Below are 288,358 nucleotides of genomic sequence, written 5' to 3'. Positions count from 1 at the left end.
AGCAGGAACTAAATGTCACAAAACATATTTGAAAGTTCTCTATCTGAATGCACGTAGCATTCGTAACAAAATAGACGAGTTAATGGCACAAATAACTACATATGGGTATGATCTTGTGGCCATTACAGAAACATGGCTGCAGGGTGGCAATGCCTGGGAATTAAACATACCAGGTTATTTAACGACCAGGAAGGACAGGCAGGAAGGAAGGGGATGTGGGGTGGCTATGTTAATAAAGGAAGGAATCACTGTAATACAGAGAAATGATATTGGGTCAAAAGATCGGGATAATGAAACAGGTTGGGTGGAGGTAAGGAATAATAAGGGGAAAAAAACACTAGTGGGCGTAGTCTATAGGCCTCCGAACAGTTGTAACTCTGTTGGACGGAGTATCAATCAGGAAATAGTTGAGGCTTGTAATAAGGGAACATCTATAATTATGGGAGATTTTAACTATCATATTAATTGGACAAATCAAATTGGGCAGGGCTGCCTTGAGGATGAGTTCATTGAGCGTATTAGGGATGGGTTTCTTGAGCAGTATGTAACTGAACCAACCAGGGGGCAAGCAACTTTAGATCTGGTCCTGTGTAACGAGACAGGATTAATTAAAAATGTCCTAGTAAAGGATCCCCTTGGAATGAGTGACCATAACATGGTTGAATTCCATATACAATTAGAGGGTGAGAAGGTTGGATCTCAAACAAGCGTGCTAAGCTTGAATAAAGGAGACTATGAAGGTATGAGAGCGGAATTGAGTAGAGTGGATTGGAAAAATAGATTAAAGGGTAAGACGATACATGATCCGTGGTGTACATTTAAGGAGTTATTTTACAACTTCCAAAAAATATATATTCCACTGAGAAGAAAAGGGTGTAAAAGAAAAGACAGCCATCCGTGGCTAAGTAAAGAAATTAAGGATAGTATTCGACTAAAAACAAGGGCATATAAGGTAGCCAAATCTAGTGGGAGGATAGAGGATTGGGAAAGCTTTAAAAGACAGCAAAAAATAACAAAAAGATTGATTAGGAAAGGGAAGATAGATTATGAAAGTAAATTAGCAAAAAATATAAAAAGAGATAGTAAGAGTTTTTAAAGTTATATAAAAAGAAAAAGGGTGGCTAAAGTAAATGTTGGTCCCTTAGAGGATGAGACCGGGAAATTAATGGTGGGAAATATGGAGATGGCAAAAACACTGAATATTTTATATCAGTCTTTACAGTAGAGGACACTAAGAATATCCCAACACTGGACAAACAGGGGGCTATAGGGGGGGAGGATCTAAACACGATCAAAATCACTAAAGAAGTGGTACTCGGTAAAATAATGGGACTCAAGGCGGATAAATCACCTGGACTGGATGGCTTACATCCTAGGGTCTTGAGGGAAGTGGCGGTCGGAATTGAGGATGCATTGGTAATAATTTTTCAAAACTCACTTGACTCGGCAAATGTCCCGGCAGACTGGAAAACTGCTAATGTAACACCCTTATCTAAAAAGGGCAGTAGACAGAAGGCTGGAAACTATAGACCGGTTAGCCTAACATCTGTGGTAGGTAAAATTTTGGAGTCCACTGTTAAGGAGACAGTAACAGGACATTTGGATAATCATAATTTAATAGGACAAAGTCAGCATGGTTTTATGAAGGGGAAGTCATGTTTGACAAATTTGCTGGAGTTCTTTGAGGAAGTAACATATAGGGTGGATAAAGGGGAACCAGTGGACGTAGTGTATTTAGACTTCCAAAAGGCATTTGACAAGGTGCCACACAAAAGATTATTGCTTAAGATAAAAAATCACGGGATTGGGGGTAATATTCTGGCATGGATAGAGGATTGGCTATCTAACAGAAGGCAGAGAGTTGGGATAAATGGTTCATTCTCAGACTGGCAATCAGTAACTAGTGGTGTTCCGCAGAGGTCAGTGCTGGGTCCCCAACTCTTTACAATCTATATTAACGATTTGGAGGAGGGGACCGAGTGTAACATATCAAAGTTTGCAGATGATACTAAGATGGGGGGGAAGTTGCGAGTGAGGAGGACATAAAAAACCTGCAAGGGGACATAGACAGGCTAAGTAAGTGGGCAGAGATTTGGCAGATGGAATACAATACTGGAAAGTGTGAGGTTATGCACTTTGGCAGGAAAAATCATAGAGCAAGTTATTATCTTAATGGCAAGAAACTGGAAAGCACTGAAGTACAAAGGGATCTGGGGGTCCTGGTGCACGAAACTCAAAAGGTTAGTGTGCAGGTGCAGCAAGTGATTAAGAAGGCCAATGGAATGTTGGCTTTCATTGCTAGGGGGATAGAATATAAAAATAGGGAGGTATTGCTTCAGTTGTACAAGGTATTGGTGAGACCGCACCTGGAATACTGCATAACGTTTTGGTGTCCATACTTAAGAAAAGACATACTTGCTCTCGAGTCAGTACAAAGAAGGTTCACTTGGTTAATCCCGGGGATGATGGGATCGACGTATGAGGAGAGATTGAGTAGATTGGGACTCTACTCATTGGAGTTCAGAAGAATGAGAGGCGATCTTATTGAAACATATAAGATTGTGAAGGGGTTGGATCGGGTGGATGCAGGGAGGATGTTCCCGATGATGGGTGAAACTAGAACTAGGGGGCATAGTCTTAGAATAAGGGGCTGCTCTTTCAAAACTGAGATGAGGAGTAACTACTTCACTCAGAGGGTGGTAGGTCCATGGAATATGCTGCCCCAAAAAGCTGTAGAAGCTACATCATTACATAAATTTAAAACGGAAATAGACAGTTTCCTAGAAGTAAAGGGAATTAAGGGTTACAGGGAGCAGGCAGGAATTTGGACATGAGTCTAGGTTCGGATCGGTCATGGCCCTGTGGGTAGCAGAGTGGGCCCAGGGGCCGTGTAGCCTGATCCTGCTCCTAGTTCGTGTGTCTAATTCTGTTAGATTCAGGAGATGGTTCTGTGATAGTAGATTGGCAGTTAGGATCAGATCAGCCATGATCTTATTGAATGGCGGAGCAGGCTCGAGGCACCGATTGGCCTACTCCTGCTCCTATTTCTTATGTTCTTATGTTCTTATGCTATTCTTCCTGGAGAGTAATCTCCTCCAATCCCTCTCTGACGAGTGTAAAACAGGGCAGAGTGGGTATGAAGAGCTTAGAGATGCGCTTCTCGAGGCCATGGGGATGGATGAGGGAAGTCCCTTCTCCCGCATGGAGAAGACGATCCAGCTTTCTGGGGAAGCCCTGCAGGCTTTTGCGGACCGGCTGTGGCCGGTGTACCGGAAAGCTTGCCCGGAGAAGCCAGGCCGAACGTTCCTGAATGGGGATTCCCTGACACATTGGCTCCGTTGCCTGGTGGCGAACAGCTTGCCACAGGTCCGGGCCTAGGCAGAAGCCTGGTTTGACCCCAAAGATCCACAGACCACAGAACTCACGGTAATTAGGCTGCTAACCCTAGCCTACAAAAACAGCAGGGCAACCGATGCACACCCACCCAAGGATAAGGTGCATGAGATAAAACCAGGAGCGCAGAGTAGAAAGGAGTGGCACCAGGAAGGGAATAACCCCCCAACACAAAGACCAATTTTTACGGGTGTGGGAAGGAAGGAGTGCGAAAAGCCTTGGAAGGATAACAAGGGAAAGCATCCCACAGCCCCAGCCCAAATGGCGGGGGTAGGGACCACTTCCGTAGAGGTCGAGTCACTTTTGGATGCCATGAGGTCCTTACTGACTGGCCAGGGGAAAGTAGCAGCCACCACCGGTGCTCTCACCCCGTCAGCCCCATCCAACCCACAGCCGTGACTAGAGCCAGCGCAGCCTGTTTATCTGTGTTCACTCCGATATGATGAGTGGAGGAGACCCCTTTTGGAGATGGAGGTGGAAAAGGTGACAGGGACCTATCTGTTGGACACGGGGGCATCGCGCACCGTGATCTCCTCAGCTAACCCCATCACCTCACCTCTCTCCAGCGGGGTCCCATACAGTCTATCGGGGTTCACGGGTAGGGAATGGGCCAGCTCGGTTTCCATCCCGCTCGCCATTCGGATAGAACCGCTCCGCTCCAAGTGGACGTGTGTCCTGATGAAATGGGACGTGGAGGATGGAAGAGGAGTCCTGAGGGCCGACTTTATCATGGGTCACGGGATCCTAGTGTATTTGAGGAATCACTGCCTTGGGGGGCAGGAAAAGTAAAGAATGGTGAGATCGTAGTTATCCCAGGTAAGGAAGGGAAGGGGACCCTCTGCACCATGAAGCCCAAAGAGGATTATAACCTTGAGCTCATGGTCAGCAACACCCCGCCAGAGTTCCAAGCATTTGTGCAGGCCCACCTGTCCACACTTGCCACTCAGAAACACGACTGCGGGAGGGTCACAGGGTTTGAGGTCAGCGTAGACGGGGACCCCATGGCCCGACCACAGAAACAGTATAACTTCCCCAGGGAAGCAGAACCAGACATGGAAGCAGCCATGTCCTCGTTAGTGCAGCAGGGAGTTCTGAGACCGATAGCTACCCACGTGAATTCTCCGTTATGGCCGGTCGGAAAGCCGGACAATTCCTGGTGGGCCATGGTGGACTATCGGGTGCTCAATAGTAACATCCCAGCCTGCGCACCCACAGTAGCAGCAGTTGCCGACCTCATCGGGAGTATTCCAGCAGCCGTGACCACTTTCATGGTGCTGGATATTTCAAATGGGTTTTGGTCCATCCCTGTAAGGAGGGAGGATCAGTACAAGTTTGCCTTTACGTTTAAAGGGCAACAGTACACGTGGAACTGTTTGCCACAGGGCTTCCACAACAGCCCCAGCATTTTTCCTCAGTGCATAGCCGACAGTTTGAAGGATTTTAGCCAGCCCAGACAGTTGGTTCAATATGTGTGTAATGAAATCTGTTTGTCTTGCCTGTATTCGTTTTGCACTCATGTATATTACCCTCCCCCACACGGTGTATAGTTTCACTTCCTCTTTCCTGACTAACCTGGAAGTTTCCAGGTCTTGGCTCTTGGCTCCGCCCCTGACTTCTCTTACTTAAAGATCCCAGGATCTGTATGATTCATTCCTGTGAGCCAGTCGGTGTGTTGAGATGTTAGCTCTGATCTTGGTGATTAAAAGCCAACTTGTTAAAGTCTATAACTTCTAGTTTTGTGGTTATTGAAGGCACATCAATTTTAATCACTAAAGAATACTAGGATGGATCAACTCCTAAAACCAGAGCATCTGGACTTGGATCCACATTCTGCTGAAGCATCAAATCAATTTGGACACTGGCTCAAATGCTTCAAACTCTTCGCGAGGGCCTCATCCGCTAGCGAGGTAGATAAACTGAGTCTACTGACTACTCGCGTTAGTCATCGGATTTATTCATTCATCCGGGACGCCACCTCTTACACGGAGGCCATCACTATCCTGAAGGCCCAATACCAGAGGCCAGTAAACGAAGTGTACGCCAGACATATCTGTTGGCTACACGCAGACAGCGACCTGAGGAATCAATGGACGATTTCTTACAGGGCCTAAAGGACTTGGGCCGGGACTGTAACTGCAAGGCCGTGACGGCCAACGTGTACTCTGATGAATTGGTCCGCGATTCCTTCATCAGGGGCCTCAAATCGAATTATATCCAGCAGAGACTGCTGAAGAAGGAGGTCCTGGACTTAAAAAAGGCAGTGGCCACTGCGCGATCACTGGATTTGGCCCAGAAAAACTCTGACTCTTATTATTCCGGTCATGCAGCCCTCACCGCCTCGTGCGTGCCGAGTGCGCCGCCATCTTGGAATCAGCCATCTTCCCCATCCAGGTCTCAGACCAGCTCTACACCGCCGGAGTCCCCACACAGAAGTTCACCCAGGAGTCCTACTACAGCAGCAATGTCTCGAGGCCCGAAATGCTACTTCTGCGGCCAGGCCAAGCACCCCAGACAACGATGCCCAGCGAAGGACGCTACATGCTTCAAATGTAAGAAAAAGGGGCATTTTAGCAAAGTCTGCAGGGGGAATCCGAGTTACAACTCCGTCACCGCCTCGTGCATGCCGTGCGGGCCGCCATCTTGGGATCTGCCATCTTTTCCCGACTCAATGGCCGCCCAGGGCCCAACAGTGGCTTCGATCATGGTGGATCACTCCAGGCCACACCCGTTGACAAAATCTATGATGGACATACAGGTAAACGGGAATTTAACGAAATGTTTAATTGACTGTGGGAGTACCGAGAGTTTTATCCACCCTAGCCTGGTACGGCGGCACTCATTAATGGTAACCCCGACACGGAGCAGAATTGCTATGGCTGCTAAGCCCCACACTTCGGACATTTTGGGCTACTGTGTGGTAACACTGACTGTAAAAGGCACGGACTACAAGGATTTTAAACTCCTCGTGATGCCAGAACTCTGTGTTAATGTAATCTTGGGCCTGGACTTCCAGTGCCACCACGAAAGTGTCACGCTAGCATATGGCGGGTCCCAGCCGCCACTCACAGTCTGTGGCCTATCAACATTAAAAATCAGCCCGCCCTCTTTATTCGCTAATCTCGCTCCGAACTGTAGGCCCATAGCGACCAAAAGTAGACGGTACAGTCTGGAAGACAGACACTTTATCAAGGCGGAAGTGGACAGACTCCTGCGGGAAGGCATTATTGAATGCAGTACCAGCCCGTGGCGTGCCCAAGTAGTCATAGTTAAAAATAGCGAAAAGAAACGGATGGTAATTGACTACAGCCAGACTGTTAATATTTATACCCAGCTGGACGCCTACCCTTTACCCCGCATATCAGAAATGGTCAACCAGATTGCGCAATACCGAGTCTTCTCGACTATTGACCTCAAATCCACGTATCACCAGCTCCCCATTAGAACGGAGGACCGCCCATACACCGCCTTTGAGGCGAACGGACGCCTCTACCATTTTCTCAGAGTGCCCTTCGGGGTAACAAATAGGGTCTCGGTCTTCCAACGTGAGATGGACCGCATGGTTGACGAGAATAAACTACAAGCTACCTACCCCTATCTGGACAATGTCACTATCTGCGGGCACAACCAGCAAGACCACGATCTAAATCTTGCGAGATTTTTAAAAACTGCCCTAAAGCTGAATCTAACCTACAACGAAGACAAATGTGTCTTCAACACAACCCGTCTCTGTATCCTCGGCTGTGTGGTGGAAGATGGGGTAATTGGACCGGACCCTGACTGATTACGCCCCCTAAAGGAACTGCCCCTGCCACACAATCCCAAAGCTTTAAAAAGGTGCCTGGGATTTTTTTCGTATTATGCCCAATGGGTGCCCAATTACTCTGATAAGGCCCGACCCCTCATTAAATCGACGTCCTTCCCACTATCAGCTGAAGCTCGGGAGGCTTTCACCAGTATCAAACAGGACATTGAAAGGGCTGCACGGTGTGCAGTGGACGAAAGCATTCCCTTTCAAGTCGAAAGCGATGCGTCAGACTTTGCCTCAGCTGCGACCCTCAATCAGGCTGGGAGACCTGCGGCCTTCTTCTCCCGAACCCTTCAGGGACCTGAAATCAGGCACTCTTCTGTCGAGAAGGAGGCACAGGCTATACTGGAGGCAGTGCGGCACTGGAGACACTACCTAGCCGGCAAACGTTTCACCCTGCTCACCGACCAGCGGTCGGTGGCTTTCATGTTTAATAACAAACAAAGGGGGAAAATCAAGAATGACAAAATACTCAGGTGGAGGATCGAACCATCCACGTTCGACTATGATATTATGTACAGGCCGGGAGCCCTTAATGAACCCCCAGACGCCCTATCGCGGGGAATGTGTGCCAGCATTCATACGGACAAATTACAGGGTCTCCACAACGACCTCTGTCACCCAGGGGTCACCCGACTATACCATTTTATAAAGTCCCGCAATCTGCCCCACTCCATCGAGAAGGTCAGGGCAATGACCAGAGCCTGCCGCATCTGTGCGGAATGCAAGCCTCGTTTCTACAGACCTGACCGTGCACACCTTATCAAAGCCACACGGCCATTCGAGCGCCTAAGTCTGGACTTCAAGGGACCCCTTCCCTCTGCCGACCGTAACGTATACTTCCTCAATATCATCGATGAATATTCCCGCTTCCCCTTCGCCATTCCCTGCCCAGACATGACCAGTGCCATGGTCATCAAGTGTCTCTGTAATCTATTCTGCATGTTTGGCATGTCGAACTACATACACAGCGATAGGGGGGCGTCATTTATGAGTGACGAACTGCGCCAGTTCTTGCTCTCGAACTGGATAGCCACTAGCAGAACCACTAGCTACAACCCCCAGGGTAATGGGCAAGTAGAAAGGGAGAATGCTACTGTTTGGAAGGCTGTCACGTTAGCCTTAAAGTCAAAAGGCCTTCCGACCTCCCACTGGCAGGAAGTCCTCCCAGACGTGCTCCACTCCATAAGGTCTCTGTTGTGTACAGCCACTAACGCTACCCCTCACGAAAAGATGTTCGTTTTCCCCCGGAAATCCACCTCGGGCATATCTCTACCCGCGTGGCTGACGTCTCCGGGGACAGTACTATTGCGGAAGCACGTGAGAGGCCATAAAACGGACCCCCTTGTGGAAAAGGTACAGCTCCTCCATGCAAACCCTCAGTACGCCTATATCGAATACTCTGACGGGCGAGAGGACACTGTTTCCATAAAAGACCTCGCTCCCTCGGGGAGCGGAGAGAACGATGAGAGACTACCCGAGGAAGACCTACACCAAAAAGAGACAGGACGCCCAGAGGTATCAATACCCAACTTTAACCTGGAGGACACTGCAGATAACCTGGAAGACACTGCGGAGGCCCGGACAGCGGAGGAACCAGAATCCATTCCCCTAGAGGCACCCCAACCGGTTTTGCACCGATCACTGAGAACCGCAAAACCTCCTGACAGACTCACTTATACCAACTTTTAAGAAACATCACCCTGATGGACTAAATCTAAAGAAGGGGTGAATGTAATGAAATCTGTTTGTCTTGCCTGTATTCGTTTTGCACTCATGTATATTACCCTCCCCCACACGGTGTATAGTTTCACTTCCTCTTTCCTGACTAACCTGGAAGGTTCCAGGTCTTGGCTCTTGGCTCCGCCCCTGACTTCTCTTACTTAAAGATCCCAGGATCTGTATGACTCATTCCTGTGAGCCAGTCGGTGTGTTGAGATGTTAGCTCTGATCTTAGTGATTAAAAGCCAACTTGTTAAAGTCTATAACTTCTAGTTTTGTGGTTATTGAAGGCACATCAATGTGGATGACCTGCTCCTGTTCACTGATTCAAAGGACGAGCATGGCCCACTATTGGCCGAACTGCTGGAGCTGTTAGGACAGAAGGGTTTCAAGGTAAATCCTAAGAAACGCAGATCGGCCAGCAGGAGGTGAAATTCCTCGGTCTGATCTTGCGTGCTGGAGAAAGGGTCACAGATAAGGCTAGGAGGGAGGCGGTACAAGAACTACCGGTCCCTAACACAGTAACGGGTGTGAGGTCGTTCCTATGGCTAACCGGGTACTGTAGAGACTTCATTGAGGACTATGCAGCCACCACAGCCCCTCTGCTCCGACTCCGACACAAGGGAGTGGAGTAGCTTTTGGATGAGGGTTGCCAGGCAGCATTTGTCAGGCTCAAGAAGGACTTGCAGACCGCGTCAGCTTTAGGGGCCATAGATGGGGGGAAAGAGTTTTTCCTGGAGGTAGCAACCAGCGGGGACAGCCTGAGTGCTGTGCTGCTCCAAGAGCGGCACGGCCGGCTGCGGCCGGTGGTCTACTCCTCCAGGATACTCACCGATGTGGAAGGGAGCTATTCCAATTGTGAGCGGCATCTTTTGGCCACACATTGGGCTGTGAAAAGATCATTGATCTTCACAGGCACCTCTCCCATCACCCTCCTCACCCATCACACACCCACCCAGATGCTTCTGGATGGGAGGATCAAGGATGGGACAGTGAGTAGTGCCCGCATTGCCTGCTGGACCTTGCTCCTCTCACAGATGGACCTGAAGGTGAAGGGTCTCTGAGCCAAAGCTCACAGCCAACATGGTATATCCTGGAACAGCCCATCGGTGTTCCATTGAAGGGGTTTAGGAAGTAAACATAGGTTTACAGGCCGGGATACATCCCACAGGCCGCGAGATCTATGTAGACGGTTCCAGCACGGTATCTGCTGGCAAGCGTCTCATGGGGTGTGGAGTTTACGACCCAGCAGCAAACATTGCCCTGGCGATTAAGCTCCCCAGCACCATGAGCGCCCAGCAGGCTGAACTGTCTGCGGTGGTGTACGTTGTTACACACCCCGAAATCTTCCCCACCCCCTACACGATTTGATCAGACAGCATGTTCACGTGCAATTCATGTGCGGAGTACCTGGCCATCTGGTCCTGCTGTGGATATACCTCCGCTGACGGGAGACCCCTCACAGTAAAGCCCCAGCTGGAAAAGATCTTGGCAGCAGTGGGGGAGGAAGGGGAGGTTTTCATCCACAAGGTGAAGGCCCATTCCTCCACAGAACCCTGTGGCCAAGGCAACCAGCAGGCTGACTTGCTCACCAAGGAGGGTGCGCGCACAGGCACTTTCTGGGACCCATTTAGGTCCAGACCCATGGCGGCGGTCAGAGGTAGGGACGGGACCAAAGGGAGTGTAGGAGTAGCGTTAGCCCCGGACCTTAAGACGGTCCAAGCCCAAGACCCCGTCCTCAAAGCAGTCCTCAGCGCCATAGCTGAGGGAAAGGAGATAGAAGGTCCGTACGGCACAGCGACTCTTTCCGCTAAAGAGGGTATGCTGTTCCGGGGGGAACACTGAGTTGTACCGCAGCAGCACCGGAGGGAATTCCTTCAACTGGCCCATGAGGGTCCAGGAGCAGGACAACCCGGGCCTGAGACCACCTGGCAACGGGTGGAACAGGCGGGATGGTGGCCGAGACTCAGGGACAATGTCCGCGAGTTCTGTGCAGGCTGTTTCGTGTGCGCTGCAAACAACCCTGACCCCCACAAAAGGAAGGTCCCTATGGGGAGGGTAGAGGGACCATGGCAGTCGATACAAGTCGACTACACGGGCCCCTGCCCACCGCCCAGGGAGGCTATAAGTACTGCCTAGTTCTGGTGGATGTGTTTACCAAGTGGGTAGAGGCTTTTCCCTGTAAAACTGCCACAGCTCTGGGTACTGCCAGGATCCTGCTCCGGGAAATGTTCTTGAGGTGGGGGCTACCATAGTATGTGGAGTCCGACCAAGGGAGTTACTTCACCAGACAGGTGATGCAGGACACCCTGATGCTGCTAGGCATTGAAGGGAAATGGCACGTGGCCCACAACCCCCAGCACCATTGTGGATGCATTTTCTCCAATTGTCTCTGTCCAGTGTGATTTCCTCCCAGTTATTAATATCGATATGGAACTTTTTAAGGATTACTTTGATGTTATCTTTGTAATGCTTCTTTTGACCACCAGGAGACCTCTGCCCTTCCTTCAACTGGGAGTACAGAACCTGTTTTGGGAGACGTGAGTCTGACATGCGAATGACATGTCCAATCCATCGGAGTTGATGCTGCATGATGAGCGTAGTGATGCTGTAGATATTGGCCTCTTCAATTATACTCCAGTTGGTACGCTTGTCCTCCCAGCTGACCCTCAAGATTTTGCGTAGAGAGCGTTGGTGGTATTGCTCTAAGGCTTTGAGATGTCTACTGTACGTAGTCCAGGTTTCAGCTCCATATAAATGGGTGGAAAGGATGATGGCTTTGTATACAAGAATTTTAGTTTGGACTTGGAAGTCATGATTTTCAAAGACTCTTCTCCTCAGTTTAGAAAAGGCTGCACTTGCACAACTCAGGCGGTGATGGATTTCAGAATCAATGTCAGCTTTGGAGGATAAATGGCTACCAAGATATGGAAAGGTGTTGACATTTTCAAGGGTGTTATTATCAATCTTTATAGAGGGAGGAGTTGCAAGCTGATTAGGTGATGGCTGGTGGAGCACCTGGGTTTTCTTTTTATTCATGGTGAGGCCCAGAAGTTTGTAGGCTCTGGAAAAAGCATTCAAGGTGTTTTGTAGATCATGCTCGGAAAGAGCTGTGATGGCGTTATCACCGGCATACTGTAACTCCATAATGGTAGTGATGGAGACTTTGCTCTTGGCCTTAAGCCTGTTGAGATTGAAAAGTCGGCCATCAGTACGGTAAAGGATTTGAATTCCAGTGGGCAGATCATTGCCGATGAGATGGAGGATAACTGAGATGAACACTGCAAAAAGGGTTGGAGCAATGATGCAGCCCTCTTTTACTCCTGTCTCAACTGTAAAGGGCTCTGAAATAGAACCGCTGCTGCTGAGAACTGCTGCGGACATGTTGTCATGTAGCAGCCTCAGAACGAGGATGAATTTATTGGGCAACCAAGCTTAGACAAGATATGCCATAAAGTTTGGCGGTGGACGGTGTCAAAAGCTTTAGTTAAATCTATGAAAGCTATGAACAGTGGTTGCTTTTGTTCATGGCATTTCTCCTGTAATTGACGTGCTGTGAAGATCATATCAGCTGTTCCTCTGGATGGTCAGAAACCACACTGCGACTCCGGAAGCACCTCCTCAGATAACAGCAAAAGTCTGTTAGCAAGGACACGGGCAAGCACTTTTCCTGTGGAAGAAAGAAGGGAGATACCTCGGTAGTTACCTCACACCGACTTTTCCCCCTTTTTAAAGATAGTAACAATCAAAGCGTCTCTGAGATCTTGTGGAATTTCTTCCTGCTGCCATATTTTTAGGAGGAAGGCATGTATGTGTGTCAGGAGCTCAGGGCCACCTTTTTTAAGGATTTCTGCTGGAATCCCATCTGAGCCGGCAGCTTTGTTGTTTTTCATGGACCTGATGGCATTCTGCACTTCTGCAATGCTTGGGGGTGCCCCCATTTCCTCCCTTTCTGGTCTCTGCGGTAATTGATTAATGGACTCCAGATCTGCGCTACTGTGTCGGTTGAGCAGTTCTTGGAAAATGCTCCCTCCATCTTGTGTCAATTGCCTCCTTGTCCTTGAGCAGAGTTAAACCGTCCTTAGAGCGTAAGGGGTTTAAGCCATGGTAGCTTGGTCCGAAAACTGCCTTGGTGGCACTGAAGAAGCCTCTGGAGTCCCCAGTATCAGCCATACGTTGTATTTCTAGGGACTTTTGAGACCACCAGTTGTTCTTCATCGCCCTTATTCTCTGCTGGACATCTGCCTTAACTCTAGCATGAGCCTCTCTTTTGGCCTTGCTGCTGATGTTGTTTTGCCAGGCGCAGAAAGCTTTCCTTTTCCTTTCTATGAGCTGTTCAATTTCTGAGTCGTTTTCATCAAACCAGTCCTGATGTTTTCTGGGCTTGAAACCGAGTATATTCTGGGAGGTGTTTAGGATAGTGGCTTTCAGCAGTTCCCAATGTTCTCCAATATCATGTGGGTATTCCTTTGGAAGATTTTGCCTGATGGAATCCTGAAAGCACTGCTGTATGGCAGTGTCCTCAAGACATTCAATGTTAAATTTTGGCCGGAACTGCTTCTTTTGAGCACGTATCTTGGGCTTTAGTTTGAGGGACATAGTTGCTCGGATAAGGCGACGATCTGTCCAGCAGTCATCAGTGATGAACATGGCCCTAGTGACCAGAACATCACGACGATCCCTTGCCCGTACAATGACATAGTCAATGAGATGCCACAATTTTGAGCGGGGGTGCCTCCAGGAGGTTTTGTACTTGTTTTTTTGTCGGAAAAAAGTGTTTGTGATTATAAGGTTGTGCTCAGCACATTTAGTGAGAAGAAATAGTCCGTTTGAGTTGGACTTTCTGATGCCCTCTTTTCCTATGATGCCTTTCCATAGTTGGTAATCCCGACCGACCCTGGCATTGAAGTCCCCAAGAAGAATTACTTTATCGTCTTTTGGGATACAAGACAAGGTTTTATCCAGGTCAGCATAGAAGATCTCCTTTACTTCATCTAGCGAATCCAGGGTGGGAGCATAAGCACTCACAACTGTTGCCATCTGATTGTTGGATAGGGTTAGACGCATTTTCATGAGGCGTTCATTGATTCCCACAGGAAATTCGGCGAGTTGGCTAACAAGTTCATTTTTGATGGCAAATCCAACTCCATGGATCCGGGGGTTTTCCGTTGGCTTCCCTTTCCAGTAGAATGTGTAACCCCCCTTCTCCTCCTTCAATTGACCTTCTTCTGCTAGTCGAGTTTCAGATAGGGCCGCTATATCAATGTTGCATCGTTTCAGCTCTCTGCATACGATGGCCGTCCTTCTCTCCGGTCGATCACTTGTTGCACTGTCTACTAGTGTCCACACATTCCATGCTCCGAAGTTCAATTTTCTGTCTTTAGGACCGCATTTTGGTGACCCCTCTGGATGCGGTATTCCAGACAGGGTGTTATTGTGGCAGGCTATTTTTGGGGCACCTTTTCTAGCCCCCTCCCTGTTCAGGGTGAGCAGAGCGGATCCTAAATAGGGCTGCTCAGTCGTGGATGTAGCTGCCGGGGGGCTCCCCTGCCTCGATCCAGGAGCCCGACGACTGAATCAGACACCCACCGCCTAGTGTGCCAGCTTGTGATTAGGAGCTTCCAGACCTCACAATCCTGCCCCATCACCACTTACTGATCGCCATAGGACTTTACGCTGGCGTGTTGTAGAGGTAAATGTAGATCCCTCTGAAGGACACCTGTGCGTGGTATCTTTTAGCGTGGGGTGGTTGGTGCACAGCCAGCCACCACATGATCCTTGACAGAAAAGGGCCCAGGGTCCAGTGGCAAGGAAAAACCGAGACGACTGGAGACCCCTCTCTGCTGCAGCCTTCTTCCGCCTTCACAGCCGTTGTGGTGCTTCTCGCAGCCCCTGAACCAAAGTGACTCAGAGTTACCACCGTCATCCACCTGTTCCACCGTTGAGGGCTTGGTATGGATCGCACTTCGTCTGGAACCTCCCCCTTGACCTTACCACCTTGGGTGACCCTGCCAAGAGCTGTGCTCCCGACGGCATCGCTCACAGGTTCATAGGTTCATGCAAGCCTCTCCACCACGACAAGGTGGCGATCCAAGGAAAGGTTTTGATGGGGATCTGGGCCAGCCAGTCTAAAAGCACGGGGTACTCCCCGTACGAGCTAATGACTGGCAGAGTCATGTGGACCCCCACCCATGTACTAGCCCCGGTTTCCATGGAGGGTCAGCTCAGGGAGGTAAACCGGGACAGGTTCGCCCGAAACCTCTTTGAGCACCTGAAGCAGGTCCATGAGCAGGCGGCTGGGAACATGGGAAGGCAGCATCGGAGTAACCGATTGCTGCTCGAACCGAGAAAGCACCACGAGTGGGAGATAGGAGATCGGGTTATGGTAAGGAATTATGCCCGAGTAGGTAGTTTGGAGCCATTATAAATGGGGCCCTACAGTATTGCAGATAAAGCCAGCCCCATGGTGTACGCCGTGAAGAGCCCCGGCGTACAAAATGGTTCCATATCAACCAGTGTAAGCTGTTTACACCTGAAAGGGGAAAGCAGCCAGTTGGGAAAAGGTCTGAGGATAAAGATCCTCCGCCTGCAGCAGGAGCGAGTTCACAGACTTCACAGGCAGGCGCTGTGGCTTGTTTGAAGGGAGGGGCCATCCGGCCCATCGATTGGGACACTCCCCCACTCTTCTGGGATCCAGACGAGGGGGAGGGACCTGAGGTCGAAAACCCCGCCCCGGACCCAGCCATGGGACCTGGGGGCGGTGACTCTCAGCTCACAGCAGCAGGCTGTGAAAAGTTACCTGCACCCAGCCCGGGTTCGGGAGGGGTCAAGCCTGGGGGAGCAGCAATTCAGATAAAAGGCCCAGCAGCCAAGAAAGCCCCACCCGTCAAAGCCCCTAGAAGGTCCCCACGGACGCCCAAGCCGAGAAAGCCATGGTCACCAGCCCTCCAGTTACCAAGGGCCACCCCTCGAGTCTGGGAGAGGTCCAAGGACACAGGCCCTCAGCCAGCAGCCACGGGCTGCAAGGGACCAACAGTGAAGGATGGTGCGGTCACGCTGGGGGTAGCGGTGAGCCGCAGTCCGACCAGGGATTAGCCTGGCCGCCTGGAGACGGGCGGCGTATGTTTATAGTTTAGTTTAAGTTTAAGTTTTAAGTAAAGTGTAATTATTTAGCTTAAGTTTGGGTGTTTTGATTTAAGTTAAATAAGGTGATGGGTAGTTTTAAGTTAAGTAATCTGTTAAGAGTGTATCTTTGGGTCGAGGTCACGGGACCTGACAATGCTTCACCAAGCCAGAGAATCTCTTAGGGACCTGGCTGCATGTTCTTTTACATCTTTTGCAGAAAGATTTTCATAATGGAATGGATCGTGATCCTATTCTCTCTGATCGGGATGAGTGTGGAGACGAGGGGCGACGTCCAAGAAACCCACATCTACGGGTGTTCGGGAGACAAGGCACCCCTAGCGATCGATGGGAGCGGTGAACGAGATGCGGAGGAGACCGCCGTTTACTTCCACGAGGGAAGGTGGCCAGGATGGTTGGGGTCCAATTCGTCTCAGTACTCCAGCCAAACCGGATTCACGTACGGGGAAGCCTCCCTCCTGTGCCCCAGGGTACGGGCCGTTACCACTAGGGTCAGCGTCACCGTTGGAAAGCGAATATGTTTGACGTGTAAAGGACACATTCCACTGGATAGGTGGTGGTGGCTCAGGAAGGTGAGCAAGGACATGAGGAACTCTGAAGTCGAGTGGGAACGGTTGGGGAACAACACCCATCGGACGATTACCAGGACTCATGGAGGACTAAGTGTGTGTTGGGACAAGTGGTGGGAACCGGATCAAGGGGTTTACATCTGTATGTGGGGGTCAGAGAAGGTCTGCCCCGCAGGCATATCCATTGTTTTCCATCGGCAGTGGCACGACACTGGGGAGGGGATGAGGTGGGATACCAGCCTGAAGGTGTGTGCGGTCCCATACACCCCGATCCCAGTCACGCCACTGAGCTTGTGCCCCGCCCATGGCGCAGGCGGCGAGGTTATCCAGGGAAGGTTGCCCCACCACCACCAAGGGACCAGGGAATGGGTTGGTATTAGTCCCCACTGATCAGATGCTGTACCAGGGGGTACACTACGCGGTAGCCTCCGTGATTTTAAATCTCATGGAGGTACATTTACCGGAGTGGTGCCCCAAAGAAACAGAGCAGTTATACTAGGCCCTATTAAAGGACATGTTCAAGAAGTTTTACGAGTTCGATTTTGCCCACGTGGACAAGACCGAACTCTACGCCACAGAAATTTTGGGTAACACAGGGAGACAAAGAAGGGGAGTATGGAATGATGTTTTTACTGCGTTTAATACTGGGTCCTCTGTCATCAACAGCTTGGATGACATAGAGATGCAGACCCAGATAAACAGTTTAAAAACACAGTTAAAAAGGATATTGCTGGATGAGAACAAGGTAGTGGGCTCAGAGTTGCATGAGGACCAGGCCATGACGGTCCATCTAAAGGAGATCATAGCCGAGTTGGAAAAGCACGCAAAGATGGTAAATGCTCTCATAAGGGAGGACAGAAATGCTTCTGACCAGGCTGTGCAGAATGAGGTGTGTGTGTTATACTGGGCATGGTTACTGGGCGAGGGCCATAGTAATCTGGAGGATTTAAAACAAGGTTTGGTCACCTCCTGGATTAGCAACAAGCACCTCGCAGCCCTCCACCCTTTTGAGAATGCATTGAGCCCGTGCCAACTCTGGCTAGCCTCCGAAGCCTATCCAGTCCCCGTGGATTGTGGGTGGTCCAACCACACAATCATGGGAGTAGTAGTTAGGATGCCGGTCATGGGCAGGACAGCCCGACCGGCACCGGTATACAGGGTTGAGAACATTGGAGTCATTCAATGGGGTGCACACATTCGTTTCACAGCGGTCCCTCCTTAAGAGTAGAAATAGAAGGATATTTCAGATGAATACGTGGCTAGAGGAATGGTGCAGTGGGGAGGGATTCAAATTCCTGGGACATTGGAACCGGTTCTGGGGGAGGTGGTGTAAGGGGTTTTCAGATCGCAGAGGTTTCTCTCCCTAGAGGCCTCTCTCTTGCACAGTAAAACCTTGAGTGGTTCGACCCACTCGCCCCTTAGGTTCTATACACTGCAATTTGAGGTAGGAACTACAATGCAGAGAATACTCTATAGACCAAGTTTAATGAAAATGAAATGAAATTTTATTGCACAAAGGAACAAAATTGAATGTAAGCCAATAAGGTACATGGGAGGGAAAAACGAATCATAATACAGTACTAACCAACATATATACAGGCATGTTATACTTTACAAAAGTAATCTCGAAATGGGGAAACACACGGAACATCGAGGGATAACAACTCATAATTAATTATACCCAAAATGCCCACCCCCTAAGCCTAGCTAGATCAGATTATGAGGGGCCAGAAACGTGCTCACCAATCCAATGAGAAAGTATAAGATTTTGAAAGGTCTGCATTTTGATCCTCTCAGGCGTCCTGTCTCCACGTGGTCAATGCTGCGGGCTGCGACTCTCTCTCTCTTCCTTGAGGTGAAGGTCACGGACAGGCTGGATGCTGGCAGGCCTGGACGGAGGCGTGGATGGAGACCACCTATTTGATCGTGGTCAAATAGGTTTCTTTGCAGAGCCCAGCTGGTTTACCATTTTCAGATAGGTTTCTTCTGAAGGGCTGCTGTCCTTCGTCTCGTCAACAGCCCGGGGTTTGTCGATGATCTCCCAATGGTTACCCCGGGGTGGGACGCAGACTCGAATCACCTTCTTGGCTGGTCTCCGGATCGACGTTCCTCCACGGTTCTCGAAAAAAGCAAGCCAGCTCAAAAAGCTACCAGCTACAAGCCCCAGGCTGCAAAAGCTACCGATGGCTACCCCGGGACTCCAGTTATACTTTTCCATGGAGGCCCTTATCTCCCACCAAATCAAGGTTAGTCTTTGTTTAACTTTTGGCGGGATTGTAGCACAGCAGGGTAGTCTTTGTTTTTAAAGTATCTTCGAATGGCCATCTCTGGTCTGGAACAACCCTGTATTGTCTTTAATGTCCTTCTGATGTCTTAAACGGTGCTTGATGTGCCCCCTATGAATATGAACTTGTTTCCCTTTGTCTGGGTAAACATTTTGATGGCCTTTATCTACAGGCCGATCTGATCGGATCTGCATCCAATCTATATGTATGGGGCTCTGTCTGGTTTCATTTTCCCTGAAACTGCCTTCCAGAACCTACTGTGCGCTAAATCCACAAAAGCTGTCTGGGGACTGCAGGAACCATTTTAAAGTGTCGCAAAAGCTGGTCACGGGGTCCGGCGGCCATTTTGTGTGTCCCCTTTTCTGGGCTTCTTTTAAAACAGTCTTTAAAAGTTAAGGCCTTTTCTGCCAATAGAACCTTATAGGACAATGTTCAATTTTGCGAATCTTACAGTCCCCCCTGATGATACTATAACTTGCTTGAAGTATCATAACTCTGGGTGAGCAAAATTTTCTGACTCTCCATGATCAAACCATCCCCTGTATTTACCTATCTATGACCCCACGACACATGCATTTCCCATTTCAGAGAAAACCCACAGTGTACATTAAGCATCTATAGATGGCAATACATTGGAATTTAAATCTGATACACACATTTCCAGGCATGGAGGGGGGTCTAATACCCCCACACCACCTGGTTCATACATATTATTTTTATTAACAACAACACACATAATAAATTCAATAAAAATAAGAAAGAAAGAAATTACACGCAAAATCACACATGAATACGATCAAAAATAGAGGAGGGAGGGAAACTTTAACTTTATACAGAGCAGCAAAATTTGAACGGGTGTCTCCTCGTCTACCTGCACATAATGCTCCCTCCATTCTCCCCTGTTCTCATACTTCTGGACACGCTTGTCCCTCTTACAATGTACAAAGAGTAAACAAAGAGTAAATAAATCACAATAACAATCTGGCATACTACGAGGATGTGAGAGGCTATCCTAATCCAAGAAGGGACTTCTATATTAGTGAACAGGTCCCACCACTGTGAGGTCACTATATCTAATATGTCTGCCCCTATTTCTAATGTCTTCTGCTCCAGCGTGTAAAAATGTTTCTGCGAAACGGCAACGGCTTTTAGTATCTTGGTGAGGTGTTCAGGGAGAGGGGGAATGATATAGCCAAAATGTGCAACGAATCGTTGCAGATCAGTGAAATGTTCCTTGACAGTGAGGTGAACAGTGGAAGGTTCAGGAATAGGGACAATTCGCTCTTGGGCCATTTGAACTTCTGCCTTGGGTTTGAAGCAGAAACTGCTGTCACTGACTGGACACCAGCCGCGCTGTCCATGTTGGTAGTGGGGCGCTGCAGTGGTGACACAGTATGTCCCACCTCCTATATATGCCACCTGCGAGGGCACATGGCCTTGTGCCATTGCCTCCATGGTGCAATTTACAGGCTTCACGCTAACAGTTCTGAACCCACACTGTGATTTCAAATAGGCATTCAAGTGCTGGGGACACAGGATGATGTGTGCTCCCCGGCTCCGGCACCCCGAGAGGTCGGTACCCATCATTGCATGCTCCCATCGAATAATGTACGGTGGGACCGCTGTATAGCGAATGTGTGCACCCCCTTGAATGACTCCAATGTTCTCCACCCTGTATACCGGGGTGGGTTTAGCTGTCTTTCCCATAACCGGCATTCTTACCACTATATCCATAATGGTGTGATTAGACCTCCCACTGTCCACTGGGACTGGGTAGGCCTCTGAAGCTAGTCTGAGCTGGCACGGACTTAATGCGTTCTCAAAAGGGTGGAGGGCAGCGAGGTGCTTATTGCCGATCCAGGAGGGGACCAAACCTTGTTTTAAATCCTCCAGGTTACTGCGGCCCTCGCCCAGTAACCACGCCCCATACAGCACGCACGCTTCGTTCTGCGCAGCCTGATCTGACGCATTCCGATCCTCTCTGATGAGAGCATTTACCGTTTTAGCGTGTTTCTCCAGCTCAGCTATAACTTCCTTTAAGTGTAGTGTCATGGCCTGGTCCTCATTTAGCTCAGAACCCACTACCTTATTCTCATCCGTCAGTAACCGCCCTTTTAAATCATTGATCTGAGTCTGCAGCTCCACATCATCCAGAGTGTTGATGACAGAAGTCCCTGTGTTAAAGGCTGTAAAAATGTCATTGACTGTACCCCTTCTTTGTCTCCCTACCCTGTCCAAGACCTCATGTGGTGTGGTGTATAATCCGACTCTGTCGACATCGGCAAAGTCGAACTCATAAAATTGTCTGAACATGTTTGTTAACAGGACCTGGTATATTTGCTCCGTTTCCTTGGGGCACCATTCTGGCAATCGCACCTCGGTGAGTTTTAAAATCACCGAGGCCACCGCGTAGTGCACCCCTTGGTACAGCACCTGACCTGTGGGCACTAATACCAATCCGTTCCTGGGTCCCTTGGTAGTGGTGGGGCACCCTTCCTTGCGGGCTTTGGCTACCGGAATCGTGGGCAGGGGCTTGCGGGGGCGGGTAATGAGCTCAGTTGCATTCACCGGGATCTGAGAGTACAGGACTCCGCACGCCCATGTGCTGACGTCCCACCTCATCCCTTTGCCAGCATCCTGCCACTGTCTTTGGAAAAAGATGGAGACGCCTGTGAGGCAGACACGTTCTGAACCCCACATGCAGATGTAAATCCCCTCATCTGGTTCCCACCATTTGTCCCAACAGACACTCAATCCCCCATGAGTCCCCATAATAGTCCGATGGGTATTGTTACCCAGTCGCTCCCACTCGACCATGGAGTTCTTCATGGTCTTGCTCAGCTTCCGGAGCCACCACCATCTGTCCAAAGGAACATGTCCATGGCACACAAAACAAATCTTGCTTCCGACGGTGACGCTGACCCTGGGCGCGATGATCCTCACCCTGGGACACATTAGAGAAGTTTCTCCGTATGCAAATCTGGACTGGCTGGAGTATTCCGTAGAGTTTGAGCTCAGCCATCCTGGCCACCTCCCCTCATGGAAATAGGTAGCTGTTTCTTCAACGTCCCATTTGCTGGTCCCATCGGTCGCGATGGGGGCTGTCTCCCCGGAACATCCATATACTATGAAGTCCTTGGTGTAGCCCTGATAGTCCAATCTACACCCGATCACCGCGAACGTGATGAGAATCCTTTCCATAGTGCCTTAGGTTCCTGCAACAGATTAAACGATACAGCCAGGCTCCCGAGAGATTCTGGCCTAGGTGAAGGCATGATCGGGTCTTTCGACCTCGATCCAAACAAACACACATGCTGGGCAGATTCTAAAACTACTCCAATAACACTCATCACCTTAAAAAAAAATTTACACACATTAAACTTAACCAAAACTTAAACTTAACTAAACTTATATCCAGCGCCGCCCGTCCCCGGGCGACCTACCTAACCCCTGTTTGGACTGCCGCTCACCGCTCCCTGTCACGGGGCTGCACTGACCTGTAGCTTGAGTCCCCTGCAGCCTTTTGCTGCCAATTGGGGACTGCGTCTTTCTAGGGATTTCCCAAGTCAGTGTCTGCTGAAGTAAGGGGAATAGGGCTAGGGCTTTACTGGCTGAGGCGTTCGAGCCGACCTGCGAGGGGGTGCCTTGGGTGAGGTTCCCTTAGCAAGTGGACCTGTGGTTGGGACTTTAGCCCTCACAGCCCGTGGCTCCACCACGACTGCCGGCTTCGGCTCCCTTCCCTCAGGCTCCGCCCCTTTGGGATTTGGGTCTGTGGTGGACCACTCCTCCCTACCTGTCCCTACAGGTGGAGAATCTCCGCCCCCAAGTTCTTCCTCCCCTAAGCTTGAGTCGAGGGCGGGACCTCCGTTCTCTGACTCCACCTCCTCCGGAATCGTGTCAAGGGCAGGGTCTAGCTGTTCGGGCTCTTCCCCGTCCGAGTCCCAGGCCAATGGGGAAGCCTCCCAGGTGGGCGGGATAGCTCCTCCCCTCAAGCAGGCTGCGGTTCCAGCCTCTGTGGTCTGTGACTCTTTGCACGCCTCAGGCTGAGGATTTCTACCCTCAGACCTGGCTTCAGTTGTTGTTTCTTTTGCACCCGGCTTAAGTAGCTTGCACTGATTTATGTGAAACCATTTAGTGCGCTGAGGCAACTTCACTGTGTAAACCATGGGGCTGGCCTTGCCTACAATACTGTAGGGCCCCATGTACAGTGGCTCTAAACTCCCCACTCGGGCATAGTTTCTCAGCATGACCTGATCTCCTACTTCCCACTCCTGTGCCTTACGGGGCTCAAGCAGCAACCGGTTGCCCTGATGCTGTTTTCCCATGTTCCCAGCCACTTGCCCATAAACCTGTTTTGGGCGCTCAAAAAGGGTCCGGGCAAACTTGTCCCGATTTACCTCTCGGAGCTGACCTTCAGTGAGCACCGGGGCTAGTACATGGGTGGGGGTTCGCATGACTCTCCCAGTCATTAATTCGTGCGGCGAATACCCCATACTTTTTGACTGGCTAGCCCGGATCCCCATGAGGAGTAGAGGCAGGACCTCCGCCCATTTCTGGGGCGAGCCCATCGTCTCTTTCCCCAGTTTTTCTTTGAGGGTGCGGTTCATGCGCTCCACAATCCCGGATGACTGAGGATTGTGGGCCACGTGCTACTTCCCTTCGATGCCTAAGAGCATGAGGGTGTTCTGCATCACTTGGCCGGTGAAGTGACTCGCTTGGTCAGACTCCACAAATCGTGTTAGTCCCCACCGTGAGAACACTTCCCGGACCAAGATCCTGGCAGTACTAAGTGCCGTGGCTGTTTTGCATGGGAAGGCTTCTACCCATTTGGTGAACACATCCACCAGGACAAGGCAATACTTATAGCCTCCCTGGGCGGTGGGCAGGGGCCCGATGTAGTCGACCTGTATCGACTGCCATGGTCCCTCTACTCTCCTGATGTGTCCCATGGGCACCTTCCTTTTCTGGGGGTCTGGGTTGTTTGCAGCGCACACAAGACAATTAGCACAGAAATCGCGGACATCGTCCCGAAGTCCCGGCCACCATCCCGCCTGTTCTACCCGCTGCCAGGTGACCTCAGGCCCGTTGTGTCCCGCTCCTGGACACTCATGGGCCAGTTGAAGGAATTCCCTCCGGTGCTGCTGCGGCACAACACACTGTTCCTCTCGGAACAGCATGCTTTTCTTGATGGAAAGGGCTGCTGTACTGTACGGACCTTCTACTTCCTTGCCCTCAGTGATGGCATTGAGGAATGCTTTTAGGGTGGGATCTAGTGTTTGGACGGTCTTGAGGTCTGGGGGCAGTGTTACCCCTGTGGTCCCCTGATTCCCATCCCTGCCTCGGATCACTGCCATGGGTTTGGACCCATAGGGATCCCAGAAAGTGCCGGTGCGGACACCTTCCCTGGCTAGCGCATCCGCTTGCTGGTTACCCTGGTTGCGGGGTTCCGTGGAGGAATGAGCCTTCACCTTGTGGATAAAGACTTCCCCTTCCTCCCCCACTGCGGCCAGGATCTTTTCTAGTAGGGGCTTCACGGTCAAGGGTCGCCCGTCCGCAGAGGTATATCCGTGGCGAGACCAGATGGCCAGGTATTCCGTACACGAATTGCATGTGAACATGCTGTCCGAGCAAATCATGTATGGGGTGGGGAAGATTTCGGGGTGTGTAATGACGTACACGACCGCGGACAGTTCAGCCTGCTGGGTGCTCGTAGTGCTAGGGAGCTTAATCGCCAGGGCAATGTCTGCCGCAGGGTCATAAACTCCACACCCTGTGAGTCGTTCGCCAGCAGATACCGTGCTGGAACTGTCTACGTAGATCTCGCGGCCCGTGGGATGTGTCCCGGCCCGTAAACCTACGTTCACTTCCCATACCCCTTCTACAGAACACCGATGGGCTGTTCCGGGATATACCATGTTGGCCGCGAGCTTGGGCTCGCAGAGACCCTTCACCTTCAGATCCATCTGGGAAAGGAGGAGGGTCCAGCGCGCAATGCGGGCACTGCTTACTGTCCCATCCTTAATCCTTCCATCCAGAAGCATCCGGGTGGGTGTGTGATGGGTGAGGAGAGTGATGGGAGAGGTGCCTGTGAAGATCAAAGACCTTTTCACAGCCCAATGCGTGGCCAAAAGATGCCGCTCGCAATTGGAAAATCTCCTTTCCACATCTGTGAGCACCCTGGAGGAGTAAACCACCGGCCTTAGCTTGCCGTATCGCTCTTGAAGCAGTACAGCGCTCAGGCTATCCCCGCTAGCCGCTACCTCCAGAAAAAACTCTTCTCCTCCATCTATGGCCCCCAGAGCTGGCGCGGTCTGTAAATCCCCCTTGAGTTTTTCAAATGCTGCCTGGCAACCCTCATCCCAGGACCACTCCACTCCTTTGTGTAGGATTCGGAGCAGCGGGGCTGCTGTGGCTGAATAGTCCTCAATGAAGTCTCTGCAGTACCCGGTCAGTCCCAGAAAGGACCTCACACCCGTTACGGTGGTGGGGATCAGTAGATCTTGCACCGATTCCCGCCTGGCCTTGGCTGTGGCTCTCTCTCCAGCGCAGATGGTCAGACCCAGGAATTTTACTTCCTGCTGGCCGATCCGTGCCTTCTTTGGGTTCACCTTGAAACCCTTTCTGCCTAACAGCTCCAATAACTCGGCCAATAGTGGGCCATGCTCCTCCCTGGAATCTGTGAACAGGAGCAGGTCATCCACATACTGCACTAGCTGATTAGGCTGGCTGAACTCTTTTAAACTCCCTGCCATACATTGATGGAAAATGTTGGGGCTGTTGTGGAAACCCTGTGGCAAGCAGTTCCAGGTGTACTGTTGCTCTTTAAAAGTAAAGGCAAACTTGTACTGATCCTCCCTCAAAGGGATGGACCAAAACCCATTGGAAATATCCAGCACCGTGAACGTGGTCGCGGATGCTGGAGTACTCCCTATCAGTTTGGCAACTGCTGCTACCGTCAGTGCGCAGGCTGGGATGTTACTATTGAGGACTCTGTACTCCACCGTGGCTCTCCATGAATTGTCCGGCTTCTTCACCGGCCACAAAGGAGAGTTTACGTGGGTGGCTATCGGCCTCAACACGCCCTGCTGCACCAGTGAAGACATTGCTGTCTCCATGCCGGGAAGTTGTACTGTTTTTGGGGTCGGGCCATGGGGTCCCTGTCTACTCTGGCCTCAAACCCGGTGACCCTCCCGCAATCGTGTTTGTGAGTGGCAAACGTAGTCAGGTGGTCTGACACGAATGCCTGCAGATCTTGTGGGACACTTGCGACCATGAGCTCGAGGTCGTAGCCCTCTTTTGGCTTCACGGTACACAGGGTCCCTTTCCCTTCCTTTTCTGGGATGATGACTACCTCGCCTCTCTTACCCATGCTCGCTCCCCAGAGACAGTGATTTCTAAGATCCATGAGAATCCCGTGTTCCACTAAGAAATCGGACCCAAGGATCCCTTTTCCGCCCTCCACCTCCCACTTCATCAGTATACACTTCCACTTGGTGCGGAGTGGTCCTAAATGAATGGAGAGAGGGATGGAGAATGCGCCAGCCTGTTCTTTACCTGTGAAGCCCAACAGAATATATGGAACCCCGGTGGACAGAGGTGAAGTGGTAGAGTTAGCTGTGTGGATCACGGTGCACGATGCCCCCGTATCCAACAGATAGGTCCCCCTTTCCTGCTCTACTTCCATCTCCACGAAGGGTCATCTCCATAAATCATATCACAGCGAACACAGGTAAACGGGCTGTGCTGGCGCTAGCCATTGGGGTGAAACGGTCGGGTTTGCGAGAATGACAGGGCCGGTGGTGGCTGCTACCCTCCCCGGCGAGATCATAAGAGACTGCATTGTCTCTAAAATAGAATCTATTGCAGCGGGATCCATAGCTGCACCGGTTCCCTTTTCTGGGGCGGCGGTCTGGGCTTGGGCTTGGGCTGCGGGAGATCTTCCCTTATTATCCTTCCACGGATTTTTACAGTCCCTGCGCCAATGTCCATCCTTCCCACACCCGTAGCAATTGAGCTTGGCTTGGGGAGGGCGATTCCCCTCCTGATGCCACTCCTTTTTACTTGGGGCTGCGGGTTTTGCCTCATGCACTTTTCCCTTAGAGGGAGGTGCCTCCTGACTCCTGCAATTCTTGTATGCAATGCTGAGCTGTCGCAGCACTGTCTCCTCTGTGGTACCGGGACCTTGGGGGTCAAACCAAGATTTGGCTTGCGCCTGTATCTGTGGCGAGCTGTTGGCAACCAGGCAGTGGAGCCAATAAACCCGCTGGATGTTGTTCATTGCAGCCCGTTCCAGCATGCCTGGACAGCTGCGCCGATAACTGGCCACAGCCTTTCTGCGAAAACCTGTGGGGGTTCTCCAGATAGCTGCACAGTCCCTTCCACATGGAAGAACGGATTGCCGTCGTCAACTCCCATAACCTCCGGGACCTCATCCCTGAACTCCACATACCCTTTCTGTCCCCTCTTACTCCCGTCTGAGAGGCACTGAAGGATTGTGCTATCCAGGGAGAACAGCAACATCTTCGCCTGTTCAAGATCATCACAATCATTGATGGCAGCTGTCTCCTCTATCTCCCTGAAATGGACTGAGGGATCTCCCTTCTCGGTGAGTTTTGGGAGGTGGCTCACCATCGCTCTGAGTTGTTGGGCACCATGGGGCAGCACGATCTGGTTCATGTGGGGTCCTTCCGCGCCATTTGCGTCGGTGGGACCGTAACTCTGGTGCCGAGTAGGACACATTGGTGCCGGTTCCGGCTTTACTACCGGGGTTGTTCCTCCTCCGATTCTACTTCGGCTTCCTCCCCTTCTACCACCCCTCCTTCGGGCCAAACCTCTTTATAGCTCGGCGGTGCTGAGGGTTCAGTGGCTGGTGCCACAACTACTTCGTGTGGAATCGGTCTTTTGGATTGCTTCAGAAAGTCTATTTGACTCGCTTTTGGGCTTACGAGGCATACCATGCCTTTTGCCTTTGCCAGGGCCGTTCTTAGGTCTTCTAATGCCTTCTGGCAGGGGCCGTGGTCTGCGCTCTCAAACCCATTCTCAATGGCCAGCTTGTAAGCTGCCTTGACCTCTACTACTCTCTCCTCCTGCGCTCTTAGCTGCTGTGCGAGGCGGGTGCTTTTCTCCCGTACCCTCGCTTCATGCAACTTTGCCTCAGTAACCTGACATTCCAGGTACTCTATCTTAGCCTGATGTTGGCTGGCTACAGTTTGGCGTTCCTGATTCAGCGCGTGAAGTGCTGCGATCAGTTTTTCCCCACCCATGGCCTTTTCCTCTATCTCTGAAGCCTGGGTTTTGATCTTGGCTGCCTGCGCTGCAACGACCTTGTCCAAAATCTGGACTTGACTTTTGTAGCACATCAGCCACACTGCCTTCTTGACTGACTTCTTATGCTCTTTGCTCTCTGTCCACCTGATGGCTGCGTCTACCAGACGCTCATCCCGTAAGAGATCGGAAATCCACTGCTTAGTGAGATTTACCTTGCCAAAAACATAATCTGCTATCCTCTCATCCACAACATTTCGTCCATTTAAACCTAGGTTAATACATTGCAATCCTGCTACCAGTGTCCTGCCGTGGTCGCCATTTTCTGTAAGTGGTTTTCAGATTGCAGAGGTTTCTCTCCCTAGAGGCCTCTCTCTCTTGCACAGTAAAACCTTGAGTGGTTCGACCCACTCGCCCCTTAGGTTCTATACACTGGAATTTGAGGCAGGAACTACAATGCAGAGAATACTCTATAGACCAAGTTTAATGAAAACAAAATGAAATTTTATTGCACAAAGGAACAAAATTGAATGTAAGCCAATAAGGTACATGGGAGGGAAAAACGAATCATAATACAGTATTAACCAACATATATACAGGCATGTTATACTTTACAAAAGTCATCTTGGAATGGGGAAACACACGGAACATCGAGGGATAACAACTCATAATTAATTATACCCAAAATGCCCACCCCCTAAGCCTAGCTAGATCAGATTATGAGGGGCCAGAAACATGCTCACCAATCCAATGAGAAAGTATAAGATTTTGAAAGGTCTGCGTTTTGATCCTTTCAGGCGTCCTGTCTCCACGTGGTCAATGCTGTGGGCTGCGACTCTCTCTCTTCCTCGAGGTGAAGGTCACGGACAGGCTGGATGCTGGCAGGCCTGGACGGCGGCATGGACGGAGACCACCTATTTGATCGTGGTCAAATAGGTTTCTTCGCAGAGCCCAGCTGGTTTACCATTTTCAGATAGGTTTCTTCTGAAGGGCTGCTGTCATTCGTCTCGTCAATGGCCCGGGGTTTGTCGATGATCTCCCGATGGTTACCCCAGGGCGGGACGCAGACTTGAATCACCTTCTTGGCTGGTCTCCGGATCGATGTTCCTCCACGGTTCTCGAAAAAAGCAAGCTAGCTCAAAAAGCTACCAGCTACAAGCTCCAGGCTGCAAAAGCTACCGATGGCTACCCCGGTACTCCAGTTATACTTTTCCGTGGAGGCCCTTATCTCCCACCAAATCAAGGTTAGTCTTTGTTTAACTTTTGGTGGGCTTGTAGCACAGCGGGGTAGTCTTTGTTTTTAAAGTATCTTCGAATGTCCATCTCTGGTCTGGAACGACCCTGTATTGTCTTTAATGTCCTTCTGATGTCTTAAACGGTGCTTGATGTTCCCCCTATGAATATGAAACTGTTTCCCTTTGGGTAAACATTTTGATGGCCTTTATCTACGGGCCAATCTGATCGGATCTGCATCCAATCTATATGTATGGGGCTCTGTCTGGTTTCATTTTCCCTGAAACTGCCTTCCAGAACCTACTGTGCGCTGAATCCACAAAAGCTGTCTGGGGACTGCAGGAACCATTTTAAAGTGTCGCAAAAGCTGGTCACGGGGTCTGGTGGCCATTTTGTGTGTCCCCTTTTCTGGGCTTCTTTTAAACAGTCTTTAAAAGTTAAGGCCTTTTCTGCCAATAGACCCTTATAGGACAATGTTCAATTTTGCGAATCTTACAGTGGGACCAGTTCAAACCGGACGGTTTGCACCTGGGCAGGGCTGGGACCGATGTCCTAGGGGGAGTGTTTTCTGGTGCTCTGGGGGAGTGTTTAAACTAAAATGGCAGGGGGTTGGGAGCCTGAACAGGGGGACAGAGGAAAGGGAAACAAGGATAAAAGCAAAAGATAGGAAGGAGAAAAACAAAAGTTGCAGTCAGAGAAATCAACGGTTTAAATCAAACATGGCCACAGTAAATAATTATTCTAATAGGTCTAAGAGCGTTAAAAAAACAAGCCTGAAGACTTTGTGTTGATGTAAGGAGCATTCGGAATAAGGTGGATGAATTAGCTGCACAAATAGAGGTAAACGAATATGATTTGATTGGGATTACGGAAACATGGCTCCAGGGTGGCCAAGGCTGGGAACTCAACATCCAGGGGTATTCAATATTCAGGAAAGATAGGCAAAAAGGAAAGGGAGGTGGGGTAGCATTGCTGGTTATAGAAGGGATTAACAGAATTGTAAGGAAGGATATTAGCTCTGATGATGTGGAATCTGTATGGTACAACTGAGAAATACCAAGGGGCAGAAAACGTTTGTGGGAGTGGTATACAGACCTCCAAACAGTAATGCGGAGGATGGCATTAAAAGGGAAATTAGAGAAGCGTGCATTTCGGGCACAGCAGTCATCATGGGTGACTTTAATCTACATATAGATTGGGCTAACCAAATTAGTAACAATACTCTGGAGGAGGAATTCCTGGAGTGTTTAGGGGATGGTTTCCTGGATCAATATGTTGAGGAACCAACCAGAGATCAGGCCATCTTAGACTGGGTATTATGTAATGAGAAAGAATTAATTAGCAACCTTGTTGTACAAGGCCCCTTGGGTCGGAGCGATCATAATATGATAGAATTCTTCATTAAGTTGGAGAATGAAGTAATTGACTCAGAGACTAGGGTCCTGAATTTAAATAAAGGAAACTATGATGGCCTGAGGCGCGAGTTGGGTAGGATTGATTGGGGAATGTCACTCAAAGGGTTGATGGTGGATAGGCAATGGCAAGCATTCAAAGACTGCATGGATGAAATACAGAAATTGTTCATCCCAGTATGGCATAAAAATAAAACAAAAAAGGTTACTCAACCATGGCTAACAAGGGAAATTAGGGATAGCATAAGATCCAAGGAGAGGACATATAAATTGGCCAGACAAAGCAGTAAACCTGAGGATTGGGAGAAGTTTAGGATTCAACAAAGGAGGACAAAGGGATTAATTAAGAAGGGGAACATTGAATATGAGAGTAAGCTTTCAGGGAACATAAAAACTGACTAAAAGCTTTTATAGATATGTGAAGAGAAAAAGATTGGTGAAGTCAAACATAGGTCCCTTGCAGTCAGAATCAGGGGAATTTATAATGGGTAACAAAGAAATGGCAGACCAATTAAATACATATTTTGGTTCTGTCTTCACAAAGGAGGACACAAATAACCTCCCAGAGATGCCGGGGGACATAGGATCTGATGAAAGGGAGGAACTGAAAGAAATCAGTATTTGTAAGGAAATGGTATTAAGGAAATTGATGGGAATGAATGCCGATAAATCCCCAGGGCCTGATAATCTACATCCGAGGGTACTTAAGGGAGTGGCCCTAGAAATAGTAGATGCATTGCTGATCATCTTCCAACATTCGATGGAATCTGGAACAGTACCCATGGATTGGAGGGTAGCTAATGTTACCCCACTATTCAAAAAAGGTGGTAGGGAGAAAATGGGGAATTACAGACTGGTAAGTCTGACATCGGTAGTGGGGAAAATGCTAGAGTCTATTATAAAGGATGTAATAGCTGAGCACTTGCAAAACAGTGACAGGATCGGAAAAAGTCAACATGGATTTACAAAAGGTAAATCGTGCTTGACTAATGTACTGGAATTTTTTGAGGATGTAACTGGTAAAATAGATAAGGGAGAACCAGTGGATGTGGTATATTTGGACTTTCAGAAGGCTTTCGATAAGGTCCCGCATAAGAGGTTAGCGTGTAAAGCTAAGGCACATGGGATTAGGGGCAAGGTATTGACTTGTACAGAAAACTGGTTGGCAGACAGAAAGCAAAGAGTTGGAATAAACGGGTCTTTTTCCGAGTGGCAGGCAGTGACTAGTGGGGTACCGCAGGGATCGGTCCTTGGACCCCAGCTATTCACAATATATATTAATGATCTAGATGAGGGAACTAGATGTAATATCTCCAAATTTGCAGATGACACAAAGCTAGGTGGGCGTGTGTGCTGTGAGGAGGATGCCGAGAAACTCCAGGATGATTTGGACAGGTTGGGTGATTGGGCAGAAGCATGGCAGATGCAATATAACGTGGATAAATGTGAGGTTACCCACTTTGGTGGCAAAAACAGGAAGGCAGATTATTATCTGAATGGCAATAGATTGGGCGAAGGGGAAGTGCAACAAGACCTGGGTTGCCTTGTGCACTAGTTGCTGAACATAAGCATGCAGGTGCAGCAGGCGGTTAAGAAGGCAAATGGTATGTTGGCCTTCGTAGCGAGAGGCTTTGAGTACAACAAGAAGGATATCTTGCTGCAGTTGTACAGGGCCTTGGTAAGACAACATCTTGAGTATTGTGTGCAGTTTTGGTCGCCTTATCTGAGGAAGGATGTTCTTGCCATGGAAGGAGTTCAGTGAAGATTCACCAGGCTGATACCTGGGATGGCAGGAATGATGTATGAGGAGAGATTGGGTCTGATATGCCTATCAATTAGTCCAATAAAAGGCGACGAGTTAAGAACGTAACTGAAGGTTTTTATTGGCTAAATAACAGAGCCCACCCTCGTGGGTGATCCGATCCAACAGGGAGGAATACTAGCCAGTCAGCTACCTTTATACCTGGGCAGGTAATGGGCGGAGTCGGAGGTGGTCAGCCCAGGTATAACAGTGCGACAAGAGGCGACCTCGTGTAGTGATGTGACAGTGAGAACAGTGAGAACAATATACAGTGATAACTATAACAGTGGTTTACCACATTCACCCCTTGTTTAGATTAGAGTCCGGCGGGGTGAAGTGTATTACCAGCTCTGGTATGTCAGTCTGTCCGGAGGCTTCGTTAGCCTCTCCGATCGTCGCAGCGGCGGTGTTACATTATCCGGTGTTAAAGCTGGTGTCTGCGTAGTCGGCAAAGGCTCGTGGGGTTCCGGCATGCCGTCTACCTCTGCTGGACCCGGGGGGTTGGGAGGGGGGGGTGAGGGTGCGAGGTCTCGTAAGGAGACAGTGTCCTCCCATCCGTCTGGGTAAGCCACATAGGCGTACTGGGGGTTGGCGTGCAGGAGGTTCACCTTCTCGACCAGGGGGTCCGTTTTATGGGCCCTCACGTGCTTTCGCAGCAAGACGGGTCCCGGAGAGGTCAGCCAGGTTGGTAGGGTGGTTCCCGTAGTCGACTTCCTGGGGAAGACAAACATTCGAGCATGGGGGGTGGTGTTAATGGCAGTGCAAAGTAGTGACCGGATGGAGTGCAGCACAATCGGGAGGACCTCTTGCCAGCGGGAGGTTGGGAGGCCCTTAGACTTTAAGGCTAAGAGGGTGGCCTTCCATACCGTCGCGTTCTCTCTTTCCACCTGGCCGTTCCCTCGGGGGTTGTAGCTGGTGGTCCTGCTTGCTGCAATACCCCTCTCCAATAGGAACTGACGGAGTTCCTCGCTCATGAAGGAGGCGCCCCGGTCACTATGTATATAGTTCGGGAACCCGAACAAGGCGAAGAGTTTGTTCAGGCATTTAATGACCGTGTTACTGGTCATGTCTGGGCAGGGGAAGGCAAAGGGGAAACGGGAGTACTCATCAACGATGTTGAGGAAGTACACATTACGGTCGGATGACGGTAGGGGCCCCTTGAAGTCGATGCTCAGACGCTCGAAGGGGCGGGTGGCCTTGATCAGGCTTGCTCTGTCCGGCTTATAGAAGTGCGGTTTGCACTCAGCACAGATCTGGCAGTTCCTGGTCATGGTCCTGACCTCCTCGATGGAGTATGGCAGGTTGCGGGCCTTAATGAAATGGTAGAGTCTGGTGACTCCGGGGTGGCAGAGGTCATTGTGGAGGGTCTGAAGTCTATCACTTTGCGCGCTGGCGCATGTAATGCGTGAAAGAGCATCAGGGGGGTCGTTCAGTTTACCGGGCCGGTACAAGATCTCATAATCATAGGTGGAAAGCTCGATTCTCCACCTCAAGATTTTGTCGTTCTTGATCTTGCCCCTCAGCTTGTTATTAAACATGAAGGCAACCGAGCGTTGGTCGGTGAGGAGGGTAAATCGTTTGCCTGCCAAGTAGTGCCTCCAGCGCCGTACTGCCTCCACAATTGCCTGGGCTTCCTTCTCGACTGACGAGTGTCGGGTCTCGGGGCCCTGTAGGGTCCTTGAGAGGAAGGCTACCGGCCTACCCTCCTGGTTAAGGGTAGCGGCTAGGGCGAAGTCGGATGCATCGCTCTCCACTTGGAAGGGGATTGACTCATCCACTGCGTGCATTGTGGCCTTGGCTATGTCTCCCTTAATGAGGGAGAAGGCCGCGCACGCCTCTTCCGTGAGGGGGAAGGATGTGGTTTTCAGGAGGGGTCTGGCTTTGTCCGCATAATTGGGTACCCATTGGGCATAGTAGGCGAAAAGCCCCAGGGTTCTCCTAAGTGCTTTTGGACAGTGGGGGAGGGGTAGCTCCATGAGGGGGCGCATTCTTTCGGGGTCGGGGCCGATGACTCCGTTCTCTACTACACAGCCAAGGATGGCAAGGCGCGCTGTGTTAAACACGCATTTCTCCTTATTGTAGGTGAGGTTCAGCCGTTGGGCCGTACGGAGGAATTTCTCCAGATTCACGTCATGGTCCTGCCGGTTGCGGCCGCAGATGGTGACGTTATCGAGATAGGGGAAAGTGGCCTGTAGTCCGTTCTGGTCAACCATCCGGTCCATCTCCCGTTGGAAAACCGAGACCCCGTTGGTGACACCAAAGGGGACCCTAAGGAATTGGTAGAGGCGGCCATTCGCCTCGAAGGCGGTGCACTGGCTGTCCTCCGGGCTGATGGGGAGTTGGTGGTAGGCCGACTTGAGGTCGATGGTCGAGAATACGCGGTATTGTGCAATCTCATTGACCATGTCCGATATGCGGGGGAGGGGGTATGCGTCCAGCTGGGTGTATCTGTTTATGGTCTGGCTGTAGTCGATAACCAGGCGATTTTTGTCGCCGGTCTTGACTACCACCACCTGGGCACGCCAGGGGCTGCTGCTCCCCTCAATAATGCCCTCTTTCAGGAGTCGCTGCACCTCAGAGCTAATGAAGGCTCTGTCCCCAGCGCTGTACCGCCTGCTCTTAGTAGCGACAGGTTTGCAGTCGGGGGTGAGGTTAGTGAACAGGGAAGGTGGCGGTACCTTGAGGGTGGATAGGCTGCAGGTGTTACGCGGTGGGCGGTTTAACTTTCGCTGGTTGTCGACTGTGAGTGGGGGGAGGGGTCCACCGTATGCTAGGGTTACACTTTGGAGGTGGGATTGGAAGTCCAGCCCTAGTATGACGGCAGCGCACAGCTGGGGGAGTACGAGGAGTTTAAAATTTTTATACTCTGTCCCTTTAACCGACAATGTCACGACACAGTAGCCGCTGATGTCTGTGGCGTGCGACCTCGATGCCATCGAGATGCGGCTGCGCGTTGGCAGGACGGGGAGGGAGTAGTGGCTCACCGTGTCTGGGTGGATGAAGCTCTCCGTGCTTCCGCTGTCGAACAGGCAGGTCGTGGCGTGGCCGTTGACTTTGATGTCCATCATTGAGCTGGCCAGGTGGTGCGGGCGGGCTTGATCCAGGGTCACGGAAGCTAGGGTGTAGATGAGCGCGTCGTTGTCATGACAAGATGGCGGCGAAGATGGCGGCCCCCGTAGTTCACATGAGGCTCTGTTTAAATCGTTTGCCCCGCACAAAGATGGCCACCCCTGCTGTTCCCATGAGGCTCTGCAGGCTTCGGCTGCCCCGCACAAAGATGGCCGCCCCTGGTTTTCCCATGAGGCTCTGCAGGCTTCGGCTGCCCCGCACAAAGATGGCCGCCCCTGGTTTTCCCATGAGGCTCTGCAGGCTTCGGCTGCCCCGCACAAAGATGGCCGCCCCCAGGGTTCGCATGAGGCACTGCTGGCTTCTGAGGATTTGCTTCTGCAGGCCTTGGAGAAGTGGCCTTTCTTGAGGCAGGTTTTGCAGGTCGAGTTTTTGGCTGGGCAGCGCGACCTCGGATGCTTCTCCTGGCCGCAAAAGAAGCAGCCAGCGGCCCGATCGGGGTTGCCTGATGTCGGGGCCGGTACCGGGGCTAGCGGGCCCGGTCGGATCCGTGATGCAGACGCTGAGGTAGGTCCCGGGGGCAGCGCTGTGAAGGGTGGTGGGGTGGGGGTCGGGCCCGAGTCCCAGGGTCGCGAATAGTACCTGGCAAACGCTTCCTGGTCTTGCTGGGTGGCCTCTAGGGTGAGGGCGAGGGCTTCGGCCTTGTCCAGGTCTATGTCCTTAGCTTCAAGCAGTCTTTGCCGTGTGTAGTCGGAACGTAGGCCTCTCACCAAGGCGTCGCGGACATTGTCTTCCATGTTCGCAGTAGCCGTCACCGCTTTAAAGTCACAGTTCCTGCCGAGTTGTCTCAGCGCTCGTGAAAATTCAGCTATCGATTCTCCTGGCTGTTGCTGGCGAGATCTTAAGAGATGCCTAGTGTACATGTAGTTTACCGGGCTCCGGTACTGCTGTTTCAGTAGGTTGATGGCGTCGTCGTACGTAGTCATGTCCTGGATGAGTGTATATACTCTCGGGCTCGCTTGGGCTTTCAGGACTCTTAGTTTGGATCTCTGAGGGACGACGGCTTCCTCCAGGTACGATTCGAAGCAGTCCAGCCAGTGTTTGAAGTCGTTGGCTGAGTTTGGTGCCTGTGGGTTTAGATCCAGGTATGGTGGTTTCAAGGCTTGCAGCCAAGCCGGCTGGTGTGGCCCGTTGTCTGGAGGCTGCTGTTGCTGTGCTGCTGGGTGAGCTCCTTGCTGTTGCTGTTCATTATCAGACATCTTTAAAATTTAGTCAATAAAATTGATATGCCTATCAATTAGTCCAATAAAAGGCGACGAGTTAAGAACGTAACTGAAGGTTTTTATTGGCTAAATAACAGAGCCCACCCTCGTGGGTGATCCGATCCAACAGGGAGGAATACTAGCCAGTCAGCTACCTTTATACCTGGGCAGGTAATGGGCGGAGTCGGAGGTGGTCAGCCCAGGTATAACAGTGCGACAAGAGGCGACCTCGTGTAGTGATGTGACAGTGAGAACAGTGAGAACAATATACAGTGATAACTATAACAGTGGTTTACCACATTCACCCCTTGTTTAGATTAGAGTCCGGCGGGGTGAAGTGTATTACCAGCTCTGGTATGTCAGTCTGTCCGGAGGCTTCGTTAGCCTCTCCGATCGTCGCAGCGGCGGTGTTACATTATCCGGTGTTAAAGCTGGTGTCTGCGTAGTCGGCAAAGGCTCGTGGGGTTCCGGCATGCCGTCTACCTCTGCTGGACCCGGGGGGTTGGGAGGGGGGGGTGAGGGTGCGAGGTCTCGTAAGGAGACAGTGTCCTCCCGTCCGTCTGGGTAAGCCACATAGGCGTACTGGGGGTTGGCGTGCAGGAGGTTCACCTTCTCGACCAGGGGGTCCGTTTTATGGGCCCTCACGTGCTTTCGCAGCAAGACGGGTCCCGGAGAGGTCAGCCAGCTTGGTAGGGTGGTTCCCGTAGTCGACTTCCTGGGGAAGACAAACATTCGAGCATGGGGGGTGGTGTTAATGGCAGTGCAAAGTAGTGACCGGATGGAGTGCAGCGCAATCGGGAGGACCTCTTGCCAGCGGGAGGTTGGGAGGCCCTTAGACTTTAAGGCTAAGAGGGTGGCCTTCCATACCGTCGCGTTCTCTCTTTCCACCTGGCCGTTCCCTCGGGGGTTGTAGCTGGTGGTCCTGCTTGCTGCAATACCCCTCTCCAATAGGAACTGACGGAGTTCCTCGCTCATGAAGGAGGCGCCCCGGTCACTATGTATATAGTTCGGGAACCCGAACAAGGCGAAGAGTTTGTTCAGGCATTTAATGACCGTGTTACTGGTCATGTCTGGGCAGGGGAAGGCAAAGGGGAAACGGGAGTACTCATCAACGATGTTGAGGAAGTACACATTACGGTCGGATGACGGTAGGGGCCCCTTGAAGTCGATGCTCAGACGCTCGAAGGGGCGGGTGGCCTTGATCAGGCTTGCTCTGTCCGGCTTATAGAAGTGCGGTTTGCACTCAGCACAGATCTGGCAGTTCCTGGTCATGGTCCTGACCTCCTCGATGGAGTATGGCAGGTTGCGGGCCTTAATGAAATGGTAGAGTCTGGTGACTCCGGGGTGGCAGAGGTCATTGTGGAGGGTCTGAAGTCTATCACTTTGCGCGCTGGCGCATGTAATGCGTGAAAGAGCATCAGGGGGGTCGTTCAGTTTACCGGGCCGGTACAAGATCTCATAATCATAGGTGGAAAGCTCGATTCTCCACCTCAAGATTTTGTCGTTCTTGATCTTGCCCCTCAGCTTGTTATTAAACATGAAGGCAACCGAGCGTTGGTCGGTGAGGAGGGTAAATCATTTGCCTGCCAAGTAGTGCCTCCAGCGCCGTACTGCCTCCACAATTGCCTGGGCTTCCTTCTCGACCGACGAGTGTCGGGTCTCGGGGCCCTGTAGGGTCCTTGAGAGGAAGGCTACCGGCCTACCCTCCTGGTTAAGGGTAGCGGCTAGGGCGAAGTCGGATGCATCGCTCTCCACTTGGAAGGGGATTGACTCATCCACTGCGTGCATTGTGGCCTTGGCTATGTCTCCCTTAATGAGGGAGAAGGCCGCGCACGCCTCTTCCGTGAGGGGGAAGGATGTGGTTTTCAGGAGGGGTCTGGCTTTGTCCGCATAATTGGGCACCCATTGGGCATAGTAGGCGAAAAGCCCCAGGGTTCTCCTAAGTGCTTTTGGACAGTGGGGGAGGGGTAGCTCCATGAGGGGGCGCATTCTTTCGGGGTCGGGGCCGATGACTCCGTTCTCTACTACACAGCCAAGGATGGCAAGGCGCGCTGTGTTAAACACGCATTTCTCCTTATTGTAGGTGAGGTTCAGCCGTTGGGCCGTACGGAGGAATTTCTCCAGATTCACGTCATGGTCCTGCCGGTTGCGGCCGCAGATGGTGACGTTATCGAGATAGGGGAAAGTGGCCTGTAGTCCGTTCTGGTCAACCATCCGGTCCATCTCCCGTTGGAAAACCGAGACCCCGTTGGTGACACCAAAGGGGACCCTAAGGAATTGGTAGAGGCGGCCATTCGCCTCGAAGGCGGTGCACTGGCTGTCCTCCGGGCTGATGGGGAGTTGGTGGTAGGCCGACTTGAGGTCGATGGTCGAGAATACGCGGTATTGTGCAATCTCATTGACCATGTCCGATATGCGGGGGAGGGGGTATGCGTCCAGCTGGGTGTATCTGTTTATGGTCTGGCTGTAGTCGATAACCAGGCGATTTTTGTCGCCGGTCTTGACTACCACCACCTGGGCACGCCAGGGGCTGCTGCTCCCCTCAATAATGCCCTCTTTCAGGAGTCGCTGCACCTCAGAGCTAATGAAGGCTCTGTCCCCAGCGCTGTACCGCCTGCTCTTAGTAGCGACAGGTTTGCAGTCGGGGGTGAGGTTAGCGAACAGGGAAGGTGGCGGTACCTTGAGGGTGGATAGGCTGCAGGTGTTACGCGGTGGGCGGTTTAACTTTCGCTGGTTGTCGACTGTGAGTGGGGGGAGGGGTCCACCGTATGCTAGGGTTACACTTTGGAGGTGGGATTGGAAGTCCAGCCCTAGTATGACGGCAGCGCACAGCTGGGGGAGTACGAGGAGTTTAAAATTTTTATACTCTGTCCCTTTAACCGACAATGTCACGACACAGTAGCCGCTGATGTCTGTGGCGTGCGACCTCGATGCCATCGAGATGCGGCTGCGCGTTGGCAGGACGGGGAGGGAGTAGTGGCTCACCGTGTCTGGGTGGATGAAGCTCTCCGTGCTTCCGCTGTCGAACAGGCAGGTCGTGGCGTGGCCGTTGACTTTGATGTCCATCATTGAGCTGGCCAGGTGGTGCGGGCGGGCTTGATCCAGGGTCACGGAAGCTAGGGTGTAGATGAGCGCGTCGTTGTCATGACAAGATGGCGGCGAAGATGGCGGCCCCCGTAGTTCACATGAGGCTCTGTTTAAATCGTTTGCCCCGCACAAAGATGGCCGCCCCTGCTGTTCCCATGAGGCTCTGCAGGCTTCGGCTGCCCCGCACAAAGATGGCCGCCCCTGGTTTTCCCATGAGGCTCTGCAGGCTTCGGCTGCCCCGCACAAAGATGGCCGCCCCTGGTTTTCCCATGAGGCTCTGCAGGCTTCGGCTGCCCCGCACAAAGATGGCCGCCCCCAGGGTTCGCATGAGGCACTGCTGGCTTCTGAGGATTTGCTTCTGCAGGCCTTGGAGAAGTGGCCTTTCTTGAGGCAGGTTTTGCAGGTCGAGTTTTTGGCTGGGCAGCGCGACCTCGGATGCTTCTCCTGGCCGCAAAAGAAGCAGCCAGCGGCCCGATCGGGGTTGCCTGATGTCGGGGCCGGTACCGGGGCTAGCGGGCCCGGTCGGATCCGTGATGCAGACGCTGAGGTAGGTCCCGGGGGCAGCGCTGTGAAGGGTGGTGGGGTGGGGGTCGGGCCCGAGTCCCAGGGTCGCGAATAGTACCTGGCAAACGCTTCCTGGTCTTGCTGGGTGGCCTCTAGGGTGAGGGCGAGGGCTTCGGCCTTGTCCAGGTCTATGTCCTTAGCTTCAAGCAGTCTTTGCCGTGTGTAGTCGGAACGTAGGCCTCTCACCAAGGCGTCGCGGACATTGTCTTCCATGTTCGCAGTAGCCGTCACCGCTTTAAAGTCACAGTTCCTGCCGAGTTGTCTCAGCGCTCGTGAAAATTCAGCTATCGATTCTCCTGGCTGTTGCTGGCGAGATCTTAAGAGATGCCTAGTGTACATGTAGTTTACCGGGCTCCGGTACTGCTGTTTCAGTAGGTTGATGGCGTCGTCGTACGTAGTCATGTCCTGGATGAGTGTATATACTCTCGGGCTCGCTTGGGCTTTCAGGACTCTTAGTTTGGATCTCTGAGGGACGACGGCTTCCTCCAGGTACGATTCGAAGCAGTCCAGCCAGTGTTTGAAGTCGTTGGCTGAGTTTGGTGCCTGTGGGTTTAGATCCAGGTATGGTGGTTTCAAGGCTTGCAGCCAAGCCGGCTGGTGTGGCCCGTTGTCTGGAGGCTGCTGTTGCTGTGCTGCTGGGTGAGCTCCTTGCTGTTGCTGTTCATTATCAGACATCTTTAAAATTTAGTCAATAAAATTGATATGCCTATCAATTAGTCCAATAAAAGGCGACGAGTTAAGAACGTAACTGAAGGTTTTTATTGGCTAAATAACAGAGCCCACCCTCGTGGGTGATCCGATCCAACAGGGAGGAATACTAGCCAGTCAGCTACCTTTATACCTGGGCAGGTAATGGGCGGAGTCAGAGGTGGTCAGCCCAGGTATAACAGTGCGACAAGAGGCGACCTCGTGTAGTGATGTGACAGTGAGAACAGTGAGAACAATATACAGTGATAACTATAACAGTGGTTTACCACAGGGTCGACTGGGCTTGTACTCGCTGGAGTTTAGACGAATGAGAAGGGATCTCATTGAAACTTATACAATTCTGACAGGACTGGACATACTAGATGCAGGAAGGATGTTCCCGATGGTCGGGGAGTCCAGAACCAGGGGTCACAGTCTAAGGATAAAGGGTATGCCATTTTGGACAGAAATGAGGGGGAATTTCTTCACCCAGAGAGTGGTGAACCTGTGGAATTCTCTACCACAGAAGGCAGTAGAGGCCAATTCATTAAATATATTCAAGAAGGAGTTGGATATATTTCTTAAGGCTAAAGGGATCAAGGGGTATGGGGAGAAAGCAGGGACCGGGTACTGAATTTGGATGATCAGCCATGATCACATTGAATGATGGAGCAGGCTCGAGGGGCTGAATGGCCTACTCCTGCTCCTATCTTCTATGTTTCTATATTTCTAGGTAAGTCATAAAGTGGGAGCACGCTATGACAGGTACTGACCTCTCAGGGTGCCGGAGCCGGGGAGCACACATAATCCTGTGTCCCCAGCACTTGAATGCCTTTTTAAAACCGCAGTGTGGGTTCAGAGCTGCTGACACGAAGCCTATAAATTGTACCATGGTGGCAATGGCACAAGGCCATGTTCCCCTGCAGGTAGCATATATAGGGGGTGCAACATATTGTGTCACCACCGGCGCGTTCCACTACCAGCATAGACAGCATAGTTGGTGTCCGGTTAGTGACAGCAGTTTCTGTTTTAAAGCCGAGGCAGAAGTTCAAGTGGCCCAGGAGCGAATTGTCCCCATTCCTGAACCCTCCACTGTTCACCTCACTGTGAAGGAGAATTTTACGAATTTGGAAAAGTACGTAGCGCACTTTGGCTACGAAATTCCCCCTCTCCCTGAACATCTGACCAAAATACTCAAAGCCGTTATAGTTTCGCAGAAACATTTTGATACACTCGAACAGAAAACAGTAGAGATAGGGACTAATATATTGGATATTGTGACTCCACCCTGGTGGAACATTTTCAGTAATATAGAGGTCCCTTCGTGGATCAGACTGGCTTCCCACATTCTCGTGGTTTGCCAGTTAGGGATAGTGTTGTATTTAGTGTGTATCTAGTGTAAGCGAAAGGGTCGGTGGTCAGAATTCCGAAATCAGAGAATTTGGAAGGAACACTATGTATAGATGAAATGAGATACGCTGGTTTAAGTCTTTTCCCCTGTATTTTGATTAAAGGATTGTCGTTTCTTTTGTGTATGTTATTTTGAATAAAGGTTTTTCTTTTGTTGTTTTTTCGCGATGCGGTTAAATAAAGATATGTGTACCAAGTGGTGCAGGGGTGTTAGACCCCCTCCATGCTTGGATGTGTGTGTAAGGTCTGTAATTTTACTCTCTGTATGCTGATGTCCACTGCATTTTCGCAGAATGGGAAGTGCATGTGTCGTGGGTATATTAGACAGGTAATTGCAGGGGAAGGTTGACTATGGAGGGTCAGAAAAATTTTGCTCACCTTTAAAAGTATGATACTTCAAGCAAGTTTTAGTATCACAAGGGGGAATGTAAGATTTGCAAAATTTCTGCATTTCCCCGAAGGCTGTTATTAATAAACGGGACCTGCGTGGACTTTTTAAATCAAAAAGGGTACCCAAGATGGCATCTGTGCCTCGTGGCAGAAAGCCTGTGAGATTTTAAAATGGACTCTGCAATGCAGACAGCTTGTGGATCGAAACCCAAGCTGTAGGCTTCTGTGAAGAGAGACTTTGTATTTTGGAACCAGACAGGACTCTGAATTATGCATTAGACCGAATTGGAGACAAATCTAAATTCAGTTTAGGCCTATAGTTAAGGCCATCAAGCAGTCTACATATATTATCAGAAACAGATTAACAAGAGCCATCGAGGCTGGACAGGCCCATCAAGAAACTTTCATGACAATACAAGTCAATTATCGGGCCAGTAGATGCGATTACCGGCCATCTAAAAACAGTTAGTATGGATTGCTACCATTATTTAAAATAGCCCGCCAAGATTAAGACAAAGAACTAACCTGATTTGGCGTGCAGATAAGGGTTTTCGACAAAGGTATAATTGAAGGCCCCCGGGTAGCAATCGCTCTCTTCTCTTCTCTCTCCGCTCTTTGGCCCCTCGCCCTCATGGCTGCCGCTCTTTCCCCGTCCCGCGCTTACCCCCTGGCCTTTGCCCATGCCCTTTTCCCACTCCATATGGAACTAGCCCCGGCACCGGGTCGGGCGGACATGGACAATTCAGGCCAGGCGTGACGCAACGAGAGGAGGAGGGAAGACCACCGGAGGGAAGGCCACCTGAGGAAGACCGGCTGAAGGAGACCAACTGAGGAGACGAACTGAGGGGAGGCTTCGAATTATCGGGCCTTCAGCCTCAGCCGACCTTCGAATATCTGCACACCAACTCAACCTGGCGGCTGTCAACGTAGAATCATCCCTGCAAGGTAAAGTACCCAAACAGAGACTTTAACTTTAGGGTACTCGAACCTGGACAATGCCCTTGCAGCGCTCAGAGGCCACGTGACGACGGCAGGCTCCAGAGAGCACCAAGAGTGAACCCCGAACCCAACCGCTGTTTTGAGTCTAACAAACCTTTTGATTGGTGAGCATGAAGTTCTGACCCCTCATAGCTTAATCTAGTTAGGTATAGGCAGTGGGATAAGGATAAGGGGATTATTAAGATAGTAGTTTTCCCTCGATGTGCCGTGTGTTCCCCCATTCCCTGTATAAGTATAGTTATTATTATTCTTTTGTATTTTTCGCCTGTAGAAGTGTACGCTAGTAATTTTTCCATAAGATTGTATCAAGCTTTTTTTTCCCTCTTCAATAAAATCTTGGTTTTGTTTACATCCAACCACCTGTCTACTCGAGTCTTCTCTGTACCACCGCCTTGTACCTAAGTCCGGTGTCTAGAACCCAGGGGCGTGGGAGCGATTCGAACCGCTCACAAAACAGTCAGGGGCATAACTGACTGGGCGCACGCGCCAAACACCACCACACGCCACCCCCTACAGAATCATCCACCTGGCACTTCTGGCTGAAGATGGTTGCAAGTGTTTCAGCTTTGTCTTTTGCACTCACATGCTGGGCTCCACCATTATTGAGGATGGGGATATTCATGGAGCCTCCTCTTTCCGTTAGTTGTTTAATGGACCACCACCATTCATGACTGGATGTTGCAGGACTGCAGATGCTTTGATCTTATCTGTTGATTGTGTGATCGCTTAGCTCTGTCTATAGTATGCTGCTTCCACTTTTTAGCATGCATGTAGTCCTGTGTTGCAGCTTCCCCGGGTTGGCACCACATTTTTAGGTACGCGTGGTGCTGCTCCTGGCATGCTCTTCTACACTCCTTATTGAACCAGGGTTGGTCCCCTGGCTTTATGGTAATGGTAGAGTGAGGCATATGCCGGACCATGAGGTTACAGATTGTGGTGGAATACAATTCTGCTGCTGCTGATGGCCCACAGTGCCTCATAGATGCCCAGTAGTTTTGAGCTGCTAGATCTGTTCTGTATCTATCCCATATAGCACAGTGGTAGTGCCACAAAAGATGATGGAGTGTGTCCTCAGTGTGAAGATGGGACCCCACCCAGAGTACATTCTGTGCCCTTCCTACTCTCAGTGCTTCTTCCAAGTAGTGTTCAACATGGAGGAGTACTGATTCATCAGTTGAGCAAGGGCGGTAGGTAGTAATCAGCAGGAGGTTTCCTTGCCCATGTTTGAACTGAAGCCACGAGACTTCATGGGGTCAATGTTCAGGGCTCCCAGGGTTAGTCCTTCCCGACTGTATACCACTGTGCCACTACCCCTGGTGGGTCTGTGGGACAGGACATACCCAGGGATGGTGATGGAGGAGTTTGGGACTTTGGCTGAAAGGTATGATTCTGTGAGTATGACTATGTCAGACTATTGTTTGACTATTCTGTGGGACAGCTATCCCAATTTTGGCACAAGTCCCCATGAATTGGTGAGGAGGACCTTGTAGGGTCAACGCTGGGTAGCCAGTGCCGAGGTCAAGGTTGATGCCGGGTGGTCTGTCCGGTATTATTCTTATTGTTTTTCGCAACGCTTTTTTACAACTGAGTGGCTTGTTAGGCCATTTCAGAGGGCAGTTAAGAGTCAACCACATTGCTGGGTCTGGAGTCAGACCAGTAGATTTCTTTCCTTAAAGGACATTCATGAACCAGATGGGTTTTTACGACAATCCAATAGTTTCATTGTTACATTACTGATACTAGCTTTATATTCCAGATTTATTTAATTAATTTAATTTAAATTCCCCAGCTGCCGTGGTGGAATTTGAACTCATGTCTCCAGATCATTAGTCCAGGCCTCTGGATTACTAGCCCAATGACAATACCACTATGCAACCGTGCCCTAAGAGAAATCGAGAGAGTGATGTAAAAGAGAGAGAGGTTGCTTTATTTAATATTACTTTAATTAATAAATACACAATTAGAATTTTGAAGCCAACTAATTATTTCCACCTATGTTCTGTTGGCAAAAAAATGAAAGCTAATCATGTGAGACAGTCATTCTACGAGACAGAAGGAACAAGATAGAAACAGTTAATGGCCTGTATTTTCCGATCGGAGGCTTCCTGCGTACGGAGGCTTCTGATCTGGAAAAATCTACAAACTTACCTGAGGGCTCCCGAAGTGCGGACACTTCCACTCCTGGGCCTCTCCAAATTCAAAATGCGCAGGGCCCACGTATCCCAGATGCGCATGCAGTTCGCAAGCGTCCCTGGGATCACGTGGGCCATGGGGAGCCAATAGGAGAAGGGAATTTCCCTTCATACACTTGACAGATAGACCTGTCAAATATATGAATGGAGATCACCCCAAAAACACCGTAAAACATTAAATAATTTTTTTTTTAAACCATCACATTTTTAAAATGAGTTGAAATTACAATAAATTAAATATTTTAAGCAAAAATTTAATTTTTTGAAAAAACAAATTAAAGTTTTATACAGGGGTAAAAATAAACTTACCTTTTAAAAGTATTTTTCAATTATGAATGAGTCAAAACATTTTTTTTACTTTTTTCAACTCTTACGCTGGTAAAAACAAGCCTTACACCTGCTTTTACCAGGCGTAAGATTTCTAAGGGTTTTCAGCGGACGGAGGTTCTGCAGAAAGCGGAACTCTCCACACACAGAGGCCCTTCTCTAGGGCAGGCGTCCACTTGACAGATCAGAAATGCCGGTTTTCAGCGCATGCGCATGATATATTAATGATCTCGATAAGGGAACTAGATGTAATATCTCCAAATTTGCAGACGACACAAAGCTGGGTGGGCGTGTGCGCTGTGAGGAGGATGCAGAGAACCTCCAGTATGATTTGGACAGGTTGGGTGATTGGGCAGATGCATGGCAGATGCAGTATAATGTGAATAAATGTGAGGTTATCCACTTTGGTGGCAAAAACAAGAAGGCAGATTATTATCTGAACGGCAAAGATTGGGAAAAGGGGAAGTGCAACGAGACCTAGGTGTCCTTGTGCACCAGTCGCTGAAGGTAAGCATGCAGGTGCAGCAGGTGGTTAAGAAGTCAAATGGTATATTGACCTTCATAGCGAGAGGATTCGATTACAGCAACAAGGATGTCTTGCTGCAGTTGTACAGGGCCTTGGTGAGACCACACCTTGAGTATTGTGTGCAGTTTTGGTCGCCTTATCTGAGGAAGGATGTTCTTGCCATGGAGGGAGTGCAGCGAAGATTCACCAGACTGATACCAGGGATGGCAGGAATGACGTATGAGGAGAGATTGGGTCGATTGGGTTATATTCGCTGGAGTTTAGAAGAATGAGAGGGGATCTCATTGAAACTTATAAAATTCTAACAGGACTAGACAGACTAGATGCAGGAAGGATGTTCCCGATGACGGGGGAGTCCAGAACCAGGGGTTACAGTCTAAGGATAAGGGGTAAGCCATTTAAGACTGAGATGAGGAGGAATTTCTTCACCCAGAGAGTGGTGAACCTGTGGAATTCTCTACCACAGAAGGCCGTTGAGGCCAATTCATTAAATATATTTAAGAAGGAGTTAGATATATTTCTTAAGGCTAAAGGGATCAAGGGAGATGCGGCGAAATCAGTGACAGGGTACTAAATTTGGTTTATCAGCCATGATCTCATTAAATGGCGGAGCAGGCTCAAGGGGCCGAATGGCCTACTCCTGGTCCTATCTTCTATGTTTCTATGCATGCTTGAAACCGGCATTTCCGATGTCCCTACGGGTGTGTACACAGCACGTACACACCTGTAGGCATCGGAATATACGGCCCAATGTGTATATGATTAATGTGTATATAATTAATTAATTTGCCTCCAAAATGCGTGGAATTTCAAGAGAAATTTTGAGATGCTTTCCTCCCAAATGCTAGGACAATGCTTGCAGACCCACAATACCATATTCAGTGCTCCCAGACCCATGAGTCATGCTCCCCAATAGTCCATAATCTCAGCAGCACCTTCACTAATTTGAGATCTTGGCACCCTTCCCTCCCAGGGCTCCTACACTGTCTTGGGATCTGATTGTGGTATGAGAGGGTTTGGCACATGTCACTGCTGGAAGAGCATTCTCAATGAGTGTCAGTGGGAATCCAGGATCTGGGAATAACACAGCTGGTAGTACAATCTTGAAGGCATATACTAATGAGGCATGAAAAAGCAATTAGCAAAGTCGGCATCTAATGCTGAATGAAAGACAAAGTCAAACATAAATATTTCCAAAAAACACCAGTTATAAATACAACTTTTGTGTCGATGTTAAATTGCAGTGATTTGATCAGGAACTACAGTGAATGTATCCTAACTTTGAAATTGTATGACCTTATTTATTTTCCTATTGCAGTATTTGTAACTGATGGTTTTTGAAATATATGTATTCCACTATTCTGAGTGTTCTATAGAACAAAGAATAAGCTGAAATTGGAAGCATGGCAATGACCTTTAAAAACATTTTTCTTCTCATTATAGAAACTGACCATTCTCCTCTGCTGGCTCCTATCGTTTTTGAATCATTATGAATTATTCAGTTTCCTCAGATTTATTCTGCCATGTAAAATACGAATCTCAAATTCTTGCAATTATAACACTGATGTTATTACCCATAACTGCAGCTCCATGGCTATTAATATGTGACCCAAAAAGCAGCAAAAAATGTTGAATGTCAACCAAAGCAGAATAGTCCACATTGATGTAGTTACTGAAATGTCATTTAACAGATGCTACCTTCATCATAACATCAGCAGGTTGTGCAGTTGAGCTAAAGGACCATTTGCAGGGTTTAGTTTAAAGATCTATAAGGACCTGCCAGAAAATTTTGGTCAGATAATTTAATTGACAATGAACACTACATCAAGAAAAGATACAGTTAAAGATTATGGAAACTAAGAAAATGTTAAAATTCAGAAAAATAATGACAGCCCTGTAAAGTGAATAAGTAACATTAATATTTAAGTACTTGCTTCAACCAAACTGGAAATGAAAACACTTCTATGGGTACCATAAACTCTGCAATTTGTATTCTTCCTATTCGGAAGCTGCATTGCCATTAGTGTCCAGACTACTGATATTCACATTACTCTAGGCTTAATTATCCAGCTAGAAGGAATATCTTCTTTGTTCCCAGATCTAATGCAGATTAATAGAACAAAACTGCAGAGTAATATAACAGCAAGCTGCTCAAAGAATTAAATCAACTCCCAGCATCTTTGTTGGTGCAAATGTGGGATTGTTACCTTGAATAGCAAATGAGCTGAATAATTGCGATCAAACTACAGGAAATTAAAATTCATTCATTTTTCATTTTTACTGCATTAAATCAGCAACACAACTTCAACCACCAGTAAATTGGCTGTTGAGTCAATTGATATTATGAATTTGGGAAATAACAACTCCGCAATTATTTTCCAGACACATCAGCCTAGAAATTCGTCTTGGGCCGTGGTGCAAAGCTGGCGGTATTGGGTCAGCCACCCGTTATACGCAGCGTCTGATATACAGTTCCATTGCATTAACTGGAGCTGAAACCCAGGTGCTGTGTATAACAGGCGGCCGATCCAATACTGCCCGTTTTGCATCACCACTCAAGACAAATTTCTAGGCCATCCTTTTTCATTTATTTGTTACTTCATTTTGATTTTTTTTCTTTCCAATATCCCACCTCCCACCCCCACCCCTTGAAAGTTTCACTGAACGTGATCACCCTCTGGTAATTCACCCAAATGGTCAATATTCATGCTTGACCCTTGACAGTACTTTTTTTTAAATTTGTTCCTGGGACAAATGGTGGCATAGTGGTTAGCACTGTTGCCTCACAGCGCCAGGGACCCGGGTTCAAATCCAGCCTCGGGCGACTGTCTGTGTGGAGTTTGCACATTCTCCCCGTGTTTGCGTGGGTTTTCTCCGGGTGCTCCGGTTTCCTCCCACAGTCCAAAGATGTGCGGGTTAGGTTGCTTGGCCATGATAAAAATTGACCCTTAGTGTTAGGGGGGATTAAATACGTGGGGTTACAGGGTTACAGGGATAGGGCTTGGGTGGGATGGCTGTCGGTGTAGGGACCGGGTGCTAGGGTTTGGATGATCAGCCATGATCTTGTTGAATGGCGGAGCAGGCTCGAATGGCCTACTCCTGCTCCTATCTTCTATGTTTCTATGAGCGTCGCTGGCAAGGCCAGCATTTAATGCCCATCCCTGGTACAATCCACACGTGTGCTCTACCAGCATGGCTCACTGTATAACAATCAGGAGCAGTATCTATTCACTAATTTTCCCATTAGCTAGCTAATGAGCACTGTAACCAGTTGTAGAAATTCTACCACTGCCCAGGATGAGATCAGCTAAGTTGTTACTTACCAAGGATCAAACCTGGCACCTTCCTGACCTTTCTAGTCCAATGACAATTGGCTATGTCTCCGAGCCAATGGGAGGTTTTTGTGCTGTTGTAAAAATAGGATATTAAAACATTCTCCATTCACTACTCGGAAATTTGATTCAATATGTTGCAAATGAATGGGATGGATGTTTCCTCTCTCCTAAAGCTATAAGGGTAAGAAATGAACCTGGTTTTTGTTTTATCATGAAAATAAATTGTATTTATATACCATATACCACATCTCACATAAATGTCTCAAAATGCTTTGTATATAAGAGATGACTTTGGACTGCATTGACTGCTGTTACATAGGCAAGTGCAGCAACCGTTTTGAACAAAGCAAGATCCCACAAGCATCAATGGCATGAATGATTGGTTAATCTGTTTCTGGTGTTGATTAAAGAGCACCAGAAAACCTCCTGCTCCTCTTTGAATAGCGCAATGGAATCTTTAATGTTTTCCTGCACAGGCATACAGGACCTTATTTTATCCATTTTATCTCATGCATTTTTGAACCAGAAATCTGTTCAATTTTTAACCACAACACAAAATTCAACATTACTTACCATCAAATTAGTATTTATACTTTTGTATCCCACAAAGAAACCAGGCAAAATTAGACATTACACCCATGCACACAGCGTGCTCTGTAATGGTTGAGTTTGAGGCAGAAACATGTTGACAGGACAACATTTGGAGCTGTGAATGCCATCTGACTCACATGAAAACTGACGTGTGTTTATCAACAGGGGCGAGTGTCAAAATGAATTAGAAATCTATTGTGATCTAAGTTAAATAATTCCAGATAAACTCAGTTAACACTTGACTTGGCTCATGTGCAAAATTATTTTACATTTTGTGCTACAAATTTTGATCATTCTAATTCTTGCTTTGTTTTGCCTTGCCTTTAATTCTTAGCTTGTATTATGTTTAGTTTTAGATTTTATTTCTGTTGGTCTAATACAATCATCTAATCCCTAACAGGCTGGTGGTGAGTATGTATCCAGTTCCCTTGTGATTTAACTGTGACATATTCCATAGGTCTGCAAATACCTGGGTCCCCAGTGCAGCAACATTAGGGCAGTGGGACTTATGCATACTGAAATCACAGGAGAGTGACCCTGTCAGAAATCTCAGGGTGAGCTCATTTAATAATGCTGGCAGGATAAGGGCAAGAGTCCCTTGACCAACACCAGTTTGCCTATCGGGCAAACAGATCAACGAAGGATGCAATCACTACTGCTCTACACTCAGCACTGAATCACCTAGATGGTAAGGAGACCTACATCAGAATGTTGTTTATAGACTACAGCTCAGCATTCAACACTATCGTCCCCAACAAGCTGGCCACCAAACTCCAAACTCTTGGCCTGAACACTTCCCTCTGCAACTGGACCCTGGACTTCCTAACAAATAGACCCCAGTCTGTCAAATTAGGCAACCACACCTCCACCCCCCTGACCCTGAACACGGGGGCCCCACAAGGATGTGTGCTGAGCCCCCTCCTCTACTCCCTCTTCACCCACGACTGTGTGGCTGTTAATGGTTCCAACACCATCATCAAGTTTGCAGATGACACCACAGTAGTAGGCCAGATCACCAACAACGATGAGTCAGCCTACAGGGAGGAGGTCCAGCATCTCGTGAAGTGGTGCGCCGACAACAACCTGGCCCTTAACACCAAGAAAACAAAGGAAATAATCGTGGACTTCAGGAAGTCCAAAGGCGGAAGTCACACCCCCATCCATATCAATGGGGCGGAGGTGGAAAGGGTGGCCAGCTTTAAGTTCCTCGGAGTCCACATCACGGAAGACCTCTCCTGGTCCCTCAACACCTCCTCTCTGGTGAAGAAGGCCCAGCAGCGCCTATATTTCTTGAGGAGGCTGAAGGGATGTAATCTGTCACCCCCGATCCTCTCTAACTTCTACTGCTGCACTATAGAGAGCATCCTGACAAACTGTATCACGGTATGGTACGGCAGCTGCAGCTCCCATGACCGGAAAGTCCTGCAGCGGGTAGTCAAAACTGCCCAACGCATTACCGGCACCCGGCTACCGACCATAGAACATATATATCAGAAACGCTGCCTACGGAGGGCACGGACCATCATCAAAGACCCTACCCACCCCAGCCACAGTCTGTTCGCCCTCCTACCATCTGGAAGACGCTACAGATGCATTCGCACCCGTACGACCAGATTTAGGAACAGCTTCTTTCCCAGGGCTGTCATACTACTGAACTCCACAAATAAACACTAAAGCCTGCACATCTGCCGATGCACTTTATTATGGTCATATTTATGCTAATATATATGTACAAATGTATGTTGAAATGTTTAAGTGTCCTAATCCAAATTGTACACTCTCAGGAGCCGCAAGCCTACATTTCGTTGTACTGCACTTGTGCACTAACAATGACAATAAAAGTTGATTTGATTTGATTTTGAGTCCCACCAGTCGTGGACAGATATGATGGGGAGGTGGAAAATTCACAAAGGGTAGAACACAACTTTCTATTTAAAGGACTGCACGTACCTAAAGGGCTGTACAGGCTCCTGGGAGAGGGGCTGAAATGGCTGGTGCAACAAAGGGAAAAGACAAGCATCTAACTTCTCTGAGGCTCATGTGAAGATGATGCTGCCCCAAATTAGGGAAAAAAGGGATGCAATAGTTGGAGTACCAGGGAGCATGGAAGGAAGTGGCCGAAGCTATGTGGGATCTCCATAACCCCAAAGACCCCTTTGCGATATTGGAAGAAGTTTAGTGACCCTACTAGGATAGCAAAGATGGCGTTTTCAGATGAATTAACAGGGCAGATAACAGTGGGGAACAGGCAATGTGCTGAAGTTGAGGCTGTTAGATCCGTGTATCTTAATAAGAAAAGGACTGCAGAGAACGGTACAACAGGTGTTTACTCAACGTGGTTCAAACTGCAACTGAAACAACAGATTACTACTCAGCGTTATATACAGGTGTGGTCACTGCCGGTACTACAGTATGCATGAGCTGTAGAAAGTAGTTCTCCCCTTAAAGGTACATACATTACAATTCCTCCCCTTTTAGATTAACAGTACCATAACACTCATTTAACAATTAAATATCAAACTAATTACAATTAACACTTTTAACATGCAACATTAGCTGAAAATAGTCTATTTATAAATTCAGTCTTTGGGGAGGCTTCCTGATCCTTTCTGGATAGCGCCTTTCCCGAGTGTCTTGCTCTTGGTGCGGAGGCGATTCTAGCCCCCTGTCGTCGGTTGGTTCATCAGCTTCCGATGCTACTGTTTCTGGGGTAGATGCGACCTGTACGTCGGGTTCATCACCAGGTACGTATGGGCGAGGCATGGGGTTGACTTGTTCCTGTGACTCTAGGATCTGGTCAGCATGGCATCTCACGATGCTCTCCCCAACGTCCACTGTGTACATTAGTGGGCCCTGCCGTGTGCATATCGTTCCTGGCTGCCATTTTCCTGTTCGGTAGTCGCTGGCCAAGACTGGTTGCCCTACATTGAAGCTCCTTGTTGGCTTCTCATGGATGTGCTGGAATTGCTTACTCTCAACATCTCTTCATACGTTTGGTCTGAGAAAATCCAGGCGAGATCTTAACCTTCGGTTAAAGAACATCATGGCTGGGGCCTGGTTGGTGGCTGCATGTGTCGCATTCCGGTAGGCGAACAGGAAATTGTCCACCTTGTGCTGCAGCGGAATGTTGTCATTGTACATAGCCTTTATTGCCTTCTTAAAGGTTTGTACGAACCTCTCAGCCAATCCATTTGTGGCTGGATGATACGGGGCGGATGTGTAATGCCTTACCCCATTCTTTTTCAGGAACCTCCGGAACTCTTCGGACATAAACTGTGGTCTGTTGTCGGAGTAATCTGTTCTGGCAAGCCATTCCTGGCAAAAATGGTCCGTAGGACTGCAATAGTTTTCTCCGTGGTGGTGGAGGACATTTTGATGACCTCAGGCCATTTCGAGTGCGCATCCACGGCTATTAAAAACATTGAGTCCATGAATGGACCAGCAAAATCAATATGTCCCCGTTGCCATGGAGATGAGGGCCAATCCCATGGGTGTAGAGGGGCCTGTGGTGGTGCATTTTGGACTTTCTGGCATCCTGAGCAGCTCTTGGTCAGGTCCTCGATTTGTTTATCGATTCCCGGCCACCACACATAAGCCCTGGCTAGGCTTTTCATTTTTACCCCTCCCAGATGACCCTCATGAAGCTCATATGAGCACTCTCTCCCTTAACTTGGGTGGAATTACCATTCGGGATCCACACATCAAGGTCCCCCGGCACACTGACAGCTGTTCTCTCCTTGTCGAGAATGCTGGCAACAGTGAGTTGCCATATGCTGGCCATCCCTTCACCGTCAAATCATCTACCCGAGACAGTGTCGGGACATTTTGGGTTTCCTTTTCGATACAAGCGTTAGTTACCGGTAGGTATTCAACTATAGTTGAATGGAATATTTCGACAGGATCCACTGCTGGTGCTTCCTCCACAGTAGGCAGTGGCAGGCGTGATAGCCCATCAGCATTTCCATGCTGTTTCGTGCCCTTATATTCAATCTCATAGTGGTGCGCCCCTAGAAAAAGTGACCATCTTTGTAGTCGTTGCGCAGTCATCACCGGAACGCCCTCCTTCGGATTAAAAATGGAGATAAGAGGCTGGTGATCAGTCAACAAGGTGAATTTCTGCCCGTGCAGATAGTGATTGAACTTTTTCACTCCCCACACTAGGCTGAGTGCCTCCTTGTCAATCTGGGCGTAGCTACACTCGGCTGGGGTTAGTGATCGTGACGCAAAGGCTATTGGCCTCTCTGAGCCGTCCGAGAATTTGTGCGACAGCACCGCTCCAATGCCGTAGGGTGACGCATCACAAGCCAACTGAATTGGTAACGCTGGGTTGTAATGGACCAATACCTCTTTCGATGTGATTAGTGTTTTGCTCTTCTGGAAAGCTCGTCTACATTCGTCATTCCGCTTCCATGGCACCCCAGTTTGCAGTAGGTTGTTCAGTGGGTGTAGTAATGTAGACAAATTTGGCAACAACTTAAGGTAGTAGTTTACCAGCCCGAGGAAATACCTCAGTTGTGACACATTTTCCAGTGCTGGAGCCTTGACTACTGCCTCAATCTTCTCTGGGGACTTATGTAACCCCTCTTTATCGATAACGTGGCCACAATACGAGATCTGATTTCTGAAAAACTTGCATTTGTGTTGGTTAGCTCGGAGCCCATATTCCTGCAATCTAGTGAACACCTGCTCCAGGTTGGCAAGGTGATCACTGTCATTTTCGCCCGTGACCAGGATGTCGTCCAAATAACACTGGGTCCCTGGGATCCCTTGCAGGACTTGTTCCATTGTCCTCTGCCAAATAGCCGGAGCTGATGCTACCCCGAATACCAGCCGGTTGTATTGGTAGAGACCTTTATGGGTGTTGATTGTGAGGTATTTTTTTTATGCTTCTTCTGTAGTGTATGTACCTTTAAGAGAGAACTACTTTTACAGCTCCTGTATACTGTAGTACGGGCAGTGACCACACCTGTATACAAGCCTTGAGCATGCCTCTGTACTGCCAGTCTTGAGACTACCCTACTCCAGTAAACACCTGTTGATTGTTAAGTTACAGCCTCCGTGTAGTTATTGGAAAACATCACACTCTAAGAATCACGGATCCAACAGTGGCAACGAGTTCGATTCGAATCTACCTGCAACTCTGCATTTCCCTTCAAGGATTCGCTCCGGGAGGGCGGTGGAAGAAAGTCGAGGCCAGAAGCACGGGCGTCGACCACGAGCAACCGCCCAGTCGTCCGGCAGAGAGTGAACATCACAGGGGAGGCTGTTGAGAGCCGGGCTTGGTTCCCCAGCCACGACGATCCAGCAACAGACTGGCAACAGGGACAGCGCAGACGTTCCCGGACAGCGGTGGCTGGAGCCGACCGATGGCAGAGAAAAAGCCGAGCAGCGTCGACGGGGTAAGAGAGAGGGTGAAGCGCACAGGGTGCAGCCGGAGGTTGAAAACCGAGCGGCGTAGAGGAAAAACAAAAACAGAGAGAGGGTAAAGCAGCAGCCGGGTTCAGGACCGAGCGGCGGAAACGGGAAAGGCGCACAGGAGAACGCGCAGAGCACAGCCAGGGCTCAAGGGCTGAACAGCGTCCGCGGGGAGAAGAAGGGAGAGCGCAGGAGACACCATTGAGCCGCGGAGAGGAAGGGAGAGCGTGTGAGACGCCATTTTTAGGAGCCGCAGCGGAGAAGAAGGGCGAGCGCAGGAAGAAAGGAAAGCGCGGGAGACGCCATTTATTGCCAGCGGAGAAGGAGTGCGCGGGAGATGCCATTTTTGACAGTTAATTCACACCCAGGGATGCCGAAGAGTGGCAGTATCTCTGCGTTCGACAATGAAGTCGAAGATTGGGTGACATATGTGGAGCGCATTGAGGTGTACTGCAGGGTGAATGAAGTGCCAGATGCTAGGAAAGCACTGGTTTTGTTAAATGCCATGGGTGCAAAAACTTATGGGTTACTGCAAAACCTAATAACCCCAGAGAAGCCCGTGGATAAGAATTTTGGAAGCATAGTAGAAATCCTACAGGACCACTTAAACCCCACACCGCTGCTGATAGCAGAAAGATTTAAGTTCCACAAACGGAACCAGCATAAAGACGAAAGTAATGCTGAGTACTTAACGGAACTGCGCAAGCTATTGAAACACTGCCAGTTTGGAGTGGGACTAGCAGATACGTTAAGGGACAAGTTTGTGTGTGGGCTTCAAAGTGAAGGAACCCAGAAACGGCTTCTATCAGAAAAGGATCTTACGCTGGACAAGGCTTTCAGCATGGCAGTATCACATGAAGCAGCCGCACGGGGCGCTGCAGAGATACAACGGAGACCGCAAGAATATGGCACCAATGAAATGTCATATGGAGCAGGGAAGTGTTATCGATGCGGCAGAACAACACACGACCAGAACGATTGTTGGTTCAAGGACCAAGTGTGCAGACAGTGTGGAAAAGCAGGACACATAGCAAGAGTCTGCAGGTCAGGGAAGAAAACCAACAGCAAGAAATCTCCACAGGAGAAGTACAAAAAGGTACATAAGGTGATGGACAGTAGTACAGACGAACAGAAAAGGGATACAGACTCCGGAAGAAAGGAGCTGGGTTGTCTGAAACTACATAAGGTAACCAAAATGGAGGATCACCAGACTATCTGGGTCACACTCAAGATAGACGGAGTCCAAGTGAAAATGGAAGTGGAAACAGGATCAGCCCTAACAGTCATAAACCAAAGGGACTACAAGCGGCTATTTTCACATATACCCTTGAAAGCTACAGAGATTGTCTTGAAGACGTACACGGGGCAAAAAGTCTACCCGAAAGGAAAAATAAGGGTGAAAGTGATATATAAAGGCCAGGAAATACCTAAAATGGACCTATATATATTGCCAGATGGAGGACTACCACTACTAGGACGTGAATGGATCCGGAAGATACAATTAGATTGGCATTCCATACAGGCACTGAAGGTTGAGGCCAAAAAGGATGACGACGTCACACCTGGACGACTGTCAAAAATGCTAACTGACGCAAAAGAAGTGTTCCAGGAGGGACTCGGAACACTAAAAGGCATAACAGCAACGATTAAAATAGAGGAAAATGCAAGCCCAAACTTTCTTAAGGCCAGACCAGTGCCTTATGCGATCCGACCAGCCGTCGAAGCAGAGCTGGAAAGGTTGGAACGTTCAGGAGTGCTGTCCAAAGTAGACTGGAGCGAGTGGGCTACACCCATCGTTCCTGTAATGAAGAGGTCATTGAATAATACGCCTGGGGAACCAAAGAAGGTCCAGAACTGTGGGGATTTTAAGATGACAGTGAACCCATTCATTCACATGGTACAATATCTGCTTCCACGGATTGAGGATATTTTCGCCTCGCTATCTGGAGGTAAATGCTTCACCAAAATTGATCTAGCCCAGGCGTACTTGCAAATGAAGGTAGAAGAAGCCTCGAAACAATACCTCACGATCAACACTCATAAAGTTCTCTGCCAATACAACCGGCTGGTGTTCGGGGTAGCATCGGCTCCGGCTATTTGGCAAAGGGCGATGGATCAAGTCCTGCAAGGGATTCCAGGGACCCAGTGTTATTTGGACGACATCCTGGCCACGGGTGAAAATGACAGTGATCACCTCGCCAACCTGGAGAAGGTGCTCACTAGATTAAAGGAATATGGGCTACGAGCTAATCGCCACAAGTGCGAGTTTTTCCAGAAGCAGATCTCGTATTGTGGCCACGTTATTGATGAAGAGGGGTTACATAAGTCCCCTGAAACGATTGAAGCAGTAGTCAAGGCTCCAGCACCGGAAAATGTGTCACAACTGAGGTCGGTCCTCGGGCTGGTGAACTACTATCATAAGTTCTTACCAAATTTGTCTACAGTATTACACCCACTGAACACCCTACTGCAAACGGGGGTACCATGGAAGTGGAATGACGAACGTAAACGAGCTTTCCAGAAGTGCAAAGAATTGATCACATCAAAAGAGGTGTTGGCCCATTTCAACCCAGCACTACCAATTCGTTTGGCATGTGATGCATCACCCTATTGTATTAGAGCGGTGCTGTCGCACAAATTCCCAGACGGGTTGGAGAGGCCAGTAGCCTTTGCGTCTCGGTCACTAACCTCAGCCGAGCGCAATTACGCCCAGATTGACAGGGAGGCCCTCAGCCTAGTATGAGGAGTAAAAAAATTCAACCACTATCTGCATGGGCAGAAGTTCACCTTGCTGACTGACCACCAACCACTTGTCTCCATCTATAATCCAAAGAAGGGCGTTCCGGTGATGACTGCACAACGGTTGCAAAGATGGCCCCTTTTTCTAGGGGCGAACCAATATGAAATAGAATATAAAGGCACGAAACAGCATGGAAACGCTGATGGGCTATCACCCCTGCCACTGCCTACTGTGGAGGAAGCACCAGCAGTGGACCCTATCGAGATATTTTATTCGTCAATAATTGAATGATTGCCAGTAACTAACGCGGATATAGAAAAGGAGACCCGCAATGATCCGACACTGTCTCGGGTATATGATTTGACGGTGAGGGGATGGCCAACACATGGCGACTCACTGTTGCCAGCATTCTCATCCTGAAGAGAACAGCTATCAGTATGCCAGGGGACAGTGATGTGTGGATCCCGAGTGGTAATTCCACCCAAGTTAAGGGAGAGATTGCTAAATGAGCTTCACGAAGGTCATCTGGGAGGGGTAAAAATGAAAAGCCTTGCTAGGGCTTATGTGTGGTGGCTGGGGATCGATCAACAAATCGAGGACCTAACCAAGAGCTGCTCAGGATGCCAGAAGGTTCAAAATGCACCACCACATGCCCCTCTATACCCATGGGAGTGGCCCTACTCTCCATGGCAACGGGTGCATATTGATTTTGCTGGTCCATTCATGCACTCAATGTTCTTAATAGCATTGGATGCTCACTCGAAATGGCCTGAGGTGATAAAAATGTCCTCAACCACTACAGAGAAAACGATTGCAGTCCTATGGACCATATTTGCCAGGAACGGCTTGCCAGAGCAGATTTGCTCTGATAATGGACCACAGTTTGTGTCCGAAGAGTTTCGGAAATTTATGAGAAGGAATGGGGAAAGGCATTACACATCCGCCCCATATCATCCAGCCACAAATGGATTGGCTGAGAGGTTCGTACAAACCTTTAAAAAGGCGATAAAGGCCATGTGCGATGATGAAATTCCACTACAGCATAAGGTGGACAATTTCATGTTAGCCTACAGAAATGCGACACATGCAGTTGCCAACCAGACCCGGCCATGATGTTCTTTAACCGAAGGTTGAGATCTCGTCTGGATTTGCTCAGACCAAATGTGCGAAGAAATGTTGAGGATAAACAATTCCAGCACATCAATGAGAAGCCGACAAGGAGCTTCAATGTAGGACAACCAGTCTTGGCCCGTGACTACCGAACAGAGAAATGGCAACCTGGAACGATATGCACACGGCAGGGGCCATTAATGTACACAGTGGATGTCGGGGAGAACATTGTGAGACGCCACGTCGGTCAGATCTTAGCGTCACAGGAATGAGTCAACCCCATGTCTCGCGTACCTGGGGATGAACCCGACATACCAGTAGCATCTACCTCAGAAACAGTAGCAGTGGAAACTGATGAACTAACCGACGAAAGGGGGCCAGAATCGTCTCCGCACCAAGAACAAGAACCTCAAGAAAGGCGCTATCCAGAAAGGATCAGGAAGCCGCCCCAAAGACTGAATCTATAAATGGACTATTTCCGTTTAATGTGCATGTTAAAGTGTTAATTGTTATTTGAATATTATGGGTACTGCTAATCTAAAAGGGGAGGAATTGTAGTGTATGTACCTTAAAGAGAGAACTACCTTTACAGCTCCTGTATACTGTAGTTCCGGCAGTGACTACACCTGTATATAAGCCTTGAGCATGCCTCTGTACTGCCAGTCTTGAGACTACCCTACTCCAGTAAACACCTGTTGATTGTTAAGTTACAGCCTCCGTGTAGTTATTGGAAAACATCATACTCTAAGAATCACGGATCCAACATCTTCTACCTCCATTTGCAGATACGCCTGGGCCAAATCAATCTTAGTGAAGCGTTTCCCTCCAGATAGCAAGGCGAAAATATCTTCAATCCACGGAAGTGGATATTGTACGGTGTGAAGGACCGGGTTCACTGTTACCTTAAAGTCCCCACAGATGCGAACCTTCCTTGGTTCCCCAGGCGTGCTGCTCAACGACTTTTTCATCACAGGGACGATGGGTGTAGCCCACTCGCTCCAGTCTACTTTGGACAGTACACCTGAACGTTCCAGATTCTCCAGCTCTGCTTCGATGGCTGAGCGGATCACATAAGGTACCAGTCTGGGCTTAAAAAATTTTGGGCTTGTGTTTTCTTCAATTTTAATCATCGCTGTCATGCCTTTTAGTGTTCCGAGTCCTTGCTGGAACACTTCTTTCACGTCAGTTAGGATCTTTGACAGTTGCCCAGGTGTGACATCATCATCCTTTTTGTCAGCCACAGTCAGTGACTGTATGGAATGCCAATCTAGCTGTATCTTCCGGATCCATTCACGTCCTAGTAGTGGTGGTCCTCCATCTGGCAATACATATAGGTCCATTTTTGGTGTTTCCTTGCCGTTATATATAATGTTCACCCTTATTTTTCCTTTGGGGTAGACTTTTTGCCCCATGTACATCTTCAAGACAATCTTTGTATCTCTCAAGGGTATATGTGAGAATAGCCGCTTGTAGTCCCTTCGGTTTATGACTGTTAGGGCTGATCCTGTGTCCAATTCCATTTTCACTTGGACTCCTGCTATCTTGAGCGTGACCCAGATAGTTTGGTGATCCTCCATTTTGATCACATTATGTAGTTTCAGACAACCCAGCTCCTTGCTCCCAGAGTCTGTACCACTCTTCTGTTCGTCTGAACTATTCTCCGTTATCTTATGTGCCTTCTTGTACTTCTCCTGTGGAGATTTCTTGCTGCTGGTTTTCTTTCCTGACCTGCAGACTCTTGCTATGTGTCCTACTTTTCCACACTGTCTGCACACTTTGTCCTTGAACCAGCAATCATTATGGTCGTGTGTTGTTCTGCCGCAGCGATAGCACTTCACTGTTCCGTATGACATTTCATTTGTGCCATATTCTTGCGGTCTCCGTTGTATCTCTGCAGTGCCCCGTGATACTGCAATGCTGAAAGCCTTGTCCAGCGTAAGATCCTTTTCTGATAGAAGCCGTTTCTGGGTTCCTTCACTTTGAAGCCCACACACAAACTTGTCCCTTAAAGTATCTGCTAGTCCCGTTCCAAACTGGCAGTGTTTCGATAGCTTGCGCAGTTCCGTTAAATACTCAGCATTACTTTCATCTTTATGCTGGTTCCTTTTGTGAAACTTAAATCTTTCTGCTATCAGCAGTGGCGTGGGGTTTAAGTGGTCCTGTAGGATTGACACTATGTTTTCAAAATCCTTTTCTACTGGCTTCTCTGGGGTTACTAGTTTTCGTAGTAAGCCATACGTTTTTGCACCCATTGAATTCAACAATACCAGCGCTTTCTTGTCACCTGGCACTTCATTCGCCTTGCAGTATACTTCTATGCGTTCGACATATGTCATCCAATCTTTGACTTAATTGTCGAACGCTGTGATACTGCCACTCTTCGGCATTTTTGGGTGTGGTTAGACTGGCTTAAAATGGCATCTCCTGCGCTTTCCTTTCTTCCCCACTGCGGCTTAAAATGGCGTCTCCCACGCTGCTGCCAACGCCGCTCTCGGCGGTCCTCGTGGCAACTGGCGACGCCCTGTGGGTTTCGTGCGCTGCTCCTGCGCTGCTGCCAACGCCGCTCTTTGCGGTCCTCATGGTAATGGCAGCGCCTCGCGTTTTCCTGCACGTCTCTCTCCCCCGTTGACGCTGCTCGGCCCTTGAACACCGGCTGTGCTCTGCTCTCTCGCGCCTCTCTCCCCCATTGACGCTGCTCGGCCCTTGAACACCGGCTGCGCTCTGCTCTCTCTCATCTCTCTCCCCCGTTGTCGTTGTTCGGTCCTGAACACCGGCTGCGCCCTGTGCGCTCTGCCCTCTCTCTCTCCCCCGTCGACGCTGTTCGGCCTTTTTCTGTGCCGCTCGGTCGGGCTCTAGCCCGTCGCTGTCCGGGAAGGGTCTGCGCAGTACCTGTTGCCAGCCCGTTTCGCTGGACCACCGTGACTGGAAAGCCAAGCCTGGCTCTCGACAGCCTCCCCTGCGATGCTCAAATCTCCGCTGGATGACTGAGCGGTTGCCCGTGGTCGACGCCCGTGCTTCTGGACTCGACCTTCTTCCACTGTTCTCCAGGAGCGAATCCCTGGGAGGTGATGCAGAGTTGCAGGTAGGTTTGAACTTGCTCATTGCCACTGTTAGATCCGTGTATATCTTAATAAGAAAAGGACTGCAGTGAACTGTACAACAGGTGTTTACTCAACGTGGTTCAAACTGCAACTGAAACAACAGATTACTACTCAGCGTTATATACAGGTGTGGTCACTGCCGGTACTACAGTATACATGAGCTGTCGAAAGCAGTTCCCCCCTTAAAGGTACATACATTACAGAGGCTTAGGATTAAAATGTCATGACTAACTGTGAGGAGCAAGGATTTCACTTTGACCATCGAGTGGTTGGTGAGAGGAGGCAGATCTTTGATGGGCTGAGACTTCCAAATAATATTGCTGTGTTCATCGGTGAAGGTGTGCCAAATGAATCTGTCTCTTAGCTGTCTAGTATCTGTTTTCGCTACATCAGATTCCTATTCTTCAGCATCAGCAGTGCCATCATCAGGCTCTTTGGCATCGTCTGGGACATCTTTTATCAGTTCTTTCCTGATTACAAAGTTGCGAAGCACACAATATTCTGCCACAATTCATGAGACATGCGTGTGCTGGGGACATACTGCAAGGTACCAGTGATTGGACCTATCCAGGCACCAGATCCTTCCTTTGAGCATCCCAGTCGCTTGCTCAATTCTCATCCTCGTTTTCATATGTGCTTCATTGTAACATTCCTTTGTCTCATGAATTGTGGCTGCCACTGGGAGGGCGGGCGCTTCATCAGCACACCCTGAAACTGAACAGTCGGAGTGCTTCTCCAATGGAACTCCGGCATACATTGGCCCTGTCAGTAATTACTGATCCTGCAAATGCATAATTGTCAACTTCCACCCTTCCCAACCCAGGAAATTTGAGGCCATAGTGTCTAATAGTTTATGTGGTTTAAATGATTGAGAGGAGTGATTTAAATGACTCCCATGCTCTTGTGCTCTGCTTCCTGTTTTCTAGCAATTTTGAGGTAAGTATGCGTGCGTTTTCTTCCATAACCCAGTGCAGGAACTGCATTCATCTTGCGTGTGCCAAACAGTCTCCAAAGCCTCTATTATGGCGGTCAGGAAGCACACGCTCATTAGGAGCCAGAAGTGCACCACCCACCATATTGGTTAAGACAGCAAAAAAACATTGGTGTGTAGTGTGCATGCCTGAAACCAGCATTAGTCTTCTTTACATATGCAATTAAGGGGCCTAACCCCTGTTTGAGGCCCCCACTGCCGGCTGCACTTAGGCTGCATGTATGTATTGGTTTCCTAACAGGCAGTCTTCAAAGGGCAACAAGGTAAGTTTTTAAAATATACTTACCTGAATGTGGACCTCACATTAAAAGAACACGGGCCACTCCATCCCCCCCCCTCTCTGATCATCGGGCTCCATTCCCCTCACAATCGTCACCACTTTGTCTCTTTGTTGCCCCCCACCCCGATCACAGCCACTTTCTCCTGACCCGATCATCTCTGCCCTGGGATCCCCCCTTCCTCACTTACCCGCGGGCCGCTGCGATACCAGCAGCGGTCCAATCTTCAAACATGCTTCTCTGCAGCAAAACAGCTCAATGGAAATGAGGCCTGAGGCCCAGTATCAGGATAACCTCAGGCCTCATCATTCAGGTGCAGGGATCATTCAAAGATAGACACACCCGAATTTCTTGGTAATATACCAGCATGCAGATAGGGCTTCAGCAGTGGAAGCAATTTCAGTGCTAAGAAACTTCATATTTGAAGGTAAAGCATTCATCCTTAAATATAATTTAGTATAAAGTAGAAATTAGATTATTTTTCCTAATACAATAAGCCCAAAATGTAATTTACGGTAAGAGAAAAAAGGAACAGTGAAGTCCACTTACAAGAACATTTTCAAATGTCGTAGTTTGTTTACCTAAGTGGTATTAAACACTACTGTAAAATTATTTCCCACCTGTCAGAGCATTTTACTTTGGGGAAAACAATCTTATTGCAGAGTTGTATCGCGTGTCATACAGTGAAGTCTGGTTAAATGCTTACATAATCCAAGAAGTTAGTTCTAATTACTATTTCTACACACACCCATCAATTTATAATACTTCCTCTTCAAGGGCACGAGAGAGCTATTTGTTTTATTTTTAAATATCACATATTTTCAGGAGTATAATGCTAATTTACAATATACAGAATGCAAAATACTGGAAAGGAATTACAAATGAGCATTATTTCAGCAAAACTACTATTACTTTATGTTCAAATGAAAAATCAACCAATAACGCTGTAATATTTTCCATTTTCCACTAATACATCTTTAAGAACATTGCATAAGTAAAACCTTTGCTTGTTCCTACAGCTTTGTTTCTGCATAGAACATAAGGTTTTCCAAAAGAAGTACAGCTTAGACTTGATGGCTAGCGATGGGTTTTGCACAGACTCGTTTACATCACTTCAGGTGCAGATTTGGATAAGCGCTAGGAACGCATTCATGTGGGAATGAAAAAGTGAAATTTGAAAGAAAGCGGACAATTAAAGGGGAGAAAAATTCTGAAAGCTTTTGGAAAGGCTCAGAAGGCATCTCAATGCATTAGCAGCTTTTGCTAAGGCTAAAAGGGGAAGGGACTAAGAAGTTACAGGCAAAAACTGAAAGGGAATAAAAATCAAGCTGCAGGCATGAGTCTGCAGGCTATGGCTTCAATATTTATTCACAGCAGCAATAGGCCATCAGATGCTTACATTTTCATATTAATAACAAAGTGCTAGAAATTCCATCATGCCCGAAAATGGGCACAAAGGAGGCAGAGCACAAACTGGAGAAATAGCTGCGAGTCCTGTAGTTGTGTCCCCAGGTTCACCAATGCTGTATTGGAGGCCCTGGTTAAGGCAGTAGACAGAGGGAGGCACATACAAACAATACATTTACCTCTGATGATCGTAGTTAACGGAGCAGATTGACAACTTAGATAGAGATCATAATGACCCTTCAGCATCGATCAACCAAGTAATGTGCAACAAGAGACAAGGACATGCAGCAGGCAATAAAAAAGTCAATCAAGTGAAACATTAACACTAGCTCAAATATATGGGACATTCGGTCCATCAAGGGAACTGGTCTGCTACAAAAAATGAGGTTGAAATTGGGGTATAATAAATTTTTGAATATTATATAAGGTTATTTCATGCAATGTCAGGGGACTTGGCCCTTTAAATATGAAAGTATATCACCTCAGTGAAGCAGCACTATTTCAGCAAATGTATTTGTAGGAAGGAACATGGGTTACAAGGGTAAAGTTTCTGACATATTTTAAGAGAACAATTGCACAACATTGCAAAATATGCACTCATCTAACATAGGCATGTTGCATCCAGCCCCAACTTCCAGGGTGCTTTCCAAACAACCTTCAGCATTAATTGAGGCCCAACTAGGAGCTGACACAGTATGAAAGGGAGGGGGTTAAGAATTGCAACACCTTTGCAGCAATCATTTAGAGGGATGTGGCCATTTAAAAGTTATATGATTGCATATAGAGTCAAAAATAATCTTAAGTTATTAAAACATTGTGGCGGCCAAAATGTATTGAAGGCTGCATAAAGTTGCTGCATGGAAATAGAACTGGATAGCAAAAAGCACTAAGCAGCAACAAAAATGTGGAGGCAGGAAATAGAGTCTGTGCACAAGTGCTGGCGTGATGCAGGATATGTGCTCCTTCAACTTACAACATTCAAGGCTACTTCGGTGCTTGCAGCTCAAGATGGCTCCTAATTGTAGAAAAGAGAGCTGATAGGAGGAGGGCCCAGAAATCAGCAAGCCCTGGGCGCCCTTGGAGGAGGTCACCTTGGATATCCTTCCATACAAGACCATGGAAATAATGGGGAAAGATGAAGCTGCAGGCCTCCCCCAAACTCAGGGCTATCACCATCCCACTCTCGTTATCTTTTGTCTCCCCATTCCCTCACTAAAATACAGGTAGAGTCAATAAAAGCATCACACTCGGTATCTTGCAATACAAGCTTAATTTGAAGGTGTCTCTTGGAGCCAGCATTCTAACAGTTGTTTCTTTTCAATAATTGCAGGCCTGAAAGAGCAGCCTGTCAGCACTCAAAACAATCCAGCGTTTTACAGAACTCTGCGTGTGTTGAGATACCGCGGCAAACGTGGGAGTCGAGACCAGAGTTGGTGAAACACAACTGCTTTAATCAACCTCATGGCAAAGAGAAACTGGAAAAGCCCGCGCAACCACTTAAATACTCCCCAGACAGGAAGTGCTCCCGGCAGCCTGTCCCTGCGGGAAACAAGTTGCTGGAGGAAAGGGCCCCTGGCTGGGGGCATCTGCTTAAACTGTCCGTGCCGCCGTGAGCGGATTATGTCCAGTGGTGGCGTGTCGCCACAGAGCTCCCCCCAGAATCCGCTTAGGAGGAGTGGACGAGTCGTGACGGTGGTCTAATGGTTCTGCCGGAGCGGCTCTGAGTGGTCGCCGGTCTAGTTGGTGGGGCCGGGCGGTTCGCCGCCGGCTGTGCTGGCTTGCTGGCGGGACGGCCTCTAGTTGGCGGTCGGGCCACGGGGACCTGTTCCCCTGGTTCTGTGTGTGCTGGTTTGAGCCGGTCGATGGAGACTGTGTCGACCCTGTCGCCAAGTCGCAGCTTGAAGACCTTGTCCCCGGTTTGTAGTACCTCGTACGGTCCATCGTACGGGGGTCGCAGGGGTCCGCGGTGCGCGTCGTGTCGCACGAAGACGAAGCGTGCCTGCTGTAAGTTTGGTGGGACGTGAGGTGCGAGTTCGTCGTGTCGGTTGACCGGAAGTGGGGCGAACTGTTGAGTGGAAGAGAAAGAGTTGAGCCGCTGCTGTTCGGCCGACCAAGGCGTGGTAGCCTCCGGGAGGAATTCGCCTGGTACACGCAGCGGTTGTCCGTAGACTAACTCCGCTGCCGAGGACTGGAGGTTTTCCTTGACCGCGGTGCGTAGGCCTAGTAGCACCCACGGTAGGCGGTCAGTCCAGGTACTGTCCTGCAGGCTGGCACGGAGAGAGGCCTTGAGTGACCTGTGGAAGCGTTCACACAGCCCATTGGCCTGCGGGTGGTACGCCGTGGTTCGGTGGAGCTTCACCCTGAGGTTGCGTGCTGTGGCCGTCCAGAGTTCGGAGGTGAACTGGGCGCCTCTGTCGGAGGTTATGTCGGCTGGTACGCCGAACCTTGCGACCCAGGTGTTAACGAACGCCCTGGCGATGTCGGCTGTGGTGGTGGAGGTCAGCAGCACTGCCTCAGGCCAGCGTGTGTAGCGGTCGACCATCGTGAGGAGATAAGTTTGGCCTTGCGATGGCGGCAGAGGACCGACGATGCCGACGTGTACGTGGTCGAAGCGGCGGCTGGGTACCTCGAAGTCTCCCAGGGGTGCTTTTGTGTGCAGCTGTACCTTAGCCCGTTGGCAAGCGAGGCAGGAGGTGGCCCAAGTCCAAACATCTTTGCTGAGGCCGCACCAGACGAAGCGCTGGGAGAGGAGTTTGACGAATGCACGGGAACCCAGATGGGAGAGCCCATGTAGCGCGTCAAAGATGCGGCGGCGCCAGGTTGAAGGGACGACCGGCCTGGATTGGCCGAGTGAGACATCGCAAGTGACTGCCGTGGCTTCGGGCCCGTGCGCGACCTTGGCTAGGCATAGCCCTAGCAGGCTGGTAGCCGCCGAGAGGAGGTCTGGGTCCGTGAGCTGGGCCGCTGCTAGTTGCGCGTAGTCGACCGCGAGGTGATTCGCGCAGATGGCGGGACGGGAAAGGCAGTCGGCGACAACGTTGTCTCTACCGGAGACGTGCTGGATGTCCGTAGTAAACTCAGACACGGCCGCGAGTTGGCGTTGCTGCCTAGCGGACCAGGGTTCGGTGTGCTTGGCCATCGCGTATGTGAGCGGCTTGTGTTCCACGTACGCGGTGAAGGGGCGGCCCTCCAGGAGGAACCTGAAATGGCGGACCGACAGGTGGAGCGCGAGGAGCTCGCGGTCGAAAGTAGAGTACTTGACCTCCGGGGGGCGCAGCTGGCGGCTGTAGAAGGCAAGTGGCTGCCACGCGCCATTGACCCACTGCTCGAACACGGCTCCGACCGCGTGGTCGGAGGCGTCGGTGGTGAGCGCAAACCGGGCATCGGCCCTCGGGTGCACGAGCAGGGTGGCGTCGGCGAGCGTGTTTTTGGTGGCGTTGAAGGCGGCTGACGTGTCAGTGGTCCAGGCTACGGCCATCTTGCCGGATTTACCTCGGAGGGAGTCGTATAGGGGCTTCATAAGGGCTGCAGCTCTGGGGATGAACCTGTTGTAGAAGTTCACCATCCCAAGGAACTCCTGGAGGCCCTTGATGGTTTTGGGGCGGGGGAATTGCTGGACGGCCTGCACCTTGTTGGGCAGGGGGACGGCCCCAGCAGGGGTGATGTGGTGACCGAGAAAATCGATCTCGGCTAGGCCGAATTGGCACTTCGCCGGGCTGAGGATGAGCCTGTGTTGGGCTAGGCGCCCGAACAGGATGCGAATGTGTTCGAGGTGTTCCTGTTGGGAGGAGCTGGCCACGAGAATGTCGTCTAGATAGACGAATAGGAAGTTCAGGTCCCGGAGGACTGAGTCCATAAGGCGCTGGAAAGCCTGGGCTGCATTCTTGAGGCCGAAGGGCATCCTCAGGAACTCGAACAGGCCGAATGGGGTGATGACGGCCGTTTTGGGGATGTCTGCGGGGTGTACGGGTACTTGGTGGTAAACGCGCACCAGGTCGACCTTGGAAAAGACGGTTCGTCCGGCCAGTCGGGCCGAGAAGTCCTGGATGTGCAGCACCGGGTATCGGTCGGGGGTGGTGGCGTCATTGAGGCGGCGGTAGTCCCCGCAGGGGCGCCAGCCTCCGCCGGGCTTGGGTGCGATGTGGAGGGGCGAGGCCCAAGGGCTGCTGGAGCGGCGGGTGATGCCGAGTTGCTCCATGGTGGTGAACTCGGCCCGCGCGATTTCCAGCTTGGCCGGGTTGAGTCTGCGGGCGTGGGCAGAAACCGGGGGGCCGGTGGTGGGAATATAGTGCTCCACACCGTGTTTGGCGGCTTTGGCCGAAAAGGTCGGGTTAGTGAGGGCGGGAAACTCGGCTAGAAGTGCCGAGTAGTCGTCCGTGGCTCTGGCGAGGCAGTAGGTCGTCAGGCCGGCCGAACGGGCCAGGGTGAATGCGCCAGGGATGGGGGCCATAGTATTGATGTCGACGAGGCGGTGCCTCGGAATGTCGACAAGGAGGCCGTGGGCGCGTAGGAAGTCGGCGCCGATGAGTGGGCAGAGGACCATGGCTGTGAGGAACTCCCAGCGGTAGCGGCGGCCTGCGAGGTCGAGCGTGACCATGCGGGTGCCGTATGTGCGGATGTCAGAGCCATTGGCTGCGGCCAGCGTGATACCCCGTGCGCCGCGTTGGATTTCGAGGGCGGAGGCGGGGGTGATGCTGTGCTGGGCCCCTGTGTCGCACAGAAATCGGCGGTTGGTGCTGTCGTCGGTGACCTACAGTAGAGTCCCCTTTTGCCCCGTGGCCATCGTGGGGGCCGGTGTGGGGGGGGTTGAAAGTGCACGGTGGCGTGCAGCGTTGGGCCCTAGTGTGGCAGTAGCAGTGACCCGGAGTGGTAGGGCAGCCGGGCCTAGTGGGCCGGGGAGACCGCGTGGTCGTTGCCGTGAGGTCGGGCGCGACGTCGCGGGCGGTCTGCGCAGAGAGCAGCCGGTCAGCCTTTTCAGCTATCTCATTCAGGTCCGTGGAGCCAGACTCCACAATGAGCGGGCGGATGCTGGCGGGGAGCTGCCGAATGAAAAGCGTGCGAAAGAGGGCGCCGGGGTTTTTGTCGTCCGAGAGGGACAGCATGTGGGAAAGCAGATCCGACGGTGAAGCGTCACCAAGGCCGGGGAGGTCGAGGAGTTGGCAGTTGCGCTGGTAAGAGGACGCTTGAAATTTTTTAAGGAGCACGGCCTTCAGATGTTCGTACTTGCCTTCCACTGGTGGATCCTGCAGCGCTGCCCAAACCTTGGGGACTGTGGCGTAGGTGAGAGAGGCGACGAGGTAGTCGTACTTCGTGGCGTCGACTGTAATGTTTTTCAGCCGGAATCTGGACTCGGCTTGAACGAACCAGGCCTCGGCCAGGTTCTCCCAAAAGTCCGGTAGTTTAACCGTGACTGCGTTTGTATCCGCCATGCTAGCTTAGGATTCGTCCTGAGCGTCGGGGTCACCAGTGTTGAGATACCGCGGCAAACGTGGGAGTCGAGACCAGAGTTGGTGAAACACAACTGCTTTAATCAACCTCATAGCAAAGAGAAACTGGAAAAGCCTGCGCAACCACTTAAATACTCCCCAGACAGGAAGTGCTCCCGGCAGCCTGTCCCTGCGGGAAACAAGTTGCTGGAGGAAAGGGCCCCCGGCTGGGGGCGTCTGCTTAAACTGTCCGTGCCGCCGTGAGTGGATTATGTCCAGTGGTGGCGTGTCGCCACACGTGCCACTTAGCAACTCGAGGAAGCACTGGCACAGCTACGTTCACACCAGGGAATGTAGTTAGTGAGCTTGAGGAGATACCACGATGGTGAGTCGCACTGCACAACTGAACTGAAGCAAGTGATGCCAAAAGAGGAGCAAGACCCCGCTAACCGGATGGCTACATAGCTGTCATCAATGATACCCTGTACTTTTGAGAAATGCAGCAGTGAGGGAAAAATCTGCAGCCATGTAATGCTAGTCACTGGGAAAGAAAATGATGTTGGTCAATGCACCAGCCATTTGTTTAATTCAAGTGTGGGCACCATGTTAGCTGACACTGCAACTGATCCCTATGGTAGCCTGGAAGTAACTAAAGACAGAAAAGCTGAGTGGTGATGACCTTGATTGCCACTGGCAGTGCCATCCCTATTTTGCAGGTTGACTATCAGGCCCCGATATTTACGGGGAGGCGGGGAGAGTGCAGGGGGAGGTTCAGTGGTCAGGAAAGCTGCAAGTACAGTTTCCCTGAGGTCCTGATGAATTTAATGGCAGCATCTGATTACCATTTTTGGAATCCATTTCCCGGCCACTGGCTGTTGGGCAGGTAAGCCTGTGGCATCAGGCCGCAACCAGGGAGTGTAGAGGAGTGAGGGAGAGATCATGGGTCAGGGGATACAGTGAAGGGGGGAAGGCTTGGAGAGATCATAGCCTGGGGGGAAGAGGCCTCGGAGAATGCAGGAAATGCAAAGATAATGCTGTGGTATCCTGTATAAAAAATCTGTTGGCATTCTCCAAAAATGGTGCAGTGGTAATATACAGAAATGATTTTTATAGTTATAGAGAAGATCGTAGGGCGGCCATAGGGAAAATTACAGGGGGCCATAGAGGAGATCGCAGGCCAGGAAGGAGATTGGCGGGGGGGGTGGGCGGGGAGGAGATCGCGAGCCGTGGAGATCACCGGGAAGGCATCAGATCACCAGATGTGGTGGGGCATCCGATCGCCTGGGAGGTGGGCTGGGGTGGTGGGGGAAGCCCCCCTGTTCCTCCTGGCCCAAAAGCAGTGCTGGAAAGGCACTTACCTGCTCCATCCAGATGTCTTTGCATCCCGTCAGCTGTCGGGTTTTCCAAGGCCCGGAAAACTCGACCGGCCAATGATAAAGCTGGAACAGAGAAAAAAAACGCAGGCACGCAGCCCCATAAAAATATTTAAATGAGGAACCCACCTCCTGAGAGCAGGTTAGTCACACGCCCCAACCCGTTCCCCCCTCCACCCCGTCCCCCATCCCACCTCCATTAAAACTGGAAGTGGGCAGGTTGGGTTTGAATTTTTTTTAATTTTAACCTCCCACCCGACTAAAATCCCCAATTTTGGGGGGTTAAAATTAGCCGATAAATGTCCTTGCAGCAGATGCCATGGCACTGTAGCTGCCTCCATACTGACATGGAGCCTAGGGAAACACTTACCCTCAACTATTGCCAGGTGGGTGTGCCATGACCTATGTATACAATTGTTGACATATTGATAGATACAGGCACTCTCCCTGGCACATTTTCTTTTATCTGGATTTCAACTATGCAATTCTGCAACTTGAGCATCCTAAAAGAAATCCAATCATTTAATTTAAACTGACTAGTCAATCAGCATGCAACTTGAAAGCTTGCAGTTTAGATGGCCTGATGGTCCCTGAACTGAAATAAAAGTTTATATTCTAAGAGAACCTTTTCATATCCATCTTCTTTAACAATCTCCCTGTTTGGTTGACCTCATAAATTCTTGGAGCTTCCTTTTATACCAAGTCTATATATGCAGGATGAGCAGACAGAACGATCCCAACGCAAACAATGAGAATTGCACAAAGACTACCTAAAATAGTATTTAAATATCGTTGCATATGGTAATGATGCTCTCAAACATTATAAGCAGGACCATTTTGACTGGCTTAAAAGTCCAACTGGAAATGAATAGTTCAATTTGATTCAAGTGGGGATCTGGGAAAATGGATTTCCACCTAATTTTCCAATCCCTGCATGCCCATTATGAATCAGTGCAAACATTCATGCCAATGCTGGAATGTGATGAGACTGGCCAGACATGCCTTTATAGCTCTTGACAGGTCATAACGTTTACTCCTCAGCATTACCAAATTTAAATGTAATGCTGGCACAATTATAGTGCAAACAAATGCAGTTTGCTTAAATACAAAGTAGGGTATTTGCTTATTATGGAACCTTGGACATAGTTGGACTGACAATCATGCTTTAGCCATGCACGTGGTTTTTGGTGATAGAGAGATACTCATTTATTAAAATCCATTAATTCAATAGACCCCAAGACAGTTATAATTATAACATCTTAGTTGAATGTATTCACACATGGATACTCGTGGCTTACTCATATATTTGTTCATGTTTTCAACCTTGATTCAAGTTGAGGGAAATAGTTCCCTTGCTAATATTTGCAACAAAGGTATTAGACACAGGAACATTGCCACCTAGTTACAGCATGCTATACACAATCTAGATATCCTCTTCACACACATGTACACAATGGTATAAATGATTAATAGTCGGATATACATTGTTATATAGTTACGCGACCCCCCCCGAGTGCTCTGGAATTCCCTGCCTAAGCCTCTCCGCCTCTCTACCTCTCTTTCCTCCTTTAAGATGCTCCATAAAACCTACCTCTTTGACCAAGCTTTTGGTCACCTGCCCTAATTTCTCCTTGTGTGGCTCAGTGTCAAAATTTTTGTCTTATAACACTCCTGTGCAGCGCCTTGGGATGTTTCACTACATTAAAGGTGCTATATAAATAAAAGTTGTTGTTGTTGTTTGTTATGTTATAAGATTGGATGAGTGGTATTTTTCCTGTGATGTAAAGGCTAATTCATTGATCCCGTGCTACCAGCGGGGAGCCATGCTCTTAAAGGAGTGCAGTTTGGAGAATCAGAACCCTATTCACTATTAAATACCTACTCACTTACAGCCAGGGAACAAATCAATTCAGCAGTGATGTTAAGGTGGGTGCCCATTAGATAACTATGCTATACATTTTTAGGTCGTTCATACAATAAGACATCACTGGATAAAATCAAGGGACCAAAAATCTTGATCCAACTGTAAGAATTCGCAATAATTTACAGTTCTGAAGATTAATTTTTTGGATTAAAGAATCCCTGGGTGTTGTGCTTTTAAATTTCCAGGGATAAAAATGGCTGTCATACCACATGGCCGAAGACAAAGGGGCTTGGAATGCAGCTTTCTGTGTCTGGAAGTAAGGTTCAATGGAGACAAAACGTTACTACAGGACAATGCTTTGTTTACAAAGCAATTGAATGCTATTAGCATTTGTTTGTATATCAAGTGGATACATCTAAACTGCAGAAGAGACTTTTGTATCTTGAATGGGATCCGTTTAAGAACTGAATGGGTCTAAATCACCTAGCATTCTGGACAATAGAGCAGTTGTATTTCCCTTTTGTTTCAGCCCAGGGAGCTCCAGAAGACACATTAACCCAGTCCAACCACTCTGAGTTAGCCAATCACAGCTTTCTCTTGTGTATTGGACCCTTTGGGCGGGGAATTTTGCACACAGCCCTTGCAGGGCAGAATGGCAGGACCTCACCAGGTATAAAAGATAGCTGCTGAGAAGCTATCTCTCTCTTTTTTTTACTTCGCTGGACCACAGGTGAGCAGGGTGTTCTGACTCCTCGGCAAGGCAACCTAGCAGGAGCAAGGGGGTGGTGATTTGAGGGTAATTGCTAAGATTGTTTAAGTAACATTGGAGCCATTTTATCCCTCGTTTTCGCCGTCTGCAACCCCCTGTTATATAGTTTTACTGTAATTACTGTGTTCGTGTGATATAGTTTATTCTTTTGATTGTAGTTTATTTAGGTAATAAAACTTGATTTTTCTCTCATCCAAACCACTTGTCTGTTTTAATATCATTAATTATAAGTTCCCCCACTCAGAACTGAAGGAGGGATAGCGATTCGAAACTGCTGTTTGTAAATTGGTTTAGAGTGCAGCAGCAAAAGCCTGCTGACCAGGTGAATTACCGTAAACCAGGTAAAAGGTTGGAATTGGTCAGAGCTCTGAGGCAAAGGCTGCTGGCCAGGTAAATTACCATAAACCAGTTAAAAGAAGCCCCCCCCTTACAAATGGCGAGCCAGGTAGGAGTGGAGGCAGTTTTTCATTTAATAAGTGGTCTGGATCTGGAGAAAGCATCAGTTTCTCTCGTTGTTTTCAGTATGTGGGTAGCCCTGCGGATGTTAGCAGCAGCGTGTAGGCTGACCTATCATGGTATAGGTGGCTGGGTTAAGAAGGGTGAGAAGAGGGTGCAGGAGGAGGTTGAAGAGGTCAAGAATCGGGAGTCCCAGCTTGAAAAATGCCAGGCGGAGGTAGAATGCATCAGAGAGGTGTATGAGGCCAGAGCTAGTGGAATGAGGGTGCGGGAGAATGCACACCTCACACCAGAGGTCACGAAATGCCAGGCATTTATAGAGCGTCTTGTGCAGGAAGTTACAGAGGCAAGGGACTGTGAGATGAGGCTACAGGAGGAAATCGCACACCTCACCCAAGAAGCTAGCGAGGGAAAAAGCCATGCAAGGAACGAGATAGAATTCCTAAAGTACCAAATTATAGAAGCAAAGAGGAGCGAGATGAGACTGCGGGAAGAGAATGCCCACCTCACCTCAGAAGAGACAGAGCAGGAGGAGGAAGTTTAAGGAAGTAAAGGCAGCTTATAAGCTGGCCTGTGCCCTAAGGTTTGAGGAAGCAGATCATGGCCCCTGTAGGGCAGAGATAGAAAGCCTTAACATGGCTTTAAATGCATCAAAGGGGATGATTTGTCTGATCAGCCAGAAGGCAGGTCAGCTGGACTTTACTGGTAGCCCAAGTAGAACCATCCCACAGGCAGCACCCAGAACGGTGCTGGATTGGGAATTACAGACCCCAAGACCGCAGCCAACAGCTCCAAGTCTTGAGGAGCTCTGGCAGCGAGGAGGGGTGGACAATGGGGTGGTAGGAAAACACCAGCAGGTCCCGCTAGGCAGGCAGGGACCAGGATCAGTGTACCCCCTCCAACAATGGAGGTACGGTCCGCCCGTGAGGAGTGAGCCTGAGAATAGGAATCCTCAGCCCACAGCATGTTCGAGTTCACAGGCAAGCACTGTGGCTTGTGTGGGAGGAGGAGCCATTCATGTTCAGAGTAAGCTGTTTAAGCCAGGGAACAGGGAAGGAGAGTTCTGGGACCCCTGTAGAGCAGGTCCAGTAGCAGAAATCCGGGACAAGGGAGGCACACAGGGGATAGTTTTGGCCCCAGACAAAAAGCAGGCCCAAAATTCACCATTTAAAGCCACCTGGGTGAGGGAACATGAGTTTGCTGTCCATGCAAGTTCAAGTTCACAGCCTACAAAAACAGGCACTGTGACTTGTTTCCAGGGAAAAGTTGTCCAGCCCACCAATTGGAACACTTCCCTACCCCAGTGGGACCCTAGTTTTGCCCAAAGTTCAAATTTAAAAGGATTATGTGGCTCAGAAATGGAGAAACAGCAGCCTGGGATTAGAAATCAGCAGGCTGCTGCCCATTCATTCACAGAAGATCGCTTGGAGACTGCCCGCGCATGCGCAGGCGCTGGTCTGGAGACAGGAATCCCCCAGTCTTCCGAACAGCAGATTCACGCAGGTGCAGTGGCCTGTTTAAAGGGACCAGCTTCCCAGCCCGCCTCTAGAGTGGTCCCCCCCATGATGTGGGACCCTGGGGGGGTAGGGATAGCAATCCCTCTTGCAGGAGACATAGGGAGGGAGCTAACACCAGGTTTTAAACATGGGGAGGAAAATTTCCAGCCACCAGCAGCGGGTGGTGAGAGTATACCTGCCCCCAGCACAGGAGTGGGCAGGGAAGAGCAGACAAACCCAGAGAGAGATTTGCACCGGCAGGCTGCCAGGTACATTATACAGTGCGGGCTATTTGGACATGGGGGAGAAGGTTCCCAGCCAGCTGGGGCTGTGACCCAAGCTCAGGGTCTGCCAGCCAAAGTTTCCCCCATAGAGACACCCCTCAGAGGGTCTCAGCGGGTGCCCCAGCCTAAGAAAGCATGGTCACCCACTTTACAGTGGAGTAGGGCGGACTCCCGAACCAGGGAGAAGCCAAAGAACAGGGGTCCCCACGCAACAGCCATAAGCTGCGGGGGACCAGAGACAGGAGGCAGTCCAGCTTCGCTGCAGCCAGCAGCAATCTGCGACAGTGCCAGAGATTAGCCTGGCCGTCCGGAGACGGGCAGCATTTGTATTATAGCTTTGGTGTGAATATAGCGTGCTTTTAAGGTGTATTTTATGTTTGTTGACATAACTAGTCTTAAGTTTAAGTTTAAAGAGTTTAAGTTTACATGTGTGCCAAATGTTTGTATTTTGGTCCGAGGTCAAGGGACCCGACCATGTCTCCACCTAAGGCAGCAGGTCAGTGAGACCTGGCTGCATGTCCTTTTAAGTTTTTGCAGGAGATTGGACCAGGAAGCGGCCCGTTCACCCAGCCTGAGCTGGGCACCGAATGAAGATATGGAGACAGAATGTTGGGGATCACCTCGCCACTGGACGAATCCAGGAGACCCCACAGCGGTCTTCGGGAAAAACCGGACAGGGTCCGGAGGAACTTGCCTACTCCTCCTACGGGGAGGAGATGGCCCCAGCTGGGTGGGGCACGGCCTCCAACCCAGCACTATCCTGACTGAAGTTCACTTGCGGGAGACCTCGCTGTTGAGGAGTCATGATGGGGAAGCGCGGGTGCCTTGTGTGGTAGGGACGCGTTCCTCGGGGGTGGGTGGTGATGGCCCGGGAAAGATCGTATAGGGAGGGGGAGACCCAAGAGTCGCGTGGGTGCAGTCGGGGGAGGGAGGAACTCACCCGGGGGCCCACGGGCAAAGAGGGTAAGTGTGGCTGGGAAGGATGAGCGGGTGGCCGGATCAGTGTGGGGCCAGGGAGAGCCGCCACACAGGCACCCATCATTTTCTGCAGCCAGTCGAGGGAAGACGGGAGGGGGAGGGACTGGGAGTCACGGTCCCATACTCCCCGGTCTCGGTCTGTGCCAAGGTAATTTTAACATGAGGGGTACCCCACCTCCAGAAAGGGACTAGGGAACGGCTCGGGGCTGGCGGAGCAGGCTGGTCTGTAAATCCATTCTGCCTGTTTTAAAGTTTAAGACGATCAAAGGGGGGTGGAAGGTACTTTTACTGCCCGGGTGGGAGGAGCAATACCCACTCGAATTTCGTGACCCATCATCGGCACGTGATGGTCAGGGTTTATTTAAGCACGTTGGGCTAGATTTTCAGTATAGACAGTTTTGGGGCGCTAACCTTAGCGCCCGCCCGAAGTTAGCGCCCGCCCCAAAGTAGCGCCCCATTGCCGGAAATTCAGTGGCTTCGCCCTAAGAGATTGGTGGAGCGCTAAAAGAGGCGTTCCACTCCTATCTTTAGGCGCTAAGCCGGCGGTCCAGAGGGATAGCGCCCAGGCGGGGCGCAGCGCGGGTGCGGTCATTTTTGGACTGACAGCAGACCCCGTGGCGCCGACCAGCTCTTAAAGGGGGAAGGGACGAATTGGTCTGCTGCCACGCCCTGCACACTGCAGCCTTGCAAAGAGGCCTCAACACTGCTGCTCAGCCCCAGGGAGTCATGGCAATGCCAGAGAAGGCCCGTCAGCATGCCCTGCGCTTCTCAGAGGGTGATCTGGACATAATGGTCACAGCTCTGGAGGTGAGGCGCAAGATCTTGTTCCCGGAGAGTGGGAGGAAGCCAACCCACCACGACTGGAAGCAGATCGCCCAGAGGGTGACGTTCACCGGCGATGCCCCCAGGACCCACAAACAATGTCGTAAAAAATACAACGATCTGACCAGGATTGTGAAGGTGAGTAGCCTTTCCAGTCTCCTCCTCATTCTTGCATGTACACCTGACATGATGGGCAAAGGGAGCTGAAAGTCCTATTGGCCAGCCCTCAGCCAGCAGCATTGGGACAGTCATGAGCATCACATGGCCATTCGGCACTCTACACTTTGTCCAAGCTATTCCACCATGGGAGGCAGTGCACACTACATCAGGGCTTCACTCCGACCACGCTATTCCACCATGGGAGGCAGTGCACACTACATCAGTGCTTCACTCTGTCCACGCTAGTCCACCATGGGAGGCAGTGCACACTACATCAGGGCTTCACTCTGTCCACGCTATTCCACCATGGGAGGCAGTGCACACTACATCAGGGCTTCACTCTGTCCACGCTATTCCACCACGGGAGGCAGTGCACACTACATCAGGGCTTCACTCTGTCCACGCTATTCCACCATGGGAGGCAGTGCACACTACATCAGGGCTTCACTCTGTCCACGCTATTCCACCATGGGAGGCAGTGCACACTACATCAGGGCTTCACTCTGTCCACGCTATTCCACCATGGGAGGCAGTGCACACTACATCAGGGCTTCACTGCGCACTTACAGCCCGTCCTTTCTCTTGCAGGCTAAAGTAGCGTTTAATCGCCAGGCCCGTGCCAGGGGTGGCCGCGCCAAGCTGCAGAAGCTCACTCGGCTGGAGGAGCGCGTGTGTGTGCTCATGGGAGCCCGTGTGATCGTCCCCACAGCGTGCGGAGTATCCGACCCTCCACTGCCCGGCAATGGTAAGGACCTCGCCTTTTGGCCCTCTCGCGTCGCACTGGCCCATCCGAGCTACCTCCTTTGCCACTGTCCCACCAATGCGCTGAATGCCACCAGTCCTAACTCCCTCGCTGACGCCGTCTCCTCACTCTGAAGCTACTCTTGTGCATTCCTGCTTTCAGCTGGTGACGACCAGGACCCTGAAGCTGCCAGTGACAGCACCTCCGACGAGGAGGAGGAGGAGGAGCAAGCCGGACCTTCGGGGGAACAGTCACGTCCCGCAGGAGAGGAGGAAATGCTTGACACCTCCTCACTGGACGAGTGCCTGGAGGAGCTGTCGCAGGGCAATGCAGCTTCTGGGACCAGTGGCGTCCAGCCACCCAGGAGCCGTGCGCGTGGCCCGCGGCCTTCCCCCCAAAGGGGGGAAGGATCAGAGGGGAATGCTGCTGTTCAGCACACTCGCCGCCACCAACGCGGCAAGGGTCCCCTAGTTCGGCCCCCTCGTCCCCAGCGGGAGAGTCGCGACTCCAGTCCGGACACCTTCACCTCGGAGGAGGTGCGGAAGCTGGATAAGATGGCCGAGGATTCGGACCGGCGCCACACGGAGCTCATGAGCATGGTGGGGCGCATGCCTGAGGTCATCGAGTCGCTGGCGACCAGTGTGCGCGAGTTCGGGGCAGCAACTGCCGCGAGTGGCCGCATGCTGACTGATGCCGTCAAGACCCTGGCGGCTGTGATGCGCGCGCACAGCAGGACCACAGGGGCGCTCACTGCTGCCACACGCGCTGTCTCAGGCAGGCATCGCCAGGGCAGCCGCCGCGCTGGACCATCCCAGCAAGCCGCCCCTCGGCTGATTGTTGCGGATCCTGCAGTGCGGGCCCGGCCGAGTGCCACCGCGCCACAGGAGCAGCCAGCGCATCCCAGACGCCAGCTGGCCCACATTGCGCCATCCGTCGCCGCCATTCCCCCACTGGGGCGTCAAGGGCAAGCGGCTGCAGCTGATGGTGGCCAGGCTCAGGTGCGCCACTCAGCAGACGGCCCCTCAAGGCCCAAACGCCGTGTAGGCCGCCCCCCAGCGGCATCTGGCAGAAGGGCATCTGAGCCTCAGGCGCCTTCCCCCAGCCTCGCAGCAGCCACTGGGCAGAGCTTGCGAAGGAGCAGCAGGCCGGGCAGGGGAGGCAAAAGGCTGGGCAAGGTCTCGCCCTCGCGGGCCACTCAGTAGAGGGTGTGGGCAGCTTTCCTTTTATATGGCGGTGGCCATCTTTATTTTGCCCATGGTTGTGTTGTTGGAGGGCTTATTTTTTGCGTTAGGCCGACGTTGAGGCCCGGTTTGAAGAAAGGTGGAGTGACTCCTCCCCAGTTTGTGGGAGTGAGTCGTTTGTTGGGCTTTTTGTGGGGCCTGTTTATTGTTTTTGGGGATTCATGTGGGAAGGGCTTTTCATTTTTGTGTAATAAAAAATTATCTTTATTCATGCAGTCTCCATGGTTGTTCTTCTTAGTGTTTGTTGGCTTCGCCGGCTGAGGGGTTGTGGAGCGGCTGCATTCATCTTCCCTCATGGCCCCTGGCCATTCCCTGACAGGGGGCTTAGAAGTACCGTGTAATAAGGTGGCGTCGTGCGGCCCTTGGCCCTGGTCGCTCCCTCCTGGGAACGTACTCCTGCTCCTCCTCCTCCTCCTCCTCATGCTCCTCCTGCTCCTCCTCCTGAGGTGCTGGTCCAACGTCAGGTGGCAGTGCCTGAGTCCTGCGGATAGCCAGGTTGTGTAGCATGCAGCAAACCACCACAAATTGGGAGACCCGGTCCGGCGAATACTGGCGAGCTCCTCCGGAGCGATCAAGGCAGCGGAACCGCTGCTTGAGGACCCCAATAGTTAGCTCGATGATGTTGCGGGTGGTTTGATGGCTCTCGTTGTAGGCCTCTTCAGCAGCGGTCCTGGGTGCGCGGAGCGGGGTCATGAGCCAGGTGCACAAAGGATAGCCTTTGTCCCCGAGTAGCCATCCTCTTGGGGGAGGCTGTGCCTGGAACATGTCATGCACAGTACTCTGCCGCAGGATAAAGGCATCGTGGCTGCTGCCTGGGAAGCTGGCATTGACTGCCATGATGCGCTGCTTGTGGTCACAGACCAGCTGCACATTCAGAGAATGGTAGCCCTTCCTGTTGCGATACTGCTCGCCATGCTCCAGAGGGGCCCGCAAAGCCACATGCGTACAGTCAATGGCGCCCTGCACCAAGGGGAATTCCCCGAGTCTGGAAAATCCCAATGCGCGCTGATGCTGGCTCTCCAGGGCCATGGGGAAGGAGATGAATTGGCTTCTCCTTCTGAACAGTGCTTCGGTCACCTGGCGGATGCAGCGATGCGCGCCGTACTGGGAGATGTTTGCTATGTCCCCAGCAGCGTATTGGAAGGAGCCGGTGGCATAGAAGTTCAATGCCACCGTCACCTTCACTTCCACCGACAGAGACGTCCTGCACCTGAGCTTTGGCCGCAGATCTCGGCGAAGCAGGTGGCAGATCTCTGCAATCACCTCCTTTCGGAATCGGAGCCTTTTAACACATCGCGCGGCACTCATGTTTAGGTAGGAGCGCTGCTGGCGGTATAGCCTGACTGGGTAAGGCCTACGTGGCCGACGCCTGTAGCCCCCTCTGCCTCTAGCCAGGGCTGCCCCTCTCACAATGCATCTGCGAGCCCTACGGACATGGAGCTGCAGCTCCGCGTTGGCACCCCATGCAACCCCCATCAAATCCTGGCAAACACGCTAATTTCCAAAAGGCCACTTGCAGCGCTCTGGCCTGAGTCCAAAAATACCTGGCTCTTGCTGCTTGAAACCAGTTAGCTATCCTCCTTGTTGTGTCTCCAGAAATGCGTTGCACAAGAGTGTTTTCTGAAAAAAGGCTGGCCTTTATACTGGAGAGTACGTCCCCTTTAATTTGCGCCCCCCGGGGCCCGCGCTGGTTGTGTTGCGTTCCTTTTTCCAAACGCTCCGGCCGCCAGCCGCACAATGGGGCGGTCCGACTGAAGTTTGTAATCGGGGCGCACAAAGGGCGTTGCACGAGGATGTGATGTCATTTTCTGCGCGCGCATCCGGGCGGGTGCTAAACTTTGCGCCGGCGCTAACGGGCAACTTAATTTGGGGCGGGGTGCAAACTGCGCTGCGCCCGGGCGCTACACGCATAGCGCCCGAAAATCACTTCTCTTAAGGCGCTAACTGCTGGCGCAAGCGACTGAAAATCTAGCCCGTTGTTTCAAATGTGTAATTTTTTTTAATCTTGTGTTACAACTCCAAGTTGAGCAGAGGCGTAGGACCCTCTCCGTGCTTGGGATCATTTTGAGTATATTGTGTAACTAAGATTGCAACATTTTGTAATAACTAATGATGTAAAAAAGTGATTGTAAATTTGGTTTACACTGTATAATTTTTACAAGCGCATTGGGGTATGAGACCCCTTATTGAAAACTGAAGTATCTGTAAGATGCCTACCGTACCATAGTTTTTTTCTTGAATTTAAGGGGAATAGACGGGACGGGGATCAGTGGCAGATAGCTATTAGGTAAATACAGGGGATGGTTGTTTGTGAGGGGTCAGAAATTATTGCTCATTTCTTCAAGAGGATACTACAAGCAAGCTGGAAGTATCCAAGGGCGGACTGTAAGAATTCGCAATAATTTACAGTTCTGAAGATCAATTTTGGATTAAAGAATCCCTGGGCGTTGTGCTTTTAAATTTCCAGGGATAAAAATGGCTGTCGCACCACATGGCTGAAGACAAAGAGGCTTGGAATGCAGCTTTCTGTTTCTGGAAGTAAGGTTCAATGAAGACAAAGGACAATGCTTTGTTTACAAAGCAATTGAATGCCATTAGCATTTGTTTGTACATCGAGTGGATACATCTAAACTGCAGAAGAGACTTTTGTATCTTGAATGGGATCCGTTTAAGAATTGAATGGGTCTAAATCACCTAGCATTCTGGACAATAGAGCAGTTGTATTTCCCTTTTGTTTCAGTCCAGGGAGTTCCAGAAGACACATTAACCCAGTCCAACCACTCTGAGTTAGCCAATCACAGCTTTCTCTTGTGTATTGGACCCTTTGGGCGGGGAATTTTGCACACAGCCCTTGCAGGGCAGAACGGCAGGACCTCACCAGGTATAAAAGATAGCTGCTGAGAAGCTATCTCTCTCTTTTTTTACTTCGCTGGACCACAGGTGAGCAGGGTGTTCTGACTCCTTGGCAAGGCAACCTAGCAGGAGTTAGGGGGTGGTGATTTGAGGGTAATTGCTAAGATTGTTTAAGTAACATTGGAGCCATTTTATCCCTCGTTTTCGCCGTCTGCAACCCCCTGTTATTTCGTTTTACTGTAATTACTGTGTTCGTGTGAGATAGTTTATTCTTTTGATTGTAGTTTATTTAGGTAATAATGTAGTGTATGTAACTGTTCTACCTTTAAGAGAACTATTGTATGTAACCGTCCACCTTTAAGAGAACTATTTTAGGTGTGGCACTACTTTATCCTGGCTGCTGTATACTGTAATACCGACGGTGACCACACCGGTATATAAGTGCTGTGGCAGAAATTATTGGGCAGATTCGCCCTGACCTTCGAATAGTAAAGTCCTGTTTAAGTTACTCTTGTAGTCTGTGTATTACTTCGCTGTGCAACCCACAGACTTTACAGTGGCGACGAGTTCGATCTTACCCTGCGGCAACAATACTTCTGAAGAAGTAAACGAGCGTCGAGAAGAGGCACCCGCCCTCGTCGTTTTGCTGAGAGAAAACTCGAGTCTGCAGACCAAGAAAGGAGGAAGATTTCAAACACGAAGTCTTCCATCAACAACAGGCACGGATTGTCCCTTCTGCCATGGTGGTGAGTGAGCCAATCAACACGAGAAGCAAGTCGGCCACGGTGACTGTGAGTAAAGGGAAAATAGAAACAAATAAGCGGAGGATAAGGGCGGTGCACTTGACCACGGTCGAGGGGGAAAGGAGCCGGACAGAAGTCGGGCCCAGAGGCGCTGAGACTGGGGCAGCGTGGAGCAGAAGCCGCGGTACAAGCGGGCTGGGGAGCGTCATGAGATGGCTAGACCGCGACGGCGAAAAAGGCCGGACAACTACCGCGACCACGAGGCGCTGCGACCGGGATCGTAAGGCGCGGGAAGATATAAAAATAAATAAGCCACGGAGAACTCAGCCACAGCCGGGGAGGAAAGCACCGGACTGCGAGAAGCTGGGAGGCGCGATTGGGGTGAAAAAGGCCAGACAGTGACTGAGGCCACGAAGCGCTGCGACCGGATTGTAAGGCGCGGGAAGAGATAAAAATAAATAAACCGCGGAGAACGCAGCCGCAGCCGGGGAGGAAGCACCGGACTGCGAGAGGCTGGGAGGAGCGATTGGGTGAAAAAGGTCGGACAGTGACCGAGGCCACGAAGCGCTGCGACTGGGATCGTAAGGCGCGGGAAGAGATAAAATAAATAAATCGCGGAGAACTCAGCTGCAGCCGGGGAGGGAAGCACCGGACTGCGAGAGGGCTGGGAGGCGCGATTGAGAGCCGCGCGAGCGGGAGAGACAGAGCCCGAGCGAGAGCCGCGCGAACGGGAGAGACAGAGCCCGAGAGAGAGCGAGCGAGAGCCGCGCGAGCGGGAGAGACAGAGCCCAAGGAAGCCTGAGTGAGATCCAGCCCAGCGGCTGAAACTGTTCGCCGTCAACGGGTTGTACCCAGCACCGGAGAGACAGAGCCCGAGCGAGGGAGACTGAGCAAGATCCAGCCAGCGGCTGAGACCGTTCGCCATCAACGGGTTGTACCCAGAGCCGGTTGCCCGGCCGAGAGAAGGGAACGCGCTGAAGCCGAAGCGCAGGCTGCGAACCCCGAAAGCCAGCGGCCGTCGCCCGAGGGAAAAGCTTACCCCTCCTGCCAGGGGAAGAAAAGCGGGAACTGCCATCTTGAAAGTGGGCGGGGGAAGAAGATAAGCGCGGGAAACCGCGGGAAGCCGCCAGTAGGCGGAGAAAAAGACAGAAGCGGGAACCGCCATTTTGAAAGGGGCGGGGAAAGAAGATAAGCGCGGGGAAACCGCCATCTTGGAAAAAAAAATAAAAAAATAAAAATAAAAAAAGAGTTAAAGAAATATTTCGTTGTTGTTTATCAGGGAGGTGAAGATGCCTAAGCGTGGTAACATCAACGATTTTGATTCCGAGGTAGAAGATTGGGCCACGTATGTAGAACACATTGAGATATATTGTGAGGCCAATAAAATAGAGGATTATGAAAAATCTCTAACCTTATTAAACTCAATGGGTGCGAGGACATACGGGTTATTGAAGCATCTTCTATCACCAGCTAAACCGACGGATCAGTCTTTCGATAATATTGTTGCTGTCCTGAAGGATCATTTTAACCCCGCACCGCTGATGGTAGCGGAACGATCTAAATTTTACGGGAGAACGCAACGAAAAGAGGAAAGCAACGCGGAGTACTTGGTCGAGCTGCGTAGACTAGCGAAATACTGCCAGTTTAGAGGAAATCTGACAGAGGCATTGCGAGACAAGTTCGTGTGTGGATTGTCGAAGGAAGGAATGCATGATGAAGTCTCTTCAGGACAGATGTCGGGATTTGGAACAAAAGTCGGCTAAAGTCCAGCTGGGTAAGGAGGAAATAGAAAACCCTCTCGCTGGCCTAGCTCAGGACGACACCGAATATTACCATGATCTGTTGAGTGACACTGAATATCACGAGGACCTGGTCTGCCCAGCTTGTGCCGAGAACTCCCAAAGTGCCGAAATCAGGATGAATCACTTAAAGTCTAAGGAACATAGGGAGATGGTGGCGTTACAGCTGGCAGCTGACAATGGAGCCCCGAGAGTCTCCAAGAAGCAAAAAAGGAAAAGACGAAGCAGAAGATGATAACCATCTGAACCATTATTACCTCTACCCGATCACACACGTGGTCCCCCGAACGGAGCCAAATCAGTTGGAAAGTAGGAAAATTTCCCAAGGCAATCCAACTGTTTTTTGTTTGTTTTAAAAAAGTCAGCAATGCTGGTTCAGAAGTGATGGAAGTAAAGCTGTTAAGTCTAGGGAAGGACTATGGGATGAGTCCCTCTAGCAAGGTGACCCGACTACACCACGGAGGCGTGGTCCGGACCGAGTCAAGAAGATCAGAGACTGAATCTGTGAACTGTTTCCCGCAGAGACTGAATCTGTGAACTGTTTCCGCAGAGACTACCTCTGTGAACTGTTGTAACATGAAGTTGGATATGTTATGATGTTATGTTAATGGGGAATAAGTATGTTGTAAGCTAAAAAGGGAGGATTGTAGTGTATGTAACTGTTCTACCTTTAAGAGAACTATTGTATGTAACCGTCCACCTTTAAGAGAACTATTTTAGGTGTGGCACTACTTTATCCTGGCTGCTGTATACTGTAATACCGACGGTGACCACACCGGTATATAAGTGCTGTGGCAGAATTTATTGGGCAGATTCGCCCTGACCTTCGAATAGTAAAGTCCTGTTTAAGTTACTCTTGTAGTCTGTGTATTACTTCGCTGTGCAACCCACAGACTTTACAAATAAAACTTGATTTTTCTCTCATCCAAACCACTTGTCTGTTTTAATATCATTAATTATAAGTTCCTCCACTCAGAACTGAAGGAGGGATAGCGATTCGAAACCGCTGTTTGTAAATTGGTTTAGAGTGCAGCAGCAAAAGCCTGCTGACCAGGTGAATTACCGTAAACCAGGTAAAAGGTTGGAATTGGTCAGAGCTCTGAGGCAGACTGCTGGCCAGGTAAATTACCATAAACCAGTTAAAAGAAGCCCCCCTTACACAACCTCCTGAACGTTTGTTTATTTTAGTGTCTGCATACATTGTGTGATTATTAATATTTATTAAGCTCTGCTGGTGGTTGGGTAGTGTAAATGGGTTGCTTGCTTTTGGCCAACAGGCAGCTCAAAGTCATAAACTGTTGGCCAAAAGCAAGCATTGTAGTTATTTAGACCAGTTGAATAAACCAAGCACACAGACTGGTTAAGGATACAGAATTTATGAATTGACCCAAGAATTTCACTCTTGTTATTTTTATAATTATTTTCTTTGCATTTCACATTTTATTGATTCAAAACAGTATTCACAGAAATCACAGAAACCCCACAATGCAGATAGAGGCCATTTCGGCCCATCGAGCCTGCACCAACACATATCCCACCCGATCCCTGTAACCCCTACACCAACACATATCCCACCCTATCCCCGTAACCCCATGTATTTAATCCCCCTAACACTAAGGGTCAATTTATCATAGCCAATCAACCTAACCCGCACATCTTTGGACTTATTGCTGAGGAGAATTAAACAGTGTGCATTATAATTATATTTGTCCAGAGAATATCTAATTTTATACATTTAGCAGGATTATGTCAAATTTTATTGCCACAATGAAAAAAACCTTTGCTTCTGTAGGTCTCAAAATGAGACACACTTTCATTCAAGGGGCAAAAGTGTCTGAATTTTTAATGCTTAATTTCAATGGAAGCCACGTAACCACAACCTGACTTTAGTCGCTTTACATGCAAATTACAGCTTTATTTTTTAATTGCAATTTTACAAAGATAGCACGGTAATTATATAATTGAGCATCTCCAGATGTTCTTCAATTTAATCAACAATTTGACTTACAGACATAGCAATTAAAAGCTCTGAAAGTTGTGATGCAGTAATCTAGGTACTTTTAGGCACAGCACCATCGCTGAACTACATTCAATCGCCACAATATTAAATTATGTTATAGGCCCGGCTTAGAGTCCTGTGCATTGAGAGAACAGGTGTACAACTAGCACAGAGGGAACGCAGAAATAGAGAGCAGGCCCTGAGCCAATTTCTTTCTGGACTGTGACTCGGTATTTTTCTATGCTTAGTGAGTTGAATTATTTCCTTCATTTTGTGCTTAAGCCTCATTTAGGCCCCAGATCTGTTGCAAAGTACTTAAATAAACACCTTGCCAAATTCAGATTTGTGCTGAATTTGCTCATTTTCCTTTCTGTTCCCATTTGGAAACAAGGGCAGTTCCATGGGTGAAGAAGCTCTTAAGTTGCCTTTGTATGTTTTTGGCAATGTTTACCGTAACTTTTGCAAAGTGTTTTTCAGGTATTATTTCCATATTTCTGATGTTTCTATGAAAAATATATTCTAAAAGATTTTCTGTGACATCGGTAGTGGGGAAAATGCTAGAGTCCATTATAAAAGATGTAATAGCAGAGCACTTGGAAAACAGTGACAGGATCGCACAAAGTCAACATGGATTTCCAATAGGTAAATCATGCTTGACTAATCTACTGGAATTTTTTGAGGATGTAACTGGTAGAATAGGTAAGGGAGAACCAGTGGATATGGTGTATTTGGAATTTCAGAAGGCTTTCGATAAGATCCCGCATAAGAGATTAGCGTGTAAAGTTAAGGCACATGGGATTGGGGGCAAGGTACTGACTTGGATAAAGAACTGGTTGGCAGACAGGAAGCAAAGAGTTGGAATAAATGGCTCTTTTTCCGAGTGGCAGGCTGTGGCTAGTAGGGAACCGCAGGGATCGGTCCTAGGACCTCAGCTATTCACAATATATATAAATGATCTAGACAAGGGAACTCGATGTAATATCTCCAAGTTTGCAGATGACACAAAGCTGGGTGGACGTGTGTGCTGTGAGGAGGATGCCGAGAAACTCCAGTATGATTTGGACAGGTTGGGTGATTATACTGCATCTGCCATGCTTCTGCCCAATGTGGATAAATGTGAGGTTATCCACTTTGGTGGCAAAAACAGGAAGGCAGATTATTATCTGAACGTCAATAGATTGGGAGAAGGGGAATGCAACGAGACCTGGGTGTCCTTGTGCACCAGTCGCTGAAGGTAAGCATGCAGGTGCAGCAGGCGGTTAAGAAGGCAAATGGTATGTTGGCCTTCGTAGCGAGAGGGTTCGAGTACAAGAACAAGGATGTCTTGCTGCAGTTGTACAGGGCCTTGGTGAGACCACACCTTGAGTATTGTGTGCAGTTTTGGTCGCCTTATCTGAGGAAGGATGTTCTTGCTATGGAGGGAGTGCAGCGAAGATTCACCAGACTGATACCTGGGATGGCAGGAATGACATATGAGGAGAGATTGGGTCGATTGGGCTTATACTCGCTGGAGTTTAGAAGAATGAGAGGGGATCTCATTGAAACTTATAAAATTCTAACAGGACTGGACAGACTGGATGCAGGAAGGATGTTCCCGATGGCCGGGGAGTCCAGAACCAGGGGTCACAGTCTAAGGATAAGGGGTAAGCCATTTAAGACAGAGATGAGGAGGAATTTCTTCACCCAGAGAGTGGTGAACCTGTGGAATTCTCTACCACAGAAGGCAGTGGAGGCCAATTCATTAAATATATTCAAGAAGGAGTTGGATATATTTCTTCAGGCTAAAGGAATCAAGGGATATGGGGAGAAGGCAGGTACAGGGTACTGAATTTGGATGATCAGCCATGATCTCATTGAATGGCGGAGCAGGCTCGAGAGGCCGAATGGCCTACTCCTGCTCCCATCTTCTATGTTTCTATGTTTCTATGCTCATGGTGAGTTGGAGAATATACTGTTTCATGCTGTGTAACATAAAATATATTGGGCCGGATTTTGCGGACAGCGGCGAGCGAACAACACCAGCCATTACTTACATTTGTACTTGGCCGTAGATTTTTTATGGGCTATTGCACTGTAAGTTCCTGTCAGCCAACCATTCAAAAAGCACTGCGCCCTCTACAGGGTATTTGGGATCTGTGTGAACTGGGCAAGCAACTGTGTATCTCCTGAACCAATCAGATTGAAGTATCGTTAATGAGCAGCACAGAGTCTGAACCAGGAAGTGTCAGTTAGAATATTAATTCAATGACAAATCAGGTACAGAAAGCAAAATAAATAGAAGCAAAGAAAGATTAGATTAAAAGAGAGATAAAAGAGACAGAAAGAAAAAAAGTGAAAAAGAAAATTTTTATTTAATTTTTAACATTTTTAAAAATCTCCAACAATGAAAATCTGAAGGAATGAGACTCCACACTTGTTAACGTTCATTTCAGCACCAGTGAGGTTGTTTGACAGTAATTAAAACTTATCATGCTGTTAAAAGGGTGTTTACACTGGAATGGACAAGAACTTTCTTTTTCTGAGGAATTTAGTGGGTATATATCAAGTAATAACAGCAACTTCACGCCATTCCATGTATTTCAATGGCAAGTCTCTTGGTGAGACACCATTCTTGTAGAGCTTTTGGAGGAGCAGGGCATCTCAGACAGCAACTTCATGATTTTCACATTTAACTGCACATGTGTGGTTGCTGAAGGTTGCTGTCTGAGTTACACTTTAATAACAGTGAGTGCTGTTAGCCTCACCATTGTTTTTACTGCAAAATCTGGCCAAATAATCTGGGCCACTGTGTTAGGATGATTGAATAAGTCAAATTGTGTTTTTACACAGGGAAGTGTTAATGATATTTATGGGCTTAAATTCAGTTACATTTCCTGAGCAAATATTCACATAGTCAATTAATTGACTTGATTACTATTTACTGTTAGCTTAACTAGAAACATAGAAACATAGAAGATAGGAGCAGGAGTAGGCCATTCGGCCCTTCGAGCCTGCTCTGCCATTCAATGAGATCATAGCTGATCATCCAAATTCAGTACCCTGTCCCTGCCTTCTCCCAATATCCCTTGATCCCTTTAGCCTTAAGAAATATATTCAACTCCTTCTTGAATATATTTAATGAATTGGCCTCCACCACCCTGTGTGGCAGAGAATTCCACAGATACACCACTCTATGGGTGAAGAAATTCCTCCTCATTTCAGTCCTAAATGGCTTACCCCTTATCCTTACACTATGACCCCTGGTTCTGGACTCCCCGGCCATTGGAAACATCCTTCCTGCATCTAGTCTGTCCAGGCCTGACAGAATTTTGTAGGTTTCGATGAGATCCCCTCTCAATCTTCTAAACTCCAGTGAGTATAAGCCCAATTGACACAATCTCTCCTCATACGTCATTCCTGCCATCCCAGGTATCAGCCTGGTGAATCTTCGCTACACTCCTTCCATGGCAAGCACGTCCTTCCTCAGATAAGGCGACCAAACCTGCACACAATACTCAAGGTGCGGTCTCACCAAGGCCCTGTACAGCTACAGCAAGACATCCTTGTTCCTGTACTCGAACCCTCTTGCTACGAAGGCCAACGTACCATTTGCCTTCTTAACCGTCTGCTGCACCTGCATGCTTACCTTCAGCGACTGGTGCACAAGAACACCCAGGTCTCTTTGCACTTCCCCTTCTCCCACTCTATTGCCATTCAAATAATAATCTGCCTTCCTGCTTTTGCCACCAAAGTGGATAACCTCACATTTATCCACATTATAGTGCATTTGCCATGTTTCTGCCCAATCACCCAACCTGTCCAAATTGTACTGGAGTTTCACGACATCCTCCTCACAGCATATCCTCCCACCCAGCTTTGTGTCGTCTGCAAACTTGGAGATATTACATCCAATTCCCTCATCCAGATCATTAATATATATTGTGAACAGCTGGGGTCCTAGGACCGATCCTTGCGGTACCCCACTAGTCACTGCCTGCCACTCAGAAAATGACCCATTTATTCCAACTCTCTGCTTTCTATCCGCCAACCAGTTCTCTATCCAAGTCAATACCTTGCCCCCAATCCCATGTGCCTTAATTTTGCATGCTAATCTGTTATGCGGGACCTTATCGAAAGCCTTCTGAAAGTCCAAATACACCACATCCACTGGTTCTCCCTTATCTATTTTACCAGTTACATCCTCAAAAAATTCCAGTAGATTAGTCAAGCACGATTTACCTTTTGTAAATCCATGTTGACTTTGTCCGATCCTGTCTCTGCTTTCCAAGTACTCTGCTATTACATCTTTTATAATGGACTCTAGCATTTTCCCCACTACTGATGTCAGGCTTACTAGTCTATAATTCCCCGCTTTTTCTCTACCATCTTTTTTGAATAGTGGGGTAACATTAGCTACCCTCCAATCCATGGGTACTGTTCCAGAGTCTATCGAGTTCTGGTAGATGACCAGCAATGCATCTATTATTTCTAGGGCAACTCCCTTAAGTACCCTAGGATGTAGATTATCAGGCCCTGGGGATTTATCGGCCTTCAGTCCCATCAATTTTCCTAACACCATTTCCCTACAAATACTGATTTCTTTCAGTTCCACCCTTTCATCAGATCCTATGTTCCCCGGCATCTCTGGAAGGTTATTTGTGTCCTCCTTTGTGAAGACAGAACCAAAATATGTATTTAGTTGGTCTGCCATTTCTTTATTCCCCATTATAATTTCCCCTGATTCTGACTGCAAGGGACCTATGCTTGACTTCACCAATCTTTTTCTCTTCACATATCTATAAAAGCTTTTGCAGTCAGTTTTTATGTTCCCTGCAAGCTTACTCCCATATTCTATTTTCCCCTTCTTAATTAATCCCTTTGTCCTCCTTTGTTGAATCCTAAACTGCTCCCAATCCTCAGGATTATTGCTTTTTCTGGCCAATTTATATGTCCTCTCCTTGGATCTTATGCTATCCCTAATTTCCCTTGTTAGCCACGGTTGAGTCACCTTTTTTGTTTTATTTTTATGCCAAACTGGGATGAACAAATTCTGTAGTTCATCCATTCAGTCTTTGAATGTTTGCCATTGCCTATCCACCGTCAACCCTTTGAGTGACATTCTCCAATCAATCCTACCCAACTCGCTCCTCAGACCATCGTAGTTTCCTTTATTGAAATTTAGGACCCTAGTCTCTGAGTCAACTACTTCATTCTCCATCTTAATGAAGAATTCAATCATATTATGATCGCTCCGACCCAAGGGGCCTCATACAACAAGATTGCTAATTAATCCTTTCTCGTTACATAATACCCAGTCTAAGATGGCCTGATCTCTGCTTGGTTCCTCGACATGTTTGTCCAGGAAACCATCCCGTAAACACTCCAGGAATTCCTCCTCCACAGTATGTTACTAATTTGGTTAGCCCAATCTATATGTAGATTAAAGTCACCCATGATGACTGCTGTGCCCTTATTGCACGCTTCTTTAATTTCCCTTTTAATGCCATCCCCAACCTCCCCCTTACTGTTTGGAAGTCTATATCCCACTCCCACTAATGTTTCCTGCCCCTTAGCATTTCTCAATTCTACCCATATAGTTAATTTTATAGTTATAGTCGCTATATAGTTAATTTTACCTTTTTACCAATTGTAATGCCCAGGATACGGAGGGAGATTGTAGGGAAGATGTTCCAGGATGCTGGTAGGTATATGTTAGTATGTAGCAACTGTGTGTAACAATAGTGGGAGTTAGGGAAGATTTGTGTCTTGGTCGTGCTGGGAGGGTAGTTCTAGGGTTGGGAGCATGGGATGTGGAAACACTGAGGGAAGGCATGTAAAGGTCTGGAAAAACCAGGAGGAGTGTTGCGGGATATAGAAGTACTAGGAGGGGAAGTTATAGTCATTTTGGAAGTAGATACCAAGGTATGCTAGAAGTGGGTATCAGGGTACGGTAGCACTATAGGGGGTATTGGGATGTGGGAGGAACGGGATGGAGTGCCAAGGTGTGGAAACACTGGGAGAGGGAATTTGACAGTGGTAGGAGAGTGGACTTGAAATAAGGCAGTTGAAATGGTAGTGGCTGCACATTGCTGGGCATGGGAGTATTGAGAGATGGAAACAGCGTGAAGCTGACGAAAACACAATGATAGGTTTTTTCTCAAGGGCAGTGGAGGAAGACATGGTTGCTTGACATGGGGGTGAGAAAAATGAGAGGCAGCAGAAGGAGATCAGGGCAGGTTATAGCAGGGGATGGAGATTTCCCTTTAGCTGCAAATCGACCCTGTACTTGTACTGAGGTCAGGTTCCAGGCTTGAGTATTAATATTAAATAACAGAGGTTTCCCTACTGCACACCCCCACCCTCCATAGAGTCAAAAGCCATGTTACAAACAATGATGCAGTTAGAGCTGGAAGAACTTGATGCTGGTTGCCAGCAACAGTGAGGAATGCAGGTTTTAATACTGGAGGGGGGAGGGAAGGGTCTCAGGACTTGAGTCAGGTTGGATCAAGGGTTCGTGGAAGGGGTTTCAGTTAAGGAAGGAGAGGTATCAATGGTAATTGGCTGCAGAGGAGATGGCAGTGAGGAGGTAGCAATACTGGGACACAGGCTGCTTTTATTATCCCCCAAGATAGGTGGAGCTGTAGGGAACAGCGCCATAGTGCTCCCTATCTTACCTACTTTGGAGATGCAACTGAGAGGTCTCAGCAGTACCAAGGAACAGCACCATGTACATTGGAGGCCAAGCTTGGAGGACTCGAATGTCACTACACAAATTGAATGACTACATTTAATTGTGGCACAAAAGCATGACAGACAGATTTGATGGAAAAAGCATGAGGAGGAAGTAATTAAGTGTTATTTGATAGGAAGTACATGTGTACACAATGGGGAAAAAATTGGGTTGGTTTGCGCCTCCCGTTAGCGCCTTAAGAGGGCGCTAATGGGGCGCAACGATTTCTGCGCCGCTCGCAAAATTGATCAGACATTTTGCGGCGGCGCTAAACAATACCTCCCCGATCTCCTGCACCCGCAAATCTTGACGTCAGTCGATCGTGCAACGCCCTTGTGGCGCCCCTGACCGGATATTGAGTGGCGCCCCCCTCCTTTCCGCCTGGCGCAAGCAACGACAGGTAGACTGGAACATTTCCCAGTTGGTGAGGGGCTGGGGGGGCGCTATTTAAAGGTGGCCTCTTCCTGGCTTTTTCTATGGTAGACATTTTTGCACCACTCATTCTGACAGAGAGTGAGATTCTGAGAGAAAGAAGGAGAGACTTCTGCATAGAGTCAATGCTGTGTGAAGTAATTTTGGCTACTGAGCATCACTTTGCAGGTACTTCTGGATTTTGGCCTTCATTACTTTGATTACCAAGAGACTGTGGGGGCTGCACTGATTCGGGGCATCGTCCTGCGCCTGCAGATTCGGATGCAACATAAATGCAGATAGAGAGTGGCAATCATGGCCAGACGGAGGAGGGCCAACAGGCCTCTGTACAGGAGACCTTACCCTCCCAGGGTATTTGGCCAACAATATTGCTACATTAATTTATCTGAGGAGCAGTGTTTGCGAAGGCTGTGCTTCAGCAAGGAGGTGGTCACTGAGCTCTGCCACCTGCTGCAGCTAGATCTGCAGCCTCTACTGAGGACCAGGACATCTCTGTCTGTGGCAGTGAAGGTCACAGTGGCTCTGAACTTTTATGCCACTGGCTCCTTTCAAGCAGCTGCTGGGGACATCGCCAATATCTCCCAGTTTGCAGTCCATTGCTGCATCCGTCAGGTCACAAATGCCCTCTATAAAAGGAGATGCCAGTACATTTCTTTCCCGACGACCCGGGCCAAACAGCATGAACGTGCATTGGGCTTTGCGAGGATAGCAGGCATCCCCATGGTGAAGGGCGCCATTGACTGCATGCATGAGGCATTGCGTGCACCACATGAGAATGCAGAGGATTTCCGCAACCGCAAGGGGTACCACTCCTTAAACATCCAGTTAGACTGTGACCACAGACAGCTGATATTCGCTGTCAATGCCCACTATCCTGGCAGCAGCCACAATGCATTCATCCTGCGCCAGAACTTTTCCAGGCACCGCATCAGCCAAGTGGTTGGCTCCTCGGAGACAGGGTTATCCACTGTGAACCTGGCTGATGACACCGTTCCGTAACCCCAACACCCCTGCTGAGCTGCGGTACAACGAGAGCCATCTTGCCAACAGGAACATCATTGAGCAGACAATCGGCATGCTCAAGCAACGGTTCCGCTGTCTGGACCACTCAGGAGGAGCCCTGCAGTACTCACCTGAGCGAGTCTCCCTCTTCATAGTTGTGTGCTGCATGCTGCATAACCTGGCAATCCTCAGGATCCAGCCAATGCCACCAGGTCTTGGAGCACCACCAGAGGAGGAGAAGGAAGAGGAGGAGGAATAGGAGGAGGAAGAGGAGGAGAATGATCATCAGCAGCACCAAGGCAGGAGGGCGGCCCACAATGTTGAAACTGCAAGGGCCGTCCATCAACGGCTGATAGCAAGCCGCTTCTAGGCCCCTGCTGAGGAAATGGCTTCTGCCATTGAGAACAACATGAATGAAACCAACCTACAACCCCTAAGCCGGCCAAGGCAGCAATGAGTCCAAAGACCAAACATGTACATTTTGAATACAAAAACTTATTTATTTTACAAACTCTGTGTGTGTCATTTCTTCATGACAAACTAATAGAAACAAACAAAAAAATAATTCATTAACATAACTGGTTCTCACAAACTGGAGATAATTTCCAAAACACTAAACAAAAGTTTGAACGTGAACCTCGGCCTTTAATAAAAAATTGACTAACATTTCGTCACACCTCCTACTTTTTGCCCGTCGAGGGTGATCTCCTTCCCTTGCGCACTTCCCCCCTTCCCACCCTACTGCTCCTCCGTAATGGGGCCCAGTGGCTGCAGCAAGGCTGGTGGAAGGCTGCTGATTGTCAGAACCTGAGACTGCAGATGCCCTTGAAGGATGGCCTCGACCAGTTTTGGGCCTGGAGGGCCCGACTGCAGACTGCACCTACTCTGCATGGGTGGCAGCAGTCTGAGCTACAGGCGAGGTGCAAGTGCAATGGGTAAGTGACAGTGGTAGCAGCAGGAATGCTGTCATCTTGAGAGAGGACAGCAACTCCCTACTCGACCGACACACTGGCACTCCCACAGGGCAGCAATTCAGCATCTGGAGCAATCTGCTGGAGCACAGATTGCTGGCCTGCTGTGGCACGGTGAGAGCCCCGGGGAAATGTGTCCGATTGAGCGAGAATGGCAGCAGTCAGTGCTTGCCTGACCTCAATCTGAGTCTGCATGAGAGCAGTCTGAGATGGGATCGTGGTAGCCACTGACTGAATTGCAGCACTAAGCATTAGCGTGGCATCCACCTGTGCAACAGCGAAGTGCTCCACACTCCTTCCCAGTGCTTCAATGAATTTGGGCACCCTTCCCACTGCACCCATGAGCTCAGTGTGCATGTGCACTGCCTGGGTGTTCATTTCAGCGATGAACTGCTCCTCCTCTGCGTCCAGTGCAGTAGGACTTGCTGGCATACTCTCCCTCCGGGAAGAATGCCCCTGAGCTTCCCTACCCCCATCGCGTTGCTGCAGCCCGCTGGGTCCTGGAGCTTCACCTTCAGCAGACCCTTCCCCCCTGCTCCCCTCCAGGGAAGACATGTTCCGAGTGTGGGCATGGGCTTCCTCGGTAGAGGGTGGCGCTGATGCTCCGGCTTCCTCTTCCTCCTCGCCTACAGCTTCACTCCCACTGGCAGCTTGAGGGCCCATCTCCTCAGCTGCTGAATCACCATCTGAAAGCAGGGAGGTACAAGAGTGGCTTTAGCGTGAGGCCAGTGGGGCAGTAAGGGAGGAAGGAGTGCAGCGATTTAGTAAGTTGGATTGAAAGTGTCAAAGGCTGGTGTTGTGAGGGACAAGTGGAAGGAGAGAGGAGAAAAAGGTGATGACCTTACCATTGCTGTGCAGAACGGGGTCGGCCTCTCCAGGGGCGACGGGACCGATCACCTGGCTTGCCACAATCCTGTGGACGCGCGCCTCAAGATCACTGAGGGGTTGCAGCTGAGGCCGCCCTCCACCCGTCCGTTGTTGCTGTCTCCTATTATGAGATAGTTTGGCCTGCAAGAAAAAGGACAGCGTCTGAGTAGATATATAGCCATGGTCTTGCCTGATGTGCCTCCCATAATTGAATAGCCCTTAATGTAAGCAGCCATGGTCTTGCCTGATGTGCTTCCCATAGTTGAATAGCCCTTACTGTATGCAAAGTGTGGAATGTGCATGTGTGTTTCATGAGAGGGCCATAGGTGTTGGATGTGTGTTGGGCATTGGGGTTTTAAGACCCCCTGGCCATAGAGTGAGGTTGAGGTGGAGGGATGGAGAGGTATTGAAAAAAAGCCACTCACCCTGACGACCCGAGTGAGGTCATTGAACATTTTGCGACATTGTATATGGGTCCTGGTCACCATACTCCTGGAGGAGACGTGCTGAGCCACCTCCCTCCACACTCTTCTGTACTCATGAGGCAAAGGCCTCCTGCCACTCTCAGGGAAGAGTATAGATCTTCTGTGCTCCACCGCACCAACCAGAGCTTCCAAGGTCCGCTCGCTGAAGCGCTGAGCTCGTTCTCTCACCCTCTCCATATTCCTTGGCTGGAAAATGTAGTCCCAGGTCTCTCCAGGCCGAGATTCAAAGCTCCAATGAGCAGGGTGTGGCTGGAGAGCAAGATCGACCCTCCCCTTTAAGATCTGTCCAACGCCAGTGTGTCTGTGTTCCATCGCTAACTGACATCGCCTGCGCTGCGCCCGCGCTCTGTGTTAGCGCCTCGCTCCTCGACCTTTGCGCCTTAAGACAGGTGTGCAGCGCCTGATTTAGCGCTCCAATCACCTCCAGGGGCGATAAAAGCCAAGTTTGCAGTCAGAGGCGATACTTAGCGCCAGGCGCTAAACTTTGCGCCCGGCCGATAATCGTGCCCCAAACGGGGCGATACTGAATTTCTCCCCCAATATCTTTGATATATAATAAATGTATTTCTCAAAATAAAATGTAGGGATATAGGATAGCATTTAATACATGGGGGTACAGGTAATTAAAATAGATGGAGAGTTTATTCAATCAATTCAGAAGAAGACAAGTGGAGCACGTTTAAAGGTAAAATGCTAAGCATGGAGGATATATATATTCCTAACACCAACAAACTCAAATTAAACAAACCTAATCCTAAATGAATTCATAAACAAATCAAATGTGATATAAAGCAGAAAAATGTTCCATACAAATCCTCTAGGGAGAAAGGGGAAAGGGCTCATTAAAAAGAATGCAAGGGAATGGAGAAATATATTAAAAGGTTGATCAGGATGTCAAATTCGACCTAGACCTGATCTTGAGGGCCTCTGCCAGCGGATTGTTATAGAAGTATAAGATTGGTTAGGTTATAAAATATTTTAACCTGGAATATTAATTTGCTGCACTGTCAGAGGTGCCGTCTTTCAGATGAGACGTTAAACCGAGGCCCCGTCTGCTCTCTCAGGTGGGCATAAAAGATCCCATGGCACTATTTCGAAGAAGAGCAGGGGAGTTATTCCCGGTGTCCTGGCCAATATTTATCCCTCAATCAACATAACAAAAACAGATGATCTGGTCATTATCACATTGCTGTTTGTGGGACATTGCTGTGCGCAAATTGGCTGCCGCGTTTCCTACATTACAACAGTGATTACACGCAAAGTACTTCATTGGCTGTAAGGCACTTTGAGATGTCCGGTGGTCGTGAAAGGCTCTATATAAATGCAAGTCTTTCGTTTTCTTTTTACTGTGGGAGTAGAACAAGGAGGCACAGATTAAAATAATAAAACATATTTTAAGGACGGATTTCAGGAAATTCTTCTTCATACAAAAGATATCAAAGTGTCGAAAATGTGGTGTATGTAACCTGTTCCACCTTAAGAGAACTACCTTAAGAGATGTACTACTTTCTCTTGGCTGCTGTATACTGTAGTACCGGTGGTGACCACACCAGTATATAAGCGTTGTGTAGTGATTTACTGGGCAGTTCAGCCCTGACCTCCGAATAGTAAAGACCTGTTAAAGTTATTCTTGTGGTCTGTGTCCAGTGATTTATAATAAGCATAACTGGGACACACAGACTTAACAGTGGCGACGAGTCTGATCTTACCCTGCGGCAGTTTTACATCCAAGGCAGCTTCCTCCTCAGAACGGGCGTCGAGAAGAGGCATCCGCCCTCATCATCCTGCTGAGCACCATCGCACGGGAGGCATCGAGAACCCGGGTTAAAAAGAAAAAAATTCTGACCACGAAGCCCTCCATCAGCGACAGGCAGTGATCATCCCTTCTACCACTGTGGTGGGTAAGCCGATCAGCGACACGAGCAGAAAGTCGGCCGTGTTGACTGTGGAGTGGGGGAGGGAAAACGGAGGAAAAAGGGCGGAGAACTCGACCACGGCCGGTGAAAAGGGCCGGGCTGCAATCGAGGCCGAGAGGCGCAGCGACTGGGGCAGCTTAAGGCACGAGAGCCGCGGAGAACTCAAACGCAGCCGGTGTAAAGGACCGGGCTGCATGCAGGGCTGAGAGGCGCAACAGCAGGGGAAGCGTGAATGCCCACGGGAACCGCGGGGGAGTAAAAGCAGCATCGGGGAATTGAGAACCGCTGGGGAGGCGAGAACGGCAGCAGCACGGCAATCGTCATTGCAGCCAGCGGGGGAAGAAGGCAAACACGGGAATCCGCCATTGTAGTCGGCGGGGGAAGAAGACGAGCGCGGGAAAGACCGCCATTTTGAGAAAAAGAAAAATTTAAAAACTTGCAAGGATGCTTAAACATGGGAACATTAATACCTTTGATAGCGATATCGAAGATTGGACCACGTATGTAGAACGCATGGAAGTTTATTGTAAAGCAAATAAGGTACCAGATGATGAGAAAGCACTAACCTTATTAAGCTCAATGGGTGTGAAGACATACGGGCTATTGAAGCACCTTCTATCACCAGATAACCCGGCGGATCAGACTTTCGCGAATATTGTTACTGTCCTGAAAAATCATTTAAACCCCACGCCGCTGATGATAGCGGAATGATTTAAATTTTACAGAAGAACGCAGCTGAAAGACGAAAGCAACGCTGAATTTTTAATTGAACTGCGTAAACTATCAAAGTACTGTTAGTTTGGAACAGGACTAGCAGATGCGCTGAGAGATAAATTTGTGTGTGGATTGTTAAAAGAAGGAACACAAAAGCGACTGCTTGAGGAGAATGATCTTACGCTTGATAAAGCTGTCACTATTGCAGCATCGCACGAAGCCGCAGCGAGAGGCACTGCGGAAATGCAGCTACGGTCACCAGAACTCAGCACCAATCAAATGGTCTTGGGTACAGTAAAATGTTATCGTTGTGGAAAGACAACGCACGATCAGAACCAGTGCTGGTTCAAAAATCAGGAATGCAGAAAATGTGGCAGGCTTGGTCACATAGCTAAAGTATGCCGGTCAGGAAAGAAGACCAGCAACAAAAAGTCACCGCATGAAAAGTACAGAAAGGTACACAAGGTGACAGAGAACAGTTCGAATGAACAGAAGTCAAATTCGGACACCAGCAGTAATGAACTGGGTAGTCTAAGAGTACACAATGTTGGTAATGAAGCAGACCTCCAAACAATCTGGGTCACACTTCAGATAGCAGGAGCCAAGTGAAGATGGAATTGGACACTGGATCGGCATTGACGGTCATGAATAAGCAAGATTACAAAAGGTTATTCCCACATATTCCCCTACGGGATACGGAGATTGTATTGAAAACATACACGGGGCAAAGAGTATACCCCATCGGGAAGATAGAGGTAAAGGTGGTCCACAAGGGCAAAGAAAGCCGAGGAATGGACTTATATGTGCTACCTGAGGGAGGTCCACCACTACTGGGACGGGAGTGGATTAGGAAAATAAATATGGACTGGCATTCCTTAAAAGCACTAACGGTAGATTCCGGTAAAAAAGATGTCAAACCTAAACGATTGTCCAGAATATTGGACGATGCTAAAGAGGTGTTCCAACAGGGACTGGGAACACTGAGAGGAATTACGGCAAACATCAAGGTTGAAGAACATGCAAACCCGAAATTTTTCAAAGCCAGACCGGTACCTTATGCGATACGACCTGCTGTGGAAGCTGAGCTGGAAGGGCTAGAATGTTCAGGAGTACTGTCTAAGGTAGACTGGAGTGAGTGGGCCACGCCCATTGTCCCCGTCATGAAGCGTTCATCGAGCAACAAGCCGGGGGAACCGGGGAAGGTTCGCATCTGTGGAGATTTCAAGATCAATGTTAATCCGGTGCTTCACATGGTGCAGTATCCGCTTCCGCGGATTGAGGATATCTTCGCTTCGTTGTCTGGCGGGAAACACTTCACCAAGATAGACCTGGCGCAGGCGTACTTACAGATGGAAGTTGAGGAAGAGTCACGCCAGTATCTCACGATCAACACGCATAAAGGCTTGTACCGGTATAATAGACTGGTTTTTGGAGTGGCATCGGCTCCAGCAATTTGGCAGAGGGCCATGGAGCAGGTATTACAGGGAATTCCAGGCACACAATGTTACCTGGACGATATTCTGATTACAGGAGATGATGACGAGGAACACCTTGCAAATTTGGAACTGGTGCTCACCAGATTGAAAGAATATGGACTTCGAGTTAATCGCCAGAAATGTGAATTCTTTCAGAAGCGGATCTCGTACTGTGGTCATGTCATTGACCAGGAGGGGCTTCATAAGTCTCCTGACAAGATCGAAGCTGTTGTGAAGGCTCCCGCTCCAGATAATGTATCCCAGTTGAGGTCGTTCCTCAGGTTGATTAACTATTACCATAAGTTTTTACCAAATTTATCCACGGTGCTGCACCCGCTGAACGCTCTTTTGCAGAAGGGAGTACCATGGAAGTGGAGCGAGGACTGTAAGAGGGCCTTTCGCAAAAGCAAGGCATTGATCACCTCAGAGGAAGTGTTGGCTCACTTCAACCCAACGCTGCCTATTCGTTTGGCTTGTGATGCTTCTCCATATGGTATTGGGGCAGTACTCTCACACAAGTTGCCAAATGGCCTGGAGAGGCCAGTTGCGTTCGCATCCAGATCATTGACCTCCACTGCGCGCAACTATGCTCAGATAGATGGGGAGGCTCTCAGCCTTGTGTGGGGAGTAAAGAAGTTTAATCATTACCTGCAGGGCCAAAAGTTTACGCTTCTGACAGACCACCAGCCGTTGGTATCCATTTTTAACCCTAAGAAGGGTGTTTCGGTGATGACAGCACAGAGACTCCAGAGATGGTCCCTTTTCCTAGGGGCACATCAATATCAGATCGAATTCAAAGGTACAAAGCAGCATGGTAATGCTGATGGGCTGTCGCGCCTGCCACTACCTACAGAGGAGGAGGCACCGACGGTTGACCCTGTTGAGTTATTTCACTCGACCATCATCGAATGTTTACCAGTCACCAATGCAAGTATTGAAAGAGAAACCAGGAACAACCCGACACTGTCCCGGGCCTACGAAGTGACAGTGAAGGGATGGCCAGCACATGGTGATCCACTGTTACCGGCATTCTCAGCAAGACGAGAACAGCTGTCCGTCTGTCAAGGAACATTGATGTATGGAACAAGGGTGATTATTCCTCCTAAGTTAAGAGAGAGAGTTCTAAAGGAACTGCATGAAGGTCATCTGGGGGGAGTCAAGATGAAAAGCCTTGCTAGGGCTTATGTGTGGTGGCCGGGTATCGACCAACAGATAGAGGATCTGACGAAAAGCTGCTCAGGGTGCCAAAAAGTGCAAAATGCACCTCCGATTGCACCGCTGCATCCATGGGAATGGCCTTCAACCCCGTGGCAACGTGTACATATTGACTTTGCTGGTCCATTCATGGACTCCATGTTTTTAATTGCGGTGGACGCACATTCTAAATGGCCAGAAGTGATTAAGATGACTACCACTACCTCGGAAAAGATGATCGCCGTGCTAAGAACGATATTTGCAAGAAATGGATTGCCAGAACAAATATGTTCAGACAACGGACCGCAGTTCGTGTCAGAAGAATTCCAGAAATTCATGAAGAAGAATGGGGTGAAACATTATACCTCTGCCCCATATCATCCGGCTACAAACGGGTTGGCCGAGAGATTTGTACAAACGTTCAAAAAAGCAATAAAGGCCATGAGCGAAGATCAGATTCCACTATAACACATGGTGGACAAATTCCTACTGGCATATCGAAACGCCACTCATGCAGTGACAAACCAAAGTCCTGCCATGATGTTCTATAACAGGAGGTTGCGGTCCAGGTTGGACTTGTTAAAACCAAATGTGCGGAGGGAAGTTGAAAACAAACAGTTCCAGCATATAAATAACAAGACCACTCGGAGTTTCGAAATAGGACAGCCAGTGTTAGCCCGGGACTATAAAAACGAGAAATGGCAATCTGGAACAATTCGGGCCAGACAAGGACCCCTGATGTACATGGTAGATATTGGTGAAAATGTAATACGGCGTCATGCTGACCAACTGGTAGAATCGAGAACAAGGGTCGAACCCAGGGTTACGGCAGAGACAACCGTGGAAGAAGTTAGTGAACCTGAAGCATCTACCTCAGAAGTGAATGTACCCGATGATGATGTCCAATCCATAAGAGATCAACTAGATGAGTCACCCCAGCAACGAGAATCAGAGACCCCTGAAAGGCGTTATCCAACTCGAATCAGGAGGCCTCCTCAGAGACTGAATCTTTGAACTGTTTTGCATGAAGTTGTATATATATATATATCTATATGTTATTATGTTATGTTAAATGGGGATATAACTGTTAGGCTAAAAAGGGAGGATTGTGGTGTATGTAACCTGTTCCACCTTAAGAGAACTACCTTAAGAGATGTACTACTTTCTCTTGGCTGCTGTATACTGTAGTACCGGTGGTGACCACACCGATATATAAGCGTTGTGTAGTGATTTACTGGGCAGTTCAGCCCTGACCTCCGAATAGTAAAGACCTGTTAAGGTTATTCTTGTGGTCTGTGTCCAGTGATTTATAATAAGCATAACTGGGACACACAGACTTAACAGAAAAGACCAACAGATAGAATAGTGGGACAAAAACACTGTTGTGGCGGAGCCACCAAGAGACACTGGGCAATCAGTAGTCATTCCTTTAACTACTATGTAGTGCAGCTGTGGACTGCACCTTTAAACTGTATGTAGTTTCTTGCATTTTCGCGTGATGACGTCATGACGCCGATCACGTGACCCCCAGTTGGCGCGGAGAGCGTGATGACGTCATGACGTCAGCTTCCAGTATTTAGTAGCAGTCTTAGAGAGGCTGTGAGGCTGCACAGACCTGTTTACATCTGCTCCTGTAGTTTTATCAGTTAAGTTGTTTGTTCATTAAACTTGGTTATTTTGTTTCACTGCGTCGAACTTCATTATTTGGCTAGGAACTTCCGTTCCTACACTGTAATCATTTTAGAAACAATTGGATATGACAATGGGGCAGCTTAGAATCCCTCTGGATAAATTAACGTGGGCCAAAAGGCCTTCCTCATCTGTAATTATCCTGTCATCTTGTGAACCTGAAGTTCATCCTGGGTATCAGTAAGTGACCAAGTTTGTATTTCAATGTCTGAAAACCATAGAGATGGTGAGGGTGGCGAGGCTTTTAATGATGCATTGCATGTTGACTGTGTATCCTTTCTGAGGCATGGGCATGCATGAAATGCAGTGACAATGTGTGGCAGGAGCACACAGTAAATGTGGAAACAGGTGACAGGCAATACTTTGTGGCATAGAATCTTGGGCCTTACTTGGTTAATTATAGTGTTGCCAGATACCTTGCCAGATTCCCCGAATTTTGTTGGCTTCACGTGTATCTGTTCTTATGTCTTGCATGTACAGTCAAAAACATTGAGCCTAGGTGCACTGCACCTCCTGCAGGCATGATGCACTTTTATCCTCTGGGGACGTTGCCCTGGGGTTGAAGGCATGGTATCCTCCTTGCACCCATTTCATGCAACAACAACAACAACTTGCTTTTATATGTAACGTCATAAAACATCCCAAGGCACTTCAGAGGAGTGTTATAAAACAAACTTTGACATTGAGCCACACAGGCAGATGACCAAAAGCTTTGTCAAAGAGGTAGGATTTAAGGAGCGTCTTAAAGGAGGAAAGAGAGGTAGAGAGGCAGAGAAATTTAGGGAGGGAATTCCAGGCTCTGGCAGCTAAAGGCATGGCCGCCAATGGTGGAGTGATTAAAATCGGGGATGTTCAAGAGGCCAAAATTGGCAGAGTGCAGAGATCTCGGGGGGATGTAAGGCTGGAGGAGATTACAGAGCTAGGGAGGGGGCGAGGTCATGGATGGATTTGAAAACCAGCATGAGAATTTTAAAAACAATGCATTGCTTAACCGGGAGCCAATGTAGGTCAGCGAGCACAGGGGAGTTGGGTGAGTGGGACTTGGTGCGAGTTAGGGCATGGGCAGCAGAGATTTGGATGACCTCAAGTTTACGGAGGCTAGAACTAGGGAGGCCAGCCAGGAGTGCGTTGGAATAGTCAAGTCTAGAGGTAATAAAGGCATGGGTGAGGGTTTCAGCAGCAGATAAGCTGAGGCAGCATGTCCAATTCACCAACTATTAAACAGAAGCTCAGGGGCAGCGCTGTTTCACCAGTTGCCAACAGGCTCCATTTCGTACCTTCACATTGGGTTTTCTGTCCTTTTCATCTCGCCCATCACTTCCTCTTCCCTGTGCAGCTTTTGGAAAGGCTGCAAGCTTGTCTAAAACACTTCTGAGGTTTAAAAAATGATTGTAACATTTTTATCACTGTATGTGGCCACTCAACTTTAATTTTCAGCAGCAGCATTCTGTGGACTCCCTTTCATTCCATGCACAAAACTGAAGCTGTGCAGAAAAAAGTGTCTAAATGATATTCATGAATTCTCCTGGCAACATACAGCGACACAGTTCATCATTCTGGGGCGTGATTTAAACCTTATGTAGCATTGCTAGTGGCTTTTTATCCAGGACCCTTATATGTAAAAGTCAGCAGTTTTAATCCATTAATAACAAAACCAGGTTTTAAACATTTTCCTATATTCCCTTAGAGGTACTAATGCAAAGAGATTTGTGCATGGACCAGTTTGGAGAGTTCAGTAAAATGAGCTCAGGTGATATTTTGAACCGAGTTTTACTTTTTTGTAACATTTGTGAAATGGGTCCAAGTTCCGTGCTTAGTGTAACCTGCCTGAAACAGGAATTATTTAGGATTGAAAAGGAACTAGTAGATTGCCAATGATGTTCCTCATTGCTAGTTCAGGGACTGGACTGTAGTTTGTAATTACTGCAGTCCCATTTTAAAGTCCCAGAACACCTGTTGCAACTCTGAAGCAGCACCACCAGTGTTCTCCTTACTCAGATACTGGGCCTGGTACATGGGATGAAGTAGACAGTTGTTGCACTGTAGGGAGAAGAAGCGACCTGGGGTTCATGCTGAGATATTTGACTGGAGAAGGCTATTTTGAAGCATGGCAGCATTAAAGGATTGCGACCCGACTACACGTAAACAGGAAGAGTCCTGGCAGCACTAGGAAAGGAAGAGGGGGCTGCAGGAGCTTTGCACAATTCAGAGGCAACGTTTAATTTTATGAGTGCTGCCTTATGAATGGGCCAAATAATATAATTACCCCTTGTCCAACAAATCCAGCATTCAGCAGTGCACAGATTAGGCAGGCTGACATCCGACTACATTATATATCAGCACAGTCCAGAAGCATCCCTACATCAAACAAACAGGGCAGAGTTTGTAGACCAGAGCTCTGTCAGAAGCAAAAACCACTAACAGAAGTGGCAGCAGTCAGGGAATACTAACAAACTGTTTCCGATTCTCCAACAATACTCTGCATGGCAAATAACTGTCTGAGTAGCTTTTCGTTTTGTGAAGCTTTGAAAAACACACACACAAACAAACACACACAGACAGAGGAAGCTGGGAAATACGGCATACTGACTTTGCTTGAGGATGTCTTGCTTACTGCTAATAATGCTGTTGGAACTCTCTCTTCATTCTGACTGATAAAGAGATGTTATGTTTCTCGCCAGTCACGCTCACTCTCTCTCGACGGTGCATTTTCCCCCAGACCAATATCTCATCCACTGTCTGCTTGAATCCTATCACTTGCCTCCTGCTCTATACCTTTCTTTCTCTCATGCCTTTGTACACGTACCATGTTACTGGCCCCATTATGGTATCTGGAGGTTTAATATACTTCATGGTTATTATCCATTTTGTTTGACAGCTGGCCATGTGCAGAATATAATAAACAAAAGAAGAAAAGGAACAAAACTGGCATGCCAGCAAGAAGTGCATATTTTCCTCTGGGTTTTAAGTTCTTTTCAAACAAAGAGTAAACATGAGTGAACAGATGAGCAAGACTGATAAAAAGTGCCAATGGATTTTTCAGCCATGTGTACCACTGCTGTGATTCTGACTCCTGTTGTAAATTATGTGTAAGGAAATTAATACAGAAACAAATTTGTTGCTAAAGTGTATTAAGACCAATCATGAGAAATTCATTCAGGATTCAGTTAGGTGGGAGGGGTGGTTAGGGAGAGATGTGCACAAGTATAAACGTAGGAAGGGAATCTGAATTCCAATCCAGACCTTCCATTAGTTATGCAAAAGAGGGGCAAAATTTTCAAATTTTTAAACATTTTCTAGTACTTAGAATTTGCAATCAATTTTGGGCACTAAATCTCAGAAAATATATAGTGGCCTTAGAAGGGATGCAGGGCAGATTTGCTAGAATGATACCAGGGTTTAAAGGGTTAAACCATGAGGATAGGCTGCATAAACTTAGCTTGTATTCCCTTCAGTTCAGACATTTGAGGGGTGATATAATCAAGGTATTTTAAATGATAAAGGAATTAATATGATAGGTAGAGATATAAGGGGTGATTTTCATTCCGAAGTCGGGAAGGAGGCGGGACTACAACTTTCGGGGTTGTAGTCCCGCCTCCATCGCGATGCGGCCAATCCACATGATTTTAACTTGATTGACCTTGTTGAGCCCGCCCAGCGGGCTCAGCAGGCCAATTAAGGGCCACCCGGCAACAGGTGACATCACAGACTGAAATTTCATCTGTCAAGACGTTTTAACAGATGAAATATCAGTGTTTCACAGCTGTTTGAAGCTGTCAAACACTGACAGTCTTACTTCTAACCTGAGTCCTTCTACACAGACTCAGTTAGAAATCTCACTGGCACAGAAAGCTGCAGGCTGTCACTTTTGACAGATCGCAGCCATTCTGCTTTCTGTGCCGGTTAGATGATGTACTCCCGAAACCTAGAGGAAGGAAGGCTGAAAAGGTAAGTACAGGTAATTTAAACTTCTTTATACACTTTAGACACACCAAACACACTTACCTTTGCACTAATGCACCCATCACTCACCTGAACACCGACATCTCGACCCCTCCAAGTCCTTCAACCCAATGGCCTGACTCCTCTAACATGGCATGGTTTGGAGCCATCGGGAATCCCACACGACACCCCTCAAAATAGGGATTAGGCTAAAAACTGCCTGTTCACTGTAGTGATCAATAACATGTCATTCTGTGGTGGACACTAGGTGGAGCAGTAGAGCTGTATATAGCTGTATGTATAAGACTACACTACTCAGCTATATATTATATTAAGACTGCATTACCCATGAGGCTAGGCTACCCACAAGGCAGCAGTCAAGATGGCAGCCTGCACACAGGAGCACACATGGAAGCCTCTACAGATACTGTACCTAGAGAATGTGTACTGAATAAATAACTAGCTAGAAGCTAGCTGTGTTCATAATAAGAATGTCTAGTTATTAATGAACATAACATTCACTACCTGTTAACAGGCAGTTAATTGGCACGAATCCCTTCCCGCCTCAGGTAGGCGGGTCCCAGTGCAGGGGGGGTACCTGCCTCCTTTGAAACTTACATGGAGGCGGGTTGGGGGCATAGAAACATAGAAACATAGAAGATAGGAGCAGGAGTAGGCCATTCAGCCCCTTGAGCCTGCTCCGCCATTCAATGAGATCATGGCTGAGTATTCAAATTCAGTACCCTGTCCCTGCTTTCTCCCCATATCCGTTGATCCCTTTAGCCTTAAGAAATATATCCAACTCCTTCTTGAATATATTTAATGAATTGGCCACTACTGCCTTCTGTGGTAGAGAATTCCACAGGTTCACCACTCTCTGGGTGAAGAACATAAGAACATAAGAAATAGGAGCAGGAGTAGGCCATACAGCCCCTCGGGCCTGCTCCGCCATTCAATAGGATCATGGCTGATCTGAATCTAGACTCACGTCCACTTCCCTGCCCTCTCCCCGTAACCCCTAATTCCCTTATCTGCTAGGAAAATGTCTATCTCCATTTTTAATTTATTTAATGTTGCAGCTTCCACAGCTCTCTGGGATAGCAAATTCCATAGATTTACTACCCTCTGAGTGAAGAAGCTTCTCCTCATCTCAGTTTTGAAAGGGCAGCCCCTTATTCTAAGTGTAGTAACCTGGGAGGTTATGAGTAACCTGATCCACCAGGTGGTGCTGTGGCAATTGCTCTCCTGAGTTAAGTCTGATCTGTACTGGTTGTACTCTTTGTTTTTGCTGCCTCATGGCAGAAGCTTTTATGTGCAAGTGTTGATTAAACCATGTTAAGGAGTTAACCGGTGTCCGTCTCCATCTATGGCCACCTCAAGATACCACATATGGCGACGAGAATAAAGGACGGAAGAGTTTTGGAGTATTCAGAAGAGGTGCTCGGGTTGGTTAGCAAACTAGTCGGAAAAGCACGAGGCTAGGCCGCAGGAGTCGAAACGGAGTTTGATTTTTTGGCTCCAAGGATGGCAGGAACGGTAGGCTCCGTGGCACCTTTTGACAGCAAGTCGCAGTCTTGGGAGAGGTATATTGAAATACTGAGCCATTTCTTTATGGCAAACGAGGTGGACAGTGCTGAAAAGAAAAGGGCCATTTTACTGAGTTGTGTGGGAGCGCAAACCTATACACGGACGAGGAATCTGCTGAGCCCGGAGCGGCCAGGAGAAAAATCTTTTGACGAGTTGGTGAGTCTACTAAAGAATCATTTCAATCCGAAACCTAGTGAAATAGTACAGAGATGGAAATTCAATTCGAGGATTAGGAGGCCGGAAGAAAGCGTTACTGAGTATGTGGAGGAGCTTCGGAAGCTCGCACAGGACTGTAATTTTGGAAATGCGCTCACAGTCATGTTAAGGGACAGACTAGTATGCGGAGTTAATGACGACAGTATACAGCAAAGGTTGCTGTCAGAAGAAGGATTAACGTTTGAGACGGCACTTAAAAAAGCACAAGCCATGGAGACGGCTAACAAGGACATTAAGGACTTAAACAGTATGAGCAAGGAGAAATGGAGTAAACCAGTGGGAGGAGCTGTTTTCAAGATGGAAGCTGGCGCGAAAGTCCACCAGTCGGGGTTGGGGATTGCTACCGATGTGGCGGGACGAGCCATTATGCAAAGTACTGCAGGTTTGCAAAGACAAAGTGCCACAATTGTGGAAAAATAGGGCACTTAAAGAAAGTCTGTAAAAGGGCAGTGAGTGAGAGAAGCAGTGCTAAAGGGGCAAAGCGTGCAAAAGGGGGGAGGGAGAAGTACACAAAGCGGGCAAATTACATACAAGAGGAGGAAGAGTCTAGTGAGTCTAGTGAGGAGGTTTTCACTGTATACAGTATAGACACTTCAAGGCCCAACGTACCCCCTCTCACTCAGTATTTGATAGTGAACGGAGGTCAAGTAAAGTTTGAGATTGACACCGGATGTAGTGTAACCATAATGTCGCAGACTAAGTACACTAAACTATGGGGGGAAGCAAAAATACCAGAGCTAGGTACATGCCCCATTAGTCTCAAAACCTACACAGGACAGAAGGTGGACATTTTGGGGGCGGCCGAAGTACAAGTGGAACACAAAGGAGTCACCAAAGAGCTTACGGTGGTAGTGGTAGCAGGGTCAGGGCCAAACCTGTTAGGGCGAGGGTGGATCAGTGAGTTGAGTGTGTACTGGCAGGCAATAAATAAAATGGAGGACAGTACAGAGGCACTGCAAGAAGTGCTGATGAAGCATGAGATAGTGATCAAGGACGAACTGGGCACCTTAAGGGGAGCCACAGCCAAGATTCATGTAGCCAGTGATGCCACGCCTCGTTTCTTTAAACCAAGGTCGGTACCTTTTGCAATGAAAACCAAGGTTGAGGCGGAACTAGATCGCCTGCTAAGGGACACAGTAATCGAACCAGTGAAATTTTCAGACTGGGCGGCACCAATAGTCCCGGTATTGAAGCCCGACGGTAACGTAAGGGTGTGTGGTGACTATAAGTTAACAGTGAACAGAGTATCATCACTGGAACAGTACCCCATTCCGAGAATGGAGGACATGTTTACATCGCTCGCTGGGGGAGAAAGATTCAGCAAACTGGACATGAGTCATGCGTATCAGCAGATATTGCTAGATGAAGAATCAAAAAAAGTTTGTCACGGTGAACACGCACAAGGGGCTGTTCACGTATGCCAGGTTACCATTTGGTGTCAGTTCTAGCCCAGCAATATTCCAACGGACTATGGAGGGCATTCTGCAGGGCATTCCAAAGGTGGCCGTGTACTTAGATGATATTCTGCTAACAGGAAGTGACGATCAGGATCACTTAAAAACACTGGACAAAGTGCTACAGCGGCTGGAAGAGGCGGGGCTACGCTTGAAACGGAGTAAGTGTAGTTTCATGGAGAAGGAAGTTACATTCCTGGGACATCGGGTGGATGCCACAGGCCTCCATCCATTACCAGAGAAAGTTGCGGTGCACGTTAGACCTGATACACCCAGATCTCAAAAGCAAGGTTGAGACAAAACAAACAAACCAAAAAGCGTACCATGACAAACATACTAAAGCTCGCCATTTCGGCATAGGGGACTCTGTGTACACCCGGAACTTCGGTTATGGACCGAAATGGATACCAGGACTAATCCAGGACATTACAGGACCTGTGTCGTACTCCGTGTTACTAGGGGATGGTCGAGGGGTTTGTCGGCATGTGGATCAGCTTTTCAGCCGGCAGCAGGGGGAACTGCCTCAGATGGAACAAAGGGCAGTAGAGGAGGCTGTTCCAGGACCCAGCACAGCTTATAATCTGCCAGTGGACACTGGTACTGCGAGGCCACAGCGGGACAGAGTAAAACCAACATCAGAGACTACTCCAATCTCAAGTGCGAATGAATCTGAGAATCCACCACAAGTGGAATTAAGACGTTCACAAAGGATTCGCAAGCAACCAGAAAGACTTATACAAACCTGTTAAATTAGTCAGGGGTTAACCATTGTTAGAGCATACTGGTTAATTAAAACGTAATACCTAGTAAGGGTTATTGTTTAAGAATTGCATACGGCAATCTTAAGGGGGGATGAGTGTAGTAACCTGGGAGGTTATGAGTAACCTGATCCACCAGGTGGTGCTGTGGCAATTGCTCTCCTGAGTTAAGTCTGATCTGTACTGGTTGTACTCTTTGTTTTTGCTGCCTCATGGCAGAAGCTTTTATGTGCAAGTGTTGATTAAACCATGTTAAGGAGTTAACCGGTGTCCGTCTCCATCTATGGCCACCTCAAGATACCACACTAAGATTATGCCCCCTAGTTCTAATCTCACTCATCAGTGGAAACATCCTCACCGCATCCACCCGATCAAGCCACCTCACAATCTTATATGTTTCGATAAGATCGCCTCTCATTCTTCTGAACTCCAATGAGTAGAGTCCCAACCTACTCAACCTTTCCTCATACGTCAACCCCCTCATCTCCGGAATCAACCGAGTGAACCTTCTCTGAACCGCCTCGAGAGCAAGTATATCTTTTCTTAAATATGGAAACCAAAACTGCACGCAGTATTCCAGGTGTGGCCTCACCAATACCCTGTATAACTGCAGCAAGACTTCCCTGTTTTTATACTCCAACCCCCTTGCAATAAAAGCCAAGATTCCATTGGCCTTCCTGATCACGTGCAGCACCTGCATACTAACTTTTTGTGTTTCATGCACCAGGACCCCCAGCCTCCTCATCTCTGTCCTAAATGGCTTACCCCTTATCCTAAGACTGTGACCCCTGGTTCTGGACTCCCCGACCATCGGGAACATCCTTCCTGCATCTAGTCTGTCCAGTCCTGTCAGAATTTTATAAGTTTCAATGAGATCCCCTCTCATTCTTCTAAACTCCAACGATTATAAGCCCAGTCGACCCAATCTCTCCTCATATGTCAATCCTGCCATCCCAGGTATCAGCCTGGTGAACCTTTGCTGCACTCCTTCCATGGCAAGAAATCCTTCCTCAGATAAGGCGACCAAAACTGCACACAATACTCAAGATGTGGTCTCACCAAGGCCCTGTACAACTGCAGCAAGACATCCTTGTTCCTGTACTCAAACCCTCTCACTACGAAGGCCAACATACCATTTTCCTTCTTAACCACCTGCTGCACCTGCATGTTTACCTTCAGCGACTGGTGCACAAGGACACCCAGGTCTCGTTGCACTTCCCCTTCTCCCAATCTATTGCCATTCAGATAATAATCTGCCTTCCTGTTTTTGCCAACAAAATGGATAACCTCGCATTTGTCCATGTTATATTGCATCTGCCATGCATCTGCCCAATCACCCAACCTGTCTAAATCATACTGGAGTTTCTCGGCATCCTCCTCACAGCACACATGCCCACCCAGCTTTGTGTCGTCTGCAAACTTGGAGATATTACATCTAGTTCCCTCATCTAGATATTGTGAATAGCTGGAGTCCAAGGACCGATCCCTGTGGTACCCCACTAGTCACTGCCTGCCACTCGGAAAAAGACTCGTTTATTCCAACTCTTTGCTTTCTGTCTGCCAACCAGTTCTCTATCAAAGTCAATACCTTGCCCCCAATCCCATGTGCCTTAACTTTACACGCTAATCTCTTATGCGGGACCTTATTGAAAGCTTTTTGAAAGTTCAAATACACTACATCCACTGGTTCTCCCTTATCTATTTTACCAGTTACATCCTCAAAAAATTCCAGTAGATTAGTCAAGCATGATTTACCTTTTGTAAATCCATGTTGACTTTGTCCGATCCTGTCACTGTTTTCCAAGTGCTCTGCTATTACAACTTTTATAATGGACTCTAGCATTTTCCCCACTACCGATGTTAGGCTTACCAGTCTGTAATTCCCCATTTTCTTCCTACCACCTTTTTTGAATAGTGGGGTAACATTAGCTACCCTCCAATCCATGGGTAATGTTCCAGATTCTATCGAATGTTGGAAGATGATCAGCAATGCATCTATTATTTCTAGGGACACTTCCTTAAGTACCCTTGGATATAGATTATCAGGCCCTGGGGATTTATCGGCCTTCAATCCCGTCAATTTTCCTAACACCATTTCCTTACAAATACTGATTTCTTTCAGTTCCTCCCTTTCATCAGACCCTATGTTCCCCGACATCTCTGGGAGGTTATTTATGTCCTCCTTTGTGAAGACAGAACCAAAATATGTATTTAATTGGTCAGCCATTTCTTTGTTCCCCATTATAAATTCCCCTGATTCTGACTGCAAGGGACCTATGCTTGACTTCACCAATCCTTTTCTCTTCACGTATCTATAAAAGCTTTTACAGTCAGTTTTTATGTTCCCTGCAAGTTTACTCTCATGCTCTATTTTCCCCCTCTTAATTAATCCCTTTATCCTCCTTTGTTGAATCCTAAACTGCTCCCAATCCTCAGGTTTAATGCTTTTTCTGGCCAATTTATATGTCCTCTCCTTGGATCTTATGCTATCCCTATTTTCCCTTGTTAGCCATGGTTGAGTCACCTTTTTTGTTTTATTTTTATGCCAAACTGTGATGAACAAATTCTGTAGTTCATCCATGCAGTCTTTGAATGTTTGCCATTGCCTATCCACCGTCAACCCTTTGAGTGGCATTCCCCAATCAATCCTACCCAACTCGCGCCTCATACCATCATGGTTTCCTTTATTTAAATTCAGGACCCTAGTGTGGGATGGTGTCAGGAACCCCGAATTCGGGAATTTAACCCCCTGTACGCCTCCAACCCCAACTCCACGTGTCAATGAAAATCGACCCCTTAGTATTTCCTTTGGTGGGGGAATCTAGAACAAGGGGGCATAATCTTCAAATTAGAGCTCGACCACTTAAGGGTGAAATCAGGAAGCATGTTTCACCCAAAGGATAGTGATGATTTAGAACTCTCTGTACAAAAGGCTGTTGATGCTGAGTCAATTGTAATTTTCAAGAATGTGATCAATTAAAATTTTTATTAGGTGTAGGTATCAAGGGATATTGAGAAAAGGCGGATAAATGGGGTTGAGATCAGCTATGATACCATTGAATGGTGGAACAAATTCAAGGGACCAAATGGCCTACTCCTGTTCCTATATTCCATCTAAATCTAGCACTATCCAATAACAATAAATCAGTGGCCCAGAATTTCCTGGAGACTTGTGCAATTGAAATGGAGCATAGACAATGTTGGGTCAATTTTCTAATGCAAAAGTTCCAGGAAATTACGGTCTAAGTGAGTTAAGAACATAAGAACATAAGAGATAGGAGCAGGAGTAGGCCATGCGGTCCCTCAAACCTGCTCCGCCATTCAATAAGATCATGGCTGAACTTCTACATCAACTCCACTTTCCTGTCCTATCCCCATATCCCTTGATTCCCTTGGTGCATAAAATCTATCCATCTCAGTCTTGAACATATGCATCAACTGAGCCTCCACAGCCCTCTGGGGTAGCGAATTCCAAAGATTCACAACCCTCTGAGTGAAGAAATTTTTCCTCATCTTAGTCCAAAGTGACCTGAGACTATGACCCCTAGCACTAGACTCTCCAGCCAGGGGAAACAGCCTCTCATCATCTACCCTGTCAAGCTCTCTAAGAATTTTAAATGTTTCAATAAGATCATCTCTCATTCTTCTAAACTCCAGAGAATATAGACCCAGGCTATTCAATCTCTCCTCATAGGATTGCCCTCTCATCCTGGGAGTTGTGTCATTATTAATGCTGCTCTTGTGCCGCTCTGCCGATACCCTTGCTGAAACCATGACAATTGCTAATTTCCTGGATTTACGCTATTTTTCGCACAGCCACATAGTCTGAAAATTCATGGCGCAGGTGGATCTTGGTCACCTGGTGTCAATGTGACTTATGGCTCTGACCTGATTCTGAGCCCGAGACAAGCATAAAAGCTGTGAAGCTTCTTGCCTGCTTCCCTGCTTCACTTTCACTGAGATCCTCAGTTTCGCCAGTTTTTCTATCAACAGTCCTGTGATTGTCTGACAGCAATACTGTTAGTACCACCGCCCCACTGTATACATTAAAAAGGTCAAATAATTGCAATGCCCCTTCCAATGGGGATTCCCCATTTCTGGATAATCATGCACATGGAGGAGGAGGAGCAGAGGCAGGAGGCACAGCATTTGAGGTGGATACAAAATAAGGGTCTCTTTAATTCACCTTGAGGCCTGCTAATGCCGCCAACCTCCGGCCATGCCACAGGCACCATGATTTCCCTGTATCTGGAGGGCCCTCTCCTTATGTACTGTAAGAAATTTGCTGAAGGCAGTCCCCTGAACCCTGCCCTGCCGGTTGCCCTGCACTCACTTGCATTATACAACAATTTGCCCTCTGGAGAGAAAACACGGTGCACGGAATTGACTTGGCATGAGAAAGCTGCAGCTGGCAGGTTGCCAACTAGCTTAGGGGTTCTGCTACTCAGTTACCACTTTCTGAGGCAACTCTGCAGGATTTGCAAATGCTTCTGCCTAACTCAATAACAGAACACTTTTAAAAGCTTGTTTCCCTGGGCAACCAATCAAGGAGATTTTAATCCCGTTTGTAAGCAAACACATCTGGCCTGAAAGCACCACCTCATCCCCCATCTCAAGGTCCTGTAAGTAAAAGCCAACACCTGTTTGACACCCACTGCTGAGAGGCCGCCTGAAGCATCGAAACAGCATGAAAAAACTCAGAACATGCTGGGAATACAAAGGAGAACAGACAGCGACTGCAAAGAAAAGAAAATCTGCAATATTTTGTTTGGTTTCTTTTTAAGAGCCTACAGAGTTTGTTGCCTTACCTGCCCTGGTCAGGTCATTATAGCTCTTCCGACACTGGTGCCTGGGCTGTGGCATCAATGAAGTGGCACGCAATGTTTTGATTTCTTTTTGGGTTCAATAAAGACTCATTTCTGAAAGAGAATGTTGTTTAATCTAAAGTCTTGTTCAAGACTTTCTACAGCTTTTTACAGAACACACTATGCTGTGATGCATCTAGAATGAAACTGAAAGTAAAACTCCTCTGGACTGCTTGTCTCTCACATGACCTCTGCTGGTCAGGCACAAGTAATCAAAAACACAGACAAATATGCTGTAAGGCATAAGTAATCAAACACAGAAAAATATCATCACTATTTGCTGATATCCTTACATCTCCCTTTCTTAAAACAAAAGTATTTTACTTTTAACTAACAACATTTAATGAACTTACATTATCATTATCATGATCAAGGTTTTTTACCCTTGCTTTGTGTGTTCACATGAAATATGTCAATACACTAGAGCTTGAAGAAAGAATAAGATAACATTACTTCCTTCTTTAACAATAGTCCTTAAATTTGCTCAATGAGTCTCTCAGGAGGCTTCACATGTCTTGAGGATTTTCTGATTGATTGTCCTTGAATCTGAGTTGTTGCCTCAGATGATTGGTTCTCAGCTGTGTGATCAGGTTGTTCACCAGTATCAGTCTCTTGACCTGCTGTGGCTGGTCCCATGAGAAGATCTCGCCGATTTCTTCTCAGAACAGCACCCTCATCTGTCTGAATGGTGTATGATCTTGGTTGAACTTCACTCATGACAGTTCCCTTCTGAGTCCATGTGTTTGTTTTGTCTTTCAACCTTACTTGGTCACCAGTGTGGAGTTCAGGTAGGTTTTGTGTTCCTCTGTCATAGTAGTACTTTTGCTTTTCTTTCTGTTGCTCTTTGAACTTCCTCACTTTCTCCCCCTCTTTTGTTTTCAGGAGGTTCTCCGGGATGGGTAGGTTTGACCTTAGCCGACGTCCCATCAGGAGTTGGGCTGGTGACATACCACACTCGAGCGGCGTTGTGCGGTATACAAGCATGCTTTGGTAGAAGTCACTTCCACTGTCTTTTGCCTTGTACATCAGTCTTTTCACTGTCTGGACCGATTTTTCCACTAGTCCATTGGACTGTGGATAGTGAGGACTTGACGTTGTGTGGACAAAGTCCCACTCTTTGGCAAAGTGTCGGAAATTTGTATTGTTAAACTGGGGTCCGTTGTCTGTGAAGACCTCGCTTGCCACGCCATGTCTGGAGAATATGGCTTTCATACTTCTTATCACAGCTTCTGCAGTGGTGGTGTACAGTCTACAAACCTCTGGATACAGGGAGTAATAGTCTGTGACGACAAGATAGTCCTTCCCTTGACATACGAATAGGCCAGCGCCTACCTTCTGGTAAGGTCTGTCTGGTGCTGGGTGTGGCTTTAGTGGTTCTACCGGATTGCTTGTTCGATATTTCAGGCATATTGTGCAGTTTGACACCTCATTTGTCACATCTTGGTTGATTCGTGGCCAGTACATCACCTCTCGTGCTCTTTTCTTACACTTTTCGATTCCCAGATGTCCTCCATGGATCTTTTTTAGCATCTCTCTTCTCAGACTCTTTGGGATAACTATTTTACTTCCTTTGTAGATGATGTCTTCGACCACTGATAGTTCCGCCCTGCAGTTCCAGTACTCTGCTATATCAGGTGAGCAGTCTTGCTTCATGCTGGGCCATCCATCCAAGATGCTTTTTCTCAGTCGTCTCATTGTTTCATCTTTGTTTGTCTCAATCTTTATGAGCTCCATTTTTGCATCTGCTATGGGCAGTGCACTTGTGATCATGTCCACGTAGGCGTTCACTTTTTCATCCATTGTGGTGTTTGCGGGCTCACTTGGGTCAACAGCTCTGGACAACGTGTCTGCTGTATACATCAGCTTACCCGGTGTGTACGCAACATTCAGTGTATAGCGTTGCAGCCTGATCATCATTCTTTGTATTCTAAGCGGACAGCTATTTAGTGGCTTTTGGAACAATGCAATCAAGGGCTTATGGTCAGTCTCTACACTGATTGCTTGTCCTGCCACAAACTGGTGAAATCTTTCACAGGCGCATGTGATGCTGAGCAGCTCCTTTTCTATTTGAGCATATCGCGTCTCCGCGTCTGTCATTGAGCGCGATGCATATGCAATAGGTTGCCAGTAGTCATATTGTTGCAGAAGAACGGCACCGAGCCCACTCTGTGATGCATCTGATGATATCTTGATGGGTCTCGCTGGGTCATAAAACCTCAGAACTGGTTCCTCTGTGAGCAGTTTCTTTAGATCGCTCCATGACTTCTCATGCTCATGATTCCATTCCCATTCTATGTTCTTTTCAGTTAGTCTTCTCAGTGGCGCCATCTTTTCTGAGAGGTTGGATATGAATTTACCCATGTAGTTGATCATTCCATTAAACCTCTGCATGTCCTTTTTGCATTGTGGCCTTGGCATATTCTCAATGGCGGGCACCTTTCTGGGATCTGGTCTGATGCCCTCACTGCTAAGGATATCTCCCACGAATGTCAGTTCTGTCACCCCGAGCTGGCATTTCTCTCTATTCAGCTTCAGGTTTGTTTTCCTTGTTGCTTCCAGCACTTTTTTCAGTCTCTCGTCATGCTCAGTTCTCGTGGTTCCCCATACTATGATGTCATCCATTGATGTATCAACTTCCTCCAGGTGCTCATAGATCATATGGATAGTCTTGTGATACACTTCAGGCACTGAGGCAATGCCAAATGGTAACCTTAGGAATCTGTATCTGCCAAATGGTGTGTTGAATGTGCACAGTCTTGAACTTGCTTCGTCCAGCTTCATCTGCCAAAATCCTGAGGACGCATCTAACTTGCTGAAATATTTTGCATTTGCAAACTGTGCCATGATTTCCTCACATGTAGGAAGCTTGAAGTGCTCTCTCTTTATTGCTCTGTTTAGATCTCTTGGATCCAGGCAAATTCTGAGCTTTCCATTCTTTTTGTCCACTACGACGAGGGAACTCACCCACTCAGTTGGCTCATCTATCTTCTGAATCACGTTCAGGCTTTCCATCCTGTCCAACTCTGCCTTCAGTCGCTTTTGAAGAGCAAACGGAACTTTTCTGCATGGATGTATGACCGGTGTCATACTTTTATCTACTCTGATCGTGTGTTCTCCTGGAATGCAGCCTAGACCCTTAAATAGGTCTTTGTACTCTGTCATGAGTTCATCATAGACTGTCTCTCCTTCGCTTTCCACAACGAGGACTCTCTTTACCAGGTTCAGTCTCTCACAGGCTTTTAACCCTAGTATGGCTTGCTCATCCTTTGGCACCACGATTAATGCTAGCGTGTGCTCTCTGTCCTTGTGTGTTACTTTGACAATGCATTTTCCTTTCACTGGTATATCAGTACCTGAGTATCCGGTCACTTTCACTTGTATTCCATGTAACTTTGGTCTGGGTCTAATTCTCTTAAAATCGGTCTCTGATATCACATTAACTTGTGCTCCAGTATCCAATTTAAATGGAATGTGTATGTCATTCACTTTTAGTGTCAATATCCAGTCTCTTTCTTCTTTTTTGTTTTCAGACACAACATCTACATTGAATTCCTCTATCTCGCTTTCATCTACTGTATGGACCTTGCTTTGTTGCGCTTGGTTCTTACAGCAACGGGCATAATGGTTGTTTTTGTTGCATCTATTGCATGTTTTACCATATGCTGGACACTTTCTTGGTGGATGCTGTGTACCGCATCGACTACATGACTTCCGATTGTCCCTTTCATTTTCGTTTGCTGGCCACGTCTCTTTTTTCACATTGGCGCTCTCTTTGTTAAACGGTTTGTATCTGTTCTTTCTCACTGCATCCACGTTGCAGCTACTGTCACTGAACAGCTCCTTTGCCTGCAACTTCACAGTCTCTGTAACCCTACACAATGCTATGGCTTTTCCCAGGTCTAGATCTTGCTCTCTTAGCAGTCTTTCCCTTAGACCATTATCTGAAATACCACACACCAGTCTGTCTTTTATCAGCGAGTCTGTCAGTCCCCCAAATTCACACGATTTGCTTCAGTTTCTCAGTTCAGTCACATACTGATCATTAGTCTCGCTGATTTTCTGTACACATGTGAAAAATTTGTGCCTCTCAAAGGTCACGTTGCGTTTAGGTATGCAGTAGGCCTCAAACTGTTCCATTATTTTATCTAGCTTCATTTTGTCTCCATCAACAGCAAATATGAAATTATTATATACCTCCAGCGCTGCATCACCCACGACATGTAAAAACAGTGACGATTTCTGTTTATTACTTTTATCGTCAGCTCCGATTGTTGATAAATACAACCCTACACGTTGTTTGAATCTTCTCCAATTTTCAGCCACATTACCTGTCAATTGAAGCGTCGCCGGTGGGAGTAAACCTTCCATTTTTTCACTTCGTTAGCTATTCTCTAATGGTAAGCAACGATGTTCTCTTCTGGCTTGCTAATATGTGGAGAGCTGATTTCGCTTACTTGCCACAACTGCGTTCACTGTCCCATCAAGTTGCTAACTTCAGATTTTTTCTCTTTCAGCCACTTCTGACATCATGTTTTGATTTCTTTTTGGGTTCAATAAAGACTCATTTCTGAAAGAGAATGTTGTTTAATCTAAAGTCTTGGTCAAGACTTTCTACAGCTTTTTACAGAACACACTATGCTGTGATGCATCTAGAATGAAACTGAAAGTAAAACTCCTCTGGACTGCTTGTCTCTCACATGACCTCTGCTGGTCAGGCACAAGTAATCAAAAACACAGACAAATATGCTGTAAGGCATAAGTAATCAAACACAGACAAATATCATCACTATTTGCTGATATCCTTACACCCAATACTACTGCCACCTCCTTCCACACTGCCTGGATCACTTTACGGATGTTCCCACGAGACGCTCACCACCTCGAGAAGGGAGCACGTGAACTCGTCGCTGAAGTTCACGGTTCTCCTTTGGACTTTGACATGTGCACAGCAAGCTCCCACAAACAGCAATGTGATAATGACCAGATCATCTGTTTTTGTTATGTTGATTGAGGGATAAATACTGGCCAGGATACCGGGGATAACTCCCCTGCTGTTCTTCGATATAGTGCCATGGGATCTTTTACGTCCACCTGAGAGAGCAGACTTGGTTTATCGTCTCATCTGAGATGAGAGCACGTCTGACAGTGCAGCACTCCCTCAATGCTGCACTGGAGAGTCAGCCTAGATTTTTGTGCTGAAGTCTCTGGAGAATGACTTGAAACCACAACCTTCTGACTCAGAGGCGAGAGTGCTACCAACTGAGCCAAAGCTGACCTAAATAATTTAATAGCAATACATTACAGGAAACTTTTGTTTAACCGGAGGTTAAAAGTCCGGAAAGCCCTATCTACCGGCAAAATTCAGGAGCCGTTTTCTATAAGTTTTTTTACTTCTCGTTGCTTTTTTTTTCCCAGTCAGGCTCTGCAAGGTCTATAGCTTAGCAACAGCTTCAGCTAGAGACGCTTGCAGCTGCAGCCAACTGTTTTGAAGCTGTTGCTAAGCAACAGGGTTTGTTGATTCACACGGAGCTGAAAAGCTCTGGATGTTTCAACATTAGAGCTGGTTTATACGGCAATTTTGATCTAACGGCACCAGCTCGGTCCCGTCAGTGCCGGATACCAGAAAGTTTCCTGTATTCAGTGTGTGCAATTTCTATGTGTGCAATATATTGCACATTTTCACTTATGGTTATGTGCAGGAAATGTATAAATATATCAATTGACCAATATGCAATACTAACAATAAAATGATGACAAAAGCAAAATACTGCGGATGCTGGAAATCTGAATTCAAAACAGAAAATGTCGGAAGTACTCAGCAGGTCAGGCAGCATCTCAGATTGATGACCTTTCATCAGAACTGGAAAAAGTTTGAGATGTAACAGGTTTTAAGCAATTACAGAGGCAGGGAAAGGGGGAGGGGAGGAAGGAACAAAAGGGAAGGTCTGTGATAGGATGGAAGGCAGGAGAGATTAAATGATAAAAGGGATGATGGTGTAAGGCAAAAGGGGATGGTAATGGGACAAGTAAAGAAACAAAAGATGGGTCTAGAGGAGGTGTAAATGGGTATATCAGAATCATTACCAACAGTTGCTCTCCAAAAACATGGAGGCAGATGTTATGATCTGAAATTGTTGAACTCAATGTTGAGTATGGAAGGCTGTAAAGTGCCTAATAGAAAGATGAGGTGCTGTTCTTTGAGCTTAGGTTGAGCTTCATTGGAATAGTGTAAGAAACCGAGGACAGAGAGATCAGAGTGTGAGTGGAGTGGAGAATTAAAATGACAGGCGACCAGAAGCTCGGGTTCACCCTTACGGACTGAACAAAGGTGTTCCACAAAGCAATCACCCAATCTGTGTTTGGTCTCCCCAATGTAAAGGAGACCCTTTTGTGAGCAGCGAATACAGTATACTAAATTGGAAGAGGTACAAGTAAATCGCTGTTTCACCTGGAAGGAGTGTTTGGGGCCCTGGACAATGGGAAGGGAGGCGATAAAAGGGGTTTTGCACCTTCCGCGCTTCCACAGGAAGGTGCTGTGGGAAAGGAAGGGGCTTTTGGAAATGATTGAAGAGTGAACCAGGGTGTCTCGGAGGGAGGAGGAGGGGAGGGGAGGGTAAGATGTGTTTGGTGGTGGCATCATGATGAGGTGGGGGAGTGGTGTTCGAACATGCCAGCAATGGCCTGAAGTTTTTTTGTGGGCCCAGGAGGAGCACTCCTGGCTTTTCTTGGGCCGACAAAAATAAAAACTGAAAATTTGTAGATTTTTTTTCAACAGCCTCCAGCGGTCTTTTTAAAGCTCGGTATTGTTATGTCCGTGTTTCTTAATGTTGTGTCCTTCAATAATCAGACAACAGACTGCAGGGAACGATTCAACAGGTGTTTACTGAATGAGGGTTACTCTAGAACTAACTATGCAGATCACTACTCAGGGTTTATATACAGGTGTGGTCACTGCCGGTACTACAGTATATAGGAGCTGTAAAAAGTAGTTCTCTCCCTTAAGGTATATATACATTACATACATTACAATTCCTCCCCTTTTAGATTAACATTACCATAATACTCATTTAACAATTAACATTTTTAATATACAATGTTATATGAAAATAGTCCCTTCATATATTCAGTCTCTGGGGAGGCTTCCTGATTCTTTCTGGATAACGCCTTTCCCGAGTGTCTCGCTCTTGGTGCGGAGGCGATTCTAGCACCCTGTCGTCAGTTGATTCATCAGCTTCCAATGCTATTGTTTCTGAGGTAGATGCGACCTGTACGTCGGGTTCCTCACCAGGTACGTATGGCCGAGACATGGGGTTGACTTGTTCCTGTGACTCTAGGATCTGGTCAGCATGGCGTCTCACAATGTTCTCCCCAACATCCACTGTGTACATTAGTGGCCCCTGCCGTGTGCATATCGTTCCTGGTTGCCATTTCTCTGTTCGGTAGTCGCGGGCCAAGGCTGGTTGCCCTACATTGAAGCTCCTTGTCGGCTTCTCATTGATGTGCTGGAATTGCTTTCTCTCAACATCTCTTCGTACATTTGGTCTGAGCAAATCCAGACGAGATCTCAACCTTCGGTTAAAGAACATCATGGCCGGGGCCTGGTTGGTGACTGCATGTGTCGCATTTCTGTAGGCTAACAGGAAATTGTCCACCTTATGCTGCAGTGGAATGTCGTCATCGCACATGGCCTTTACTGCTTTTTTAAAGGTTTGTACGAACCTCTCAGCCAATCCATTTGTGGCTGGATGATACGGGGCGGATGTGTAATGCCTTACCCCATTCATTTTCAAGAACCTCCGGAACTCTTCGGACACAAACTGTGGTCCGTTGTCGGAGCAAATCTGTTCTGGCAAGCCATTCCTGGCAAAAATGGTCCGTAGGACTGCAATAGTTTTCTCCGTGGTGGTGGAGGACATTTTGATCACCTCAGGCCATTTCGAGTGCGCATCCACGGCTATTAAAAACATTGAGTCCATGAATGGACCAGCAAAATCAATATGCACCCATTGCCATGGAGATGAGGGCCACTCCCATGGGTGTAGAGGGGCATGTAGTGGTGCATTTTGGACCTTCTGGCATCCTGAGCAGCTCTTTGTCAGGTCCTCGATTTGCTGATCGATCCCCGGCCACCACACATAAGCCCCAGCAAGGCTTTTCATTTTCACCCCTCCCAGATGACCTTCGTGAAGCTAATTGAGCACTCTGTCCCTTAACTTGGGTGGAATTACCACTCGGGATCCACACATCAAAGTCCCCTGGCATACTGACAGCTGTTCTCTTCTGGATGAGAATGCTGGCAACAGTGAGCCGCCATGTGCTGGCCATCCCTTCACCGTCAAATCATATACCCGAGACAGTGTCGGGTCATTTCGGGTCTCCTTCTCTATACCAGCATTAGTTACTGGCAAGCATTCAATTATAGTCGAATGAAATATTTCGACAGGATCCACTGCTGGTGCTTCCTCCGCAGTAGGCAGTGGCAGGCGTGATAGCCCATCAGCGTTTCCATGCTGTTTCGTGCCCTTATACTCGATTTCATATTGGTGCGCCCCTAGAAAAAGGGACCATCTTTGTGGCCGTTGCGCAGTCATCACCGGAACGCCCTTCTTTGGATTAAAGATGGAGACAAGTGGTTGGTGGTCAGTCATGTAAGATTCGCGAAATTTTCATTAAATAATCATGTAGGAAAAAAGGGTTAATAAAACAGCTTTATTGACCAAAAGAAGCTTATACAGAGAAACCTTTGATAAAAGGGCACACAAAATGGCCACCAGACCTCGTGACCAGCTTCTGGGACCATTTGAATTTCTGTTACTGCAAGCCAGACAGGCTTGTGGATTGAGGACATTAAAAGCCTGCGGAAACCAGTTTCGGGAAGCCGAAACTCATGGAACTGAGCATATATATTGATTAGATTATAAGTACAGGACAGATTTGGGTGACAGGATGAGACCCACCAAGGAATGGGCGGACAATTGAACAAAAGCTTTAGCCCATTACACTGTACAAAGAGAAGCCGTTTAACAGCCATCCAGGGCAATCTCCAGACCGATCAATATACAAACCAAGTTACGGTAACAAAGCAAAGACATTATCGGCCCAGGAAGGCCAGTTAAGCTATCACCGACTCCCGTTATGAAGACAAAACACCCCTGCAGAGAGTTCTGCCCGCCAAAATTATTACAAAGACAGGACTATGAATTGGGGGGAGATATGAATCTTCCAAAAGGTATAACTGTGGATTGAGTAAAGTCCATCGGAGAGTTAACTTGAACGACAGCACTTCGGTTCGGACCTTCGGAACAACTTCGGTTCGGAACGTGTTCGGTGTTCGGCCAGGCAAGGCCCGGCCACGACGAGAAGACAACGAGAAGAGTTCGGCTTGGAAGCCAGCTCGGCCAGGCAAGGCCCGGCCACGACGGGAAGACGACGAGGGAGGCCCGGGTACTTTTGTCGGGAGATCATCGACGACCCAGGCCGGAGAAGAAGATACTCAGGGCCCAGGTACTCCAATTCTGCTCCACCGTTGGAGAAATCAGAAGGACAATTCTGACTGTATAAAGAGTCATTTCGGAACCAGCGTCCCGCCCCGGGGAAGACCATCGGGAGATCATCGACGACCCAGGCCGGAGAAGAAGACACTCAGGGCCCGGTACTCCAGTTCGTCAACATCACATCGGCGAGCGCTCATCGCAGGAGAACCAAGGGGAAAACAAGCTGCGCCAGAAGCTTCCAAACCCACGTGACGACGGAAAGCTGTGTGGAAAGGCTGCAAAGCCTTTTTCGCAATTCTTAAAGTGGTGAGCATGATCCCGAGTCCCTCAAATCGAAACTTAGTTAGGTTTAGGGGAGGGGGTTAAGGGTAGTTGTAATGTGTTACCCCTTTCGCGATGTGCCGTGTGTTCCCCATTTCTATAGAGTTAAGTTTATAGATGTGTGCATGCTTGTAGTTGCTTTAATCTGTGCATATGACATGTATTTTATAATGCTGCAAACTGTTCAATAAAGGCATCCATTTCGTGCTATTCGGCCTGGTCTATTGAGTTTATCTGCACTACAGCTCCCCGTACCTAAGTCCAAGGTCTAGAACCGTAGGGGCGAGTGGGTCGAACCACTCACGGGTAATTATTGCAAGAAGCCTGGCAGGAGACCAGAGCAAGCAAGAGAAACCCCCTACAGTCAGCAAGGTGAACTTCTGCCCGTGCAGATAGTGATTGAACTTTTTCACTCCACACACTAGGCTGAGGGCCTCCCTGTCAATCTGGGCATAGTTACGCTCGGCTGAGGTTAGTGATCGTGATGCAAATGCTATTGGCCTCTCTGAGCCGTCCGAGAATTTGTGCGACAGCACCGCTCCAATGCCGTAGGGTGACACATCACATGCCAACCGAATTGGTAAAAAGAACATAAGAACATAAGAAATAGGAGCAGGAGTACGCCAATTGGCCCCTCGAGCCTGCTCCGCCATTCAATGAGATCATGGCTGATCTGATCCTAACCGCTAATCTACTATCACAAAACCATCTCCTGAATCTAACAGAATTAGACACACGAACTAGGAGCAGGATCAGGCTACACGGCCCCTGGGCCCGCTCCGCTACCCATAGGGCCATGACCGATCCGAACCTAGACTCATGTCCAAATTCCTGCCCGTTTCCCATAACCCTTTATTCCCTTTACTTCTAGGAAACTGTCTATTTCTGTTTTAAATTTATGTAATGATGTAGCTTCTACAGCTTTTTGGGGCAGCATATTCCATGGACCTACCACCCTCTGAGTGAGGTAGTTCCTCCTCATCTCAGTTTTGAAAGAGCAGCCCCTTATTCTAAGACTATGCCCCCTAGTTCTAGTTTCACCCATCATCGGGAACATCCTCCCCGCATCCACCCGATCCAACCCCTTCACAATCTTATATGTTTCAATAAGATCGCCTCTCATTCTTCTGAACTCCAATGAGTAGAGTCCCAATCTACTCAACCTCTCCTCATACGTCCATCCCCTCATCCCCGGGATTAACTGAGTGAACCTTCTTTGTACTGACTCGAGAGCAAGTATGTCTTTTCTTAAGTATGGACACCAAAAACTGTATGCAGTATTCCAGGTGCGGTCTCACCAATACCTTGTACAACTGAAGCAATACCTCCCTATTTTTATATTCTATCCCCCTAGCAATGAAAGCCAACATTCCATTGGCCTTCTTAATCACTTGCTGCACCTGCACACTAACCTTTTGAGTTTCGTGCACCAGGACCCCCAGATCCCTTTGTACTTCAGTACTTTCCAGTTTCTTGCCATTAAGATAATAACTTGCTCTACGATTTTTCCTGCCAAAGTGCATAACCTCACACTTTCCAGTATTGTATTCCATCTGCCAAATCTCTGCCCACTTACTTAGCCTGTCTATGTCCTCTTGCAGGTTTTTTATGTCCTCCTCACTCACTACTTTCCCCCCCATCTTAGTATCATCTGCAAACTTTGATATGTTACACTCGGTCCCCTCCTCCAAATCGTTAATATAGATTGTAAAGAGTTGGGGACCCAGCACTGACCCCTGCGGAACACCACTAGTTACTGATTGCCAGTCTGAGAATGAACCATTTATCCCAACTCTCTGCCTTCTGTTAGATAGCCAATCCTCTATCCATGCCAGAATATTACCCCCAATCCCGTGATTTTTTATCTTAAGCAATAATCTTTTGTGTGGCACCTTGTCAAATGCCTTTTGGAAGTCTAAATACACTACGTCCACTGGTTCCCCTTTATCCACCCTATATGTTACTTCCTCAAAGAACTCCAGCAAATTTGTCAAACATGACTTCCCTTTCATAAAACCATGCTGACTTTGTCCTATTAAATTATGATTATCCAAATGTCCTGCTACTGTCTCCTTAATAATGGACTCCAAAATTTTACCTACCACAGATGTTAGGCTAACCGGTCTATAGATTCCAGCCTTCTGTCTACTGCCCTTTTTAAATAAGGGTGTTACATTAACAGTTTTCCAGTCTGCCGGGACCTTTGCCGAGTCCAGGGAGTTTTGGAAAATTATTACCAATGCATCCACAATCGCTACCGCCACTTCCCTCAAGACCCTAGGATGTAAGCCATCCAGTCCAGGTGATTTATCCACCTTGAGTCCCATTATTTTACCGAGTACCACTTCCTTAGTGATTTTGATCATGTTTAGCTCCTCCCCCCCTATAGCCCCCTGTTTGTTCAGTGTTGGGATATTCTTAGTGCCCTCTACTGTAAAGACTGATACAAAATATTCATTCAGTGTTTTTGTCATCTCCATATTTCCCACCATTAATTTCCCGGTCTCATCCTCTAAGGGACCAACATTTACTTTAGCCACCCTTTTTCTTTTTATATAACTATAAAAACTCTTACTATCTGTTTTTATATTTTTTGCTAATTTACTTTCATAATCTATCTTCCCTTTCTTAATCAATCTTTTTGTTATTTTTTGCTGTCTTTTAAAGTTTTCCCAATCCTCTATCCTCCCACTAGATTTGGCTACCTTATATGCCCTTGTTTTTAGTCAAATACTATTCTTTACTTTCTTTACTTAGCCACGGATGGCTGTCTTTTCTTTTACACCCTTTTCTTCTCAGTGGAATATATATTTTTTGGAAGTTGTAAAATAACTCCTTAAATGTACACCACTGATCACGTATCGTCTTGCCCTTTAATCTATTTTCCCAATCCACTCTACTCAATTCCGCTCTCATACCTTCATAGTCTCCTTTATTCAAGCTTAGCACGCTTGTTTGAGATCCAACCTTCTCACCCTCTAATTGAATATGGAATTCAACCATGTTATGGTCACTCATTCCAAGGGGATCCTTTACTAGGACATTTTTAATTAATCCTGTCTCGTTACACAGGACCAGATCTAAGGTTGCTTGCCCCCTGGTCGGTTCAGTGACATACTGCTCAAGAAACCCATCCCTAATACACTCAATGAACTCATCCTTAAGGCAGTCCTGTCCAATTTGATTTGTCCAATTAATATGATAGTTAAAATCCCCCATAATTATAGATGTTCCCTTATTACAAGCCTCAACTATTTCCTGATTGATACTCCGTCCAACAGAGTTGCAACTGTTCGGAGGCCTATAGACTACGCCCACTAGTGTTTTTTTCCCCTTATTATTCCTTACCTCCACCCAAACTGTTTCATTATCCTGATCTTTTGATCCAATATCATTTCTCTGTATTACAGTGATTCCTTCCTTTATTAACATAGCCACCCCACCTCCCCTTCCTTCCTGCCTGTCCTTCCTGATCGTTAAATAACCTGGTATGTTTAATTCCCAGGCATTGTAATGGGTTGTAATGGGCCAATACCTCTTTCGATGTGATTAGTGTTTTGCTCTTCTGGAAAGCTCGTCTACATTCGTCACTCCACTTCCATGGCACCCCAGTTTGCAGTAGGGTGTTTAGTGGGTTTAGTATTGTAGACAAATTTGGCAAGAACTTATGGTAGTAGTTTACCAGCCTGAGGAACGACCTCAGTTGTGACACATTTTTCAGGGCTGGAGCCTTGACTACTGCCTCAATCTTCTCTGGGGATTTATGTAACCCCTCTTTATCGATAACGTCGCCACAATACGAGATCTGTTTTCTAAAAAACTCGCATTTGGGGCGGTTAGCTCGGAGCCCATATTCCTGCAATCTAGTGAGCACCTGCTCCAGGTTGGCAAGGTAATCACTTTCATTTTCGCCCATGACCAGGCTGTCGTCCAAAAAGCACTGGGTCCCTGAGATCCCTTGCAGGACATGTTCCATTGCCCTCTGCCAAATAGCCGGAGCTGAAGCTACCCCGAATACCAGCCATTTGTTTTGGTAGAGACCTTTATGGGTATTGATTGTGTGGTATTGTTTTGATGCTTCTTCTATCTCCATTTGCAGATACGCCTGGGCCAGATCAATCTTAGTGAAGCGTTTCCCTCCAGATAGCGAGGCGAAAATATCTTCAATCCGCGGAAGTGGATATTGTACGGTGTGAAGGATCGGGTTCACTGTTACCTTAAAGCCCCCACAGATGCGAACCTTCCTTGGTTCCCCAGGCGTGCTGCTCAACGACTTTTTCATCACAGGGATGATGGGTGTAGCCCACTTGCTCCAGTCTACCTTGGACAGTACACCTGAACATTCCAGACTCTCCAGCTCTGCTTCGACGGCTGGGCGGATCGCATAAGGTGCCGGTCTGGCCTTAAAAAATTTTGGGCTTGCGTTTTCTTCAATTTTAATCATCGCTGTCATGCCTTTTAGTGTTCCGAGTCCTTGCTGGAACACTTCTTTCGCGTCAGTTAGGATCTTTGACAGATGCCCAGGTGTGACGTCGTCATCCTTTTTATCAGCCACAATCAGTGCCTGTATGGAATGCCAATCTAGCTGTATCTTCCAGATCCATTCACGTCCTAGTAGTGGTGGTCCTCCATCTGGCAATACATATATGCCCATTTTTGGTGTTTCCTTGCCGTTATATATAACGTTCACCCTTATTTTTCCTTTGGGGTAGAATTTTTGCCCCGTGTGCGTCTTCAAGACAATCTTTGTATCTCTCAAGGGTATATGTGAGAATAGCCGCTTGTAGTCCCTTCGGTTTATGACTGTTGGGCTGATCCTGTGTCCAATTCCATTTTCACTTGGGCTCCTGCTATCTTGAGCGTGACCCAGATAGTTTGGTGATCCTCCATTTTGATCACATTATGTAGTTTCAGACAACCCAGCTCCTTGCTTCCGGAGTCTGTATCACTCTTCTGTTCGTCTGAACTACTCTTCGTCACCTTATGTACCTTCTTGTACTTCTCCTGTGGAGATTTCTTGCTGCTGGTTTTCTTTCCTGACCTGCAGACATTTGCTATGTGTCCTACTTTTACACACTGTCTGCACACTTTGTCCTTGAACCAGCAATCATTATGGTCGTATGTTGTTCTGCCGCAGCGATAGCACTTCACTGTTCCGTATGACATTTCATTTGTGCCATATTCTTGCGGTCTCCGTTGTATCTCTGCAGTGCCCCGTGCTGCTGCTTTGTGTGATACTGCAATGCTGAAAGCCTTGTCCAGCGTAAGATCCTTTTCTGATAGAAGCCGTTTCTGGGTTCCTTCACTTTGAAGCCCACACACAAACTTGTCCCTTAAAGTATCTGCTAGTCCCGTTCCAAACTGGCAGTGTTTCGATAGCTTGCGCAGTTCCGTTAAATACTCAGCATTACTTTCATCTTTATGCTGGTTCCTTTTGTGAAACTTAAATCTTTCTGCTATCAGCAGCGGTGTGGGGTTTAAGTGGTCCTGTAGTATTGACACTATGTTTCCAAAATCCTTTTCTACTGGCTTCTCTGGGGTTACTAGGTGTTGTGTATGTACCTTTAAGAGAATAATTGGTCTCAGACTGCAGTACCGGCAGTGACCACCCCTGTATAAAAGGCGCTAGTGAACCTCTGTTGTTTTCAGTTTCACTATTGACTTCCATCAGTAAAGACGTGTTTTGTTCAGCTCCTGCTGTCCGTGTCTCAATCATTCACGGACGTAATACTGGCGACAAGCAGATACGAACCTACCGACAGTCTGCACCACCTCCTGGGATCCATTCCTACAGCGAAGTGAGCAGAGGTCGAGGCCAGGAAGAAAAGAAAGTAAGAGGCAGTAGAAACGGGCGTCGACCGTGGGCATCCGCCCTGTGTTGCGGAGTTAAAGATTGCTGGAGAAGCTTTCGGAAGCAGGGCCTGGTTCCTGTCGACGGTGCTTCAGCTAATCGGGCTGGTGGCAGGTAGTGCACAGATCCTTCCTGGGCTGCGGCGGTCGTGAACTCGAGCGGGTGGTTTACAACGGGGCCGAGCAGCGTTGTCGGGAAGAGAGAGAGAGGGTGGAGCACATGGGGCGCGGCCGGTGCTACGAAGCTGGGCTGCTTATAGACCCGTGAAGAGGGAGGCAAGAGTCCCACAGGGTTGTTCCACGACGGGAAAATAATAAAAAAAGAAATATTAAACGTGCAAGAAACCGCAAGGAGCTGCAGGTTGCAACGGGAACCACGGAAAGCAGCGCTAGCAACTGCGGGGAAGAAGGCAAAGCACGGGAGGCGCCATCTTAATCAGCGGGGAAGAATGCAAAGTGTGGGAGGCGCCATTTTGTTAAATCGGGGAAGAAGGCAAAGTGCGGGAGGCACCATTTTAGATTTGCAAGATGCCAAAGACTGGCTGTATCACTGCTTTTGATAATACAATAGAGGACTGGACCACATATGTGGAAAGAGTCGAGGTATATTTCGAGGCAAACGAAATAGCGGAGGAGAAAAAGGCATCGATATTGCTAAACTTAATGGGCGCTAGAACGTACGGCCTATTGCGGGACCTGATTACTCCAGCCAAACCGAAGGCGAAGAGTTTTAACGAAATTGTTGCTGTCCTACAGGAACACCTAAACCCTGCACCGCTGTTGATAGCAGAAAGATTTAAATTCCACAGGAGAACTCAGCATAAAGATGAGAGCAATGCTGAGTACCTTATGGAACTACGCAAGCTATCAAAGCACTGCCAGTTCGGAGCAGGACTGGCAGATACCCTACGGGACAAATTTGTCTGTGGACTCCTGAGTGAAGGAACACAGAAGAAGTTACTCTCAGAGAAAGAGCTGACGCTAGATAAGGCTTTCAGCGTGGCAGTATCATATGAAGCAGCAGCCAGGGGAGCTGCAGAAATTCAACAAAAACCACAGGAATACGGCACCCACGAAATGACACGGGGATTTGCTAAATGTTATCGCTACGGCAGAACTAACCATGACCAGAAGGACTGCTGGTCCAAAGACAAAATATGCAGACAATGCGGGAAGATGGGACACATTGCACGAGTTTGCAGGTCTGGGAAGAAGACCAGCGACAACAAAAAGGCTACTAAGGAACCGTACAAGAAAGTACAAAAGATGACGGACAGTAGTTTCGAAGACCAGATGAGCGATAGTGAATCCGGGAACAGGAGACTAAGCTGTCTCAAACTTCACAATGTAATTGCAAAAGAGGATCACCGAACCATTTGGGTCACCCTCACGATAGCAGGGTCCCAAGTTAAAATGGAATTGGATACAGGATCAGCGCTAACCGTCATGAATCGACGAGACTACGAGCGGCTATTTTCACACATACTCTTGAGAGAGACATCCATCGTCTTGATGACGTATATGGGGCAAAAAGTATACCCCAGAGGGAAAATAAGGGTGCCTGTCGAATACAACAGCAAGAAAATACAGAAATTGTATCTCTACATACTGCCAAATGGTGGACCACCATTATTGGGATGGGAATGGATCAGGAAGATAAACTTAGATTGGCACTCCATTCATGCAATGACGGTGGACGGTAAAAAAGATGAAGGCGTCACTCCTGGACGATTGTCAACAATCTTAGCTAACGCCAAGGAGGTATTTCAACAAGAACTGGGCACGCTTAAAGGCGTAACCGCCTCGATAAAAATTGAAGAGAATGCAGTTCCCAAGTTTTTCAAAGCAAGACTGGTACCATATGCAATTCGCCCAGCCGTCGAGGCAGAGCTGGAGAATCTGGAGAAGGCAGGCGTGTTGTCTAAGGTCGACTGGAGCGAGTGGGCGACACCCATCGTTCCTGTCATGAAGAAAACATTAAGCAATAAGTCCGGGGAGCCAAGGAAGATTCGCATCTGTGGGGATTTCAAGGTGACGGTGAACCCAGTCCTTCACACAGTACAATATCCTCTTCCAAGGATAGAAGACATCTTCGCCTCACTGTCTGGAGGGAAGCGTTTTACAAAAATTGATCTAGCACAAGCATATTTGCAGATGGAGGTTGAAGAGTCCTCTGGGAAGTATCTCACGATAAACACTCATAAAGGTCTTTACCAGTATCATCGATTGGTATTCGGGGTAGCATCGGCTCCGGCGATATGGCAAAGAGCGATGGAACAAGTCCTGCAAGGGATTCCGGGGACTCAGTGTTACTTGGACGACATCCTTGTGACAGGTGAAGATGACAGTGAACACCTTGACAACCTAGAACAGGTGCTCACTAGACGACGGGAACATGGGCTGCGAGCCAACCGCCCCAAGTGTGAATTTTTTAAGAAACAGATATCGTATTGTGGCCACGTGATTTTTGAAGAGGTGTTACATAAGTCCCCTGACAAAATTGAAGCGGTTGTTAAGGCCCCAGCACCTGAAAATGTGTCGCAACTGAGGTCATTCCTCGGATTGGTGAATTACTACCATAAGTTTTTGCTGAATTTGTCGACAATTCTGCACCCACTGAACGCCCAGCTACGAACGGGGGTAGCATGGAAATGGAGCGATGATTGTAAGCGGGCCTTTCAGAAGAGTAAGGACTTAATCACGTCAAGGGAAGTATTGGCTCACTACAACCCAGCACTGCCGATCAGACTGGCGTGTGATGCATCTCCCTACGGCATTGGGGCGGTACTGTCACATAAATTCCTTGATGGTTTAGAGAGGCCGATAGCTTTTGTGTCACGCTCGTTAACTTCTGCCGAGCGTAACTACGCCCAGATTGACAGAGAGGCCCTCAGCCTAGTGTGGGGGGTGAAGAATTTCAATCACTATCTGCACGGTCAAAAATTTACTCTACTAACCGATCATCAACCTCTTGTCTCCATTTTCAACCCTCAGAAGGGCGTACCGATAATGACAGCACAAAGGCTGCAGAGGTGGTCCCTTTTCCTAGGGGCACACCAATATGACATCGAGTACAAAGGAACTAAACACGCCTACCGTTGCCGACGGTGGAAGAAGAAGACCTTGCAGTGGATCCAATGGAGTTATTCCACTCGACCATAGTCGAATGTCTCCCTGTGACGAATGCAAACATAGAAAAGGAAACACGGAATGACCCGACACTATCACGGGTCTATGATTTAACGGGGAAGGGATGGCCAGCACATGGCAAACCACTGCTGCCCGCATTCTCGCCGAGAAGAGAACAGCTGTCAGTATGCAGAGGAAACTTGATGTGTGGATCCAGAGTAGTAATTCCACCTAAGTTGATGGATAGAGTGCTCAATGAGCTTCATGAGGGTCATCTGGGTGGGGTAAAAATGAAGAATTTAGCCAGAGCGTTTGTGTGGTGGCCGGGAATCGATAGAGAAATCGAAGAGATGACCAAGAGCTGTGCAGGATGCCAGAAGGTCCAAAACGCCCCACCACAAGCTCCTCTGCATCCATGGGAGTGGCCCTCATCTCCATGGCAAAGGGTGCAAATTGATTTTGCTGGTCCCTTCATGGACTCGATGTTTTTAATTGCGGTGGATGCCCATTCAAAGTGGCCAGAGGTAATAAAAATGTCCTCAACCACCACGGAAAAAACTATCACAGTTTTATGAACCATATTCGCCAGGAATGGGCTGCCTGAACAGATTTGCTCTGACAATGGACCACAGTTTGTGTCTGAAGAGTTCCGGAGGTTCTTAAAGAACAATGGTGTTAAGCATTACACATCTGCCCCATATCATCCAGCCACTAATGGATTGGCTGAGAGGTTTGTCCAAACATTAAAGAAAGCTATCAAGGCAATGTGTAATGAAGATATACCCCTACAACACAAGGTGGACAACTTCTTGTTTGCCTACCGGAATGCGACACATGCGGTTACCAACCAAACTCCAGCCATGATGTTCTTCAATCGAAGACTACGATGCTGCTTGGATTTGGTTAAGCCAAACGTCCGAAGAGATGTGGAGAACAGGCAGTTTCAGAATATGAATGAAAGGCCGACCAGGAGTTTTAAGATAGGTCAACCAGTTTTGGCCCGGGACTACCGCACTGAGAAATGGCAGCCAGGAACGATTTGTACACGAGAAGGACCTCTCATGTATACCGTGGATGTTGGGGAGAGCATTGTAAGACGCCATGCTGACCAGATTCTAGAGTCACTGGAAAACGTCAACTCCACACCACGATCAGATACACCTGGTAATGAAATCGACGTTCCAATTGCAGCTACCGCAGAACCGGTAATATTGGAAGCAGATGAACCAAACAACGACATTGATCCCGAATCAACATTGCCAGAAGAACCTGATACCCCAAAGAGGCGTTATCCAGACAGAATCAGGAAGCCTCCTCAAAGACTGAACTTATAATTGCTTAAACTTAAGCAATGTATCTAGCAACCGTAATTGTGATTGTAATTAGTTATCATTTAGTTGTTAAATGAATGTTATGTACTGTTCATCTAAAAGGGGAGGAATTGTTGTGTATGTACCTTTAAGAGAATAACTGCTCTCAGACTGCAGTACCGGCAGTGACCACCCCTGTATAAAAGGCGCTAGTGAGCCTCTGTTGTTTTCAGTTTCACTATTGACTTCCATCAGTAAAGACGTGTTTTGTTCAACTCCTGCTGTCCGTGTCTCAATCATTCACGGACGTAATACTAGGTTTCGTAGTAAGCCATATGTTTTTGCACCCATTGAATTCAACAATACCAGCGCTTTCTTGTCATCTGGCACTTCATTCGCCTTGCAGTATACTTCTATGCGTTCGACATATGTCGTCCAATCTCCGACTTCATTGTCGAACGCTGTGATACTGCCACTCTTCGGCATTTTTGGGTGTGGTTAGACTGGCTTAAAATGGCGTCTCCCGCGCTTTCCTTTCTTCCCCGCTGCAGCTTAAAATGGCGTCTCCCGCGCTGCTGCCAACGCCGCTCTCTGCGGTCCTCGTGGCAAATGGCGACGCCCTGTGGGTTTCGTGCGCTGCTCCTGCGCTGCTGCCAATGCCACTCTCTGCGGTCCTCGTGGCAATGGCAGCGCCTCGTGTCTTCCTGCGTGCCTCTCTCCCCCATTGACGCTGCTCGGCCCTTGACCACCGGCTGCGCTCTGCTCTCTCTTGTCTCTCTCCCCCATTGACGCCGCTCGGCCCTGAACACCGGCTGTGCCCTGTACGCTCTGCCCTCTCTCTCTCCCCCGTTGACGCTACTCGGCCTTTTTCTGTGACACTCAGTCGGGCTCCAGCCCACCGCTGTCCGGGAAGGGTCTGCGCAGTACCTGTTGCCAGCCCGTTTCGCTGGACTACCGTGACTGGAAAGCCAAGCCTGGCTCTCGACAGCCTCCCCTGCGATGCTCAAATCTCCGCTGGATGACTGGGCGGTTGCCCGTGTTCGACACCCGTGCTTCTGGACTCGACCTTCTTCCACTGTTCTCCAGGAGCGAATCCCTGGGAGGTGATGCAGAGTTGCAGGTAGGTTCGAATCTGCCTCGTCGCCAATGTTATGTCCTTGTATCTTAATGTTGTGTCCTTCAATAATCAGACAACAGACTGCAGGGAACGATTCAACAGGTGTTTACTGAATGAGGGTTACTCTAGAACTAACTGTACAGATCACTACTCAGGGTTTATATACAGGTGTGGTCACTGCCGGTACTACAGTATACAGGAGCTGTAAAAAGTAGTTCTCTCCCTTAAGGTATATACATTACATACATTACAGGCATAACTGGCATTCTTGGCGAAAGCTCTCCCCATTTGTACCTGAATTTCATATTTGGGGTCCTAGAACCGGTAGGACCTCAATTTGCATATTTAAGGAGCCTGGCAGCTGTATCAAGCAGGCATTCTGGGCAACTAAAAGTTACAAGAGCCAAAATGGCATCTGATGCAATTCATATGATTGGTGTGTTCAGATGCTTGGACAGATAAGGGATGTTCTCCTCTATAGCTTGGTGGATGTCTCTAAAAATATATCAGTATGTTACATCGTGCACAACTTTGCCATGGAGAGAGGAGTTACCATGAGGAAATTGAGGAACCCAGTTTCTATCATTGGAAGTGGTGGATGATGAGGATGAGGCTGAGGAAATAGAAGATAAAGTCAAGTTTAGGCAGGAAGAGTAGTGAGGCAGTTTCTCATGGATAGCACATTCATCTATCTAAGTGCCCAAGTCCAGTCCTTCCTGCTTGTGCACAAAGCAGTGGCACAATAAATACCATGCCCATGCTGATTATCATTTACCCCACCTCAACTACCATGCATGTCCATCCTTCCATTTGCAAAAAATATTCTGCCCCATCATTCATAACTCTGGACAGAACTGAAATAAGGTGCAACCATTTTACTTACTTACAATTAGGCAGTGTATGTGCCACTATTTTTTTTTGTTACCCATTAATTACCCTTGGTTACAGGTTCCTACAACCTAATCAACTGATGCTTCTGTAATGGGAGGAGCAAGTGTGGCTATTGGTTACTGGTTGTCTCTGAGGACTTTCTGTGTGCAGGCAGCCCTCTGCCTCTTTGTGCTGGGCCATTCGATGGCCCTGCAACTGTTGGCACCACATATGATTCAACGGTGGCTGCCTGATCCTGCCTGTTATATGGCACATCATTTGAAGGAGCCAGCTAGGTGGAACAGATGTAGCATTGCTCTGAGAGGCAGCAGCCTCATCTGTGTCTGTTCATGCCATGCCCCAGCTGCTGGACATGCCCTCCATATGTTCATCTGTTTGGGAACAGACTACTAGCCAACACTGTGGTGTGTAAAGACTTGCATAAAGGTTTTCTCAATCCAATGCCACCCCAGCATATGGATTTGAATAGGCTCAAGCTGTATTTTCTAAACAGATACAATTAAAGTAATCATAACATGATTGAAGTAATAGCACGGCCAATTGTTCTCAGCAGATTACAGGGTAGATTTTCCTAGGTCTGCACTCAGGCCCACTGAATCATCTGGGTGCAGTAGATATTGGAAAATCGGATGGGTAAGTTACACAGATCACACTAGGGGAGACCCTCCCCTCTTTTTGAGATCCTTTCCATCTATCCCTAGAATCCAAGAATCCCAGAGTTGCTTGGAGAATCTGGAAACAGCCAAATGATACTGTAAGGGTCACAAGGATCCCAAGGACACAGCAGGGTCCCAGAAAGCTGCGGATTGCCCGAGCTAAGAAGGGGGCATTTCCCCAGAAACCTGTTTAAACTGTGTGATTTTGAATTGTGTGTGCGTGGTAATTTCTAGTTTAAGCTGAGGGGAAGGTGGGGGTCTCCCAGTTGGGGAGAGGCCATACGAGAACCTCTACCCAGAGTTGGAAGGGGTCCCCGGACCCCGGAAAGGAGGAATTTTTGGATCCCATGAAAAACATTTTCTTTAAAAAGGCAACACATCATCTCAACCGACAGAACATTCCAGAAGGAAGGGTGAACTGGGGGCCATTAGCATCTAAAGGCCCTGGTCACCCCAACCCAAAACACCAGATGCAACACCTCTACAGGGCAAGAGCTCAACCCAAAACAAACCTCACAAAGAGGGAACAGACTGGTCAGAGCCAGGAGCTTCCAAAGCCAAACAAGACAAAGGAAAAGGATTAACGGACAATCTAGTCTACACTTCGCACCTAGGGACAGCCATCACCGGACCATTATTGGTATCTAAAGACAAAGGACTCTCAAGCCCAGATACAGTATAACTGGGGTGAGAATCTCACAGACAGCATGTGCGTGTGGAGGCAGAGTCGAAGGAACGCCCGACGAGAAGGAAGGAAGAAGAAGCCCGCGGACCACGGAGGCATCGGAACCAGAGACCGGAGAGCGAGGGGGGAGAAAAGCGCGCTGTTCCGGACCGAAAGCGTTTTCAAAACCGTACGGAAGGGGACTGTGAGTATGAGCTTTCCTCAATGAGGATCACCCCACTTAGTGATAGGAGGATGGGAGGCTTGTGGTAATAGGAATAGGGTTTAAGGTCATTTTAGTTCGGTTTCACCCTATGTTTTCCCTTCCCAGAACGATTGGTTAAGTTTAAAGTTCTATGTTTAAGGTGCTGTTTTAAGAACTTGTTCAGGTTTAAAGACATCAAGGAACTTTCAGTGGCAAGTGCTGTGTGGAGTTCGGTACTGAGATTATTGCCTTGCTTGTGTTTCACGTGTCCAAATAAAGTGAGTTGTATCTTTTATCCGGTGTCTGCTTCGGGTTACTGCAATTTGAATCTGTCACAAATGTCCAAGCTGTAATTCGCGTTGTAGAACAGTAGTGGGGGCAGTGGGATTCAAAACCTCACGCCAGTAATTTGGGGGATGAGCTGCAATTGGGAATGAGCAGTTAGATTAAGTGGGACAGGCTGAAACTCTGCCTGGGGTTGTATCTGGTATAAATAACCAAGAAGCACTTACTCAGAGAAATTCTCTGAGGACTGTGATTTGCTATAAACAGTCAAAAGCCCCAAACTCCTCAGGGACTGTACATCAGCCTGAGGTACCCAGGACTACCTGGGTGTAAGATAACCCCCCTTACAAAATGGCGAGCCAGGTAGGAGAATGTGTAAGCAAAGACAATGTGACAGACAGCAGTCCAGAGGTTGAACCAGAAACTAGAATGAAGGAGAAACTAGGAGACTATGGCCTAGAAATTGAGTTTTGGCTTAGCCAGGGCTTTAGCGCCGGAAGTTAGTGCCGGCGCTAAGTCCCCCTGCGCGCGCCAAAAATTAAGCAGGGCCGCGCCCAAACGGCTGCCGGCGCTACTGAAGGGTCTTTGCGGCGGTAAATCGGCGCTAACTGCCGTTTCGTGCCGCAATTCCGGCGCTGTGGCACCCGATGCGGTGCGGCAGGCTCGGGAAGTGCAGGCCTCCTCCTTCCCTTAAGGAGGAGCTGCCTGCACCCGGCCGCGGCCCGCGAAAATCTTTTTAAAAATGAGCCCGGCACCTCGGACAAGTGCCGGGCTTGCTTCTGTTCCGGGGGGGGGGGGGGTGGAAGTCCGGGGAGGGAGTTGCGGCCAGGCGGCCGGCGGGAAAGCGGCCGGCCGCCGCGGGGCCTTTAATGCGCCGGCGCAAAGACTTGTAAGACTCTGTTGCCAGAGTCTTAGTTGCGGTGTCACGGGCGAGGCGGCCGCAACTGAATTTCGGCGCTGGGGCCCGTCGGCATGGCAACCGGGACGCTGCGCACACCGATGACGTCATCAGTGCCGGTGCAGCGCTACCGGTCTACCGCGGCGGAAGGGCCCCAGGCAATTTCGGCGCCGGCACCAAATGCAGCGCTAGGCCCTCTAGCGCCGCAAAATCGGCGCTAAGGGCACTCAATTTCTAGGCCTATATCTGTACCAAGCTCAATGTTAGAAAACCATGGGTGATGGGCCTGCTGCGCAGTGCACGCCCAGAGGCAGCTGCAGCAAAGTGGGCCCAGGGTAAAGACCACAAAGCTAATGTGGAGAAGGCAGTCTGGCTGCTGTGCCTAGAAAAGCAAGTAAAGTTGCTCGACAGGCAGGTGGCGACCCTCCAAGCAGAGGTGGTAGATTTAAAAGAAAGGTCCCGTGCTGAGGTGTTAGATTTAGAGGAGCAGGCTCGGGCAGCAGGGGAGGTGATGTGCCTCAATAATTCCGAGACTCGAAGGTAGCAGAACAAAACAAGGCTTTTATTAACTTAGAACGAAACACGTAAGCGAGAGAGATGTCGTCCTTCTGGAGACTGGGGCTAGACTGAAAGCTAGCTTACAAACGGGGCCAGGTATGGGCGGAGCCCTACACACAGCACATTCCAGTACACAATACAATGAGGTCTGGGGGAAGGGAAATGACACTGAAACCGATCTCAGTCACAGGCAGTGATGAATGGAAATATTTCATCACATTCACCCCTTCTATAGATTTAGTCTGTTCGGGGGTTTGATAGTCCTCTGCGACCGACGTGGCTGTTGCGGTGCCGCGGGTATCGGCTGGGTGTCCCCGGTAGCCTCCTGGGTCTCTGCCAGGGGTGCCGCCAGGGTTGTTGAAGGGGTAGTTGGTGGGGGTGCCGTTGGTCGGTGTTCTTCCGGGGGTGATGAAAGAGTAGTGGGTGGGTAAGAGTTGCTGTGATCGTCGTTGCCGCTATTGCCGTGGTTGTTGTCGATGCCGGCTGGGGCGACGTCTTTTATGGACACGGTGTCCTCCCTTCCGTCGGCATGCCGGACATATGCGTATTGGGGGTTGGTGTGGAGTAGGTGTACTGGCTCCATGAGAGGGTCCGTCTTGTGGCCCCTCACATGCCTTCGCATGAGTACCGGACCTGGGGTGGAGAGCCATGGCGGCATGGATACGCCTGAGGTGGATTTCCGGGGAAAGACAAACATTCGTTCATGGGGCGTGGTATTAGTGGCCGTACACAATAGCGACCGTATCAAATGGAGCACATCCGAGAGGACTTCCTGCCAGCGGGAGATAGGGAGGCCCTTGGTCCTTAGAGCTAGAGTGACTGCTTTCCATACTGTCCCGTTCTCTCGCTCCACTTGGCCGTTACCCCGGGGGTTGTAGCTGGTGGTACGGCTCGTGGCGATCCCCCTGGACAGCATGTACTGGCGTAGCTCTTCACTCATGAAGGACGCCCCCCTATCCGTATGGATGTAGCTCGGCATACCGAACAGGCAGAACAGGCTGTTGAGGCATTTAATGACCGTGGCGCTGGTCATGTCTGGGCAGGGGAAGGCGAATGGGAACCGGGAGTATTCGTCCACAATGTTCAGGAAGTAAACATTGCGGTCGACGGACGGGAGGGGGCCCTTGAAATCTAAGCTGAGCCGCTCAAAGGGCCGTGTAGCTTTGATTAAGTGGGCTCTATCTGGGCGGTAGAACCGAGGCTTGCACTCAGCGCAAGTGCGGCAGTTCCTGGTCAGGGACCGAACTTCCTCAATCGAGTAGGGTAAGTTACGGGACTTTATGAAGTGGAACAGCCGCGTGACCCCTGGGTGGCAGAGGTCGTTGTGGAGGGTCTGTAGCCGATCCCCGGTGGCGCTGGCACACATCCCTCGTGAGAGGGCGTCAGGGGATTCGTTAAGGGCCCCTGGCCGGTAAATGATGTCGTACTCGAAGGTGGAGAGCTCGATCCGCCACCTAAGAATCTTATCATTTTTAATCTTCCCCCTCTGTTTATTATTGAACATAAACGCTACCGACCGCTGGTCGGTAAGTAGGGTGAAGCATTTGCCGGCTAGGTAGTGGTTCCAGTGGCGCACTGCCTCCACGATGGCTTGGGCCTCCTTTTCCACGGAGGAGTGTCTGATCTCGGGCCCTTGGAGGGTCCTCGAGAAGAAAGCTACGGGCCGCCCCGCCTGGTTGAGGGTGGCCGCCAAGGCGAAGTCAGACGCATCACTTTCCACTTGAAATGGAGTGTTCTCGTCCACTGCCTGTAGCGTGGCCCGCTCAATATCCTGCTTAATGCTTTTGAAGGCGGCGTGGGCCTCAGCAGAGAGCGGGAAAGAGGATGCTTTCAAGAGGGGGCGGGCTTTGTCGGAGTATTTGGGGACCCATTGGGAATAATAAGAAAATAACCCCAGGCAACTTTTCAGGGCTTTGGGAGTGTTGGGCAGGGGCAGCTCCCGTAGGGGGCGCAATCAGTCGGGGTCTGGTCCGATTTCCCCATTCTCCACCACGCTGCCTAGTATGCAGAGGCGCGTGGTGTTGTAAACGCACTTGTCCTCGTTGTAGGTGAGGTTGAGTTTTTGTGCGGTTTTCAGGAACCTCTCGAGGTTCGAGTCGTGATCCTGCTGGTTGTGACCGCAGATGGTGACGTTGTCGAGGTAGGGGAAGGTTGCCTGCAAGTGGTGGTCATCGACCATGCGGTCCATCTCCCTCTGGAAGACCGAGACCCCATTCGTCACCCCAAAGGGGACTCTGAGGAATTGGTAGAGGCGTCCGTTCGCCTCGAAGGCGGTGTACGGGCGGTCCTCTGGTCTGATAGGGAGCTGGTGGTACGCTGACTTGAGGTCGATGGTGGAGAACACCCGGTATTGGGCGATTTGGTTCACCATTTCTGATATGCGGGGTAGCGGGTAGGCGTCTAGTAGGGTGTACCTGTTGATCGTTTGACTATAGTCGATCACCATCCGTTTCTTCTCGCTACCCCTTACCACTACCACTTGGGTGCGCCATGGGCTGTTGCTGCGTTCAATAATGCGCTCTTTCAGGAGCCTGTCTACCTCGGTCACGATAAACCGCCTGTCCTCCCAGCTGTACCTCCTGCTTTTGGTCGCTATTGGCCGGCAGTTAGGGGTAAGGTTCGCGAATAGCGAAGGTGGCTTTACCTTCAGGGTAGCCAGACCGCACACTGTGAGGGGCGGCTGGGACCCACCGTACTTGAGCGTGATGCTTTGGTGGTTGCACTGGAAATCCAGGCCCAAGATCACGCTCGCACATAGGTTCTTCATGATTAATACTTTAAAATGATCATATACAGTTCCGTTAACGCACAATTGTACCGTGCAGTAACCCAGAATGGTCGATGTCTGGGTTTTGTCAGCCATAGAGATGGTACCCTGAGTAGGGACCACCTTTAGGGAGAGTTGTTGTGCCAGTTCTGGGTGGATAAAGCTCTCCGTGCTTCCACTGTCAATTAAGCATTTAACCCGGCACCCGTTTACCTCGATGTCCACCATTGATCTGGATAGCGGGTGCGGCCTGGTCTGGTCCACTGTGACCGATGCCACTGTAGGGCCCTGATCGATACAAGATGGCGTCCACGCTGTCTGCTCACAAGATGGCGGACCCCACGAGGTCGGGCAAGATGGCGTCCAAGATGGCCGCTCCCACGGCGCACACGCGGCGGTGGCTGGTTTTCCGGCGGTTGGTTTTCCGGCGGGGTTCCCTCTGCACACCTTCCCGAAGTGCCCCTTCTTACCGCACTTAAAGCAGGTGGTGCCTTTCGCCGGGCACAGGTTTCTGGTGTGCTTTGGCTGCCCGCAGAAGTAGCAGTTGGGTCCCTGACGCGTCGCGGCTGTCGTAGGGCTTCTGGGGGGAGAGCGGGGCCCAGCCGGTGTCGGGCTGTCGGGCGGGGAAGATGCCTTCCAAGATGGCGGCGCCCTCGGTGCAGACGTGGCGGCGTGGACGGCGCGGGCTGAAGAGTAGGCGTCCGAGTTTCTCTGGGCCACATCCAGGGATCGCGCGGTGTCCGCAGCCTGTTTCAGGTCCAACCCCGTTTTTTCCAGCAGTCTTTGCCGGATGTAAGTGGAGCTGAGGCCTGTGATGAAGGCATCGCGAACAAGCTCGTCAGTGTACACTGCGGCTTTTACATGTCGGCACTTGCAGTCTTTGCCAAGCATTTTCAGGGTGCTTAGGAACTCTTCCACCGATTCCCCAGGTCGCTGTGCGCGGGTGGCGAGCAGGTGCCTAGCATACACCTCATTCGTAGGCTGCTGGTAATGCACCTTTAAGATGTCGCAGGCGGCCAGGTATGTCTCGGCGTCTTGGATGAGGTGGTAAACCACCGGTGGCTTACCCAATTCCGCAGAATTCCGAGTCTCATCCTTGCAGCGTCTGTAGCGTCTTTGACGGCTGCGGAATTGTCCAGGAAGAATTCCATACACTCAAACCAGTGTCCGAAGCGTGCTGATGCGTCCGGAGCATGTTGATCCAAATCCAAACGTTCGGGTTTCAGGAGTTGATCCATAGTGTTGGAAATAAGTTAATAAAATTGATGTGCCTCAATAATTCCGAGACTCGAAGGTAGCAGAACAAAACAAGGCTTTTATTAACTTAGAACGAAACACGTAAGCGAGAGAGATGTCGTCCTTCTGGAGACTGGGGCTAGACTGAAAGCTAGCTTACAAACGGGGCCAGGTATGGGCGGAGCCCTACACACAGCACATTCCAGTATACAATACAGCACATTCCAGTACACAATACAATGAGGTCTGGGGGAAGGGAAATGACACTGAAACCGATCTCAGTCACAGGCAGTGATGAATGGAAATATTTCATCACAGGAGGTAGCAAAGGAAAAGATAGCAGCTGTGGAAGAGAAGCTGGCTGAGGCACTTGAGCAACTAGCGGACGAAAGGAGAGAAAGGGCTATGGAGGCAGAGAGTTCTCGAATTTACAAGGAGTACCTGCAGGCGCAGGTAACAGGAGCCCAAACTGCAGCATTGAGGCTGCAAGAAAGAAATGCTCGTACGATAGCAAAATACTGCAGATGTTGGAAATCCGAAATAACAACAGAAAATGCTGGAAAAACTCAGCAAGTCAGGCAACATCCGTGGAGAGAAATTTGAGTTGACGTTTCGGATTTGACCCTTCTTCAAAACTGGAGAGAAAGAAATGCTCGCTATGCTCAAGAGAACGCTGAGTTGGGGGAGGATTTAAAGGAGGTTAGGGCAGCCTGGAAGCTCACGTGGCAGGAGGCGAGTCAAGCCCCGGCCACGGACCACGGCCCCTGCCTGGACCAAATCAAGTACCTCACCCAAGCTATAGCTAAGTCCCAGAGAGGCGTAGTGTGTTCGGTCACACCGGCCCCAGAAAGGGGACAGGAGGAGGAAGAGGAGGTTAGACCCCTCCCCACAGCCCCTGTAATGGAGCCGGAGCTTGAGCCACAGGAGCCAAGCAAGCCGGTGGGACCAGGGCCAGTGTGTCCCGTCGCCCATGTTAAATTTGGTCCAGCTGTAAATGGGGTCCCGGGAGCAGTGACTAGCCGTTTCGTTCTGCCCCACTCTGTGCCTCAGTTACAGGCGATGGTCACCCACTTCTCTAAACTGGGATATAAAGGGGATGCCACTGCTCACTTTCTTAAAGTAGAGCAGGCGGGGGATTTAAACGGTTGCGACCAGGGAGAGAGAGCCAAGATGCTACTATTTTCCCTGGAAGAGGAGGTGGCCGACAACCTCTCCTCTGATAGTAAGATAGGGAGGAACACATTCGCCCAAGTCAAGGAGGAGGTCCTGGATGTGTTGGGGGCGGATGATGGCAGCTTCTTCTCCCGAGTTGAGAAGACTCAGCAAAGGGCAAAGGAGAACCCCAGGTGTTTTGCAGACAGGCTGTGGATAGCGTTCAATGAGGCCCGTGCAGGGGGTCTGGACCGAGCGGCCCTGGGAGCAGATGATCGGGTTCGCTGGTTTCGCACCCTGATAGCCAACAGCACTCCGGAGCTGCGAACCCAGGCACGAGCCTGGTTTGACCCCCGAGACCCCCAGCTTGCAGAGGAGACAGTCCTCCGGCAGCTTACCATTTTCTTTAAAAGTGCCCAAGCAGAAGGGAAGACAGGGAAGGGTAAGATCTGTGAGATCACACCCGCCCAGGGGTGAAGGGAATGGAGGCAGGAGGGCAAAAACTCAAACAGCCAGTACAGACGCTTCCATCCCGTGGATAGCCCACACCCAATTAGGAGAGAGATGGGCTGGGAGGGAAGAGATGGCTCCAGACCAAGCAGGGAGAAAGCCTGCTTCGGGTGTGGGGAGCTAGGGCATTGGAGAAAGGAGTGTGAGAATCCTTGGAGGGATCAAAGGGCCCCTGCCCCTGCTGAACCAAGCGCAGACCAAGTCCAGAAAGCCAAACAGGCTGCAGCTCAAACCCAAAAGAGGCAGGCTCCTCAGCCACCAGCAGCCCCAGCTCAGAAATCCAGCCAGCCAGCAGCCCAGAGCGCGCCGCAGCAGGGCAGCCTGAAGGACATACTGAAGGGAGCGCTGAAGGTTTTAGAGGATCAGGAGCGGGGCCAGATAGCTACAGTGCAGGGGGAGAAGATCTCCCAGGCTGCAGAATCCCGACTAGCCCCCGGGGAACCTGTCTACCTGTGCCCGGTGAGCTATGATGAGTGGAAGCGACCGCGCGTTGAACTGGAGGTGCAGGGTGTCAGGGGATCATATCTGCTGGACACAGGGGCTTCGGTGACCCTGGTCCATGCAGACAGCCCCAGCACCTCACCCCTGTCCAGCAGCGTCCCTTTCGGCCTCACAAGCTTCACCAACAGTGAGCAGACAGGATTCCTCACAGTTCCAGTCCAGCTGCGCTTGGGACCTCTCCAGGAGCAATGGACTTGCGTTTTAACCAAGTGGAAGGGGACAGGTCAGGGGATACTGGGGGCTGATTTTACCAGCCACCAAGGCATCCTCATCGACCTGAGGAACCACTGCCTTTGGGGGGCAGTGGGGGACTTAGGTACGGAGGAGCTCGCGATCATACAGGGCGCACAGGAGAAAGGGGTCCTGTGCACAGTCAAACCCAAAGAGGGTTATGATCTGGCAGCCCTGATCAACAGCACCCCGGTACAGTTCCAAGCAGTTATGCAGACAAATTTAAAGGCCTTCGCCACTCACAAACACGACTGTGGACTGTGGAAGGATGCATGGGGTAGAAGTCAGGGTAGATGGGGACCCCATGACGCGCCCGCAGCGACAGTACAATTTCCCGAGGGAGGCTGAGGCAGATTTAACCATCGCTCTGGGATCCCTGGTTGAGCAAGGGGTTTTAAGAACGATAGCAACCCATGTGAACTCTCCACTTTGGCCGGTGAAGAAGCCGGACAATTCATGGAGAGCCACAGTGGACTATCGAGTCTTGAATAAAAATATCCCAGCCTGCGCCCCTACAGTGGCTGCAGTAGCCCACCTCATTGGAAGTATTCCAGCCTCCGCAACCATCTTCACAGTGCTGGATATTTCCAATGGTTTCTGGTCTGTCCCACTCAGAAGGGAAGATCAGTATAAGTTTGCCTTCACTTTTAAAGGGCAGCAGTATACTTGGAATTGTTTGCCACAGGGTTTCCACAATTCGCCAAGTATATTCCACCAGTGCATGGCTGACAGTTTAAAGAACTTCAGCCAGCCTGGGCAGCTGGTGCAATACGTGGATGACCTGCTGCTATTCTCTGAGGCAGAGGAAGAGCATGGCCCCCTATTGGCCGAGCTACTGGAAACGCTATGGGAAGCAGGGTTGAAGGTAAACCCCAAGAAAGCGCAGGTAGGGCAAAGGGAAGTAAAATTCCTGGGTCTGACCCTACACGCAGGAGAAAGAGCGCTAGATGGGGCTCGGAGGAAGGCAGTGCAGGAGCTGTCTGCCCCCACCACAGTCACAGGGGTCCGATCATTCCTGGGATTGACCGGGTACTGCAGGGACTTTATTGAGGGGTATGCTGCCACTGCAGCCCCTCTACTCCGTCTTCTGCACAAGGGTGTGGACTGGGAGTGGGATGAGGGGTGCAGGGAAGCATTTGAGCGCCTCAAGAGGGACCTCCAGACCGCGCCGGCCCTGGGAGCAATTAATGGGGAAGAGGAGTTCTACCTGGAAGTAGCCGCCAGCGGGGACAGCTTAAGCTCAGTGCTGCTTCAGGAACGGCACGGCCAGCTGAGACCTGTGGTCTACTCCTCCAGGGTCCTCACCGACGTGGAGAGAGGATACTCCAATTGTGAAAGGCATCTGCTGGCCACTCACTGGGCAGTGAAACGGTCGCGGATTTTCACAGGTGCATCCACAGTGACCCTCCTCACCCATCACACCCCGACTCAGATGCTGCTGGATGGGAGAATCAAGGATGGGACTGTGAGCAGTGTGCGCATTGCTCGCTGGACCCTCCTGCTCTCATCAATGCCCCTGAAAGTAAAAGGACTGTGTGATCCCAAGCTGGCAGCCAATATGCTTTATGCAGGGGAGGCTCATCAGTGCTCAGTCGAAGGGGTCTGGGACATCGACATCGGTCTCCGGGCAGGGATACACCCCACGGGCCGGGAGATCTATGTGGATGGATCCAGTACAATGTCAGCAGGGGAGAGGCTCACAGGGTGCGGGATTTATGATCCTGGGGCGGGCATTGCCCTGACCATAAAGCTCCCGAGCACCATGAGCGCCCAGCATGCTGAACTGTCGGCGGTGGTGTATGTAGTGACCCACCCCGAGGAGTTCCCTAGACCCTACACGATTTGCAGCGACAGTATGTTCACCTGCAACTCGTGCACTGAGTATCTGGCCATCTGGGCACGCCGGGGGTACACCTCAGCGGATGGGAAACCCCTGGCAACAAAGCCGTTGCTACAGAGGATAATGGCCGCAGTAGGGACCGAAGGGGATATTTATATCCATAAGGTAAAGGCTCACTCCAAAACGGAGCCTCGAGCGGAAGGGAACGGTATGGCCGACGCACTGGCCAAAGAAGGGGCTCGAGAGGGCACCTTCTGGAATCCTTACGAGGGGGGTCCAGTAGCCGCTCTCCAGGGCGGGACAGGGGCACAAGGGAGCGCAGGGGTAGCATTGGCCCCAGACCTACAGGTGGTCCAGGCGCAGGATCCCGTCCTTAAGGCCGTCCTGGAGAAGCTAAAAAAGGGGGAAAAGGTCGAAGGACCTTACGGGGGGGCAGCATTCCAGATCAAAGAAAGGATGCTGTTCAGAGGGGATCAGTGGGTCGTACCGAAGCAGCACCAGAGGGAGTTCCTCCAACTAGCCCATGAGGGTCCAGGAGCGGGGCACCCCAGACCTGAGACCACCTGGCAACGGGTGGAACAGGTGGGGTGGTGGGTAGGACTCAGGGAAGACGTCCGAGAGTTCTGCGCAAGCTGCCTGGTGTGTGCAGCAAACAATCCAGATCCCCAGAAAAGAAAGGTGTCGATGGGACACATTAGGAGGGTAGAGGGACCATGGCAGTCGATCCAGGTCAACTACATCGGGCCCCTACCCACCGCCCAGGGAGGTTACAAGTTCTGTTTAGTGCTTGTGGATGTGTTTTCAAAATGGGTTGAAGCCTTCCCCTGCCGAACAGCCACAGCACTAGGAACCGCTAGAATTTTAGTAAGGGAAGTGTTCTCCAGATGGGGACTTCCCCAGTATGTGGAATCAGACCAGGGAAGCCACTTCACAGGACGGGTCATGCAAGCAACCCTCAAGGTGCTGGGCATAAAAGGGAAGTGGCACGTCTCACACAACCCACAGTCTTCAGGCATTGTGGAGCGTTCAAATCGTACCATCAAAGAAAGGCTGCGTAAGGAAACGGCAGACTCTCCCAAGAAGTGGGCGGAGGTCTTACCGTTGGTCCTTATGGGTGTCCGGGCCAGCCAGTCAAAGAGCACCGGGTATTCCCCACATGAGCTAATGACCGGGCGGACCATGAGGACCCCCACCCATGTACTAGCCCCAGTACTCACCGAAGGACAGGCCAGGGAGGTAAACCGGGACAAGTTTACCAAGAATCTGCATGAGCGCCTCAAGCAGATTCACTGGCAGGCAGCTAGTAACATGGGCAGACAGCATAGGAGTAAAAAGCTGTTACTGGAGCCTAGGAAGCACCACGAGTGGGAGGTGGGAGACCAAGTCATGGTGAGGAACTTCGCCCGGGTGGGGGTGTTCGAAGCATTATACCAGGGACCTTATGCCATTGTGGACAAAGCCAGCCCCATGGTGTATGCAGTGAAACTACCTCGCAGAACCAAGTGGTTTCACATTAACCAATGTAAACTATTCAACCCGGGGGAGCCTCGCACAAAGAAAGGAAAGGCAGGAGTAGGGGCCGGTCCGGGAGACAACAGCCTCCCGACCACAGCCAAGACACCGGTGCCTGCAGCAGGTACAGCCACCGCGCCAGCCCCAGCAAAGGGGGCGGTGGGCTGTATGACTGGGCAGCTCACACCTATGCATTGGGACTCAGACGAGACCCCAGATGCCCCACCCACTCCGAGTCCACGGCGAATGAGCCCAAGGGAGCCATGGACACTGGCCAATCTATGGCCTATGGGGAGTCCCCTATCAGGAGCCACTGGGGGGGAGAAGTCCCCCAGGGAAGGGGAGCCCACCCCGGTCGGACAGCCTACAGGAGGAGGGGTTAGAAGGGTGCATTTTGAAACTCCGCCCAGGGAGGAGGATACCGATAGGTCAGTTTCTCCACAGTCCAATAGGCAGAATGAAGAGATAGAAGGGGAGTACACAGAGGACAGGGCAGACCTCTGGGACCGAAGCCAAGCATCTAACGGGGGACCTGAGACTAGTGTAGGGAAGGCAGCCACAGCAACCCCGCCGCCAGTGCTCGAGTGGAGAGCGCGCGGAGGAGGGAGTGAGGGCTCCGGGAGGATGGTTTGGGATTCCGGGGGCACCCAGGGACCGGGGACAGACCCGCCCGGGAGACCCGTCCGAGTGCCAAAACAAGTGGTTAAGTGGACTCCAGACTTCAGGCCGCGTTACCGGCCAAGGAAGAAGCTGAAGAAACGCTTCCTCAGGACCAGCCCTGGCCACCCGGAGACGGGTGGCAGCAGTACAGACTAAGATAAAACTTTAAAGTTCGGTCCTGGGATAAAAAAAAAAGGGGGGGTGTCTATTATGATGTGAAAGAGTATTTTTGAGGATATTATATTATACGAGCCAAGCCTGGGTGAACCTAAGGCAAGGCCCTCTGTTTTGTGTTACAGAATGATGGAAAAGATGGAAATAGCGCTATTCAGGATAACCACACTAATCGCACTGGTCCTGATACGAGTGAGCGAGGGACGCAGAGGAGACCGCGAATTGGCTTATGTATACGGGTGCTCGGGAGGAAAGCCTCCCACAGTCACGACCGGAGGCGGGACACCAAGGGTAGAGGGGACCGAGGAGTACTTCCATGAGGGAAGGTGGCCAGGGTGGTTGGGGTCCAATTCGACCAAGTATTCTAGCCAGCCCGGGGTCACGTATGGGGAAGCATCCGTCCACTGCCCTAGGAGAACCATGAACGCCTCCCGGGTTGAAGTGACAGAGGGGAAGAGAGTTTGTTTACATTGTGAGGGGAAGATCCCGCTGGGAAGGTGGTGGTGGCTCAGGAAGCTGAGCGAGGATATGGGGAACCCGGAAGCTGACTGGGAGCGACTGGATAACAGCACCTACCGGACTGTAACGGGAAAGGGAGGGGGAGTGAGTGTGTGTTGGGACAAGTGGTGGAAGTCTGAGGAAGGCATGTATGTGTGCATGTGGGGCTCGAGTAGGGTCTGCCCGGAGGGCCTGTCTATAGCCTTTTTGAGACACTGGTTGGACGAGGGGAGCGGCGTCAGGTGGAACATCTCTGGAGTTGCCTGTGTCACCCCAAAAATCCCTATCAGCATGAACGCCACTCACCTGACAGCACGACCAAGACAACCCATACCTACCGCACCGACAGCTCCAATAGCAGTTGACAGATGTCCACCCACCACCCAGGGCCCAGGGAATGGTCTAGTTCTAGTCCCCACCGAATCTAACAGAAGTCCACTTACCAAAGTGGTGCCCGAAAGAGACCGAACGGTTGTACCAGACCCTCCTCCGGGAGATGTTCAGGCAGTTCTACGAATTGGACCTGGGACACACCGGGGGCGAAACAGCATACGAAGCGGAAGCAGCACAGGAAGCAGATACAGTGTACATAGGCAGGCAAAAAAGGGGTTTGATAAATGATGGGTTCACCGCTTTTAACACAGGGACCTCCATGATCAATAGCATGGATAATGCCCAATTGGCCATGCAAATCCGGGGGTTAAAGAACCAGCTCAGGAAGATACTGGGGGATGAGAATAGGGTAGTAGGGGAGGAGTTACATGAGGACCAGGCAATGACCATCCATTTAAAGGAGGTCATTGCCGAATTGGAAAAGCATGCCAGGGTGATCAATGAGTTGATCAGGGAAGATAGGAATGCATCAGGACAGGCTGCCCAAAATGAGGTTTGTGTCCTATATGGGGCCTGGCTGCTGGGAGAGGGGCGGAGCAATTTAGAGGACCTGAAACAAGGCCTCGTCCCCTCCTGGATCAGCAATAAGCACCTGGAGGCACTCCACCCGTTCAACCATTCATTCAGCCCATGTCAGCTCCGTTTGGCCTCAGAGACGTACCCTGTTCCTGTAGATTGCGGGAAGTCGAACCACACCATCATGGGGATAATAGTGAGGATACCTGTACTGGGGGAGGCAGCCGTGCCTGCGCCCTTGTACAGGGTAGAGAACATTGGAGTTATCCACGGAGGGGTACATGTCCGGTTCCACACAGTCCCCCCCATGTCATAAGGTGGGAGCACTCTATAACAGGGACAGACCTTTCTGGGTGCCGAAGCAAGGGGTCACATATAGTCTTGTGTCCCCAGCACTTGAACAGTTTTGCTAGACCCCAGTGTGGGTTCAAGGCTGCCAACTCCGCACCTATAAATTGCACCATGGAGGTGATGGCCGTGGACCATGTACCACCCCAGGTGGCATATGTAGGGGGAGGGACCTATTGTGTTACCACCAGCGTGAAGCACTACTGGTACGGACAGAACGTGTCATGTCCGGTCAGTGACAGCAGTTTCTGCTTCAAGCCACAGGCTGAGGTTCAAGTGGCCCAGGAACAAATTGCTCCGATCCCGGACCCCTCCACGGTTCACCTCACTATAAAACACAACACCTCTAACTTGCAGTATTATGCTGCAAATTTTGGATACCCTATTCCCTTCCTGCCTGAACACTTAACCACATTATTGAAAGCAGTTGCATTATCACAGAAATATTTTTATACCTTACTACAAAAAACGATAGAGTTGGGGGCAGAGATCGAGGAAATTGCGGCTAGACCATGGTGGGACATAGGGATCGACGTAGAGACCACCCCCTGGGAACGCATCGCATCTCATGCCCTGGTGATCGGTCAGCTAGTAGTAATGTTTTATTTAATATTCATCACCTGTAAAATGAGAAGAGCAAACCGTCAGGCCCGCTATGTACACGCGATGGAGGGATTAGGGGCCAAATAGGACTGTGACGCAAAGCAGAGAAAAGTCATATATGGAGCAGTGTGTAATGGAAATAATGTGTGGAGTGATTTGGTGTATTGGGAAATGTTGTTTGGATATTGTGTGTGTACCCTAGATATGTACATTTGTAATTAGAGTGTTAACAAAATGTCCGTTTACTTTGTAAGGAAACCAGGATCCCTGCTCCCTCGCTTGGTGACACTCTATATTGGAGAGTGTCAAACGGGGGCCTGTAAGGGTCACAAGGATCCCAAGGACACAGCAGGGTCCCAGAAAGCTGCGGATTGCCCGAGCTAAGAAGGGGGCATTTCCCCAGAAACCTGTTTAAACTGTGTGATTTTGAATTGTGTGTGCGTGGTAATTTCTAGTTTAAGCTGAGGGGAAGGTGGGGGTCTCCCAGTTGGGGAGAGGCCATACGAGAACCTCTACCCAGAGTTGGAAGGGGTCCCCGGACCCCGGAAAGGAGGAATTTTTGGATCCCATGAAAAACATTTTCTTTAAAAAGGCAACACATCATTCTCAACCGACAGAACATTCCAGAAGGAAGGGTGAACTGGGGGCCATTAGCATCGAAAGGCCCTGGTCACCCCAACCCAAAACACCAGATGCAACACCTCTACAGGGCAAGAGCTCAACCCAAAACAAACCTCACAAAGAGGGAACAGACTGGTCAGAGCCAGGAGCTTCCAAAGCCAAACAAGACAAAGGAAAAGGATTAACGGACAATCTAGTCTACACTTCGCACCTACTCACACTTTGCGCACCGGACCGGACACAAAGGGACAGCCATCACCGGACCATTATTGGTATCTAAAGACAAAGGACTCTCAAGCCCAGATACAGTATAACTGGGGTGAGAATCTCACAGACAGCATGTGCGTGTGGAGGCAGAGTCGAAGGAACGCCCGACGAGAAGGAAGGAAGAAGAAGCCCGCGGACCACGGAGGCATCGGAACCAGAGACCGGAGAGCGAGGGGGGAGAAAAGCGCGCTGTTCCGGACCGAAAGCGTTTTCAAAACCGTACGGAAGGGGACTGTGAGTATGAGCTTTCCTCAATGAGGATCACCCCACTTAGTGATAGGAGGATGGGAGGCTTGTGGTAATAGGAATAGGGTTTAAGGTCATTTTAGTTCGGTTTCACCCTATGTTTTCCCTTCCCAGAACGATTGGTTAAGTTTAAAGTTCTATGTTTAAGGTGCTGTTTTAAGAACTTGTTCAGGTTTAAAGACATCAAGGAACTTTCAGTGGCAAGTGCTGTGTGGAGTTCGGTACTGAGATTATTGCCTTGCTTGTGTTTCACGTGTCCAAATAAAGTGAGTTGTATCTTTTATCCGGTGTCTGCTTCGGGTTACTGCAATTTGAATCTGTCACAAATGTCCAAGCTGTAATTCGCGTTGTAGAACAGTAGTGGGGGAAGTGGGATTCAAAACCTCACGCCAGTAATTTGGGGGATGAGCTGCAATTGGGAATGAGCAGTTAGATTAAGTGGGACAGGCTGAAACTCTGCCTGGGGTTGTATCTGGTATAAACAACCAAGAAGCACTTACTCAGAGAAATTCTCTGAGGACTGTGATTTGCTATAAACAGTCAAAAGCCCCAAACTCCTCAGGGACTGTACATCAGCCTAAGGTACCCAGGACTACCTGGGTGTAAGATAACCCCCCTTACAATAGTGGAATCGGCAACTAAGTTATGGAGAAAACAAAATCCTTAAGGTGCTTGGGAACTAGTGGTGGAGGTCTACTGACAGATTTAAACAGTGTCAGGATTGATCCATTACAGCTGTAATTCATTCAATACAGTAAATGTGAACAAGCAGCAAAAGCAGCTTTTTCAAAATAACCATGTCAAGCGGTAAGCATTTTTTGACATTACCACTGATTGGATAGTTCGATCCCTAGAATTTATATCAAATGCTAGCTATTAAAATATATTACGACCTATCAAATTTAGGTTACTGATGACTCTACCTGAACTCTCCTAGTTTCAGAATACTAAAGTTTTTTAAAAATTGGGCCAAGCTTACATAGAAACATAGAAGATAGGAGCAGGAGTAGGCCATTCGGCCCCTCGAGCCTGCTCCGCCATTCAATGCGATCATGGCTGATCGTCCAAGTTCAGTACCAGGTCCCTGCTTCCTCCCCATACCCCTTGATCCCTTTAGCCTTAAGAAATATATACAACTCCTTCTTGAATATATTTAACAAGCTGAAGTGCCTGGCGGTGCCGAGGCTTTTTTGAGGGCATGTTGTTGTTGGAAGAGAGAGAGAGAGCGACTGGGGGGAAGAGAGAGAGTGACTGGGGGGAAGGGGGAAGGGGAGGGGGAGGGGGGAGGAAGGGGAGGGGAGGGGGGAGGAAGGGGAGGGGGAGAGGAAGGGGAGGGGGAGGGGGAGGAGGAGAGGGGGGAGGGGAGGAGGAGAGAGGGGAGGGGAGCGGGGGGAGGGGGAGGGGAGGAGGAGAGGGGAGGAGGAGAGGGGGGAAGGGAGGGGGGAGGGGAGGAGAGGGGGAGGAGAGGGGGAGGGGAGGGGGGAGCGGATGGGGGGTGGGGAGGGGGGAGGGGAAGGGAGGGGGGAAGGGAGGGGGAAACGTGGGGGAAGGAGGGGGGGGAGAAAGGGAGGGGGGAGCCAGCAGACCCTCTCCCCTCTGCCGGTGATGGCTCCGCTGAGCTCCGTGCCGCCCCACGCACTGACATGGCCAAGCCGAGCGCAGCGCCCCGGTCAGCCCGAGCACCGCCCCCCTCCTGAGGCCGGGCCTGAGGCGGTTTGAGACGGCCGATTGCGGCTGGTCGGGCCCAGTTGCCGGGGTTACCCTCCTCCCCTCTCCGCCCTTCGGATCTCCGGGACCGGGCCATGGCCTGAGCGGCTTGAGACGGCCAATTGCAGCTGGCGAGCCTGGTTGCCGGGGTAACCCTCTCCGCTCCCCCCTCCCCCTCCCCTCCCGAGCCCTGCCCCCCCCAACCTGCTCGCTTCCATCTGCCCGCGCTCTGTGGGCCCTGTGTGGAGGTGCGCGTGCGCCGTGCAGCACGAGAGCAAATGAAGCGCGAGCAGCTTACAGTGAGCCCAGCCAGCCTTTACCAAGATGGTTGGCCTCTGGTTCGGAATCGGGCCCAGCGGGACGGCCGGTGCGTAGCTCGGGCGTGGCTGGGCAACAGACGCCTGGCTTCGAGGCCTGCCTGCAAAAACGGTGAAAGGTAGGAAAATTATAGAGGTGAGAGAAAAGATTTACAAATGAATTAACTTTTTTTTAAAACAATTTGTGTTTTAAAAGCAACTTTTTTTTTGCTGGAAATGTAGATTTGAAAATAAACACGCAGAAAGCGGGAAAAAGAAATGAAGAGTTTGGATTCAAGATGGCGGCCACTCACCTCGGTTCAGAATGATAAGGCCCGCCCACACATGCACCGATTGGTCAACCGTCAGGTCACTGAAGTGTAGGATTGGTGAATCGTCCTGTCACTCGACTGTAGGATGGCCCGCCCACACATGCAATGAACCCGCCCCCATGACACAGCGATTGGTCGACCGTCGGGTTACTCGACTGTACGATTGGTCAACCTTCATGTCACTCGATGCTAATGAGCGGATAATGAGCGGAATTTTGAAAGTTTTTTGGATACCGTCGGCACAATTTTTGTCCGACGAAAAAGTAAATACACCTACAAGAGTCCCCTAATGATGAGCTTTCTTTTGATATAACACATGTGTAGGTATGCTCTATAACTTTTGATTGTATAGCCAGACAGACAGACAGACAGACAGACAGAGAGACAGAGAGACAGAGGCCTAGAAATTCAGTTGCGTTCGCCAGCCGCTAACGCCATAAGAGGGGTAGATTTGCAGCGCTAGGCACTTAGCGCCCGGGTGCAGAACGATTTGCGCCTACGCCCAACTTCAGTTGACATTTAGCGCCGGCGCCCGCTCAGCTGCGCCCGCAGCTTATGACGTCATTTCGTCGTGCAACGCTGTTTGTGCGCCCCAAACCGGAAATTCAGTGGTGCCCGGCCAATGTGGGCGTGGCTCTGTTAAGAACTGTGAAGTGGAACGCAACAGAGGCCCTGTGGGCCTCGGGGAGCGCTAATTAAAGGGCACTTACACTGACCTATAAAGCCCAGCCATTTTGCTGCAATGACTTCAGTGCTTTGGATTTCTGGACAGAGACCAAGGAACAGAGCTTACTGATTTGGGACAACATAGGAGAGGTATTTTTGGCTTCTGGCCAGAGCTTGGAAATTTGAATCATTGTGATTTAACTGTTTGCAAGTTTATTATGGGGGCTGTATGGGGTTCCAACCCTCAGTTCCAGCATTATGTGCGAAGGGCTCGCAGACACTGTGTGAGAGGGCCAGCCATGCCTAGACGCAGAGGGGCCATCAGGCGTCGGCAACATAGGCCTTACCCACTCAGGGAATACCGGCAGCAGGTGTCCTATCTCACCATGACTGCCGCGCATTGTGTTAAGAGGCTGCGCTTCAGAAGGGAGGTGGTTGCAGAGATCTGCCAGCTGCTTCACAGAGATCTGCGTCCACAGCTGATGTGCAGGACGTCTCTCTCGGTGGAAGTGAAGGTCACGGTGGCTCTGAGCTTTTATGCAAGCGGCTCCTTCCAAGCCGCTGCTGGGGACATAGCGAACATCTCCCAGGTCACCGATGCCCTTTTCGCGAGGAGACACCAATTCATCTCCTTCCCCATGACCCGAGAGAGACAGGAGCAGCGTGCAGTCGGATTTGGCAGGATCGCGGACTTCTCCATGGTGCAGGGCGCCATTGACTGCATGCATGTGGCTATGCGGGCACCTATCGACAATGCCGAGAATTACCGCAACCGGAAGGGCTACCATTCCCTCAATGTACAGCTGGTGTGTGACCACAGGCAGCGCATCCTAGCTGTCAATGCCCGCTTTCCAGGAAGCAGCCACGATGCATTTATCCTGCGCCAGACTACTGTGGCTGACATGTTCGAGGCACAGCCTCCACCAAGGGGATGGCTTATTGGGGACAAGGGCTACCCTTTGTGTACATGGCTCATGACCCCGCTCCGCGCGCCCAGGACCCCTGCGGAGGAGGCATACAACGAAAGCCATCAAGCCACAAGGAACATCATAGAGCAAACGATTGGCGTCCTCAAGCAACGGTTCCGCTGCCTGGATCGCTCCGGCGGATCTCTACAGCATTCGCCGGATAGAGTCTCCCAGTTCGTCGTCGTTTGCTGCATGCTGCACAACCTGGCTATCCGCAGGACTCAGGCACTGCCACCTGACGTAGCACCACCACCTCAGGAGGACGCGCAGGAGGACCATGAGGAGGAGGAGGAGGAGGAGGAGGAGGAGTACCAGCCCAGGAGGGAGCCACAAGGTCCAAGGGCCGTCCGCCGGCGGCTTATTGAACGACACTTCTAGGCCCCCTGTCAGGGAATGGATTGTGGCAATGAACGCACCTGAATGCAGCCGCTCCGCAAGCCCTCAGCCGCTTAACGCAACAACCACTGGAAACATGACACCTGGACAAGCTGAATAAATAAAAAGCTTTATTTAACAAACTCAGGGCCCTTCCCACATGAAACAGAAAAACAGACAAGACCCCCAAAAAACAGTCACAAAAATATCTCACTCCCACAACCTGGGGAGGCATAACAGAACTTGCCCATCCAATTGGCCTTCATCCTCGGCCTTACCAAAATAAGCCCCCCCCACAACGCAAACACCCCCATATAAAAAAAAACGTTGCCAACACACTCTACTGGGTGTGCCGAGAGGGCGAGTCCTTGTGCAGCCTTGTGCGGCCCCTGCCCGACCTGTTGCTCCGCCTCAACCTGGGCCCTGTGGGTGTTGCAAGGCTGGGGGAAGGCTCCTGAGGGGCAGAATGCGTGACGGCAGATGCCCTTGGGGGTCGGCCTAGACGAGGACCGGCCCTGGAGGGGCCGGCTGCTGACTGCTGCAGCTGTGGCTGGGCAGCATCAGTCTCTGCAGCAGCTCGTCGCACCTTGGCTGGGGGAGTTGCAGTGGCGGCTGCAGCAATGGGGGCAAGCTGGCTGATGCCAGGCGCTCGCTGGTCGCCAGAGACACTGGCACTCGGCCGGGCTGGCAGTGCAGCAAGCGCAGCAATCTGGTGGAGGCCAGACCACTGTGCTGCAGCAGGGCGGCGGGTGCCCTGGCGATGCTTCCGCAACACAGCGAGTGTGGCAGAAGTGAGTGCCCGAACTGCCCTGGTCTGTGCCCGCATCAGATCAGTGAGTGTCTGCACGGCACCACTCATGAACTCGCGACTCACGTCCTGCGCTGCCGCAAGTTGCTGGACACCCCTGTCCTGTGCTGCCGCGAGTTGCTGGACACCCCTGTCCTGTGTTGCCGCGAGTTGTTCGACACCCCTGGCCTGTGAGTCCCCGAAAGCGGCCACACTATGAGCCAGGGACTCAGTGGCCTGAGGCAACTGTCCCACAACCCCCATGAACTCCTTGTGGCGGCGCTCAGAATCCGCGGACATTTCATCTAGGAGGCGCACCTCCTGGGTGAGGACCGTCTCCAGACTGGAGGCCGGACTCTCCCTCTGGGGAGAAGGCCGCCGTTCTGCCCGACCCTTCCCACGTGCCTGGACGCCACTGGGCCCAGGAGCTACACCCCCCTGCAGCACTTCCCCCTGGCTCTCCTCCAGGCAAGACGTCTCCCCTCCATTGCCATCCCCTGGCGCGGATGAGGCTTCGCCCGATGTGCCGCCTTCCTGTTGGTCCTCGTCGTCTTCCTCTTCCGAGGGACTGGCACTCTCAGCTTCAAGGACCTCCTCCTCACCAGCTGAAAGCAGGAAGGCACAAGAGTAGCTTTAGAGTGAGGACAGGGCGTCAGCAAGGGAGGCATGAGTGGTGGCATTCAGCGCATTGGTCGGACAGTGGCAAAGGATGTAGATCTGATGCGCTAGGGGAATGAGAGAGGTCCAAACGGTCATGTCCTTACCATTGGGTCGCAGCACAGGGTCGGCATCTCCAATGGCAACAGGGCCAGTCATCCGGCCACGCATGAGTCGAGCCACGCTCTCCTCCAGCTCACTGAGCTCCTGGAACTGGGCACGGCCTCCCCCGGTGACATTCTGGCTCTTCAAATTCCAGGCCATCTTGGCCTGCAAGAGAAAGGACGGCCTCTAAGTACATTGTGGTGGCCTGTTGTTGTGTGCACTGCCTCCCATGGTGGAATAGCTTGGCCAGTGTGGTGTCCTGTTGTTGTGTGCACTGCCTCCCATGGTGGAATAGCTTGGCCAGTGTGGTGGCCTGTTGTTGTGTGCACTGCCTCCCATGGTCGAATAGCTTGGCCAGTGTGTTAAGTGCAGAAAGTGCTATTGAGGATCATGCCAGTGCCATAGCTGCGGGAGGAGGGCTGGCCATTAGGCCTTTGAGGTCCCTTTGCCCATAATGTGAGGTGCACATGCAAGGATGAGGAGGACACTGGAAAGGGTACTCACCCTGACCATCCGAGTGAGGTCGTTGTACTTCTTGCGGCATTGGTCACCAGTCCTGGGGACATCGCTGTTGACTGACACCCTGTGGGTGGTTTTCCTCCAGGCTCTCCTGTACTGCCTCCTGGGAGCCTTCTTGCCACTGTCCGGGCACAAGATCTCTTTGTACCTTTCCAACCCCCTAACCAGCACCCTCAAAGCATGCTGGGAGAAGCGCTGCGCTCGTTCACGGGCCTTCTCCATGGCTTCAGGCGCTATTTGGGTCCACCAGCAGTGTTCAGGCCTAGCTGCAGGGCTCCACTATCCAGGGCGTGGCTGCAGACCAAGTCGACCCTTCCCCCTTTAAGAGCTGGCCGGCGTCAGGGTGTCTGCTGTCAATCAAAACATGACCGCACCTGCGCTGCGCCCGGCCTCGGCGTTATCAGTCCGCACCGCCGGCTTAGCGCCTAAAGATAGGAGTGCAACGCCAGTTTCAGCGCTCGCCCAAACTCTTGGCCAAATCTACTGAATTTCGGCGAAGTGACCTGCACTTTCCGGCGGGCGCTAACTTTAGCGACCGCCCGACTTTACCGCCCCAAAAGTGGCTATACTGAATTTCTAGGCCAGAGACTCTTATATATATATAAGATAGATGTATTGGCCTCTACTGCCTTCTGTGGTAGAGAATTCCACAGGTTCACCACTCTCTGGGTGAAGAAATTCCTCCTCATTTCTGTCCTAAATGGCCTACCCCTTATCCTTAGACTGTGACCCCTGGTTCTGGACTCCCCGACCATCGGGAACATCCTTCCTGCATCTAGTCTGTCCAGTCCTATCAGAATTTTATAAGTTTCAATGAGATCCCCTCTCATTCTTCTAAACTCCAGCGAGTACAAGCCCAATCGTCCCAATCTCTCCTCATACGTCATTCCTGCCATCCCAGGTGTCAGCCTGGTGAATCTTCGCTGAACTCCTTTCATGGCAAGAACATCCTTCCTCAGATAAGGTGACCAAAACTGCACACAATACTCAAGATGTGGTCTCACCAAGGCCCTGTACAACTGCAGCAAGACATCCTTGTTCCTGTACTCAAACCCTCTCGCTACGAAGGCCAACATACCATTTGCCTTCTTAACCGCCTGCTGCACCTGCATGCTTACCTTCAGCGACTGGTGCACAAGGACACCCAGGTCTCGTTGCACTTCCCCTTCTCCCAATCTATTGCCATTCAGATAATAATCTGCCTTCCTGTTTTTGCCACCAAAGTGGATAACCTCACATTTATCCACGTTATATTGCACCTGCCATGCTTCTGCCCAATCACCCAACCTGTCCAAATCATCCTGTAGTTTCTCGGCATCCTCCTCACAGCACACACGCCCACCCAGTTTTGTGTCGTCTGCAAATTTGGAGATATTACATCTAGTTCCCTTGTCTAGATCATTAATATATATTGTGAATAGCTGGGGTCCAAGGACCGATCCCTGCGGTACCCCACTAGTCACTGCCTGCCACTCGGAAAAAGTACCGTTTATTCCAACACTTTGCTTTCTGTCTGCCAACCAGTTCTCTATCCAAGTCAATGCCTTGCCCCCAATCCCATGTGCCTTAACTTTACACGCTGGTCTCTTATGCGGGACCTTATCAAAAGCCTTCTGAAAGTCCAAATACACCACATCCACTGGTTCTCCCTTATCTATTTTACTAGTTACATCCTCAAAAAATTCCAGTAGATTAGTCAAGCATGATTTATCTTTTGTAAATCCATGTTGACTTTGTCTGATCCTGTCACTGTTTTCCAAGTGCTCTGCTATTACATCTTTTATAATGGACTCTAGCATTTTCCCCACTATCGATGTCAGGCTTACTGGTCTGTAATTCCCCATTTTCTCTCGACCACCTTTTTTGAATAATGGGGTAACATAAGCTACCCTCCAATCCATGGGTACTGTTCCAAGTTCTATCGAATGTTGGAAGATGATCAGCAATGCATCTACTATTTCTAGGGCCACTTCCTTAAGTACCCTAGGATGTAGATTATCAGGCCCTGGAGATTTATCAGCCTTCAGTCCCATCAATTTTCCTAACGCCATTTCCCTACAAATACTGATTTCTTTCAGTTCTTCCCTTTCATCAGGCCCTATGTTCCCCGACATCTCTGGGAGGTTATTTGTGTCCTCCTTTGTGAAGACAGAACCAAAATATGTATTTAATTGGTCTGCTACTTTATTAGTAACTGAATTTAGAAGGCGGAGGAGCTGGAAGAAGTGACATAATCAGCATTGATCTTACCCTATTCCCATGATTAATTAAAAACTGAAAGTACTCCCGTTTTGAAACTTGGAAAGTATAATTGTCATGTCACTTAGCAGTACAGAGTAATAACATAATAATATCTAATATCCATACAGAAATACAATTAATTACTAAATAGACTTTCATATCTATTTCAAAACTTTTTTCTCTCATTATTTGTTACAGAAGACAACACAAAGAAATTCTAATAAAAGATGAGTGCCCCACCCCAAAAAAGATGAATATATCTTTCTCTTACAGATACTGATCAATCTGCTGTGAGCCTTCTTTTTACTGCAGTGGAATAAAGCCAATAGTGATTGAACAAACCTGAAAGCCATCTAAGGCAATAACAATGAGACAAAGAATACAAGAGCATATATTACGGTACATCACAGCTTGTCCACACCTACAACAAAGTGCGAAGTTACACATTTAAAATGAAATAAAGTGATCCATAATAGAGGCCATGGTCATTTCACAAAAGGGACATGTCTGATTTTGTTGCAAGTTGAAATGCGATTCCAAATTAGGTTTGAATTCTATGAATGTTCAATAATTCAAAAACTATTTTTTTTATTCGTTCCTGGGATGTGGGCATCACTGGCAAGGCCAGCATTTATTGCCCATCCCTAATTGCTCTTGAGAAGGTGGTGGTGAGCCGCCGCAGTCCATCTTGTAGCGGCTTGGTACAACTGAATGGCTTGCTAGGCCATTTCAAAGGGCAGTTAAGAGTCAACCACATTGCTGTAGGTCTGGAGTCACATATAGGCCAGACCCGGTCAGGATGGCAGATTTCCTTCCATTAGTGAACCAGATGGGTTTTTATGACAATCCGGTAATTTCATGATCACCATTATTGATACTAGCTTTTTAATTCCAGATTTATTGAATTAACTGAATTTAAATTCCCCAGCTGCCATGGTGGGATTTGAACTCTTGTCTCTGGATCACTAGTCCAGTAACATAACCACTATGCTACTGTACTCGATAATGAAAGGCTTATTTTCTCAGCAAATAGAAGTTCCATTTCAAAACATCAAGGCCTAGAAATTGAGTTGACGCCGCGCCAGGGCTTTAGCGCCGGAAATTTAGCGCCAGCGCTAATTCCCTTGCGCGCGCCAAAAATTCAGTAGCGCCGCGCCCAGACGGCTGCCGGCGCTACTGGCGGGCGTGAGTGCCTCCCAATGGGCGCTGAGTGCCGCATTGCGGCGCTAATCCGGCGCTGCGGCACCCGATGCGGTGCGGCAGGCTGGGGAAGTGCAGGCCTCCTCCTCCCGTTAAGGAGGCGCTGCCTTCACCCGATCGCTGGCCGTTTGATTTTTTCAAAAATGAGCCCGGCACCTCGGACAAGTGCCGGGCTTGCAGGCCAGATGCATCTGTTCCGCGGCGGGGGGGTGGAGGAGTCCGGGGAGGGAGGTGCGGGCAGGCAGCCAGCGGGAAAGCGGCCGGCCGCCGCGCGACCTAATGCGCCAGCGCTAACTTGTGTAAGACTCGGTTGCCAGAGTCTTAGTTGCGGCTGCCACGGGCGAGGCGGCCGCAACTGAATTTCGGCGTTCGGGCGCGTTGCCACGGCAACCGGGACGCTGCGCACACCGATGACGTCATCGGTGCCGGCGCAGCGCAACCGGCTAACGCCAATGGCAGCGCCGAAGTGAATTTCAGAAACGGCTATCATTGCGGCGCTAGGCCCTCTAGCGCCGCAAAATGGGCGCTAACCCTACTGAATTTTCAGCCCCAAAACTTTAGCTTCAACTATTCAAACTCAAATTTGTGATACAATTAGAGACCGTAATAAGCACACATAGCTAAGTGACCATATTGAGAGATATTCTAATCAGCATAGTCTGACAGTTTGACTATTTCTGTGTAGCCATTTTCCTGTGGCAAAGGATAGATAATATGGTTAATTACTATCAGCAGTGGCAAGATTTGACTTTTCTCTGCAGAAGGGCATTCTTCCAGTGATGTATCTCAACAGGTAGCAATAGCAAAAGTTCAATAGGGATGAGAAAATCCACTGTAATAGAGACAGCTAATAAATAGTTCACCAAAACATGTTCAACTTCATAGAATTACAAAGAATTATGGGTAAGTCACTGAGCTGTATTTCCATCTCCAAGAGAGATCATCATTTCAGACTTTTTGGCCTAGAAATTCACTTGCGTTTGCACCCAATTAGGGGCGAAAGAGTGGGTTGCGCCGGAAGTTGCGTCGCGCCCGAAATTAGGTGGGCCCTAACATCGGCGTTAGCCGGTAGCGCTGCGCCGGCACCGATGACGTCATCGGTGTGCGCAGTGCCCCGGTACCGCCCGAAACCACGCCGATCCCCATCTTCAGTAGCGGCCGCCTCATCCGTGGCGGCCGCTAACAACATCGGGAGAACGGGTCCTTACTGCAGCCTTAGCAGCGCAAGTTAAGGTGGAGGTGCGGGGCGGCTGCTTTTTCGGCGGCCGCCTGCCTGCACCTCCTTCCCCGGCCTCCTCCACCCACCCCCCGCGGCATTGCCGGCTGGTTTCCGTGGAGCCCGGCACTTCTCCGTTGTGCCGGGCTCTTTTGCCGGCACTTGCAATCGGGGCTCCGGCCGTTGCAGGCACCTCCCCCTTAAGAGAAGGGGGAGCCCTGCAGTACAGCAGCCTGCCGCACCGCATCGGGTGGCGCAGCGGGACCGGCAGCGCTGAAATTCACTTTCAGCGCCCCAAGCGGGGCGGCCAAACCCTGGAACAGCGCCCGGTTCCGCTTTGGGGCACTGAAAGTGAATATGGGGCGGGCACAACTGGCTCCGCGGCGGGCGCAAAATTTACGGCGCAAACGAGCTGGCGGGGCTATACCCAATTTCCAAGCCTTTCTGTTGCATGTGTATTTCTTTTTTGTGGTAATAAGGTGAGAAATATTAGTGCTGAGGCATGGAACACTTTACTATTTTGGGCATTCAGTGTCAGTATTAAGTACTCCCAGATTAGCTATATCACAGTTACATGCACAGCCAAACATATTTTATTTCGCCACAACAATGTACCTTATACCCAACTTAAATTCCTACCTTTCCAATAGCAACAGCATGTATTATTTAAATGCCCCACACCAACCATTCCCATCACCTCTCTGAGTGAGGGTGTCAAATTACGGTACCAATTTCCACCAAATTTTGGGCTGTATTGTACTTGACATAGTGGGAACTGGGTCAGGTGTGCCAAAACTAACTTTATGTGGGACAATACAGCTGCCAAAGAAAAACTTAAATCATTGGTCTAGGTTGGAAAACATACCTACACCCCAGAGGTGAAGGAATACTGTACTAACCCACTGTGCCACTCACTCCTAAATTTGGCTGTTTCATATCAAGGTGTTCACTGATAAACCCATTGAGGTTTGCTCTAATGGTACTGCTTTTGTTTCATATTTGTGAGTGCACAGGAATAGAGAAGAGATGGTTCATTTGCCAGAAAAAACTATACTGTAAAATAAAACTGCTCTTCCCAACCTCAATACTACCAATTTTATTTATTTTGTGTGTTCTGACAATAGCACTGCTCGCTATATCACAAGAAGCCACTAAAAAGCTCACATTATTGTCCAAACATTAAACTAATGTTTCTTCTGTTTATACCCTAGCTGGTGCTGAGAGGAAGACTCCTATTAAGCTGACCTGAAGTCTACTCTGTCTTGCTCACATTATAAAAGGATTGAAAAGCAATTACGGAAAGAAAAGTCACTTACTAAAGGCTGTGAATGTCATGTTAATGGCCAATCATCATAAAATCATTCAGTCCTGTGCAGACGGAACAGAAATCAAAAATGAGTCATGAAGTCTCACCTCAAACCAGGAATTAATCATGGTAAAGGGTGAAAAATAATCAGTGGCAGAGTAAGGGGGTCCTGGAGGTTTTGGGGCATGCTATCTGAAATCAGGTCAGGTTGGGCTGCAAGAAGAATTTGCATGGGGCTATCACATATTTTGGTGAAGTTATTTGACATGACCACTATATGCTAGTCTGTAAAACAGGATCTGCAAGGCCACTACTGAGCTATTTTGACTAAGCTTTGCACACTCTAATGCTGTGTGAATGAGATAGTTGTGCTTAATGTTAGTTATGTGCCAATTTAGCTTCTTCAAAAGTGTGAAATTATCAATATTTCAGGTAAGTTGTACTTGTTTCTTGGCTTTCCCATTTGTGAATGTGTGTTGGACTGAACTGGCCAAAGTAAAATCCAAAAAGCTTACCATTTTGATGGCTAAAATTGCTTAAACAGCTAAAATTGTCATTATTATTTTTATGTACCAAACAGAAAAAATATACCACATAGAGAAACTGTACCAATGTTTACCTACAAAATAACAGTGACGCGCTTCCAATATAATTTGCTGGCTGTGCAGCACTTTAGGAAGTCCTGAAGATGTGATCAGATGCTGTATAAAAGCATGTTCTTTCATTATGTCTTACACAACGGTTCACAAATTTCAGACAGTCTCAAGGGTTCTCCAACAAGTTGGGGTCATAAGCACTAATACAGGTAATATATTTATTTTTAATTGAAAGTATTTTAATCAATTAGGAAAACTTTTAAATGGAACTGCTGAACTAGGTAGACCAGCTGCCATTTGGTTTTATTGTCCTTAAAGTAGATGTTGCATGAAATTATAACATTTAGTAATTTGTATGTTGTTTGCACAGCTGCAATTACTGTAAGTAGTCTCAAGCTCTTATATTTGGTGACACTGGAGGTTAATTATTTGAAAAGAGTATGCCTTAAATAAGCTCATAAATTTGGGAACTACTCTCTCATTTTGGTCTAATTAAGCTATGCATATTAAAATATGTAATCTGCTGCTTTGCTGAATACAAGACCCATAGCCCTTGTTTACTTTGGACTGATGAAATTCATTAAATTCAAGTGAAGGTACAACTGCCACTTACAAACTCAGCTCATTATTTTACTTTTTTGCAAGAAATCTATCTAGGGTTTTCCACTTTGGTCCACTGAGACCATAACTAAAAAACTGTGATGAAACCAGCTGATTTTCATTCAAACTCATCACAACTTCGCTAGATCCCTGCTCAATATCTCTGCTTTCGACAGTCTGCAGAGGCAGCTAAAACAGAAAGTTCCAATCTTTTATCAAATGATCTGCCAGCAAAAAAAAATTGTACTTTCTGCCTTCAGCATAAAACTGAAAGGATTCTACTTTGTACAATCCATTTTCATTATTAATGTCTCCCCAAGTGCTTTACTTCCTATCCACTTTTAGGGTTGTGTTCTTTGCGTCTTAGTAATCTACTTACTACTGTAATTGCAACCAAAAGATGGCTATAGCTGAAAGGCAACACATTTTGAGAAAGGAATGCTACCTATGCTTCAAAACTAAGACGGTACAATTTGGAATGGAGACTGGAATAGTGCTGTGGCTCAGCTGAGATTTATACACGTATTATTTAAATGAGCCTATCTATTATCCAAAGTAAAGACTATTTCAATTAAAGTAACAATTAACAGTAAAGCACAAACTGGACAAAAACTGTCTGGGCTAGAAAATCGTTATAGCCAAGGAATGGGCAGTGTTTAGACTAAAAATGGTTAAGTTGCAGCACCTGAAAATAGTCTAGGCTGCACACAAAATTTGTCCACATGCCACACTAAAATGATTGCAGTCATGATTCTCATCTAAAAACCCAAGCTCATTGGTATTACTATAGCGGAGGCAGTCTAAACAGAAGTAATGAATGCCACAGGCTTTTTTCAATACTTAAAGGGGAGGTTCATTGATGCTGCAGCACTTCATTCTCAGCATCATTGGCTGTATCATCGCCACTGGAAATGGAATTTTAATTTGATTTGTTAAGTTTCCTTTTACTTTTTTTTAAGTTACAGCCCTTATTGTTTGTGCCCCTTTAAAATGGAGGCACATGCTGAAACTTAATTAGGCAACTGCCTGAAATAAAAAGAGTCAGCATTGTTGGCTGTGCAGCTGCCTCAACAACCATAAGAAGAAGGACAAGGAGAAGAAGCAATTATTTACAAATCTTGATGGCAGATTGCCACTCCAGGGAGAGAGCGCAGAGGTTTTCCGATGAAGCTTTGGAGGCATTGGTTTTAGCGGTGAAGAGAAGGCGGGCAGTCCTGTACCTGCCAACTGGCAGGAGGCCCTCGCCAGAAGTCTGCCAGACTATGTGGAGGGAGGTGGCATACCACATCCAGGCAGCACTGTGGTCCCAGGACCCACACACAGTACAGGAAAAAGTTTAATGAGCTCACCTAAGAGGGCGCTAATGGGGCGCAAAGCAAATAGCGCCCGGGCGAGGCGATGTCTGCGCCTCTTGCGGAATTGACCGGACATTTTGTGGCAGTGCTAAACAATACTGCCCCGATCTCCTGCACATGCAGATCTTGACGTCATTCGAGTGTGCAACGCCCTTGTGACACCCCGGAATGGAAATTGAGTGGCACCCCCCTCCTTTCTACCTGGCGCAACCAACGACAGGTGGACTGGAATGCATCCCAGTCGCTGTGGGGATGGGTGGGGGGGGGGCGCTATTTAAAGGGGGCCTCTTCCTGGCTTTTTGTGTGGTAGACATTTTTGCATCACTCATTCTGAGAGAGAGAGATATTTTGAGAGAGAGAAAGAGTGACTTCTGCATTGAGTCAATGCTGTGTGAAGTAGTTTTGGCTTCTGCCCATAACTTTGCAGGTACTTTGGTTTTTGACCTTCATTACTTTGATTGCCAAGAGACTATGGGGGCTGCACTAACTGGGGGTGTCATCCTGCGCCAGCAGATTCGGAGGCCACAGAGACGCAGAGAGAGAGTGGCAACCATGGCCAGACGGAGGAGGGCCAACAGGCCTCTGTACAGGAGACCTCACCCTCCCAGGGTATTTCGGCAACAATTCTCATACATTAATATGTCTGAGGAGCAGTGTTTGCGAAGGTTGTGCTTCAGCAAGGAGGTGGTCACTGAGCTCTGCTGTAGTGTATGTGCCTTTAAGTCAGAACTACTTTTACAGCTCCTGTATACTGTAGTACCGGCAGTGACCACACCGGTATATAAGCTTTGCGCATGCCTCTGTACCCCCAGTCTAGAGACTACCCTCCTCCAGTAAAGACCTGTTTATTGTTAATGTACAGCATCCGTGTGATTATTTAATAATGGCATATCCTCTGAATCATGGATCCGACAGTGGCGACGAGTGTCCATTCGAATCTACCTGCAACATAAAAAATAAAAAAAATAGTCGAGGCCAGGAACACGGGCGTCGACCATGAGCAACCGCCCAGCCGTCAGGCAGAGATTGAACTTCGCAGGGGAGGCTGTGGAGAGCCGGGCTTGGTTCCCCAGCCATGACGAGCAGCAAGAGACCGACGACAGGTCCAGCGCAGACCCTTCCCGAGCAGCGGCGGCTGGAGCCGACCGACGGCGGAGAGAAAGCCAAGCAGCGTCGACGGGGTAAGACAGAGGTTGAAGGGCGCAGGGCGCAGCTGGAGGTTGAACACCGAGCGGCGGCGAGAAAAAGGAAACAAACCGGAGAGAGGGTAAAGAAACAGCCGGGTTCTAGACTGAGCGGCGTCGAAAAATATAAAAAGAAGAATGCGCAGAGCACAGCCAGGGCTCACGGGCTGAACAGGGTCCACGGGGCGAAGAAAGGGGAGCGTGGGAGATGCCATTAAGCTGCAACGGAGAAGAAGGGCGAGCGCGGGAAGGAAGAAAAGCATGGGAGACGCCATTTTGTGCCAGCGGAGAAGAAGGGGAAGCGCGGGAGGCGCCATTTTTGACAGTTAACTCACACCCAAGGATGCCAAAGAGTGGCAGTATCTCTACGTTCGACAATGAAGTCGAAGATTGGGCGACATATGTGAAACGTATTGAGGTTTACTGCAGGGCGAATGAAGTGCCAGATGCTAATAAAGCACTGGTTCTGTTAAATTCCATGGGTGCAAAAACTTATGGGTTACTGCGAAATCTAATAACCCCAGAGAAGCCGGTAAACAAGAATTTTGAAAGCATAGTAGAAATCCTACATTACTACTTAAACCCCACACCGCTGCTAATAGCAGAACGATTTAAGTTCCATAAAAGGAACCAACACAAAGACGAAAGCAATGCTGAGTACCTAACGGAACTGTGCAAGCTATCGAAACACTGCCAGTTTGGAGCGGGACTAGCAGATACGTTAAGGGAAAAGTTTGTGTGTGGGCTACAGAGTGAAGGAACCCAGAAACGGCTTCTGTCAGAAAAGGATATTACGCTGGACAAAGCTTTCAGTATGGCAGTATCACACGAAGCAGCCGCAAGGGGCACTGCAGAGATACAACGGAGACTGCAAGAATATGGCACTAATGAAATGTCCTATGGACCAGGGTAGTGCTATCGCTGCGGCAGAACAACACATGACCAGAAAGATTGTTGGTTCAAGGACCAAGTGTGCAGACAGTGTGGGAAAGCAGGACACATAGCAAGAGTCTGCAGGTCTGGGAAGAAAACCAACAGTAAGAAATCTCCACAGGAGAAGTACAAAAAGGTACACCAGGTGATGGACAGTGATTCAGCCGAACAGAAAAGTGACACAGACTCCGGAAGCAAGGAGCTGGGTTGTCTGAAACTACATAAAGTAACCGAAATGGAGGATCACCAGACTATCTGGGTTACACTCAAGATAGATGGAGTCCAAGTGAAAATGGAATTGGACACAGGGTCAGCTCTAACAGTCATAAATCAAAGAGACTACAAGCGGCTATTTTCACACATACCCTTGAAAGCCACAGAGATTGTCTTGAAGACGTATACGGGGCAAAAAGTCTACCCCAAAGGAAAAATAAGGGTGAAAGTTACATATAAAGGCCAGGAAATACCTAAAATGGATATATATGTATTGCCAGATGGAGGACCACCACTGCTAGGACGTGAATGGATCCAGAAGATACAATTAGATTGGCATTCCATACAGGCACTGAAGGTTGAGGCCAAAAAGGATGACAACGTCACACCTGGAAGACTGTCAAAAATGCTAACTGACGCAAAAGAAGTGTTCCAGGAGGGACTAGGAACACTAAAAGGAATAACAGCAATGATTAAAATAGAGGAAAATGCAAGCCCAAAGTTTCGGAAGGCCAGACCAGTGCCTTATGCGATCAGACCAGCTGTTGAAGCAGAGCTGGAAGGGTTGGAACATTCAGGAGTACTGTCCAAAGTGGACTGGAGCGAGTGGGCTACACCCATCGTTCCTGTAATGAAGAGGTCGTTGAGTAATACGCCTGGGGAACCAAAGAAGGTCCACATCTGTGGGGATTTTAAGGTGACAGTGAACCCAGTCCTTCACACGGTACAATATCCGCTTCCACGAATTGAGGATATTTTCGCCTCGCTATCTGGAGGTAAACGCTTCACCAAAATTGATCTAGCCCAGGCGTACTTGCAAATGGAGGTAGAAGAAGCTTCGAAACAATACCTTACGATCAACACTCATAAAGGTCTCTATCAATACAACCAGCTGGTGTTTGGAGTAGCATCAGCTCCGGCTATTTGGCAAAGGGCAATGGATCAAGTCCTGCAAGGGATTCTAGGGACCAAGTGTTATTTGGACGACATCTTGGTCACGGGCGAAAATGACAGTGATCACCTCGCCAACTTGGAGAAGGTGCTCACCAGATTGAAGGAGTATGGGCTACGAGCTAATCGCCACAAGTGCGAGTTTTTCCAGAAACAGATCTCGTATTGTGGCCACGTCCTCGATGAAGAGGGGTTACATAAGTCCCCTGAAAAGATTGACGCAGTAGTCAAGGCTCCAGCACCGGAAAATGTGTCACAACTGAGGTCGTTCCTCGGGCTGGTAAACTACTACCACATGTTCTTACCAAATTTGTCTACGGTATTACACCCACTGAACACCCTACTGCAAACAGGGGTACCATGGAAGTGGGATGACGAACGTAGACTAGCTTTCCAGAAGTGTAAAGAATTGATCACATCAAAAGAGGTGTTGGCCCATTTCAACCCAGCACTACCAATTCATTTGGCATGTGATGCATCACCCTATGGTATTGGAGCGGTGCTGTCGCACAAATTCCCAGATGGGTTGGAGAGGCCAGTAGCCTTTGCGTCTCGGTCACTAACCTCAGCCGAGCGCAACTACGCCCAGATTGACAGGGAGGCCCTCAGCCTAGTATGGGGAGTAAAAAAATTCAACCACTATCTGCATGGGCAGAAGTTCAACTTGCTGACTGACCACCAACCACTTGTCTCCATCTTTAATCCTAAGAAGGGCATTCCAGTGATGACTGCACAACGGTTACAAAGAAGGTCCCTGTTTCTAGGGGCGAATCAATATGAAATAGAATATAAAGGCACGAAACAGCATGGGAACGCTGATGGGCTATCACGTCTGCCACTGCCTACTGTGGAGGAAGCACCAGCAGTGGACCCTATCGAGATATTCTTTTCGTCAATAATTGAACAATTGCCAGTAACAAAGGCGGATATAGAGAAGGAGACCCGCAATGATCCGACGCTGTCGCGGGTATATGATTTGACGGTGAGGGGATGGCCAACACATGGCGACTCACTGTTGCCAGCATTCTCATCCAGAAGAGAACAGCTGTCAGTATGCCAGGGGACAGTGATGTGTGGATCCAGAGTGGTGATTCCACCCAAGTTAAGGGAGAGAGTGCTAAATGAGCTACATGAAGGTCATCTGGGGGGAGTGAAAATGAAAAGCCTTGCTAAGGCTTATGTGTGGTGGCCGGGAATCGATCAACAAATCGAAGACCTAACTAAGAGCTGCTTAGGATGCCAGAAGGTCCAAAATGCACCACCACATGCCCCTCTACACCCATGGGAGTGGCCCTCCTCTCCATGGCAACAGGTGCATATTGATTTTGCTGGTCCATTCATGGACTCAATGTTCTTAATAGCAGTGGGTGCTCATTCAAAGTGGCCTGAGGTGATAAAAATGTCTTCAACCACTACAGAGAAAACGATTGCAGTCCTACGGACCATATTTGCCAGAAACGGGTTGCCAGAGCAGATTTGCTCTGATAATGGACCACAGTTTGTGTCCGACGAGTTCCAAAAATTTATGAGAAGGAATGGGGTAAGGCATTACACATCCGCCCCGTATCATCCAGCCACAAATGGATTGGCTGAGAGGTTCGTACAAACCTTTAAGAAGGCGATAAAGGCCATGTGCGATGATGAAATTCCACTACAGCATAAGATGGACAATTTCTTATTAGCCTACCGAAATGCGACACATGCAGTTACCAACCAAACTCCGGCCATGATGTTCTTTAACCGAAGGTTGAGATCTCGTCTGGACTTGCTCAGACCAAATGTGCGAAGAAATGTTGAGGACAAACAATTCCAGCACATCAATGAGAAGCCGACAAGGAGCTTCAATGTAGGGCAACCAGTCTTGGCCCGTGACTATCGAACAGAGAAATGGCAACCCGGAACGATATGTACACGGCAGGGGCCATTAATGTACACAGTGGATGTCGGGGAGAACATTGTAAGACGCCACGTCGATCAGATCTTAGCGTCGCAGCAACGCGTCAACCCCATGTCTCTAGTACCTGGGGGTGAACCCGACATACCGGTAGCATCTACTTCAGACCCAGTAGCAGTGGAACCCGATGAACTACCCGATGAAAAGGGGTCAGAATCGCCTCTGCACCAAGAACAAGAACCTCTGGAAAGGTGCTATCCCGAAAGGGTCAGGAAGCCCCAAAGACTGAATCTATAAATGGACTTTTGTTGTTTAATGTACATGTTGAAATGTTAATTGTTATTTGAATATTAGGGGTACTACTAATCTAAAAGGGGAGGAATTGTAGTGTATGTGCCTTTAAGTCAGAACTACTTTTACAGCTCCTGTATACTGTAGTACCGGCAGTGACCACACCGGTATATAAGCTTTGCGCATGCCTCTGTACCCCCAGTCTAGAGACTACCCTCCTCCAGTAAAGACCTGTTTATTGTTAATGTACAGCATCCGTGTGATTATTTAATAATAGCATAGCCTCTGAATCACGGATCCAACATCTGCCACCTACTGCAGCCAGATCTGCAGCCTCAACTGAGGAGCAGGACATCTCTGTCGGTGGCAGTGAAGATAACAGTGGTTCTCAACTTTTATGCCACCAGCTCATTTCAATCAGCTACTGGGGACATTGTCAATATCTCCCAGTTCGCGGTCCATTGCTGCATCCGTCAGGTCATAAATGCCCTCTATAAAAGCCTGGGCGCTAGTTGTTTTGCGCCCCATTAGCGCCCTCTTAAGGCGCTAATGGGAGGCGCAAACCAACTGAATTTTCCCCCCTAATTGCTATACTACTCCACGTTATAGGAGTCACTAGGAGAAAGGGAGTGCTTGGTCATGGGCATCTTGCTATTGGACTCTCGCCTCCTTGGATACTGTTGAGGGGGATGGCTTACCAGAGGAAGGCAGCAGCAGCCAACTTCCTGGCACCAGGGGTGCTTCTGCTGCTCAGGAAGGGAGGAAAAAGAGTGGGAGAGCAATAGTGGTAGGGGATTCTATTGTAAGGGGAACAGATAGGCATTTCTGTGGCCATAGATGTGACCCCAGGATGGTTTGTTGCCTCCCTGGTGCCAGGGTCAAGGATGTCACTGAACGGCTGCAGGGCATTCTGAAGGGGGAGGGTGAACAGTCAGAGGTCGTGGTTCACATTGGGACCAATGACATGGGTAGGAAGAGGGATGAGGTCCTGCAGCAAGAATTTAGGGAGCTAGGTAGCAGATTAAAGAGCAGGACCTCAAAGGTTGTAATCTCTAGATTACTCCCGGTGCCACGTGCTAGTGTGTATAGGAATAGGAGGATAGAGCAGATGAATGCGTGGCTAAAGAGTTGGTGCAGGAGGGAGGGCTTTCGTTTCCTGGATCACTGGGCCTGCTTCTGGGGAAGGTGGGACTTGTACAAGTCGGACGGGTGCACGTGAACCAAAGCGGGACAAATATCCTTGCGGGGAGGTTTGCTAGCACTGTTCGGGGGTGGGTTTAAACTAAAATGGCAGGGGGTTGGGAACCTGAGCAGGGAGACAGAGGAAAGGGAAACAGGGATAAAAGCAAAAGATAGGAAGGAGAAAAACAAAAGTGGCAGTCAGAGAAATCAACGGTTTAAATCAAATGTGGCCACAGTAAATAATAATTCGAATAGGTCTAAGCGCGTTAAAAAAACAAGCCTGAAGGCTTTGTGTCTTAATGCGAGGAGCATTTGTAATAAGGTGGATGAATTGGCTGCACAAATAGAGGTAAATGAATATGATTTGGTTGGGATTACGGAAACGTGGCTCAAGGATGGCCAAGACTGGGAACACAACATCAAGGGGTATTCCATATTCAGGAAAGATAGGCAAAAAGGAAAGGGAGGTGGGGTAGCATTACTGGTTAAAGAAGGGATTAATACAATTGTAATGAAGGATATTAGCTCTGATGATGTGGAATCTGTATGGGTAGAATTGAGAAATACTAAGGGGAAAAAAACATTAGTGGGAGTGGTATATAGACCTCCCAACAGTAAGGCGGAGGTTGGGGATGGCATGAAAAGGGAAATTAAAGAAGCGTGCAATAAGGACACAGAAGTCATCATGGGTGACTTTAATCTACATATAGATAGGGCCAACCAAATTAGTAACAATACTGTGGAGGAGGAATTCCTGGAGTGTTTACGGGATGGTTTCCTGGACCAATATGTCGAGGAACCAACCAGAGATCAGGTCATCTTAGTCTGGGTATTATGTAACGAGAAAGGATTAATTAGCAATCTTGTTGTATGAGGCCCCTTGTTTCGGAGCGATCATAATATGATCGAATTCTTCATTAAGATGGAGAATGAAGTAGTTGACTCAGAGACTAGGGTCCTCAATTTAAATAAAGGAAACTATGATGGTCTGAGGAGCGAGTTGGGTAGGATTGGTTGGGGAATGGCACTCAAAGGGTTGACGGTGGATAGGCAATGGCAAACATTCAAAGACCGAATGGATGAGCTACAGAATTTGTTCATCCCAGTTAGGCATGAAAATAAAACAAAAAAGGTGACTCAACTGTGGCTAACAAGGGAAATTAGGGATAGCATAAGATCCAAGGAGACGACATATAAATTGGCCAGAAAAAGCAATAATCCTGAGGATTGGGAGCAGTTTAGGATTCAACAAAGGAGGACAAAGGGATTCATTAAGAAAGGGAAAATAGAATATGAGAGTAAGCTAGCTGGGAACATAAAAACTGACTGTAAAAGCTTTTATAGATATGTGAAGAGAAAAAGATTGGTGAAGTCAAGCATAGGTCCCTTGCAGTCAGAATCAGGGGAATTTATAATGGGAAACAAAGAAATGGCAGACCAACTAAATTCATACTTTGGTTCTGTCTTCACAAAGGAGGACACAAATAACCTCCCAGAGATGCCGGGGAACATAGGGTCTGATGAAAGGGTGGAACTGAAAGAAATCAGTGTTTGTAGGGAAATGGTGTTAGGAAAATTGATGGGACTGAAGGCTGATAAATCACCAGGGCCTGATAATCTACATCCCAGGGTACTTAAGGAAGTGGCCCTAGAAATAGTAGATGCATTGCTGGTCATCTTCCAGAACTCAATAGACTCTGGAACAGTACCCATGGATTGGAGGGTAGCTAATGTTACCCCACTATTCAAAAAAGGTGGTAGAGAAAAAGCGGGGAATTATGGACTGGTAAGCCTCACATTGGTAGTGGGGAAAATGCTGGAGTCTATTATAAAAGATGTAATAGCAGAGCACTTGGAAAGCAGTGACAGGATCGGACAAAGTCAACATGGATTTACAAAAGGTAAATCATGCTTGACTAATCTACTGGAATGTTTTGAGGATGTAACTGGTAAAATAGATAAAGGAGAACCAGTGGATGTGGTGTATTTGGACTTTCAGAAGGCTTTCGATAAGGTCCCGCATAAGAGATTAGCGTGCAAAATTAAGGCACATGGGATTGGGGGCAATGTATTGACTTGGATAGAGAACTGGTTGGTGGACAGAAAGCAAAGAGTTGGAATAAACATGTCATTTTCCGAGTGGCAGGCAGTGACTAGTGGGGTACCGAAAGGATCGGTCCTAGGACCCCAGCTGTTCACAATATATATTAATGATCTGGATGAGGGAATTGGATGTAATATCTCCAAATTTGCAGATGACACAAAGCTGGGTGGGAGGGTAAGCTGTGAGGAGGATGTCGTGAAACTCCAGTATGATTTGGACAAGTTGGGTGATTGGGCAGAAACATGGCAAATGCACTATAATGTGGATAAATGTGAGGTTATCCACTTTGGTGGCAAAAACAGGAAGGCAGATTATTATTTGAATGGCAATAGATTGGGAAAAGGGGAAGTGCAAAGAGACCTGGGTGTTCTTGTGCACCAGTCGCTGAAGTTAAGCATGCAGGTGCAGCAGGCGGTTAAGAAGGCAAATGGTATGTTGGCCTTCGTAGCAAGAGGGTTCAAGTACAGGAACAAGGATGTCTTGCTACAGTTGTACAGGGCCTTGGTGAGACCGCACCTTGAGTATTGTGTGCAGTTTTGGTCGCCTTACCTGAGGAAGGACGTGCTTGCCATGGAAGGAGTGCAGCGATGATTCACCAGGCTGATACCTGGGATGGCAGGAATGACTATGAGGAGAGATTGTGCTGATTGGGCTTATACTCACTGGAGTTTAGAAGATTGAGAGGGGATCTCATCGAAACCTATAAAATTCTGTCAGGCTTGGACAGACTAGATGCAGGAAGGATGTTTATGATGGCTGGGGAGTCCAGAACCAGGGGTCATAGTCTAAGGATAAGGGGTAAGCCATTTAGGACTGAAATGAGGAGGAATTTCTTCACCCAGAGAGTGCTGAACCTGTGGAATTCTCTGCCACATTGGGCAGTGAAGGCCAGTTCATTAAATATATTCAAGAAAGAATTGGATATATTTCTTAAGGCTAAAGGGATCAAGGGATATGGGGAGAAGGCAGGGACAGGGTACTGAATTTGGATGATCAGCCATGATCTCATTGAATGGCGGAGCAGGCTCGAAGGGCCGAATGGCCTACTCCTGCTCCTATCTTCTATGTTTCTATGTTTCTATGTTACATCTCTTTCCCCATGACCCCGGACAAGCAGCATGAATGCGCTATGGGCTTTGCGAGGATAGCGGGCTTCCCCTTGGTGCAGGGCGCCATTGACTGCATGCATGTGGCTTTGCGTGCTCCACATGAGAATGCAAAGGATTTCCACAACTGAAAGGAGCTCCATTCCTTAAACGTGCAGTTGGTCTGTGACCACAGGTAGCTGATACGCACTGTCAATGCCCGCTATCCTGGCAGCAGCGACGATGTATACATCCTGCGCCAGACTACTGTGGCAGAACTTTTCCAGGCACCGCATCAGCCAGGTGGTTGGCTTCTCAGGGACAAGGGATATCCACTGTGCACCTGGCTGATGATACCACTCCGTACACCCAACACCCCTGCTGAGCTGCGGTACAACGAGAGCCATCAAGCTACCAGGAACATCTTTGAGCGTACAATCGGCGTGCTTAAGCAACGGTTCTGCTGTCTGGACCAATCTGGAGGAGCCCTGCAGTACTCGCCTGAGCGACTCTCCCACTTCATTGTTGTGTGCTGCATACTGCATAACCTGGCAATCCTCAGGACCCAGCCAATGCCACCAGCCTTGGAGCACCGCCAGAGGAGGAGGAAGAAGAGGAGGAGGAAGAGGAGGAGGATGATCATCAGTGTATCGATTTGTATGTGGGTTCAATGACGACACATTCATGAAAGAGAATGACTTCTTATCTAAAGTATGTTCAACTCAGTTAACAGCATTACAGGAGACACCATCTTAGAGATCCATCTAAAACGAAACTAAAACCAAACTCTGCCTCTGCTGGTCAGGCATAAATAATCAATCAGGTAAATATGCTGGTAAGGCATAAATAATCAAACAGGCAAATACCATCACTATTTGCTGATATCATTACATCTCCCTTTCTTAAAACAAAAGTATTTTACTTTTATCTAACAACATGTTTTCTTTGTATTACTCTGCATTTTAACTGTAACAATTAATGAACTTACATTATCATTATCATTATCAAGGTTTTTTAACCTTGTTTTGTGTGTTCACATGAAATATGTAAATACCTAGAACTTGAAGAAAGAATAAGACAACATTACTTCCTTCTATAACAAGAGTCCTTAAACTTGCTCAATGAGTCTCTCAGGAGGCTTCACGCGTCTTGAGGATTTTCTGATTGATTGTCCTTGAATCTGAGTTGTTGCCTCAGATGATGGTTTCTCAGCTGTGTGATCAGGTTGTTCAACAGTATCAGTCTTTTGACCTGCTGTGTGATCAGGTTGTTCAACAGTATCAGTCTTTTGACCTGCTGTGTGATCAGGTTGTTCAACAGTATCAGTCTTTTGACCTGCTGTGGCTGGTCCCATGAGAAGATCCAGACGATTTCTTCTCAGAACAGCACCCTCATCTGTCTGAATGGTGTATGATCTTGGTTGTACTTCACTCAGGACAGTTCCCTTCTGAGTCCATGTGTTTGTTTTGTCTTTGAACCTTACTTGGTCACCAGTGTGGAGTTCAGGTAGGTTTTGTGTTCCTCTGTCATAGTAGTACTTTTGCTTTTCTTTCTGTTGTTCTTTGAACTTCCTCACTTTCTCCCCCTCTTTTGTTTTCAGGAGGTTCTCCGGGATGGGTAGGTTTGACCTTAGCAGACGTCCCATAAGGAGTTGGGCTGGTGACATACCACACTCGAGCGGCGTTGTGCGGTATACAAGCATGCTCTGGTAGAAGTCAGTTCCACTGTCTTTTGCCTTGTACATCAGTCTTTTCACTGTCTGGACCGATTTTTCCACTAATCCATTGGACTGTGGAAAGTGAGGACTTGACGTTGTGTGGACAAAGTCCCACTCTTTGGCAAAGTATCGGAAACTTGCATTGTAAAACTGGGGTCCGTTGTCTGTGAAGACCTCGCTTGCCACGCCATGTCTGGAGAATATGGCTTTCATACATGTTATCACAGCATCTGCAGTGGTGGTGTACAGTCTACAAACCTTTGGATACAGGGAGTAATAGTCTGTGACTACAAGATAGTCCTTCCCTTGACATACGAATAGGTCAGCGCCTACCTTCTGGTAAGGTCTGTCTGGCGCTGGGTGTGGCTTTAGTGGTTTTACCGGATTGCTTGCTCGATATTTCAGGCATATTGTGCAGTTTGACACCTCATTTGTCACATCTTGGTTGATTCGTGGCCAGTACATCACCTCTCGTGCTCTTTTCTTACACTTTTCGATTCCCAGATGTCCTCCATGGATCCTTTTTAGCATCTCTTTTCTCAGACTCTTTGGGATAACTATTTTACTTCCTTTGTAGATGATGTCTTCGACTACTGATAGTTCCGCCCTGCAGTTCCAGTACTCTGCCATGTCAGGTGAGCAGTCTTGCTTCATGTTGGGCCATCCATCCAAAATGCTTTTCCTCAGTCGTCTCATTGTTTCATCTTTGTTTGTCTCAGTCTTTATGAGCTCCATTTTTCCATCTGCTATGGGCAGTGCACTTGTGATCATGTCCACGTAGGCGTTTACTTTTTCATCCATTTTGGTGTTTGCGGGCTCACTTGGGTCAACAGCTCTGGACAACGTGTCTGCTGTATACATCAGTTTACCCGGTGTGTACGCAATATTCAGTGTATAGCATTGCAGCCTGATCATCATTCTTTGTATTCTAAGCGGACAGCTATTTAGTGGCTTTTGGAACAATGCAATCAAGGGCTTATGGTCAGTCTCTACACTGATTGCTTGTCCTGCCACAAACTGGTGAAATCTTTCACAGGCGTATGTGATGCTGAGTAGCTCCTTTTCTATTTGAACATATCGCGTCTCTGCGTCTGTCATTGAGCGCGATGCATATGCAATAGGTTGCCAGTACTCATATTTTTGCAGAAGAATGGCACCGAGCCCACTCTGTGATGCATCTGATGATATCTTGATGGGTCTCGCTGGGTCATAAAACCTCAGAACTGGTTCCTCTGTGAGCAGTTTCTTTAGATCGCTCCATGACTTCTCATGCTCATGATTCCATTCCCATTCTATGTTCTTTTCAGTTAGTCTTCTCAGTGGCGCCATCTTTTCTGAGAGGTTGGATATGAATTTATCCATGTAGTTGATCATGCCATTAAACCTCTGCACGTCCTTTTTGCATTGTGGCTTTGGCATATTCTCAATGGCGGACACCTTTCTGGGATTTGGTCTGATGCCCTCACTGCTAAGGATATCTCCCACGAATGTCAGTTCTGTCACCCCGAGCTGGCATTTCTCTCTATTCAGCTTCAGGTTTGTTTTCCTTGTTGCTTCCAGCACTTTTTTCAGTCTCTCGTCATGCTCAGTTCTCGTGGTTCCCCATACTATGATGTCATCCATTGATATATCAACTCCCTCCAGGTGCTCATAGATCATGTGGATAGTTTTGTGATACACTTCAGGAGCTGAGGCAATGCCAAATGGTAACCTTAGGAATCTGTATCTGCCAAATGGACTGTTGAACGTGCACAGTCTTGAACTTGCCTCGTCCAGTTTCATCTGCCAAAATCCTGATGATGCATCTAACTTGCTGAAATACTTTGCATTTGTAAACTGTGACATTATTTCCTCACGTGTAGGAAGCTTGAACTGCTCTCTCTTTATTGCTCTGTTTAGATCTCTTGGATCCAGGCAAATTCTGAGCTTTCCATTCTTTTTGTCCACAATGACGAGGGAACTCACCCACTCAGTTGGCTCATCTATCTTCTGAATCACGTTCAGGCTTTGCATCCTGTCCAACTCTGCCTTCAGTTGCTTTTGAAGAGCAAACGGAACTTTTCTGCATGGATGTATGACCGTTGGCATACTTTTATCTACTGTGATCGTGTGTTCTCCTGGAAGGCAGCCTAGACCCTGAAATAGGTCGTTGTACTCTTTCATGAGTTCATCATAGACTGTCTCTCCTTCGCTTTCCACAATGAGGACTCTCTTTACCACATTCAGTCTCTCACAGGCTTTTAAACCTAGTATGGCTTGCACATCCTTTGGCACCACGATTAATGCTAGCGTGTGCTCTCTGTCCTTGTGTGTCACTTTGACAATGCATCTTCCTTTCACTGGTATATCAGTACCTGAGTATCCTGTCACTTTCACTTTTGTTCCATGTATCTTTGGTCTGGGTCTAATTTTTTTTAAATCAGTCTCTGATATCACATTAACTTGTGCTCCAGTATCCAATTTAAATGGAATATGTATGTCATTCACTTTTAGTGCCAACATCCAGTCTCTTTTTTCTTCTTTGTTTTCAGACACAACATCTACATAGAACTCCTCTATCCCGCTTTCATCTACTGCATGGACCTTGCTTTGTTGCGCTTGGTTCTTACAGCAACGGGCATAATGGTTGTTTTTGTTGCAACTATTGCATGTTTTACCATATGCTGGACACTTTTTTGGTGGATGCTGTGTACCGCATCGACTACATGACTTTCGATTGCCCCTTTCATTTCTGTTCGCTGGCCACGCCTCTTTTTTCACATTGGCGCTCTTTTTGTTAAACGGTTTGTGTCCGTTCTTTCTCACTGCATCCTCGTTGCAGCTACTGTCACTGAACAGCTCCTTTGCCTGCAACTTCACAGTCTCTGTAGCCCTGCACAGTGCCATGGCTTTTCCCAGGTCTAGATTTTGCTCTCTTAGCAGTCTTTCCCTTAGACCATTATCTGGAATACCACACACCAGTCTGTCTTTTATCAGCGAGTCTGTCAGTCCCCCAAATTCACACGTTTTGCTTCGGTTTCTCAGTTCAGTCACATACTGATCAATAGTCTCTCCCGTTTTCTGTGCACATGTGAAAAATCTATGCCTCTCAAATGTCACGTTACGTTTAGGTATGCAGTAGGCCTCAAACTGTTCCATTATTTTATTCAGCTTCATTTTGTCTCCATCAGCAGCGAATGTGAAGTTAGTATACACCTCCAGCGCTTCATCACCCATGACATGTAAGAACACTGACGGTTTCATTTTATCACTTTTCTCGTCAGCTCCGATTGCCGCTAAATACAACTCCAAACGTTGTTTGAACCTCCTCCAATTTTCAGCCACATTACCTGTCAACTGAAGCTTCGCCGGTGGGTGTAATCCTTCCATTTTTCCACTTCGTTAGCTATTCTCCAATGGTAAGTAACGATGTTCTCTTTTGGCTTGCTAATATGTGGAGAGCTGATTTAACTTCAGATTTTTCCTCTTCATCTCTTTCAATCACTTCTGACACCATGTATCGATTTGTATGTGGGTTCAATGACGACACATTCATGAAAGAGAATGACTTTTTATCTAAAGTATGTTCAACTCAGTTAACAGCATTACAGGAGACACCTTCTTAGAGATCCATCTAAAACGAAACTAAAACCAAGCTCTGCCTCTGCTGGTCAGGCATAAATAATCAATCAGGCAAATATGCTGGTAAGGCATAAATAATCAAACAGGCAAATACCATCACTATTTGCTGATATCATTACAATCAGCAGCACCAAGGCGGGAGGGAGGCACATGGTGTAGAAACTGGAAGGGCTGTCCGTCAACGGCTGATAGCAAGCCACTTCTAGGCCTCTGCTGAGGAAATGGCTTCTGCCATTGAGAACAACATGAATGAAACCAACCCGCAACCCCTAAGCCTGTCAAGGCAGCAATGATTGCAAAGACCAAACATGTACATTTTGAATACAAAAACTTATTTATTTTGCAAACTCTGTGTGTGTCATTTCCTCATGACAAACTAATAGAAAGAAACACAAAACAACAGTCATTAACATAACTGGTTCTCACAACCTGGAGATAATGTCCAAAACACTAAACAAAAGTTTGACCACGAGCATCGGCCTTTAATAAAAAAATGACCAACATTTTGTCACTCCTCCTACTTTTTGCCCTTCGAGGTTGATCTCCTTCCCTTGCACACTTCCCCCCTTCCCACCCTACTGCTCCTCTGTAATGAGACCCCAGTGGCTGCAGCAAGGCTGGTGGAAGGCTGCTGATTGTCAGAACCTGAGACTGCAGATGCCCTTGAAGGATGGCCTCGACCAGCTCTGGGCCTGGAGGGCCCGGCTGCAGACTGCACCAACTCTGCATGGGCGGCAGCAGTCTGTCCTACAGGCAGTGGCAAGTGCAGTGGAGAAGTGACAGTGTTGGCAGCAGGAATGCTGTCATCTTGAGAGAGGACAGCAACTCCCTGCTCGACCGACACACTGGCACTCCCACGGGGCAGCACTTCAGCATCCGGAGCAATCCGCTGGAGCACAGATTGCTGGCCTGCTGTGGCGCGGTGAGAGCCCCGGGGAAATATGTCCGAACCAGCGAGGATGGCAGCTGTCAGTGCTTGCGTGGCCTCAATCTGAGTCTGCATGAGAGCAGTCAGAGATGGGTTCACGGCAGCCAGTGACTGAATTGCAGCACTAAGCTTTAGCGTGGCACCCACCTGTGCTACAGCGAAGTGCTCCACACTCCTTGCCAGTGATTCAATGCATTCGGGCACCCTTCCCACTGCACCCATGAGCTCAGTGAGCATGTCCACCGCCTGGGTGTTCATTTCAGCGGTCAGCCGCTCCTCCTCTGCGTCCACTGCAGTAGGATTCGCTGGCATACTCTTCCTCCGGGGAGAAGGCCCCCGAGCTTCCCTATCCCCATTGCGTTGCTGTAGCCTGCTGGGTCCTGGAGCTTCTCCCTAAGCAGACCCTTCCCCCCTGCTCCCCTCCAGGGAAGGTGTGTCCCCAGTGTGGGCATGGGCTTCCTCGGGAGAGGGTGGCACTGATGCTCCGGCTTCATCTTCCTCCTCGCCTGCAGCTTCACTCCCACTGGCAGCTTGAGGGCCCGTCTTCTCAGCTGGTGAATCACCATCTGAAAGCAGGGAGGTACAAGAGTGGCTTTAGCGTGAGGACAGGGTGGCAGTAAGTGAGGAAGGAGTTCAGCGATTTAGTAAGTTGGATCGAAAGTGTCAACGGCTGGTGTTCTGAGAGACAAGTGGAAGGAGAGAGGACAAAAAGGTAATGACTTTACCATTGCTGTCCAGAACGGGGTCGGCCTCTCCAGGGGCGACGGGACCAATCACTTGGCTTGCCACAATCCTGTGGATGCGCTCCACAAGATCGCTGAGGGTTTGCAGCTGAGGCCGCCCTCCACCCGTCCGTTGCTGCTGTCTCCTATTATAAGATAGCTTGGCCTGCAAGAAAAAGGATGGCGTCTGAGTAAATATACAGCCATGGTCTTGCCTGATGTGCCTCCCATAGGTGAATAGTCCTTACTGTATGCAAAGTGTGGAATGTGCGTGTGTGTTTCATGAGGGGCCATAGGTGTTGGATGAGTGTTGGGCATTGGGGTTTTAAGACCCTCTGGCCATAGAGTGAGGTTGAGATGGAGGGATGGAGAGGTATTGAAAAAAAGCCACTCACCCTGACGACCCAAATGAGGTTGTTAAACTTTTTTCTACATTGTATATGGGTCCTGGGCACCATGCCCCTGGAGGAGACGCTCTGTGCCACCTCCCTCCACACTCTTCTGTAAACACGTGTCAAAGTCCTCCTGCCACTCTCTGGGTACAGTATTGATCTTCTGTGCTCCACCACGCCAACCAGAGCCTCCAAGGCCCGCTTGCTGAAGCGCTGTGCTTGTTCCCTGGCCCTCTTCATAGTCCTTGGCTGCAAGATTTAGGCACAGGTCTCTCCAGGCTGAGATTCAAGGCTGCAATGAGCAGGGTGTGGCTGGAGAGCAAGATCGACCCTCCCCTTTAAGAACTGTCTGGCGCCAGTGTGTCTGTGTTCCATGGCTAACTGACCTCACCTGCGCTGCGCCCGCGCTCTGAGTTAGCGCCTCGCTCCTCGGCCTTTGCGCCTTAAGAGAGGTGTGCAGCACCTGATTTAGCGCTCCAATCAGCTCCAGGGCGATAAAAGCCAAGTTTGCCGTCGGAGGTGATAATTAGCGCCAGGCGCTAAACTTTGCACACAGCCGATAATCGTGCCTCAAATGGGGCGATACTGAATTTTTCCCTTAGTCTTTTTAGGTGCAGTCCTCAGAGAATTTCCGCTATAAATGTTGCTCGAATGTTGATGAAGTCTTGACAAAGTGTCCCAGAAAGTCTCCAGATATGTTTCAGAGGTCCTCTTCACAACCCCAGCAGCAATGATCAGGAAATGGTTATTATCCCTTTAAGTGGTGAGTATCCGTTTAAGTAGCACTTGAAGTCGACATCAAGAAAGAAAATAAGAAAGACTTACATTTATAGTGTCTTTCATGACCACTGGACGTCTCAAAGTGCTTTACAGCCAATGAAGTACTTTTTGGAGTGTAGCCACTGTAGTAATTTGGGAAACACGGCAGTCAATTTGCGCACAGCAAGCTCCCACAAAAAGCAATGTGATAATGGCCAGTTAATCTGTTTTTGTTATGTTGATTGAGGGATAAATATTGGCCAGGACATCAGGGATAACTCCCCTGCTCTTCTTCGAAATAGTGCCTTGGGATCTTTTATGTTCACCTGAGAGAGCAGATGGGGCCTCGATTTAATGTCTCATCTGAAAGACAGCACCTCCGACAGTGCAGCACTCCCTCAGTACTTCACTGGAGTGTCAGCTAGGATTTATGTGCTCAGAGGCAAGTGTGCTACCCACTGAGCCAAAGCTGGCACTGGCGTGTTTGCTACCAATCAGCTGGTCGCCGTTCGGAGATGGCGTTAGGACAAACACTAGCCACTAAAATATCATGCAACCTCTTTAATAAGCGCTAGCAGGCATTTTAAGTGGTAATCAGCTGCTTACCAATCCTCCAGGTGGCCGTTCCTAGTGCAAGCTTAAACTCCTTTACCAAGGTGGCATCTTGCGCTAAACACAAGCTAAACTGGCAGTTCAGCTTAAGACGCCATATTAGCCATCTCTTTAGTGACTAAATTATTCAGCGAAAATCATCCCGTGAAACTTAACTGATTTAAACCTAATTAAAGCAAAGAAGAATTATTTAAAGACTTTTTAGATTCACCACATATCTCAAGTCCAAAGTTTCTTTCAATGTTTCTTCTTGTAGGATTGGAGCTTTGTCCACCTGGGTTACAAATACCAGCCAAGTCACAATATTTCATATAGAAATAAAATAGAGCAATTTAGAGAAAACATAAATAGGTAACTAAGGAAACAAATTCAAAATCACCTCTGTGTAAGTGATCTTGAGATGCATGAAAGAGAATTACAAAAGAGCAATAAAATGCAACTGGGAAAATAAAGCAGTAAACTGTGGAGCTGAAAATAAACTAAAAGAACTGTTTATGAAAATGACCCAGAGGTAGTTACTTTGAAGTAGAATTTATCCTACAGTATTAACTGAGCAGGTTCTAATCAGGCTGATGCTGTGAGATGGAAAATAACAAATAATACACTTTTGTACCTTGCTCATTTCATCTGTCAAAACGAGAGGTCAGGGCATCTTTTTTAGTTTACTGTATGGTACTGCTCAATATGTAGTATAGTATATGTGGCATATATAGCAAATGACAGCACCTAATACAGCAAAATCTTGAAAAATCAGAGCTTTTAAAAATAAATAAACGGAGATATATTTCAAGGATATGTTTGTTCTGTTGATTTATCAGAACTGCTGGAGCATATAAACAGTAGTAATATAATAGATATAAAACGCTTTGGAACATTTTGGTAATCCAGAATAAAGTAACTGGCCTTGTCTTTGTGCCAGGTGACATGGCCTCAGGTTATTGTATTCTATTATAGTCCTTGTCTTACCCATACATTCTGTCAGTGACATTTAGTTGTGCCAGCAGAAAAGAAAAAAATAACTTGACCAACAACCACTGACTGCAGTTAAAAAAGACAGCTAAAAAAAGAAAGATCAAAATCCAAGCATAGCATTTGGTAGCAGCAGCCAAAGTGAAAGATAATAAACCACAGTTATGATAATTGAAGATATGAACCTATGTATAAAATATTGTAAATGTCAATGACAAAAAAGGATAATAAAATGGAGAGGAAGATTAACTATATAAAATTGCTATCCCGAAACATGTACTGTGCCCTTTTTGTTAAAATGGCAAGGAAGCAACTGCACAGCTGTACAATCTCCAGGCGCTAGTCTGTAATCCAGTCACCTCTCTAAGTCTCATTAAAGTACTTAACGCATAAACCTATTCAACATTGCACATGATTGCTTTAGCTCATCAGATCTTCAATTAAATATATCAAAATACATTTGTAGCCCTTCTTAATCAAGAGGCGAATTTTAACCGGGAGGAGCGAGTGAGTTTGGGTGCAGGTGAAGGATTAAAACCGGCAAAAATGTCAACATGTTGGGAAGCCGACTCCAACCCACTGATTTCCCATTTAACTGGAGCGTGTTAGGCTCCTTGCACGCAACCTCTCGGGAGAGACGGGCTGCCCATTTACATGCGTTAATCGCTCAATTAGAGCGATATTTCAACTGATTTTTAAATTTAATGGTGCATCCATGGGTTTCCCATGCTTCCTGAAACTCGCCAGTAAAGGTAAGGCAAGAACACAGCGGCAATTGAGGGGCTGAATCAAACTCGTGGAAATACTGCAAGGAATACTCCGTAATCACAACTGCTTTCTTATCTGATAGTGGGGAAAGGGTTTGTTTACAGTATTTTTGCTAAGAGGTTACTTTCTACAATTTGGAGGTTTTCTCAATCACATCAGAATGGGTGGTGCTATGGCTGCCTTAGATTGGGCCTTGAATGAAGAGCAAGATGATCATCACCAGCACGTTGCTTCGAGACCTGCAGCTGGACAGCTGCGGAGAGGGGAGCTGCGGAGAGGGGAGCTGCAGAGAGGGGAGCTGCAGAGGAGAGCAGCGGAGAGGGGAGCTGCGGCATGGGGTGGGCTGCGGAGAGGGGAGCTGCGGGGAGGGGAGCTGTGGGGAGGGGAGCTGCAGAGAGGGGAGGTGTAGAGGGGAGCTGCAGAGACGGGAGCTGCGGCATGGGGGGGCTGCGGAGAGGGGAGCTGCAGAGACGGGAGCTGTGGAGATGGGAGCTGTGGAGAGGGGAGCTGCGGGGAGGGGAGCTGCGGGGAGGGGAGCTGCACTGGCACACTGAAGGCAGTGTTGGACTTTGTCATCGACGTCTGCCCTTGGTGACAGTAGGCTCCCGAGATATAGAAAGTGGTCCTTGTTGTCCAAGGCCTCGTCATGGATTTTGATAATCAGTGGTCAGTACTGCGTGGCGGGGGCAGGTTGGTAGAGGACCTTTGTCTCACGGGTGTTTAATGTAAGTCCCATGCTCTCATATGCTTCGGTGAAGGTGTTGACAATGGTTTGGAGTTCGGCCTCAGAGTGTACACAGACGCAAGCGTCGTCTGCATACTGTAATTCGATGACAGAGGATGGGACGACATTGGATCTAGACTGGAGGCGATGGAGGTTGAACAGTTTCCTGTTTGTTCTGTAAATTAGCTCCACTCCAGCGAGGAGTTTACTGAGGGTGAGATGGAGCTTTGCAGCCAGGAAGATCGAGAAGAGCGTTGGTGCGATGATACAGCCTTGCTTGACCCCAGTCCATACATGAATTGGGTCTGTGGTGGATCCGTTGGTCAGGATCACGGCTTGCATGTCATCATGAAGCAGGCGGAGGATGGTGTAGAATTCACAAAATTGAACATTGTCCTATAAGGGTCTATTGGCAGAAAAGGCCTTGGCCTAGAAATTGGGTATAGCCCCGCTTGGGGCGTTAGAATTGGCGGAACGCAAATTTTATAGCCAGGCGCAACTTATCGACACCTCGTGCGATATTGGGTTGCAGCGCCCCAAAGGTGATTGAGGCGTGAGTTCAGGCGTTACACGGGGCACCTAAGGCGCTAACATGCCAGCACAACCCAATATCGGGGCGTCCAGCCGCAGCGCAGGTGCTCTCAATTACCCATGACCACGAGACTTGCAGGCGCCGGCCAGCTCTTAAAGGGGTGGGTCAGGCAGCTCCAGCATCCCACACTCTGCGCCTTGTAGGCCTGCAAATTGGCGCAGGCCCTTCTCTGGCGCAAAAAACTTGGATCAGATGGAGAGGGTGAGGCAGAGAGCAGAGCGCTTCAGCACTGAGTCTCTGGAGGAATTGGTGGCCGCAGTGGAGCGCCGGCGAGATGTCCTATACCCAGACTGTGGTGTATGTAACCTGTTCCACCTTAAGAGAACTACCTTAAGAGATGTACTACTTTCTCTTGGCTGCTGTATAATGTAATACCGGTGGTGACCACACCGGTATATAAACGTTGTGTAGTGATTTGCTGGGCAGTTCAGCCCTGACCTCCGAATAGTAAAGACCTGTTAAAGTTATTCTTGTTGTCTGTGTCCAGTGATTTATAATAAGCATAACTGGGACACACAGACTCAACAGTGGTGACGAGTCCGATCTTACCCTGCGGCAGTTTTACATCCAAGGCAGCTTCATCCTCAGAACAGGCGTCGAGAAGAGGCATCCGCCCTCATCATCCTGCTGAGCACCACATCGCACGGGAGGCATCGAGAACCCGGGTTAAAAAGAAAAATTCTGACCACGAAGCCCTCCATCAGCGACAGGCAGTGATCATCCCTTCTACCACAGTGGTGGGTAAGCCGATCAGCGACACGAGCAGAAAGTCGGCCGCGTTGGCTGTGGAGTAGGGGAGGGAAAACGGAGGAAAAAGGGCGGAGAACTCGACCGCGGCCGGTGAAAAGGGCCGGGCTGCAATCGGGGCCGAGAGGCACAGTGACTGGGGCAGCGTTAAGGCCACGAGAACCGCGGAGAACTCAACCGCAGCCGGTGTAAAGGACCGGCCTGCAAGCGGGGCTGAGAGGCGCAACAGCAGGGGAAGCGTGAATGCCCACGGGAACCGCGGGGGAGCAAAAGCAGCGTCGGGGAATTGAGAACCGCTGGGGAGGCGAGAACGGCAGCAGCACGGCAATCGCCATTGCAGCCAGCGGGAGAAGAAGGCAAACGCAGGAAGCCGCCATTGTAGTCGGCGGGGGGAAGAAGATGAGCGCGGGAAAAACCGCCAAGCGCGGGAAGCCGCCATTTTAGTAGGCGGGGGAAGAAGACAAGCGCGGGAAGCCGCCATTTTGGGAAAAAGAAAATTTTTAAAAACTTGCAGGGATGCCTAAACATGGTAACATCAATGCTTTTGATAGCGATGTCGAAGATTGGGCCACGTGTGTAGAACGCATGGAAGTTTATTGTAAAGCAAATGAGGTACCAGATGATAAGAAAGCACTAACCTTATTAAACTCAATGGGTGCGAAGACGTACGGGCTATTGAAGCACCTTGTATCACCAGATAAACCGGCGGATCAGACTTTCGCGAATATTGTTACTGTCCTGAAAAATCATTTAAACCCCATGCCGCTGCTGATAGCGGAACGATTTAAATTTTACAGAAGAACGCAGCTGAAAGAAGAAAGCAACGCTGAATTCTTAATTGAACTGCGTAAGCTATCAAAGTACTGTCAGTTTGGAACAGGACTAGCAGATGCGCTGAGAGATAAATTTGTGTGTGGATTGTTAAAAGAAGGAACACAAAAGTGACTGCTAGAGGAGAATGATCTTACGCTTGATAAAGCTGTCACTATTGCAGCATCGCACGAAGCCGCAGCGAGAGGCACTGCGGAAATGCAGCAAAGGTCATCGGAACTCAGCACCAACCAAATGGCCTTGGGTGCAGTAAAGTGTTATCGTTGTGGAAAGACAACGCACGATCAGAACCAGTGCTGGTTCAAAAATCAGGAATGCAGAAAATGTGGCAGGCTTGGTCACATACCTAAAGTATGCCGGTCAGGAAAGAAGACCAGCAACAAAAAGTCACCGCAGGAAAAGTGCAGAAAGGAACACAAGGTGACAGAAAACAGTTCGGATGAACAGAAGTCAGATTCAGACTCCAGCAGTAATGAACTGGGTTGTCTAAGAGTACACAATGTGGGTAATGAAGCAGACCTCCAAACTATCTGGGTCACACTTCAGATAGCAGGAGTCCAAGTGAAGATGGAATTGGACACTGGATTGGCATTGACGGTCATGAATAAGCAAGATTACAAAAGGTTATTCCCACATATTCCCCTATGGGATACGGAGATTGTATTGAAAACACACACGGGGCAAAGAGTATACCCCATCGGAAAGATAAAGGTAAAGGTGGTCCACAAGGGCAAAGAAAGCCGAGGAATGGACTTATATGTGCTACCTGAGGGAGGTCCACCACTACTGGGACGGGAGCGAATCAGGAGAATAAATATGGACTGGCATTCCTTAAAAGCACTAACGGTAGATTCTGGTAAAACAGAAGATGTCAAACCTAAACGATTGTCCAGAATATTGGACGATGCTAAAGAGGTGTTCCAACAGGGACTGGGAACACTGAGAGGAATTACGGCAAACATCAAGGTTGAAGAACATGCAAACCCGAAATTTTTCAAAGCCAGACCGGTACCTTATGCGATACGACCTGCTGTGGAAGCTGAGCTGGAAGGGCTAGAACATTCAGGAGTACTGTCTAAGGTGGACTGGAGTGAGCGGGCCACGCCCATTGTTCCCGTCATGAAGCGTTCATCGAGCAACAAGCTGGGGGAACCGGGGAAGGTTCGCATCTGTGGAGATTTCAAGATCACTGTTAATCCGGTGCTTCACACGGTGCAATATCCGCTTCCGCAGATTGAGGATATCGTCGCTTCGTTGTCTGGCGGGAAACACTTCACCAAGATAGACCTGGCGCAGGCGTACTTACAGATGAAAGTTGAGGAAGAGTCACGCCAGTATTTCAAGATCAACACGCATAGAGGCTTGTATCGGTATAATAGACTGGTTTTTGGAGTGGCATCGGCTCCAGCAATTTGGCAGAGGGCCATGGAGCAGGTATTACAGGGAATTCCAGGCACACAATGTTACCTGGACGATATTCTGATTACAGGAGATGATGATGAGGAACACCTTGCAAATTTGGAACTGGTGCTCACCAGATTGAAAGAATATGGACTTCGAGTTAATCGCCAGAAATGTGAGTTCGTTCAGAAGCGGATCTCGTACTGTGGTCATGTCATTGACCAGGAGGGGCTTCATAAGTCTCCTGACAAGATCGAAGCTGTTGTGAAGGCTCCCGCTCCGGATAATGTATCCCAGTTGAGGTCGTTCCTAGGGTTGATTAACTATTACCATAAGTTTCTGCCAAATTTATCCACGGTGCTGCACCCGCTGAACGCTCTTTTGCAGAAGGGAGTACCATGGAAGTGGAGCGAGGACTGTAAGAGGGCCTTTCACAAAAGCAAGGCATTGATCACCTCAGAGGAAGTGTTGTCTCACTTCAACCCAACGCTGCCTATTCGTTTGGCTTATGATGCTTCTCCATATGGTATTGGGGCAGTACTCTCACACAAATTGCCAAATGGCTTGGAGAGGCCAGTCGCGTTCGCATCCAGATCATTGACCTCCGCTGAGCGCAACTATGCTCAGATAGATAGGAAGGCTCTCAGCCTTGTGTGGGGAGTAAAGAAGTTTAATCATTACCTGCAGGGCCAAAAGCTTACGCTTCTGACAGACCACCAGCCGTTGGTATCCATTTTTAAACCTAAGAAGGGTGTTTTGGTGATGACAGCACAGAGGCTCCAGAGATGGTCCCTTTTCCTAGGGGCACATCAATATCAGATCGAATTCAAAGGTACAAAGCAGCACGGTAATGCTGATGGGCTGTTGCGCCTGCCACTACCTGCAGCGGAGGAGGCACCGACGGTTGACCCTGTTGAGTTATTTCACTCGACCATCATCGAATGTTTACCAGTCACCAATGCAAGTATTGAAAGAGAAACCAGAAACGACCCGACACTGTCCCGGGTCTACGAATTGACAGTGAAGGGATGGCCAGCACATGGTGATCCACTGTTACCGGCATTCTCAGCAAGACGAGAACAGCTGTCCGTCTGCCAAGGAACATTGATGTATGGAACAAGGGTGATTATTCCTCCTAAGTTAAGAGAGAGAGTTCTAAAGGAACTGCATGAAGGTCATCTGGGGGGGGTCAAGATGAAAAGCCTTGCTAGGGCTTATGTGTGGTGGCTGGGTACCGACCAACAGATAGAGGATCTGACAAAAAGCTGCTCAGGGTGCCAAAAAGTTCAAAATGCACCTCCGATTGCACCGCTGCATCCATGGGAATGGCCTTCAACCCCATGGCAACGTGTACATATTGACTTTGCTGGTCCATTCATGGACTCCATGTTTTTAATTGCGGTGGACGCACATTCGAAATGGCCAGAAGTGATTAAGATGACTACCACTACCTCGGAAAAGACGATCGTGGTGCTAAGAACGATATTTGCAAGAAATGGATTGCCAGAACAAATATGTTCAGACAACGAACCGCAGTTTGTGTCAGAAGAATTCCAGAAATTCATGAAGAAGAATGGGGTGAAACATTATACCTCTGCCCCATATCATCCGGCTACAAACTGGTTGGCCGAGAGATTTGTACAAACGTTCAAAAAAGCAATAAAGGCCATGAGCGAAGATCAGATTCCACTACAACACAAGGTGGACAATTTCCTACTGGCATATCGAAACGCCACTCATGCAGTGACAAACCAAAGTCCTGCCATGATGTTCTATAACAGGAGGTTGCGGTCCAGGTTGGACTTGTTAAAACCAAATGTGCGGAGGGAAGTCGAAAACAAACAGTTCCAGCATATAAATAACAAGACCACTCGGAGTTTCGAAATAGGACAACCAGTGTTAGCCCGGGACTATAAAAATGAGAAATGGCAATCTGGAACAATTCGGGCCAGACAAGGACCCCTGATGTACACGGTAGATATTGGTGAAAATGTAATACGACGTCATGCTGACCAACTGGTAGAATCGAGAACAAGGGTCGAACCCATGGTTACGGCAGAGACAACCGTGGAAGAAGTTAGTGAACCTGAAGCATCTACCTCAGAAGTGAATGTACCTGATGATGATGTCCAACCCATAAGAGATCAACTAGATGAGTCACCCCAGCAATGAGAATCAGAGACCCCTGAAAGGCGTTATCCAACTCGGATCAGGAGGCCTCCTCAGAGACTGAATCTTTGAACTGTTTTGCATGAAGTTGTATATATCTATATGTTATTATGTTATGTTAAATGGGGATATAACTGTTAAGCTAAAAAGGGAGGATTGTGGTGTATGTAACCTGTTCCACCTTAAGAGAACTACTTTAAGAGATGTACTACTTTCTCTTGGCTGCTGTATAATGTAATACCGGTGGTGACCACACCGGTATATAAATGTTGTGTAGTGATTTGCTGGGCAGTTCAGCCCTGACCTCCGAATAGTAAAGACCTGTTAAAGTTATTCTTGTTGTCTGTGTCCAGTGATTTATAATAAGCATAACTGGGACACACAGACTCAACACAGACAATGGCAGGAGGCCTAATCATAAGGACTACCGACGAGCTTGGAGGGATGTTTCTCAGAGGGTCAACTCCAGCAGCATGGCGACCAGGAGCCCTGTCCAGTGCAGGAAGAAATTCAATGACCTCACTCGGGTCGTCAGGGTGAGTGGAGTTAATGTAACCTTATGCATCCCTCCATGAGCACCTGACTTTATGGCTACAGGGTGCGCGATACCCCAATGGCCATCTGTCAGCAAGCACCCATGGCCCTTTCTGGTCACACACATCCACATTTGGCTCAGGGCATCATGTAAGGGCTGTTCCACCATGGGGGGCATGAGAACATCACTCAGGGCATCCTGTAAGGGCTCTTCCACCATGGGGGGCATGAGATGATAACTCAGGGCATCATGTTACATCACTTCCCGTCCTTTGCCCTGCAGGCCAAACTGGCACGGAACCGAAAGGAGCAGCTTCGCACCGGAGGAGGCCATCCTCAAGTGGAGCCTCTGACGGATCTGGAGGAGAGAGTCCACCAAATTGTGAGAGGACGTCTGAGCGGTCCTGTCACCACTGCAGCTGCTGACCCCATTGTCCACAGCGATGGCAAGGTTCTCAACTATTACAGCTGTCACCTTTCAGTTGTTTCCCCCGCCAGCATGCTTTCTCAATGTGGACCCATGTCATAGCATTGCCGCACTGTTGCATCCCTTGCTGCCAAACTGTCCTTCTGCTAAAGCCACTCTTCAACCTCCCTGCTTTCAGATGCTGCATCACCTGCTCGGGAGCCGGCCCCTCAAGCTGCCAGTGCCAGTGCCTCCGGAGGTGACGACCAGGAGGAAGCCGGACCATCCGTGCCAGCCTCAGGGGAGCCACCGCATGTGGAAACTGGGGATAGTAGTTCCCTTGAGGGGAGGGGGGGTGCTCTGATGTGGAGCCAGTTGCAGGGACCAGCGGCCTGCAGCAACGCACGGGGGGTAGGGACGCTCGGGGGCCGTCTCCCCGGAGGGCGAGGCAGGCCACCATGACTGCTGCACAGAGTGCAGAGGAGGTGCAGTGCCTTGCCGAAATGAGCGCCCAGGCCCGGCTCAGGCACACTGAGCTTATGGCTGCAGTGGGGAGGATGCCTGAGTCCATCGACACACTGGCAAAGAGTGTGGTGGACTTTGGGGCAGCAATGGAAAGGTCTGTCCAGGGCTTCGGGGCAGCAATGGAAAGGTCTGTCCAGGGCTTCGGGGCAGCAATGGAAAGGTCTGTCCAGGGCTTCGGAGCAGCAATGGAAAGGTCTGTCCAGGGCTTGTCCGAAGCAGTGGAAAGGACTGTTCCGGCCTTGTCCGAAGCAGTGGAAAGGACTGTTCCGGCCTTGTCCGAAGCAGTGGAAAGGAATGTTCATGGCTTCTCCGAAGCACTGGCACCTGCCACGCAGGTCCTCACTGCTGCCACGCAGTCACTTGCTGGCCTCGTCCACACGCAGATTGAGGCCACGCGAACACTCATTGCTGCCACCGTAGCTGCATCAGGCAGGATCACCCCAGGCCCTTGCAGCACCACAGCAGGCCATGAATCTGTGGAGCAGTCGGATAGCGGAGGATGATCCGGAGCGGCACCGTCAGAGTGCCAGTGTGTCGGCCGACAACGTTGCAGGTGTCCTCTCTCTGCATGTGACCAGTCCTGATGCCAACTCTGGCACGTCAGCAGAGCAGCTGCCACCACCTGCGCGGCAAACTGCTAGTAGACATGCCCAGTTGGAGCAGCCTGCTTGCGGAACCTCCAAGCCCAGAGGTCGACCAGGCCGTCCCTCAGGTGCTTCAGCGCTTCCAGACACTCAGCAGGCATCCCGCAGCCTTGATGCAGCCACTGGGGTACAATTATGGAGGAGCTGCAGGGAGGGAAGGGGCCGACCTCATAAGAGGAGTCGGTCTCCAACAAGGGGTCACCAGTAGAGAGAGGTGGTAAGACGTCTCTTTTTCCGGTTTTAAAGCAGTCCACACCTGTTGTGTTTGTTTGTTATGGTTTGGTTAGTTTCGCCGGGTTGTCACATAGTTATCTGTTAGTTTGTTAGTTATGATTTCTGTTGCCATTACGTTGTCACGCTGGAAGGAAGCATTTGTTTGAAAATAAAGAAAACGTTTTAATTACAATCGACCTGTACACTATTTACATTCATCGATGCCTTCATAGGCTTACAGCGAACTGGAGGGTGCTGTTTGAATCACAGCCACCATTCCGTCCAAGGGGCCTAGAACCGAGTCCTTATGAGCCTCTGACGAACAGCCCTTCCAGTTTCTGGAGCCCTCCCACCTTCCTGCTCCCCCTCCTCCTCCTGATCCTCCTCGCCCGCATGCTCCTCCTCCACCTCCTCCTCCTCCACCTCCTCGTCCGCCTGCTCTGCTGGACCTTGAGGGTCAGCTGGCATTGGCTGGGTGCGTCGAATTGCCAGGTTGTGGAGCATACAGCAGACAACAACGATGTGCGCCACATGCTCCAGCGAGTACTGTAGGGCGCCCCCAGAATGGTCTAGACAGCGGAAATGCTGCTTCAGCACACCAATTGTGTGCTCCACAATGTTCCTGGTGGCCTGATGACTGCTGTTGTAAAGCTCTTCTGCCGGGGTCCTGGGCAAACGGAGCGGGGTCATGAGCCATGGGCAGAGAGGATAGCCCTTGTCACCCAGAAGCCAGCCTCGTGGGTGAGCCGGGGCCTCAAAAAGGTCAGCCACTGATGTCTGCCGTAGGATGAAGGCGTCATGGCTGCTGCCAGGGAATTGTGCATTCACCGCCATGATCATCTGCCAGTGATCACAGACCAGCTGCACATTAAGGGAGTGGAAGCCCTTTCGGTTGCGGAAGTCCTCCGGATTCTGCAATGGCGCCCGCAAAGCCACGTGTGTACAATCAATGGTCCCCTGCACCATGGGGAAGTCCGCAATAGCCGCGAAGCCCTGTGCGCGCTCCCCCTGCTTCTCCAGGGTCACAGGGAAGGTGATTAATTCGCACCTCCTTTTGTAGAGGGCAGCTGTAACTTGCCGGATGCAGCAATGCACCGCAAATTGAGAGATATTAGATATGTCCCCAGCTGCTGCCTGAAACGATCCGCTGGCGTAAAAGTTGAGCACAACAGTGACTTTCACGGCCACCGACAGAGAGGTCCTGCACCGTATCCGCGGCTGCAGATCCCCAGCAAGCAGGTGGCACAGCTCAGTGACAACATCCTTACCAAATCGTAGCCTTCGCAGACACTGCTCCTCCGACATGGTAAGGTCGGAGACCTGCTGCCTAAAAACCCTGGCAGCATATGGGCAGATTTGGCGACGTCCATTGGCCCTCCTCCTTCTGGCCAATCCTGGCCCTCTCTCCCTCAGTCTCTGTGCCCTTGCCAGTTGTTCAGCAAGGATGACGTTCCCCTCCAAAGCAGCTCCCATTATTTTGGCCGACGAGTAAGACGCAGTCAGCTTTCTGGATCCAACTGTTCTGAACAGGGCTGAAGGTCCCAAGGCTCCTCTGGCTCAATAAGAACAAGTCTGTGCCACTGAAGGACTGCAACTCTCTCCAGCAGCGAGCAGTATGGCCAGGTCAAATGGCTGCCAGTTTTATACTAGTGCTGTCCCCTTTAAAGAGCGCCCCCCGAGTCCGAGAAGGACCTGGTAATGTTCCATCCAACTGTCACTAATAGCACCAGGCGGAACGGAGGGGGGCGCCACTGAATATCCGGTACAGGGCGCCAAAAAGGCGTTGCACAATGAAATGACGTCATCATCTGGCTGCGCCCGCGAGCGGGCGCAAAGACTTAGCACCAGCGCGAACAGACTACTCAATATGGCCACATGCGCTAGGATCACTGCGCAGGTCCGAGAATTGGGTAACGCCCCAAATCTCGGGCTCTTTAGGCGCTAATCGCTGGTGCAACCAACCGAATTTCTAGGCCCTTAACTTTTAAAGACTGTTTTAAAAGAAGCCCAGAAAAAGGGACACACAAAATGGCCATCAGACCCCGTGACCAGCTTTTGGGACGCTTTAAAATGGTTCCTGCAGTCCCCAGACAGCTTTTTGTGGATTCAGCCCACAGCAGGTTCTGGAAGGCAGTTTCAGGGAAAACGAAACCAGACAGAGCTCCATACATATAGATTGGATGCAGATCCGATCAGGTCGGCCTGTCGATAAAGGCCATCAAAATGTTTACCCAGACAAAGGGAAACAGTTTCATATTCATAGGGGGAACATCAAGCACCATTTAAAACAACAGAAGGACATTAAAGACAATACAGGGTCATTCCAGACCAGAGATGGCAGTTACCGGCCATCCCAAAGATACTTTAAAAACAAAGTCTACCCCGCTGTGCTACAAGCCTGCCAAAAGTTAAACAAACACTAACCTTGATTTGGCGGCAGATAAGGGCTTCTTTGAGAAGTATAACTGGAGTCCCGGGGTAGCCATTGGGAGCTTGGAGCTTTTGCAGCTTTTTGGAGCTTGGTGGAGCAAAGGGTAGCGTAGCTTGGCGCAGCTTGACTTAGCTAGCTTGCCTTTTCGAGAGCCGTGGAGGAACGTTGATCCGGAGACCAGTCAAGAAGGTGATTCGAGTCTGCGTCCCGCCCCGGGGTAACCATCGGGAGATCATCGACAAACCCCGAGCCATTGACGAGACAAAGGACAGTAGCCCTCCAGAAGAAACCTATCTGAAAATGGTAAACCAGCTGGGCTCTGCGAAGAAACCTATCTAACCATGGTCAAACAGTTGGTCTCCGTCCACGCCGACGTCCAGGCCTGCCAGCATCCAGCCTGTCCGTGACCTTCACCTCGAGGAAGAAGAGAGAGTGTCGCAGCCCGCAGCGTTGACCACGTGGAGACAGGATGCTTGAGAGGATCAAAACGCAGACCTTTCAAAATCTTGGCCTAGAAATTCAGTCGCGTTTGCGCCCACTTATGGGCTATAGAGTGGTTTGCGCCGGAAGTTGTTTCGCGCCCGAAATTCAGTTGGTCCGTAACATCGACGTTAGCCGGTAGCGCTGCGCCGGCACCGATGACGTCATCGGTGTGCGCAGCGCCCCGGTTCCAATGCAATTCCGGTCCGACCGCCAAATTCAGTTGCAGCCGCCTCTCCTGTGGCGGCCGCAAACAGCGTTTGCAAAACGGTGCCTTGCAGCTCCGAGAGGCCGGCACATAAAGGTGGAGGGGCGGCCGGCCGCTTTCCCGGCGGCCGCCTGGCCGCACCTCCCTCCCCGGACTCCTGCACCACCCCCCCGCGGCATTGGTGTGTCACTCCCGCGAGCCCGGCACTTCTCCGTGGTGCCAGGCTCATTTGCCAGGGGAATCCAGCGGCGATCTCACGGCTGCAGGCAGCTCCTCCTTAAGAGAAGGAGGAGGCCTGCAGTACCCCAGCCTGCCGCACGGCATCGGGTGCCGCAGCGGCAGCTGGACGCCTGAAACTGACATTCTTCGCCCCAAACGAGGCGGCCAAACCCTCCAATAGCGCCCGCCTCCGTGTTGGGGCGGCGCAACTGAATTTCAGGCGGGCGCTACGGGAATCCGGCCGAGCGCTAAATTTCGGGCGCTAAAGACCTGGTGGGGCTATACCTAATTTCTAGGCCCTTATACTTTCTCATTGGATTGGTGAGCATGTTTCTGGCCCCTCATAATCTGATCTAGCTAGGCTTAGGGGGTGGGCATTTTGGGTATAATTAATTATGAGTTGTTGTCCCTCGATGTTCCATGTGTTTCCCCATTTTGAGATGACTTTTGTAAAGTATAACATGCCTGTATATATGTTGGTTAGTACTGTATTATGATTTGTTTTTCCCTCCCATGTACCTTATTGGCTTACATTCAACTTGTTCCTTTATGCAATAAAATTTCATTTTGTTTTCATTAAACCTGATCTATAGAGTATTCGCTACATTGTAGTTCCTGCCTCAAAGGCCAGTGTATAGAACCTAAGGGGTGAGTGGGTTGAACCACTCAAGGTTTTTACTGTGCAAGAGACAGAGGCCTCTAGAGAGAGAAAACCTCTGCGATCGAAAACCCCTTACAGAAAATGGCGACCGCAGCAGGGCACTGGCAGCAGGATTGCAATGTATTAGACCCAGGTTTAAATGGACGAAATGTTATGGATGAAAGGATAGCGTATTATGTTTTTGGCAAGGTAAATCTCACTAAGCAGTGGATTTCCGATCTCTTACTGGATGGGCGTCTGGTAGACGCAGCCATCAGGTGGACAGAGAGCAAAGAACATAAGAAGTCAGTCGAGAAGGCAGTGTGGCTGATGTGCTACAAAAGACAAGTCTAGATTTTGGACAAGGGCGTTGCAGCGCAGGCAGCCAAGATCAAAACCCAGGCTTCAGAGATAGAGGAAAAGGCCATGGGTGGGGAAAAGCTCATCGCAGTGCTTCACGCGCTGAATCAGGAATGCCAAACTGTATCCAGCCAACATCAGGCTAAAATAGAGTACTTGGAATGTCAGGTTACTGAGGCAAAGTTGCATGAAGCGAGGGTACGGAAGAAAAGCACCCGCCTCGCACAACAGCTAAGAGCGCAGGAGGAGAGAGTAGTAGAGATCAATGCAACTTACAAGCTGGCCATTGAGAACGGGTTTGAGGGCGCAGACCATGGCCCCTGCCAGAAGGCGTTAGAAGACCTAAGAATGGCCCTGGCAAAGGCAAAAGGCATGGTATGCCTCGTAAGCTCAAAAGCGAGTCAAATAGACTTCCTGAAGGAACCCAAAAGGCCAATCCCACACGAAGTAGTTGTGGCACCAGCCACTGAACCCTCAGCACCGCCGAGCTATAAAGAGGTTTGGCCCAAAGGAGGGGTGGTAGAAGGGGAGGAAGCCAAAGTAGAACCGGAGGAGGAACAACCCCTGGTAGTAAAGCCGGAGCCGGCACCAATGTGTCCTACTCGGCACCAGAGGTACGGTCCCACCAACGCAAATGGCGTGGACGGGCCCCTCCTGAACCAGATTATGTTGCCCCACGGTGCACAGCAACTCAGGGCGATGGTGAGCCACCTCCCAAAACTCACCGAGAAGGGAGATCCCTCAGTCCATTTCAGGGAGATAGAGGAGACAGCCGCCGTCAATGACTGCGATGGTCCAGAACAGGCTAAGATGTTGCTATTCTCCCTGGATAGCACAATCCTTCAGTGCCTCTCAGACGGGAGTAAGAGGGGATGGAAAGGGTATGTGGAACTCAGGGACAAGGTCCTAGAGGTTATGGGAGTTGACGATGGCAATCCGTTCCTCCTTGTGGAATGGACTATGCAGCTAACTGGAGAACCCCCATGGGTTTTCGCAGAAAGGCTGTGGCCAGTGTATCGGCGCAGCTGTCCGGGCATGCCGGAACGGGCCGCAATGAACAACGACCAGCGGGTTCATTGGATCTGCTGCCTGGTTGCCAACAGCTCACCGCAGATACAGGCCCAAGCCAAATCTTGGTTTCACCCCCAAGGTCCCGGGATCACGGAGGAGACAGTGCTCCGACAGCTCACCATTGCATATAAGAATTGCAGGAGTCAGGAGACACCTACCTCTAAGGGAAAAGTGTATGAGGCAAAACTTGCAGCCCCAAGTAAAAAGGAGTGGGATCAGAAGGGGAATTGCCCTCCCCAAGCCAAGCTCAATTGCTACGGGTGTGGGAAGGATGGACATTGGTGCAGGGACTGTAAAAATCCATGGAAAGATAATAAGGGAAGATCTCCCGCAGCCCAAGCCCAAGCCCAGACTGCCGCCCCAGCACAAGTCCAGGTCCAAGCCGCAGCCCCTGTCCCAGAAAAGGGAACTGGTGCAGCTATGGATCCCGCTGCGATAAAGTCAATTTTAGAGACAATGCGGTCTCTTATGATCTCGCAGGGCAGGGTAGCAGCCACCACCGGTCCTGTCGTTCTCGCAACCCCGACCGTTTCACCCCAATGACTAGAGCCAGCGCAGCCCATTGACAAGGCTAAACGGGAACAGGTACAAGACCCACCGGTCCCCGCCACTTGCGTAGTGGAGGTGCCCCGGCGCACTAAATGGCTTTGCATAAATCAGTGCAAATTATTTAAGCTGGGTGCAAAAGAAACAACAACCGAAGCCAGGTCTGAGGGTAAAAATCCTCTGCCTGAGGCGTGCAAAGAGTCACAGACCACACAGGCTGGAACCGCAGCCTGCTTGAGGGGAGGAGCTATCCCGCTTCCCTGGGAGGTTTCCCCATTGGCCTGGTGTAATGATATCAGCAAATAGTGATGTTATTTGCCTGTTTGATTATCATGCCTTACCAGCATGATTGCATGTATTGATTGCTTGTGCCTGACCAGCAGAGGGCATGTGACCGAGACAAGCAAGGCAGTTTGGTTTTAGTTTCAGTTTCGTTCTAGATGCATCACTAGCAAGGTGTTTCCTGAAATGCTGTATAAAGAGTTGAACAGACTTTAGATTAAAACTCATTCTCTTTCATAAATATCTCGTCATTGAACCCGCAAAGAAATCAATACATGGTGTCAGAAGTGATTGAAAGAGATGAAGAGGAAAAATCTGAAGTTAGCAACTCGACGAGATAGTGGCAAGTAAGCTACCCAGTGAAATCAGCTCTCCACATATTAGCAAGCCAAAAGAGAAAATCATTACTTACCTTAGAGAATAGCTAACGAAGTGAAAAATGGAAGGTTTACACCCACCGGCGACGCTTCAGTTAACAGGTAATGTGGCTGAAAATTGGAGGAGATTCAAACAACTTTTAGAGTTGTATTTAGCGGCAATCGGAGCTGACGAGAAAGGTGATAAAATAAAAGCATCACTGTTCTTACATGTCGTGGGTGATGAAGCACTGGAGGTGTATAATAACTTCACAATCGCTGCTAATGGAGACAAAATGAAGCTAGATAAAATAATGGAACAGTTTGAGGCCTACTGCATACCTAAATGTAACGTGACGTTTGAGAGGCACAGATTTTTCACATGTGTACAGAAAACGGGTGAGGCTATTGATCAGTATGTGACTGAACTGAGAAACAGAAGCAAATCATGTGAATTTGGAGGACTGACAGACTCGCTGATAAAAGACAGACTGGTGTGTGGTATTCCAGATAATGGTCTAAGGGAAAGACTGCTAAGAGAGCAAGATCTAGACCTGGGAAAAGCCATAGCACTGTGTAAGGCTACAGAGACTGTGAAGTCACAGGCAAAGGAGCTGTTCAGTGACAATAGCTGCAACATGGATGCAGTGAGAAAGAACGGATACAAGCCGTTTAACAAAAAGAGCGCCAATGTGAAAAAAGAGGCGTGGCCAGCGAACGAAAATGAAAGGGACAATCGAAAGTCATGTAGTCGATGCGGTACACAGCATACACCAAAAAAGTGTCCAGCATATGGTAAAACATGCAATAGTTGCAACAAAAACAACCATTATGCCCGTTGCTGTAAGAACCAAGCACAACAAAGCAAGGTCCATGCAGTAGATGAAAGCGACATAGAGGAGTTCTATGTAGATGTTGTGTCTGAAAACAAAAAAGAAGAAAGAGACTGGATGTTGACACTAAATGTGAATGACATACACATTCCATTTAAATTGGATACTGGAGCACAAGTTAATGTGATATCAGAGAGTGATTTTAAGAAAATTAGACCCAGACCAAAGATACATGGAATAAAAGTGAAAGTGACAGGATACTCAGGTACTGATATACCAGTGAAAGGAAGATGCATTGTCAAAGTAACACACAAGGACAGAGAGCACACGCTAGCATTAATTGTGGTGCCAAAGGATGTGCAAGCCATACTAGGTTTAAAAGCCTGTGAGAGACTGAACCTGGTAAAGAGAGTCCTCATTGTGGAAAGCGAAGGAGAGACAGACTATGTTGAACTCATGAAAGAGTACAACGACCTATTTAAGGGTCTAGGCTGCATTCCAGGAGAACACACGATCAGAGTAGATAAAAGTATGACACCGGTCATACATCCATGCAGAAAAGTCCCGTTTGCTCTTCAAAAGCAACTGAAGGCAGAGTTGGACAGGATGGAAAGCCTGAACGTTATTCGGAAGATAGATGAGCCAACTGAGTGGGTGAGTTCCCTCGTCATAGTGGACAAAAAGAATGGAAAGCTCAGATTTTGCCTGGATCCAAGAGATCTAAACAGAGCAATAAAGAGAGAGCATTTCAAGCTTCCTACACGTGAGGAAATCATGGCACAGTTTGCAAATGCAAAGTATTTCAGCAAGTTAGATGCATCATCAGGATTTTGGCAGATGAAATTGGATGAAGCAAGTTCAAGACTGTGCACGTTCAACAGTCCATTTGGCAGATACAGATTCCAAAGGTTACCATTTGGCATTGCCTCAGCTCCTTAAGTGTATCACAAAACTATCCATATGATCTATGAGCACCTGGAGGGAGTTGATACATCAATGGATGACATCATAGTATGGGGAACCACGAGAACTGAGCATGACGAGAGACTGAAAAAAGTGCTGGAAGCAACAAGGAAAACAAACTTGAAGCTGAATAGAGAGAAATGCCAGCTCGGGGTGACAGAACTGACATTCGTGGGAGATATCCTTAGCAGTGAGGGCATCAGACCAGATCCCAGAAAGGTGTCCGCCATTGAGAATATGCCAAAGCCACAATGCAAAAAGGACATGCAGAGGTTTAATGGAATGATCAACTACATGGGGAAATTCATATCCAACCTCTCAGAAAAGATGGCGCCACTGAGAAGACTAACTGAAAAGAACATAGAATGGGAATGGAATCATGAGCATGAGAAGTCATGGAGCAATCTAAAGAAACTGCTCACTGAGGAACCAGTTCTGAGGTTTTATGACCCAGCGAGACCCATCAAGATATCATCAGATGCATCACAGAGTGGGCTCGGTGCCGTTCTTCTGCAACAATATGACTACTGGCAACCTATTGCATATGCATCGCGCTCAATGACAGACGCGGAGACGCGGTATGCTCAAATAGAAAAGGAGCTGCTCAGCATCACATACGCCTGTGAAAGATTTCACCAGTTTGTGGCAGGGCAAGCAATCAGTGTAGAGACTGACCATAAGCCCTTGATTGCATTGTTCCAAAAGCCACTAAATAGCTGTCCGCTTAGAATACAAAGAATGATGATCAGGCTGCAACGCTATACACTGAATGTTGCGTACACCCCGGGTAAACTGATGTATACAGCAGACACGTTGTCCAGAGCTGTTGACCCAAGTGAGCCCGCAAACACCACAATGGATGAAAAAGTGAACGCCTACGTGGACATGATCACAAGTGCACTGCCCATAGCAGATGCAAACATGGAGCTCATAAAGACTGAGACAAACAAAGATGAAACAATGAGACGACTGAGAAAAAGCATCTTGGATGGATGGCCCAACATGAAGCAAGACTGCTCACCTGACATGGCAGAGTACTGGAACTGCAGGGCGGAACTATCAGTGGTCGAAGACATCATCTACAAAGGAAGTAAAATAGTTATCCCAAAGAGTCTGAGAAAAGAGATGTTAAAAAAGATCCATGGAGGACATCTGGGAATCGAAAAGTGTAAGAAAAGAGCACGAGAGGTGATGTACTGGCCACGAATCAACCAAGATGTGATAAATGAGGTGTCAAACTGCACAATATGCCTGAAATATCGAGCAAGCAATCTGGTAGAACCACTAAAGCCACACCCAGCGCCAGACAGACCTTACCAGAAGGTAGGCGCTGACCTATTCGTATGTCAAGGGAAGGACTATCTTGTAGTCACAGACTATTACTCCCTGTATCCAGAGGTTTGTAGACTGTACACCACCACTGCAGATGCTGTGATAACATGTATGAAAGCCATATTCTCCAGACATGGCGTGGCAAGCGAGGTCTTCACAGACAACGGACCCCAGTTTTACAATGCAAGTTTCCGACACTTTGCCAAAGAGTGGGACTTTGTCCACACAACGTCAAGTCCTCACTTTCCACAGTCCAATGGTGTAGTGGAAAAATCGGTCCAGACAGTGAAAAGACTGATGTACAAGGCAAAAGACAGTGGAACTGACTTCTACCAGAGCATGCTTGTATACCGCACAACGCCGCTCGAGTGTGGTATGTCACCAGCCCAACTCCTGATGGGACGTTGGCTAAGGTCAAACCTACCCATCCCGGAGAACCTCCTGAAAACAAAAGAGGGGGAGAAAGTGAGGAAGTTCAAAGAACAGAAAGAAAAGCAAAAGTACTACTATGACAGAGGAACACAAAACCTACCTGAACTCCACACTGGTGACCAAGTAAGGTTCAAAGACAAAACAAACACATGGACTCAGAAGGGAACTGTCCTGAGTGAAGTTTAACCAAGATCATACACCATTCAGACAGATGAGGGTGCTGTTCTGAGAAGAAATCGTCGAGATCTTCTCATGGGACCAGCCACAGCAGCTCAAGAGACTTATACTGTTGAACAACCTGATCACACAACTGAGAAACCATTATCTGAGGCAACAACTCAGATTCAAGGACAATCAATCCGAAAATCCTCAAGACACGTGAAGCCTCCTGAGGGACTCATTGAGCAAATTTAAGGACTATTGTTATAGAAGGAAGTAATGTTATCTTATTCTTTCTTCAAGTTCTAGTGTATTGACATATTTCATGTGAACACACAAAGCAAGGTTAAAAAACCTTGATCATGATAATGATAATGTAAGTTCATTAAGTGTTACAGTTAAAATGCAGATTAATACAAAGAAAACATGTTGTTAGTTAAAAGTAAAATACTTTTGTTTTAAGAAAAGGAGATGTAATGATATCAGCAAATAGTGATGTTATTTGCCTGTTTGATTATCATGCCTTACCAGCATGATTGCATGTATTGATTGCTTGTGCCTGACCAGCAGAGGGCATGTGACCGAGACAAGCAAGGCAGTTTGGTTTTAGTATCAGTTTCGTTCTAGATGCATCACTAGCAGGGTGTCTCCTTAAATGCTGTATAAAGAGTTGAACAGACTTTAAATTAAAACTCATTCTCTTTCATAAATGTCTCGCCATTGAACCCACAAAGAAATCAATACACCTGGGACTCGGACGGGGAAGAGCCCGAACAGCTAGGCCCCGCCCTTGACATGATTCTGGAGGAGGTGGAGTCGGAGGTCCCGCCCTCGACTCAAGCTTAGGGGAGGTAGAACTTGGGGGCGGAGATTCTCCACCTGTAGGGACAGGTAGGGAGGAGTCGTCTGCCACAGACCCAAATCCCGAAGGGGCGGAGCCTGAGGGAAGGGAGCCAAAGCCAACAGTCGTGGAGAAGCCACGGGCTGTGAGGGCTAAAGTCCCAACCACAGGTCCACTCGCTAAAGGAGCCTCGCCCAAGGCACCCCCTCGCAGGTCATCTCGAACGCCTCAGCCAGTAAAGCCCTGGCCCTATTCCCCTTACTTCAGCAGACACCGACTTGGGAAATACCTAGAAAGACACAGTCCCCAATTGGCAGCAAAAGGCTGCAGGGGACTCAAGCTACAGGTCAGTGCGGCCCCGCCACAGGGAGCGGTGAGCTGCAGTCCAAACAGGGATTAGGTAGGCCACCCGGGGATGGGTGGCGCTGTGCATAAGTTTATGTTTCGTTAAGTTTAAGGTGTGTAAATTTTTAAGGTGATGGGTGTTATAAGGAATAGTTTTAGAATCTGCCCAGCATGTGTGTTTGTTTTGGATTGAGTTCGAAAGACCCGATCATGCCTTCACCTAGGCCAGAATCTCTCGGGAGCCTGGCTGTATCATTTAATCTGTTGCAGGAACAAAAGGCACTATGGAAGGGATTCTCGTCGTGTTCGCGGTGATCGGGTGTAGCTTGGCCTATCGGGGCTACACCAAGGACTCCATAGTATATGGATGTTCCGGGGACACAGCCCCCATCATGACTGATGGGACAGGAGTACGGGACGTTGAAGAAACAGCTACCTATTTCCATGAAGGGAGGTGGCCAGGATAGCTGGGATCGAACTCTACGGAATACTCCAGCCAGTCCGGATTCGCGTACGGAGAGACTTCTCTAATGTGTCCCAGGGTGAGGATCATCACGCCCAGGGTCAGCGTCACCGTCGGAAGAAAGATTTGCTTGGTGTGTAACGGACATGTTCCTTTGGACAGATGGTGGTGGCTCAGGAAGCTGAACAAGACCATGAAGAACTCCACGGTCGAGTGGGAGCGACTGGGTCACAATACCCATCGGTCTATCACGGGGACTCAGGGGGAATTGAGTGTCTGTTGGGACAAATGGTGGGAACCAGATGAGGGAATTTACATCTGCAGGTGGGGTTCAGAACGCGTCTGCCCCACAGGCATCTCCATCTTTTTCCAAAGACAGTGGCAGGATGCTGGGAAAGGGATGAGGTGGGACGTCAGCACACGGGCGTGCGGAGTCCCGTACTCTCAGATCCCGGTGAATGCCACTGAGCTCATCACCCGTCCCCACAAGCCCCTGCCCACGATTCCAGTAGCCAAAGCCCGTAAGGAAGGGTGCCCCACCACTACCAAGGGACCCAGGAACGGCTTGGTATTAGTGCCCACAGGTCAGGTGCTGTACCAAGGGGTGCACTACATGGTAGCCTCGGTGATTTTAAACCTCACCGAGGTGCGATTGCCAGAATGGTGCCCCAAGGAAACAGAGCAATTGTACCAGGTCCTGTTAACAAACATGTTCAGACAATTTTATGAGTACGACTTTGCCGATGTCGACAGAGCCGGATTATACACCACACCACATGAGGTCTTGGACAGGGTAGGGAGACAAAGAAGGGGTACAGTCAATGATATTTTTACCGCTTTTAACACAGGGACTTCCGTCATCAACACTCTGGATGACGTGGAGCTGCAGACTCAGATCAATGATTTAAAAGGGCGGTTAAGAAAGATACTGATGGATGAGAATAAGGTAGTGGGTTCTGAGTTAAATGAGGACCAGGCCATGACACTACACTTAAAGGAAATCATAGCTGAGCTGGAGAAACACGCTAAAATGGTAAATGCTCTCATCAGAGTGGATCAGAATGCGTCAGATCAGGCTGCGCAGAATGAAGCATGCATGCTGTACAGGGCATGGTTACTGGGCGAGGGCCGCAGTAATCTGGAGGATTTAAAACAAGGTTTGGTCCCCTCCTGGATTGGCAATAAGCACCTCGCAGCCCTCCACCCTTTTGGAAACGCATTAAGACCGTGCCAGCTCAGATTAGCTTCAGAGGCCTACCCAGTCCCAGTGCACTGTGGGAGGTCTAATCACACCATTATGTGAATAGTGGTAAGAATGCCGGTTACGGGAAAGACAGCTAAACCCGCCCCGGTATACAGGGTGGAGAACATTGGAGTCATTCAAGGGGGTGCACACATTCGCTACACAGCAGTCCCACCTTACGTCATTCGATGGGAGCATGCAATGACGGGTACCGACCTCTCGGGGTGCCAGAGCCGGGGAGCACACATCATCCTGTGTCCCCAGCACTTGAATGCCTATTCGAAACCACAGTGCGGGTTCAGAACTGCTGGCGCGAAGCCTATAAATTGCACCATGGAGGCAATGGCACAAGGCCATATGCCCCCACAGGTGGCATATAGAGGCGGTGGGACATACTGTGTCACCACCGCAGCACCCCACTACCAGCATGGACAGCACAGCTGGTGTCCGGTCAGTGACAGCAGTTTCTGCTTCAAACCCAAGGCAGAAGTTCAAGTGGCCCAAGAGCGAATTGTCCCTATTCCTGAACCTTCCACTGTTCACCTCACTGTCAAGGAAAATGTCACCGATCTGCAGCGATTCATTGCACATTTTGGCTATACCATTCCCCCTCTCCCTGAACACCTCACCAAGATACTAAAAGCCGTTGCCGTTTCACAGAAACATTTTTACACGCTGGAGCAGAAGACATTAGAAATAGGGGCTGACATATTAGATATAGTGACCCCACAGTGGTGTAGTGTATGTGCCTTTAAGAGCCCCCTGTGTACTGTAATGCCGGTAATGGCCACTCGGGCTATATAAGCCTGTATATTCTGTTGTATCTGTTAGTTCCCCTCCAGACTTTGTTCAGTAAATACCTTTGAAACCAACTCCTGTCTTCAGTGTCTCTATTAACACACGGACACAACAGTGGCGACGAATTGGAAATGGACTTAACTGCAATTCGGCAGCACCTCAAGGACATCGATTCCTCTGACGTCCAAAGTCGAAGAAAAGCAGGAAAAAGAAAAAGCTGTGGTTTCACCAGCTAGCCGAGCTAGTGGCAGGTACTGCAATAATCCTTCCTGGGCGTCGGGCTGGGGCCCCAGCGGCTGGCTCTGCAGCGAGGCCAAGCAGCGAAGGCGGAGGCAAGCAGTAACAGATGGGGAGGGAGCACTCGGGAGACGGCCGGCACTGCAAGCAGGTCGGCGTTCAGGCCTAGCAGAGAGAGTCCGGCGGGAACGAGTCTCCACCTGTAAATAAAAAAATTTAATTAAAAAAAAACCCGCGGAAAACAGCGTTGTCATCGGCGGCAGCGGCGGGGAAGCACGGGAAGCGCCATATCTTTTTTGCAGAAAAGAAAGAAAAGCGCGGGAAGCGCCATTTTTTTTACAGGATGCCTAAGGCTGGCAATATTGATGCTTTTGATAACGATATAGAGGATTGGACCACATATGTGGAAAGAGTGTAGGTATATTGCACCGCAAATGGAATAGAAAATGATAAAAAAAGCATCAGTACTTCTAAATCTAATGGGCGCAAAGACATACGGGCTGTTACGAAACTTAATCACTCCAGCCAAACCAAAGGACAAGAATTTTAAAGAAATTGTTGATACCCTACAGGAGCACTTAAACCCAACACCGCTGCTAATAGCGGAATGATTCAAATTCTTCAAGAGGAATCAACACAAGAATGAAAGTAACGCTGATTAACTCACCGAATTAAGAAAGCAATCAAAGCACTGCCAATTCGGGGCAGGAATAGCAGATTATCTTCGAGACAAATTCGTCTGCGGTCTCCTAAGTGAAGGAACACAGAAAAGGCTGCTTTCTGAGAAAGATTTAACACTGGACAAGGCTTTCAGTATGGCTGTATCATACGAAGCAGCCGCAAGAGGAGCTGCAGAGATACAACAAAAGACACAGGACTTCAGCACCCATGAAATGACACAGGGTTTCAAGAGATGTTATCGCTGCGGCAGATCCACCCATGACCAGAGGGACTGCTGGTTCAAGGACAAAGCATGCAGGCAATGCAGAAAGATTGGACACATTGCACGGGTATGCCGATCTGGACAAAAAAAATCCACGGACAGGAAAAAAAAAATCAATAAAGAAAAGTGCAGAAAGGTACAAATGATGACGGACAGTAGCTCCGAAGACCAGAAGAGCGATAGCGACTCCGAAAACAAGAGACTAAGCTGTCTCAAATTACATAATGCAATTACCAAAGAAGATTACCAGACCATTTGGGTTACCCTCACGATAGCAGGGTCCCCAGTTAAAATGGAGCTAGATACCGGATCAGCTCTGACCGTCATAAATCGACGGGATTATGAGCGGCTATTTCCGCATCTACCTTTAAAAGACACATCCATTATCTTGAAAACATATACGGGGCAGAAAGTATACCCCAAAGGAAAAAGTAAGGGTGCCTGTTGTATACAACGGCAAGGAAATACAAAAGTTGTATTTATACGTTCTACAAGATGGTGGTCCACCGCTGTTGGGACGTGAATGGATCAGGAAAATACGTTTAGACTGGCACTCCATTCAGGCACTGACGGTGACCAGTAAGGAAAAAAATGATGATGACGTCATACCTGAACGATTAAAAGACATCTTGGCCAACGCCAAAGAAGTGTTTCAAGAGAAACTAGGAACCTTGAAAGGCATCACCGCCTCAGTAAAAGTGGAAGATGCGGCAATTCCCAAGTTTTTTAAGGCAAGACCGGTGCCATACGCAATTCGTCCAGCAGTCGAGGCAGAGCTGGAGAATTTGGAAAAGGCAGGCGTATTATCCAAAATAGATTGGAACGAGTGGGCAACACCCATCGTCCCAGTAATGAAGAAAACGTTGAATAATGATAAATCTGAAGAACAGAGAAAAATTCGCATCTGTGGAGACTTCATGGTGACTCTAAACCCAGTCCTTCACATGGTACAGTATCCTCTTCCGAGGATAGAAGATATTTTCGCCTCACTATCCAAGGGAAACGTTTCACCAAAATTGACTTGGCACAGGCATATCTACAGATGGAGGTTGAAGAGGCCTCTAAAAAGTATCTCACGATAAATACACACAAAGGCCTGTACCAGTACAATCGACTGGTTTTTGGAGTAGCATCCGCTCCAGCTATCTGGAAAAGAGCTATGGAGCAAGTCCTCCAAGGGATTCCGGGGACTCAATGCTACCTAGACGACATCCTTGTAACAGGAGAAAACGACAACGAGCACCTTGCCAATTTGGAGCAGGTGCTCACTAGGCTGAGAGAACGGGGCCTATGAGCAAATCGCCCCAAGTGCGAAGTTTTTCAGAATCAAATATCATATTGTGGCCACATAATTAATAAGGAAGGGCTGCATAAGTCACCTGAAAAAATTGAAGCGGTCATAAAAGCCCCAGCACCTGAAAATGTTTCACAATTAAGGTCGTTCCTTGGATTAATAAATTACTATCATAAATTTTTACTGAACTTATCAACTCTTCTGCACCCTCTTAATGAACTACTACAAACAGGAGTAAATTGGAAATGGAGCGAAGACTGTAAACGTGCCTTCCATAAATGCAAAGACTTAATCACGTCCAAAGAAGTTTTGGCTCATTACAACCCATCACTGCCAATCAGACTGGCGTGCGATGCATCCCCTTACGGCGTAGGAGCGGTATTATCGCATAAATTCCCTGATGGCTCGGAACGGCCGATAGCTTTTGCGTCACGCTCATTGAACTCAGCTGAGCGTAACTATGCCCAAATCGACAGGGAAGCACTCAGCCTGGTATGGGGAGTGAAGAAATTCAACCATCACCTACACGGACAAAAATTTACCTTGTTGACTGACCATCAACCCCTCATTTCCATATTCAACCCTGAAAAGGGTGTTCCCATTATGACAGCGCAAAGGCTACAGAGGTGGTCCCTTTTTCTAGGGGCACACCAATATAACATAGAATACAAATGTTCAAAACAGCATGGGAATGTTGACGGGTTATCGCGCCTACTGTTGCCAACGGTAGAAGAGGCACCTACCGTAGACCCAGTGGAGATTTTCCACTCTACCATAGTCGAATGTCTACCAGTAACAAAATCTGCCATTGAAAGGGAAATTAGAAATGACCCGACTCTCTCACGAGTCTAGGATTTAACAGTGAAGGGATGGCCAGCACATGGCGAACCACTGTTGCCAGCATTCTCGCAAAGAAGAGAACAGCTGTCAGTGTGCCGAGGAACCTTGATGTGTGGATCCAGAGTGGTGATTCCACCCAAACTCCAGGATAAAGTTCTAAAGGAGCTTCACGAGGGGCATCTGGGTGGAGTGAAAATGAAGAACCTAGCCAGGGCATTTGTATGGTGGCCAGGTATCGATGGAGACATCGAAGAAATGACCAAGAGCTGCCTAGGATGCCAGAAGGTCCAAAACGCTCCACCACAAGCCCCTCTACATCCATGGGAGTGGCCCTCATCTCCATGGCAAAGGGTACACATCGACTTTGCTGGTCCATTTATGGACTCAATGTTCTTAATCGCGGTTGATGCACACTCCAAGTGGCCGGAGGTAATAAAGATGTCCTCCACCACCACGGAAAAAACCATCACAGTATTAAGGACCATATTTGCCAGGAATGGGCTGCCTGAACAGATCTTTTCTGATAATGGACCGCAATTTGTGTCCGAAGAATTCAGGAAGTTCTTAAAAAACAATGGGGTTAAGCACTACACGTCCGCCCCATACCATCCCGCCACCAATGGATTGGCTGAAAGGTTTGTCCAGACCTTCAAGAAGGCCATAAAGGCCATGGGTAATGAAGACATAAAACTTCAGCATAAGGTGGATAACTTCTTGTTTGCATACAGGAATGCAACACATATGGTTACAAACCAAACTCCCGCCATGATGTTCTTCAATAGAAGCCTAAGATGCCGGCTGGATTTGATCAAGCCAAACATCAGAAGGGACGTGGAGAACCGGCAATTTCAAGGCATGAATGAAAGGCCAACTAGAACCTTCCAGATAGGTCAACAAGTTTTGGCCCGGGACTACCATGCCGAGAAATGGCAGCCTGGAACTATCTGCACACGACTAGGACCGCTGATGTATACCGTGGACATTGGAGAAAGCATAATAATGCGCCATGCTGACCAAATCATAGAATCATCCGAAAAGGGACAACCTACACCACAACTCTATACGCCTAACGATGAAGTAGAGATACCCATAGTATCTACCTCCGATCCGGTGATACTGGAACCCAATGAACCCGACACTGGCATTCAAGCCGAATCAGCCTTGCCAAAAGAACCTACTACACCACCAGAAACTACTACACCACCGAGGCGTTATCCGGACCGAGTCAGGAAGCCTCCAGAGAGACTGACTTATAATTGATTAACTGCAGCAATGTGTAGATTATTTTTCTTGTAACATGTAATTAATGATTACTTAAAATATTATGTACTGGTTGGCTAAAAGGGGAGGAATTGTAGTGTATGTGCCTTTAAGAGCCCCCTGTGTACTGTAATGCCGGTAATGGCCACTCGGGCTATATAAGTCTGTATATTGTGTTGTATCAGTTAGTTCCCCTCCAAACTTTGTTCAGTAAACACCTGTGAAACCAACTCCTGTCTTCAGTGTCTCTATTAACACAAGGACACAACAAGTGGTGGGACCTGTTCACTAATATAGAAGTCCCTTCTTGGATTAGGATAGCCTCCCACATCCTCGTAGTATGTCAGATTTTTATTGTGATTTATTTACTCTTTGTACATTGTAAGAGGGACAAACGTTTCAAGAAGTATGAGAACAGGGGAGAATGGAGGGAGCATTATGTGCGGGTAGACGAGGAGACACCCATTTGAATTTTTGGCTGCTATGTATAGAGTTAAAGTTTCCCTCCCTCCTCTATTTTTGATAGTATTCATGTGTGATTTTGTGTGTATTTTCTTTCTTTCTTATTTTTATTGAAGTTTTTAAGTTACGTTGTTGTTAATAACAATAATATGTATGAACCAGGTGGTGTAGGGGTATTTGGCCCCCCTCCACGCCTGGAAATGTGTTTGTATCAGATTTGAATTCCAATGTATTGCCATCTATAGATGCTTAATGTACACTGTAGGTTTTCTGAAATGGGAAATACATGTGTCGTGGGGTCATAGATAGGTAAATACGGGGGATGGTTTGATTGTGGAGAGTCAGAAAATTTTGCTCACCCAGAATTATGATACTTCAAGCAAGTTATAGTATCATCAGGGCGGACTGTAGAATTCGCAAAATTGAACATTGTCCTATAAGGGTCTATTGGCAGAAAAGGTCTCAACTTTTAAATACTATTTTAAAAGCCCAGAAAAAGGGACACACAAAATGGCCGTCAGATCCCGTGACCAGCTTTTGGGACGCTTTAAAATGGTTCCTGCAGTCCCCAGACAGCTTTTAGTAGATTCAGCCCACAGTAGGTTCTGGAAGGCAGTTTCAGGGAAAACAAAACCAGACAGAGCCCCATACACATAGGTTGGATGCAGATCTGATCAGATCAGCCTGTAGATAAAGGCCATCAAAATGTTTACCCAGACAAAGGGAAACAGTTTCATATTCATAGGGGGAACATCAAGTACCGTTTAAAACATCAGAAGGACATTAAAGACAATACAGGGTTGTTCCAGACCAGAGATGGCAGTTACTGGCCATCCCGAAGATACTTTAAAAACAAAGACTACCCCGCTGTGCTACAAGCCCGCCAAAAGTTAAACAAAGACTAACCTTGATTTGGCGGGAGATAAGGGCTTCTTTGAGAAGTATAACTGGAGTCCCGGGGTAGCCATCGGGAGCTTGGAGCTTTTGCAGCTTTTTGGAGCTTGGTGGAGCGAAGGGTAGCGTAGCGTGACGCAGCTTGGCTTAGCTAGCTTGCCTTTTCGAGAGCCATGGAGGAACGTCGATCCGGAGACCAGTCAAGAAGGTGATTTGAGTCTGCGTCCCGCCCCGGGGTAACCATCGGGAGATCATCGACAAACCCTGGGCCGTTGACGAGACAAAGGACAGTAGCCCTCCAGAAGAAACCTACCTGAAAATGGTAAACCAGCTGGGCTCTGCGAAGAAACCTATCTAACCATGGTCAAACAGTTGATCTCCGTCCACGCCGACGTCCAGGCCTGCCAGCATCCAGCCTGTTCGTGACCTTCACCTCGAGGAAGAAGAGAGTGTCACAGCCCACAGCATTGACCACGTGGAGACAGGATGCCTGAGAGGATCAAAACGCAGACCTATCAAAATCTTATACTTTCTCATTGGATTGGTGAGCATGTTTCTGGCCCCTCATAATCTGATCTAGCTAGGCTTAGGGGGTGGGCATTTTGGGTATAATTAATTATGAGTTGTTGTCCCTCGATGTTCTGTGTGTTTCACCATTTCGAGATGACTTTTGTAAAGTATAACATGCCTGTATATATGTTGGTTAGTACTGTATTATGATTTGTTTTTCCCTCCCATGTACCTTATTGGCTTACATTCAACTTGTTCCTTTATGCAATAAAATTTCATTTCATTTTCATTAAAGCTGCTCTATAGAGTATTCTCTACATTGTAGTTCCTGCCTCAAAGGCCAGTGTATAGAACCTAAGGGGCGAGTGAGTCGAACCACTCAAGGTTTTTACTGTGCAAGAGAGAGAGGCCTCTGGAGAGAGAAAACCTCTGCGATCGAAAACCCCTTACAATGGTGACAATCTTTTAAGGGCAGCCAAATTTGAGGACGACACTCCATAACCCCTCATGGTTGACAGTGTCGAAGGCCTTTGTTAGGTCAAAGAAGGCCATGTACAGCAGTTGGTGCTGTTCCCTGCATTTCTCTTGTAGTTGACGCACGGTGAAGATCATGTCCATTGTGCCCCTTAGTGGGCGGAATCTGCATTACGGCTCTGGGAGGAGCTCTTCAGCCACTGTGAGAAGACGATTGAGGAGGATTCTTGCGATGACTTTCCCTGTGGCAGAAAGCAGGGAGACTCCTCTGTAATTACCGCAATTGGACTTGTCACCTTTCTTGAAGATGGTGACGATTACGACATCTCTGAGGTCCCCTGGCATGCTCTCCTCCTTCCAAATAAGAGAAATGAGTTCATGTATTCGCGGCAATAGTGTTTCTCTGCCATGTTTTAGCACCTCGGCGGGGATTCCATCTGCTCCTGAGGCCTTGTTGTTCTTCAGTTGTCGGATGGCCTTTTCAACCTCATGCCAGGCTGGGGTTGTGCTGAGGTGGTGGCGGGTGGCATGCTGCGGGATGGAGATGACACGTCGAAGGCAGTCTCGGTTAAGGAGATTTTCGAAGTGCTCCTTCCAGCGGGCACTGACTGCCTCTTTGTCCTTGATGAGTACCTCTCCGTTCTTGGCCCGCAGTGGGGTAGGACCTTGGGTACGTGGGCCGTAGGTGGTCTTGACTGCGCTAAAGAATCCACGCATGTCATGGTTGTTGTCTAGCTGCTGGATTTCCAACGCTTTCTGCACCCACCATCTGTTCTTTAGGTCATGAGTTTTTGTTGGACCTCGGCCTTCAGGCGTCTGTAGAACTCGAGTTCTGTTGCTGTTTCCAGATCAGGAATGCTTTACGCTTTCGGCTTATTAGCTCCTGGATCTCCTGGTCGTTCTCGTCGAATCAATCTTGGTGTTTCCTGGTCGAGTGACCGAGCGTCTCTTCACAGGTGCTGATTATGGTGGCCTTGAATACAGACCAGGCACTGTGGAAACTCTGGGGGAAAAATTCAGTTGTTTGTGTCTCCCATTAACGCCTTAAGTGGACGCTAATGGGGTGCAAAGCAACTAGCACCCGGGCACGGCGATGTTTGCGCCACTCACAAAATTAACTAGACATTTTGCGGTGGCGCTAAACAGTACCGCCATGATCTCCTGCACCGGCAGATTGTGACGTCAGTCGAGTGCGCAATGCCCCCGCAGCGCCCCGGACCGGATATTGAGTGGCGCCCCCTGCCTTACCGCCTGCCGCTAGCAATGACAGGTTGAGGGGAGCGTTTTGCAGTCAGAAAGGGACTGGGGGAGCGCTATTTAAAGCTGACCACTTCCTGCCTTTTTTTGTTGATGACATTTTTGCACCACGCATTCTGAGAGAGAGAGAGAGAGCGAGAGACTTCTGGAAAGATTTAATGCTGTGTGAAGGAGTTTTGGGTAAAGAGCAGCACTATGCAGGTTCATTTTGAGTTGCCCTTCCTTGCTTCACCAGCGCTCTGAGGTAATGCCTCGCTCCTCGGCCTTTGCACCTTAAGACAGGTGTGAAGCGCCTGATTTAGCACTCCAATAACATCCAGGGGCGATAAAAGCCAAGTTTGCCATCGGAAGCGATAATTAGCGCCAGGCGCTAAACTTTGCGCACGGCCGATAATGGCGCCCCAAAAGGGACGATACCGAATCTTTCCCCCTCTGTGTCTCTGAATCACTGGGCGTTGTCAGGTTTGTTGTGAGGCGCAGGCTGATAGGGTTTTCTTAGCAGGGTTTTTGAGTGCTCTAGCATTGATTTTCCTGTGGCATTGCTTCTGTTGCAGCTGTTGTTTTGGGGCTATGTTGATGGGGATGGCAGAGCAGATTAGGCGGTGGTCCGTCCAGCAGTCGGCAGCTCCTGTCATGGTGCGGGTGATGCGGACGTCCTTGCGGTCCCTCGCTCGGACGATGACGTAGTCCAGCAGATGCCAGTGCTTGGAGCGAGGGTGTTGCCATGAAGCCTTGTACTTGTCTCTCTGATGGAACAAGGTGTTGGTTATGACAAGGTCATGTTCTAAGAATTTCGTCAGGAGGAGGGTACCGTTGGAGTTGGCTTTCCCTACCCCCTCTCTGCCGATCACACCTCCCCAGAGGTCTGTGTCCTTTCCAACTCTGGCATTGAAGTCGCCAAGGAGGATCAGCTTGTTGCCTGTTGGGACTCGGGACAGGGACTGTTCGAGGCTAGAGTAGAATTCCTCTTTGGTCTCGTTTGTGGCTTCTAGTGTTGGGGCATACGCACTGATGACCGTAGCGCACTGGTTCCAGGCTAGGGTGAGCCGTAGAGTCATGAGGCGTTCGTTTATTCCACAAGGGGAGTCTCTGAGACATTCAACTAGCTCATTTTTTATGGCAAAGTCTACCCCATGGAGGTGGCATTCTTCTTCAGGTTTGCCTTTCCAGAAGATGGTGCAACCACTGCCTTGCTCCTTGAGCTGGCCTTCCCCTGCCTGCTGGGGCTCACTTAGGGCGCTGATGTCTTATGTCAAAACGTCTGAGCTCCCAGGCAATGATAGCAGTACGGTGTTCTGGTCTGTCGCTGTTGGGGTTGTCCATGAGGGTCCTGACGTTCCAGGTCCCGAACTTAATTTTAAAGGGTGGAAGATGCCTGTGCGCGAATTCTTTTAACTTGGGGTGGCCGTTGCACATCTTCCATCCAGAATCCAGGAAATTTTGGAAGATCAAAACCAACACATCCCTACCTCTGCAGCCACCTCTTTTAAAACCCTAGGATATAGGCCATCAGGTCCAGGGTATTTGTTGACTTTTAGTCCCATTAATTTCTCCAGTACTTTTTCTTTACTAATATTAATAATTTAAGTTCTTCACTCTCATTAGACCCTTGGTTCCCCACATGACTGAATGCTGTATGGCATGGAGGTCGCTAATATTTAATTGTGTCACCAGGTAACTGGGAGCTCCTCGTCTCCCCATCTCTGATGACCAGGGACGCCGAAACGCCACTGGTCTCCGACGCCTCCTACTCTGTACTTCTTAACTGGCACATGCGTGTAGGCTCTTCTCTGGTTCTCTCCCCCTCCCTTGTGTTCTGTTCTCTTCTCCTGCAACAAGGGAAAAAACAGACCTAGGAGTGAATGTAATGGCATGTGTTCATCTGATGGATGGAGTACATTTGGTGAGGGTGACTATGAGGGAGAGGCATGACATTGTATGAGGATAAAGGTGAGTGGGAGTGGTGGATGGATAGATGAGGATGTGAGGAAGTGCATAGAAAGTGAAGGATGGGTGGGCATGCAAGGTAAGTGGGTGTGAAGAGTGATGTGATAGAATAGGTTTGACAAGGCAGAGTGGGGAGTTGGGGTGATGCACACAACAGGATGTAGGTAAAGGTACAATTGTGCTCACCTTTCCTTACCTGGTTAGGTCATTAAAGCGCTTTCTGCACTGAATCCAGGAGTGGGGCACTATGCTCCTGCAGCTGACCTCCTGGGCCACCTCCAGCCATGCCTTCTTTGTGTCAGCAGCTGATTTCTTCCTCCCATTGCTGGGTAAGAGAATATCTCTGCGGCTCCTCACAGCTCCCAGCAGTACATCAAGGGAGGCGTCGTTAAAGCGGAGCGCAGCCTTTGAGCATCCTGATTCCATCTTCTATGATTGCTGTCTCTGTTCCAAACCTCCCAACTCCTCCAAATTGCAACATCAGATTGGCCCTCTAACATTCGGAGTTGAGATTGTGTCATGCGGGTCCTCATCACGCCCACTGCTGTGCATTGGATGCCAAACCCAGAAGTAAAATGCTAAGGAACTGACTGAGTTAAAAAGCCACAGACAGATGCGCTGAACTTACTGCCGGGTTTCCCGCCGATATCAGACCACCCCGCTCCCAACACATCGCCGAGTAAATGTCGGGGCCCGAGTCTCTGTCCTGTATGCAGTCCAACTGTTGAGCTTCAGATTTCTAATCTCATATCTAATTCTGGGCATAAATGTATTTCCCATGTTTTATTTTTATCATGTGCTATACCTATCTCCTGTCAGCCTTTGCTGCTGACTCAGATTGATAATTGAACATGTATGAATTCATAACCACCAGGGTGCTGAGCTCAATGCCCCTTCGTTTCAACAGCTCTCTATTGTTTACTTCCCACCTGTATCAGGTAAGGGGCAAGATCATCACTGTCCTGATCTTTGGCCTATATCCCTTGTCTCTGGCATGATGGCCTTTTCCATCAGACCCAGTTTTCCTCTTCAAACAATTGTTTTCAAAAAGAGATGAATTCCTCTAATTCTGTTTAGAGGTGACGCTACTTGTAATGTCAGCCATGACTCAGTTGGTGGCACCATTGTCTCTGGGTCAGAAGGTTGTGGGTTCAAGCCCCAGAGACTTGAGCACAAAAATCTAGGCTGGGTGAGTGCTGCACTCTTGGTCTTTCAGATGAGATGTTAAACCGAAGTCCTGTCTGCTCTCTCAGGTGGACATAAAAGATCCCATGGCACTATTTTGAAGAAGAGCAGAGGAGTTATCCGTGGTGTCCTGGCCAATATTTATCTCTCAATAGTGATCCTTCCATCACTAAAACAAATTATCCGGTCATTATCATAGGGCTGTTTGTGGGAATTTGCTGAGTGCAAATTGGCTGCCACGTTTCCTACATTACAGTCCAAAGATGTGCGGGTTAGGATGATTGGCTATGATAAATTGACCCTTAATGTTAGGGGGATTAAATACGTGGGGTTACGGGGATAGGGTGGGATATGTGTTGGTGTAGGGGTTACGGGGATCGGGTGGGATATGTGTCGGTGCAGGCTCGATGGGCCGAAATGGCCTCTATCTGCACTGTGGGGTTTCTGTGATTCTGTGATTACAACAGTGACTACACTTCAAAAAGTACTTAATTGGCTGTAAAGTGCTTTGGGATATCTGGTGGTTGTGAAAGGCGCTATATAAATGCAAGTCTTCCTTTTTATGTTGTGTGGCTGTTTTATTTACTTACCCCATTGTTACATCTAGCTGTTCTTTTAAATGATTCTAAGGATTTTTCATCTGCCACTCTACTAGGAAGTCTATTTCAAGTGTTGATCATTGTCCGTGTGAAGAACCTCCTGATCTAAATCCTAAAGTTATCTTTTACTAGTTTGAATGTGCCCCCTTGTCCTACTTTGAGTTAAATTTAAAGTAGTATTCTAGATTAACCTTATCAATTCCATCTTGTATACCTCTATATAATCACCTCTCGGGCACCTTCTTTCCAGGCTGAAAAATCTAGAAATTCAGTATCGCCACGTTTCGGGCGCTACAGTCGAGCATGCGCTAAATTTAACGCCCGGCGCAACTTAGCGCCACCTTCAGCGAAATTGAGTTGCATTGCCGCAAGAGGTTGTTGCTGTGCTAAAGCAGGCAGTGCACGACTATCCTAAGGCGCTAAGCCGGCGAGCCGAGGCGCTACCACCGAGGGCGGGCGCAGCGCAGGTGCGACCAGTTAGCGATTGCAGGCAGACACGCTGGCGCCGGTCACCTCTTAAAGGGGGAGGGTCAATTTGGCTTGCAGCCATGCCCTGCACATTGGAGCCCTGATTCTAGGCCTGGACAGACCTGCTACGACATCATTACGCTTACGACCATGGAGAGGGCCAGGGAGCGAGCGCAGCGCTACAGTGAGGGGGCCCTGAAGGTTCTGGTTGGCGCAGTGGTGCGCAGGCGACCTATCCTCTTTCCTGACAGTGGCAGGAGGCCAACGAATATAGAAAAGCTCGGAGGGAGGTGGCACACAGAGTGACCTCCAGCAGCATGGTACTCAGGACCCCAACGCAATGCAGGAAGAAGTTCAACGACCTCACTCGGGTTGTCAGGGTGAGTACCCTTTCCAGTATCCTCTTCATCCCTGCATGTGCACCTCACTTTATGGCCAAAGGGTCCTGAAAGCCCCAATGCCCAGCCCTCATCCAACACCTATGGGCCTCTCATGAAACTCACATGCACATTCACCACTTTACACACTATAAGGGCTAATCGACCATGGGAGGCAGTGCAGCCAAGATCAGGGCTTGACACTGTCAGGGCTATTCGACCATGGGAGGCAGTGCAGCCAAGATCAGGGCTTGACACTGTCAGGGCTATTCGCCCATGGGAGGCAGTGCAGCCAAGATCAGGGCTTGACACTGTCAGGGCTATTCGACCATGGGAGGCAGTGCAGCCAATATCAGGGCTTGACACTGTCAGGGCTATTCCACCATGGGAGGCAGTGCAGCCAAGATCAGGACTTCACACTGTACTCAGAGCCCGTCCTTTCTCTTGCAGGGCAAGCTGGCCCACAATAGGAGGCAGCAGCAACGGACCGGGGGAGGCCGTCCTGAACTTAAAGACCTCAGCGATCAGGAGCAGCGAGTAGAACGGATTATGGCAGGCCAGCTGATTGGCCCCGTCGCCACTGGAGATACCGACCCCGTTCTGGACAGCAATGGTAAGGTCATCACCTTTTTGACCTCTCTCTTTCCACTTGTGCCTCACACCAGCATTCTTTGCCACTATCGAACCAATGCAGTGCATTGCAGCACTCATGCCTCCCTCGCTGCCGCCCTGTCCTCACGCTAAAGCAACTCTTGTACCTCCCTGCTTTCAGATGCTGATTCTCAAGGTGAGGAGGCGGGCCCTCAAGCTGCCACTGTGAGTGAATCGGAAGGCGAGGAGGAGGAAGAGGAAGCCGGAACATCAGTGCCACCCTCAGCCGAGGCAGCCCATGGCCATGATGGGGACACGCCTTCCCTGGAGGGGAGCAGGGAGGAAGGGTCTGAGGACGGTGAAGCTCCGGGGCCCAGCGGGCTGCAGCAATGCGGGGGGGGGGGTTAGGGAAGCTCGGCGGTCTTCTCGCCGGAGGGAGAGTGTGGCCTCCAGCCCTGCTACAGTGAGCGCAGAGGAGGTGCGGCTCCTTGCTGAAATGGGCGCCCAGGCGGAGCGCAGGCACACTGAGCTCATGGCTGCAGTGGCAAGGATGCCTGACTCCATAGAGTCACTGGCAAGGAGTGTACAGGAACTTGGGGCAGCACAGGCAAGGTTTTATAAGTATATTAAGGGCAAGAGGATAACCAGGGAAAGGGTAGGGCCCATTAGGGACCAAAGTGGCAATCTGTGTGTAGAGCCAGATGATGTAGGCGGGGTTTTAAATGAATTTTTTGCATCTGTGTTCACTATGGAGAAAGACGATGTAGACATAGAAATCGGGCAAGGGGACTGTGACATACTTGAACATATTAGCATCGAGAGGGAGGAGGTACTAGCGGTTTTAGCAGGCCAAAAAGTGGATAAATCCCCAGGCCCGGACGAGATGTATCCCAGGCTGTTTTGTGAGGCAAAGGAGGAGATTGCAGGGGCTCTGACACAAATTTTCAGAACCTCTCTGGCCACAGGGGATGTACCAGAGGACTGGAGAACAGCTAACGTAGTACCATTATTCAAGAAGGGTAGCAGGGATAAACCAGGGAATTACAGGCCAGTGAGCCTAACATCTGTGGTAGGGAAATTATTGGACAGAATTAGTCTCCACTTGGAGAGGCAAGGATTAATCGGGGATAGTCAGCATGGCTTTGTCAAGGGTAAATCATGTCTGACCGATCTGATTGAATTTTTCGAGGGGGTGACTAGGTGTGTGGATGAGGGAAATGCTGTGGATGTGGTTTACATGGATTTCAGTAAAGCTTTTGACAAAGTCCCGCATAGGAGACTGGTCAAGAAGGTAAGAGCCCATGGGATCCAGGGTGCCTTGGCGCGTTGGATCCTAAACTGGCTGAGTGGCAGGAGGCAGAGGGTGATGGTCGAAGGTTGCTTTTGTGACTGGAAGCCTGTGTCCAGTGGGGTACCTCAGGGATCGGTGCTGGGACCCTTGCTGTTTGTGATCTACATAAATGATTTGGATGAGAATGTAAAAGGTATGATCAGTAAGTTTGCAGATGACACGAAAATTGGTGGGGTGGTAAATTGCGAGGAGGAAAGCCTCAGGGTACAGGACGATATAAACGGGTTGGTCAGATGGGCGGAAAAGTGGCAAATGGAATTTAACCCTGAAAAGTGCGAGGTGATGCATTTTGGATGGACAAATAAGGCAAGGGAATACACAATGAGTGGTAGGACCCTAGGAAGCACAGAGGGTCAGAGGGACCTTGGTGTACATGTATATAGATCCCTGAAGGCAGCGGAACAGGTAGATAAGGTGGTTAAAAAGGCATATGGGATACTTGCCTTCATTAGCCGAGGCATAGAATATAAGAGCAGGGAGGTTATGATGGAACTGTACAAAACGCCGGTGAGGCCACAGCTGGAGTACTGTGTGCAGTTCTGGTCGCCTCACTATAGGAAGGATGTGATTGCTTTGGAGAGGGTGCAGAGAAGATTCACCAGGATGTTACCTGGGATGGAGCGCCTCAGCTATGAAGAAAGACTAAACAGGCTGGGGTTGTTTTCCTTGGAGCAAAGAAGGCTGAGGGGGGACCTGATTGAGGTGTACAAAATGATGAGGGGCATAGATAGGGTAGATAAAGAGGAACTTTTCCCCTTAGTAGGGGGGTCAATAACAAGGGGGCATAGATTCAAGGTAAGGGGCAGGAGGTTTGGAGGGGATTTGAGGAGGAACTTTTTCACCCAGAGGGTGGTTGGAATCTGGAACTCACTGCCTGAAAGGGTGGTAGAGGCAGAAACCCTCATAACATTCAAGAAGCATTTGGATGAGCACTTGAAATGCCATTGCATACAAGGCTATAGACCAAATGCTGGAAAATGGGATTAGACTGGACAGGGATTGATGGTCGGCGCAGACACCATGGGCCGAAGGGCCTCTTTCTGTGCTGTATAACTCTATGACTATGACTCTGTGACTCTATGACATGGGGTTCGCTCGTTCCTGTGACGCTAGCATCTGGTCGACGTGGTGTCTCACAATGTTCTCCCCGACATCCACTGTGTACATTAATGGCCCCTGCCATGTGCATATCGTTCCGGGTTGCCATTTCTCTGTTCTGTAGTCGCGGGCCAAGACTGGTTGTCCTACATTGAAGCTCCTTGTCGGCTTCTCATTGATGTGCTGGAATTGCTTATCCTCAACATTTCTTCGCACATTTGGTCTGAGCAAATCCAGACGAGATCTCAACCTTCGGTTAAAGAACATCATGGCCGGGGTCTGGTTGGTAACTGCATGTGTCGCATTTCTGTAGGCTAACAGGAAATTGTCCACCTTATGCTGTAGTGGAATTTCATCATCGCACATGGCCTTTATCGCCTTTTTAAAGGTTTGTACGAACCTCTCAGCCAATCCATTTGTGGCTGGATGATACGGGGCGGATGTGTAATGCCTTACCCCATTCCTTCTCGTAAATTTCCGAAACTCTTCGGACACAAACTGTGGTCCGTTATCAGAGCAAATCTGCTCTGGCAAGCCGTTCCTGGCAAATATGGTCCGTAGGACTGCAATCGTTTTCTCTGTAGTGGTTGAGGACTTTTGATCACCTCAGGCCATTTCGAGTGCGCATCCACTGCTATTAAGAACATTGAGTCCATGAATGGACCAGCAAAATCAATATGCACCCGTTGCCATGGAGATGAGGGCCACTCCCATGGGTGTAGAGGGGCATGTGGTGGTGCATTTTGGACCTTCTGGCATCCTGAGCAGCTCTTTGTTAGGTCCTCGATTTGTTGATCGATCCCCGGCCACCACACATAAGCCCTAGCAAGGCTTTTCATTTTCACCCCTCCCAGATGACCTTCGTGAAGCTCATTGAGCACTCTCTCCCTTAACTTGGGTGGAATTACCACTCGGGATCCACACATCACTGTCCCCTGGCATACTGACAGCTGTTCTCTTCTGGATGAGAATGCTGGCAACAGTGAGTCGCCATGTGTTGGCCATCCCTTCACCGTCAAATCATATACCCGAGACAGTGTCGGATCATTGCGGGTCTCCTTCTCTATATCCGCGTTAGTTACTGGCAATCGTTCAATTATTGACGAATAAAATATTTCGATAGGGTCCACTGCTGGTGCTTCCTCCACCGTAGGCAGTGGCAGGGGTGATAGCCCATCAGCGTTTCCATGCTGTTTCGTGCCCTTATGCTCTATTTCATATTGGTTCACCCCTAGAAAAAGTGACCATCTTTGTAGCCGTTGTGCAATCATCACCGGAACACCCTTCTTTGGATTAAAGATGGAGACAAGTGGTTGGTGGTCAGTCAGCAAGGTAAACTTCTGCCCATGCAGATAGTGGTTCAATTTTTTTATTCCCCATACTAGGCTGAGGGCCTCCCTGTCGATCTGGGCGTAGTTGCGCTCGGCTGAGGTTAGTGACCGAGACGCAAAGGCTACTGGCCTCTCCAACCCGTCTGGGAATTTGTGCGACAGCACCGTTCCAACACCATAGGGTGATGCATCACATGCCAACCGAATTGGTAGTGCTGGGTTGAAATGGGCCAACACCTCTTTTGATGTGATCAATTCTTTGCACTTCTGGAAAGCTCATTTACATTCGTCATTCCTCTTCCATGGTACCCCCATTTGCAGTAGGGTGTTCAGTGGGTGTAAAACTGTATACAAATTTGGTAAGAACTTATGGTAGTAGTTCAATAGCCCGAGGAACGACCTCAGTTGTGACACATTTTCCGGTGCTGGAGCATTGACTACTGCCTCAATCTTTTCGGGGGACTTATGTAACCCCTCTTCCTCAATAACGTGGCCACAATACGAGATCTGCTTCTGGAAAAACTCGCACTTGTGGCGATTAGCTCGTAGCCCATATTCCTTTAATCTAGTGAGCACCTTCTCCAGGTTGGCGAGGTGATCACTGTCATTTTTGCCCGTGACCAGGATGTCATCCAAATAACACTGGGTCCCTGGAATCCCTTGCAGGACTTGATCCATTGCCCTTTGCCAAGTAGCCGGAGCCGATGCTACCCCGAACACCAACCGGTTGTATTGGCAGAGACCTTTATGAGTGTTGATCGTGAGGTATTGTTTCGAGGCTTCTTCTACCTCCATTTGCAAGTACACCTGGGCTCGATCAATTTTGGTGAAGCGTTTACCTCCAGATAGCGAGGCGAAAATGTCCTCAATCCGTGGAAGCGGATATTGTACCGTGTGAAGGACTGAGTTCACTGTCACCTTAAAATCCCCACAAATGCGGACCTTCTTTGGTTCCCCAGGCATATTACTCAACGACCTCTTCATTACAGGAATGATGGGTGTAGCCCACTCGCTCCAGTCTACTTTGGACAGTACTCCTGAACGTTCCAACCCTTCCAGCTCTGCTTCGAGCTCTGGTCGGATCGCATAAGGCACCGGTCTGGCCTTAAAAAACTTTGGGCTTGCATTTTCCGCTATTTTAATCATCGCTGTTATGCCTTTTAGTGTTCCGAGTCCCTCCTGGAACACTTCTTGTGCATCAGTTAGCATTTTTGACGGTCGTCCAGGTGTGACGTCGTCATCCTTTTTGGCCTCAACCTTCAGTGCCTGTATGGAATGCCAATCTAATTGTATCTTCCGGATCCATTCACGTCCTAGTAGTGGTGGTCCTCCATCTGGCAATACATATAGGTCCATTTTAGGTATTTCCTGGCCTTATTTTTCCTTTGAGGTAGACTTTTTGCCCCGTGTACGTCTTCAAGACAATCTCCGTAGCTTTCAAGGGTATATGTGAAAATAGCCGCTTGTAGTCCCTTTGGTTTATGACTGTTAGGGCTGATCCTGTGTCCAATTCCATTTTCACTTGGACTCCGTCTATCTTGAGCGTGACCCAGATAGTCTGGTGATCCTCCATTTTGATTACCTTATGTAGTTTCAGACACCCCAGCTCCTTGCTTCCGGAGCCTGTATCACTTTTCTGTTCATTTGAACTACTGTCCATCACCTTGTGCACCTTTTTGTACTTCTCCTGTGGAGATTCCTTGCTGCTGGTTTTCTTCCCTGACCTGCAGACTCTTGCTATGTGTCCTGCTTTTCCACACTGTCTGCACACTTAGTCCTTGAACCAACAATCCTTCTTGTCATGTGTTGTTCTGCCGCAGCGATAACACTTCCCTGCTCCATGTGACATTTCATTGGTGCCATATTCTTGTGGTCTCCGTTGTATCTCTGCAGCGCCCCGTGCAGCTGCTTCATGTGATACTGCCATGCTGAAAGCCTTGTCCAGCGTAAGATCCTTTTCTGATAGAAGCCGTTTCTGGGTTCCTTCACTTTGAAGCCCACACACAAACTTGTCCCTTAACATATCTGCTAGTCCCAATCCAAACTGGCAGTGTTTTGATAGCTTGCGCAGTTCCGTTAAGTACTCAGCATTACTTTCGTCTTTATGCTGGTTCCTTTTGTGGAACTTAAATCCTTCTGCTATCAGCAGCGGTGTGGGGTTTAAGTGGTCCTGTAGGATTTCCACTATGCTTTCGAAATTCTTATCCACTGGCTTCTCTGGGGTTATTAGGTTTCGAAGTAAGCCATAAGTTTTTGCACCCATGGAATTTAACAAAACCAGTGCTTTCCTAGCATCTGGCACTTCATTCGCCCTGCAGTACACCTCAATGCGTTACACATATGTCGCCCAATCTTCGACTTCATTGTCGAACACAGTGATACTGCCACTCTTCGGCATCCCTGGGTGTGATTAAACTGTCTAAAATGGCGTCTCCCGCGCTCTCCCTTCTTCTCCGCTTGCACAAAATGGCGTCTCCTGCACTTTCCTTTCTTCCTGCGCTCACCTTTCTTCTCCGCTGCGGCTTCTAAAATGGCATCTTCCGCGCTCTCCCTTCTTCTCCGCTGCTCAATGGCGTCTCACGCGCTTCCTTTCTTTCCCCCGCGGACGCTGTTCAGCCCTTGAGCCCTGGCTGTGCTCTACGCATTCTCCTGTGCGCCTCTCCGTTGCCGCCGCTCGGTCCTGAACCCGGCTGCTGCTTTACCCTCTCTCTCTCTTTTTTGTTTTTCCTCGACGCCGCTCAGTTTTCAACCCCCGGCTGTGCCCTGTGCGTTTCACCCTCTCTCTTACCCCGTCGACGCTGCTCGGCCTTTTCTGTGCTGTCGGTCGGCTCCAGCCGCCGCTGTCCGGGAAGGGTCTGCGCTGTACCTGTTGCCAGTCTGTTGCTGGATCGTCGTGGCTGGGGAACCAAGCCCGGCTCTCAACAGCCTCCCCTGCGATGTTCACTCTCTGTGATTCTGTGATCTGTGAACACTCACTGCTGCCACCCTCGCTGGATCGGGCAGGATTCACCGGGGCCCTCGCTGTGCCGCAGCAGGCCAGCAGTCTGTGCTTCAGCAGATTGCTCCGCATGCTTCAGTGCTGCCCTGTGTGAGTGCCAGTGTCTCGTCCGACCAGGGAGTGCCTGTGCTCTGTCAAGTTGGAAGCATTCCTGCTGCCAACACTGTCACTCCTCCACTGCAGCTGCCACCACCCGTAGGACAGACTGCTGCCGCCCAAGCAGAGTTGGAGCAGTCAGCAGCCGGGCCCTCCAGGCCCAGAGCTGGTCCAGGCCGTCCCCCAAGGGCATCTGCTGTCTCACTATCTGACCCTCAGCAGCCTTCCCCCAGCCTTGCTGCAGCCACTGGGGTCCCATTGCGGAGGAGCTGCAGGGCAGGAAGGGGCCAATCTCGCAAGCGAGGCAGATCGCCCTCGCAGGCCAAAAAGTAGGAGGTGTGGCAAAATGCTGTGTTTTTTTTTGTGAAGGCCGAGGATCATGGTCATGTTTGTTTAACTCTTTTGTACATTGTCTCTAGGTTGTGAGAGCCAGTTATGTGTCTGACTGTTTTTTGGGGAGTTTCTCTGTATTTGTTTGTCATGCGGGAAGGGCACAGAGTTTGTTAAATAAATAATTGTCTTTATTCAGATTGTGCATGTTTGCACTTTGAACTATTTGTTGCCTTGACCGGCTCAGGGTTTGCTGAGTGGGTCCATTCATGTTCTTTCAATGGCACAAGCCATTCCCTGAGAGGGGGCCTAGAACTGACTTTCAATAAGCCGCTGACAGACGGCCCTTGCACTTTATGCCTCCCTCCCATCTTGGTGCTCCTCCTCCTCCTCCTCCTCCTCAGGTGGTCCTCCAATGTCTGCTGGCAGTGGCTGAGTCCTGAAGATAGCCAGGTTGTGCAGCATGCAGCACACTACAACGAAATGGGAGACTCGCTCAGGCGAGAACTGAAGGGTTCCCCCGGAAGGGTCCAGACAGCGGAACCATTGCTTTAGCATGCCAATTGTGTGCTCAATGATGTTCCTGGTCGCTTGATGGCTGTCATTGTATCGCTCTTCAGCAGGGGTGCTGGGCGCACGGAGCGGGGTCATCAGCCAGGTGCACAAAGGATAGCCCTTGTCCCCGAGAATCCAGCCTCCTGGGTGAGCCAGTGCTTCGAAAATGTCTGCCACAGAAGCCTGATGCAGGATGAAGGCATCGTGGCTGCTGCCTGGAAAGCGGGCATTGACAGCTAGTATCAGCTGCCTGTGGTCACACACAAACTGCACGTTCAACGAATGGAACCCCTTCCAGTTGCGGTAATCCTTGGCATTCTCTAGAGGTGCCCGCAAAGCCACATGCGTGCAGTCAATGGCGCCCTGGACCATGGGAAAGCCTGCTATTCTTGCAAATCCCATTGCGCGCTCCTGCTGCTTGTCCAGGGTCATGGGGTAGGAAATGTACTGACGTCTCCTTTTGAAGAGGGCATTCATGACCTGGCGGATGCAGCAATGCACCATGAACTGGGAGACATTGGCAATGTCCCCAGTAGCGGATTGGAAGGAGCCAGTGGCATAGAAGTTGAGAGCCACTGTCACCTTCACTGCCACCGACAGAGACGTCCTGCTCCTCAGCTGAGGCTGCAAATCTCTCTGAAGCAGGTGGCAGATCTCAGTGACCACCTCCCTTCTGAATCGAAGCCTCTGAATACACTGCTCCTCAGACATGTTGAGGTATGAGAACTGCTGGCGGTATACCCTGGGAGGGTATGCCTCCTGTGCCGATGCCTGTTGGCCCTCCTCCGTCTGGCCATGATTGGCACTCTCTCTCGGCACCTCTGAGCCCTCTCAATGCAATGGAGAAACCCAACGTTTCCACCCATTGCAGCCCCCATTATATGTGGCCACTCAAGGCTATGGCACTGAAAAATCAATCCAATTGCAAAGCTCTGGGCTGAAGCCAGAAGTACCTGTGCAAGCGCTGAGTCAAAGCAGAAAGCTCTCTCCCTTTGTCTCTCTGCAAATCTCTCTCTCTCTCACACAGAAGGAGTGGTCCAAAATGGCTATCACAAAGAATGCAGGAAGAGCCCCCTTTAAATAGCGCCCCCCCAGCCCCACAGCGACTGGGAGCCATTCCACTCAACCAGTCGCTGGGAGCGCCAGGCGAAAAGAAGGGGGGCGCCACTGAAGTTCCGGTTTGGGATGCACCAAGGGCGTTGCACCATGAAATGACGTCAGGATCTGCGCGCGCAGCTGAGCGGGCGTTGCGGTTTTGCGCCGCCGCTAAATGTTCACTCAAGTTCGCGAGAGGCGCAGATCGTGCCACACCCGGGCGCTAGCCGCTTCGCGCCCCACTTATCGCCCTCTTAAGGCGCTAGTGGCTGGCGCTACCAACTGAATTTCTAGGCCCAAGCCTCCAATTTTACCTCATAACTCCAACCCCTGTCATTTAGGATCAGCATTGTGGCTCTTCTCTGCACTGCCTACAGGACTTGAATGTCTCCCTGGTTTCTCGGGGACAAGAATTGGACTTGATGCTCGAGGGGGGAGAAATTCAGTATCGCCCCGTTTGGGGCGCAATTATCAGCCGGGTGCAAAGTTTAGCGCCTGGCACTAATTATCGCCTCCGACTGCAAACTTGGCCTCTATCACCCCTGGAGGTGATTGGAGCGCTAAATCAGGCGCTACACACCTCCCTTAAGGCGCTAACGCCGAGGAGCGAGGCGCTACCTCAGAGCACTAGCGAAGCTCATGTGATATCAGTCAGCAATGGAAACAGACAGACTGGCACCGGACAGTTCTTAAAAGGGAGGGTCGATCTTGCTCTCTATCCACACCCTGCTCATTGCAGCCTTGAATCTCGGCCTGCAGAGACCTATACATCAAATCTGCTAGAAAGAACAATGGAGAGGCCCAGGGAAAGAGCTCAGAGTGCAGCCCCCACAGTCTCTTCTAAATCGATGCAAGGAAGGTCAAATCAAAATGAACCTGCAAAGTGCTGCTCAGTACCCAAAACTCCTTCACACAGCATTGAATCATTCCAGAAGTCTCTCTCTCTCTCTCTGAATGCGTGCTACAAAAATGTCACTGACAAAAAAAGGCAGGAAACGGTCGCCTTTAAATAGCACTCCCCCAGTCCCTTCCTGACTGCAAAATGTCCCCCTCAACCTGTTGTTGCTAGCGGCAGGTGGAAAGGCAGGGGGCGCCACTCAATATCCGGTCCAGGGTGCTACCGAGGCGTTGCACGCTCGACTGATGTCACGATCTGCAGGCACAGGAGATCGTGGCGGTAGTGTTTAGCGCCGCCGCAAAATGTCTGGTCAATTTCGCAAGCGGCGCAAACATCGCCGCGCCCAGGCGCTAGTTGCTTTGTGCCCCCTTAACGCCCTCTTAGGGCACTAATGGGAGGCGTAAAGCAACCAAATTTTTCCCCTAAGGTGTGGTCTGACCAGAGCACTGTACAGTTTTAGCATGACTTTCTCTGACTTGTATTCTACTGTTTTGGTTCTGTAGCTTAGTATCCTATTGGCCTTCTTTGCTGCTCTGCTTTGGTTTAATATATTGAGTGTTGAGTCTACTAAGATTTTGGGCTGGATTATGCCATTGGGGGCGAGCTGGGGGTTTCATGGCCTTCCCTGCACAGGAAAAGTGAGTATTACATCCCCAACACCCTCTATCTGACCCCCATCGCCTCTCATCACCAGCACTCTGCTTTGTCAACCTCCTCCTCCACATCCCACTTGACCCTTACATCCCTGCACCCTTAACCATTCCCTCTCTCTGTATGTTCACATTCACTTAACTATTCGACTATGCAGCCCTCACACTCCCTACCACTGTGATGCTATGACAACAACTTACAACACACAGGGAGGGCCCACTCCATCTTTGTGTCCTTCTAGGCATCTATGCTATGGATTCGCTACACTCACTCCTTCATTCTCACTCAAACTCCACTTGTGTCCCTCATTGCAGGAATAGAGAGCCCACAATAAGAGGGAGAGGGCGAGGACAAGAGGAGGGCCGCCCGCAATAGCCCAGCTCACCACTTCAGAGGAGGCAGCCCTGGAGATTGTGGGAGTCGAGGAGGATTCGCATGTGGGGGACGGACATACGGGCGCATCACAGCAAGCTGGTGACAGAATAGTTTTTCATCTCTCTCATTGACATTGTATGAGTGACCGATCTTGATTCTAATGCTCTAACAGATTGACTAATGATCATCTGCACAAGTCAAAGTGCATGCAACGTTTATCTCACATTCCTAACTCTTTCCTTTACTCCCCACAGGACCATCGACAGCCCCTCTCCCAACTGTCTAGGAGGAACAGCCTGAGCCACCAGACTCCTCAGAGGAAGCTGCAACCTCTGAGGGCACAGCGTCAGCAGAATTAAGCGAACCCAGCACCAGCGCAGACACACACACCTCGGTGGAACCTTCGCGAGATAGAGTAGTGTTGTCACCTGGTGTATTACTGATCACAAGTGAGCATCAACAGATGGTGGAGACAGGGACAGCAGTGGAGAGTCCTCGTCAGAGGACGCAGGACTCTCCCAGCTCGGCTCAGCTTCAAGTCGACCCTGTGCCTCCGTGTCCATCCAGAAGGAGAGCGGTGCTGAAACTCCAGGAACAGGTGCAGGAGTCTCTGGCAGGTTTTGTCTGTGAGTGTGGAGCAAATGAAGGAGTCCATCACTAACATGAGCAGAGCCTTTGTGGAGGCATTGGCGCATGAATTCATCACCACGGAAAGGATGGCAACCTCCGTGGAAAGGATGGCAATGGTAGAGGAGAAGATGGCTACGGCCATGGAGGAGCTAAGTCGCCAGAGTATGGAAAACATGGTCATTGTTCAGAATAGACTGAAATCTCTGGACGAGCGATGGTCAGCTATTGAGCAGTGAAACCAGACCTTCATGGAAGTCCTCTGGAGTAGGACTGCCAGTGCAGAAACAGGTCTTCATGGCCCCCCTGAAGTGCAGCAAGGTGCTATCAAGCCACTTGCTAGCTCTGAAGTGGGGCTGACCCATGAGTTGGTGGCAGACAACCAGGAAGTGGGGGCTCCTCTCCAAGCGCTCACACTCCCATGCCACCGCAGAGCCCTCGGTCAGAGCCCCACCAGAGTCCTCACCCGGCTGAGATCGGCGTCTCAGCCCCTGCACGGCCATAGGAGCAGAGACTGTTGGCAAGCCCTCACAGGCTCACAACCCCAGAGGACATCCGCCAAAGGTGTTGAGGCAGGAGCAGCAAGAAAGTGAGCAAGGGTCCTCCACATCTGCTGAAGCCACAGGGGAACCATCATGTAGGAGCACACATAAGAGGAAGATAAAGCACAAGTAGACACAAGAGTAGTCACTTGGGTGGTCTGTTGTGTTTATTTTTGAAAAGCCATCCGTGCCTTTATGTGATTAAATAACTTGATGGCAAACTGTTGATGTTGTAGGATGTGTCATTTCGTCAATGGAACTTCCACATTGAGGGTTTCGGGCGACTTGGAATTATCAGTATGGTGGTCAGAGTGGTTCTTGTCCATTGTCGATGGTCTGGTAAGAAGGTGCGAGGCAATTGTGTTTGATTGGGCAGGCTAGGCAATTCTGGCCAGGATGAGTGCGTCCCTTGCATCCTGGGCAGCAATGTGCTCGCGTGCTGCTGGCACTGGTTGATGCGCCTCCACAAGCTGTTCGTTGTCGCTCCCCTCCTCCTCCTTGTAAGATTCGCAAAATTAATATTGTCAGATAAGGGTCCTGTAGCAGAAGAGGCCTTTGCTTTTAAAAGACTGTTTTAAAAGAAGCCCAGAAAAGGGACACATAAAATGGCCGCCAGACCCCGTGACTAGCTTTCTGGACACTTTAAAATGGTTCCTGCAGTCCCCAGACAGCCTTTGTGGATTCAACCCACAGTAAGTTCTGGAAGCCATCTGAGTAAACAAAACCAGACACGAACCCCATACATATGGATTGGATGCAGATCCAGTCAGATTGGCCTGTAGATAAAGGCCACCTAAATGTTTACCCAGACATAGGGAAACAGTTTAACATTCATAAGGGGAGCATCAAAGACCCATTAAAGACATCAAGAAGACATTCAAAACAATGCAGGGTCATTCCAGATCAGAGATGGCCATCACCGGCCATCCCGAAAGCAGTTTAAATATAATAACTACCCCGTTGTGATACAAGCCCGCCAAAAGTTAAACAAAGACTAACCTTGCTTTGGCGGGAGATAAACGCTTCTTTGAGAAGTATAACTGGAGTCCCGGGGTAGCCATCGGGAGCTATCAGGAAGCGATCAGGAGGCTCATCATCCTCCTTCACAGATCACCAGCTCGGAAGAATTGAAGAAGAAGAAGAACAAGGCAGCCATCAAGAAGGTGATTCGAGTCTGCGTCCCGCTCCAGGGTAACCATCGGGAGATCGTCGACAAACCCCGGGCCGCTGACGAGACAAAAGGGCAACAGCCCTTCAGAAGAAACCCATGTGAAAATGGTAACCAGCTAGAGACCTCTCCAACCGTGGTCAAACAGATGGTCTCTGTCCCCGCCGACGTCCAGGCCTGCCAGTGTCCAGCCTGCCCGTGACCTTCACCTTGAGAAAGAGAGAGAGAGAGAGAAGTGTGGCGCAGCTCGCTGTGGCTCTACTGACCATGCGGAAACAGGACGCCTGAGGGATCAAAAGGCAGACGTGTTTCAAAACTCTATCATTTTTCCAACTGGATTGGTGAGCATGTTTCTGGCCCTTCATAATCGGATCTAGATAAGTTAAGGGGGTGGGCATTTTGGGTATAATTAACATGAGTTGTTGTCCCTCGATGTTCCGTGTGTTTCCCCATTTCATGATGACGTTTGTAAAGTATAATATGCCTGTATCTATTTTAGTTAGTACTGTATTTTGATTTGTTTTTCCCTCCCATGTACCCTCTTATTTGCTTGCATTTGATTTGTTTTTCCTTATGCAATAAAATTTCATTTTGTTTCCTTAAACTTGGTCTATAAGAGTATTCTCTGCATTGCATCTAAGTCCAGTGTCTAGAACCTAAGTGGTGAGTGGGTCAAACCACTCAAGGTTTTGCTGTGCAAGAGGGAGAGAGAGGCCTCTAGAGAGAGAAACCTCTGCGATCCAAAGAGGAGAACCCCTTACATCCTCCTGCTCCTTCTCCTCCTCATCATCATCCTCCTCCTCATCTGTGTAGGCTATGTGATGAGCCAGTTGTATCTCAGGCAGCTGCGAGCCACGATGCTGTGCCATGTTGTGAAGTGCACAGCAGACCACAAGGATGCTGGAGACCCTGGCTGCTGAGTACTGCAGGGCTCCACCTAATCGATCAAGGCACCTGAATCGTATCTTCAACAAGCCGATGGTTTGCTCGATTATGGATCTGGTCAAAATGTGGCTGGAGTTTTAGCGCTCCTCAGCTTTGTTGGATGGGCTCCTCAACGGCATCATTAGCCACGTCTTCGGGGGATAGCCCTTGTCTCCAAGTAGCCATCCACAAAGTTGATCTGGCGGACTGAAGCGTGGAGGCACACTAGACTGCCGCAGGATGAACGAGTCATGGCAACTGCCAGGGTACTTGGCGCAAACATGCAAAATTTCCTTTTTGTGGTTACACACCAGCTGCACGTTGAGGGAATAGAAACCCTTGTGGTTGACAAAAATACCTGCATTGTGGTGGGGTACCTTAAGGGGCACATTTGTGCAGTCAACGACGCCCTGCACCCTTGGAAAGCCTGCCAGATTAGCAAATCCAACCGCACGCGCGGTTACACTTGCTTGATCCTTGGAGAAGTTGATGAAATTGTGCGCGTTGTCAAAGAGGGCATCGGTTACCTGCGTGATGCAAGAGTGTGTGGCCACCTGGGAGATGCCGCTGATGTCTGCTGTTGATCCCTGGAATGATCCTGAAGCAAAAATGTTGAGTGCGGTGGTGACTTTGACGGCCACTGGTAAGGGGCTCCAGGTCTTGCTGCAGCATTGTGCAGATGTCACCCACTACCTCTCGCGAAAGTCTGAGCCTTCTTTGGCACTGCTGCTCAGTCATGTTGAGTTAGCTCATCCTCTGGAAACCCTGTTTTGGGGATATCTCCTGCGGTGACATGCTTCCATGCGCTGTCGCTTTCTGGCCTTTGCAGCTTCAGGTGGGTGAGCAGCAGCTTGGCGCTCCTGTTGTTGATCCTGCTGTTGGCGCTGCTGTTGTTCCGGGTTCTGCTGCTGCCGCGGCTGGTCTTCGTCTGAATCTGAGGTCCAGGAGGAAAGGAAATAAATGGTTCCCATCCTGCTGCTATATATCTCAGTTGAGGAAGCGCTCAGTCAAGGTGGGGAGAGGGGTTTCCCAGGAGGTCACACTGGAGATAGATCTCAGCTTCAAAACTTCCACAACGAGTTGGCCTGCTGAAAGTTCTCCCAGACCTGAGAAAACAAAGTTCTGCCACCTGCAAATGATCATTGTTGAAAAATCCTTTTTAATGGTGGAACTGCAGCTGTTAGTAAGCCATCCACTTGAGGCCGCCAGGATTAACTGGCGTGTTCCAGAGGAGACGTGTAGCACGAGAGAAATGTGTTAAAATTAGAAAGGCCTCTCAAAATGGCATTATAGAGGCAATTAAGTGTTTGTTAAGGGCCTTAAGAGGTCTTGGAGGTGGGATGGAAACGGGGTCTGAAAGTCTGATTTCGGGACAATTGCTCAGAGGCGGGATGGAGGCGGGATTGGATCTGCCCGCCAGTTTCTGCTAATTTAACACCTCACACGCCTGCAAACCCGCCTCCTCGGGCCTGGCAAAATTGAACCCTTTGAATTTTGGGCGACCGCTTACATGCTTGAATTTTTAATTTTTAAACTTTTTTCTGTCATTTCGCTGGCAAGGCCGGCATTTATTGCACATCCCTAGTTGCCCTGAAATGGTGCTGGTGACCTTCTTCAACTGCTGCAGCCCATGTAGTGAGCAGTTTGATATAACTGAGTGATTTGCTAGGCCACTGTAGAGGGCAGTTAAGAGTCATCCACGTTGGCGTGGGACTGGAGTCACATATAGGCCAGACCGGGTAAGGATGGCAGGTTTACTTCCTTAAAGAATATTAATGAACCAGTAGGGTTTTTACAACAACCTAACAGTTTCATGGTCACTTTTACTGATACCAGTTTTTATTTCCAGGTGTTTTAAACTGAATTCAATATATAAGGAACTAATGTACATTTGCCTTCTTTCATGTCTCTCAGGGCTTTTATATCCATTCTGCCCACAATGTATTTAATCTGGGATCTGGTTATCTCCCTGTAGCCTCCGCCCACCCTCCCAATCTCCCATCTATTTAGTTTAAATGATTTTCAATTGCTGCCTCAATGTTTCTCACGAGTCTCCTTGTTCCTATTTGATTGAGGTGAAACCTGCCTCTCCTGTAACAATCCTTTTTGTTCTGGTAATGTTTCCAGTTATTTATGTTTCGGCACCAAAGTGCAAGCCTTTCATTTTATTATTAAACTCCTCTCCTTTCCGAAACACTGGACTATATCAGACAACACTACTTAGCATGCCTTAACTTTGAATTTTGAGACGTGTATGTGTTTTTTAAGGCTCTGATACTATTTCTCCTTGTGTGTTGTTAACCCTGCATAGATTGCCATAACAGGCCTGGTCATGACCCCTTCAGTATCCCCACTAGTCTTTCCTCGATATCTACTGCTCTAGATCCAGCCAGTTTACCATCCTGTGGGCCTTGTCTTTATGGCACACATGGCCATCTATTTTTTTTTAGCAAAAATCCCTGACAACCACAGTCTCACCATGACCTACAGACTGCATCTTTGTCTAAGCTGTTCCTTTTGGTATCCCAGCTATCTTTTCTTTCACGACCTTATTACCTTCTGTAGCCTTGGACAGTGCCTGGAATCTATTAATTATTGCAATCCCATAGGTATCTTTGCAGGTTTTCCTACCATTCTTGATTCATTTTCCATCTTTAATCCATCCAATATTCCCACTACCTTGGTTTCTCCCTGAACTAGTCACCATATCTTCATAACCCTGTTCCTGGGTATACTGGTCTCCATCCCCACACGGTGAAAGTTTTTTCCAGGTGTAAAACAGATGCAACGAGGGTCAATTTTGCAGACCAACAAAGTACGCTGGAAAGACATTGAACTCTATATTGTATCGGGGCATTTTACAGGAGTCCCTGACGACCACCTAAAACAGGTGTTCGATCCCTTGTATATGTAAATGTCAATCATGCCTGTTTAAGACCCCCTGGCTGAAATCGGATACCGATGAGTGGAACAGGGCCTGCTCTGCTCTGGATTTTTCAGCGTCCACTGCGGCCTAAGCAGCAGCTGTCAACAAAAGGTAAGCTTTGTTTAAAAAAAAATCAAAATCAATCCTGTGCAGCCAGCAGGAGCAGGTGCACCCTCAGTTTCATAGTAACCCTGATCAGTGCTCCCCATTGCTGCTGTACACAGCCCCCACCCTGCCCCCCCCCGCTCTCCTGGGGCCCTATCCTCTGGCTGCTTGCCTCACTGGATCAATGGATACTCTTCCAATGTGGGAGCTGCCTGTGGATGTACAACAGGTGCCAGCAGCTCATTCAAGTAAAATGAATAAGGCTCAAGGTCCAACTTTGGGCCAGCCTTTGGCCTCCCAGTTGGGTCGCATGCTCCATGCGTGACATCCTTCGAGCCTGCTCTGCCATTCAATGAGATCATGGCTGATCTTCTGCCTCAACTCCATTCACCGGCCCTATCACCATATCCCTTGATGCCCTTACTAGTCAGGAATCTATCGACTTCTGTTTTGAATATAGCCCTCTGGGTTAGAGAATTCCAAAGATTCACCAATCCTCTGTGTGAAGAAATTTCTTCCCATCTCAGTCCTGAATGGCCTACCCTTTATCCTGAGGCTGTGGCCCCTGGTTCTAGTGAAATAAGTTTGTATGCTTCAATGAGATCCCCTCTCATTCTTCTGAATTCAAGAGAATACAGGCCTAGTTTACTCAATCTCTTCTCATACGACAGTGCCGCCATCCCAGGAATCAATCTCGTGAACCTTCGTTGCACTCCCTCTATGGCAAGTACAGTATATCCTTCCTTAGGTAAGGAGACCAAAATTTTACACAGTACTCCAGGTGTGGTCTCACCAAGGCCCTATATAATTGGAGTAAGACTTCTTTACTCCTGTACTCAAATCCTCTTGTAATGAAGGCCAGCATACCATTTGCCTTCCTAATGGCTTGCTGCACCTGCACATTCACTTTCAGTGACTCATATATAAGGACACCCAGGTCCCTTTGAGCATCTGCATTCCCCAATCCTTCACCATTTAGGAAATACTCTGCCTTTCTGTTTTTTCTACCAAAGTGGATAACTTCACATTTACCCACATTATATTCCATCTACCATGTTCTCACCCACTCACTGAGCCTGTCACGATCCCCTTGAAGCCTCTTCACATCCTTTCCACAACTGACACTGCCACCTAGCCTTGTATCATCAGCAAATTTGGAAATGTTACATTTAGTCCCCTCATCCAAATCATTGATATAGATTATGAATAGCTGGGGCCCAAGCGGCGATCCTTGCGGTACCCCACTAGTCACAGCCTGCCATCCTGAAAAAGACCCGATTATCCCTACTTTTTGTTTTCTGTCTGTTAACCAATTCTCAATCCATGCTAGTTTACTGCCCCCAATTCCATGTGCCCTAATTTTGTTCACCAACCTCTTGTGTGGGACCTTATCGAAGGTCTGCTAAAAATCCAAAAACACCACATCTACCAGTTCCCCTTTGTCTACTCCACTAGTTACATATTTCCCTTTCATAAATCCACGTTGACTGTAGGATAGGGTGTATTTGTATGATTTAGTAAAACATTGTTGTATAGCTATAATATGTGAAATTGAATGTTAAAAGCCTAAAAGCCTGTATAAAATGACCAATGGCTGAGAGAAAGGCAGGATGGGAAATTGTACTAACCTGACTGAAACTCGCTCTGTTTTTAATTACTGAAGTAATGGAATGTAATGCTAAGTTTATGGAGACTATCGGGGAGGTGGCATTCAGTAATGTGATAGAAAAGAGATAAGAGTTGGAGAAGAGAGAGAAATAAGAGAAGCACCCCTCAGTGATAACTACTGCAAAATGGACAAATTGTTTAGACAACACCTTGGGAAATGGTCTTTGGAAAGAGAATATCTAAAGTTAAAGGGCCCTTTGATATGCACAAAGCGAGTCCGAGTGGGATCAACAAGGTCATAAAACATATATTGGTGTCGGATAGCTGTTTGCAGTCATGTAGGAAGAGGAAAAAAAGGTGTATAAAGATACGGATTTTAAACACTGAAGGCAGCGCGAACCAGAGTTGAAGAAGCTTCAGTCGACAGAACACAGCAAGAAACCAGAGAAGCGAGCTTCAGTCGAGAGAAAACAGCAAGAGAAGAAAGAGACTGCGCCACAGTCGCTCGGAAGGAACGCCGGGGTTCGATGAACAGACTGCGACTATCTCCTTGTTAAGTATTACTTCTTTGTACTGGATGTTTAATGCTTAATAAACCTGTTTTACTGATACACAATATACCTGGACCCAGAGTGGTTTGTGTAGTCACGGACTGTTTTACTGATACACAATATACCTGGACCCAGAGTGGTTTGTGTAGTCACGGACTGTTTTACTGATACACAATATACCTGGACCCAGAGTGGTTTGTGTAGTCACGGACTGCTTTACTGATACACAATATACCTGGATCCAGAGTGGTTTGTGTAGTCACGGACTGTTTTACTAATACACAATATACCTGGACCCAGAGTGGTTTGTGTAGTCACGGACTGTTTTACTGATACACAATATACCTGGACCCAGAGTGGTTTGTGTAGTCACGGACAAATTATTATAAGAGCTTTTGGAAGCTACATGACGCTGCCCAACCTTACTATTAGTTTCTAAGTGCCCAGTTATTGCATCCTTTATAATAGATTCCAGCATTTTCCCAACTACTAATGTGAGGCTAACAGGTCTGTAGTTCCCCGTTTTCTCTCTCACTCCTTTCTTAAATAGCGGGGTTACATTTGCTATCCTCCAATCTACAGGAACCGTTCCAGAATCTATAGAATTTCGGAAGATGACAACCAATGCGTCCACTATCCCAATGACCACCTCTTTCAAAACCCTAGGATGTAGGTCATCCAGTCCTTGGGATTTATTGACTTTTAGTCCCATTAATTTTGCTAGTACTGTTTTTTTACTAATAATAATTTCTTTAAGTTCCTCATTCTCGCCACACCGTTGGTTTTCTCGTATTTCTGGGAGGTTTTTTGTGTCTTCCTCCGTGAAGACAGGAACAAAGTATTTATTTAATTTCTCTGCCATTTCCTCATTCCCCATTATAAATTCTCCCGTCTCTGACTGTAAAGGACCTACATTTACCTTTGCCAGTCTTTTCCTTTTCACATATCTATAGACGCTTTTATAATCCATTTTTATATTTTCGCTAGTTTGTGTTCATATTCTATTTTCCCTTTCTTTATCAATTTCTTGGTCCCCCTTTGCTGATTTCTAAAAAGATCCCAATCCTCAGGTGGGTCGTCGTTTTTTCTGGCAACTTTATAAGCTTCCTCCTTTGACTTAATACTAGCTTTCATTTCTTTTGTTAGCCATGGTTGGATCACTTTTCCTTTTGGGTTTTTATGCCCTAGAGGAATATATGTTTGTTGCAAATTATGCATTATTTCCTTGAATGTTAGCCATTGTATATCCACCTGCATACCTTTTAGTGTAGTCTCCCAATCTACCATGGCTAACTTATCTCTCATACCCTTGTAGTTTCCTCTGTTTAGATTGAAGACCTTAGTTTCAGATTGGACTACATCACTCTCAAACTTAATGTAAAATTCAATCATATTATGGTCACTTGTCCCTAAAGGCCCCTTTACCACAAGATTATTGATTAGCTCTTTCTCGTTACACAGTACCAGATCCAGAATAGCCTGTTCCCTGGTTGGTTCCTCCACGTACTGATCCAGGAAGCCATCTCGCATGCATTCCAAGAATTCATCCTCCACACCATTAGTGGTAATTTGATTTGCCCAGTCAATGTGTAGATTAAAGTCCCCATGATTACCGTATTGCCCTTGTTACATGCACTTCCAATTTTTTGATTGATACTGTGCCCTACATTACCACTACTATTTGGTGGCCTATACACAACTCCCACCAATGTTTTCCACCTTTGCTGTTTCTTAGCTCCACCAAAACTGATTCCAGTTCTACATCACAATCTGCCGAGCCAAGATCTTTTATCTCTACCGTACCGATCTCATCCCTTATTAACAGCGCTACGCCACCTCCTTTTCCTTTTTGTCTGTCCTTCCTAAATGTTGAGTACCCTAGAACATTCAGTTCCCAGCTTTGGTTACCCTGCAGCCATGTCTCTGCAACGGCAATTACATCATACCCATTTACTTCTATTTGTGCCATTAATTCATCCACCTTGTTGCGAATGCTATGTGCATTTAGATAAAGTGCCTTCAACTTTGCCTGTTTAATATTTTTCTGCACTTTGACCCTCTTTACTATTAGCCTTTGTTTCTGCTCCCTACAAGTTTTGCTGTCTACTTTTCTAACTTGCACTTCCAGCTTTGTTTCTCTCCATTCTGGGCCCACACTTAGGTTCCCAGCCCCCTGACAAACTCGTTTAAATCCTTCCCAACAGCAGTAGCAAACCCTGCTGTGAGGATATTGGTCCCGGTTCTGCTGAGGTGTAACCTGTCCAGCTTGTAAAGGTCCCACCTTCCCCAGAATCAGTCCCAATGCCTCAGGAATTTTAATCCCTCCCTTCTACACCACCTCTCCAGCCATGCATTCATCTGGTCTATTCTCCTATTTCTGCTCTCACTAGCACGTGGCATTGGGAGTAATCCTGAGATTACTATCTTTGAGGCCCTGCTTTTTAATTTATTACCTAGCTCCCTATATTCTGCTTGCAGGACTTCATCCCTCTTTCTACTTATGTTGTTGCTACCAATATGGACCACGACCTCTGGCTGTTCACCCTCCCCCTTCAGAATATCCTGCAGCCGCTCAGTGACTTCCTTGACCCTGGCACCAGGGAGGCAGCTCGAGACACTTCCTGCACATGTGTTCGCCCTGGACTCTGAAAGTGTCCATGACTTCCCACATAGCAGAGGAGGTGCACTCCACGCTGCCGAGCTGCCCTGCCATGTCCTACCCTTAATTTACTCCCTTTACTTCCTCTAAATTAAAGAATATTAAATACACTAGGGACTTTACTTCACTTTACACACTACTTACTCTAAACTAGAGACCTTACTTTCACTTTAACGACTGGACTGTAGAAATACTCACCAGGTCCTACTTACCAATCAGCTCCTTCTCTGGTTGTGATGTCGCGTTAGCGGTTTTGCAGTTGTTGTTGTTGTTTGACTGCTCCCACTCTCGGACTCTTTCCTTGGTGTAAAGTAAGAACCAATTCCTACAGGGTGAAAAGTTAGGAAAAGCAAAGGCGAAGCAAGGGAACGCCTCCTTCCACTCCTCACCTAGCTCCCTCACTCACCCAACTCCAGCACTCTGTGCAAACCGCACTGCAAAGCCTGTTTTTATAGGCCCTGAAACAAAGGAACTGGCTGAGCACTGCTACAGGAAAACTGTTGTGTCTGTGTATAATAAGACACAGACTGCAGGAGAACGGTATAACAGATGTTTACTCAACGTGGCTCACACGGGAACTGGTCTGTACAGATTACTACTCAGTGCTATATACAGGTGTGGTCACTGCCGCTACTGCAGTATACAGGAGCTGTAAAAAGCAGTTCCCCCCTTAAAGGTATATACATTACAATTCCTCCCCTTTTAGATTAACAGTACCATAACACTCATTTAACAATTAAATATCAAACTAATTACAATTAACACTTTTAACATGCAACATTAGCTGAAAATAGTCTATTTATATATTCAGAGTTTGGGGAGGCTTCCTGATCCTTTCTAGATAGTGCCTTTCCCGAGTGTCTTGCTCTTGGTGCGGAGGCGATTCTGGCCCCCTGTCGTCGGTTGGGTCATCAGCTTCTGATGCTACTGTTTCTGGGGTAGATGAGACCTGTACGTCGGGTTCATCACCAGGTACGTATGGGAGAGGCATGGGGTTGACTTGTTCCTGTGACTCTAGGATCTGGTCAGCATGGCGTCTCACGATGCTCTCCCCAACGTCCACTGTGTACATTAGTGGGCCCTGCCGTGTGCATATCATTCCTGGCTGCCATTTTTCTGTTCGGTAGTCGTGGGCCAAGACTGGTTGCCCTACATTGAAGCTCCTTGTTGGCTTCTCATGGATGTGCTGGAATTGCTTACTCTCAACATCTCTTCGTACGTTTGGTCTGAGCAAATCCAGGCGAGATCTTAACCTTCGGCTAAAGAACATCATGGCTGGGGCCTGGTTGGTGACTGCATGTGTCGCATCCGGTAGGCGAACAGGAAATTGTCCACCTTGTGCTGCAGCGGAATGTTGTCATTGTACATAGCCTATATTGCCTCCTTAAAGGTTTGTACGAACCTCTCAGCCAATCCATTTGTGGCTGGATGATACGGGGCGGATGTGTAATGCCTTACCCCATTCTTTTTCAAGAACCTCCGGAACTCTTCGGACACAAACTGTGGTCCGTTGTCGGAGTTAATCTGTTCTGGCAAGCCATTCCTGGCAAAAATTGTCCGTAGGACTGCAATAGTTTTCTCCGTGGTGGTGGAGGACATTTTGATGACCTCAGGCCATTTCGAGTGCGCATCCACGGCTATTAAAAACATTGAGTCCATGAATGGATCAGCAAAATCAATATGCACCCATTGCCATGGAGATGAGGGCCACTCCCATGGGCCTAGAGGGGCCTGTGGTGCTGCATTTTGGACTTTCTGGCATCCTGAGCAGCTCTTGGTCAGGTCCTCAATTTGTTTATCGATTCCTGGCCACCACACATAAGCCCTGGCTAGGCTTTTCATTTTTACCCCTCCCAGATAACCCTCATGAAGCTCATTGAGCACTCTATCCCTTAACTTGGGTGGAATTACCACTCGGGATCTACACATCAAGGTCCCCCGGCACACTGACAGCTGTTCTCTCCTTGTCAAGAATGCTGGCAACAGTGAGTCGCCATGTGCTGGCCATCCCTTCACCGTCAAATCATATACCCGAGAGAGTGTCAGGTCATTTCGGGTTTCCTTTTCGATACAAGCGTTAGTTACCGGTAGGTATTCAACTATAGTCGAATGGAATATTTCGACAGGATCCACTGCTGGTGCTTCCTCCGCAGTAGGCAGTGGCAGGCGTGATAGCCTATCAGCATTTCCATGCTGTTTTGTGCCCTTATATTCAATCTCATAGTGGTGCGCCCCTAGAAAAAGGGACCATCTTTGTAGTCGTTGCGCAGTCATCACCGGAACGCCCTTCTTCGGATTAAAAATGGAGACAAGAGGCTGGTGATCAGTCAGCAAGGTGAATTTCTGCCCGTGCAGATAGTGATTGAACTTTTTCACTCCCCACACTAGGCTGAGGGCCTCCCTGTCAATCTGGGCATAGTTACGCTTGGCTGAGGTTAGTGATCGTGACGCAAAGGCAATTGGCCTCTCTGAGCCGTCCGAGAATTTGTGCGACAGCACCGCTCCAATGCCGTAGGGTGACGCATCACATGCCAAACAAATTGGTAATGCTGGGTTGTAATGGGCCAATACCTCTTTCGATGTGATTAGTGTTTTGCTCTTCTGGAAAGCTCGTCTACATTCGTCACTCCACTTCCATGGCACCCCAGTTTGCAGTAGGGTGTTCAGTGGGTGTAGTATTGTAGAAAAATTTGGCAAGAACTTATGGTAGTAGTTTACTGGCCCGAGGAACGACCTCAGTTGTGACACATTTTCCAGTGCTGGAGCCTTGACTACTGCCTCAATCTTCTCTGGGGACTTATGTAACCCCTCTTTATCGATAGCGTGGCCACAATACGAGATCTGTTTTCTAAAAAACTCCCATTCTGGGAGGTTAGCTCGGAGCCCATATTCCTGCAATCTAGTGAGCACCTGCTCCAGGTTGGCAAGGTGATCACTCTCATTTTCGCCCGTGACCAGGATGTCGTCCAAATAACACTGGGTCCCTGGGATCCCTTGCAGGACTTGTTCCATTGCCCTCTGCCAAATAGCCGGAGCTGATGCTACCCCGAATACCAGCCGGTTGTATTGGTAGAGACCTTTATGAGTGTTGATTGTGAGGTATTTTTTTGATGCTTCTTCTACCTCCATTTGCAGATACGCCTGGGCCAGATCAATCTTAGTGAAGCGTTTCCCTCCAGATAGCGAGGCAAAAATATCTTCAATCCGCGGAAGTGGATATTGTACGGTGGGAAGGACCGGGTTCACTGTTACCTTAAAGTCCCCACAGATGCGAACCTTCCTTGGTTCCCCAGGCGTGCTGATCAACGACTTTTTAATCACAGGGACGATGGGTGTAGCCCACTTGCTCCAGTCTACCTTGGACAGTACACCTGAACGTTCCAGACTCTCCAGCTCTGCTTCGACGGCTGGGCGGATCGCATAAGGTACCGGTCTGGCCTTAAAAAATTTTGGGCTTGCATTTTCTTCAATTTTAATCGTCGCTGTCATGCCTTTTAGTGTTCCGAGTCCTTGCTGGAACACTTCTTTCGCGTCAGTTAGGATCTTTGACAGTCGCCCAGGTGTGACGTCGTCATCCTTTTTGTCAGCCACAGTCAGTGCCTGTATGGAATGCCAATCCAGTTGTATTTTCTGGATCCATTCACGTCCCAGTAATGGTGGTCCTCCATCTTGCAATACATACAGGTCTAGTTTTGGTGTTTCCTTACCGTTAAATATAACGGTCACCCTTATTTTCCTTTTGTGTAGACTTTTTGCCCCGTGTACGTCTTCAAAATAGTTTTTGTGTCTCTCAAGGGTAGGTGTGAGAATAGCCGCTCATAGTCCCATCGGTTTATGACAGTTAGGGCTGATCCTGTGTCCAATTCCATCTTTACCTGGACTCCTGCTATCTTGAGAGTGACCCAAATGGTTCGGTGATCCTCCGTTGTGATCACATTATGTAGTTTCAGACAACTCAGTTCCCTGCTTACGGAGTCGTTATCACTCTTTTGTTCGTCTGAACTATTCTCCGTCATCTTATGTACCTTCTTGTACTTTTCTTTGATAGGTTTCTTATTGCAGGTTTTCTTTCCCGACCTGCAGACTCGTGCTATGTGTCCTACTTTTCCACACTGTCTGCACACTTTGTCTTTGAACCAGCAATCATTCTGGTCGTGTGTTGTTCTGCCGCAGCGATAGCACTTCTCTGTTCTATATGACATTTCGTTTGTGCCATATTCTTGCGGTCTCTGTTGTATCTCTGCAGTGCCCCGTGCTGCTGCTTTATATGATACCGCAATGCTGAAAGCCTTTTCCAGCGTAAGGTCCTTTTCAGATAAAAGCCATTTCTGGGTTCCTTCACTTTGAAGCCCACACACAAACTTGTCCCTTAAGGTATCTGCCAGTCCCGCTCCAAACTGGCAGTGTTTCGGTAGTTTGCGTAGTTCTGTTAAATAATCAGCATTGCTTTCATCCTTATGCTGGTTCCTTTTGTGAAACTTGAATCTTTCTGCTATCAGCAGCGGTGTGGGGTTTAAATGTTCCTGTAGTATCGTTACTACTGGCTTCATTGGGGTTACTAGATTTTGTAATAAACCATACGTCTTTGCACCCATTAAATTTAACAATACCGACGCTTTCTTGTCATCTGACACCTCATTTGCCTTGCAGTATACCTCTATTCATTCGACATATGTAGTCCAATCTTCAACTTCATTGTCAAATGCGGTGATACTGCCACTCTTCAGTATTTTGGGTGTGGTTTAAAATGGCTTCTCCCAATGACTTAAAATGGCGTCTCCCATGCTTTCCTTCCTCCCCCGCTGCTGCCAACGCCGCTCCCGGCGGTTCTCGTGGCAATGGCGGCGCCCTGTAGGTTTCGCGCGCTTCTCCTGCACTGCTGCCAACGCCGCTCTCGGCGGTCCTTGTGGCAATGGCTGCGCCTCGCGGGTTTCTGTGCATTTCTCTCTCCCTCTCTCCGACGCTGCTCGGCCCCTGAACATCGGCTGCGCCCTGTGCGTTCTGCCCTCTCTCTCTCTCCCCCTCTCTCCCCTTTGCTGTGCCGCTCGGTCGGGCTCCAGCCCGCCGCTGTCCGGGAAGTGTCTGCGCACTACCTGTTGCCAGCCCGTTTCGCTGGACCACCTCGACTGGAAAGCCAAGCCTGGCTCTCGACAGCCTCCCCCGCAATTCTCGAGTCTCTGCTGGATGACTGGGCGGTTGCCCATAGTCGACGCCTGAGTCTCTGGCCTTTACCTCCAATCCACTGATCTCCAGGAACGAATCCCTGGGAGGTGATGCAGAGTTGCAGGTAGGTTTGAACTTGCCTCGTCGCCAATGTTGTGTCTGTGTATAATAAGACATAGACTGCAGGAGAACGGTATAACAGGTGTTTACTCAACGTGGCTCACACGGGAACTGGTCTGTATAGATTACTACTCAGTGCTATATACAGGTGTGGTCACTGCCGGTACTGCAGTATACATGAGCTGTAAAAAGTAGTTCCCCCCTTAAAGGTATATACATTACAAAAACCAGTTTAATCTAGTTTCCCTAATTAACTGCCTTCAGCTGCTCTGAATTGTAGGCCTTGTAAATCCCTGTATATCCCTACTTAAGGCTGGGAAATTTAGATTTTAAACAGTAACGGTAAATGTGAAACAAACAAAAGTTTGATTTTTAGAAAACAGCTAAGACTCCCTCACTCACCCAACTCCAGCATTCTGTTCAAAATGCACTCAGGCTCAAAAATGGGAATAAAGTCATTTCCACCTCTTAATGGCTAATGTTTTCTTGACCATCTCGCTGACCTATGATTACTTATTAACTGAGTCCAATACTATCCACTCATCTTCAAAATCCCCTAAATTTTATCTGCCATTGTAAGTTCCTGTACCTTGCTCTCTAAGGTCATTGCTCTTTCTTTAGGCTTATTGATCAACATGCACTTTTCACATCAGGTCCCACCATTTATAGCGGGCATGTTGGCGTTAATACGATTTACCCGCTATATGCGATGGACGGTAAAACCAAAAAGCAAAGTAACTGTTGAAGATTTTTCTCCGTGGTTACCATCACAACAAGGGGTTGTTAGTCCAGCAACAATAATTCTGTTCATGATTCATGCATGAGTTGTTTTTATAATAAGCTTTATTACATTGATTAATAACAGTATTAGATTTTATATAGCTGTTATATTAAATGACAAGATGACATGCAAATAATACAACCTGGTTCCCAGGCTCCGACTACCACACAGCTCGTGTTTCCAAGGCGTGGAGCGACCAGCTCTAAGCCATCCACAGCTATGTGGCTCCTGACCACGCTGAGAATGCCCCGATTTGGGGGAAACAAGTTCTATTCTTGTACTATAATACAACATTGGCCTGTGCCTACATATTACAGTAAACTCTTGTTTAAATTGTTAGCATTTGCATCCGGAATTCTTTAATAACCGGCAAAATAGATAACCGGCAATCTTGCTGAATCCATCCAGCACTCGTTTTTCTGAGTCCGAGTTTCCCGCGGTGGCCGAGTTACTCAGTGGTTTTTATACGAAAGAGTTTACTGTATGTAGTTGCACATTTAGCTGAGGCCGTATTTTTAGGTGTTTACCCCGCTTATAATCTTTTAGGCCTTTGCCACTGTGCTACAAGCTTTTATTTATAATACAGTAAGTACGTGGGCCAATCTTTATCTTTTACTTGGTATGTGGTTTCTTGGTAACTAGTGCCTTCTCAGGGTATCAGCCGTTTTCTCGATCTGGGTGTTTATCAATCTGTGTCCTTGCGTTTCCAAACTCTCTGTTGTTCATACATAGAGGCAAGATTCACATTACCCTTTCTCTCACATTTGCTACAACACTAAAAATGCTAAGGGAAAAGATGCTGGGGCACCTTGACCATTTAAATCATCTTATAGCAGTTGAGCAGTAACCAAATATTTTTTAAAAACAGCAAATCTCACCTAATTGTTAGCATTTGCATCCCGAATCACTGCACTAAGGTAATCATAGTTTAACAAAGGTGTGAAGAATCGATTGAAACTGCTTGATGACCAATCTTTGCTTGAAATCAACAGAACCTTTTAGACTCATAAGTATTCATTGAACTAACGGAATAGCCGAATACGCTATAAGTGCCACTTTTGTAATTGGCTGCTATGGTAATGGAAATAGTCAGCGTCGGTTGCTGATATAGGCGGCTGCCCGTGCTAAGTGTGGACGGTTTGGGGGAGAAATTGGCTATCCCCTGAAAACAGATGTGGGGATTGCGGTACGTAATTAACTTGCGCCCATTCACTTGGTGCTGCCTGCTGCTTTACATGATTGCCGCTTGGAGCCAGTGCTGCCCGTGCTGTTCATTGGCCGCACACACCAGCAAGGGGGCCTGATATCGCGAGTGGCTAGTGGTACTTAAAGGCAGCCTGCACCTCTTAAAGGGGAGGTGCATTGTGACTGCAGGAAGTGGTAGGAGTCATTTTGAAAACTGATTCTGGGCTCTGATAATTTGAGCAATGGCTGAACATGTGAGAGAACCTGCACCAAGATTTTCAGACACTGTACTGGAGGTCTTGGTGGAAAGGAGGAGAGACATCTTGTATCCACTGGAGGCCCTCCAAGCAGCATATGGCATGTGTCAAATGGCAGATCCTACCAACTGCGCCACTAACCTCATCGACTGCTCAATTCACTACACTCCCATCACCCATTTACTAACAATCTCTATCAATCAGTACTCAACCCTAAAATTCATATGCGTTACATCACCCTCACACACTTAGCACTGTTGCAAGCCTTGCACCTACACCCACAACTCGCAGCTCACACACTGGCAGCTATTCAACCATGACAGCCGCATCACCCAAACATATTGCAGGACACTCACTGACACACTTCCCTCTTTCTTGCAGGAAAAGGTGGCACATAACAGGAGGCAGCAGCAAACAACTAGAGGAGGACAAACATGCCAGCATATTTTAACCCACATGGAGGAGACAGTGCTGCCAGAAAGCCTGGGCTCAATGTCAAGGAGCATGGAGGATTCCAGCACCAACTTGGCACAGGGTTTTGCGCAGAGCTTGGAGCCCATCCTTTCCAACATGGAACGGGTGGCCACCTCCATCAGCACACCTGTGGAACCCACCATGATGCAGCATCTGATGGATGATGTAACAGCTTCCATTGCAGCACAAACAGCTTCCATCAAAGGTTTGAGTGCTGCTCAGACTGCTGCCCTCATGACCCTGGATATCATTGTTTAAAGGGGCTTCCAGAGCCTCACAGCAGTCCATCAATCTGTTCTCCAACAACTAAGTAGGATTGCTGAGGCACTGCCCCAGGAGAGTGACAGTGGCTCCATGGAGCACAAGCCTGTTGTCCTCTCTCAGGATGACAGCATTCCTGCTCCCACCATTGCCACTCTGCCAGTGCCCTTGCTGTTGCCTGTCAGTCAGCCAGTCCAGACTGCTGCTGCCCAGGCTGAGATGGTGCAGTCTGAAGCTGGGCCTTCTAGGCCAAGAGCTGCTTGAGGTCACCCTCCAAGTTCATCTGCAGTCTCCTCAATTGAATGACAGCAGCCTTCCACCACCATCATTGGGGAAGCACCTTGCAGGAGCACTAGGACAGGCAAAGGCACAATGAAGACAGGCACTAAGGGAATGCACAAGGGTGATTAGTTGATTTTGGTATGCATTATGTTATGAGTATATTTCTAAATTTGTATTGGAATGTGCATTTCCTGGTGGCTTTTATTTTTGTGTTGTTGGAAAGAGGACAGTGTGATGGTGAGTGATGGAGGAAAGGTAAGGATCATGGCACTGTTGGTGAATGGGGAGGTGTGGTTGAGGTTACTGGTATCATTCATGAACCATTTGATCATGTAGAGCCCGGGCAGAAAGGGGCTGTCTACATTGTTTCCTCCCTTCCTCTTCCTCTACTTCCTGTTTTACTTCCTCCTGCTCCTCAGCTTCCTGCCCGATAGATGGTGACAAGGGCTGTTCCCTCATAATGGCCAGATTGTGCAGCATCAGCATACTACCACATATCTTGATACCTGCTCAGCTGAGTACTGCAGGGCTCCTCCAGAGCGGTCCAGGCAGCGGAAGCATTGTTTGAGGATGCCGATGGTGTGTTCTATAATATTCCTTGTGGCAGCATGGCTCTCATTGTAAGTCTGATGTGCACGTGTGCGTGGGTTCCGGACCGGAGGCATGTGCCATGTCATGAGTGGATAAACCTTGTCGCTGAGTAGTCAGCCTTTGACTTGCCATGGTGGGTCAAATGCAGGTGGCAGAGGACTGCCGCAGAATGAAGGTATTGTGACTACTGCCAGATAATGGGCATTCACTTGCATGATGCGCTGCCCGTGGTTGCACACCTGCTGCACATTGAGGGAGTGGAATCACTTTCAGTTCATGAAAATGACTGAGTTCGGATGAGGCGCACACAAGACAATATGCCTGCAGTCAATGGCACCCTGGACCATGGGGAACCCTGAAATCCCAGCAAACCCTCGTGCTTGCTCCGCCTGCTTGTTTCAAGCAAGGGGGATTGAGATGAAGCTGTCTCTGTGTATATAGACAGCCTCAGTGATCCCCTTATGCAGCATTATGCGAGATGTTTCTTATGTCACCAGCAGCAACCTGGAAGGAGCCAGATGCATAAAAGTTAAGAGCCACGATCACCTTGACATACACAGGCAATGCTGTCAGTGCCCTGCTTTGAGGTTGCAGTTGTGGCTGCAGCATTTGGCAGATTTCAGTCACGCCTTCTTTAGTGAAGCAACAACATCTCAAGTAGTGGTCCTCGCTGATGCTGATGTAAGAGAGTTGCTTCCTAAAGATCCTCGGCAGCCCTTCTCTGCCTCCCACTTCTAGCAGCTTGTCCTGCTCTGCGTGGCCTCTCTTCATTCTCCCAGACATGCTCAATTCCCAAAGGAAGCCCAATTGCACCAGCAGCCAGAAAATAATAATCCAGCAACTAACCTGTAATTAGTTCATGATCCCTTTAAGTAGCGCTGGTGAGGCATCCTTCATGCCGTTTAACATCGTGTTCAGCTGTGCGAGGTTAAGGCAGGGTGTAGGCTGGAGTGTGGGATTCGAAAGTGGCAGTGCTGATGTCGAATCATCGCTGCACACTGATTGACATCATTATCTGCCTGCTCTGCATGCTGCCGGCGGTCGTTGTGTACGCGCAAAGCCCTTTACCAAGATGGCGTCCAGCGCACTTCTTGTCGGAAGTGTGCACGTGCACCTGCGACTCGATTTTAGAGCGTTACGAAGCTGTGTAGTGCCTAAACAATGGGCACTGCAGAGCCCAACTGCTCCACCTCTGCAACCCGCCCCCCCACCGCGACCCCACCCCAGTGTAAGTGGTGGGGACTGTATCTGCCATTTCTCAGTTGTGAACATGCCATAACAAAGGCACCTCATTCCCTCCATCTTAATTTTAATTCTGTCGGATACAATCCCTATAGTCTTGTTTCTCCTGTTTGTTCTCTTTTAGTGTTAACTTATAATCTCTGTTACCTTTTGATTTTACAGCTTGCTGGTAACTCCTTGATTTGATTCTTGCTTTCTGAAGGTATCCTTTTTAACAATGGTTTGCCTGAGTATATTCCTTTATTAGTTTCTATATGCAGCTGATCTCTTATAGCTTAGTTCGCCTCCTCGATTAACATCAATTTATTTTTAGCTGCTCCTGTTAGTAACGATCAAATACTCCTTGGGGGGGGGGTAATTTTACCCAAACCCACTGGGCTTCAATGAAGAGTAAAATAGGTGGCTGACCTGAATCCACCTGATTCCCACTGGTGATTTAGGCTAAAATTACCGCCCTCATTTTAGCCGAGGTGTGTCTGCAATCTGCACATAACAAATGAGTGTTTAAAAGGATGTGACGGAGTCTTGGGCTCAAGATCAACCAACATGGCGTGCAAACTTACTGTCTGCTTGGAAAGCAACAGCAAATCTTGGAATAAGTCAAACAGGCTCAGAGGGTACGGTAGCATAGTGGTTATGTTACTGGACGAGTAATCCTAATGATCCAGAGACATGAGTTCATAATCCCACCATGGCAGCTGGGGAACTTAAATTCAGTTAAAAATAAATCTGGATTAGTATCAGTAATGGTGACCATGAAACTATCAGATTGTCGTAAAAACCCATCTGGTTCACTAATGTCCTTTAGGGAAGGAAATCTGCCGTCCTTACCTGGTCTGGCCTATATCTGACTCTAGACCCACAGCAATGTGGTTGACTCTTAACTGCCCTCTGAAAGGATGGCTCACCCCCACCTTCCTCAAGAGCAATTAGGGATGGGCAATAAATGCTGGCCTTGCCAATGACGCAAACACCCCAGGAACAAATATAAAATAAAAGCAGCAATCCCATCCTTCAGGACTGAATCTATTATTAAGGACATGGTAACAGGGCACTTAGAAAGTAATAATAGGATTGGGCAGGATTTATGAAAGGGAAATCATGTTTGGCAAATCTCTTATAGAGTTTTTGAGGTTGTAACTAGTAGGATAGATAAGGGGGAACCAGTGGATGCGGTGTATTTGGATTTTCAGAAGGCATTTGATAAGGTCCCACACAAAAGGTTATTAAAGAAAATTAGGGCTCATGGAATTGGGGGTTATGTATTAGCATGGATTAAGGATTCGTTAACGGACAGAAAACAGAGAGTAGGAATAAACGGGTCATTTTTGGGTTGGCAGGCTGTAACTAGTGGGGTACCGCAAGGATCAGTGCTTGGGCCTCAGCTATTCATAATCTACATCGATGATTTGGATGAGGGGACCAAATGTAATATATCCAAGTTTGCAGATGATACAAAGCCAGGTGAGAATGTAAGTTGTGAGGAGGCAAGAACATGGCACATGGAATATAATGTGGAGAAATGTGAAGTTATCCACTTTGGTAGGAAAAATAAAAAAAGCAGAGTATTTTTTAAGAGAGATTGGGAAATGTTAGTGTTCAGAGGGACCTGGGTGTCCTTGTACACGAATCGCTGAAAGTTAATATGCAGGTACAGCAAGCAATTAGGAAAGCAAATGGTATGTTGGCCTTTATTAAAAAAGGATTTGAGTATAAGAGCAAAGACATCTTACTGCAATTATATAGGATCTTGGTGAGACCACACCTGGAGTATTGTGTACAGATTTGGTCTCCCTACCTAAGGAAGGATATACTTGCCTTGGAGGGAGTGCAACAAAGGTTCACCAGACTGGTCCCTGGGATGGGGGGGTTGTCCTATGAGGAGAGATTAAGTAGACTAGGTGTACTGGCCTTGTTAGATGTGCTCCTATCTAGTTATCCAGCAAGTTAAACACTTATTCAAATAATTCCTCATGAAGCCGTTTCGCTGTTTGAAGCTTTACTTGAACAAATTTGTGAAACTGTAAACAAAGACAAAGTATGTTTTGTACATAAACTGAGTACTATACATTCGATATTACATAAGATATAAACGTATTTACAACAGTAGAATAGACTAATTGTATAACTAACTAACATTTGGACTGTACTTCTGTAAATATCAACTATTACTTCTCATAAACATAGTATTGTCAAAATACTACACTGACAAAGTTGCTATTATGCTAACAAACAAAGATACTCACAGATAGTGCGCCTGGCCTAACATATGAGATCAGATTACATTGGATTGAGGATCCCTCGTGGCAGATCCTCCATTACTCAGTTAGGTTCTTCCTGGAATTCTACTTCCTGGGTCAAGCAGGAAGAAAGGTAGAGAGGTCAAATGACCTCTGCTGCATACAAACACTGCTAACATAATAACCACCACCAGAGGGTGCTATCTGCATGTAAAATGTCCATAATGTCCATAAGTCCAGAACACTCCCCATCTGGGGTCGTTAACGACTCCACATAGTCCAAACTCTACTTGTCATTGGAGTCCTCTGGCGACAAAAGAAGAACCACCTCAGAGACAGTCCGTCGGTGTTGACGATAGGATGCAGCTTCCGTAGACTGCTGTGAGGGGATAGGTTGCGTTCTGCTGCGCACAGTTCCAATCTGGGTATGGTGAGGTCTGGCTGGGGCGCCAACTTGCCCCTATCAAAGATGAAGCCGATTTTGCTTTGTCCATCTTGAGTGGTGACCGTCAGATAAGCCACACTTGCAATGGCCTTAGCGGATGTGTCTGCAAAGGCACAAAGCTCTTTGAATTGGGCATTTAAGGGAGAGAAAGACGTATAGCAGCGAGGTATTCGGATCTCCTGTAAGTCTTGGAGTGAGTCTCTCCATCTGTCCCACTCTGCTTGCATCTCTTCAGGGAGAGGTGAATCCCACTCTTCAGCGCGTGTGGAGAATTCCCTGAGGAGCAGCTTGCCTTGTATGGTGACAGGAGCTAAGAAGCTGAGAGGGTCGTATAGGCTGTTGACTGTAGAGAGCACTCCTCTATGTGTGAAGGGTTTCTTGGCATCTAAGACTTGGAACATGAATGTGTCTGTTGCTATGTTCCCAGACACTCCTAGGCTACGCTGTAGGGGGAGGTCATCAGTGAAGAGGTCTAGATCCTTGACGTCCTTAGCACGATCTTCAGGGGGGAATGCCGCCATCACTGCTGGTCTGATAGAGGCTATCTTGTGCAGCCTGAGGTTGGATAGTGCAAGTAGTTCCTGAGCTTGTCCGAGGGTACTGATGGCCTCTGCTTCAGTCGGGAATGACTTCAGTGCATCATCGACATAGAATTCTCGTTTGATGAATCCTCTCACATCACTGCCAAAGTCCTTGTCTTCTTCCTTGGCAGCCCTCCTCAGTCCGTATATGGCGACAGCAGGGGATGGGCTATTCCCAGAGACATGGACAGGCATTCTATAGTCCACAATGTCTCTGTTGGGGTCATTGTCCCAATAATACAGGAAGCGGAGGAAGTCTCTGTGGTCTTCTCTCACCACAAAGCAATGAAACATGTGCTGGATATCGGCAGTGATGGCAACGGGCTCTTTCCTGAATCTCATGAGCACTCCCAAGAGGCTGTTGTTAAGATCGGGCCCCGTGAGGAGTACGTCATTGAGAGAGACTCCCTGATATGGTGCACTGGAGTCAAACACCACGCGGATCTGTTCCGGCTTTTTGGGGTGATAGACTCCGAAGGAAGGGAGGTACCAACACTTTTGGCCTTCCTGGAGTGGAGGAGCTATCTCTGCATGATTGTTGACAAGCATTTTCTTTACAAATTCTAGGAAGTGTGCGTTCATCTTTGGCTTGTTCTCTAGTGTGCGACAGAGTGAGTTAAGACGATTATAGGCATACACCCTGTTGTTTGGCAGCCGTCGTCTGGGGTTCTGGAAGGGTAAGCGTGCAACCCAGCTGTTAGAGCTGTCATAAGAGACCTCATTGTCCATAATCTGGAGGAACCTCATGTCGTCGATCGATGGAGCAAGTTTGTGGTCGTTGGCGGTGCGACAGAAGACTGACTGACCCGGGTTCTCTCCACTGAGTATCATCTGTGTGCTGTCTGTGGAGATCAGCGTTGGGGTTTTCTGAGGTTGAGCCGTATGACTGAACTTCTCTATCACTCGGATCTGACTACTGCATGGGGTAAGGTAGCTTGGACGACCATTCTCCAAGATGGAAGTCTTGAGTGCTCACCTGAGGTGGCTTGTGAGCACCCTTGAGGCACACTTCTCCAACAACGACCCAGCCGCGGTCTAGCCTTTGGGCGAAAGGGGCGTCATGTGGACCTTTGATCTGTTTCTTTATATTATGTACCCTCTGGATGTCCCTTCCCAACAACAGAGGTATGCCTGCATCTGGATCAAGAGGTGGGATCTCGTCTGCAATGCGTCTCAGATGACGGTGATGATGAGCTGCATTCGGAGTGGGAATCTCAGAACAGTTGTCGGGGACTTGATTACATTCGATGAGTGTAGGAAGGGGGAGGCTAATCTTCCCGTCAGCTGACTCAACAACATAACCGCAGGCCCTTCTGCCGGCTGTCTCTGAAAGTCCAGCACACGCCTTCAGCGTGTAAGGTGACGGACTTCCTTTGACCTTGAAGATGTTGAAGAACTCGGATCTTGCTAGAGAACGATTGCTTTGTTCATCTAGTATGGCATACATCTTCTCAGATTCTTGGCGACATCCTACAGGGTACACATTAACGAGACATATCTTGGAGCATGCTCTTGCGCTCACTCCTTCTCCACACATCTCTGTGCATCTGGATGTAATCTCCGGACTGGCAGCTCCCTCTCTCTCCCCACTGTGCTCTGAAGCGGGAGGAGGCGACTCTGACTTCCAAGGAGCTGGGCCTGGGTGGAGTGCTGAAATGTGCCGATCACTTTCACATTCTGTGCATTTTGCATCTACCTTGCAGTTCTTGGCGAGATGGCTCGTGGAAGAGCAGCACTTGAAACATAAAATTCTCTTTAAGATATTGTTTCCGATCTTCCAGGGACATCTCCCTGAAGCCTCTGCACTTCTTTAAAGGATAGGGCTTGTTGTGGATAGGGCATTGTTTGCTCATATCCTCAGGTTTCTTCTGAATCTTTGTGTTCTCAGTTGAGGACACTTGCATTTTGTGGACAGATATTGGTGTCTTTCCAAGTCTGTCAAACTTGTCTCTTCTGGCAAGTGCTGGGTGGGAGGAGAAGAGGTTGAAGCTGGGGTCATTCCTGGCTTTGGCTTCTTTACGGATGAATTTGGCAAACGCAGAGAATGGTGGGAAGGTCACGTTGTGCTTTAGCTTGAACTTTGATCCAAACATTATCCACTTCTCCTGCAGGTTAGATGGAAGCTTCTCAACGATGGGACTTACCCCTCTAGAAGTGTCTAAGTACGATAGACCGGGTAGGTAGCCATCCTGCTTTGCGGCTTCGAGTTCCAACAGCAGATCTCCAAGGTCGCGGAGCTTCTGGGGTTCCTTACTCGTCAACCTCGGAAAGCTCTCCAACCTGTCAAAGAGAGCCCTTTCAATGGCTTCAGGCGAGCCATAGCTTTCTTCCAGCCTCGCCCAAGTTGTCTTCAACCCCGCTGACAGATGTCCCACATTGGCCGCTTTAATCCTGCATGCCTGTCTGGCGGACTCTGGGCCGAGCCATTTGATAAGGAGGCCGAGCTCTTCTCCTGCCGACAGGTCTAAGCCCGATATGGCATCGTGGAAGCAGGACTGCCAAGCCTGATAATTCTCCGGCCTGTCATCAAACTTGGTTAACCCTGTAGTCACCAGCTGGGTGCGTGCAAGGTATTTAGCAAGGTCGTAGGTATTGGGACCTGTGCCAGGGTTGCCTTGAATAGGGGTTCTTTTGGGGGTCTCAAGGAAACGAGAGGGGGTTCGCTGCTGACTTTCTCTATCCAGCGTTCTATTCCTCTGCACCGTGTCTTCCGTCCTGCTGGGGGAGACTCTGCGGCTTGAGGCACGCTGTCTACTTTGACCTTCGTTGGCAACTTGGGCCATGTTATATGAAGTGCTTGCGTCTGTAGAGATGTGCGGGCCTTCATCCCTTTCTCTTGTAAACTGTATGTCGGCATGGTCGTTCACGTAATCTGCCGTGAAACGGGAATTAAAGGTTTGTAAGCTGTCTCGCGATCAGCTCCCTCCAAAATTGCCTCGAATACATGTGTCTCAGCTAATGCAGCATCTATCTCTTTTTGTTGCTGCAGAGCGTCTAATGTGGCTTGGAGACGGGCCTGTTCAGCCTGGCGTTCAACTTGGTGATGGGCCTGTTCGGCTTGGAGTCAGGCCTGTTCGGCTTGGGGTTCAGCTTGAAGACAGGCCTGTCTTACTTTTATTTCTATTTCACTGTTCGCATGCGCAGCTCTGGCTTGAGCTGCTACTAGCTTAGCCCGTGCTCTGGCGATGTCCACGCTTACTCTAGAACCACCTGATGACCGTGAACCAGCTTGCGATCTGAAGTAACCGGAGCTTATAGACCGATTGTCACATTCCACAGTTTTGTCTGCCTGTTTAAGGTCTTCTCCTCGCTGCAAAGCATTTTCATTATTATCTTCTGACATGTTGATGTGAGGTAGGTGTGGTCTACGAGGTTAAGGCTTACTCTGAGTTCCTGCTGCTCCACTCTTCACAGCTAGCCGTATTGCTATCTTTTCACTGTACTGGCCTCGCTAGACGTGCTCCTATCTAGTTATCCAGCAAGTTAAACACTTATTCAAATAATTCCTCGTGAAGCCGTTTCGCTGTTTGAAGCTTTACTTGAACAAATTTGTGAAACTATAAACAAAGACAAAGTATGTTTTGTACATAAACTGAGTACTATACATTTGATATTACATAAGATATAAATGTATTTACAACAGTAGAATAGACTAATTGTATAACTAACTAACATTTGGACTGTACTTCTGTAAATATCAACTATTACTTCTCATAAACATAGTATTGTCAAAATACTACACTGACAAAGTTGCTATTATGCTAACAAACAAAGATACTCACAGATAGTGCGCCTGGCCTAACATATGAGATCAGATTATATTGGATTGAGGATCTCTCATGGTAGATCCTCCATTACTCAGTTAGATTCTTCCTGGAATTCTACTTCCTGGGTCAAGCAGGAAGAAAGGTAGAGAGGTCAAATGACCTCTGCTGCATACAAACACTGCTAACACAATAACCACCACCAGAGGGTGCTATCTGCATGTAAAATGTTCATAATGTCCATAAGTCCAGAACACTTGGCCTATATTCTCTAGAGTTTAGAAGAATGAGAGGTGATCTCATTGTAACATACAAAATTCTTACAGGGCTTGGCAGGGTAGATGCAGGGAGGATGTTTCCCCTGGCTGGGGAGTCTAGAACCAGGGGTCACAGTCTCAGAATAAGGGGTCGGCCATTTAGGACTGAGATGAGGAGAAATTTCTTCACTCAGAGGGTGGTGAATCTTTGGAATTCTCTACCCAGAGGGCTGTGGAGGCTCAGTCGTTGAGTATATTCAAGGCAGAGATCGGTAGATTTTGGGATATTAAGGGAATCAAGGGATATGGGGATAGTGCAGGAAAGTGGAGATGAGGCCGAAGATCAGCCATGATCTTATTGAATGGCAGCGCAGCCTTGAGGGGCCGAATGGCCTACTCCTGCTCCTATTTCTTATGTTCTTATGAAATAATTCCTATTTCTAACTAGTAGAATAGAGATGACTCTGCATGGCTCCTCCCACCCCTCTGAAAGGGATCCCAGTGCTCAGAATATGCCCAATGTTTATCAAGGCTGGGGGTGGGGTGAGGAAAGCAGAGACCCCAGCTTCATATGTAAGCGAGGAGTCCGGGCAGTGAAGTACCGACATTGGGGAGAAGGGAAGGCAACTCGAGAATGTACTATTCTCCTCAGTCTCCAGAGAACATTATATCAATGTCAGAATCACATAACCAATTTTACTATTCAGGTATGAACAGTCTTCTGGCCATTGTGCTGTTTTTGTTTGTGTTATTCATATGAAATGGCTTGACTTACGCTCAAAGTCATAAAGGCTGGCTGTTCCATCAAATGCAAATCAGAAATTGGGCTGGGACATTTTCAAATTCTATCCATATTTTCATTGAAAAATCTGACTTCACTAAAATGCACTGGGCCACATTTATAGCCAGACACCTTAATGAGCCATTTTGCCCAAGAAGCTACAGGCTAAAAATGATCAAGAACTAAACTTAGATATCCCTGTTCAACGAATCAGCCAGTTTTAAGTACTGTATCACTTCACTATCACACACCAGTGGTGAAAGGATTGAGTGCTGAGAATTCAGTTCCACAGCACCTGACTACAGTTGCATCAGGCACATAATGTTGTCATCATTAGTGATGGGAAGGAAATCAAATGACAACAAGTGCAGTGCTGGGCTTTGTTTCAAGTGATGGAATTGCAGGCGCAGATTACTCTCTGTTCAGGAGTTAATAAGTTATATTAAATGATTCAATTTCTGTAGAGTCATTGCATTGTAACAGTCACAATAGCGAATGTTTAACCCATTTGCAAAGACAGGAAAAGACATTGGCATCAATTCTTAGCTTTAGATACCAGTTGGCATCATTCTTCTGGCTGCCTTTAATCCCAGAAGGCATCAGGTCTCATTAGTGCAGCTGTGCTAAGCAGACAGGAGCAGCAACTTCACAAACAAATGAGAAAAGGAAAGCATACTGCAAGCCTGGAACTGTGTTTACAATCACAAACTGCAGGCAAACAATCTTTCAGCCTCAATTTGCTACATTCTATTCAAATCAGATACCATAAGATTCTATAACATGATTTTTTTTTTCATTGTCAAGGTGACAAGCAGTTCAATTAGGCAACAGTCAAATTTTTATCTTTAATATGGCCTCTGTCAGGGAAAATATTGTGAACTTAAAATATATGTTTAGCTGAAATTTTATAAGGTTCATTTGGGGCAAAACAAAACTGCCTTGGGATTTCTGAATTGCTATGGTAACTGTCTAGACCAGCCATTATCCTGGAATGATTTTCCATCTATTCACAGTTAACCACTTCAGAAATTCCCTCATGCTATTAAGATGTTAATGCGTGTAAGCTTGCAGACTGATCAGAGCCAAATTGACTACATGGAGAGTAAGTCAAGCCATTTCATATAATGTTCTTTGGAGACTGAGAAGAATAGTACATTCTCGAGTTGCCTTTCCTCCTCGCCAATGTCGGTACTTCACTGCCTGGACTCCTCACTTCCATATCAAAGTGATAAGATGGGGGGGGAAGACTGCTAAATAACCCATCAGTAGCTCAATTAAAAGATTCTGGAATAAACCAACATAGAACAAATGGTAGCGTAGTGGTAATGTCACTGGGCTAGAAATCCAGAGGCCCTGGAGTAATGATCTGAGAAACGTGAGTTCAAATCCCACCATGGCAGGTGGGGAATTTAAATTGAGTTAATTAAATAAATCTGGAACAAAATTGGGAGAGCTGAGTAACAGCCTGACATAATCATACTCACAGAATCATACCTTTCAGCCAATGTCCCAAACTTCTCCATCACCGTTTCTGGGTATGTCCTGTCCCACTAGCAGGGCAGACCCACCAGGGGTGGTGGTATACAGACTCCTGTTTTTATTATATTCAAGAAGGAGCTGGATATATTTCTTAATGCTAAAGGGATCAAGGAGTATGGGGAGAAAGCAGGGTACTGAATTTGGATGATCGTGTTGAATGGCGGATCAGGCTCGAGGGGCCGAATGGCCTGCTCCTATGTTCTATGTTTCTATCAACAACAACTTGTATTTATATAGCACCTTTAACGTAGTAAAACGTCCCAAGGCGCTGCACAGGAGTATTGTAAGACAAAATATTTGACACCAAGCCACATAAGGATAAATTAGGGCAGGTGACCAAAAACTTGGTCAAAGAGGTAGGTTTTAAGGAGCATCTTAAAGGAGGAAAGAGAAGTAGCAAGGTGGAAAGGTTTAGAAACATAGAAGATAGGAGCAGGAGTAGGCCATTCGGCCCCTCGAGCCTGCTCCACCATTCAATGAGATCATGGCTGATCATCCAAATTCAGTACCCTGTCCCTGCTTTCTCCCCATACCCCTTGATCCCTTTAGCCTTAAGAAATATATCCAACTCCTTCTTGAATATATTTAATGAATTGGCCTCTACTGCCTTCTGTGGTAGAGAATTCCACAGGTTCACCACTCTCTGGGTGAAGAAATTCCTCCTCATCTCTGTCCTAAATGGTTTACCATTTATCCTTAGACTGTGACCCCTGGTTCTTGACTCCCCGGCCATCGGGAACATCCTTCCTGCATCCAGTCTGTCCAGCCCTGTTAGAATTTTATAAGTTTCAATGAGATCCCCTCTCATTCTTCTGAACTCCAGCGAGTACAGCCCAATCGACCCAATCTCTCCACATACATCATTCCTGCCATCCCAGGTATCAGTCTGGTGAATCTTTGCTGCTCTCCCTCCATGGCAAGCACATCCTTCCTCAGATAAGGCGACCAAAACTGCACACAATACTCAAGGTGTGGTCTCACCAAGGCACTGTACAACTGCAGCAAGGCATCCTTGTTCTTGTACTCGAACCCTCTCGCTACGAAGGCCAACATACCATTTGCCTTCTTAACCGCCTGCTGCACCTGCATGCTTACCTTCAGCGACTGGTGCACAAGAACACCCAGGTCTCGTTGCACTTCCCCTTCTCCCAATATATTGCCATTCAGGTAATAATCTGCCTTCCTGTTTTTGCCACCAAAGTGGATAACAGCACATTTATCCACATTATACTGCATCTGCCATGCTTCTGCCCAATAACCCAACCTGTCCAAATCATACTGGAGTTTCTTGGCATCCTCCTCACAGCAAACATGCCCAGCCAGCTTTGTGTCATCTGCAAACTTGGAGATATTACATCTAGTTCCCTCATCTAGATCATTTATATATATTGTGAATAGCTGGGGTCCTAGCACTGATCCCTGCGGTACCCCACTAGTCACTGCCTGCCACTCAGAAAAAGAGCCGTTTATTCCAACTCTTTGCTTCCTGTCTGCCAACCAGTTCTTTATCCAAGTCAGTATCTTGCCCCCAATCCCATGTGCCTTAGCTTTACACGCTAATCTCTTATGCGGGACCTTATCGAAAGCCTTCTGAAAGTCCAAATACACCACATCCACTGGTTCTCCCTTCTCTATTCTACCAGTTACATCCTCAAAAAATTCCAGTAGATTAGTCAAGCACGATTTACCTTTTGTAAATCCATGTTGACTTTGTCCGATCCTGTCAATGTTTTCCAAGCGCTCTGCTATTACATCTTTTACAATAGACTCTAGCATTTTCCCCACTACCGATGTCAGGCTTACCGGTCTATAATTCCCCGTTTTCTATCTACCACCTTTTTTGAATAGTGGGGTAACATTAGCTACCCTCCAATCCATGGGAACTGTTCCAGAATCTATCGAATTTTGGAAGATGACCAGCAATGCATCTACTATTTCTAGGGCCACTTCCTTAAGTACCCTAGGATGTAGATTATCAGGCCCTGGGGATTTATCGGCCTTCAATCCTGTCAATTTCCCTAACACCATTTCCCTACAGATACTGATTTCGTTCAGTTCCTCCCTCTCATTAGACCCTATGTTCCCCGACATCTCTGGGAGGTTATTTGTGTCCTCCTTTGTGAAGACAGAACCAAAGTATGTATTTAATTGGTCTGCCATTTCTTTGTTCCCCATTATAAATTCCCCTGATTCTGACTGCAAGGGACCTATGCTTGACTTCACCAATCTTTTTCTCTTCACATATCTATAAAAGCTTTTACAGTCAGTTTTTATGTTCCGTGCAAGCTTACTCTCATACTCTATTTTCCCCTTCTTAATTAATCCCTTTGTCCTCCTTTGCTGAATCCTAAACTGCTCCCAATCCTCAGATTTGCTGCTTTTTCTGGCCAATTTATATGCCTGCTCCTTAGATCTTATGCTATCCCTAATTTCCCTTGTTAGCCACGGTTGAGTCACCTTTTTTCTTTTATTTTTATGCCAAACAGGGATGAACAAATTCTGTAGTTCATCCATGCGATCTTTGAATGTTTGCCATTGCCTATCCACCGTCAACCCTTTGAGTAACATTTCCCAATCAATCCTACCCAACTCACGCCTCATGCCATCGTAGTTTCCTTTATTTAAATTCAGGACCCTAGTCTCTGATTCAACTACTTCACTCTCCATCTTAATGATGAATTCTATCGTATTATGATCGTTCCGACCTAAGGGGCCTCACACAACAAGATTGATAATTAATCCTTTCTCATTACATAATACCCAGTCTAAGATGGCCTGATCTCTAGTTGGTTCCTCGACATATTGGTCCAGGAAACCATCTCGTATACACTCCAGGAATTCCTCCTCCACAGTATTGTTACTAATTTGGTTAGCCCAATCTATATGTAGATTAAAGTCACCCATGATAACTGTTGTGCCCTTATTGCACGTGTCTCTAATTTCCCGTTTCATGTCATCCCCAACCTCCGCATTACTGTTTGGAGGTCTGTATACCACTCCCACTAACGTTTTCTGCCCCTTGGTATTTCTCATTTCTACCCATACAGATTCCACATCATCAGAGCTAATATCCTTCCTTTCAATTGTGTTAATCCCTTCTTTAACCAGAAATGCTTCCCCACCTCCTTTTCCTTTTTGCCTATCTTTCCTGAATATTGAGTACCCCTGGATGTTGAGTTCCCAGCCTTGGTCACCCTCGAGCCATGTTTCCATAATCCCAATCATATCATATCCGTTTACCTCTATTTGCGCAGCTAATTCATCCACCTTATTACGAATGCTCCTCGCATTAAGACACAAGGCCTTCAGGCTTTTATTTTAACACTCTTACACCTTTTAGAATTATTATTTACTGTGGCCATGTTTGATTTAAACCCTTGATTTCTCTGACTGCCACCTTTGTTTTTCTCCTTCCTTTCTTTTGCCTCTATCCTTGTTTCCCTTTCCTCTGTTTCCCTGCTCAGGTTCCCAACCCCCTGCCATTTTAGTTTAAACCCTCCCCAACAGCACTAGCAAACACTCCCCCTAGGACATCAGTCCCGGTCCTGCCCAGGTGCAAACCATCCAGTTTGTACTGGTCCCACCTCCCCCAGAACTGGTTCCAATGTCCCAGGAATTTGAATCCCTCCCCCTTGCACCATTCGTCTAGCCATGTATTCATCTGAAATATCCTTCTATTTCTACTCTGACTAGCACATGGCACTGGTAACAAACCTGAGATTACTACCTTTGAGGTCCTATTTTTTAATTTACCTCCTAACTCCCTATATTCAGCTTTTAGGACCTCATCCCGTTTTTTACCTATATTGTTGGTACCTATATGCGCCACGATAACTGGCTGTTCACCCTCCCCTTCCAAAATATTCTGCAACCATTCTGAGACATCCTTGACCCTTGCACCAGGGAGGCAACATACCATCCTGGAGTCTCGTTTGCAGCCGCAGAAATGCCTATCTATTCCCCTTACAATAGAATCCTCTATTACTATAGCTCTCCCACTCTTTACCCTCCCATCCTGTGCAGCAGAACCACCCACAGTGCCAGGAAGTTGGCTGCTTCTGCCTTCCTTTGATAAGCCATCTCCCTCACCAATATCCAAAGCGGTATACCTGTTTGAGAGGGAGATAGCCACAGGGGACCCCTGCACTACCTGCCTGCACCTACTACTCTGCCTGGTGGTCACCCATTCTCTTCCTGCCTGTGCAGCCTTTACCTGCGGTGTGACCAACTCCCTAAACGTGTTATCCACAATGTCCTCAGCATCGCGAATGCTCCAGTATGTATCCAGTCACAGCTCCAGCGCCGTAATGCGGTCTGTCAGTAGCTGCAGCTGGATACACTTCCCGCACCCATGGTCGTCAGGGACAAAGGAAGTGTCCCTGATTTCCCACATAGCGCAGGACGAGCATACCATGGGGCCGAGCTCTCCTGCCATGACTTACCCTTTAATTAATTCAAATTAAATTAAATCAAATCAATCCCACCAATTTACACTACAATTAAATTATATACTAAAGTGCCCTGGTTTACCAGCAGTCCCCGCTACACCAGAGACAGGGAGAGAATTCCAGAGTTTAGGGCCGAGGCAACAGAAGGCACGGCCACCAAAGGCTGAGCAATTATAATCAGGGATGCTCAAGAGGGCAGAATTAGAGCAGCGCAGATATCTCAGGGGGTTGTGTTGCTGAAGGAGATTACAGTGATAGGAAGGGGTGAGGCCTTGGAGGGATTTGAAAACAAGAATGAGAATTTTGAAATTGAGGTGCTGCTTAACCGGGAGCCAATGTAGGTCAGCAAGCAGAGGGGAGATTGGCGAACGGGACTTGGTGCGAATTAGGACACGGGCAGCTGAGTTTTGGATGACCTCAAGTTTACGTAGGGTGGAATGTGGGAGGCCAGCCAGGAGTGCGTTGGAATAGTCAAGTCTAGAGATAACAAAGGCATGGATGAGGGTTTCAGCAGCGGATGAGCTGAGGCAAGGGCGGAGACGGGCGATGTTACAGAGGTGGAAATAGGCGGTCTTTGTTATGCTGCGGATATGTGGTCGGAAGCTCATTTCAGGGTCAAATATGACACCAAGGTTGCGAACAGTGTGGTTCAGCCTCAGACAGATGTTAGAGAGAGGGATGGAGTCAGTGGCTGGAGAACGGAGTTTGTGCCGGGGACCGAAAACAATGGCCCAGAAATTCGGGTCTCCACGGGTGAGTACGCATGGGGTACTCACCCATAAGCTCAATGGAAGTGCCGGTTTCCTGCATGCACTGCACATGCGTGGGAAACCGGCACATCCAATCCCCTGAAAGAAGGGGTTCAGAGTTCGAACGCGTGCGCAGGAGAGGCTGTGCGTGCGCATCGAACTTCGTTTTTTTATGCAGGTTTTCCCGGGAGGGTAAGTCTGCAGAATTTACACATGTAAAAAGCAGGCATGAGGCCTGCATTTTACAAGGTAAGTGGTGAATTAATTAAAATTAAAACATTTTTTCCACAGGTTTATTATTTTTAAATACTTTAAAGCAAGGTAAGTTTATTTTTAGCCCCGTTAGAAAATAAAATTATTTTTTTCAAAAATTTAAATTATTGTTTAAAATAGTTATTTCATGCAATTTATAGTTTATTTAAAAAATGTGATGTTTTTTAAAAAATTTATTTGAAGATTTAGTGATATTTTGGGGCCATAGTATTTATAAGTTTTGCCAGCTCTTCCTGTCAATCTTATGAATGGAGCATTCCCTGCTCCGATTGGCTCCCCATGAACCACGTGATCCCAGGGGACGCATCGAACTAACTGCGCCCCTGGGATATGCAAGCACTGCGCGCCGGCAGCTGGACCAGGCCCCGGATCAGAATTCCACGGGGGCCCACAGCTCAACGGCTGGCGCGCAAAGTAAGTGCAGGTCGGGGGCTTCCACCCGCGGGAAGCCCCCGACCCGAATTTCTGGGCCAATGACTTCGGTCTTCCCAATATTTAATTTGAGAAAATTTTTGCTCATCCAGAACTGCCAAGATTAGACTGTTTCAGTTTACGTATTATCCTATTCAATATTGTACTATTCCTTATTGGTTTTCTTTTGCTTCTTTGTGAAAAGTTTTTACAAATAGTAAAATTACAAAGAATTTTAACCCGAATTATACAGCCTGATTTTCCCCTTTGAGTGGACAGGAGCATATGGTGGGTAATCCACACAATCTCTGGTGCAAAATACTGAGTTAAAAGGCAACGGTTAGTCTTGCAACATGGGGGCGATTTTGCCAATGGAGACGCATTGGAGGAGGGACTGCAGCTTGTCGGGTTGTTGTCCCGCCTTCATCAACTTGTGGTCAACCCACGCTATTTTCCCTTGATTGATCTTGTTAAGCCGACCCAGCAGGCTTAGCAGGCCAATTAAGGGGAAGCCGGTTACAGAGAACGTCAGCATATGACGTTTCATCTGTCAAAAGTTTTTGACAGATGAATTGTCATCGTTTGACAGCTCTTTGAAGCCGTCAAACACTGACATTCCATGTTGTTTGATGAGTCCTTGTATTCAGAAATTAGATGGTTGTTGCATCGGAGAATGCAGCAGCCATCTGTCATCTCTGCTGGTGAGATGCGAGACTCTCCGCATCCCCAACTGATGAAGCCTGCAGGAAGAAACAAAGGTAAGTAAACATTTTCTATCACTTTTCACTCACCTCACATACATACCTCTCCACACTTGCACCCATCACTTACCTTCACAGCGCACTTTTGCACATCTCCGACCCCCGCAGACCCACTGCTCGCCTCGGTGACCCTGGCGGGGTTTCCCGACGTCGGGAAGCCTGCGCCCCGTTGGAAAAATGGCAGTTAAGTGGCTTTAATCCCCTTCCCGCCTCGAGGAGATGGGACCTGGTGCAGGTCGACTACCTGCCTCCTGGGAAGATGGCATGGAGCCAGGTTGTGGGCAGGATGGGCACCAGCCCCCAGATTCTGCCATTTTTCCATCAGTCCCGCCTCCATACCCGCCTCCCCAGGGCTGGCAAGATCGCACCCACTGTATCCCATTCACATCTCACTTCAGTTTAGAGATACAGGTCTGTTAATGGAAAGTGCCTTTTTGCTTTAATACCCTGTCCAGAATGTTAGGAGATGGCCTGAAATGTAACAGTCAGAATGCACTCTCTTTCTCCACTCCAACCAATTAAGTGAAATGAGCATATTCTGAAGTTCTGACAGAGATTATTGTGACTCTACGCTTCTGAGTACAGACAATTCAGCTTCCATTCTTACAGGAAAATACTTCACCTATCACCCATACCCAAACAGGCATGTACGCCTACAAACAAGTCAAACAATTGGTCGAGCTTGCACACATACACACACATCAGGATTAGACGGTAATGGGAATTCGCCCACAGATTGTGGATTCAAATCATGGCTGAAGACCAGGCGTTGGAATGGAAGTGTCAGGCAACAATGCACAGGAGGATTCATGATCTGAAGTAACAGGAGCTGCACTTAAATTATAGAGACCATGTGACTCGTGATTCAGTCTTCAGGGCCACCTCATTAGGGTGGAATTATTCTTTCTCCATCTGTCAGTCAAATGGGCCTGCATAGACGGAAAGTGACCAAGTCGAAATATCACCACTAATCGCACGATAGCTTATTACCACAGCATCATTTCCTATTCAGTATACCTAAGTGGAACGTATAACTGTAACTGTAAAAGGGTAACCATCACAGGGTGTCTATAACCTGCCACAGTGATATGGGTGGGATCAAGTCTAGTACCTACATGACACAATGTCAATATGTAACTAGTTTCGAATCTTAGAATGCTTAGCTTTACTCTAACTTTCAAATGCATCTGCCTAATTGCTCTGTAACTTAGCTGATGCCTCATTGTAGTAAATGCTTATCCTCTCCAACTGGAGGGGACTGTCACCATGGTATGTGCCAGTGGGCTCAATACCTTTCTCATCACTGGTGACTTCCTAGAAATCTGAACTGATCAAAGCTGCTTTGTGACATTTTGTTCACTCTCAGGATGTGGGCATCACAAGGCCAGCATTTATTGCCCTGGCAACAGCTATATGCATCCAAGTCAGGATGGCGTGTGACTTGCAGAGGAACTTGTAGGCGATGGTGTTCTCATGTACCTTTTGCCCTCGTCCTTCTAGGTAGTGGAGGTAATGGATTTCTTTATATCAGTCAATCTTTGCTATAATGGAAGGTGACAATCAATACAAGGCACCACCAGGCTGCAGTAATGACCATTAGCACAATTGGCTATTATGAAAGCAAACAAGACAATGAAACAGGCTCTTCCATTCACCACAGCACCCACACATGCTGGGATGTAGTTCCACCATTTAATACCTCATCCAAGTGATCACTCATATGCTGCACAGATACATCATCCGCATTCAACTTAGAGCAACAACAGCAACAACAACAAACAACAGGCAGCAATATCACAGCAGAGTGCTATCTTCCCTTCAACTGACCACCCACATCCACTTTCCAAGGATGGGGTCACTAGATAGTATAGAAACATAGAAATATAGAAGATAGGAGCCGGAGTAGGCCATTCGGCCCCTTGAGCCTGTTCCGCCATTTAATGAGATCATGGCTGATCATCCAAATTCAATACCCTGTCCCTGCTTTCTCCCCATATCCCTTGATCCCTTTAGCCTTAAGAAATATATCTAACTCCTTCTTGAACATATTTACAAAAGGTAAATCATGCTTGACTAAACTACTGGAATTTTTTGAGGATGTAACTGGTAAAATAGATAAGGGAGAAACAGTGGATGTGGTGTATTTGGACTTTCAGAAGGCTTTCGATAAGGTCCCGCATAAGAGATTAGCGTGCAAAATTAAGGCACATGGGATTGGGGGCAAGGTATTGACCTGGATAGAGAACTGGTTGGCAGACAGAAAGCAAAGAGTTGGAATAAACGGGTCATTTTCCAAGTGGCAGGCAGTGACTAGTGGGGTACCGCAAGGATCGGTCCTAGGACCCCAGCTGTTCACAATATATATTAATGATCTGGACGAGGGAATTGGATGTAATATCTCCAAATTTGCAGACGACACAAAGCTGGGTGGGAGGGTATGCTGCGAGGAGGATGTCATGAAACTCCAGTATGATTTGGACAGGTTAGGTGATTGGGCAGAAACATGGCAAATGCACTATAATGTGGATAAATGTGAGGTTATCCACTTTGGTGGCAAAAACAGGAAGGCACATTATTATTTGTATGGCAATAGATTGGGAGAAGGGGAAGTGCAAAGACACCTGGGTGTTCTTGTGCACCAGTCGTTGAAGGTAAGCATGCAGGTGCAGCAGGCGGTTAAGAAGGCAAATGGTATGTTGGCCTTCGTAGCAAGAGGGTTCGAGTACAGGAACAAAGATGTCTTGCTACAGTTGTACAGGGCCTTGGTGAGGCCGCACCTTGAGTATTGTATGCAGTATTGGTCACCTTATCTGAGGAAGGACGTTCTTGCCATGGAAGGAGTGCAGCGAAGATTCACCAGGCTGATACCTGGGATGGCAGGAATGACGTATGAGGAGAGATTGTGTCGATTGGGCTTATACTCACTGGAGTTTAGAAGATTGAGAGGGGATCTCATCGAAACCTATAAAATTCTGTCAGGCCTAGACAGACTAGATGCTGGAAGGATGTTCCCGATGGCCGGGGATTCCAGAACCAGGGGTCATAGTCTAAGGATAAGGGGTAAGCCATTTAGGACTGAAATGAGGAGGAATTTCTTCACCCAGAGAGTGGTGAACCTGTGGAATTCTCTGCCACAGAGGGCGGTGGAGGCCAGTTCATTAAATATATTCAAGAAAGAGTTGGATATATTTCTTAAGGCTAAAGGGATCAAGGGATATGAGGAGAAGGCAGGGACAGGGTACTGAATTTGAATGATCAGCCATGACCTCATTGAATGGCGGAGCAGGCTCGAAGGGCCGAATGGCCTACTCCTGCTCCTATCTTCTATTTTTCTATGTTAATGAATTGGCCTCAACTGCCTTCTGTGGTAGAGAATTCCACAGGTTCACCACTCCCTGGGTGAAGAAATTCCTCCTCATCTCAGTCCTCAATGGCTTACCCCTTATCCTTAGACTGTGACCCCCGGTTCTGGACTCCCCCGCCATCGGGAACATCTTTCCTGCATCTAGTCTGTCTAGTCCTGTTAGAATTTTATAAGTTTCAATGAGATAGTGATCAGGAACCCATAATTAATTCTTCTTTCCACCCTCTCAAACTAAAGCCAATGATTGACAGAGCATCCCAAGACAGCAAAGACCATATTTTCTTGGGATCTCTGCTGTTACCCTCGACAAAAACAGTTAGAAATAAATGATCATAGCCCTGCAGCAGCCCCCCACCCAACCCCCAGTAAAATCAATGCTGATCATAATTTTCCTGCATTTAAAGCAGTTTACACCATGCTGCCACTCAGATTGAATAATAATGGGAGGCCTGGCAGGGGCGTGATTTATTGCACTTAAATGCATTCTCTGATTTAGAGAATTATTAACTGTTTCTTTTTAAGCATTGAGTGTTACCATGAAGAGTATAAGGGGGAAAAATTAGTTAGCGACCATTTTGGAGCACTAACATCGCCTGGGCACTAACTTTAATGTCCGGCACTAATTAGTGCCAGTGACCGCAAATTTCAGTTTTAGTGCCCCAAGAGGGAGGCGGAGCGCTAATTCAAGCACTCCACTTCCTTCTTAGAGCACTAATTCCAAATATCGGGGCGGTGTGTTTGGCATGCGTTACGCACTGGGCCACGTAGCACTGCCACATGGAAGGGCTCTTCCCCTCATTAAAGGAGCGGGCCAAAGCCCACAACTCTGTGGGGCCCTACCTGGACCACTGGGGAGCAGGATGCCATGCCAGCAGCCCAGCACACACGAGGAGTGCCAGGCTGCCAGATCGTAGCACTGACCCCGCGTTCAAAGAGGCTGAAAGATCCGCAAAATTAATATTGTACTATAAGGGTCATTTGGCAGAAGAGGCCTTGTTTTAAAAGTGTTTTAAAAGAAGCCCAGAAAAAGGGACACATAAAATGGCCGCCAGACCCTGTGACCGACTTATTGGGACACTTTAAAATGGTTCCTGCAGTCCCCAGACAGCCTTTGTGGATTCAACCCACAGTAAGTTCTGGAAGCCGTTTCTGAGAAAACGAAACCAGACACTAACACATACATAAAGATTGGATGCAGATCCAGTCAGATCGGCCTGTAGATAAAGGCCATCTAAATGTTTACCCAGACAAAGGGAAACAGTTTCATATTCATAAGGGGAGCATCAAAGACCCATTATAAATATTAAGAAGACATTCACAACAATGTAGGGTCATTCCAGACCAGAGATGGCCATCGCTGGCCATCCCGAAAGCAGTTTAAATAGAATAACTACCCCGCTGTGCAACAAGCCCACCAAAAGTTAAACAAAGACTAACCTTGATTTGGCGGGAGATAAAGGCTTCTCCTGAGAAGTATATTTGGGGAACCCGGGGTAGCCATCAGGAGCGATTAGCCATCAGCAGAGAGATCAGCGATTAACCATTGAAGAAGACGAAGCAGCCATCAAGACGGCAATTCGAGCCTGCGTCCCGCCCCGGGGTAACCATCGGGAGATCGTCGACCAACCCCGGGCCGTTGACGAGACAAGAGGGCAGCAGCCCTACAGAGAAAACCTATGTGAAAATTGTAACTGGCTAGAAGAGACCTCTTGAAAATGGTCAAACAGTTGACCTTCCCTCATATCGACGTCCAGGCCCGCTGACATCCAGCCTGTCCGTGACCTTCACCTCGAGGAAGAGAAGGCGTGTTGCAGCTCGCAGCCCGCAGCATCGACCACGAGGAGACAGGACGCCTGAAAGGATCAAAACGCAGACCTGTTCCAAAACCTTACAATTCCTAACTGGATTGGTAAGCATGTTTCTGGCCCTTCATAATCGGATCTAGATAGGTTTAAGGGGATGGGCATTTTGGGTAAAATTAACATGAGTTGTTGTCCCTCGATGTTCCGTGTGTTTCCCCATTTCATGATGACTTTTGTAAAGTATAATATGCCTGTATCTATTTTAGCTAGTACTGTATTGTTTTGATTTGTTTTTCCCTCCCATGTACCCTCTTATTTGCTTGCATTTGATTTGTTTTTCCTTATGCAATAAAATTTCATTTCGTTTCATTAAACTTGGTCTATAAGAGTATTCTCTGCATTGTAGTTCCTGCACCTAAGTCCAGTGTCTAGAACCTAAGGGGTGAGTGTGTCGAACCACTCAAGGTTTTACTGTGCAAAAGAGAGAGAGAGGCCTCTGGCGAGAGAGACCTCTGCGACCTCAGAGAGAGAAAACCCCTTACAGAAAATGGCGACCGCGGCAGGGCACTGGCAGCAGGATTGCAATGTGTTAGACCCAGGTTTGAATGGTCGAAATGCAATGGATGAGAGGATAGCGGATTATACCTTTGGCAAGGTAAATCTCACTAAGCAGTGGATTTCTGATCTTTTACTGGATGGGCGTCCGGTAGGCGCAGCCATCAGGTGGACAGGGAGCAAAGAGCATAAGACGTCAGTGGAAAAGGCAGTTGTGGCTGATGTGTTACAAGAAACAAGTCCAGATTTTGGACAAAGTTGTTGCAGCACAGGCAGCCAAGATCACTGCACAGGCAGCAGAAATAGAGGAAAAGGCCATGGGTAAAGTACTAAAAAGGGAAAAAACAGGAACTAAGTGTTACAAAACATATTTGAAAGTTCTTTATCTGAATGCACGTAGCATTCGTAACATGTGGGGGGGGGGAGGTTTCTAGAGAGCAAATAATAGAAATGACAACAGAGAAGGTCATAGACTTAGGTAGCAGTGGGGGAATTAAAAAAACAGAATGTGTCAGGAAGGGACAGAAGGTATGGAGTAAAAAGTAAAGTACTAAAAAGGGAAAAAACAGGAACTAAGTGTTACAAAACATATTTGAAAGTTCTTTATCTGAATGCACGTAGCATTCGTAACAAAATGAATGAGTTAACGGCACAAATAATGACATATGGGTATGATCTTGTGGCCATTACAGAAACATGGCTGCAGGGTGACCATGACTGGGAATTAAACATACCAGGTTATTTAACAATCAGGAAGGACAGGCAGGAAGGGAGAGGAGGTGGGGTGGCTATGTTAAAAAAGGAAGGAATCACTATAATACAGAGAAATGATACGGGGTCAAAGGAGCAGGGTAGTGAAACAGTTTGGGTGGAGATAAGGAATAATAAGGGGACAAAAACACTAGTGGGTGTAGTCTATAGGCCTCCGAACAGTTGCAACTCTGTTGGACGGAGTATTAATCAGGAAATAGTTGAGGCTTGTAATAAGGGAACAGCTATAATTATGGGGGATTTTAATTATCATATTAACTGGACAAATCAAATTGGGCAGAGCAGCCTTGAGAATGAGTTCATTGAGTGTATTCAGGATGGGTTTCTTGAGCAGTATGTAACTGAACCGACCAGGAGGCAAGCAACCTTAGATTTGGTCCTGTGTAATGAGACAGGATTAATTAAAAATGTCCTAGTAAAGGATCCCCTTGGAATGAGTGACCATAACATGGTTGAGTTCCATATGCAATTAGAGGGTGAGAAGGTTGGATCTCAAACAAGCATGCTGAGCTTGAATAAAGGAGACTATGAAGGTATGAGAGCAGAATTGATTAGAGTGGACTGGGAAAATAGATTAAAGGGTAAGACGGTACATGATTAGTGGTGTACATTTAAGGAGTTATTTTACAACTTCGAAAAATATATTCCACTGAGGAAATAACATACAGGGTGGATAAAGGGGAACCAGTGGACGTAGTGTATTTAGACTTCCAAAAAGCATTTGACAAGGTGCCACACAAAAGATTATTGCTCAAGATAAAAAATCACGGGATTGGGGGTAATATCCTGGCGTGGTTGGAGGATTGGCTATCTAACAGAAAGCAGAGAGTTGGGATAAATGGTTCGTTCTCAGATTGGCAACCAGTAACTAGTGGTGTTCCGCAGGGGTCAGTGCTGGGTCCCCAACTCTTTACAATCTATATTAACGATTTGGAGGAGGGGACCGAGTGTAACATATCAAAGTTTGCAGATGATACAAAGATGGGACGGAAAGTAGTGAGTGAGGAGGACATAAAAAACCTGCAAAGGGACATAGACAGGCTAAGTAAGTGGGCAGAGATTTGGCAGATGGAATACAATACTGGAAAGTGTGAGGTTATGCACTTTGGCAGGAAAAATCATAGAGCAAGTTATTATCTTAATGGCAAGAAACTGGGAAGTACTGTAGTACAAAGGGATCTGGGGGTCCTGGTGCACGAAACTCAAAAAGTTAGTATGCAGGTGCAGCAAGTGATCAAGAAGGCCAATGGAATGTTGGCTTTTATTGCTAGGGGGATGGAATATAAAAACAGGGAGGTATTGCTGCAGTTGTACAAAGTATTGGTGAGACCGCACCTGGAATACTGCATACAGTTTTGGTGTCCATACTTAAGAAAAGACATACTTGCTCGCGAGTCAGTACAAAGAAGGTTCACTCGGTTAATCCCGGGGATGAGGGGGTGGTCATATGAGGAGAGGTTGAGTAGATTGGGACTCTACTCATTGGAGTTCAGAAGAATGAGAGGCGATCTTATTGAAACATATAAGATTGTGAAGGGGCTTGATCGGGTGGATGCGGTGAGGATGTTCCCAATGATGGGTGAAACTAGAACTAGGGGGCATAATCTTAAAATAAGGGGCTGCTCTTTCAAAACTGAGATGAGGAGAAACTTCTTCACTCAGAGGGTGGTAGGTTTGTGGAATTTGCTGCCCCAGAAAGCTGTGGAAGCTACATCATTAAATAAATTTAAAACAGAAATAGATAGTTTCCTAGAAGTAAAGGGAATTAAGGGTTACGGGGAGCGGGCAGGAAATTGGACATGAGTCTAGGTTCGGAATGGTCATGGCCCTGTGGGTAGTTGAGTGGGCCCAGGGGCCGTGTAGCCTGGTTCTGCTCCTACTGTGTTCTAATTCTGTGTTAGATTTCAGAAGATGGTTTTATTCCTGTTCCTGGCTGGGGTGGAGATCGCCTTTACAGAAGGTAAGTACTGTAGAAAATATAGGGAAAGAGTGATCTCCTGGAAGAATTTCGATCGCCTAGATGGGTCGGAGAGGAATTTCCCAGATTTTTTTCTCCCAAATTGGCCATTGGGTCTTTATCTGGTTTTTCGCCTCTCCCGGGAGATCACATGGGTTCGGGTGGATGCACAGTGATAGAAGATTTGAGGTTAGGATCAGATCAGCCATGATCTTATTGAATGGTGGAGCAGGCTCGAGGGGCCGATTGGCCTACTCCTGCTCCTATTTCTTATGTTCTTATGTTCTTATGTGGGGAAAAACTCATCACAGCACTTCACGCGCTGAATCAGGAACGCCAAGTTGTAGCCAGCCAACATCAGGCTAGAATAGAGTCCCTGGACTGCCAGGTTACTGAGGCAAAGGTCCGTGAAGCGAGAATACGGGAGAAAAACGCCCGCCTCGCACAACAGCTAAGAGCGCAGGAGGAGAGAGTAGTGGAGGTCAAGGCAGCCTACAAGCTGTCCCTTGAGCACGGGTTTGAGAGCGCAGACCATGGCCCCTGCCAAAAGACCATAGAGGACCTGAGAACAGCCCTGGTTAAGGCAAAAGGCATGGTATGCCCCGTAAGCCCAAAAGCAAGTCACATTGACTTTTTGCAGGAATCCAAACATCCGATTCCTTGCGAAGTAGTTGCAGCACCAGCCACTGAGCCCAAAAAGGGGGTGGTGGAAGAAAGGGTAGCCAAGGTGGTACAGGAGGAGGAACAACCCCTGGTAGTGAAGCCGGAGCCGGCACCAATGAGTCCGACTCGGCACCAGAGGCTCGGTCCCAACGCCGCAGATGGCACATATGGACCCCACGTGAACCAGCTCGTGGTGCCTTATACTGCCCAACAACTAAGATCCATGGTGAGCCACCTCCCAAGACTCACAGTAAAGGGAGATTCATCAGTTCAATTCAGGGAGATAGAGGAGACAACCGCCATCAATGATTGTGATGATCCTGAACAGGCAAAGATGCTGCTCTTCTCCCTGGGTAGCACAATCCTTCAGTGCCTCTCAGATGACAGTAAGAGGGGGCGAAAAGGGTATACGGATCTCAGGGATGAGGTCTTGGAAGTTATGGGAGTAGACGACGGTAATCTGTTCCAACGGGTGGAAGGGACTGTGCAGCTAACTGGAGAAACCCCACGGGTTTTCGCAGAAAGGTTGTGGCCAGTG

Source organism: Somniosus microcephalus, chromosome 8 (genome assembly GCF_052327205.1).
Source record: "Somniosus microcephalus isolate GS21.2 chromosome 8, FLI_Smic_1.0, whole genome shotgun sequence".
Taxonomy (NCBI): Eukaryota; Metazoa; Chordata; class Chondrichthyes; order Squaliformes; family Somniosidae; genus Somniosus; species Somniosus microcephalus.
The sequence above is the reverse complement of the archived record's forward strand: the minus strand, read 5'-3'. Positions refer to the sequence as shown.